At 38.9% G+C, this 288,358-nt stretch overlaps 3 protein-coding genes across 5 annotated transcripts in view; 2 read left to right on the top strand and 1 right to left on the bottom strand.

Moving 5' to 3' along the window:
* gfra1b (gdnf family receptor alpha 1b) overlaps positions 1-6,630 on the bottom strand; it is a 33,817-nt gene extending 27,187 nt beyond the window's left edge. Inside the window, exons 1-3 of the mRNA XM_039664950.2 lie at positions 6,132-6,630; positions 5,490-5,798; positions 5,189-5,272 (exon numbers count right to left, since the gene is read on the bottom strand). Coding sequence (XP_039520884.2) covers positions 5,189-5,272; positions 5,490-5,798; positions 6,132-6,192 — 454 coding nt within the window. The 5' untranslated portion in view covers positions 6,193-6,630. The remainder of the gene's footprint in view (positions 1-5,188; positions 5,273-5,489; positions 5,799-6,131) is intronic.
* Positions 6,631-66,645: 60,015 nt separating this feature from the next.
* nrg3b (neuregulin 3b) lies at positions 66,646-213,936 on the top strand. Of its 3 annotated transcripts, none has more exons than XM_039664949.2 (9): positions 66,647-68,923; positions 152,486-152,618; positions 193,553-193,626; positions 198,994-199,020; positions 204,272-204,374; positions 205,711-205,837; positions 208,619-208,731; positions 209,114-209,302; positions 212,741-213,936. In XM_039664949.2, exons 1-9 carry the CDS (start codon positions 68,071-68,073, stop codon positions 213,396-213,398), a joined length of 2,277 nt encoding a protein of 758 aa, XP_039520883.2. In that variant the 5' UTR covers positions 66,647-68,070; the 3' UTR covers positions 213,399-213,936. The 3 variants fall into 3 exon arrangements, with proteins under 3 accessions (XP_088978338.1, XP_039520883.2, XP_039520882.2); XM_039664948.2 differs by having other exon boundaries at positions 198,991-199,020; XM_089122212.1 differs by lacking the exon at positions 198,994-199,020 and having other exon boundaries at positions 66,646-68,923.
* Positions 213,937-234,114: 20,178 nt separating this feature from the next.
* On the top strand, positions 234,115-237,600 carry sh2d4bb (SH2 domain containing 4Bb). The gene is made up of 4 exons (XM_089122211.1): positions 234,115-234,576; positions 235,076-235,119; positions 237,064-237,202; positions 237,312-237,600. Exons 1-3 carry the CDS (start codon positions 234,466-234,468, stop codon positions 237,149-237,151), a joined length of 243 nt encoding a protein of 80 aa, XP_088978337.1. The 5' UTR covers positions 234,115-234,465; the 3' UTR covers positions 237,152-237,202; positions 237,312-237,600.
* The last annotated feature ends 50,758 nt before the right edge of the window (positions 237,601-288,358 follow it).

The raw sequence follows: 288,358 nt of genomic DNA, 5'->3' as shown, positions 1-288,358 counted from the left end.
GGTCGGTTTAAGGGTAGGTTAAGGTGTGAGGGGAGGGTCAACTGTGTAATTACAAATGTAATTACATAAAGTAATTATAGCTGTAATTACATGCTGGTATTTTTAAAATATAAGTACAATGTAAAAACACATTATGTACACAATAAGTCCATTGTATCAAATTATTAATTTCAATGTAAGTATATAGTACTTAAAGCCACTTAATATAAAGTGGGACCGAAAAAGGTTTTATATTTTTTATAATTTTACAATTTAATAATCCCTATACACTAAGGGTTTGGGATAGTTCACCAAACAATGAAAGTAATGTCATAATTTACTTGTTACAAAACTGTATGTCTTTTTTTCCTTCTGTATAACAGAAGAGAAGAGATTTAATTTTTAATTTTTTTTTTTATTTATTTTTTTTAGTGTTGTTTTGGAATCCATTGACTTTCATTGGAATGCCTAAAAACAGAAGCAAGTCATACAGATTTGGAACAATGTCAAAGTGAGTAAATGACAGATTACAGAGTGTTCATTTTTGGGTAAACATCATTTCCAACTGTGGAGAGACTAATAAGCTTTAGAACATCACTAATTGGCCTGCCTACTGGCAACCATTGTACAATTCAGTACAATTCTACCTGACCATTTCCGCTACTCTTTCACTAAACAGGGCATGCCCCCCTTCCTTTTTCTTTTAAGCCCACATCTCAAGAGGATCTGTTACAAAAGCTTCAGGGTGTGGCATCAAATATATAGGAGGAAAAGTGCCTGCACAGCACACTGCATTCATGCAGACGCATTCTGAACAAAGACTCAGTTCTGACAATACCTATTTAAACTGAATCACCTAAGAGGCATCCAGCCTCTCATAAACATGACGTAAAACCCGCATAATTATCTGGTCCGTTTGACTGCTATTACCTCAATGATGCATCTTTATGGATAATATAAGTTTGTCAAAGTTTAAAACGCTAAGATGGAGAGAGTGAACTGTCTTGCTCAGCAATTATTAGACGCTTAATGCGGCCATTCATATTGATCTCAGTTATGTTTCTGACAGGAAGTGTAGACTTAACACATTTACTGAAACAATGGCGTTTTTGCATTAGAGCCCTGTACAAATAGATGACCAGGCATTTCTGTTAGTCAGGACTATGAAAAGAGTTTGAGAAAGCTGATATTCTGTTGACAGTACACGTTTCGGTCTCTTTGCTTAGCATTATGTTTCTCATAAGTGTATTTTGTACTGACACGACTGGTTCAATGCTGTGCACCAGACACATTCACATGTCGCCACAGAGAAGTCTAAAGTCTTTCACAATCTAAGCCAAAATCCAAGTTTTTCATGTTGACACTGTAAAAAAATGGTTGCCTTCAATTATTAAGTATAATAAACTTGGATGTTTAAGTTATTTTAACATAAATTACATTATACTGACTGACTTTTTTTACAGTGCATCTCTAAGTTAGTAAAAGAAAGTAGTAGTAATCACAAAATTCTTGCTGTTCCTCATTTGAAAGTCAAATCATCTACTAAATGGCTAAATGTAAATATAATCCCTTTTAGTCAAGTCTTAAGTTCGTTTTTTTTATAAGTCTAAATCGAAACTGCAGTTTATGTGTAACTTAAAGGGATACTCCACCTCTGGAAAGATGAATGTGTATATAATGGGTCATTTATGTAGAAGAAATGTGAAATTATTTTTGAATTTGGAGCTTTCTAGACTGAGAAAAGCCAGAAAATATATTTTTGGCTTATGTGGATGAAAGACAACAACTCCCAGAATGCACTTGCTTCCCTGCCCTAGGAGGCCACGCCTACCGGTAACAGCGCAGTAGTTAAACAACAAATCTAGGCTACTAGTGAGTCTCCATGATGAGTCTGCCCGAAAATGTGTTTCAAAATCGCCCAAAGTGTCCGGGATTCTGCTTTTGCGTTCTACAGTCGCCATTCATTATGTTTACTGTGGCGAGCAGGACGAGACTGAGGGCTGCGGGACAACGGCGTGAGGCTGGTGGCGTGATTACCGATGAATGACACCAGTGAGACGCACCGGTCTCGTATCTGTCACGGATTAGCGGGAATTTTCTTAGCAATGTTAAAATGCACATCAACTGATCACTTGTTTAGCGTTCATGTAAACACTATTCAGATTCACCAATCAGAATGAATTCAGTTAGATTGAAACAAAAGGTGTGCATGTAAACAATGAATGGCGACTGCAGAAAGCAAAAGCTGAATCCCGGACATCTTTTTTTAATGCCGGACATATCCGGGAAAAAGAGGATGGTTACCCCTAATACTCAGCTATCTCCACAAAACAGGAGCCTGCTAGCTTAGTTAGCTTCCAAAAAAAGATGGCTGACACTGTGTACATTCTGTGAGTGAGATCCTGGAGACCTGCAGTCTTTAGGCTGTGGCCAAAAAATCCTCAGATGACGCAAAATGACGATTTTTGCGTGATCTGAGGATTTTTTCCAGACAAAAAAATTACGTTAATCTCTCGTCTCAGGGGGATGAGGGTGGAAAGCATGGTAATTCGAAAATACTACAGGTTTTTTACAAATACAAAGTGTAATGCTAAATCCTGAAGTATCCCTTTAAGCCTGGTTCACATTGCCCCAACAAACACTAAGATTTTAAACGGTGAACATGATTTCACCAAGTACAACATGTTCCTGGATCAACATCTTTATTGATCCTGGAACAACATTCCAATCAACCAACAAAAAAATGAACACTGAAGTTTTTTGCTGTATTTATGTAAGCATAACCATCATGCTCTCACTGACTGACAACACAAACAGGTTAATACAGTGATCGAACAAAACCCACACTGTAAAAAATATTTTTGGTTTAACTTAAAAAAGTAAGTAACCTGGTTGCCTTAAAAAATTTTAAGTTCATTGAACTGGAAAAAGTGAGTTAATACAATGAAGGAGAATGATTTAATCATCAGAAACTCTGAATTAAAATGATATGTTATCTGAACTAAATTAAATATTTAAGTTGATTTGACAAAAGAAAAAATGTTGTGATTACTACACTGTAAAAAAAATATTGTTGGTTTAACTTAAAAAAGTAAGTAACCTGGGTTGCCTTACAATGAAGGAGATTAATTTAATCATCAGAAACTCAAAATAATAAGTTATCTCAACTAAATAAATTATTATAAAGTTGATTTGACAAAAGAAAATATTTTGTGATAACAAATCTTGAAAATATTTTTTTACAGTGCAACAACCAACTGAAATTTGGTGCTCGTTGGCACTGTGTGAACGAGGCTCAGACACAAGTATTCATTTCTGCTTTGAAAAACCATAAAACGTCCACATAATGTGTTTGAAAGAGATGATGTCCCACTGAGAGTGGAGATTAGGTTCATTTATTATTAGGCCTCTGCATGTGGGCTGATTCATTGGTTCATGACCATAAATATAAAAATAATTTACATGCAAGACACATGTTGCACACTATCCAACCATAGTGTTTTTTTTTTTGTTTTTTTTAGAATGGCAGCATATTAGGCACTGTACAAGTAACTTACTATATTTCTCTCCACATTATTCTGTTACAGAATGGGTCTGGTACCATTCTTTGTAGATGCAGGGGAGGAGGCAGAGTTCTCTATTCATCAGGTCTGTATAACCCAGACATTGCACCACCTCAAGAACAGGAATGTCTCTCCATCTGGGCCATGTAGAAATCTGGCACAGCAGCTCTGAGTCTCTCAACCAAATCAGTTCTTATTGAAGCTGCACTGGCAGCAGCCATAAACATCCTGCTCACTCCTGTATAGACCAGCTGTGAATTATCACTAGATGTTGCTGGACGTGCCACGTTTTTCATATTCTTCTGGTGCACTTTTTTTTTTCTTCTTCATGGAATTACATTAGATATGAGAGGAGATATAGATATAATTAAATAGACTCATTATGAGATTAATATTCATTAGAATTTTGCATTCAAATATAAATAGTTCAAATGAATGTCTCTCTCTCTCTGGCGATGTACTGTGCAACGCCTAGTCTGCTGCCACAAATGCACAAGACGTCAACAAACATACATAGATCCACAGCAAACCAAAAGCAATGTGCCTGCGATGTGCATTTCGTAATAATACTATTTGAAATAGTACCAGACTGATTATTAAAGAATCAACAACTGTTGAAACCATCAAATTTAATCTTATTTTTATATTTAAGCATTGATTAGCACTTCAGGGAAGAACAAGGCTGCAATTTCAGAAGCTGTGTGTCTCATACGGCTTTATTGATTTGAAATGAAAGGAGAGAAATATTAAAGGTGAGAGCATCTCTCTACATCCCATTTCATGTGATGCCATGTAATTGAGTTGTATATATATATATATATATATATATATATATATATATATATATATATATATATACTCAAATTAACAATTTACTCAATACTGAACATCATGCATTTTCACAGGTTTCCTTATCCAGTAGTTTGTTTGTTTTAATTTATATTATATTTCACTCAGCATGGTGACATAATGTCAAACGCAATGTTATTGAAATAAATTGCTAGTCGAGTCTCAAAATGGGTGCGGAGTATTATTTGTGTCCCGCATGAAGGTGCTGTTTACGCAGTGTCACCGATGAGTTTCAATGATGGTTAGCATGCTGCCCATGCAGACAGTTGGCAATGGGCAGCTCACTAGGTTTTGGAACAGACCTACAGTGCTGTCTGTCACCATGGAGATTTACTGCAAAACTTCTGCAGTCAAACAGCTCAGACTGAGAGATGCCGTCAGTTATCTTCAACACCACAGATCTAACAGTAGTTGAACAGGGGAGGAACAGCTCCATCTACAGTGCATAACTATACCCTTTCCATCCAGCAACACTTGTTCTGTTAGTCCTCTAAATAGGAATGTATGCGGCACTGACTCTTTTCCAAGGACATCATTGAAACCTGTTCACTCAAATCTCTAAAATCCATTACAAAGCACATATTCACAAATGACAGACGCAGGCAGGTCATTCATAAGCCACACATTTAAATTCTTTCATTTGGCAGACACTTTTATCCATAGGCCTATTATTATGCATTATGCATTAATTAAGCAGCCCCTTATGTAGGCTATATTTTTAGAATCAACAGAACAAAAAGCTGGCAAATGATTTGTAGGCTATGCAGATAAGTGTGAGGTGATAACATCAGACTTACCTGATATGATGGGAGCCAGACGAAAAATATCAGACAGACGGCTGTTTACTGACTCATATGGCGAGTCCTCCAGCAAATCATTGGCTGGAAGATAAACCATCAAAGTCAGAAATAATAATTTAGCAAGTAAGAATTCAAACTGTATACATGCACCATTCTTAGAACCAGAAGATTTAACTTTATCCATGTTAAACGCATGGTTATAACAGCAGGGTAATGCATTTTTGACTAAAAAAGGGGGTGATCAGAGCATGATCATTTTTCATTCTGTTCAACTGCGGTTACGCATGTATCTGCTCACCCTGTAAACTCTGGTATATACTCCAGAAGATGCGCAGACAGTTCTTCTCTTTCTTCATTCCTCTCCTACATTTGCAGTCGTACAGAGGACTCTGTTTCATAGACTCTATGGCGTTCCGACACTCGTCCTGCGCTTCGGGTTCAGCCAGCATGCTGAAGTTATTGGCTCTCCCGGCCACACACTGTCTCATGGTTCGATACTTAGTGCTGCAGATGTATTTCGCCAAACACTGTTCATGAGCCCTAACGCAGTCCACTCGAACCGATCGAGACTGTGCGATCGCATCTGCCTTTGAGAAGAGCACTAGATCTGTGCAGGGAAAATACAAAGTTACAGATGTGAATGAGACAGAATGGTAAAACTGTCACAGTTGGCTTTTAATACTATTTACTAATGTTCATAATCATGGTGATAGCACTTATCTTAGTGGACTGTGGACCGCATTTAAACAAATATATCAACTTGTTTGCTATGTAAGACAAAACACTTTAAATCTGTTTCCTACCAGGTAGACATAGGCTATTATAATAATCAACATTTTTATACAAAAAAAAATGTGTATGCATTTGAATTACAATATTATCTATATTTGTTGCAGATTTAAGCGCAAATAAATATTGGAACACATGCATCGCAACTTACCAAGGACAGGGAGCATTATCCAAAAAGTTACGAAAATCATCGTCGCTTTATTCATATCCATTCAGAAAAAAGAGAAACTTGTTAAACACGAAATAGAAGAATTTCCACAGTAAATCCATTGCGCGCCAGATGCGCACTGGTGCAAGTGGTGAGGAAGTGATCAGACATCATACACATCCGGACAGACTCCGACAAGCGCTCAGTGCTGCTCTGCTGGACACACCCCGCGACAAGAGAATTAAAAAACAGTACTAAGAGATAATATATATACGATAAAATAATATCGTGGCATTGCGCTATAGGCTATTTATCCATTTGATGTCTCCTTTATCATATCAGGAATCGATCAGTTTCTTAAACGTTTTCTTATCAAAATTCACATAAAATGGACATTCCAATATCAGTAAAAGTTCATGTCAGTCCACATTTAATGTCAAATATGAGAGCTGTTGCGCGCTCACTGACCGTTGCGCGCTCTCTGACTCTGTGAGAAGACACTGCGCATGTGCTCAGATCTCTGGAGAAGGTCATCCTTTTGGCTCAGTTGGACAGTGAATTCGCTGATTAGGCACCATTAAGCACTTTACTTAATAAGAATTATACAAAGACTGTCCAAGCAGAAATGGAAATCCACTTTGCGATCCATATCTGACACCCTGTGAGAAATTTTCACTTGACGTTTTTTTTTTCCTTGCAACAATTTATGTCCGTTTTTTAACACGTTGACTCCTATGAATTAGACATTGTAACTACTAACAATTTTGTTCAAATATTTTTTTTAATATATATATATATATATATATATATATATATATATAATAAAAAATAATTGCCAAGTTTTATTTATTTATTTATTTATTTATTTTGCTGTTGCTGTGGTTACCTCAGGTGAAAGCGTCTAAGGCACACTAATCAGAATAGGCTACACTCTGTAAAAAGAACACACACTTTTAACACCGCCAACATTTTTATCCTCCACAGTTTAATATCGGCTACTGCATAAGAGCTATGACGCCATACAACACTAATAAGAGTTTGCTTGCTGTTCGCATCCACATTTAGTCTGACACCTGTAACTCTTTCCTTTTATTCATTTAAGTGTCTCATGTGATCATAAATCCCGTTATGATATTTTCTTGATGGTATGGAGAGCATGAGCGCCACCTGTTTACTAAAGACAAGCATGACAGTTGCCCTTTCAAATCAATGAAGCAGAAGAATATAAATGAATATATTTTCACTCGTTATCATTTGCATAGAATCCATTTTAATGTTTTATTATTTTTTTAATAATATCTATTTATAGTGGCCTCTTTGTTTAATTAATTTCTTGTTTTAATTTAAACACTGTTTAAATGACTACATAAAGAAATCATGTAACATAGTAATTTATGAATCAATAAACAATCAAAACCAAGCATACAAAATACATCTCCGCACATACTACATCTGCCATGTTGCCATGGTGTCTTCATGCAGTGTTTTGTCCATAAACATTGATTCATGGTGCCTTTATGCATATCATATACCGATTGCTCCTTGCTTGTTAACAAAGCTTCATTCCACTGAAATCAAACCAAAATCAATTTCCTCTGTTTAATGAAACTTTCAACAAAAATGAAGAATTAATTGCACCAAAATCATTAGCTACTGTAGCAATTGCTTGACATGTTATAAACCAGTCAGACTAATGGGATTGTATAGGCATAATGAACTTGTTTAGAAACTCGATACGTGATCAATACTCACCTTTAGGTTGGGTATAAGACTAACCATCTAGGAAATGAGCCCTGTTGGATTTATTGTCCGTTAATCAAAGACGTTGCTGGATACTACTAATAGATAATGTGAACTACAGCATTGCACAAATGATGCAACATCGATCAATCCATGATTCTGCCGACAATTAACTTTGTATGAAACCTAACAATAAATCCATCCGAGAGACAGAATACTAAAACATTTCCTGAGTGGTATTTGCTCTCTCTCATTGATTATTCTTTTACATTCCATTGCCATTAATGTGTGTAATAACACTAGCAAATAATTAAATGAGAATACAAATGAATGATTGTTTTGGTAATGATGCCATGCAAATTGAGAGTTTGTAAATAACTTTCTGAGGGCAAAAATGTCATCTACTGTATATAGGAGATTGATTGCTTTAACAGAAGAAAGGTTTTGTCATGGAAGCAGAGCATAAGGGCTCTATGGTGGATGGTTATGAAGATTGCAATGAATGTGTTTGTGTGAAGAGCATGGGTTAAACACTTGATGTCTAGATTGAATGGTGATTGTGGTACAGATGGCAAAGGACATGTTTGTCTGTGCACTGTGCTTTTGTCCATATGTGCATTCACATATAAAAATTAGTCTCATCAAACAGAGTGCTGCAGCTCATCTCCATTTAACTAGTGCTAAAAGGAAAATCAATGGGAGATTTGTGGCAGGAAGTATGTATATTCTCTATAGCCTTTTCAGTCATTTAGAGGGGGAGAGGTTTGTTTGGTTTTTACCCCACAAATCTTGACCCTCATTGGTTTGAGCCTGTAAGAACGGGGATAGCTGTAAAACTCAACCCCCAAGAATAATTCGTTTAAATGGCTCTCATTCATCACACTTGGAAACACAAACAGTATGGCGGTAAGCAATATTCAGGGTCAATCGATTGAGAGTAATTTGATCCGTGTCATCTGTACAGCTAATTGATTGGCCATTTCAAAAGCTATATGGTGTGTAAGCACATCCGGTCTGTGTAGAAGCCATTGCGAGGTTGATCCCCATTATATTATATTAATTAGTAGAGAAAAGAAACAGCATTCATTTTCCCCTTCGGATGGCAAATGTGTTCAGTGCAATCATTTGTCTTTGAACAGCTATAGGATGTAATTAAGTCACGTTTGAGGAACAGTAATTGCCGACTTTGATGGTTCCTTTTGATTACTTGATCAAAGAAAAGAAAATTGCCTCACTTTCAGCCTGTCAGCTAATAGACTTCCACTGAAGGCCTTTGGAAACTGCTGAGATCACTGTGGCGGGTTTTATTCAGAGCACAAGGTGGATCAAAACCGACTGAAAATGACCAAGCAAGGACTCCAATGCTGTTCAGAAAGAATTGCTTCTTTTGAGTTTTTTACCCCCGTCTTTATTTCGTTTCAAAACCCCATTGAAATAATTTCTTGTTTAATAGCATTCAACAAGTACTCCTCTCCCAATTGAACACTGACCAAAATTAAACAATTACGTTTCATTTCCAAACTCTGGGCACTAGTGACATTTCTCACAAGTGGCTTCCTTCAATTCTCTCTCTTTAAGTGGGAGAGTAAGTGAAGTGCTGATGAGGTTGTTAACGCTGGACAGATTCTCCCACGCATTTTGGCCTGGTGCTCTTTTTTTTTATTTTGGACAATTGCCACTCTTGTCTGCTTCCTCAATTTGATCTTAGTAGTTTCTTTTGTCAGCTTTTGTCTCCTAACAACTTCATCTCAAGTTCCAGCATCTGGGACTCATGACAGTAGAGCAGATCTGGTATTATTCATGAACAATTTAAATATGAAGTTTCAATTTGACTTGGCAACACAGCAGCTAAATAATCACTCTCACACTCAACTCACTCACCCACTCACTCACCCACCCACTCACTCACTCACTCACTCATGCATGCAAACTCAGTCACCCACCCAATCACTCACTCACCCGCTCACTCACCCACTCACTCACCCACCCACCCACCCACCCACTCACTCACTCACTCACTGCCAACTCACCCACCAACTCACTCACTCACGCACACACACACTCAGTCACCCACCCACTCACTCACTCACCCACCCACTCACTCACTCACTCACTCACTCACTCACTCACTCACCCTCACTCACCAACCCTCTCACCCACTCACTCACCCACTCACCCACTCACTCACTCACCCTCACTCACCCACCCTCTCACCCACTCACTCACTCACCCACCCACCCACTCACTCACTCACCCTCACTCACCCACCCTCTCACTCACCCACTCACTCACTCACTCACTCACTCACTTACTCACTCACTCACTCACTCACGCATGCACACCCAGTCACCCACTCACTCACGCATGCACACTCAGTCACCCACCCTATCACTCACTCACCCGCTCACTCACCCACTCACTCACTCACTCACCCACCCACTCACTCACTCACTGCCAACTCACCCACCAACTCACTCACTCACGCACACACACACTCAGTCACCCACCCACTCACTCACTCACCTACTCACCCACCCACCCACTCACTCACCCTCACTCACCCACCCTCTCACCCACTCACTCACCCACTCAAACACCCACCCACCCACTCACTCACTCACCCTAACTCACCCACCCTCTCACTCACTCACTCACTCAATCACTCACTCACGCATGCACACTCAGTCACCCACCCAATCACTCACTCACTCACTCACTCACCCGCTCACTCACCCACCCACCCACCTACTCACTCACTCACTCAGTCACTGCCAACTCACCCACCAACTCACCCACTAACTAACTCACTCACTCACGCACACACACACACACACTCAATCACCCACCCACTCACTCACCCACCCACTCACCCACCCACTCACTCACTCACTCACCTTCACTCACCCACCCTCTCACTCACTCACTCACTCACTCACTCAACCACCCACCCACCTACTCACTCACTCAGTCACTGCCAACTCACCCACCAACTCACCCACTAACTCACTCACTCACGCACACACACACACACACACACTCAGTCACCCACCCACTCACCCACCCACTCACTCACTCACCATCACTCACCCACCCTCTCACTCACTCACTCAACCACCCACCCACCCAGTCACCTGCCAACTCACTCACCCACCAAATCACTCACTCACGCACTCACTCACCCACCCACTCACTCACTCACTCACTCACTCGCTCTTCATGTGGATTCTCATAGTGGTTCTTATACTGTATAAAACCCCCTAACCTACCCATCACAGAAAACCCAACATATGTGTGTGTGTGTGTGTGTGTGTGTGTGTGTGTGTGTGTGTGTGTGTGTGTAGGCTATGTGTGTGTGTCTTTCTGAAGGCACTGTGTTAAACTTAATTCTATTGCTTTCTTCTCTTTTTCTCTAAATGAACCGTTTATAAAAATCAATGGAATATGGCATATAATAGTCAGAAACTAAAATGTGCTGGAATATATTGATATGTCTGCTTATTTATCAGAACTCCTTGGATTACCCTCAATCAAAGCGAGCAATACAGTTTCCACAGGAAGTAGGAGTCGTGTTCCCTCTAGTGGTCTTACATTAAAACAACACAAAAACAAGTTTGAATGATGATAAAAATATAGATAAAAAAGAAATTATTCAAAAAAGTAAAAAGAGATCTACTTGCTGAATGCAAACAAATCTATTCAACTAAACAAAAAAATGAATACAAATTAAAATTATACTGTATTTGTATTATTCTCATCTCATTGAATGGGATGTTCAATCAGCTTGCCAGCAGATGGCAATGTTGTACAGTTTGTCACATATCACACATGACATAGCAAACTCATCTGTTTTTTGTTTTTTTTGCTGTCTGTGCACCATTCTGAAGATCACCAGATTTATCACACATTTGGAGCATCATTTAAATAGTCAGCAGAGCAGTCAACAGGTCATACAGTCTGAGACATCTGAGAAAATGTGATTTCTCCGTCTAGTTTCATTGCTTGTGCTTTCGTTCTTGACAAAATCCAGGATTAAGTCACAGCTTGAGCGGCACAAACCCTGAGTTTTGAAACAAGCTTTAAGAGGCACTGCAAAGGTCAGTAAACATCCATCCTAACATGAGTATTTAGCTAATCTGACCACTGAAAAATATGCTGTTTGCAATCTAGCCTGGGTCCAGCTAAATTAGTGAGCTGTTCAGAGAAATCCCCAGGTTTCACGAGCTCTACATATCAATGAGTTCCACTGGACGGCGTTGCCCTTGTTTTCTTGGAAAGTAACACAAATGCATGTAATGCAAACTGCCACTGACAGTGAGAGTCTGTGAAGAGTTTTTGGCACCATTCTTCTAATTATTTATCACTGACATTTCTGCCCCACAACAGTTGATTGACATGCGTGTTTTAATTGCCTCCTTATCCTCTACAAGTTATTCTGCTCCAGGCTGCGTGAACAAGAAGGGTGAAATCTGAAATACCTTGGAGGAATGGCACCATTAATAACAACTTGTTTCAAGACTGACTGGTAGTCGTTTTCTATTAATAAGTTTGTGTTACTCTAACAATGTTGTAGCTTATGTTCCTGTAGTAATTAAATTGGAAGTTGGAAGTGACAGCACCCACTGAGGAACAATGTTTATTCAGGTTGGTTCTTTAACTGAAGTAGGTATAGTACTAAATTTGAGTCGTGCCCACCCCGGTATCCTTAATACTCTGATTTGTATTCTTCCCACATGTTTAATTACCTCTGACATGATTGCATATATTATGTGACATGCATGGGCAAGTGAAAGCAGATCTGCCTTTGTATTTACTGTCTTCCAGAGCATTGCGGTGGCTTTGTATTGCGCTTTGTTAGCTTACTAGACAACCGCGACTGTCGATTTGATGAGGCTGTAAATGTGACCAAATGGAGGAAAAGGGGGCTTTTGGAAGAGTGGCTGCTGATGCACTCGTTTCTGGTACAGGTCTTTTATACAGTAGATGCATCCTGAGAGAGAGAGAGCGCAAATGTAGGGATTTCACAGTAGGCCCTGGTCATTTCTGTTGACATGCTGTGGACTTAAATTTACAGAGTGTGAGGAAATTTTAAGCTTATATTACAATGTGTCCTTGACTGACTTCAAAAGGGAATATCTCAGCAGCTCAGAGCATCATAAAAAAAACTGCACAAAATATTCTTGACATCACTCAGCCTGTTTGCATTTGACTACAGCATTGGCCAATGGTGTTCCTTTCAGTCGCGTGATTTGACTACATCAGTGCCTACACAGGGATCCTGCTTCAGATTTGGACTCTTGGTCAAATAGACTCTTTGGAATAAATAATGCTTTTGATTTTTATGCTCATTAAGACTGCATTTATAATTAACATATTTCTATATTAATATATTTTGAAATGTAAGCTGAATTTTCAGCATCACAAGTCTTCAGTGTCACATGATCCTTCAGAAATTATTCTAATTTGTTTCTCAAATATTTACAGTACAGTATATGATTAATAATTGTTCTTATTATCAAGTTTGAAAACTTGCTGCTATATATTTTTGTGGAAAACATGGTACATTTTTTAATGGAATAGAAAGTTCAATGAATAGACTATTTTGTAACATTTTACATATCTTTACTGTCACTTTTGATCAATTTAATATATCTTTGATAACGGTAATGTGGGTAATATATCACGTTTTCCCACCAAAAAAATAATAATTTTGGAAATTATGGAAACAATTGTTCATATCACTCAAAACACATATGGAAATGGAGGCGCCCTTATATGGGCAGTAATGGAATCTGGTTGTCATCTAGTGAAAAAGTTTGGTACTGCGCCCAAACAAAATCTTTTTGAAAGCAAATTTTTTGAGATATCAACCTAAAATTTGAACTTATTCAGATTTTTGCCTTTGATTTTTTTTTTTTTTTTGCAGTTTTAGAATCGCCCAGGTTTTGAAAATATATATTTTATATAAAATATGAATAATTAATTTTTTATATTGTACATTCATAAACTCAAACTTCTATAACTTTTTTTCTGTTTCACATTCTTAATTGATTTCACTTCTACAAAAATCTGCCAAATGTCTTCTTTAAAATGAGACCAATCTTACGTCTATATTCCAAAGTATTCTTGAATTACAATTCAATTCAAATTCAATTGAATTACAATTATTCTAAACCTTTGAACAGTCATGTAAATCTATTGGCAACCTTACACTTCATTGTGAAGTATATTTAAGTGTGTAACATGAATCCCCAGAGTGATTTCTTATACAGACCCAATGAGTCAATGTGTATTTTTTTTATGTGCATTAAAGGACAAGTTCTGTATTTTACACTATAATACAGAACTAAAATACCAAACTTGTCCTTTAAGACAAACCATGGGCAAATTCATAAGTCAACACCATTGCTGAGCATTCAAATGAACATTCAAAAATCGCTTCTGATGTCACAAACTACTTTGTAACCAATCATGTCAATATGTGGGAGGGCTATCATTAACAATTCCTCAAAGCAGGGGAGTCTCAAGAAAAGCCAAGTTATTCTGGTATATTGATGTGAAAAGTTTGGTACATTTAGCAATATAGCGGGTGAATTATGTATATGATGTAGATTACTGTTTTGATGAACTATATGCCTTTCTCCACTACGACTATGAGTTGTTTAAAGCATTTCTAAGGATGATGATTTATTAGAAGGCAGCCCAACTCTAAGATGTTGAGTTGTCTGACTCTAGATTGGTGAACTGTCTGACTCTAAGATGTTGAGCTGTCTGACTCTAAGATGATGAGCTGTCTGACTCTAGATTGGTGAACTGTCTGACTCTAAGATGGTGAACTGTCTGACTCTAAGATGGTGAGCTGTCTGACTCTAGCTAGGTGAACTTTCTGACTCTAAGATGGTGAACTGAAACATGGTTTGTGTAAAATAGGAACAAATTATTAGCTGTTTGATAACGCAGTCAAGCAAAAGGCTAATCATATTAATTGCTGTTATGTGTCCGACTTGTGTATGTGTGTGTACATTTAACTTTTCCACTTCTTCTTCTGAATCAGTTTCTGGTTCAAACAAATATGGCTTGAATTAAACCAGTATTTCCATTTTCCATCGTACAGTGTTAACTACAGTAAAGTTGACCGAGTGGATCAGGTATTCTGAGCTGGTGCAAGTGAGTGGAGGCAGGGCTAATTTGCATATTTATGGATCTGAAACGGCTTTTAGAACGAAAACTAATATAGGGCGGGACTTATATTATGTCCATCTATCCCAATTGGATCTCTGGATTGTTGTGGTTTGCCATTGCTTAAACCTCACGTGAGTGACAGGTTGTCTCGCCCTCGCAACAGTAAACAATATCAGGGCAATATCAGAAAAGAGTTGATGTTGCAAGGGAGGGGACGTTATTTGGATTAAAGATTAAGAGGGCACATGATTTAAAAACGAATAATGATATGCACTCATAAATAATTTAACAGCTACTGCTGTATCTCATTAGAAAAATAAGAATTGTCCGATTTAATATTGACTTTAAAGACATTTGCATAGTTTTGCTTTTCCTCATGTGAAAAATTAAATAGTGAAACTTTATCATTATTAAATTGTATAAATATTTATTGAAATGAGTGCTTGAAGCATATTTTTCGCAATTGATCATTCCCACTGAAGCATTTCTCCAAAAATGCGGTTGAGTATAGATCCATCATCCAGCATCCATACACCTCCTTTAGCTTCCCAGCCTCCCCCTGCTGACTCCTGCCACCTGCCAATACACCAGTGCCTGATTGGCACTTGAAATGAAATAAATAATGAAAAGGGAAGACGGGTGTTGACTCTGTCTGCAAACACTCGTCTGTACCTGCCAAGCGCTGTAAGACAACAGTGGACCACAGGGGTTTAGCGTGCATGTCAATAGGTGTAGCTTGGAGCTTCTTCACTCGCAAATGTCAGAGTTGCAGACGTTTCTGTCTGTGGATGTCGCGGCCAAAGGCGGCTCTTTCATGCGGGGACCCTCTCCTGTGCAGCTCGATGCCATTCAACTCAGTCTCTCTGTCTGATAATGTTGCTTCTAAGGAGCCAATAGTTAGTGCTAAGTGGGAGTTTCCACGACCCATGTTTGATTTTACAGTAAACTCGGTATGTTTATTTTTCACATGGCATGCAAACTCCAATGGACTCCATCTCACTCCTACAGTCACGATTCAGGAACAGAGGTAGCTGGCGTCCAACAGAGAGCGATGAATCCTCCTAAACACGCCCCTTCTTTGTGTGCGATCAGAGGAGAGAGAAGCAAAAGTTCAGCGAGTGGGAGTTGAAGCATGGTGTCTGAGGTTAAATCAGTCTTGAGCTGAAACCGTTCGCTTTATGCCCTCTCTCTGCTCATCCATTCTATTTAGCTGGATACTGGCGGGCTCGTGTTCCTGCAAGCTGTAACTATGCAAAGCATGTCAATGACTTCTGTTTCGGCAGTCTTACTGTGACAGTGGGAGAGAGGTGAGAGCATCACCATGGAGACCCACTATGGGCTTGAGTGCAAGTCAAAAACATTTATTGTCAGAGTAGCTTTCAGTGTTTTCATTGGTCTTGCCATTCTCAGTCCAAGGAAGAAATGAACTCACAGCACACATATAGAGAGAGGAATAGGATACTCTGGGCAAGTTTAATTATATAACGTAATACATGCACAGCGGTAATTCAAATAGCTTTACACAGGCATAATAAAGAAATGAGACATTTAAAATCAATTAAGGCCGTAAGTTAATTTAACTACTGTGAAAAAATTGCAAAGTTGAAGAGCTGTTATGGATTCTAAAATGGTTTATAACTTCAAAATTGGCCTTGGTTTCAAGTTTAAAATAAATAAACAATGAGTTAACCTCTATAATTTCAATTCAGACATACAGCCTGGTCTTTGATGACCCGAATGTTCAATGGAATTGGACTGTGTTTTTTTTTTTATTTAATTTTTTTTAGGTCACATTTTTATGGCCCTATGTTTAAGAATTCCTTATTTCAGCTGAGAAATGTAGATAATGAAGTATATCAGTATTACATCTGTCCAATTTCTCCTTGCATTAAGATTAATTTGTGTGTAAATTGCCTCATTTGAACAGATTCTCTCCAATTTAAAATTGTCTAGGAAACATGCGTTTTCCAAATTTGGTTTCAAAGTAAATGCTTTTGAATAGGCTTGGTATAATCATTTGTATTGTTGATCACCCATGCACAGGACAATGGTGAGACATAATTCTGGAATGCAGAAAATAAAGTTATTAAAATTATGTTACTGCACAGTGCACACTGTCACATATTATTACACATCTAAAACTATAAAAAATATAATTCCTTTTAAACAACTTGTAATGGTGGCGGCCCCAAATTAAATTGGAAGAATTAATAAACGTAAGTTGAATGAAATTGTTCGGCGTCAAAACAGTTTCCCGGAAAATAGCTAATAAACCACCGATACACAAAATAAATGCCGTCCAATACCCACAAAAACACATAAAATATGGACTTAAATGACAAATTCACAAATTGAAAGTTTTTAGCTTAAAGTTATTTAAGTAAACACAAAATAAAAAATATAAAACAGTTACGCAATGTTCACTTTTCAAAAAAAAAAAAATAATAAAATAAAATGAAAAATTGAAAAAAATTGAAAAATGAAAACACAAACAGTTCCAAGGAGAAGTTTAGTTCATACTTTCATTTGATTTCACAAAAGAGAGTCCTTGACTCCTTGACACATCTCAACATAAATCAATCTTTTTTTCTCAAACTCATTTCCAGCAAGCGATGTTGTGTGTGAAGTGCAGTGTGTATGTGTGTGTTGACTGTGTGAAACACTGAACATTCAGGTCTGGAAAGGAGTAGGAGACTTGGCGTAGGGTTAAAAGTTGATGGACATCAATGCTAGTGTCTGTGTCAAGTGAAACAGCTGGAGTTATGTTGCACCAGTCAGCTGAAGCGCGTAGAGCTCAATTCCTCAGTCACTTTGTGAGCACACACAGAGATTCCAGCAATAGATAGCAGCGACTGGCCTTCAGGTAGCGTGTGTCTGTGTCCCATTAGATAGCCTGCACGTTTTATTAAATAGGGCAACAGACAAAATAGGTAACAATGCCAGCAGGTGGGGGAAATAAACCAATAACGAGATAACATGATGGCCGGGTTTAGACAATAGACATGGCACAAGGAAATAACATGACAGCCTTGTGCTCACAACAGACCAGACAAACACAAACACAAACACGTGACCACCCGGGAGTGTCACAGCTCTGTCACTAACCCAAGAGAAAACCCAGACAATGGTAACAAAACCGTGAAAATTTCTAATCAAGTTTTAAAAGCTTTTTGAGCATTTTACATTTATTTTTAAATAACGACATAAACAGTAAAATTCATGTTCAATGTGCATTTTATTTGTCAACTGATGTTCAGCTTTTCTTTTTTCACAGTCAACTTTTTTTCAAATCATTAGTCATCAAAACTCAGTAAACACTGCAGGTTCATGATTGTCACAGATGCACCTTTTCAATTCACTAACTCGTTTACAAAAAAAAAAAAAAAAACAACACGTCATGTTTTCAAATATGATTTTGACGTGATATAAAGCGGGAGTTTATTACTTCATATTGAATAAGTCTTCCCATTAGGCTATCCGTTCAGACCAATTTGCAGACATGCAAGAGGTAGGATTTATCGCATGAACAGCGCAATAACCAGTCACAGTGCGGTGGGCACATTGCCTCCTCTCACTTGACATCCCCCATTCATTCTCAATTACCTCCTACCAAACCCACAGCATGCTTTAGGCCAGGGGGTCTGTTAAAGTTCAATGGGCTAAGGGGAGGCAAGAGAGATGAAGTAACTTTAACCGCTGATGTAGCTGTTGGACAGTGTTATTTTTGAAAAAGAAGGTGAGTTATATTTCACATTTCGTAATATTGGCATTTTTATTTCTGTTGTGTGGTATATTGTCTTTTTTTGAGGATGAGGAGGCACTTGCTTCCAAGCCTCCACTGACTAAATGCCTTTAGATATACAATGTTACATTTGCAGCATAATGTAGTTAGTCCTGTCTTATGAGTTAGCCTGGTGCAATCAGTGTGTGAGACAGTTATTCACAAAGCATCTCCTCAGCAGTACTTCATTATACTGCATTAATGCAATTGATCTGTAAGCAAATGACCAATTAGCAAAGTGGACGAATAACATGCAGCTAAATAGACATGAATGGGAAAGAAGAATGATTCTGTTCTAAGAAGTGAAAAGTCATGGGGAATTGTTAGAACATGACCGTTGGCGATGCAGGAGGCAGGAGCGTGTGGGCTTCAGAGTTGAGATATCAGTTCTCGCTACAACGAAATAAGAACCTGAGGCAGGTATTTAAGTTTGAGAGATGTGCTCAGGATCTAAGGGGGCCAGGAGTAACCCCTTTTTTTGTCATCTACAATCAGAAAGAGCACCTCTGAGTCCCAGTCATCTCTCAGTAAGTGGGTTATGTAGGGTACTGGGTATTTTGAGCCTCCTTGGCGTATCCTCCAAAGAGATGAATAATGTAAAATGGGCTGACTGCACTGCATACTAAGTTGTCCAAAACAGCCTCTCGCAGTTCTTTGGTTGCTGTGATGTGACATGTTTGGTAAATGCTATAACCCCCCCTTGAATTCTTTAAAATCGGAAAATACATGCCGAGTCGTCTTTATTTTAGTGTGACTTTCAGCTTTCTTTGATCTTTACGTTTGACTGCAGTGTGACCTAGTGTGTTTTGCAGGGGCCAGCTTAGTATTCGTGGCAATACCTCTTGAATTTCTTGAATCGAGACCGAGCAACGTTTTTATTTGAAGCATTAACCATTGGCTGAGTTGGCCTTCATCACTTGCTGTAACACCATCCATGGCTGAAATAACAAGGCTAGGGGGTGCATTTGACAACAGATGCATGCTTTAATGTGTCTTGGAGAGAGCGAGAGGGCCAGACGGAAGGCTGAATAGCACAAGGTGACAGAACAAAGATGGCATGCTGCACATTCTGTGCCAAGAATTACCCTGAAGAAAGGATGAGGTCAAATTTGTTGCAAAAGTGCATGTTCCAGTGCCAAAAAATGACACAAAATTGCATCCTGTATTTTCGCTCTGGCCATCAGGTCTTGCATTTTGTGATGGATCAATAATGGCATCATGGGTGTAATGTCATGCACGTTTGTCATGCCCGCAGCTTCGCTATTGACTCCGAGCGAGACAACTTCCTGACCTCCCCACACATGTCACATTAGTGTCACCTTGCTCTCTCCGTTAGGATTCCACAAGCATTCCTCTGACTGTGATTGGATCACACAGGGTTTAATGAGCCAATTGGAAGGGTTATTGTCACCCTGACTTTTTAATCTGGAGACGGAATATTAGCATAATTTCAGAATGTGCCGTTTAACCTATTTCACCTTTAATAGCCGTAGCTTTCTCCTTTTATTTGGTGTTATTATAATGAGGGTTCATTGCTCACAGCTCATTAGCCTTTGCTGACATTATCTCACATAGGAGGGCCTTGAGCAAACAGGGTGCAATCAGGCGACATTCCCAAATACACAAAGCCCCTCTAAATCCAACTGGCAGCCTTGCACTGCGATATGAAAGAGCAGCTTCCAGAGCACACGTCAGACTAATGTGTAGTAATTCAATAGCCAAGATATAGAGGTGTTGTGATTTGCATATTATATGCATTAAAGTCAGGATTGGATTGCAAAAGTTGATGTGGCGTGGGAACAGGGGGGTAGATAATAAAGTATACAGACACACACACATACACACAGTCATATAGTGAGCAGTTCAAAAAAGAGCAAAGCACCAAATCTGTGCATTTTCCTAGTAATTTTTTTTTTTTGTCACACTAGCTGCACCATTATTATAGTAGTTGCTACTATAAATGAAATAAACAGTGTTTTTAGAGTTTTTCGGGTAGATCTACAGGAACAGAAATTTGAATAAAGTAATCAAATGTGAAAAAACACACTGCATATTCATTACTTTATGAATTACATATAGATGGATCTTTTTGTAAAGTTACAAAAGGTAGCCTATTTAGTCAAGAGCAGTGAGTAATTTATTTGTCTCTTGTTTGATTAACATTAAAACACAGCAGCAGCTTTCTTAGACTGCTGCCCATTTATATAGTATTCGTTATACATAAATCAGGTAACAGTTAATGTTTTTATAAGAATAAGAAAATATTCTTATATTATATTCTTATTCCCAATAAGAAAATATGGGCCAAATCTTAAAGCAGATAAATAATGGATTAGCCATTTCCTTTCAGATGTGCACTGTTCGCAATGATGGTATTGAATTGTTTGATATGATTAGAATTACTTCAAAAAGTGCAATATGTGCAGTGGAAGTATATAGGCTACATAAAATTACATTAATAATTTACTTGATAAGGGACATGGATTTAATGGTGAGACTTTTTTGTAATCAGCTTCTCAAAAATGAAATAAAACTCTTAATTTAGATTTTATTGGTTAATCTATCGGTTATCGGCTTTCAAATATGATGAATTATTGTATGGGGCTAAATTTTCCTATTTGTGCATCCCTGAAATATATATAAATAATAATTAGCTAGCACTAGCAATGACATCGAAATATTGGCTGAGGAGGAGATCAACATCCATTCTATGACAGAAGACTATTGGCACAAAGTCATTACAGGGTGTGCAGCCTTCCAAGCTTGTCTTTACACTACCTTCACATGTCAATCATCAAGTTTAGATCAACACACTCTACTCAGCACTCGGATGGTATGACATATGGTTCGATTTACACATTTCCCTCACTTATATTTGTAGCTAATATGCTGTTAGCGCTGTTAAGATTGATGGGTATGCTTATCTTCGAGTGGTGCCTGGTATTAAAATGGTTTGGGTGCGAGTCAAGAGAAGTGCGAATGGCATGATGGAGAAACCCCCCTCCCCCCCAACTGTTGGAACATTAATTAGAGCCATTGTAAGTGGTGTGTTGAGCACTAGTGGAAACACATATTATAAATCAGCTATCTTCCATAATTTGGTTAGAAATGCTAGCAATTACTGCACAGATGTGCACAACATGGAAATTTTACATCAATTAACTATTCCGTTGATGTGATTCACTCACCAAATTGAGTGAGGGAGTGTGTAATGTCAATGGCAATCTGGACGTCCTTTTAATAGTGTTAATAGCTTGGAGCAGCTTGTTTTCTCAGTACAAGCTGGAGAGGCAATAGTGCTCTCTTCACCACTCAATCCCGCTCAAGTCTGGAGCCAGGGACGCATGAATAAGAAACGAGAGCTGGCTGCTGCTGTCTTCCAGAGCTGTTGTGCATGGTAGGCGTACGTGTATAATGTGCCTAAAGTATTTGTAGAGGGAAATCTAGACCCCTGAATTCTCATTTGAGCTAAAATATTGAGACCACGCCAAAGATCTGTTCTGTGCTTGACATATTCTATTCGCTTTGGATTTGATCGGATGTTGGGAAGACATTCAAAATGTTCAGAGACAATCTGGCTTTTTCATGAGACTTCTAACATCTGTTTGAATGTGTTTTTACATAATGCATCCTCGTGTCCACAGGGATTCCCCCCGCACTTGCATATTCGGCTCTCATTCAAGCTGTCAGACTTCTCTGAACAATTCAATGCGAGTACATTTAAGGACATCCTAACTATGTGGGAGGAAACTGTTTGTGGATCAAAAAATTAACGTTCGTTTGACTGCCATGCCTTTCCGATTCTGTCTGTCTGGTTGAAGTTACTCTTAAATTAAGTTTCGTGAGTTCACACTTACAAATAAGTCAGGATAAATGCGGCTCCGGGTTAGGTATATTCGGCCCGAACCCAGAGTACTCCCCTTTGTATTCCTGGCTCTGAAAGAATAAGCCAAGAGTGAGGAGTCTGGGTGGTTGAGGGATGCTGAAACTGTCAAGGAATGTTAGGTGAGTTGGCTGAGTTGACAGAGTGAATATTTGTGTGTGTGTGTGTGTGTGTGTGTGTGTGTGTGTGTGCGTGTGTGTGTGTGTGTGTGTATGTGCTTCCTCTTGTCCTGATGGGGTAGACATGAAAATTGTTTGATGACAAGTTGATTGCAATGATTGTTTGAACGTGCTCCTCCCAAACTTAGTTTATAAAACATAATTTATGGTCTGCCTGTCCCTCTAGTCCAATGCTTCCCAGGGAGTTAAAAAATAAAATAAAAAGGGCTGCACAATTAATCGGGATACCACTGAAATTGTGATTTTGCCTTAGCCGCAAAAGGCAACTTAGTGTGATGCTCTGCCTCTTATAGTGAAATGGCGCACTGTGCTATTTTACATGCAAGCAGCTAGAATTCTGCAAGCAGCAGAATATTTGGAACGGAAATCATTTCTTTCTTTCTTTCTTTCTTTCTTTCTTTCTTTCTTTCTTTCTTTCTTTCTTTCTTTCTTTCTTTCTTTCTTTACAAATTTTACAAATTGCTAATCATTTAAATAATTATTATATTTTAAAATAAAACACTAAAAAAAGATGAACTATTTTCTGTTCATCTGCATGTCATGTGATCTTTAATCCGACATCAGAGAACCGTCAACATGCAAATGTTGTTAAATTAGTTCAATATAAACTTAGAATTTCAGGGGTACTTCTAGAACTTGTTTAATGTCAAAGGGGTTAGCTCTCCATGTGTGTAGCTGGTGTGGGAGAATAAATGAAGAGTTCAGATGCAAAAGCCTCTAAATGCCATTTGACATTTTCTTATTTAATGATGATTTTTATCAAACTTGTATATTTAAGTTCAGTAATTTCACTTACATAACAATTAATAGGTAATTATCATTGCCATTTAAGTGAAATTACTGAACTTAAATATACAAGTTTGATAAAAATCATCATTAAAGAAGAAATTTTCAAATGGCATTTAGAGGCTTTTGCATCTGAACTCTTCAAATGTGAAATGAAAACCGTCGCTGAGTGTCAATGTCGCTTTTGTAAATAGCATTTACTGTAATTAGAGATTACAATTAGAACACAAAGACTCCAGTTCCTGCTGTTGAGCTACCAACAATTAAAAAAACCCACAACCTTTGCATCCACCTTCTGCTGATGAGGCAGCTAATGACGGAAGGCTAAACGTGCGCATGAATCAGTAGCGGCAGGTGCACATTATAGCATTATCTCGCTCTATCTTTCTGACTCTAGGGTGTAATTATGTCAATCACTATGCGGCTAACGAACATGGGGCTCATCTTAGAATGTCTCATCCCTGTGCTGATGATGCTTGTTTTGAGTGAGGAACCGTTTGACTGTTTGCTGTACCGGTGGGAGTGAGGATACAGATTCATTAGCATGTTTGTGATGAGAATGGTTGCTTTGCCATTCTATGCTTTGCTTTGGGGGGGATGGGATCTAAGGTGCTGTAACAGATGGCATGGAAATGTAATGAGTGATGGGAAATGCGAGTGCTGGAATTTCTAAACCAATGCCTTAGCAACAGCTCTACCGACCGTTTTCATGTGTTTTTGTGTGGCTTTGTGAAAACGATGCTTTGTGTTGTGTGAAATGCATATGTGTGGGTGGGTGGCTGTGAGTGAGATATGGGGTCTGGCAGTGGGATCTGTACAAATGAGCTCCAGACTCTCACTATCGACACCACAATGTTTTTGGTTGTAACCTAGCAACAACATATTTGGGGTTAAATGGCAAATATAACTTCAACACACCTATCTTGCAACTCTTCCATTTCTAAATCAGTCACTTCCGCAGCTAAATTGGACTCCATTTGTCCCCCTCTCTCTTTCCATTAGTCCCGAAGTACATCCTTCCCGTCCACCCTATGACCGCACATCAACTCCTCGGCACCCAGCATGCTTCATCTTAGCACCATCGCTAGTCTTTTTCCTGTTCATATATCACCATAAATCTTACTCTTGGCACAGGGAGGAGATATGGGTCAGAAATCAGACTGAGAGAATCATGCCCAGAGGAGAGTTGAAATGGAAAAATCTTTCTATCCTTTCACGCTCCTCATGCACTTAGTGCTAGACTAGATCTCCCTCCGGGCTGTATCCCAGAGTAAGCATCCTCTGACTTAATTTATGCCTGAAGACACCCAAGAGAGCATATTCTTAAAACCCCTTTATATCAGAAAATTTCCTGATAGAAACATAAAGGCTTCACCCTCCATCATCAAAATCTATTTGAGCCCTTACAATTATTAGGTCGGCTTTGTGGAGGCTATCGCTGCAGCTTTAGGGATAAGCTGCTTGCTTGTTTATAAAAAACTGAGATCTAACAAATAATTATAGATTGGTGACAATACAGTACTGTCTTTTAGTGCACGGTTTTCGTGGAAATGTAGACGAATTGATTTAACTTTAGTCGAAAATGCATTTTTCATCTAGTCAGTATATAAAAACACGTTTTTCAGAGGTGTCACGGTTCACATTATGGTTATTAATCACTGACAACTTCAGGATCTTGCTTGTGCCAAATGTCAGGTTGCTGTTTTCAACATAAAACATTTCTGGTGCCAAATAGTCTTATGTTGCTCTGGCCCAGTGGAAATATTCACCCAAAATCATTTGATAATGGAATTAATTTATGAACCGAAATATATGCAAAGTGCATGCATAATCAGTGCCATGATTCATTTGTCACACAGTAATGCTGAAAGACTGCAGTTATACTATTTATATTGAAAATAAAAGTTGCTAGTTTATGGTCATGTCAAACTGTGCCGCATTGAAGCAGAGTTTTGCCAGGCTTAGGTTGTGAGTCACAAGCTGGGAGGAAATGGCCCAAACACAGCCTGATAGCTCTTCGCTCAAGTTACGCAGCCCCTGTGTGCTATCCCCGTGCACATTAGAGCTCGGGGTTCAGAGGAGGCCAGTCGTAACAGATCTTGAACTCGCTCCCTGGAGGAAAACAATGAGGGATACTCCCCTGAGGAGCGCCTCAAGCCCCAGCCAACAGAGAGACAGAGAGGAGAGAGAATAGACAGAGTGCCTAGAGGAAAATAATTTGGTTATAGGTCAGACATCAGGCATGTTTCAGGTATGTTTCAGTTACATATCATCTTGTATTTAAAAAAAAACTGCTTTCAATAAATAAAAAGTCAGTGGACATGTTGACTACATTTAAAGGAAAATTAGGCACGTTTTCAGCAAGAGTATTGGAATTTATATGAGTACAGAGCTAAAACGTGTATGTGGTTAGCAGGGTTCCCTTTCAGTCGAGCATATCTGACGTAGTCGACATTGACTGAATGGGCTAGGGAGCCTGTCTTCTTCGTACTACTATTTAATCAAGCCAATACAACATTAGAATGCTTGATTACATGCTCCGCCCCACAGTGTGGGTGTGAACACGGAAGTGGACACACGCACCAGTTGCCTTTCGTTTTGGAGCCGATCGGATGTCTTTGAGTGTAGGTGTTCTTATGGGAAGACCTCCCAGTGTTGGTGTTTACAGCACAAGTGCAGTGGTAATTACGAGCTTCTCAAGCTCTCAACTGCTGTTTTAATGTGGGAATATGACTGTCGTGGTGTTGAGGTCGAGACTTGCCTTTGTCCGCGAAACGCAAGCCCCTATTACCACGCCCCGCCTTCGGGTGCCACGTATGGAGGGTGATAGGAGGATAGTGTTGTATGTCTCGCCCCAGTAACCATTCCCTGTGGGCCCCTCACTCCTCCCAACCAATGTAGCCATTGGAGTCCCTTGTGGAGTGTACTGTTCTGGTGGGTCGGCCGTTTCACCCTGGGCTCCCCCAGAGGACAGAACGCCGATTGCAGCATCGGAGGGCGAGCTGGCCTCTGGAGATGATGACTCGCCTGCGTTATATCCCTCTGTGAGTGTAACATTTCCCAAGCCGGATGCAGAACTGTCAGCTATGCTAAATTGGGCCACCGAGGCTATCGGGCTCGAGTAGAACCTTCCACCTTGTCTCCTTCAGTCTCGGTTGGATGATTGTTATCTGTTACCGCCGCGCCAGTGCCCTTCATTCCCGAAGTGTATATAGAGCTTACTAGGTTGTGGAAGGCACCTTTTACTGCCGAAAACTGCCTGAGCGGTTCTTCCCCCCTCGCTACCTTGAGGGAGAAGCAGGGATGGATAATGAGTCTATCCCTCCAGTGGAACGGTCTGTCGAGACACAGGTGCACCTGTGTCCGACGGCCGCTGCATCTGGGCAATCCTTATCTGTGAGCTTACGCAAGGTTTGATGGTCAGAGCTTACAAAGCTTGCGGACAAGCCGCCTCCTCTTTGCATGCCATGGCGTTGTTGCAGGTTTATCAGGCCAAGACACTCATGGACATGCACATGGGTAGTTTAGACCGTGCACTCATGGGTCCCAAGAGTGTGAGGCTGGCAGTGTGAGATCCTGTAGGACAGCCTCGCACCCATCAGTCCTCTCTTATAAATCGCCAGCAATCAGCATGGTGCGTTCGAGGACCCGGTCATCCGCCTTTCTAGCCGGGTCCTTGTCCTCCACCTCTCTGTCCCACCTCGGGTACGTCTGTGGTCTTCTGGGCCTGGTTCGTAGAAGCGGAAAGAGCTTCCCAACCAGTCCGGACCAGACTGTGATCATCAGACTTGGCTATGCTATTCATTATCATGCGCTTCATGATTGAGTCCCAAGATGACCGTGGCAGAGCAGCACAGCCTGTGTGACAACAGATCACCCCTGCCTGCTGCCAAACCTTCACCGACTGAGGGGCCATGTACAAAGGGCTTGCTTTAACGAAGGCCAGGACGACCTCCGAATGCATGGGCATTAGATCCACATTCAGTCAATGTCGAATACGTCTGATGTTCTCGACTGAAAGGGAACGTCCTGGTTGCGTATGCAGGGAACGTCAGACGTAGTCACCTCACCACTTCTGCTGGACCACCGCTGACTCCAGTGGCCAATCCACTCCTCCGCGAAAAAAGCAACTGGTGCGTGTGTCCACTTCCGTGTTTATACCCGCGCTGCGGGGCGGAGCGTGTAGTCACGCACGCCAAAGTTGAATTGGCTTGATTAAATAGTACGGAGAAGACAGGGTCCCTAAGGGTGATCCCCATTCAGTCAACGTCGACTACGTCTGACGTTCTCGACTGAAAGGGAATCCTGCTAACCACACACATCTTAGCTCTGTACTCATATAAATTCCAATACTCTTGCTAAAAACTTGCCTAATTTGCCAATACACCTGCATTATACTTGCAGTTCACAGGGGTAGGGTACTTTGTACGGTGTGTGTTCGACCCAAGAAAAACTGCATATGAAAGAATTTAATGAGAAATGTTTTAGATCTAAGATTTTTATGTCTTCTGAAGCTCTGGACAATTCTCTGTCACTCTGTCTCTCTCTATTCATATCTATATCTAAATAGTGTATGTATTTAGTGTATGTATGTGTATATATATATATATATATATATAATTTAAATTATTACGATGTTCGGCTGGATCGCCCTGGATTGATTACCTTCTAGTTCCACACACATTAAAACCCCACTCACACTATCACCCATTTGCAAAGTCTTGTTTCACTGTTGTGTACATCTCCGAGCATTTCCGAGTTTTCCGAGTCAGTTATTCCGAGTCAGTTGTTTCACTGTTGGATACATCTCCAAGCGTTTCCTAGTTTTCCGAGTCTATTATCCTAGTCTGTTATCCAGGTCTAGTCTGTTCCTGTCTGTGTATTCGACCCTTGCTGAACCTGTTCCTTGATTGTCTGCTGCCTGCCTTTTTTATCCATTGCCTGTTTCCTGGATTTTAACTTGTCTTCCGCCTGCCTCTGTCATCTTGCCTGGTTTCTGATCCTGAGTATTGCCTTGTCTCCTATGCTGTGTTTGCTGTCTGTGACCCTTGCCTGTCTGACTACCCTGTAATAAATTCACGCTGTGTTTGGATCTACCTGTGTCTGGTTGTACCATGACATAAATAATGTAAATAAATAATTTATACAGCACACACACACACACACAGTGTATATTTGAAGACTCTGATTCAGAAAATATCAATAGATTGGATATTTGTGCATGTAAGTTTCTCATAATATTATATGTTCTAGTTTTTATAAATAGTTTGTATTGGATTTATTTTTTATTCTCAGTCTTCATTTTTTTTCCAGTTTATTTTAACATTTTATTTGAAGTTGCACTTTTTTAAAATGATTTTAGTTAACTGTACTATATCACTTTTAAATGTAGTCCTCAGCAAATCTCATACTTCAGCAGATGTAATATTTATTGGTTGACAATAATTAACAGTGGTATTTGGCCATTTCTGAACTATATCATTAAAACAAAACTGGAGCATTGCTATAAATCAGTTACCCGCCCTACCCCCAATCCTTTTTATTCACCCAAAAAAATGCTCCTCTGAGTTAAACAAATACGTACAAGAGAGAGGGTGCTTTGTATGTTTTTTTTATTTAATGTATTAATAATAAAATCAAAGAATTAGATTAATATATTTAAGTTATCTCTTAGCCCCCCCTGGAGGATCACCGAGGCCCCCCGGTTGAGAACCACTGCTATAAGTAATTAGTTTACACTGAGTCAGACTATACTATTTATAGTGCATATTCATCACCCTCTGTGCAAAGATGGCAGTCGAACACTGTCACAGTCAGGGAGATGGACATCACGGCCTCTCATTAAAGAAGGGATCTCTCCCACTCATCTCTGAGGCACGGTGCTTTCACACTGCTTTAGCTGGTTTGTCACATGTGTTATCTCCATGGGACCGAAGCTCAGCGATCACCAGGCCGCTTTTGGTAACGCAGGCATTTCAAGATACATTAAAGTAGAAAAATGAATGTGGTTCTGAAGAGTGGGTTGAATAAATTTTTAAGCTCAAATAGTTCATGATTCATATTATCTTGGTGTCAGTTAATACTTGTTTTTCCTCCTCGTGTAAATCCAGTGGGCATTGGACTGTGAATTCCAATAAAGCTCTCACTTTAATGGTGTGATGTGAATATCGGACAGCGCAAATTAATTCTACAGCTGCTTCTCTTGCTAAATGTTGAAAAGGCAAGTGGGAGATAAAGTTTAAAACAAACATGAGGCAGTGTCCACCGATCTAGTCATTTATCACCATGAGGAATCATTTCATTTCATAGCTGGAGGAGGAGAGCAAGAAACATGGCGTCATCCCAAAGGCTTCGCTTTTTCACACAGAAACCTTTGCTGTTGTCAGGCGATAAATGAAAAGCCGAGCTTTTATTATGTTTGCAGAACACTTCACAACCTGGGGGATGTTTTTTTCCCTGCCACCTCTTTTAAGGGTTTTATAATCAATTGATAGCTCAAAGATCAGTAAATACCTGGAAACATATCTCCTGAGCATCTGCGGGTGTGCGTATGCTTTTACTTGTGGCAGTATGACCAATCTGTCCTTATTTGACTAAGCAAACATTGCAATGTGCTGCAGTGATAAAACTAAATGAGGACTGTGAATCAGAATGCAGCCTGGCTGGTCATTTGTATCCTTGCTCCCCTGACCTGAATTAAATCCTGACAGAGAGAGGTCATTACAGAGTCTTTTCATTCAGCACTGTTCATATGGCTTAGCTTATCTCCTGTAGGCCTGCCTCTAAGCCGAAATAAAGAAATAAGGTGCAAACACATCAAACAACTTCCTCTCTTGTGTCCTCACCTGAAGGATACAGAGCCAGTGCAGAGTATGAACCCAATTTTGAATGCAAATAATGGATATTATTTAGATGTATTACAGGAAAGAAATTTTACCACTTTTATTGATACAAGAGAACAAGAGGGAACAGGAGAAAACAAGCTGGATTCAGACTTGATACAGATGAGCAGGGGGGCGTCTTGGAGTCCTCCCCTGGAGGGTTACCAGGGGCCGATGACTCCAGGACAGTACCGGTGGTTCGCCAGACCAGGGCAGAGATGACCCTTCGGGCGGCCAGGACGGAGACATCCCTTCAGGTGGTCATGGTGGAGACGGTCTGGCCACCCTGGCAGAAGACGCATAGGGCTCCGGGACAGGCTCTGAGGGTTCAGGTGGTGAGGCAGCTGTGGCTGAAGGTGAGGGTTCAGGGGAGCCAGACTTGGCATGAACAGTCTCTTGTTCGGCGGGCTCGGCAGGTGTAGGAGCTATTTTGAATTTAGTTTAATCTAAATTGTTGTGCTATTGGAGCACTGGAAATGTTTTGTTAGATTTAGGATCCTTTATTTTGTAGGGACTTTTATTTTGACAGTTGGTGAGAATGTTTGAATAAAAAGATGGCCGCCTCTCACTTTTTCAAACACAAGAAAAGAACAAGGAAGCTGTTGGAACGTACAAGCATACAGTTCTTTACTTCGCTATCGAAACGCTATTGAATCACAATTGAACACTACTTGGACATTAGTTTTGACATTTAAGTTGTGCCTTTTAACCACCTTTCATCAATCAACTACCAATCGTTTGTTGGATTACTGGAATCCATCCTTTGTTTGATACTACCAACCTACAAAACTTACCAGCTTACCAACCTACTTACCTACCTGCTGGAATTCCATCTCATCCACCACAAAAAAGGTAGAATTCAAGTATATTTGCATTGGATAGCTGTCAAAGAAGTTAACCAATACGTCCCAGCTATGAGTGGTCCGCCGTCACAGCAGGCATAGTTTATTCAGTCAAGAAGTGAGTTATTTTGTCTTTGTCTTTTCTTTCCAGGTTTTTTAGGCTGCTTTCCAGTTTTTTTTAGGCTGTTTTTTAGAGCTGCACTGGTCTAATATATTGATACACATCTTATTTTCTCCCAACTGATTATGCTCACTTAAAACGTGATTGACTGTATTTGCATGAATAGTCGCCAAAATGGAATTTTAGTGTGCATTTGACCGTTTAGGCCTACACCTGAAGCTCAAAATATACTTTGCTCACCCACGTTCGACTCCGTCTCCCAACACACACGCAGACAGCCACCAGGGGAAAAGTGTCTCTTTCGCGGCTTAATGGGCTTTTAATAACACTGTTTAATATCAAGCATGTCCTGCAGTTTGGCAACAGTAGACTGCATTTGTCAACACTCACGTGTTTGGCTTATATGAATGTTGAGTTTTTGGGCTTTTAGGGAGGAACAAAAGCACACCCATGAGAATGGTGCGCTGGATGGAATGCGGCAGCGGTGCAATAATCATTTTACCTCAATTATCTTGTTTCCATGATTGTTCGAAGCCAAAATTGAATCGCACGGCCCTACTTACGGATTTCTGATCCCTGGTTCATTATGATTCCTGGACTTCCTTGGCTCATTGTGTGGCACTTGTGTTCTCATGCTTAGCCCACAGCCCTGACATGTTTGGATGTTGGACTGTTCATTACTGACTCATTACTCTTTGTAATGCTAACTGGATATAAAACATGTAGCCTACAGCTGATGCTATTGAGATTGTAAAAAAAAAAAATCAAATGATTTGATGCAGTGCTCTCTTGCCTGCAGTGTGCACTACTCAATCTTCTCAATACAGCACAATTCAGTTAGTGTGTAAAAAACAATGCATTGTATTGATTCTGCAATGCAATTTTATATCCGCCAACCATTATAAATTTCTTTTGTAATGGCTGAATGTAAGTGCTTTTTGGAGAAGGATTCTAACATCTGCATTTCCTTGATACCTTCTTCCTGTAACGGAAGTCATATAGATTTCTGCCAAGTTTAAATGTTCAACAATCAATAATAAATCAATCCATTCTCCTTGAAAAATCAAAAAGCTGATAAATCCATTTACATTTATGTATGTATCTCAATGATTAATGGGGCTGTTATGAATATTCTCCACTGCATGATATGAAATCAGATTAATCATAATTTGTGTCCTTGGGAATAAGATGTAGGTCCCCCTCTTCAAATCGTACAGATTCATGTTAACACAAACAAGAATGGTTTGTTCTGACATGAATGTGTACTATTACATTATTCAATCTTGTATAAAGAGTTCAACAGAGCCGGTGCTTTGTTTTTTTTTTTTTTATTACATTTTTTTCAGAGTGAGGCCAAGTAAATATTGTCCTCAAGGCTTTTATTTCACATAAACGCTGCCCTTCAACTAGAAAGCCCTCATAACATGAATGTCTTTCATATCAGCCTGTTGTTGGGCGCCTGCATCAAATCGATGAGGCCATCAGAGTTGAAGCCTGCAGGAGGCCTCTGTTTAAAGGCCAGAATCGTGAGCACAAGCCTAGCATTTTTCAGACTCCCCTCTTCCCCACAATGCCACCTTTAAATAGTGATTCACCATCCTCATTAAAGTATGTGAGTAATTGAGGTTTTTGACAAATTATCTCCTCCTGTGGTTTCGTGACGTTTCTTTTTGCTAATGGTTATATTTTGTTCTGGTGCTTGTTAGCAGCCTTAATAGTCTCAACATCATGTAAATATTGTGCATTATGCATTACATTTCATTATTCTGAAAAGTGCAAACTGTTAACTGCTTAAACTTATGACAGACTTTTTATTTATTCATTTATTTATTTATTTATTTATTTTTTGCACATTTTTTTGTCCGATTTTTGTCCGAAGGTCGATTTAGTCCCCTCCGCTTTAAAAAAAATAAAATAAAAAATATGCAGCTGCAATTTTGGTTTGCTGGTTCCTAAACTGAAAACATTAGTGCTGGACTTTATCATACTTTAACAATTGTTGGCACATACATTTATCCACTGACCTACAAAATGTCAGAACTAAAAGTGACAGATATGGGGACGAAGTTATCAAATTAAATATGTAATGAGTTCATTTTAGTACTCTAGGTCAGCAGGAATGATTGCTCCCTCAACTCGAAAATTATTGACTAAATGATATTTGAACATTTCTAATCATTCTATTAATATTGACCTTTCAGTTTTGACTTAGAAATGTGCAATGCTTAGCGACGTCATCTTATCCCATCTATTTTTAAAACTGTTTTTGAGTGGAACACTATGGCATTCACCATATCCCCCATAGTTAGATTAGTCCATACATACATTTTCATCTTCTTGCGTGCTGTAACTCTGTCTGACGCACCCATCACTAGCCTAGCTTAGCACAAAGACTGGATGTAAATGGATACAGTTAGCATACTAATCCCAAATAAGTGACAAAAAACGCAAACATTTTCCTATTTACAGTATGTTGTGATTTGTATAGTCAGAGTGTTCAAATAATAAGGTCATATGAGACACAGCCCTCTTTTAACCGTATAAATATTGGGAACTATATTCTCAGAAGGCGAAGCACTGCTACTTGGGCGGAGTGATTACCCACATGTGATGTTTTTTTCTTTTTATGAAACATCATGGCATTACCTGGTCTCCCCTGTTTGTCGCAGCTCTTTACAATACAGCGAACACCCATGACTGTAAACTGTCCTTTTACTATCTAGTAATTGCTGACTCTATACTCCAACTCTGAACGAACTCTCTGCTCCTCACCACGGTGCGTCTCGCGTGCTGCGGTAATCACTCCGCCCAAGTTGCAGTGCTTCGCCTTCTGAGAATAAAGTTCCCAATATTTATACGGTTAAAAGAGGGCTGTGTCTCATATGACCTTGTTATTTATACACTCTGTGACTATACAAATCACAACATGTAAATAGGAAAATGTTTGCAAATTTTTTTTCTCTTATTTGGGATTAGAATGCTAGCTGTATCCATTTACGTTCAGTCTTTGTGCTAAGCTAGGCTAGCGGTGGGTGCGTCAGACAGAGCTGCAGCACGCATGGAGAAGGACAAAGGTATTTATGACTAATCTAACTCTGGGGGATATGGTGAATAGGATAAAGTCCCAAAAAGTCGGAGTGTTCCTTTAAAAATCAAGACAAAATGAAGCTCACGAGAGTTAGCTAGTCTTCATGCACTTTCATAATATAGGACTGCTTTCACAGACATGACTTAAATTAAGCCAGCTTAGATTTTAGAAACATGGCTAAGGAAAAAAAAAAAAAAAAAAAAAAAAAAACATTACTGGTGCATTTTGAGATACAGTAAAACAATGGCACTGACATATTTTAAGATATGTCCATCACTTCAAGGTGCTTTCAGTTAAAACAGTTTAAACCTTTAAGGCGGGAACTTGGCTTAAACTTTGTCTGTGAACCAGGGAATAGTGTGAAAAATATAACAATCACAAAATTCTCTGTTGAACTGTTCCAGTGATTGCTTTTTAGCAAGCAATTTTAACACTGAATTTATTTAACCAGAAACAAGCTAAAGTGTTGACATTTGCTCTGTGGAGTTTCCTTTCTGCCTTAGGGAAAGTAGAATGATACTATCATTTTATGAGAAATTGTCAACAATAAAAACACTTTGTATGCCAATCTTTTTTTATTATTTGTCAAGTTTCGATGCCTTTGCATTCAAAGTAGTGTTTATTTTATTGGAAGTTGTTTAAAACGTAATGTGAATGACAGAAATAACAATATATATATATATATATATATATATATATATATATATATATATATATATATAACATTGACATTTTAATAATGAGCATTATTGTAATAATAGTAGTAATAGTAGTTGTGTATGGCTTAGGCGTGCATTTATTTTAGACACTATGGGTTAAGAAAGTTGTTTTAACTGTTACAATTCTCTCAAACCAGTCTCCACTATTGCATACTGCATATAAATACAAAATGTGGTCCAATCAGCATTTCCTCAGTTGACTCTCTGCATGTAACAGCTGGCTTGTTATTTTTAACCAAAATTCAAACAGCCCCCTGATCTAAATAGCCTGCATGCAGTGTATTGGAATCAGATTTGTTCAGCTGATAAGTCTCGCGTACTGTAGATGAGCTGCCTCCTCTCCCCTCAGCCATGAAAATGTTAGTAAATGTTTCATTAGCTTAGAATGCAGTTTTAGGGCTTCTGTCTCAGCGGTTTTCAGGTGAAAGCCCAATGCATGGAATAAAACCATTTTTGATGAATATCTTTAAGTTCATGAAGTGTAATTGTAAGAAAAAGCTGCCCCTTTTTAATGAGCTACAATATTTCATTGTATTAAATATAGAGATTTGTGCTTATAGAATGACAGGAAAGCGATTTAGTTGCAGTTTATGCTTGTTTGACCCTACTTTGTGCACAATCCTGGATCTTGGAGCAGCTCCTTGTAGGAGCCCAGTGCGCAGTGCATATCATTGATTGTCAGGTTTTTAAGTGGGAATTCTTTTGATGAATCATAATTGCATAATTGAGGGAGTTGGACTCCTCCCTAGGTCGCATAATTCTGCTCCTCAGCACATTTGCATTCACAATTGATTTAGTCATGCATAAATCTTCCTCTCTTTCTCTTCTTGTGGCCCTCTCTCTCCATCCCTCCTGCTGACACGTTGCCAACAGCTCAATAGCTTTTCCATTTTAATGATTTGTGGAAGTAGAACAAACATTGACCTTATTTGATCCTTCGGAAACGTACGGCATCACTGGGGTTGGGTGTTTGCTCTATTTATGAGTCTGAAGTTGCATATGCCACATAGTAATCTATAATCCTATTAAAAGTATCACGCCAATCATTCCCCTCTCCATGTGTCTGACTGACTCACAGGGAGCCCCTGGCAGAATTTAAGCTGCCTGCGGATTGGAGCAGGGTGGTGTTTTGAAGAGCCCTGCTGTTGCTGTGCAACTGTGTGGTCTCGACCTGAAAAGAGGGCAAAGGCTTATCACTCCACCCTTAGGAGCCTAGTCCCTATCTGTCTCAGAGTGGTTGCATTACTTCTCTCTCCACTGTGAGCTGCCATCGATCACCACTCTACGGTAGCACTCTGAAATATTTCAGAATCTCAGCTGTGCTGAAACGTTCTCTTGCCAACCCCGTATCTCCTCGCTCCATCTTAAACACGTGTCATAAATTCCCTGACGGTGATAATGCGATTTAGAGTCAGAGATGGGTTTTTTTTTTCATCTCCACCCTGGATGGAAAAATAAAATAAAGTGTGTAATTGCATAGTCATGCCCCCTCTCTTATCTCTTGCTCCACGATCGCCTAGCAGAGGTGAAAGCTCCCCAGATTGATGGACACCGAATAGAGCTCATTCATAGGTAATCCGCTGATAAGGAAGAGCTGCGTTTCTGGCAAATGAAAACACAGTGTCGATTTAATGAAATTCCTTGTGTGTGTGCTTCCGCTATCTCCTCTTCATCGCAGTGCCCTCGAAGTTGAATTCCCCACATGGCCAAAGAGTGGTCAAATCAAAGCCTGCAAATTGCAGCAAGTTCAACAACAATTCTTTGCAGGAGGTATGTAGGCAAGTAATTCAGCTTCTCACTGGGTGATGATGAGGAAAAAAAAAACTATTGATCTTGGAGGAAAGTGCTAAACAGAAACTCACGTATGATATTCTTTATCCACTGTTGACAGAAACAGTTAAAATCACAAATACCCAGTTCAATGACAAATAAGAGCGACTTTTAAAAATAGGATGTAAAATGTATTTGTTTGTATTCGTTTTGGAATTATATTTTGAAAAATTTGACAAAAATGAAATTTTCAATTGTATAATCAATTTTAAATTGATAAATTCATTTTGGAAGTGTTATATTGTGCTAGGGGTGTAACGGTACACAAAAATCACGGTTCGGTACGTACCTCGGTTTTAAAGTCACGGTTCGGTACGTTTTCGATACAGCAAAAAGAAAGAAATGGCAGAGAAATTTCCTATTTGTTTAAAGAAAAAATATTTTTAAATAAGTGTGAGTTTTCCTAGATCTTGAAACTTTCAGGTTTATAAATAGGGGTCATCTTTGAAGGATGAACAAATAATGTTTTGGTCATCACATTAAAAATAACATTTAAATATATATTTATTTATATAATATTTGAATTTTGAAGTGCTGGAAAAAGATGTGTGAAGTACTTGAAATCACACCATTCCAGCCAAACTGGTTAGTTAGTCTTACTATATTAAATCCATGGTGAATGTTGCTGGTCTGTGGACGTAAAGTACTAGTTCATTCACGGCACAATGTTTCTCCTGGTTTCCATGACAGCGCTGTTTGATCTAATAGAGATCTACGGTTAATAACGGAGAAATGTGAATGTATCTCACTAGATCTCGCAGCGATGTTATTACCTCAGTGCCGAATTCAAATGTTTTCTTTACCGGATCTCTTAGCGCGGTGTGGTAACAGTGTTGCTTGATCGAGACCGGTTTGCGCTGCACAGATGTTGCTGGTCCGAACTGATAAACGATCCGTGAAGCACATAACGAGGAGCGCAGTTTCGTTCTGCTTTCATTACCCTTGCCATTTGGATGTTGCGCAACGTTGTGTTGGCCGCGTCAGCACGAATTTTGCCGGCAGGAAAAATGGTCCAAGCAATCGTTCGGTTTGTATGCGTACCGAACCGGAAGCCTCGAACCGAAACGGTTCAATACGAATACATGTACCGTTACACCCCTAGGTGCAATATATTCCATAAATAATTTCTTTAGTATTCCAAATTTCTTTTAATACATTTTAAGAAAACCTGTTAATTTTAAGAAGACCTGTTAACCTGAGTTGCCTGCGTGACCAGTTGGATTTAATAAAGATACAGTATAAAGAAAACTAATGTGTTAGTGTGTCACAAAATCAAGCGTAGACTACAACTTGTCGCAGTTCAAAAAAAAAAATGTTAATCTTTTAATTGTTAAGTGAAATATATTTTGTGTAGTCCAATTTATTTTATTAATTTTATATATGTAAAAAAATATTGTTGGTTTAACTTTAAAAAGTACGTAACCTGGTTGCCTTAAAATATTAAGTTGATTGAACTGGAAAAAGTGAGTTAATACAATGAAGGAGATTAATTGAATCATCAGAAACTCAAAATAATAAGTTATCTCAACTAAATAAATTATTTAAGTTGTTTTTGACAAAAGAAAAAAAATTATTTTTTTGCAGTGTGCTTAATTTCTGTTTTTCTCGATTCACTGAAGCGCTGCAGGTGCTTGATGTGTGAGAACTTTCAAGTTCTGTTTATGCTGTTATAGTATTTGCGCATAAAAAAATGGGTCACAGACACCCATCTATTCTAATTTAATTGAATTTTAATCTGACATTCTTTACGGTTAATTTTCGATTGAGCTTCGGTTGTCGTTCAGGAAAATAATCTTGTGTACATGAATTGAGACCCGACGTGAGATTTGATCGTAGCCACCGCTCACATCCATATTGATAAATGGCAAGATTTGTGTGGAAAGTGCAGTTTTCTGCCGTACGGTAGTTTCATAAATGAGGCCCAGTGTCCTTCCTTTGCTATATCACATGACCTACAATGAGATGGCCTTGTGTTGCTCTTAGTCTGTCCAATCAAGAGATTGTGTCATATCGTTCTGCAGCTGTATTGATTATGTAATGATAATACAGTCTGGGCCCCCGTGGAAGGGTCAATACCATCTTCGGCAGCAGTGAGGAGAAAATGAGAGTCTACTGTATATCCCAGGGTGAAGAGGTGTTAGGCTTCTCCTTCGTCTTGGCTTCTTGATTGAAGACAAGATCAGAAGCTCTGGAAAAATCATCTGAATTAGAGGCCTTGATGTTTTATGTTGTAGGTCTGCTGGGTTTTTTTATAAAAGAGGCTCTGCACATGTACTGTGACAAGTCCATCTGGGCTCTTTTGAGCAGCCCCAGTCATTGGCATTTCACTCCAAATAAACAGTTTAATTTAATATCACATTTGGAGTTGCAGGTAGTGCTTCCCATCAAAATTTCCTCACCCTCTTGAATATAAATAGGCTTTTTAACTCGAGCTCAATACAAATATAATGCTTTGGGTGTTATCTTCATGCTGGGGTAGATATCAATTAGGTGAACCAGGCATGTAATTGATTTTCACCCTGTTACCTCTGCATCGGTAACCTTTGACGCAATGATACCCGAGCCGTAGTCTGGTCCTTTTTGAGCCTAATTTATCTCAAACAGTGCACAGATTTTTCCTCCAACTTTTGGGGCCTGGGGTAATGGAGACAGTGCATTCTGAATCGTTCTTTAGTGTCGGGGGACAAACTAGCATGCGGTTTTCTTTTCCCTGCTAGCACAAAAGTAATTTTGGAAGGTGAGTTGCAAGATGGCCACAGGGTCAGGAGAGATGGCACAGAGGATGGAGAGTTCAGCTGGCATGATGAAAACAGCCCTGCAAAAATATCGGAACAAAGAAAACATCAACAATGCTGATGATACTCAACGCTGACATCTACACTTATGTTGCAGTGATGCCATTTTACTCAGTTGCTCAAGTGCTTTTCGAGCAATGGTCAGAGGTTGCAGAGGGGACTTCGGACAGCCGGATAAATTTCTGACCAGTTAATCACAGTTGTATTAGAAATAATAGGCTAAGTGCACCGTTAGAAGGGGTCAACTGTCAGGCAACTGCCAAAAGCTGGAGTTTTTATGACGCTAGGGATATCTTTTCATAAGCCCTACTGAGTGCAATGTTTCAGCTTGGATGAATTTAATGTGTTTTATCAAGCTTTCGGAAAGCTGTTTATCAACTCTTGTTTTTCCCCATACAAGTCTAAAATGCAGAAAATTAGATTTCACACGAGTTCACACAACAGCGATTCCAGACGTGCAAACGCGATAACGGGCAAAAGAAAGCACAGATAGTCTGCTTGATAAATGTGACATCCTTCGACTCCCATTCGATCACATCAGGCGTCAGCGAGGAGGATACATACACACATAAACCTTATCCAGGTGCGGATCAATAAAAAGCCAATAAGCTTTATTAGCCTGCATACATGTCTAAGATGAAGACTATAAAAGAGAGAATCAAACCCAAGTGAAGAGGCCTGGGGAGAAAAGAGACAGGAGAGATAAATATGCCTTTTCCCTCCAGTCTTTCTCTTCCTCTCCCTTAATTTGCTGTCATTATAACCTATTGGGGATTTGCTCTTGGCAATAAAGAGAGAGAAGACAGACAATTTTGCTGTCAGCCCCCCAGCACAGTAATTTGATTTGTAGCTCCAGCAGATCATGGAGTTAAGACTGAGTCAGTGGTGCTCTGTGTTTCAAGGTTACTGTGGGAGGTCTGCTTAATCTCCTACGGAGAGATGCATCTCATCTTCCACTCTTCAAATGCTTGCATTCTGTCTTTCTATAGTCTAAATCTCCACTTCTGCCATCTTGTTTACACACAATTCAACAGAGCTGTCCCGAGTGGCAGTTGCCTCCCTCTGAGATCTTCCAAATCACTACAATAAAGACAGACTGCTACAAACAAAGCCACAGAAAACTTGGATAATGAACCTCAGGAAGTCATTGGTCATTTCGGGCTTTCCAATTACTCTATTTATAAGACCAGCTTTGAATTTCCAGAATGGTCAACGCTATAGTTATTGCTGGTTTAAATTAGTGATGTTCTGGCCGGTGACAGCGTTAGGCAAAATTGTCATTTTCTATTTGTTGTTCTGTCTTTCTATCTGTTGTACTGTCTTTCTGTTTGTGTCTGTCTTTCTGTCCTTCTATCTATCTTCCTGCCTGTCTGTTGTCTTTCCATCCACCCATCTTTACTTTTCCAAATCTTGTAGACAAGGCTTTGTCAAGCCCACATTCAAAGTTTTTTTTTTCTAAAGGCAAAGCAGCAAGCTCACACTACACAATGTAATTGAAATAAAGGCATTTTAAAGGGTATATATATATATATATATATATATATATATATATATATATATATATATATATATATATATATATATATATATATCCTGTTGTTTTTACAGAAAAAAATCTGGCAGCTGTATGTGCAAGAATTATTCAGTAAAAAATACAGTTTAAACTGTAAGTTTTAGTGTGAAAAAAATCTAATTAAGAACTCAATAAAAACTTGCCTTTTGAAGTATTTATTAACCTCAAAGTGAGCAAAAACATTGTTCATTTCTCAACATAGAAATTTGTAATATGTTTGTTTCTAAACAATATTGAAACTGAAAGAGGAAAGGTGGAAGGAAAGAGATGGAAGGAAACAAAAGAGAGGGCAAGGAAGAGGAAAATACGTTTCTCTGTAAATGGTTAAAACAATTTAATGAATCAATGTACCAATATCTACAAACAAGCTCTTCAAACTGAGGTACAGGAATGCAACTCAGAATATTTTTAATAATGAACAACTGAACATAGGAGCTGAAACAAACCTTCAAGCTAGAAGTGCGGCACATCATTACATGTCATAAATCTTACTGACTTCAGTCAATATTCAGAGTTTAGACATCATGCCACTCATGATATTAAAGTTCCATCAGGGTAAGGAAGGACTGCTGGGTTCACGTGGAGGCGGGACGTGATCATTGTGTCTTTGGCCCCACCCACTGGCTCATTAGTGAAATGAGAAGAGAGATACAGGATCACTGGACTAAAAATAACATTACCATCCAAAGGATCCTAATGCTAGGAAAATGGTTATTTATTTTCATCTATGTGAATGGCAGAGCATTATTTGTTTGTTTCGGTACATTTATATGGACTCTTTGGTAAATCAGTCGCAATTTTGGCGCTGGTTTTGCAAACAGTTAATCCGCCAATCACACTGCAGAAGGTATAAATGGAAAAATCTTGCAATCAATCTTGCGTGAATTTATGTGAGAACTTTTTTTAGCAGTTGGTCAGGACTTCCTCTTGACTAGGTGTAGTTTGTGCACCTCATCAGCATTGTGTGACAAGACTATGACAAGACAATGACGGATGACGTGAAACCTTGTTGTGTGTTGTAAGCACCACATAAATTCAGATAGTCTTTCATTCCTGTACTGAGATCTTTAGCAAACTTTACATTTCTAATTAAAAATTACATTTATATAAATTTCGAAAGGAGCCACACCAATCACATACATGACCCCTGATATCCTCGCTACAGTAAATAACTAGTAAATAAGTCAATGGTCTATTACCTCCGAAGTTTGTGACTGGTAATCCAGCAGGTTTTTAGCTGTGTTACCAGGCCACACAGTCTGCACGGGGATATTGCAATATTGCAAGGTGAGCTGATATTTATCCTGACTGTGACTGAATCATATCTCAGCAAAGCCATCAGTATGTTCAAGGAAGAACCTCCATTGTTCAAAATGTCAAAGTGTGGGAGGATCATTTGCACATCTGCACATCTGCCACACAGACACAAATAAATTCTCGAAGCTCATAGAAATGTCGTTCATATGTTTGCTAGCATTTCCTGAGAGACTCGCTGAATGAGCGCACAGACCACAAGCAGAATTTTATGTTCAGGGCTTGCAGAAGGACGTTGTAACTTTATTCAAATTCCACTCCCGACTCAGGCTTTTGAGCAATTTACACAAAAGAGAGTGAATCATCTGTCATAATAAATTGCTTAAAGCTCAAGCCGGAAATAAATAAAGACATCGTGAAAAAAAGCTGTTTTTTTTTTCTTTCTTCTTTTCGTAATTGCCGAATGGTAATGTTCTGTGCGAGCCCCCTGTTTGTGTGAGTGTTGAATATTGGTTGGCCAGTTGAAGGTTGAGTCGGTCGAGGTGAATACAGCTCGGCTGGGGGGGCGGATGCAGTTCAAGCTGCTCTGTGTGACGGCATGGAGGGCTCTGATGAAGATGCCTAGATAAAGACTCTGCTGGTTGGCCACTAATGTGAGTCATTACTCAGTGGCACTCTGCTCCTGTTCTCCTGTCTTGTTGAGAAAATTACTTCTCGCGGCATGTGAAGAAACAGCTAGGAGGACAAAAGGGATACCTCATGCAAAACAGTGTTGTTTCTTTTGTAACAAGTCGAGACTGCACATTGAATAAAACTTGTGGTTATTTCACGGCTGGTTATTTAAGTTTGAACCAATTTGTATAGTTTAATTGTATTGTAAGGTCTATAGGAATCTAATGGAGGTCTGAGCAGTGCACTTGTCTGATCAGACAAGAGTGAAAATCAATTACTTTTTCATTCTCCTTCCAAACTTATCAATTTGAGAAGGGTGAATCGGTGCAGAACTCACATGGTTGTCCAAGGACATGTCCTTTAGTATGTCTCTCTCTCACTCTCTGTGTGTGTGTGGTATTTGTTAGTTAGCAAGCACAGTTCACACAAAATGTCTATTGCGTTTTATAACGTTTTATTTTATGTTGGTCTTTACACTGACAGGGTAAAGAAGCTGTAAAATTGTGATGAGAAAATAAAGCAGCAGCCTTGGATTAAAATGAAGCTAGACATGAAAGCCTTAAATGCCCAGTAATTCTTGTTCCCCCTCATTGAGAAAAGTTTTATAGTAGATGAATATAAAGTACTTTTGAGAAATATGTTTGAAATCATATCAGTCGTCTAATAAAAACTGCTTTATGTCACATTGAGCAGTTTGCCTGATATTAACATGACTCAATTGTTCTTGGTAATTGACCCCTGCCCTGTCAGAAATGCATAATGCGAGAAAAAAAAAAATCTGTCAAAACTAGCCGCATTCCTGCTTCTAGATGTCCAAGATGACTTGAACGTAAAGGTTAAAGACTATCACTAGCTTTAAGCACATGCTTAAAAGGATCATGTGATCTCTGTTGTTTGGTAATTTTATGCTGCATTCATGCCATGTTGTAATTACTGTAAATAAATGCTTTCGAATCACACTAGCAGAACTTTGATGCCATACACTGATCGGTCTGCACAGCGCAGCTTCAAGTCGCACACACCTAATCCACAAATCGTAATCTACATGGTACAAGTCATAGCACTCAGAAAATTATGAGTTTACTTGTAATAACAAGTTCTGCAAGTACGTGAAGGCTTTTTATAGTTCAGAATCTTTATGGTAATTATGACATGGTGTGAACTTCACACTCAGGGTCTACTACCAAATGGAGATGCAGAGTAAACAGTCAAGACTTGTTTACTTTGTAGTTTTGGAACTTGAATGGATTTAGTCTTGGTCTACCCCATTGACCATCACCCTGCTGTTTTTTTTTTTTTTTTTTACAATATCTCAATTCTGAATTTCAATTCTGATTCTGATTTTCTACAACTACTCCAATCAATGTTAGCATATGTAAGGAATGTGCTGAGAGACAGATATACTGTACTGTATGTTAGTTATCTGTTAGATAACAGTTATTTGCTAATAGCGACACACTGCACTTGTGAACAGTAAACATAATAACAAAGACAGCAGGTCTGCATAGAGTACGGGTAAAAACAGTCATTGTTTGTCCTCCCACAGGCTGTGTTGCGCATCTTTGTGTGCTCTGGAGCTCGAAATAGCATGTGGATGTCTATGGAAATGTGTGAGACGGGCATTTCCTCTGAGAAGACAAGGGTGGCAGTGCCTCCTTGAAAAATTGGATGGGAAAATAATCCATATTGCAAAACTAAAACAATGCAAATAGTACCAAAATGTGACATTAAAAAGTGTATAAATCACTTGTTTTTTGCCTCCCCCTGACTCTACTGACTTTTAACGGAGCCTCTCAAGTGTGCGGTGGAATGAATGGGGTAAAGTCGCGTATGGGAGGCCGTGCCTCCTTCGCGCTATGATTGGATATGTTTGTTTCTTATCAGAAGTAACCGATCATAAAGCAGCTCTTTGTGAATATTGGATGGGAGTTACTACAAATAATCTTTAATGTAGGGAAAAAACACAGAACTGGCATCCCTGGCTTGAACTACTGAGTTGTTTTTTGACTGTTAAAACATTGTCACTTTAACTTGCCCTAAATTCAACACAAGGGAGGTTTTCTTCAGACACATTATAAGTTGCAGTCTGACGCGTTTTTCCGCACCCTTTTGATTGACTGAACATAATCGGCACTGATAATCGACTGTTTTTAAACAATCAGCCAATAGTGAAATATTAACTTTAAACAGTCGATACAGAAAAATTAATTACCCTGTGACAAATGTGACAAAAGTGTGCAAAAGTAATTCATTGTGCAATGGCCAACTACTTATGTCATATATAAAAATATGGTAACACTTTACAATATGGGTGCACTAATATGCATTAATTCATACTTAACTAATGCACAGATAATCAAAGAACTATACCATTAATTTATGATTACTGCATCAGCAATTAATAAAGAGTCTATATGATTAATAGATTACATAATACATCAATTGGTATTAATTCAATGTGTAATTGTGTATCAATTCCTTAATAACATATTTTATTAACTAATAGTGTAAATTAATGTGTTAATTACCACAATTAGTCAAACTATGCACTTCAACTTCCAGTTGTCTGTTTTAAACAAATCATTAGCTAATGATTTGCAAAGGTATCATTATGTTATGACTTTACTTGTTGGGGCACATCATTATTAACTATTCATTTAGTTAGTAATTGTAGTAATTTGCACGTGAATTTGCACTAACAATGTAGTAATTAATCATGTATTAATGCATATTAGTGTACCTGTCATATTATCTGGAAGTTGAAATGCAAGACTTTGGCTCATTCTGGTAATTAACATATTAGCTAACACTATTTGTTACAAAAAATAAGTTATTATGGAATTAATCCACAATCACATATTTAATTAATTACAATTTATGTATGAACTAATACATTAACCTTACAGACTTTTAATTAGTTCCTAATGTGGTAATCATTAATGAATAGCTTAAATAACCATTAGTTACACATTAATTCAGTATTATCTGTGCATTAGTTAAGCATGAATTAATGCTCATTAGTGCATCCGTATTGTAAAGTGTTACCAAAAATATTTTAAAAATCAAAACCTCAAAAGGTGGTTTCACTGTGTAGGTGAAAATAATATGTTCCCAACAATGTTAAAACCAAACCTACGCCTTTGTATTTTACACAGGGCTTTGTTTCATGAGCCGAACAATTTAGTTTGGAGATCATTTGTATTCAGACTCTTTCATAAGCCGTTCAGTTTTTGTGGATTTTAAATTGAGAATCACAATGGCTGGATGGGTTTCATCAAGTGTGTTCAGTGCTTGAGACTCATAATTTAGTCATTTTCAATGCGGGAATTTTCTGTAACACCAAAACACAGATGAAAGATGAAACCTCAATTTTCATTCAGCAGATGAAACATGAATTCTCAAGGGATACATTGCTTCTGTCCTACATTAATTCTCCATGTATGGCCGCTCTCATAGAGTATAGGCAGTGTTTTATGATGCTACAGAAAAATCTCCTTCATGTTCCCCAGCTATAGCATGCTTTGGGTTTTCTTATTAAGTGCATTGACTACAACCGTACACACATTGAGACTAAACATAACAGATGAAATAACACTTTTTTTGTGTGTGCTTTGGTTAGAAAGCAGCCGTACGTGTAATGATTTAGACATATTGCTAATTTGTGCATGTATGAATGCTAAAAACAAAATGACATAAATCCCTTGCAGTTTGAAGATTATTTAATGAAAGACTGGTTTACTTTGTCATTGAGAACAAAACTTATTAGCATCAGCGTTATCACAGCTGGGTCCACTCACTCACACACAGAATGCAATTAGCATAATATGTGCTGTACCGACTGCAGTTGTGCACGACTCATTCTGCTACTAACACAGCACTCATGGTAATAGTAGAGATTTTCAGTGAGGGGAGAAAAGTTCAATTAAATGAGAGATGGTTAAAAAAGAGTCAGGTGACTGACTCATTTCAACAGATTTCTCAATTTTCTAATTAGATTTTTTTTTTTTTTGTCTTTCATCTTAGTCCAATTCTGCTTAAGGAGTGCAGATATGAGATATACATACATTCTCTATACTTGTGTCTCAGTCACGCTTGTCAGGAAAGTGACTGACAATGCATGCAAACACAGTTTTGTCAAACAAAACATATATCCATACATCATAGCCATAATATGATGGTGTTCATATTATCAGAAAACCAAACCTGAGTTTACTTGAACTGTACCACAGACCACTCTTTTTAGGCACACTTTGGTGCTTGTTGCAGGTGCGCACTCGATTTTGGAAAACAGCGTTTGTATCATCCAAAAGAACCGAACTCTGACTTCAATTGAACTCGGTTGCACACCCAAAGTGCTTGTGTGAAAGCACCTTTGGTGGATTCTGATTCATTTAGACATCTTATTTAGATTTTAAAATAAATATTTAGAAGTGCAAGAAGTACAATTAAAGCATGTGGTTAAGTGATTAAAACATTTAATCAAAATTGCTTGATGAATGCATAATGAATTCTCTAATTATTCAGATTTCATTTTTACTATTAATAGTCAACTTAAAGCAATTATGTCATGTAAAGTTCACATTTTATAACCTTCTAGTTGGATGAAACCTGTGTCTGAAATCACCCCTATACCCTTAATAGGGCACTATAGCTCGTTTTCACGTGACGTCGCGCCACTGCGTTGCCATGGCGTGAAATTCAGATGGAGGGCAGGAAGTGATTTTCTACATTAGGGAGCACTATAACACACTCAAAATGCCTATGTTTTGCGTCGTTTATGGTTGCTCAAATCGATCAAACCATGAGGAGTTTTTATCGAGTGCCTAAAGTTGTTGTTCATAATGGGGGAAAACACAAGAAATTGACAGAAAAACACCGGGAAAAATGCCTTGCGAACCTACGTCTGCGGTCGGGAGGAGCCGAATGGGAAAATGCCTGTGTGTGTGTGTGCAGTGATCACTTCGTCAAATGTGAGTTACATTATTTATGTGGCTTATAATTACATTATTCAGGTGTTTAAATACACTTATGTGGCTGTTTGTCTAACGTACCAGTTTCCGAACTTTGTAAAGTCAAAGTATGTCTGTAAGACGAGTTAGTTGCTGATATCTATGGCAGGCAAATCTCTCAATTCAGTTGAAAATCGGTCCTCTTCATAACGTAACGATCACGTCCAACATATGTTTCAATTTTCTGTTTATAAATTTCTCTTGTAATAGCGTCTAAAGTAGTACAGTATGGTGCCTAAAGAATTTTCGTGCCTCATCAGAAGATGACGCCCACAGCTGAATCATCCATCCATCCATTTTCCAATCCGCTGGTCTAATGTGCATACAGAGTAAATTCATAAATTCCTTTTTAATTGATTATTAAAGTGTTTGCTTTTACGTGCTTATTTCCATGATAGAGTTCAAGTTCTTTTCAGTCTTTTCATTACTACTGAGCTGCCAGTTTGCTAAACACAATCTTTGCAAAAGCAGTAGCCCATACTACGCACTCAGTGTCCGAATTCACTGGTTTCACCCCTTCACTATTAGTGGAGTAATGCAGGGAATAGTGAAATAGTCAATTTCGAACACAGGTCTTGGTTCCAAATGCATCCAAATGTGATGATGGTCTAGTAGTCAGAGTTTCTCCAAATCTGGGACACAGGATAAATACATTCGCTGGGAGTTGACTCCTGAGGGATCTCGGTAGGAGCTGGGCAGGTCATGGATGTGGCGTTCAGAGTTTTTCAGCTGCTTTCTCAGGGACTCTAGTATTTCTCGTCAGAATCTCTCGCTCTGTACTATAAGCCTCCATCACAGAGGTAAGCTGTGACTTTAAATCAGAGCTCTGCAGTGTCACACATTTGATGCCCCGTGAGTGTTTGGCTTCTAAGCTCCTGCGTCAGGATGTTGAAATTCTGGGACGTGGTTGAGCAATGGCTGAGTCAGAGGGGCTGGTGCGCATGGTTTTTGGAAAGGCTGACATGGACATTATGAGGCTGAGGACTTATATGTATGAGGCTGAGGAGACAAATAGTGCTGTTTGTTTCAGCCTGTTCTCTCAGTTACATGCAGATTTTATGTAAGGAATTAATACTTGTTCACCCAAAGTCAACTATACTCAGTAACACTTTAGAATACAGTTCCTTCGTTAATGAATAGCTACACAAGAACCAATGAGTAACACAATATTAACAATCTAGTAACTATTATTAACTAACAAGAAACTCTGATTAAAGAACTAGTAAGTAATAGCGCACAGACAAAAGTGGTACTTCACTATTAAGTAATCAATAACTACTATTTTTTTAATACTTCCCAGAGAACTACTGAAAAAGTTTATTAACAATCTAGTAACTACTATTAACTAAAATAAACTCTTATTAACGAATTAGTAAGTAATAGCTCACAGATGAAAGTGGTACTAGATACTTCTGTGGGAATTACTAATTATTTGGATTCGTATTATAAAGTGAAGATCATTGGAACTAACTAGTAATGACTCAAGTGTTACTAAAGACATTTTCTAAAAGTATACTAAAGTTCACCAAAAATCTCAACGTTTGCACAAATCATGACTAGATCATGTAGTAACACTTGAGTCATTACTAGTTAGTTCCAATGATCTTCACTTTATAATACGGATCCAAATAATTAGTAATTCCCACAGAAGTATCTAGTAACACTTTCATCTGTGAACTATTACTTACTAATTATTTGGATCAGTATTATAAAGTGAAGATCATTGGAACTAACTTGTAATGACTCAAGTGTTACTACATGATCTAGTCATGATTTATGCAACCGTTTTTTGATTTTTGGTGAACTTTAGTATTGAGTCATTACTAGTTAGTTCCAATGATCTTCACTGAATAATATGAATCCAAATGATTAGTAATTCCCACAGAAATATCTAGTAACACTTTCATCTGTGAGCTATTACTTACTAATTTGTTAATAAGAGTTTCTTTTAGTTAATAGTAGTTACTAGATTATTAATAAACTTTTTCAGTAGTTCTCTGGGAAGTATTAAAAAATAGTAGTTATTGATTACTTAATAGTGAACTACCACTTTCGTCTGTGCGCTATTACTTACTAGTTCATTAATCAGAGTTTCTTGTTAGTTAATAATAGTTACTGGATTGTTAATATTGTGTTACTCATTGGTTCTTGTTTAGTTATTCATTAACGAAGGAACTGTATTCTAAAGTGTTACCCTATACTCTTCAGACTGTATGGAGAAATAATCAGAATTGGACTGACCGTGTGATCATCATAGCCTCACTTATATTCAGTTTATTGTCTTGTGTTGAAGTTTCGTCCTTTTGTTTCTCTATATCGTTCCTGGTGTTTATTAAATGTAATTTCATCCTTCTTCTGTGTCAAGCATCTTGAGGATTATCAAGCCAAGCCAGCGTGTGACAGTAATATTGTTTACATCTTAGCAACAGTGCACTAAGTACCTGTTTAAACAAATGTTTCCAGCATTATGCAAGTAACTTTTTACAGCTTGAAATGAGACCACGTTGAGGATCAGAGAACCTAAACAAATGAAGACTAGGCATTATTAAAATACAGTTTCTTATTTTAAGGCCTTTTGCGCATTGGACTACATGCAGCTGCTGTTGCCTAAACTGTAATTCAGTGCCTCATTACAGGTGACAGATTTTACAGACACTACTCTGAGCACTCAGCGTTGCATTTTATTCATTTATACAGTTCTCCATCATGAACTGCTGTATTATTTAACACATTCATCTCACTGTGATGCAAATTGTACCTCTTTCATCCAGGAGTGGCAGCCTTTCAAGGTAACAGTTGGGGTTCATTTTGGCTAACACTTCTGTAGTCTTTTTCTGTCACCGCTGTAAACAACTACACCAAAAAATTGAATCCTTTTCGATGATGCTTGTGTGAAACTCAATCTAGTCCAGTCCATTTCACAGTGAGGCTGTATGGAACAATCTACATTGTTTAAAGCGCTATATAAATGAAGATGACTTGACTTGACAACTGTATGTCCAATATCTCTCAATATACCTCCGGTCACAGAGGCAGCAGGGAGAGTAGTCGGCTTGTTAACGTTAAGGATTTAAGATTTGTGACATATGATTGTGTGGTGCTGCTGCTGCTGATGTGTGTGCGAGTTTATGTTTGTGGTAGAAGTGTGACAAACACTAGGGATGCATACTCCTGCGGCTGTGTTGTGGGCCTGCTGGGATGTGCATGTGTGAAATGCCACTTTGAATCACATTCTAATCTAATAACGCCAGCACGTTCAGTCACTGGGACGTCTACAGAGACAGACACAGAGAGAGAGAGGGAGACAAAGGAGATATTCGAGCAGTGTTGTTGTGTTTGTGTGTGTACTGCACAACACTGGTGTGTCCTCACATGTCCTTTGGGTCTGTGTACTCGGTATCAGAGGTCATACTCATGGGTTTACCAAAATATCTATCTAAAGTTGTTTGTCAGGATTTTTTTCTAGACATTTGAATAGAGCACAAAGCATCCTCACCTGCAGTATATCATTTGGCACAGCGGTTCTCAACTGGTGGGTCACAAGTAGGCTACAGCAGCACGATCAATCGTTAAAATATCGTGATCTCGATTCAAACACCCACTGCACCCGTCCTTGTTAGCGCTCTGAGCAGGGTGAGTTGAACTGGAGAGGTTACGTTGGTGCCGTGACACAGATGGGAGTGAGGTTTAGGGTGGGTGCATGTAACCTCAGTCTCTGGCTCGGCAGTCATGACGTGAACAGTCTCTGGCTTGGCAGGACTGTTGTGAAGAAACTCGGGGTCGGCAAGCATAACGTGAAGAATCTCTAGAAGGGACGGGACTTTGGAAGGATGGTCTCGGCAGCTGCTGGTGATGGTGGTTGTTCTCTGGATTGGGACGCGACCCTCACCAAACACATAGTGGTGGCTTCCCTCCTGCTTAGTCCATCAGTGTTTGAGAGGTTGATGGCCTGGTGGAAATTGGCCCCAAATCAGAGAAGCAGGTTGAGGGGTTCATCATTGACGGGGCTAGTGACGGCTCGACAAACAAAGGAGAAAAAAATATGTGCTCTCCTGAGCTATGGTAACAAATATAGCCCTGTCGTCCATACGGGCTGGTCCAATCTTCTGTCACGGCGGATTGCAGGAAGGTAGACGGAAACGAAGATAATTCCAAAGCGAAGGTTTAGCGCTATTAGTAATTAAACAAAGGACGCAACACATACCAAATAAGACTGAGATCGGACAACATTTTTCTCTGTATAGTTTACAACTTAGTTGAGGGAGATTGTCTTTCCAAAAAATGTACATGTACCTGAATTATTTCCAAATGAATCTCCGAGCCTTTAGCCTTGAATCAATACTCAGCCTTAGTATATCCGCTGTTGGACATTTTTAGTAGATAAATCACACTTGTGTGTATTAACAGTTTCCTTAAAGCTAACAGGCTAAAAGTCTCTTCAGTTGAAGAAACACGTGGAAAATCAGCTTGAATATTTGCATTTGCAATTAATATAGCAATTGATTCACTATACTTGATATTATAAATCTGTTGCATCATCTCTTCTTTTTCAGTGCCATTATATCAACATGAGCATGCCTACTTGACTTATTTTGCGTAAGTCGCACACATATTTATTTCTCCTTCCATAGCTAGACTTTGAGCTTTGGGTTCTGCTCCATGGACATTAATTAAATGTAACATTTTTAGCAATTGCCTACTCCTAATAAGCATCACATAATTTCAAAATACATTATCAAATATTCATTGAGTATATGTATATGAGTATATGAGATATACAGGTTAGAACGCAATTGGTGTGTGAATCTCAGTCTGCTCTTAGAGATCAGTGTGTGGCAAAAAAAAAAAAATGAAATGATTGTTGACAGGGTAGAGGTCGAACCGGGAATGGCCAGGAGTGGACTCTCTGAACAGTTCTTGACAGCTCCTGCTTTTTGTTATTGCAGTACTTACAGTTCAGAATTTGTGATGTTTGCTTTTAAAGGTAAACAAATAAAATAAAAACTGAGGCACTCACACTTTTATGTAGTCTTAGGTTTTCTTTGACGTTTTTTTTACAATATGACTTTCAGTGTCTTTGCTTGCAGAAGATTCTGCCTTCCATAAGTCAGATGCATAAAGCTTGTCATCCTTCTCTCCAAATACAGACCTTTATTTCTCCCCAGAACCACTTTTTGTAATGTGTTCAGTTATTTCATAGAAATCAGCCTGCATGACAAAAAGCAGAATACTGTAACTATACCAACACTGGAAATTATTTTTGTGATTATAGTTTTTCACATTCCATTTTCTCAAAATCTGAGCGTAGCTAAGCATGTCACAGAACTGATCATAAGAGACCCGATTTTGGTCATAATTCAGTTTTGGCTTTATAAGTGAATTTTGCTTTTGAGTACACCAATATACCTTTTGATAGCTTAGTTATTTCTAAAATAACCTCTGCAAGAGGCTTTCGATTGCTGCTCTCTTCCTGTAGAGGTATTGCTACTGCCAATAGTAATTTCAAAGAACATGGCATCATCAGAATTTATGCAGAATATGGCAAAGTTAATGTCAAAGAGACACATATTAAATAGATTTTTGCTATCAAATTTGATCTCTTCCTGTGTATTCTAGCCTGAAAGGTTATATGCAGTGTTTGACATTATAAAGCAGTCTGTTAAACAACCTGATAGTCTGTTGAAACAAAAAGAAGACATTTAAAAGCTGCAGTCGGGCGTCTTTCCTCTTTGTCGCCATCTCTGTTCAAAATGTGCAATTGCAGTAATTCGTGGAATTATCAACTTTATGCGAGTTGTACTTTGACACGGCACAGTGTGGATGAACACAATGTTTGAGGAGAGTGTGAGGCTGTCAGTCACTGCGCCGATGTGAATACAGGCTTTCAGAATTTTGGAAGTATGACCAACATAAGAATTTTCACCAGAAAATGTCATCTGAACTATAAGCAACATCCACTTTTGTTCTGGTTCTGACATTGCAGTCAATCAGGCTGATTAAATCTAACAATTGTTTCTAAGTTATCATGCAAAGACTCCTTCTTTATGTGTACAGATGTGACGTAATGATGCAAAGACATGCTCGAATCTCCCACGGAAATCCACCAGTACCACTGGAATTAAAAACATTATTACAAGCTTACCGCTTTGAATCGAGCTAAGGCAAGCAGACAGTTTTGAACACTGGCTGATTTTGTATTTTCTCAAATATCTATTTTGGATAATTTTTAACCCCAAAAAAGCTACGGACTGCAGCTTTAAGATTAATTTTAATAGTTCAAGGTAAACCAAAAAAGTCGAGCCAATTTGGTTTAATCCCTGTTCTTTTAAAATGATTAAAGTATTGCTTCTGCTTCTCATGTGTCAGCCGTTAAGTTGTCCAGCAGAAAGTTTTTAGTTTGTTAACACATAATACGTAACTCATTTTTTGAAAGTGCATCTGTTCTTCACTTGATTTTCACTACTTTTGTAATTGGTCTAATTCCTACATTTTTAAATTTCAACAACAGTAACGTCTCATTACAAAGCCAATACTATATATACACAGCAACACAGATGCCTAGAATGAATCAAATGAATATAATGTAATAAATGGGAGAGAGGGTCATTTTAAAGAGGTTCAAAGTATAATCCATTTTATTCATTTAAAGGCCTGAACCCGGAGTCGAGTTTTAGTAGACTACTATGAAGTGCATATTGCAATATGCATAGGCCTCTTTAAGTTTGACCCTAAATATAATACTTTTCATTAATTTAAAAGCATGGACCAGAGGTCAAGACTTCCAATATGTTCCTTAATTTATTTATTCACCCTTAAGTTGTTCCAAACATGTATGCGAACATGATTCTTTCTTCTGCTGAACACAAAAGAAGATATTTTGACAAATATCGGTAACCAGTTAATGGGCCCCATTGACTTCCATAGTATGGAAAAAAGGTATTATAAAATTCAATGGGGCCCATCAACTGGTTGCTTACCGATAATCTACAAAATATCTTCTTTTGCGCTCAGCAGAAGAAAAAAATTAATAGAGGGAACAACGTAAGGTTGAGTAAATGATGACAGAATTCTCATTTTTGTGCAAACTAACTACCCTTATATTATAATTATGTGTAATTATATGGTTTACTTTTGTATGATGAACACATTTGGTCACCACTGTGTCTGAGAACCACCGATTTAACCATTTAGAATTTAATCTCAGGGAGACACACTTATGACTATCGGCACACTCTTTGAAATATTGACTAGTCTAGTCTAAGTCTAGTTCACTTTGACTGACACTAGAGCGACTGCATTTATTTTGTGCCATGGAGTGGGTGTTTCTGAAATAGTCAATGCTGCAATAATTAGAAACTCATTCAAATATCTGAACTGTACAGAAACAACAATAAATTACACGTAAGTGTGCGTGTAGACTTTGTAATTAGACATTTTCTGTCTAAAAGTGCACATAACTCCACAGACAATAAACAAAGCAGAACATTCAGTTCTGCCTGTGTATGTACAAGTTACTTGCAACTTAGTGTTTAAAACAAAACCTTCAGTGCTCTTCATTGATTTGATAACACTAACCTGGCAAACTTTGGAAAATTCAGCAACTTGGCAGTTGACAGTGAATTTGTTTCCAGGTGAAGAATGTGGATAATTTTTCATTGATGGCATGTACCACATATATTAATTTACTCCATGTACATACAGACATTTGTATACCGCATTGACAGCAGGTAAGCATAATGACAAAAGCATATTCTGAAGTCTTCCCAGAGGTATGGTGCACACCGAGAGTGTCAGTGTTGATTTCACGGGTCCATTAAGCTGTGTCTGTTCTGTTGGAGATGTCAGGGTAGGCTACTCGGTATGCAGACTCATCCTGCTCTCCTCTTACATAAAGCTTTGCTTTCTAGCTGTGCAGAATGGCTTCTTCAAAACTTTGAATTCATGAGAATAATCAGTTACTGCTCTTCAAGAATGTTACTTGTTTCCGCTGTATTCAGTGATTATCAGATGGCCTTGTCAGTGGGTTGCCTGAACGACTACCCAACTTATCAGTTTGTTAAAACCCTTATACAATTAAAAATGTGCTCATGAACCTTCCCTAGTTTGGTATGTGTGTATGTTTCCAACACTTTTTGTTTACATCCCTTTCCAGTGAAAGCGGGCATGCTACTATCTTGCTTGTTTGTTTGTGTTGGCCGCAGCCAATGACTATTCAAACATGGAGTGTTGTTGCTGATCACGAACCGACAGGCCTGCTTTCAAAAGAATGCAAATTTTGCTTGAAGTGTGGTGGGAACCACACATTTAGTAGACATGTATTTATCATAATGCCCTGTCTGCATGAGGCTTTAAAAGGATACTCCACTTTTTTTGGAAATAGGCTCATTTTACAACTCCCCCAGAGTTAAACAGTTGAGTTTTACTGTTTTCCAATCCATTCAGACGATTTTCTGATATTTAGAAGAATATCAGTAACCAGACCGTTTCTGGTCTCATTGACTCCCATATTTTTCCTATACTATGGAAGTCAATGAGACCAGAAACTGTCTGGTTACTGATATTCTTCTAAATATCAGAAAATCGGCTGAATACATTTGAAAACGGTAAAACCCAACTGTTTAATTCTGGGGGAGTGGTAAAATAAGCCTATTTCCAAAAAAAGTGGAGTATCCCTTTAAGTCACGAGAATATCGATGACAAGATCGAGTCATGTGATACAAGCATATAGAATCAACCTTGAGCCGTATCTGTGTAACCGGTTCTACTCGAGCTGCTCCGAGCGGATTCTAACCGGGGTCTCTGGCGTGGGAGGCTAACAAACACGTTAAAGACACTGCCTCTTGCGCCAGTAGCAAGAGCGCCTCTTGAGATCAGGGGGGTGAGGTTTACGCACAGCTCTTACTGGCCTACATCCTTTACATCTGCACTAAAACACATTCCATCTATGATAAATAGATCATTACATCTCTTTGAACATTGAATAAATAGCTTCTTTAATGCACACAGATTGGCACTGATATTAAATCACATTGCTCAGAGTATTACAGCAGCTTTAGTCGATGATCACAAAAGAACAATTTACCAGCTCCGCAGAGAAATAACGGAACCAATGCAAATCACACGGAAACATTTACAAAAGGGAATAATGGTCATTAGATTGCGAAACCGTCGTCCTGTTTATGAAATGATTCTCAGAGCATCTCATGAATAACATTCTTTCTTGTTGCAGCTTTCTGAAAGATCGAGTTATAGCCTTTCCGCTTCCAGATATAAGGTTCATTTATTCAAACATAACAGCACACATCTATTCTTTTTGCATAGTGTCATTTAATGTCTTTATGAATTTTACAAAATACATCACTAAGTATAATTAGATTCCGTTAAGTTGTGTGCTGTTTGCACATACACACACCATCCTTTTCAAGGCCTACATATTGTCATGCATGCATAGCGCAGAAGTGCCAGGACAGTGCAAGACATTTGCATTTCAAACATTTTGCATCTGAGTCACAATTAATTATGCATTTATTTGGCATTGCTGGGACCTCTCTGTTGAACTGTGTAACATAGCACAATTTCATCCTGTCTTTTTGATTGAAATCAGTAAAAAGAAGGCAGTAAGGTCATCTTTAGGGAATAAACCCAGAAACCAAAAGGAGTTGTACATGCAGCAGCCCATCAAAGCTTTAGAGGACAGAGCCTTTCAAATCCAATTGCTTTCTTTCTCATGGTGCAATTTCTCTTCCAAGCAAGATCTAATGAATTTTCAATAGATGAGTTGTTTGGCACAGTAGGATAATAAAAGTGATACTGTAAAAGGGCTCAAAGTCATACAGTGGAAGATTTAGAGGAGCATCGGATGTGTCAGAGAGAGTGTCAGAGCTAAATCAAAGAGAATTCAACAAGAGGGTATGACCAACTGAGTCAACAGCATCTAAATGAAAATCAGTGTTGAGAAAAGATGAGAGATGGAAAGAGAGGGAAAGGGAGGGGACAGAGGGAGGGAGGGATGGAAGAGACAAATATACTTTCCCCAACTTGGAAAGTGATAGAGCCGCCTTTCGGTGTAAGAGGGATCTCTAGGGAGGCTCCTCAGAACTATATGGGCCAGAAATACAGGTCAGCTGCACGCCGGTGTGTCACTTGGGACCAGAGCCTTGTGTGTGCAGGTCAAAGGAACGTCCGTCCGTCCGTCCGTCCGTCCGTCCATCCGTCTATCCATCTATCCATCTATCCATCTATCCATCTATCTATCTATCTATCTATCTATCTATCTATCTATCTATCTATCTATCTATCTATCTATCTATCTATCTATCTATCTATCTATCTATCTATCTGTCTATCTGTCTATCTGTCTGTCTGTCTGTCTGTCTGTCTGTCTGTCTGTCTGTCTGTCTGTCTGTCTGTCTGTCTCTCTGTCTCTCTATCTCTCTATCTATCTATCTATCTATCTATCTATCTATCTATCTATCTATCTATCTATCTATCTATCTATCTATCTATCTATATATCTATCTATCTATCTATCTATCTGTCTATCTGTCTATCTGTCTATCTGTCTGTCCGTCCGTCCGTCCGTCCGTCCATCTATCCATCTATATGTCATCTATCTATCCGTCCGTCCGTCCGTCCGTCCGTCCGTCCGTCCGTCTATCTATCTGTCTGTCCGTCCGTCCGGATCTATACATCTATAGATCTATACATCTATCTATCTATCTATCTATCCGTCCGTCCGTCCGTTCGTCCGTCCATACATCTATCCATCTATGTCATCTATCCGTCCGTCCGTCCGTCCGTCTATCTGTCTGTCTGTCTCTCTGTCTGTCTATCTATCTATCTATCTATCTATCTATCTATCTATCTATCTATCTATCTATCTATCTATCTATCTATCTATCTATCTATCTATCTATCTATCTATCTATCTATCTATCTATCTATCTATCTGTCTGTCTGTCTGTCTGTCTGTCTGTCTGTCTGTCTGTCTGTCTGTCTGTCTGTCTGTCTGTCTGTCTGTCTGTCTGTCTGTCTGTCTGTCTGTCTGTCTGTCTGTCTGTCTGTCTGTCTGTCTGTCTGTCTGTCTGTCTGTCTGTCTGTCTGTCTGTCTGTCTGTCTGTCTGTCTGTCTGTCTGTCTGTCTGTCTGTCTGTCTGTCTGTCTATCCGTCCGTCCGTCCGTCTATACATCTATCCATCTATATGTCATCTATCTATCTATCCATCCATCCGTCCGTCCGTCCATCCGTCCATCTTTCCTTTCCGTCTTTCCTTCTATCAATCTGTATTTTGTCATTCTGTCTTTATTTATTATTTTTTATCTATCCATTGTTCTTTCTATCTATTTTTTCATTCTTTTCATCTATAATTTATTTTTGGCCATCCATTCTTTTGTCACTCTTTCTGTAATTATTTCTGTCTATCCATTGTTTTGTCTATCTGTAGTTCTGCCATCCTTTCTCATTCTTTCTATCTGTCATTTTTTTCTGTCGTTCTTTTTGTCTAGCATTCTTTATAATGTATTTTATTTCTTCTATTCTGTCTCTGTCTTTCTGTGTATGGTTGTGTCATTTCTGTCTATGGTTCTGTCAATATATATATACGTAAGAATCAGTCTGTGTGATTAATGATGATTATATCTCAGATGAAGATGCCTGACCCCTGCTGGTTGTAAACGACCAGTGCTTGTTATAACCCTACGGCAGATTGTGTCCCCTCATCCATAATGTCTTCGCTGGACATCTTTGCTTCATGCCGCTCTCGCCAACACCAGCTGGGCCTCTAAGACTCTCCATAGACATCAACTTGAGAGAACCCATGTCAGTTTCTGGTCTGTACATCTGATTGTGTACACATTTTGGTGTGTGTTTATTCTGGACTGTGAGACACTCAGCGGGAATAGCCAGGCTTTTCAAGTCTAAGGTTCTGTTTCTAACCTGCATGGAGTGCTTTCTCTCTTCCTCTCTCTCTCTCTCTCTCTCTCCCTCTCTCCCTTGCTTTGATGCTGAAGGAGGGAAGCCCTTGTTCAAAGGGGCTACTTTTCCTATCTCTCTTTCTTAATTCAGGAGAGTGGTAATCCTTTGTGACAGGCATCTATTACAGCTGCTGTGACATTCTGTCACTCACAGCCGCCATGGTAACTGCACTCTCTGAAGATGCATTAGAGAGAGACTCCCCATCCGAGTGGGCTCATTGTGACATCATTAACTAAGAGGGCTCTTTGATTAAGAGGTTTCCAAGCAAAAAGGACAGCGTGAACTTGTGAAGAGATAGACTCATCATTTTATTTTGCAGTGATTTCAAGGAAATGATTTTATCTTGCAGCTGACACAAAATGTATGTCCTGTACCTGTATTTGAAATGACATAGCACCTGGCAGGCATTATTGTAACTCCCCATTGAAATGTTATTTATTACAAACTACATTTTAAAACTAATTTTGAATTCAACTACAGTAGGCTCAATGCTCTAGTTAGAGTGCTGGCGCAAGATTGAGAAATAGAGACCTCATTACACCTGATTTAGCTGATTGGTGTCTTGTTGGCACTGAATGACTCAATACCTTAATACATTGCTGATTGTTTATTTGGATATGTTCATAGTTTGCAGTTGTCAGGCTGGATCATGATTCATGATCTTATCACGATTCTTTTTTTGTTTTGTTTTGTTTTTAGGACTATTTTGCAGTATTCTGCAGTACAGCCAAACTAGTTTCCCTTAAAGGGGATTCTTAAAGGGGTTTTTCCTTTGTTTTGTTATGTCCCCTTTGGTGCTGTTTTGGGGTTGTTTCACCCTTCAGAGTTCAGTGTTAACACCCACTGTTATGATTGGCATGGGTCCCTGGGGCGGCCGCACCCAAGCACCCATGCTATCTCCGGTACAGTTGTAAGCAATTTATATCTTTGATTTCATAGTAACGCTTTACAATAAGGTTCATTTGTTGATTATTCATCATATGACCCATAAGCAACACATTTGTTACTGTAACGTTATTTGTTGATCTTAGGCTAATTTTTTATTCATGCAATGTCACAGTCAGTGGATTTAAATAATGATAACAAATACAACTTTTAATTTAATGTTTTGGTAAATGCTTTAATTAATATTAAATAAGGTTAATAAATGCTGTTGAAGTGCAGTTCATTATTACGTAGTTAATTTTAACGAATTTAACTAATGAAATCACCTTATTGTAAAGTGTTCCTATTCATGATAGTTAACACTTTTATACATAGGCTATAATACATACAATTTTACTACATCAACAAAACTAAAAATTAATTTTCCATAATTACCTTCTTGATTCTCACTGTTTTGTTAATAAGTAAATAATATTTAGTAATATTATCATCATTTCCCTATTTTCTTTTGATGTGTTATGCATTGTAATTATATCAACATTTTCTTTAAATGCCAAGGAAAGAAAAAAAAAAAAAAAAAGTGTCCTTTTTGGTCCCTGCACCCCTGCCCCTGAGGAGGTCTGTACACGCCACTTGCAGTACGTTACAATATTTTCACTTTAAAGGGGCACTTGGTAACTCTAGTCAATTTTTTTGCTGAATTTAACTTTCCATTTTCTTCAGTACAGGCTATTGAACTATTCAAATGATTTCTAAACGGTTTTATTAAGTTGAAATAGTTGCCAAGTGCCCCTTTAAAGGGTTAGTTCCCTCATCCTCATGACTCATCCTCATGTCATCCCAAACCCGTAAGACCTCCGTTCATCTTCAGAACACAGTTTAAGATATTTTAGATTGAGTCTGTGAGTTTTCTGTCCCTCCATTGAAAATGCATACACAGTATACTGTCCTTCCAGAAAGGAAATAAAGACATCATCAAAGTGGTCCATGTGACACCAGTGTTTTGAAGCATCGAAAATACATTTTTGTCCAAAAATAACAAAAACTAAGACTTTATTCGGCATCGTGTTCTCTTACAGTACGTCTGAAATCTTTGTTTTAATTTATTATCATTAAAAAAAAAGGTGATGTTTCCAACATGATGATGTAATGCATGGCGTGTCGCCAACCAGCACATGACGAACAATTGTGGTTAAAAAGTATATACATTTTTTTTTTTTTTTTTTTTTGCAGGGAGCGTGCAGAGCCCTTTGAAACTGCATTGAACATCTTGGATGGCATTGGGGTGAGTAAATAGTCAGGAAATTTTAATTTTCAGTGTATTAATTTGTTTTATAATGTCATACCCAAATAATAAATATTTAATGTTAAGAATTATTTTTTTTTCTATATTTAATCTTCTTTTATTACAATTATGTTATGTTTTGTTATTCCCTTTTTAATGTTTTTATATTTTGAAGCATTTTTGAGATGCATATTATTTAAGGTGCTATACAGATAATTTTATTATAGTAGTAGTATTATTTTATCATTTCCAAGCCTGGGCATTTTACACCTTGTGCATTATGTTGTATTTACAAAGCTTTTCTCACTAGGGTGTTACATAAAATGCATTCTGTTTTCTCGTATGTGTGTGTGTGTGTGTGCTCATGTATGGAATGTGTGGGTATGTGTGAATGTGGGTGGACCCCAGACAGTCCAGCCTCAAGTGTAATGGCAACAAAGACTCTTCCCTTTGAACAGACGGAATGTCTTCCAATCTCTTAAATGCAATTATGCTATTCTGGCAAGGCTCGTAATAAACGATGGATCCAGTTCAATTGAAGGTCAACTGCACCCAAAGATTACGAAATGACCAGTAAGAAAGTGATTACTCAATTAAACAGACTAATAAGACATTAACCCAACAAAGGATTGGCTTCCTTTAATGACTCTCTCTTTCATTTTATTTTGCCGATGGGTTTAATAATTCTCTTATAAGACCCATTTGCAATTCAAATCCATGCGGTAACAAATAAATGTTTAGATGTTTACTGACAGTCCTGTCATTTACAGTGTCTATTCCAGTGGTATGGGTTTCATTTGCTCTGCAAAGGAAAATAGATCCAATACATTGGGAATATTGTGCTCATGATGTTACACGGTCCATGTCCCTTTTACTGAGGCTCAAAATCGTTCAGTATTGTTTGAACAATATTTAGCATCTCTAAAGTGATGCTGAGTGAAGAATTGCAGTGCTCTTGAATTGACATGACCTCCAGTGTTGAAGATGATGGCATGTCTTATATAAGGTGTAAATATTTGCATCATCTGTACGAGGTATTGCACCACTGGTGGTATCTTGTTTACATCTGATGTTTTTCTCATTCTCCCCCTGTCAATCACTCGTTTGTTTCCCATTGGTTCTTCAGTTGACAAACAAAGACATCCATGTGCCCTGTTTTCTTAGTTTCACACTATGTTCCCCCTTTATCCTCTTCTATCTTATTAGAAGGAGGTCCTATGTGAGGTCACCGCACATTTAATTGTCCCTGCTTCTGCAGAGACACCCCCCTCCGTAAATCAAGTGCTGTCAGAGTGTTAAACTGTCCAAATCCACCCCTGGTCACACTTGCGGTGGGTGTGCGTTCACAGTCTAGTGCCACCCAGAGGAAAGGGCTTTTATAAAGGTTGTTATTGATTGTTTGCTGAGGGATCTGCTTGAATGAGGGCTTTAACCTTTTGTATTGTGTGTTTGTGTGTGTTCAGTATTTTGTGATTATGAAATACACTGTATTTAGCATGGCAAGATGTCTGGGTTTATCTAGATTTCATGAGGTGTGTCTAGTAAATCAGTCATGGTTTCTGTGCTTAGCTTCTCTAACTTAATGCCAATCATTGTCAATAGCAAACTGTCTCTGTTGTTTGTGGTTCTCAATTGGTGACACTGTAGAGAAGAGGAAGTATTGTAGATACTTCATTGTAGAATGCAATTGAGCAAATAATATATCTGGTTGCTGTGACAATAACCTTACAATTTTTTTTTCCTTTCTCTACAGTGTTCCTAAGCAGCTTTGACAACATGAAAAACAAAATGAAACCGTTTGAACTACAAGCTGAAAGAAGATCCATTTCATTGCACAACACTTGAAAATGCAAGTAAGATGTTTTACTTCCACTTTTAAAGTTCAATTTACATCACTGATATTAGATGTGGAGTAACACTTTTGGAGTGATAGTTTAATGCTGACAATTAATTTATGGAATGCTTCCAGTGAAAATGATTTGGTGATGTATGCTGGACTTATACAACCATTTATGGCCTGTTAAAAATGATAGATAGACTGAATTAAAATGTAGTTTTATTCTACATTTGGGGGTGGTGATGGCCAGTGGACAAGACACATGCCTTTAGTGTGAGAGACCCAGGTTCGAATCCACTGTGAGACACCAACGTGTCCCTGAGCAAGAGACTTGGATCTGACGTTAGCCAGGCTATCCTTAAAGTGTATGTATGCTCAAAATGTAGAAAAACATGCACATGAAGAGTTCAGATGCAAAAGCCTCTAAGTGCCATTTGAAATTTTCTTCTAAAATGACCATTTTTATCAAGCTTGTATATTTAAGTTCAGTAATTTCACTTAAATGACAATTAATATGTAATCTTCATTGCCATTTAAGTGAAATTACTGAACTTAAATATACAAGCTTGATAAAAATGATCATTTTAGAAGAAAATTTCAAATGGCACTTAGAGGCTTTTGCATCTGAACTCTTCACATGTACACCAGAACCTGGACAAAATTCCCTTTAGAAATCCTATCAGCGGTAGATTGTGTATACATGCATCCCCACCGCCTTTCCCCCAAAATAACCATATATGGAGCTTACATGGCATTGTTTTTCTATGCATATGCTCATCTGCATATCATTTCCATATATATTTCCATCCATTTGATGTGTTTAAAGGTATTCGATAGACTGCAAATGCTATTTGTGCAGTTATATTACATTGATAAAAATCATTGTGTATATTTTAAAATAAAATATAAAAAATATTTTTTCCAGTCACGGACAGTCAGATTGAAAGAGGTTTTGTAAACAAAACAATTATTTTTCATACTTGGTCTAAACAGCTTTATGGTTGTTTCTTACACCTGCACTTATCCAACAACACTGTATGCATATTCATCCCATTTTAAATTAGACTAAGAAATTCCACCTGAAAAAAGTTTTTCAGATTTTTTAACCAAACGACTCTGAAAAAGATTTGTTCATTTTGATGAACTAGTTCGAACAGGAGAGTCACAAACGTGCGTCATAGAACAGAGCAAGGCGACCATTTGAGCTTATAAAACTTAAATTTTGTTATTTATGTATTAAATGAGCGACTGTTTCGCTTGATAAGACCCTTATTCATCATCTGGAATTGTTTAAAGCCCTTTGAACAGTTTGCAGTTTGCACTGGAAGTGTCTTTTGGACCTTGAACCGTTTGGTTGCCAGTAAAGTGCATTATATGGAGAAAAATGCTGGAATGTTTTCATCAAAAACCTTAATTTCTTTTCGACTGAAGAAAGAATGACATGGACATCTTGGATAACATGGGGGTGAGTAAATTATCAGCAAAAGTTTTTTTTTTTTTAAAAGTGAACTACTCCTAAGCAAGGCGCTATTTGACTCCAGTCAAGTATCCATAGTAGTCTGGTGGAAGTGGACAACACATTATAGGTGTTGAATTTGTCCTATCTATTTTGCAAAAGGGAAGACAACAGCCTGTAAATATATTTTTTTACATTTTATTTGCATTTGATTCTGTTAAGATATCGAGGAAACTAGAGGGAGGGACCAGGAGCGGAGCTTGTCCTTTTGGTATGTTGTCCTATTTGGTAAACCTTGCTGTAGAGTGGAAATAGATTGAAAGTGACTGGATGTGGAATAATGTTATTCCTATCATTGTTTCAGGCTTGGTAGCCTCCTCCCACTAAAATATCAGTCTTTACTCCCTGAGTGTCCTGGTTTGAAACTTTAAAATCAAGTCTTCATACTCCCATGTCCCTACCTGTCTTCCAGAAGCCTCTTCTTATGCAGTCCCTCAGGCACTCAGGGGTGTGTCTGTAAGACGGGCGTCTGTGGGGGATTTGAACTTTACATGCTGCTCTTTGTCTTCAACTACTGCAGGATTTAATAGCATAGCAAGTCTTTCTTTCTTTCTTTCTTTCTTTCTTTCTTTCTTTCTTTCTTTCTTTCTTTCTTTCTTTCTTTCTTTCTTTCTTTCTTTCTTTCTTTCTTTCTTTCTTTCTTTCTTTCTTTCTTTCTTTCTTTCTTTCTCTTTTCCTTCCTTCCTTCCTTCCTAAATTTGACCTCCTTGCTCTTCCATGTTTGGTCACAAACAAGCTCAAGTATAGTCATTGAGCAGTTCATATTTGTCAATCTGGACACATGCAGTCAACAAAGAAAGAAGGGCCTGGAAGGGAAAAGTGTGGCTGCTCAAGAAATTTATAACTAGCATCATTTACCCCCCTCAGAGACACACACACACACACACCAGAAAACACACATACAGACACACACACTGCAGCCTCTAAGAAAAGCAGCCGCATCAGTTTTCAGAGCAGGGATCTCTCCTTTCCCCCCTCCCTTCTCTATCTCACTCTCTCACAGTCTCATGCTCACCCACTCACTCCCCCACCTTTTCTGCTTTCTCTCTGCTGCACATTCTATCGCTTTCTCTCTCTCTCTCTTGTTTCCGCTCTCTCTCTCTCTCTCTCCCTCTGCTTGCTTCTCTCACACTCTGCTTGCTGTGTATCTGCCAAGGTCTGAGTCTTTCACTGTGGGAATGTAGCAAGCTCAGAGACAGGACTGTCTTTGAATTCTGGTGCAATGACGGATGCAGGGCAGAGGCTCGGATGTGCACTGACAGAACAGGAGATCTAAGGGCAGGGATTGGGAAAAGGATCTGATGGATTTAACCCTAGCAGCCGTCACTGCCTGGTCACAGTACTTAATTCTCCCGCGCTGCGCTGTTCTCTCCTCTGGGGTGGATTACCGGCTGTCCACTGATGCACCGCTGTAGAGACTAGAGAGAAGACACAAGCTGCGTAGCCAGAGACGAAGTGCCGTGTCTGGGGAGAGAGAGCGACGCAGAGCTGTCCCTTGAGTGGAGCCGTGCTTCTGCCGCTACCTGAGCTTCTCTACACACACAGACACTCACACACACATACAGAGGCAGGGCTGCGCCAGGCGCGACGACCGATGCGTTAATGCAGCTGTGAGAAAAGATCTGCAGCAGGGAGCTGCCCTCACGGATTTACAAGGAAAATTTGACTACGGACAGAACACTGACGGATCCCCAAAACTTAATTTTGTTCTATTTTTTCGACGCTACATATGGAGCATCTTGGGAATTACCTTCGGTTCTACGGGAAGCTGAACTAAACAGAGGCTTGTTCCCAAAACCCACTCTTCTCCCAAACCCAGTCCCGTTCGGTTCCTTATTGAGTGTGTGTATGTGTGCGTGTGTACGTGACTATTGGTGTCTTTTGGTTTTAAGGTTTGTTCACTGTATTGTGTAGAATTCATATATTTTTCTGTTCGTGTATATGTATATAGGCTGATGTTTGCTGTTCCATCCATCTGAGTAGTCGGTATTGCATGTATCTGTAGCTGTGGAAGAGTGTTAAATGAATATTAATGAGATGCCCAGTTTCGGCTCCCTCCCTAGCCCCCTCCACTGCTTGCACTACTTCCTGGCTGGGCCCTGAACCCCAGAAGCATGAGTGAGAGAACAGCACTAGGGGCCACCATGGAGACCATGACCCTGGAAGAGCCTGGGGGTGAACAAGCCTCTCCCCGGGCCCCAGGGCCCCTCCGCTGTGGCCCCTGTGCCGTGTGGCCCCGCCAGCAGACCTGGCTTTGTGTTGTGCCCCTGCTGATGGGCTTTGTGGGCCTGGGCCTTAGCCTGATGCTTCTAAAATGGATTGTGGTTGGCTCAGTGCAGGATTATGTCCCGACTGACCTGGTGGACGCAAATCGTATCGGACAGGACCCCATTTTCCTATCTAAGCCCAGTGCCCTGCCGAAGGGCTCTGATGGCTCCACGTCTACCACTTCCACTACACCCTCAGTGGCTCCGGGTTCAGCGACCCGAGCAGCTGAGGGTACAGGTACAGTTCAAAGGACTCGAATTGGGCAGTCCTCGAACCACACGGCCAGTAGCAGTAGCAGCAGTGGAGGTGGGGCGTTAGGGGGAGGGTCAGGAAACAGAGCTCCACACCTGCATAACCGAGTAGGAACGCGAGTGACCAACACCACCACCGCCACCTGGGCCACCAATCCTGTCCAACCGGGAGCAAAGGATGTCACCCCGCGCAGCACCACGATCCGAAAACCCAACGTGGAGGGTGGGGGCAAAAACGCATCGCCGCCTTCACGGGCCGGGCCACCGAGTACGGCCACCTCGAGCACGACAACCACTACGATCACGACGAGCACAACCGCCACCCAAGCGGGCCAACCAACCTCCACCCTTGCGTCCCCCTCCAAGCCCGGTCAACGCTGGAACCATGGACGCTCCTCCAAGGGCCCTTCAACCAAGCCTACTCGCCCACACCATCGCTTTAGGACGCGTAAGTGCAATCTTCTAAACATTTCGACCGTGTGCATGCATGCATGCATGTGTAGTTATGCTAGTGTGCGTGAGCTTGCGCCACCGTCTGTGATGACGTGATTTTATGAACCACCTTTTTTTCAGGTCTCATTATTCTGCTTTCCTCTAATAAAATCCCTTCTCAACTTCATGTGCATCAATATATTCCAGCTCTCTTCTCGGCATTACAAAAGAGCCAGTCAAGCAGTCTAATAGTGTCTCTGCTTGCTGCTGAGTTCATTAGCTCTGCATGTTAATGAGAGAGCCCTGTTTTTCATCTGTCTTTATCTTCTCTATATCAGGTGGACTAAGGGCTGCCCACTTGCTCTGTTTGTTTCATATCAAGAATAATAACTCTGTTGGACAGTACATTTTGTTTTACCAATAGCAAAAGCATGTTCACCTATTTAAAGCAGGTCTGTTGTTAGAGAGAGATTTGCTTGATCTAAAGCAGATGCTAAAGGTCAGAGGAAGAGAGACAGATAGAAGTCAAAGAGGAAGTGTAGTGCTGGAGAGGGTGCTGGCTGCTCTCGTCCTGTCAGTGGAGATCAGGTCTTAGGGTGGAGATTCCATTTAGATAAGTAAAGATATGACTGCTGCAGTAGGTTTGGTAGGTAGACTGAAGGCACTGGATGCACACTAAGACACTCACGCATTGAGAGTGCACACACACACACACACACACACACACACACACACACACACACTAGAGAGAACTGTAGAAAGGAGATATGAGACTGCTGCACATGGGAAATAGCATTTACATTGTAATCTGTGTCTGTATGACTCCATGTATGTCCTTGCATCTGTATGATAATACTTTCAGTAATTGCTGTTTTGAAATTATAGCTGTTAGGCTACAAGCTAATGCTTATTCATTCAATCTCTAGCAGTTTGCAACATTGAGGCTACTTATCAGGCTACTTATTTCATATTTGAATCAGCCGTATTTGGCCGTATCATTTTTTTTAATTTTTTTTTTATGATGAATAATGTCAATTAGGCTTACTATTATACTAATAGTACAGTAAAACTATAATAGTGAGAAATATTATTGCAATTTAAAAAAAAATCGTTTTTTATATATATTTTAAATGTATGGCAAACCAGTCTTCAATGTCACATAGAAATCATTATAATCATTATAATCATTATTCTTTTGATCAATTTAATGCTTCATTGCTGAATAAATTTATTATATACAAATTCATATTTACAGCTTACATAATTTATAAAATTGAGGCAGAAACAATGTAATGAACAGCAGAATTTTATTAAATATTCTGCAATTAATGGAAATCTAAAATGCAGTGTAGGGATTCAAACTGTTGAGTTTTTCTTTTCTTCGGTCTGTTCATTCATATGAACACTGAACAAATTAGTTTACTAAAATGAACCTGACTGTTCAACGCTACATATGAGAGATGCATATTAGGCGGGAGCATGTTTGATTGTTTTGTTTAGTCACACTACACAGTATACTCATTTGTAAAAATAGCTAGTTATTGGAAAAGCTTGCTGGGTTGTTTCAACCCAAATTTGGGTAAAATGGACAAACCTAAATGTTGGGTTAAAAATGCAATTAGAAAATGTACAGTTGAAAGGGAAAGTTGAAGTTGAGTTAAAATTTGAAATTACATTTTTAACCCAACATTTGGGTTTGTCCATTGGTTCAAACCACCCAGCATTGTTTAGAGTGAACACTAATTTAAAAGAAGCCGATATGAGTTTAACTTACTCTCAAACACTGCTCAATTCATTCATGAATACTAAAAGAATGTGCTATCCACATAAAATACAGGCTTGTGTTAAATTACTGAAAAATATTCTGTTTTATTAGGGAATGGGGAATTTAGCATTAATCTGCATGCTAATTTGATGTACTTCCGTAATCAAATCTGTGATGTTGTTTATTTATAAAGCAAGGTGTTAAAAACATCCCATCAATTTTTTTTTATGTCAGCACCAATTAGCCAGCTTGGAGTTTGAATATCATCCAGTCTTGGGACCTTAAATAGCTCCTTACAATGAATAGACAATTACAGAGGTAACTTAAATGACATTTCACATTACTCCTCCCGCTTCTTCCTCCATAATCATATCTTGGAGATCGTGGAGCGTTTTATAGCATATTCAAATCTAAGCAGTGACCCTTGTTTATGTATTTTTTATAAGGAAAACAAATCAAGATCTGCATCTTTATGCCCCTGGCTGACATTTTCATATGCACTGTATATGTACAGGGCCTAATATATATATATATTTTTTGCCAGCCACATTGGAAAAATAATTTTACCAGTCATGACAAAAAAACAAACAAACAAAAAAACAGGCGGTTATGACAACAGCCTTTTAGATACCGGTTAAAATTCACATTCCTCTATTCATCTATTCAGATGTTAAACTTCCATATATATGTATATGTATATAAATATTTTTTCAATAGTTATTTATACAGGAACTAAATCCGACACACTTTTCAACAGTGAGAACATGTCAAACTGCTTGTATAAAGAGAAGCATATGTATAATTTAATACCAGACATTCTCTCTTTCACAGTGCAGTGAATTTTCTGTTGAGCTGAAAGTACCCTGGGGCGAATTCAGACAAGGAAGGGGTGAGGGGCAAAAGAGGGCCCTGACTAGTCTGGGGCCAGAGAAGGACAAGAAACCTTGCTTTCGGCCATGGTTCACAGACCACATGGCTGTCTTTTTTCTTATATTAATATATTTACATTGTCTGTGAGAAAGTTTTTATGGTTTTGGGTATACCTAAAGTTCCTCAAATGGTGGGTCCTGACCCAAAAATGCAAATATAAAAATTTCAACTACATGTATATTAGTTTGAGGATAGGAAAAATTATCTTATGCTCACCAAGGCTGCATTTATTTGTTAAAAAAAATAATAAAAAAAATATGAATAAACTTGACTGTAATTTATTCCTGTGATGACAGATGAATTATCAGCTTCCATTACTCAGGGATGCAATTTTTCCTTATTTATATGAATTTATATATTTTCCACCCTAAAGGATGACTCGTGTGAATTGCATCAATCCAAGAACAAAAACAATGTTTGTTATGTTATGAAGACTAAACATTACAAAGAATTAATAGACCTTATGCTCCAGAGAATGGGCGCCGTCATCTTTAGAATATTGACTTTGAACTTCCGGTTCTGTATATTTCTATGGCATCGCTGTCGAGGAGTAATTAGCTGGTGAAGTGGATTTACTTATTGTAGAGTTAACAAAAGTTATCATGAGCATTGTAATGTTTATCATAAGCATTGTAAAGCAGATGTCTTAACAAATATCGAACGGGAATTTTTTTTACGAGCAGTTCAATCATACCTATGCAAGATCGCTGTGGAAATACAGACCGGAAGTCAAAAGACAACGAGCGCAACGCTGAAAAGGGGCGGGGCTACATAAGGTCTATATGGTGAGGTGAAAAGCTTTTGATTGACTGGGCTAAATCATTAAAAACAATAGTGGGCAGAAAGCCTGGGTCTATATGACATATTGCATTGTGTATCTTGTTCTGAAAGCATGTGCAATTTCTTTATATTGTGAAATATGACATGGTTGGAGAACAGATTTGAGTCTTGGAATACATCTGCATCAAGTAAGGGAGGTGTTATTGTTGGGCCAAGCTGTTTTATGAATAGAATTGGCAACTAGAAAAAGAGTAGTGGACTGTAAGTTGGATTTTGAATGTGTAATGCATCACTGTATATATAATACAAGCCTGTTCCGCCCTTGCTTACGCTTGGACTTTCTCTCTGATGATCGTCTGAGAAGGAACATGATGAAATGCACTGGTAGCGGCCATGTGCGAACGCATTCATCTTTACAACTGCAAAATGATCTCATGTTTTGGTGGGACTTGTATGATAATGCACCGGGAGAGAGAGTATGTTGTATATTCCATAGGAGCTCAATTGAATAAGCGATACACTAACATCGTCTCAATGAGAGTGCATCTCTCATTCATATCTGTATCATTACCCCATTGTTCTGAAGGACGGCATGCAGCCGTCCATTAGCTACAGCACTGAAACCTGAGCCGCTCGTCTTCTTCCCTGCCTTCCGACTCCATTTCTTTCACACTGAGGCACGTAGTTCTCCGCCTTTACATTTCCAACTCTAATATTATCTTTTATACCCTCCCCCTCCTTTTCTTCCTTATTTCCTTTTCCCTCTCCCTCCTTGTTTTTTATGCCCGAGCTTCCCGTATGCGTTATGTTTGTCTCTGTGCCCTATCTATGTTTGGGGCTGATTTGGCTCAGGGGCCAAGCCTCATTACTTCCTGTGTAAGGAGGCAGTGGGCGGCTGGCACTCTAAATGCAGCTGGCTATCTGCCTTTGGGGGGCGGGGATGCTTCTTCACTGACACATCATTGTGATTCCACGCACACCTTCCACGGCACAGTCAGAAGCCGGCGTGGTTGAGCGGATTTTGTCAGGTATGAAAATGCAGCGGCGTCAGAGAGAGACGCTGAGAACATGTCAGGCTAAAGCCTGGGGAAAAACATAGCCAGTAGATCACATCCTTGCTGCTAAAATAGAGGTCTTGAGAAAAATCTCTGACGCGGTGATTCATATTTTTGACGTGCTAACACATGGCACGCCGTACACCGCAACCCCTGCGGCTCCTGTGGGGAAGGTGTACCATAAAATCCTACACTGGGATTAAAGACAGAAATCCATTTAGCACCGCCTCATGGGAGGTCAGCGAGGCTTTTGCCCTGGCTAAGAGGAGCGTAGTTCCAGCTGCTGCTACCACACTGCTCTCCCCAGACACCAGCAACAGGACAGCCACGTGATGTCCGACCACCAATCACAAACTTAGAGGCTCAGAGACTCAGCGTCTCACTCCACCTGATGTTTCCCAGGCCGTTCTAAAATGAAGTGCCATACTCAGTCGCTGTTATCTTGCAGATTAGCTGACTTTTATCTTCAAGAAGTGACGTGACATTTTCACCGGACTTCCAAGTTGTCCTCATGGTCTTTGTGTAACTGTGCACTTACAGACAGTCCTCTCCGGAGCGGCCTCGTTTGTTAGTGACATTTTAGTGCGCCGTGAGAGCCGGGCTCTCTCCTCTGTCTGGAGAGAGGACGAGATTAATGCGCCCCTATGTGTACTTGTGGTAAGTGGCAGCGAAGGCCATCTTAGGCTTCTATAATGTCACTGTGTGATTTATATGGACAAAATGTCCGCTAGGAAGCCAAGGGTTCGTCCTGGAGTAGGCTGAAATATTAATGCACAGAAAGAGAAACATGTAGAACGCATGTGGTTGGACGTGTAAATAATTAATGGCATCTTTTAAGTGCTGGGGATTGCCGGGTCATGTACTGGTTTTTTTCACCGCAACATAGTCTTTCAACACCAAACTGATATGATAGAGCGTTTTATGGACAAATACGCGGTACGACAACCTGCTTGTACTGCGATGTTGAGGCATGAATTATCCAATGCCTCCGTGAACTGTCCAAATGAATCAAATCGAATCTTTTGCAAGACTTTTTGAAAACCTGTTAGACCAATAGTGATTCACTTGCAAATCTGTCACCGCCACTTCTAAAATAATTCTCAAGGCTCTTGCCCCAGTAAAAAAAAAAAAAACATTCTATATAAGAATAGTGCTTTTAGTGCTTTATACCAAGTATTGAAGCCACAATATAGCTTTGTTTAAGAAAAACACCTCTTATTCGTTGGTCTCATATTGCCTTTCCCACCACCCACCGATTTGTTCATAGGCTGAAACTCACATCTTGTTGTATAACAAGGTATGACATGACATTATTGCATACTGCTGTGGCAGAGTAAAGGGGATTACAGTTCAGTTATTGCATATCCTCGGTATTGAATTACGCAAGTTATCAGCTCACCTCTGAATGGATAGAAAAGCATAGATGGAAGTGACATTTGGGCTTGTCTGCAGCTGGTACATTGGAATGCTTACAGTATAAGAGGCTAAAGTACTTGGAGAATAATGGCACTCTATGTATTTGTTGATGGAGACTCCATTTTGATAGTTCTCCCTAGCTAGAGTTGGCAACACCTGGGGAGAGCAGGTGCTGTTTTACAGGCCTATCTTCCTCATCCACCTGGAATGGAGGAATTGATTGAAAAAATTATGAAATTATTATTTCATATTATTAAAACGTTAAATAATACTATTGTTCTGTCTTTCTATCAATTGTTCTATGAATCATTTCAATACATACAGTATAGTAGAGTTTACGTTTTGATGATGACAAATAAAAATCATTTTAATATTCATTTATTGTTAAATCTACTTGAATTCTAAATGTATTTTTTTTACTTTATTATTTTATTTTTTTTTGGTCTTGCGTTCTTTAATTTAGTTATTGTATTTTCACTTTCACATTTGATCTGATTTAGCTTTGCTCTATTTCAGCTGAATAATATAAATTAAAGTTCTCAAATGGACATAGTAAATCAAACGATTTCAGGAAAGATTTATTTGTTCATTTTGACAGGTTCAGAATGTTGCGAAAATTAGTAAATTTTCTGCTGACACGGTAGTGAAATACATTTCCCTATTTGTCTGTTAAAGCAAAAAGTATCACATTTGTTGTCTTTTATAGCCATCTTTTATAAGCATCTGGAGAAGTGGGTAACTTTACTTGTCAGATACTGATTTGTTTGAAAAAGACACATTTCTTATAAAATAATAATTTTGTGTTGTGATGTGAAATGCATTGTATTAATTGTAATGGATCCTACATCAATAGTGTAAATGTGACAGCCTTGAATATTGCTTTCTAAATTATGAAGTCTGCCATACTGAGCGTTAATTTATGAATAGGCCTCATTTGAATTTGAGCTTGAAGAACAATTTTAAAAGCAACCTACAGACCATGAGTGCTAAAAACAGTTTATTTTCTAAGCAGATGAAAATGAAATGGATTCTGAATGCATCAGAAATTGAGACTGTAAACATAATAATTAGAAAATGGTTATTACTGCTACATGATAGACATTGTTTGGGAAAAAAAAGAGCTGTGAGTATGTTTATGTTTAAAAAAAATGGAATGAGGGAGGCATCTGTGTTCTGTGGATATACAGTATGTGTGTGTGGATATACTGGAGTGAGCAGAGCCATCCAGAGCAGTGTTGGTCTCATTGGTGTAATCCTGGCATGGTAAAAGCTTCGAAGGGATAATGTAAATGACTCCAATCTCAGTGTTGTGCTCACCCCAAACTCTGGCTCTCCTCTAATCTCCCATCCCATCTTCCATGTTTATCTCCCTTCCTCATTCCCTTATGTTTCCCAGTAACGATCCGTGACCCTGGCGTGCTGTGTTCCGCCCAAAACAAACTTTGCACATCTCCTGAATAATGAGAGGGAGAAATGCGATGGAATCTCAGGGACTCATTGAATCGAGCTGCACGAAGAGCTTCTCAACCTGTCAAGCAACAGTGAATCATAAAATGCTATGCTGTGGCTCTTCTCTCCACAACATCTCTCGGTTTCCATTTGAAGTGAAATATTAAATCATTGATAGTTGAGTTACACACCAACAATACCAAGCATCTCTTAAAGCACCTGTCACAGGCAGACATAAAGGAACTCCTGCGCAGGGAATGCGTTTGATCTGTTCAACATGCAACAAAGCACATAAAAATAGCCTGCTGGAAAAAAATGTGGGAAGATGATTTACTTTGACGCCAGTGATTTTTTGGAGTGATGCCTTACTTGCAGTCATTTGCTGAGCATGACATGTTGTTTGTTCCTTTTACCTGAATATTTGTTGTTCAGGTACAAATTCAGGTGTCGGGTACGATTTGTTCTTCCAGGTATGCCAAATATTCCCAGATTTATTCTCTACTGTATTGTTATTGTGCTTTTTTTAGTGCAGTCTTTTTTTGTTCTCAGCTTGTTCCCCATTTGGCCTGCATTTTCCCCAGACTCTTCGTCTTTGAAAAAAGTCTAGTGAAATGTTTATAGAAAAGGAGTGTTATGGTTGTGCTGTTCTTCTGGTAGCTGTCGTTAATTCGGCACACTTGCTAATCTTTGCCGGGCAGTATAGTGTACTGCATTCGCCTTCGCTTGTGGTGTTGGGCACAGATGTCATACTAAAGAATTTTAGACGGCAGATTTATTTTTTCTGCCTTCAGGTTATTGCAAGTGCCTTGCGTGTGTTTTAGTTAGTGCCCATGTGTAATTCATCCAAATCTCTATTATAGGGGGGCCCGTTGTATAAACTTACCTCTATGTTAAAACTCTGTCTTAAAGGACAACTCTGGCACAAAATGAACCTTTGGTCTAATTACACATTGTTACCTAGTCAACCGTTATCTGAGATTTGTTTTCATGATTGCCGAATGTAAATAGTTTTATCTCTAAAGACAGTTTAGCCTATAACGCTAGTATAATGCTAGTATATAGGGCATAGAGTAATGACAAATAAAAATTGCTTGTTATTACCACTAACAAGGCTCAAAATAGCCCCACTATAACACGACAGCATAATAAGGGTCCCTAAATTCAAACCGAAGCATTGAGAACTTTGTCAGTGTCCATACAGTTTAATAAGAAGATATTTTATACACACAGTCAACTTCGCGAATACAGGAAGAAGCCATCTTGGAAAAATTGTCTCTACCAGTCGATCTACGAACGCCGATCCAAGTGCGCTGAACTGTGCAGAGTCTCATATGGTCCGTTGTTTTCGGAAGAAACACAAACACGAACCGTTTTCTTCTCTTCAATATGTACACGTAGCCTACTGTTCGCGCTCACCTTATCACCTTATTCACATCTCACCAGCGCACATGGATCGGCGTTCGTAGATCGACTGGTAGAGACTATTTTTCAAAGATGGATTCTTCCTGTATTCGCGAAGTTGACTGTGTGTATAAAATATCTTCTTATTAAACTGTATGGACACTGACAAAGTTCTCAATGCTTCGGTTTGAATGAAGAGACCCTTATTATGCTGTTGTGTTATAGTGGGGCTATTTTGAGCCTTGTTAATGGTAATAACAAGCGATTTTTATTTGTCATTACTCTATGCCCCATATACTAGTTATAGGCTAAACTGTTTTTATAGATAAAACTATTTACATTCGGCAATCATGAAAACAAATCTCAGATAACGGTTGATTAGGGAACAATGTGTAATTAGACAAAAGGTTCATTTTGCGCCGGAGTTGTCCTTTAAGAACAAGTTTGACCAACTAGTAAATTAGATCTACTGTATGAAATTGACTTTAAAAAGTTAGGACCAATCTTAAAGATAAAATTTAGGTGACTCAATTTTAGGACTAGTCTAAGCAGGCCACTGGTGTATCTGAAGGGTAAACGACTAATAATTTTCCAGAAAAGGAGCCAGCTAGTGGAGTATTCACGGGTCAGTGTTTACCTTCTGATATTGACTCACCATACGCCTTGCAGTATCAGCGGTCTTAGCTGTTTTTTGGCAAGTCCAACACTGTGTTTACGAAAAGCGTGTAGCGAGGGAAGAGAATGTCCACACAGTTGAGATGATGCGAGTGAGAAACAAAACGTGCGTCACCTCTGATGCCAGATTCATGCTGCTTGCATTGTCGACTGCGCAAACAGTCATGTCATTTTCTATCTATCTATCTATCTATCTATCTATCTATCTATCTATCTATCTATCTATCTATCTATCTATCTATCTATCTATCTATCTATCTATCTATCTATCTATCTATCTATCTATCTATCTATCTATCTATCTATCTATCTATCTATCTATCTATCTATCTATCTATCGTGATGGGAATTTTACATTTACATTTGGATGTGTTTATTTTCTTTTATATGTGTTCTTTTAATTTTTAGATGTGTGCAACTTTTATTAACGTTGAAAATGTATGTACTCATAAGCATTTAAAGGAAGATGTTCATATAACCTAAAGGACATTATTAAGATATAACCAAGCTGTTAGAAATGCATAAGTTAGAGTAAGCTTCGTGGGAACAAAGTGTTCTGTTCGAAATGTATAGGTTGGAGTAAGCTTCGTAGGAACAAATTGTTCTTTAGTTAACAAAGGACCAAGCAGCAGGGAAACTTTGTGTACTCCAAATAGCCCAGTGTATTTCAAGTGTGAAATGTATGTGTGAATTTTTTTGATCAAACGAGAGATAAGCAAAAAGGGTGTGAGGTCGAACACAGCTACACAGATGGATGGATGGATGGATGGATGGATGGATGGATGGATGGATGGATGGATGGATGGATGGATGATGCATCATTCTGCCATTCTATCTATTGTTCTGTAGTTTTATTTATCATTCTATTCACTTTTCTATTCGTTTGAATACATACATATACATTATATACATATACTGTATGTACATTTGTATTCAAAATTATATTATGTACTGCATTTATAAATATCAGATCCAAAGCATGCACATCCACAGCTAAGCAATATGTTGCTAAAATTGGGTAAAAAAAAAAGTGAATGTGAATAATTTAATGGTAGTACATATCACATCAATAATATTAGCTCCATTGATGCATTTTAATTGAAAATTCAATTGGAAAGCCTGCTTCAATAGATGCAGTGTGTGGATTGAAGAAGATTGCTGCTATTGTTGTCAGCAACTATTGCACAAGCACAGCTGAACTCGCGATCCATAGAAACAGACCCAACAAGTCGACTCTGGCAGATCTAAATGAATCTGTGCAACCCCTAATGCTTACGCACATACCCGGAGTTCGTGTAGCACTTCGGTTGTAGAGTTCAAAGACTCCCCTTTTCACCTTGTCAAACATGCACATCTCTGCAAATATTTTGCGGCCCGCTTTCCAGCTCTCGCTGTCCGGGTCTTAGCTCTGTAGGCGTGCTGTGCATACAGGCCCTTCAACATTAAATATGTGTAGCACTTTGATCCCAGCGTGCCATACTGCTCTGCAGGAATATGATAAGATGTGCTTGAGCATGCTGTCTCAAGTAAAATTAAGGCTAGTGGCCTTTCCCACATCTTATCTGTCTGTGTGCGTGTGTGTGTGTGTGTCTCCTGGCTCTCCCCTCTGGAACTCATTCAGCCATCTGGACGGAAGGACTGTTAATGTATCCTTTGTGAGTGGCTCCCCTCCCTCCTTAGTGATGGCAAACATCACAGTGTGGATGCCGTTTGCCATCAATTCGTCCATCCAGCCAGGCCAGTGAGCTTCAGAGGAATAATAAAGATTAAGAAAAGATATAGCTTGAATATTTGAGAGTCACAGTAAATGGATTTCATTTTCTGACTAGAGCCTCTCTTAAAAAAAAAGAAAAAGAAAAAAGAAAGTCCTGTTCAAAAGCAGTGCACATCCCTTCAAGGTACACCGTGTCAACTGTAGATGTGTGTGTGTGTTTGATGATGATGATTTCAGCATGGCAGTAAGCTGCTGAAATGTGTCCTGTGTTATGCTAGTTGTGGCAATTAATGTGTTTTATGTATTTAACTACCATTTGGATTTTGTTATTATTTTTTTTCTGTTTTTGAAAGAATTATTTAGGCTCACCAAAGCTGTATACAGTAAAAAGTGTATTTTTGTGAAATATTGTTACAATTCAATGGTTTTCTTTTTTTTTTTTGCATATTTTAAAATATAATTGATTGCTGTGATAGCAAAACTAATTTTTTAGTAGACTTTACCCCAGTCCTCAGTTTCACTTTTAGTATCATTCTGATGTAAAGCTCAAATATGATACACAATACTTAATTCTCAATGACCCAAATTTGGGTCAAATATGGACAAACCCAACCATTGGGTTCAAAATGTCAATAAAAAATGTAACCCAACAGTTGGGTTTGTCCATATTTGACCCAAATTTGGATTGAAACAACCCAGCATTTTCTATATCCCTTAATCCTACCCAATACCTAAACGTAACTGCTACCTTACTAACTATTATGCAGTAATTAGGAGTTTATTGAGGCACAAATCTTAGTTAAAGGTGCTATATGTATTTTTTAGCGGCCTCTATCGGTGATGTTTCAGTTTGCAAACAATTTTTATAAGAGTGTTTGTGCTCTTGCGCGTGCTCGAACACAAGCTTTTATTAGCTTGATGTTGCTCCATATCTAGCATAAGGCATTTTACTAACTATTCGTGTATCTTTCACAATCAGCAATGTCAACATAGATGAATGTATAGTATGATAATGAAAACGAATATCTATCTATATATATATATATATATATATATATATATGTATATATATATATATATATATATATATATATATAAGCAAGATGGTTATTTGGCTATTTAATATTGCTATACAAAGCTAATGTCTTGCAGATTTTCTGTTCGAGAGCACTACACATCTTTTCAAGTTGTACAGGGACAGCTATAGATGTATGTGAGAGTTCATGTTTTCAGCATGGGGTCTGCTGAGAACAATCTGTGTGACAACGATGTGGTGAAGGATGCTTTTTTTTGTTTGTTTGTTCTGCTAGGGATCTTAGTTTGTTCTTAGAGCAGCGAAACAGCCTCAAGGCAGTGTGTTTATAATAGAGCAGTGGAGAGGTAAGGGCTCTGATGCCTGCCTCTCAGTGCTCAATGTCAAAGGCCAGTCAGAGACACTTGTTGTGGTAGATTGCTTGAAGATTGGTTAGATGGTCAATACATTGTTTTGTATGACTGTTCGGGAGTGATGGAGAGGGAGAGGTGGTGGTTGTAGTGGTGGTGGTGGGGGGGGGGGGGTAGTATGTTTGCGAGAGGAGTGCATTTAACATGTCGTCCCCTTGGAATTATAAGGTTCTATCTGACATTTTTGTCAAAATTGAGTTATTCACATATTCGTATTCTGTGACAATTTATTTACATTATGTGATGTGTTTTGTACATTTAGGGTCCCTGTTATTTTTATGTTTGAAAGAAACTTGTTCCCCATACACATTTTCCTATATGGAATGTAAAAACTTTGAAGCTCAATATCTCAAAACTGTTCAGAACGCAGATAGAACCTTATAATTCCAAGGGGACGATGTTTGGGTGCAGCGCAGGGAGCATGTGGTGCTAAATATATTCATGATGTGGGAAGGTAACTCTGTGGTTCAGGCAAGCTCAACCTTGCTTCAGGTCAAACCCAGGGCTAGCCCATCAAAAGCTCTTGGGTTTTGTAGTCCACAACAGCTTTGTGGTTGCTAGGACAGTTGCTGAGACAGATTGCACACTGTTCAATAAATATTGTGTGTGTGTTTGGGTGGGTTTTCTAGATTATGTGATTCGAATTATTGTGTGTGAGTGGGTGGGTGGGTGGGTGGGTGATGGCCGTTTGGCCAGATGTGGCCAGCTGTGGATCTGGTGTACTAGATAAGCTTGTGCTCGACTCCTCCAGGCTTACATCAATGAGCTGTACTTTGGACCGTGGCTTTGGGCTCTCATTGTCATCTCTCATTACAGATGCAGAGATAAACTTGACACACACATGCAGGGAAAAAAAAGCAGGCTCTCTGTTTATTAATTAAAGAATTATTACAGTCAATCTGCTTGTGGTCACAATAAGGCTTGTGGTCACAATTTGATTGGGTTAGCTTGCTAGCCCTTGCTGAAACTTACGAACTTACCTATTTTGTGTACCTATTTATTTATTTTGGTTACATATCAGCTGATATTGTTTATTTAATCGTTCATATTTCCTTTTTTTTAACATTTACATTACCATTGACATGCTCTTAAAATCAAAATGATTAAATAAATACAATTATTAGTGTTCTTTTTATTTCATTTTAAGAGCATGTTAAATTACAAATATGATATGAGAGTATTTAATTGTTCATGTAATTATTTTGACATTTACAGAACCTTTAACATGCTCTTAAATGAAATGAAATATAAACAAAGTGAAATAAAAAATCAAAACATTTTGTAATCTTAATTAAATTAATTAAATTTCAAAATTAACATATATTTTTAGTTTTATTTTGCCCATGTATCTTTTGTCAGCCATAACACCATATCAGCCATTCAGCATGTCTTTATCATATCTATAACCACCTTCTCACAGTAAAATGCCTACTGTTTGAGCTACAGTAAACAATATGCATTTGTATCACAGTGTCATTTTCTAGAGGCTCTAGAGTGACACAGCATTCTATTGCTTTAATGCTTAAAAATGTGCTACCCATGAGTAAAGATTTTAATTTCCAAAATCTCATAACCTTACAGGAGTCCTGACACAGCTGACAAACTGTCATTGAGATTTTCTTGAAATTCTACCTATATTGAAGCTTTCTCCAGAGGTATTATAAACCCGCTTGGTAGAGGCAGGTGAGATTCTCCATTTTTGTCCTCTGTCAGGATTGCACAGGACAAACATTGCTCTAAGGGCCTGAAGGAAAGGCAGATTAATGCAACGGGCTTGAATATTTCATATCAAATGTATTAAAGCCTCATACCGCCTCGCTCTTTTTCCATCAGTCCTGCGGGGTGACTTTGACTCGAGCGGAGGGAGGGATGCCCCATCCCAGGTCTCACACTCTTGTTTGTCACATTTTCATACCACGTTATTTGATCACTCCACCCTACACCTTGTGTTTGATTTATGCGTTTTCACAAATTCATGATAAGATGTGGCTCCCTGACTGTTTGTTCTTTGTCTGTCAGCGAATGTGTGAGGAAATATTCATCTGCTTTTGTTTCGAAGTTATTTTTGACTGTTTCCTCATTTCACAAAAACAGCGGAGGCTTAAATCTTGGCTACACAATCGGCATGTGTTGAATTCGTGCTATATGATATGTTTGCACCATTCCTGCAGTTTGTAAATCTAGTTTAAGAGGATTAGGACAGCGTCTGCCTCTGCTTAGCCGTGGATGACGGCCGAATGATGCATGTTGGGGATGTCGTGACATTGTGATGCTATGCTGCCCGCTATCGCCCCCCGCTGGCCGGGAGGAACCATTCGGGCTCTTCTGATTGACACCGGGTCCTCTCATAGACTGAGAGAATCAAAAGGCCCGGATCATAAAACACACTCTCCCACTCATGTGTAATGAGAGCACTTCAGCTCCTGTTGTGCTTGATGCTCCGATTTGACCAGCGATCAGCCTTAGACATAAAGGAATGCCAGAGTCCACATTTCTCTAGTGCCCAGATCAAAGTGATATATTCTTTCTAATACAGTGAATTTCATCTCGGAACACTGTGCACAGCGCACCTTGCCAACGGTAAGAGTGTATTTAAGTCTGGCCACACACGCTCATTCGATCACTGGCTGCGGTGTCAGCTGCTATGCCTTGGTTGTGTTTTTCTCCTTGCTCTGGCTTATTCATTATGCATACTGTTTAAAATGTCACTCTCCATTTACTGCTGGTCCTAAAACCCTGGGGCTTTGTGCTGAGTAAAGTGTATCCTCTAAGTTCCCATGTGTCTGCTGTTTCTCTTTGTTATTCTTCCTTACGCGTCACTTGATGATGGGGACGGAATGCTACCCATTCTGCTTTCGGTCACCTCATGTCTCTCTCGGTTGCTCTTCATCCCACTTTAATGCACATGGCTGTCGTCGGTGTCTCTTTCGTGCTCCGTGTAATGTTATGGTTTTCATTTTGTCTATTATTTCTCTTGCTTTTCACACCCTCAGCTGGCTGTCGTCTCTGGCTCAATGTTTTATTTAAAAATTATTGTATTTTGTCGAGGCTGCATGATAACAATTATCTGTTGGACTATATGCGGCAAGGTAAATCAGAGGTTCAAAATATCGATCACATTTCAGTGATTCTTGGGAATTTGGATAAAACAGGTTTTAATTTTGAAAATAAAAAGTTAGTTAAATTACAAAATCTAAAGGTATATCATTATAAAGCAAGGTCTTGGCTGTTCAGCAATGCACCGGTGCAACCTCCTCATTTTGTATTTTTTTCATAAAATAGGCGTTTCTCCAGTTATCACTTTGTTTTTGTCAACACCGTCAGACAAAATAAATAGCAAATTATTTTTTATTTGTTTGGTCTAATATGTATTTAGAATTTTTAAATCATTATCTGGCATTCTTGGTACACATATATGCTGTTAAATGTTGAATATTCACTTTTGTTCATTTTTTATACTGTTTTGCGTGTACTCCTTTAAAAGATATAACATCATACAACATTTACTTTAAGCCTAAATAGAAAAATTAATGTTGTTTTACTTAACAAACATATTTTTGTATTAAAAGAGACTATTACTTTAATAACTCAACAGCACTGAAGAATCATATTTCAAGTATATTCATTTAAAACCAATAAAACTCCCTCTGACGGTGGTGACTTTAGAACTGACGGTGGTGACATTAATCTGACGGTGGTGACTGTGACTCTTTACAACATACAATTCCACAATGTATACCACTCAAGTCAATCAATTCTTGCTTAACAACTTCATTTAACTCTTTGGTCCAAAAAATAACAATCTTGAGCACTGTGATAAACATTTTTTTCCTTTTATGAGGTATTCCTCATTTAACTCTGCCTCACTGTGTATTTTCTCTCTCAGCTTTTTTTGGTATTCCCTGTTTCTTCTCCTTCTCTCCTCTATATAGCTGCTGCCTAGCCATAACTTTCGAAAATACATAAAGTCAAAGTTGAGTGTAATGACTATGAAATTGGGGGTAATTACAGCGAATGTTAGATTTGTTTAAATGATGTCATGCCATTTTCATTTGGCTTTAGTCATTGGAGATGCATAGCCTGGAATGGATAGTGCATACTATGTGCTGTGTAGGTAGGCAGTAGCTGCACTATGTGCATCCTTAGTTCTGGTTAGTTCTGGCAGGTCACGTTAGTCAAGCTCGCATCAGCCGACTATTAGCTGATCCACCTCCCCCTATAGGAATATGACGCCTATCACTGTACACATATACAGTATAAGCTCCTTCAGTATTATCATCAGCTATCACGTTTCTCAGGAGCTCATTACCCTCCTCCTTCCCCAGCTCCACTCGTCAGTCAGGACTTGACATTCTGATTCCCCAAGAATCTGAATAAATTCTCGAATTATATTGTACTTTAAATTTTGAAATAATCTGCAAAACATTCATGTTGGTTCTGTTCTGTTTACCCCAAGGGGGTTATTGCTGCTCCTATCCATGCTAGGCTTTAACAAATTTTTAGTGTGGGCAAAAATCTAAATGAACGTCATGAAACACAATTTAATCGCATCAAACGTGTTCAGATTAGAACTGCTGTATTCCTGCAGCTGAACCACAGCCGTGAGGATATCAGGAAACATCCTCACTCTCACTCGCGCTCATAGTAGCATGCAGTGTAAGCCTGAATGGAAGAAATATAGGGGGAATTAAATAAATAAAAATATTAAAGAGGTGAATGGAACATTACAGGATAATATATTGGTATTTATTGTGATCAACAATTATATTCTAGCCTCTGTTATAGACCATTTGGGGGGTTTTGTCACCACCGTCACACGGTATGTCACCACCGTCAGATAGAAAACCTGACGGTGGTGACGTCTGACGGTGGTGACAAAACCTACTCTTTCACATGATATGCATGAGTTGTTCACATTATAGCCATCTTGTTTCCCCTCTGTTGCTAGCTACTTCAGACCTCTTCTTAAAAAGTATACAATTATGTCATAATCTAATCTAATATTTTCTATACAAAAGAGACGGTGTTGACATGTTATGGTTGTGACAGTAGCAGTGCCCAAATATATGAACAAATTTAAGAGAAAATAGCAAAATTACGGGAGCTTGAGTGATCTTGAAGCATGCTGTAAAGCTGAAGGTTTGAAAATGGGGTATGGAGGAATGTAGTTGACCTTGTAGTTGCCTGATTTTATTGCTTTTTATAAATATCTGACGGTGGTGACGAATATGTGGGACACATTTTGAACAACCACAAAATAATAGTAAATATTGTTCAAAACTCAATGTTTGTAGTTTTTAATACATATTACAATGTACTCTTTTGTGTGGTAAATATATTATTCAATTCAATTATTCCTTTTTGTTTTTTTAATCAAGTTGAAATGATTATCTCCTATCCGAGGACAGCTGATTTTGTAGGCAATGGGCCAGGATATAATCATTAAAATAATAAAAATGAAAAATAAACCTATAAAAGAACCTTACATATGTGCAAAGGACCCCCTGATTATAAACTTGATTCTTTTCATTCATGAAAATGTTATTAATTTCCAACAGAATTAGCACTTTTTTTAGTGGGACATGTTTTTGCCAAAGTTTCAAGAATCAGTGATTTATCAATATGGTTACAAGGATACTTCCGGTACAGCTACCACAGCTGCAACAGATATACAATAAACGGGTCCGGGGTAAGGCTAATCAAATTTTAAATTGCTCCGATCACCCACTTTTTGGGGAGTTTAATTTGCTCCCCTCAGGTCGCCGTTTTAGGCTACCTATGCTAAAACCAGACGTGCTACACTGTAAATGATTTCTGTTGTTTTCACAGGATTATACTGTTTTTCTCAACAGTTTCTTACTGTATAATCTATGTACAGTAAGTTACAGTAGATTTAGTTGTTTTCACAGTATTAAATTGTTTTTTCAACAGTTATGTACTGTGCACACAGTTGACAGTATGTTACTGTAGAATTTCAATGCATTCTGGGAAATTATCAGTTACTGTTAATCTAAATACAGCAGTGCAAATTGACCGCGAAAAACACCACACACAGTTCCACGGAAAAATTGCTAGCCTACTAATGTTATTCTTACATTTAAAATAAAAATGTAGCACTGGTTGACCATTAACAGTCATAATTTATGACATAATTTATGTCAGTGGGGTGTGCATGAAAGCATATTTGACTTTGGAAGAGTTTCTCTGTCGTGTCAGTGGTGCTGCTGTCTTTTCTGCCGACCTGGAACTTCTTCATCTGGTAAGTAATAATTCTTATAATGTGTATACGGATTCTAGCTAATAACTTTAAAGTTTTTTAGAATACCTGACCACGATTTCTACATTCAATTTAATCTATTCTAGACATTTTAATATAATATGTATATGATAGGCTACGCTTCAATGTAGCCATTTGGGGCATGTTACTGTAAATTCAAATACATTAGTACGAAATGACCGCGAAAAATAACCACAACCAGCTGCCATTTTATTAAGAACTCTTCAGTTCCCTTCTCTCTGTAAGAACGCGCAGGCCGTGCATCGCGTCGCTGTCGGCAACGTTTTCGCCATACATATCTGGTTAGTAATTCATATTTTTATGCAAACCATATGAGTTACTTACGTTAACAGATTAACGTTAGAAAGAACTGGCCGCGGAATGTTCTATAAGCCTAGCATAAGTCAGACGCGGATTTCTTTCATCTTGATAGCCTAACTTACTTGATTAAATATGTGATTTTATTAACATATATTTCATATGTAACCTCTTATAAGGTCAAAATGGTCTAATCATTTTGTTATTTACCACGTTAAGTCGGTGAAAGCGCCTGCACGTTCATTATTTTATAACTTATAGGGGTTAGGAATTGAAAATCGATATCCTGAAATCGGATATCCAAGGTTAGGATTCGGATTTATTGTTATAAAATTAAAGTGTCAATTCCTCTTATTGATTTTTTCACGCTTTTTTTTTCGTGTAAATCCTGACCTGGCGTTCTGCCATTTAACGTTAACGTTACCTCAGTGATAACTGATGGACCACGGAAAGCGCCCAGGTGTATTTTTGTCCAAAATATTAAGTCATGTATCACACAAGCAAGATTTAACCTACGTTTTCACGTGATCGTAAATGAATTGATGTTGAGTTATGTTTCAGCTTGCGTTGCATTCAAAAGAAAAGAGTGGACGATAGAGACGAGTTATCTTTAGCCGTTCTTGGCATATTTATTTCAGCTGTTGACACATCAGTCTCTAATGAAGATTCTCTCAGTAATATGATCCTCTTAACTACGGTAAATCAACTTGGACAAACATAATAATAATACAAACGCATCCTCCATAGCCTATACTTTAGTGCCCTCTTGTGGCATAAACATATGCACAACACTGAACAGTATAGCATTGCATTATATTACACAGCATACAACTGAGGACATAATGAACATACTTTAACAATTGATTTTAAACAACAGTCCAACAAACAAGATTTTAGTATTAAGTGAATTACACTTTAGACATAATTTTGTCTGTTTTTGCTGTTTAGCCAAAACAACAACAACAAAAACGTACTGTATTTTAACTGTCTTGTCTGTTCTCCTTTTCCACAGGTGTGAGCTGTGCATGTTAAGAAGACCCCTATCCATCTTGACGACCGATGAATTGTAAATCTAATCTAATTTAATTATTCTATTTATCTAACTACTACTACTATACCTTGGTCCAGCACTGACCCACTGAGAACATTTTAAACAGATTATTATCCATCTGTGAATTTTGTCTATCTGCAAGTTGTTAAGAATTGTTGTGTGAAAATAAACGTTGTTGTACAGTTTAAGGTTTAATTGCATAAAAGCTTGGATAGAAAACTTCCTATTGCAAAAGTTAGAACATAAGTCTACATATAAATGATTATTAATACCATAATGCAAGTTTTTCATGGCACATGTGCATGATGAGGTTGTTTTGTGTTTAGTTTTTTTTTTTTTAAAGGACACTGGATAACTTGTCATTTTATAATACTCATCTGGATTGGTGGTTTACTTGTCAAAGCTTTTATAGTTTATAAGTTTATATGTGTCTCGCAGCCCTGCAAATCTGGTCCCTTAGATAGAAAGCAGCCAAAAACCCTTTAAAATCAGCAACTGACCAGTTAGACAGTCTATCTCAAACCAATAGACAATCTTAGACTAGTTTAAGCTGTTTTACCCCAGCAGGGAGTGGGTGGATGAGTTGTTATGAACTATCTTTCTAATAGATTGATCAGATAGCACCCCTTTAATCTTTTCTATTTTACCTGATATTTTTTTTGCATGTATTTATGCATAATTGTTCATGATTGTCATGCATGATTTTTATTGTATTATATTACATTGTTATTATTAATGTATTTAATTGTATTAATGTATTTAAATGTATATTATAAATGCGCTAATGTGTTTGAAAATACACAATAAACCTTGTGCAGTTAAATCTTCAATTGTTCTTTTTTCTATTTCCCATTAACAGTTAAAATAATATTTCTACGGATTTTCTACAGGTTACACAGTAGCACTATAAAATAAATACAATAACATTACATACTATACAGTATTATTAAAAATGGACAGTGTAATTCTGTACTTTAATATGGTAAGAAATTACAGTAAAATAATGTTATTTAATTTACAGTATGCTTAACAGTACTGTTGTTAGTGTTACGGTAATTTTACTGTTAAATGAAATACAGCAAGTACTGGATAATTGTTGCCAGTAAGTTACTGTTAATTTGACAAGAAATTTTTTACAGTGTAGGGATTCTTTTATTCCTGTGGCTATAAGGAACCTGAACTCACTTGGGTGATATCTTATGAATTTTTTATAGTACATGCTTATTTATCAGTATTTATTTTTGTCATTATTTATTAGATATACTGATCTGTGTATTGCATTGTTTTTGTTTTGGTCATTTGATTCTGGGGAAGGAGTGTCTCCATTGATTGATTGATTGACTGATTTGATGTGTGGATGTCTTGTGTTGTGTTTTTAATGTTGTTGGCATCTAGTGGTGCTTTTATTTCTTGTTTTTTAGATCCTGCTGCAGAGTAAATTTCCTTTCTAAGGATAAATAAAGTGAAACTTGAACTTGTGTACAAGAATCATTGTACAAATTAATCACCAATATTTAAAAGTTTAAGGACTTATCTTATGCTTACCAGGGCTGCATTTATTTGATCAAATCTAGTTTTACTTAAAAACAAACAAACAAACAAACAAAAATATTGTTGGTTTAACTTAAAAAATTAAGTAACCTGGTTGCCTTTAAAATTTTAAGTTGATTGAACTGGAAAAAGTGAGTAAATACAATGAAGGAGATTGATTTAATCATCAGAAACTCAAAATAATAAGTTATCTGAACTAAATAAATTATTTAAGTTGATTTGACAAAAGAAAAAAATATGAAATATTATTTATTTTACAGTGAGGGATGGGTTTCAATTTGGGTTTCTGATTCATTCCTATTAACAAGCTCTTGATGCAGATTATTTTTGGGTATATTTCAGTTATATTGTTCATTTTGCTTATTTATGAAAGATATTCTCTCTATGCTGTAACTGTGAATATGCATTACAGAAATATCCAAACTATTTAGTTAGGGTTAGCTATTTATTTAACAGATAATTATAGTAAAACAGCCAAAACTGCTCTGTGGATACCAACTGAAGTGAACAAGTAAAATGCACACAATTTTTGGTGTTTTTGGTGGAGCGATCTAGATGTATTGAGTCTGCTCTCTTTTGTGGTGAAAATCGGATAACAAATGAAATGACAGTGTTTTTTACAGCAGCTGTCACTTTCCTGGGTAAAAGAATGTGTAACCTAGCAAGTAGGATTCTTTCCTCAGGTGACACAAATTCTTAAAGGTATTTCTTTCTTCTGCAGCACACAAAAGATGCTTTTCAAGAAGGTTGCTAACAGTTTTGGTTACCATTGACTTCCACTGTATGGACAAAAAAAACACAGACTTTTCTCAGAACAACATATTTTATGTTCCACAGAACCGTCATGGTTTACAACAACATGAGTGTGAGTAAACATTGGTGAACCACTTTGAACAAAATATTTATTTTAAGCTGGTGAGCTTGATCCAGATTACAAATCAGACTGGGTGATTCATGAGTAAATAATGACAACATTTTCATTTTTGGGCACACCGTTCCTTTAAGATTTCTTCCTGATCTGACCTTTAAACAATTCAACTATATTAAGTGATATTTTGAATAAAACCAATTTTTTATTTAGATGTTACTGCTTGCACATTTTAAAAGCACATTCTTATTGCGTTTTTAAGTTACCTAACTAAATATTCTCATAGTGGAGCTGGAATTTCTTAATATGCTTAGTGCTAATACTTCAGCATCAGCAAAAAAGTGTGCAGAATGTGACGGTGAAGCTCTGTGCCCTGAAGAGGCACAGAAGTCTGCAGTTTGAGTAAGCAATAGCATGTCTGTTCCAGACCACTAAATTCCCTTTCTTATTCTCTCTCTCTCTCTGACCTGTTCTCACTTACCACAGTATGTAAACACCGGACCTGTCAGCAATAGAAAAGAGGACAAAGAGGAAAAGATCTTTGCCAATAGATGTTAACATGAGGAGAGCTGTCTAATGGTGGTGGTGCTGAAACGATGCAATTCTGGAGTGCTTTGGCAGACAGGGAGCTGTCCGGTGCTGAAATCTGAGGCCTCTAATGCAGTGGCACCGCGGAAGCTGCCGTGTTTGTGTTTCTCTATGTGTGTTTGTGAGTGTAGAGAGTAGAAGAGGGGTCAATTGAAGTTGCATTGTTTCACATGACCGGGCTCTGCTTTAGCAGCCAATTATGCTGTAATTCTACAGCCTGAGCAGGTGATCTCTCCTCTCTCTACCGTCTGTGATAGCTGCAATGAAGAGTTGCTCCACTGTGAACGATTCCAATAAAAGCGTTCCACCATTCCATCAGAGCAAAAACAGCTCAGGGATTGCTGCCAGGAGGTATGTTTGTGTGCTGTATGTGTGTGTGTGTGTGTGTGTGTTCTCAAAATGAGACTTGGGGTGGTTCTGCCTGTCCAAGTGCCATTTGTCGCAGTTTCTGTGATGTACATCTTACAGTCTGTGTGTGGTTGAAAGTTCATGGCACTGAGTGTGCTAGCAGGGAGCAATCCTGCAGTTTGAACAATGTACAAACAATATCTTGGAGACAGGTGATACAGGTGAAGTGATACAGTATTTCAGTATTTTGTTTAGTGCTAATTTTTTTTTTTTTTTTTTTTTTAAAGGATTTGATCTATAAGTTAAGGCAATATGTGTTCACAATAATTTCAGCAATTTTCAACTTTATGTTAACAAGATTCAACTCATTTTTCAAGTCAGTTTAATGTAATTTGAGTTGAAATGATTTAAACTTTTGATTTAAAGGAGATTGTACTTAAAAATTTAAGTTAGACACTTTTTTACAATGTACTTTGTGTGCTAAATGCTACAATACCAACTTGCGGTTCACATTAATTGGTGAAAATCCCATCGCTCTAGATTTTAAATCAGATGTGCTAATTTGAGGGAGTCTCAGAAAGGTAAACAACAAAATCTCAGCATCATAGTCTTTGTTTGTTTAGCTTTTGACTGTTATGAATAAGATATGACTCTTCTGAATTTTTCATATGATTGCTTCCCATGGGAGAGACTTTGAATATATGTGTCCATATATTCTGTATACAAATGGCACGTTATATCAAAAGCCCTACCCTCTGCAGTAACAGTCCTTTGGTTGGCCTTTTCAGTTCTCTAATGACACACAGATCAAGGCTTTTATGTTGAATGTGGGGTCACTGAGCTTTGATCATGCTTGATTGACAGCTTAGGTGAAGGTTGACACCTCCCAACAGGGTTCTCTGTAGAATCAATTATCAATTGTGCATGTCTGGTCCTGATGCTTTCTCTAAATGCTCGATATCGAGGCCAGGGGTCATTGAATTCTGAGCTTTTCATGTTTTACTCTTCATCTTCGTGTTTTTTATTGGTTTTAGCGGTTTAAGTTCTTCAAAGGGCATGCGGGCTGAATATGATGAGCAACATTGTGGGTCCATTTCTTTTTTCTTTCCTAAGATGGCCTCACTAAGATGAACAGTGCTAGAACTGCCTGGAAAAGCTAATGGCTGTCCATGAATCTTTAAACAGACTGAAGGATCTGAGTTTCAATGAGTATGACTTCATCGCTATTTGTGATCTTTTTGCCTGGACTAATGACCCGTGAATGAAGCCATCATAAAATCTACTATTTTAATGGGAAATTTGAGGAGTGCGTTGGATTTGAGAGAATGTAATAAAGAAGATGCTGGTTCGTGTTTGGCTGTTTGGGGTGATTAGGAGGGGTTGGCTACTACACAATAAGAAAACATTATCAGAATTACTTTTAGTAGTTGCTTGTCACAGGCACAGTACCTTTAAATGTACACTTTTGTACCTTATCAACCCCTAGTTTGCCTATTGCTACCTTAAAGTACTAATATGCCCATTCTTGTCACTGGCGCAGTACCTTTAAATGTACACTTTTGTACCTTATCAACCCCTAGTTTGCCTATTACTATCTTAAAGTACTAATATGCCCATTCATGGTAATAAAATGCATTGTAGAGAATGAATATGCACCTTTAAGGCACTAATATGCACACTTAATACACTACTATGTAGTCTTAAATGTGCATATTAGTACATTTAATTTTCATTGTATTAATATGCCAGGTTCATTTACTAAGGCAAACTATTAAGGTTTTAACACTTGTAAGGTACTAAGCTAATATTCTGCTGTAATGTGCTAAGATGCTATACTTAAATCCACTTGAAAGTACTAATATGCACCTTTAATGTATTAATATGCCGCTTTAAGTTAATAAGGTGAACCATTAATGTACTAATTTGGCCTTTTAATGTACTAACATGCCACTTTAAATTATTAATACCATGTGCCTTTACTAAAATGACACTTAAGTTTGCACTCCTAAACTACTAATATGCATCTTTAAGATCGTCATATGCCTCATATCCACCTTTGAGCTGTGGTCACACCAGATGAAATTTGTACAGGCGCTGGTTGTAAAATAACGTATATAAATAAATTTAATATGTAACCATATGCAATCTACTCCGCTTTACTGCAACACTGCAATCCTGAATATGTTCAGTCGGCATTAATTGAATATATGAAGAGTTCAGAAGCAAAAGCCTCTAAATGCCATTTGAAATTTTCTTCTAAAATGATCATTTGATCAATGATCATCAGCTTGTATATTTAAGTTCAGTAATTTCACTTAAATGGCAATGAAGACTACCTATTAATTGTCATTTAAGTGAAATTACTGAACTTAAATATACAAGCTTGATAAAAATGGTCATTTTAGAAGAAAATTTCAAATGGCATTTAGAGGCTTTTGCATCTGAACTCTTCATATCTAAGAGGTCACTCTGTGATGTTTCAATCTTCTATTGGTCACACGATACAAATTCATAAAGCAGAGTTCTCCAAACTTGAACTTTTGAGCGCAGTGAAATTCATATCAGCTTGCGTTTCCTATCTCCCACATTCTTCTGCGTATGAATGGAAGTCATTGGAATGGAAAGTGTAACATGACGATGCTAATAGATCATTTAAATTATACTTTTTGTACCTTTTTACTGACAGCAAGCGGACAAGTTATGCAGTGCTATCACTCCTATATCTCTGAAGCCCTTGATGACGAATAAGCTACGAAACAACTGTATTAAATAGAAAGTAGGTGTTCAATTAAAAAGAGAACATGTCAAACCTTGTGTTGTTTTTTGGCTTATGAGTGACTTTTTGAGTGCTTCCAAGAATTAGGTTATGCTGAGGAGTCGTCATGAAATAGCAAAGAGCAGCAGGCGATGATTTTTATGAAAGCCTGCTTAGAGGAATATCTTATAAGCACAAACTTACAGTTACTGGAAAAGAATCAGGCTCCTCCAGGCCCACTAAGAGCCAATAATATTCCACTCACTTTGCAGCAAATGCAAAACAAATTATGTCAATTTAAGTGCTGAGATTGGGTGCCTTTACTCTGTCTAAATTCAATCTATCTGTCCGAGAGTCTCGGGTGGTTCTGCTCGGTAAACAAACACGGCCAACCATTTCATCTAATCTAGGATTAGCCCCACCTGCCGGTCTGATTGTTTGGGGGCACTAACTGCTAAAATTGCTTTAGAATGAGAGGTTGGATTGTTACGAAAGGGTCAGTTAAAGCACAAAGTGGAGATTCGAGCTACATCTGTGATTCGTGTACCATGAAATTTGCCGAAACTAAGGGGCATTACCCATGTTAACAGAGGCAAATGACACCTTTTACTTAAAAAAACAAACTAACAAAAAAAAAAAAAAAAACAGGCTCCATAAACAAAGCATGGGATTGCTTCTCACTCAATCAAATTGGCCTGACAATGTTTCGAGTTAGCGCTCAAGAATATAAAGTTGAACAAAAGGGAATAGTGAACCATCAGAAATGACGTTAGGGCAGCCTGCTAATGACACTCGTGCTGCTGTAATGGCTGTGTGAGTAATGATAATCAGTGTGCAATTATACCAGGTACTTGCAGAGGTTATGAGCCCATTCCAGCCGATGCAATGCTGATCGCTTAAAACTACAGGGCTGGAAGCGGTGACAGGTGGAGAGACAGGGCCGTTTGCTATGGTCCACTAATACAGAGCCATTTAATCAGGGAGTCCGGGCCCAGCTGTGCATTGCATTGTAACACTTAATCCACAAAGCTATACATATGTGCATTCGAAAGCCCCTCTGACACATGTACAAACACACTGGCGGAAATGACAAATGCCACAGCCTTTATGATTACAGCTTGTCACATTATCACATCTACCTTTATTGCTGGCAGAACAGCTAAAACCGTCACTACCAATTCGTCCGCACACAAGTCAAAGTCACTCGCTCGTATGACTGATAATACCTGCTATTGTGTGCCGGTAATGGCGGGACATAATAGGGGCTTTGCACCGGCTGATTGCAGTGTGTGCTGCAGTGGGTAGATGCGTGAAGGGTCCGGCAGACCGTCCAACAAATCACATCACTCACGGCTCATTTCCATCTTGAATTCCCCCAAGCCTGGCAAGCCGATGTGGCCGCGAGCTCTAATTCACCCTCTGCGTCATGGGAGAAGCGTATACATTATCTTAGCGATGGGCCGTACTTGATTTCACAGAGTCATTATGGCATGGTGGCAGTTAAAAGCTAGACACAATCACGGTCTGTGATCCATTGTTGAATTAGAGGCAGAGCTATGTAATTAGAATAATATCCAGAGATACGATTCATTGGCAGACAAGTGGAAATAAGCATCACAATTCAGCTGGTTGGCACTGCGTTTTTGATCCCTTGATTGACACGTTAATGTCTTCCTCCTTCGGCTTTGTAGTTTTCCCGAAATGCCTGTTTTCTTGTAACATGTTTCATTGCTCCCTGTGGAGGCTGTTTGCTCTGTTGTCCATAAAATAGATCTGAAAGGATTCTTATAAAGTTGCAGCAGTGAAGGCACACTTATGCACATACAAAGAGTTTATGAAATACATATATTATGTGCATGACCATAAATGTTTAGAATATATAGTGTAAATAGATTTATTTGATGCCACATAATATAATATTCATGATGTAGACATTTACAACCAAGGTTTAATCTAGTGCTGTGTAGTGACAGGGATGGTATGGAATAAATCCAGTTCCGATTATTCTTTATTTATATTTTTGGTCCCACTTTATATTAAGTGGCTTTCAGTACTATGTACATCGTTCATGTTCATGTTGTATTGTAAAACACTTTTGGTGCTATAAAGGTGTGATACAGGTAAGGTTAGGGACAGGTGTGGTGGGATGGGTAGGTCTAAGGGTTGGTTAATGCCTCCTTCACATTGGCAGTTGAAATCAGCTCTGTAATATGCAATACGCCCCCAATGGCCGTCGTACTACCCAGTGAAAAGAAAAGATTGATTAGAAAAGTTGATTCTGACAGTTCATATGATCTCTCTGATGAGGGTTATGGAGATATTAATAGGAAGGCTGCTGTGTGAGGAAAGTTTCTCAGGAGGTTGACCTGTCGGGTCGGCTAAGAAATGTGATATAATGGTATAAATAATACAATTTATTTGTATTAACTGCCCTAATGACATTACAAAATCATGAAAATAATAAAAAAAAATGGCACGACAACTTATCGTTATAAAATCATTATTTATTTTATTAAAAGTCAGATTTGTTTATCAAAGCAATGGTAACTTCCGCTGGAATTGTCGGATAGAAACCGTCCATAGCTTTTCGCAAGAGTTCAATTTTTTTAACGCATCCGGATGACCAACGGACACGATTTTCTTTGCACAGCACTCGGTCGGACCCGTTTCGGACCCATTCGCATGTGGCCTGCGAATCTCCATAGGAAATGAATGATTTCTGGTCGTTTCAGAGCCATATCGGAGCTGATTTCAACTGCCAGTGTGAAGGCAGGGTAAGGTGCAAGGGAAGGGTCAACAGTGTAATTACACATGTAATTACATAACTTGATTACAGCTGTAATTACATGCAGGTATTTTTTTTTTTTAAATATAAGTACAATGTAAACCCATGTATATACGCAATACATCCATTGTATCAAATTTTTAATTTCAATGTTGGTACATAGTTAAAGCCACTTAAAGTGAGACCATATTTTCTTCATGATTGCATTTAACAATTCTCTTTTCAGAAAGCACCAGTCGGATGTTACCGCATATGATCGAGTCAAATGTAAATTCCAGTAACTGCCCCGACCGATTCAGTGACTTAGTGTGTAGTTTAAGACTCATTTGTGACTGTGAGTCATTAAAAAGTGAGTCATTTAAAAGAACTAGTCATTTGTGTGCCAAATGAACCTCACTGGTTGCACTGTGTGTTCTTGGAAAGATTTGAACTGTTTTGTATATTAATCTATATCTTTGCTTGTACTGGATGCTGTTTTACTGTTTAAACACATTGATGTTTGTAATTAGTAGTAATGGTTTAGATGTCATCCATCAAAAAGCGATTTTGTTGGATTTCACTTCAAGGACTGACTAAACTGCCTATTGGGGTCTTAAGCCCCTACTTTGGCTGTCCACGTTAAGTGATTGGTCCCTGTCAGGGTGTCATCAGGATGGTCCGTGGACCTTCACTACGCATTTAAAGGTGCATGTGCGAGTGGCTTGAGCGCTTGAAAACAAAGTCCACTAGGTGTGTTTCCACGCCCATGACCAAATGAATGTACTTTGAAAGGTTTGCACATTCAGTTGTGTGTTGGATGGAGCGGAACACTAAATTAAGTATAAAAAAATAAGAATACCTTTGGTCTTTAGACTCAATTCTAGTTTTTCTGAATTGTTCATGACAACGTATATGCATTGATGGAGGAATGTACATTTAAGAATTGTTAACAGAACCAAACACCATAAAAATAATTAGGTTCCAGTATTTTTTTATTTATTTTAACATACCTGTTCTGAATATAAACTGGTTCTTGTTTCTCAACCTTGAGATTTAATTTACTCTCTGCAGAACATTTGATAGTGTTGCGATTTACTATAATCTGCCAACACCAAGACTAGAAAAGAGGTTGCAGACAAATTAAGTTATGAGAAATAACATGCTTGAGCTCTATTTTGTACAAAGTGGAAAGAAATGAAAGATCTTCCTCTCAAGGTTGGCATCTATGAACACATCTAAAGGTGATGATACACAGGGCAACTTTTTGAGCAATGTGGGCAATCTTGTTCCTTGTTCACTTTCCCATTGAAAATGGGCAATACATTTCTATCTGGATAATTTAGATCGGCCGTGGGCACTGTGTCTCATCTGGTTGCCCGTTGACACTGACATTGCCCAGCAACATTGCTCAAAAAGTTGCCCAGTGTATCATCACCTTAAGAGATGAAAAGAGAGAAAGAGGTAGAGCGTGAACAGCCAAGCAGCAGAGTTTGATTGGCCTCTTGCTCTGTCCTTACGTTTATAACCTGACCTTTAGCCGGGGATCTATAATGCCCATCACGGACTGGGAGGAGAGATGTCTCAATTCTCCATGCTGCCATTTCTGTGGCCAAGTTCTCAGCCATAATGACATTGCCCTGTTAGGGGTCATTGGCACTTTGGTTTTTCTGACTTTGAGTGGAAGACAGTTTCACCACATGAAAAAGGATCTCATAGAACAGCCATAATTTATCTCCACTCAGAATCTTTTAGTATTTTATACATGTGTGTAATAATTCATGTTGCATTTTGTATTTCTGCCAGAATCCCTCAAATTAAATAGCATGCATTACAAATTTATAGTCTGCTTGTTTTAAGCATGGTCTGTTTGAAAGCCAAAGAGCCTCTGTTGTTCTGTGTCCCAGAACTTCACAGTTAACACTGATGACACAATACGCCAGGAGCTTCATATATCTCGCCAGACCGAACCGCTCTTGCGTGCACATGCGCTTATTTGTGCGTCATAGGGACAGCTCTCGGGCGTTTGGCGATTTAGGGAGATTACTCTCTCGGACTTCTGCGTGCCTGGTGATGTCGCAAAGAATAAACTCAATAGGTAAGCTCTCACACACACAGACAGGGCGCTGCTGAGAGGGGAAAACAACCAGATCATGTGCCTGGGAACTGTGCGCTCACTGCAATACCTACAGTATAAATGAAGTAAAAAGGTGAATCAACCTTACAAAATGCATATTTCATCAAAAGATACCGTTAACACCTCCATTAACAAGAGACGAAGCGTTTCTCTGACAGAATTATTCATATTGCTGACAACTCCCTGCAGTCTGGCCAGGTCTCGCGTTTGACCCAGAGTGCTCTCTGGGTTATCAAGGGTAAACCCGATTTGAAGTGCTTTTCTATGTCTGCTTTCTCAGAATTTGGAGAGCTACAGTTTGCACTGGCATGACCTCTTTGACACTTAGAATGAATGAAGCGAGCGAAGAGGAAGAGAGGAGGAGCGGACCGTGGGGAATCGAGCAAAATGAGAGACACGGACACGGCTGAGTAGCAGGGAAACTTTAGGTTATGTCTGCTTTTTTTGTACGGATCTTATTCAGGGAAATCTATAATACATGGAGAGAGCTTTCCGTTAGCATTCATACGTTAGCATAGAGCGTTAGCGCTCATCTTTGCTCATAACTTATAGTAAATGTTTTCTATTTCAATATGTTTTAAAATGTTATTTATTCCTGTGATAGGAAAGCAGTATTTTCAGCAGCCATTACTTCAGTGTTCAGGGTAGGGTTGCACCAGCCTTTCCGAAATCAGCCCGATTATCTTTTGGTTTGTACCCAGCAATACATTTAAACTAAGTTTAATGGTGCAACGTAAAAATATTTTGTAACCTAAGTTGAAACTCAGTGCCATTTACGTTATGTAAGTTGTAACTTACATATCATTCTAATATTCTGAGAAAATGTTTCTTGAGCTTCAAATCATCATATTAGAATGACTTCAGATAAATCATGTGGCACTAAACACTGATAAAGTGATTGTGATAAAACTGGCAGAGATTGTAAAGCACAGGAGTTTCTATAAAAATATATTTTATTGATGTATATTCAATGTTGCTTGCTAAAAACGATTTTGTCAGAACGCACCGACAATTATCAATGGCTTTCAATAGAGATAGATGTGTTTGAGGCTGGATGGTTTAGTTATGGCATCTTCCAGCGAGGGTTTTGTATGTGTGTGCGCTCATCTGTCTATAGACCATTTCAAAAGATGTAAACAACACTGGTCCAGAAGCACTTCCTGTTTCAGTTTTTTAACACTACATAAAAGCTGGGATAAAATACAACCAACAGAACATTTAAAACTGAATCAAAAAGTTAAACAAACATCTTTAAGAGCTTTTCTTTACATGTGAAATAAAGAAAACAGTTACAAACTGAAACAGGAAGTGCTTCTGGACCAGTGTTGTTTACATCTTTTGAAATGGTCTATAGATCGCAAGGAATGAGCATGCATGAGTCATGGTGATCTTCTCTTTTTAATTCACTCTCCTACACACCCCTTGCCAGCAATCAAGTTGAAGCTCACAGAGGCAGGAAGGAACAGTCAGGGTGCATGAGTCTCACAATCTTACCTTCTTCAGATTCTGAGGGCTCTGGTGTCAACAGAGATCACAGGAAGCCGCTCTGGAAATGATTTAAAAAGAATTTGAAAGGTGACATTAATGTTACATCTGCAATTCATGACCTTCTGAGGCAAGAAATTACACTTGACATCCTGAAATAGTCACAAAGCCATTGTGTGTGAGTTAGGAGTTTCCATTTTCATACCCTAAGGTGAACAGTCTGACTATCATCATCTGCATAGCTAATTATGTTTGTGCAATTGTGTTTCTTGTGCAACGAAGGGCCATTTTTCTCCAGTAGATCTGTGCACCATCTACAAAGTGGATATTTCATGTCAGTGTAGCTGTTAAATTCGAGAACTCAAAAAGCCTGAGACCATTTTTCTGATTTAATAGAAACATTTGTATTACAAATTATATTATCGGCATGTAATGTAAATGATTTTCTGAATTTAATGACGGCAGCACTCGAGCTGCATAAACTCCATATGTTTGTGTATAAACCTGAAGATCATGTTCTCCAGCATGATTTTAGAATAACCCAAACAGCATCTTCTGCTTGAATCTATTTACAGTTGATAATTATATAAGAAATAGTGCAAAATATTAAAGGTATTTCCATTTTACGTCATAACGTTTGATAAAAAAAAGTGGCAAAGTATTTTTCATACTTTACAACATTACATTTATTAATCTAGGTTCATATGTACACATACTAAACCATTTTTGTGCTTTAGAACAAACATGAATGAACAATAGTATACACTACAACTATTTTAATAAATTGTTCATTTTTTTTTCCTGATAACCAATGCATTAAGTCAGACTAAAGCCTGTTTCAACATCCATAAAGATTGTTAAATGCAGTTGTCGGTAGAATACTGGAATCACTGCAGTACAGTTAACCCCTTTAGCCTGATTAAAAGCATTTCATTTCATGGCTGGGAACACATTTCATCTGAAAGAGAAGGCCAATTAAAAGCTTGTTTGTCTGCCAGATTAGTTGTGAATGAGAGTAAGTGTTGGTAGCTATATCTTCTTTTCAATCCAATCAATAATGTGCATGGTAACGCAGGGTGCGCTGCAGCTCGTCTCTGAGCGAGCTGTGTGGGGGCACGGCCATTTAATGTCACGTATGTGGGCCACTCTTTTGCCCTCTTCTCCTGCTCCTCTTGTTTTGGTCTGGAGCACTTAATGTGAACTCAACCTTGCATGCTTTAAGTAATCATGTGGCCCTTTAAAAGGTTACGTGACACTAAATTTTGGAGTTTAATGGAGTCCCTGTAGGGTGTAACCTCTAGAATTGCTCAGTAGACCTTCAGCACACTAAAGAAGTAATCCATATGACAGCGCAGTCAGCCATTTGAGAGAAAAAGAGTGAGTGTGTGTGTGTTTTTATGGGTGTACTTAAGAGGGCTGGATTGTTGGGTATGTCAGTGCTTGTCAGCAGACTGCTCATTTGAGTATCTATATGGTAAAGTACAGCTGAATAATACATTTTTGTCCACTCAGAGAGATATTTTTTGTCTGCAAGGAAAAATACTGCACATACGATTCACTTACACAAACACACTAATTGAATCGAGTGACAGCGGTGAACTGTGGACTTTCAGATGTTTAATACTCCTGCTCATCTTTAATGAATAGTATAGCCTGAGTACATGTGTACGGCTGCCCTGTACACTATAGAGTAGCAATTAATGTCAGTATAAAGAGGAAAGTGCTGCCCTTAAGCATGTCTATGCAGCTTTTTAATGTCATATTTCACTGGCACATAATCCATAATTTAATATCTCAGTGAGGAGGGACTGGAAGTATTAGAACATCTAAAGATAGTCTCATATAAAACATGGTATACCTGAATTTGACTGTTTGTATGAGCATACTCCGATTTTCCTCATAGCAAGCATTAACAGGAGTGTTCAACATTTACTAAGAGGGTAACAATACAATACATTCTGAAATGAACTAAAGCATATATTGTATTATAATTATATTATATTATATTATATTATATTATATTATATTATATTATATTATATTATATTATATTATATTATATTATATTATATTATATTATATTATATTATAGTTAAGTATTACACCAGAGCCTGGCAAGCAATTGGATTTTAAGCGGTATTTAAATAATTTCATGTATGAACATCTTTCTTGAAAATAAAACATAAAGTTATATTATTTCTGATAATGCATTAACACAATTCATTTAACCCAATGCATTTAACAAAAATAATAAAAAAACAAATACAAATACAAATAAAAAATCAATTTCATCTCAGGCTTTTGGACCCTGAAATATGCAACATATACTTTGTACACTTCAGACTAAAGCCTGGTTTAAAATAAATGGAGATTGGTAAATAAAACTGTTGGTAGATAATAAAAAAGTTCAAATTCTATTGAAAATAAAACATGAGGGTTTTGCATTTGAAAATATACATTTATTAATGTAAAATATCGCAAGGAATAGTAATAAAATGATTATAAACTCTGATTAAATCTCAGTTTCAAAGAGTCACAAAAATGTTTAGTGATTCTTTTTTTTTTTTTTTTTTTTACAAAATTGAAAGTCAGTTCAAAACATGTTTAAAAACAATTAAAAAATAAGTGCATGTTTCTTCAAAGTGATGACAAAATCAACAATTGGGTAATTTTTTTCAAATGAAACTATGATTAATTTTTAAAGAAACTTCAACAACTATGATTCAAAGTCTTACAGAGCTGACATAATTAATATTTGCATATGGAATTGTGATTGGTAATCCTGTGCAATTGTTTGTATACTGAAATATGATTGGCCTGTTCTTTCATCTGTAGCTCTATATGCACTACAAAGATGGTTTCTGTATCTAAAGCAGAATGCATTTGCTTTCCCACCCGTAGTCACTGACTTATCAGATAGCGTTTTAGTATGAAGGCATCTTTTAAGAAAACCGATTTCTGACTTAAAATGGTCATGAATTAATTAATTATTGTAGTTTCAGAAGGCACCATTTTATTATTTTCGCCAGCCACTGAACGATTGATAGTAACCCAATCTAAACTGAAACGTCAACCTTATTATTTTGCTTTCTTACCTGCACTGGTGTTGGAAGTGTATGTCAAGAAGTGCAAATTTAAATTTTTTATTTCTTTTTATATTGCAGTGATAAAACAAGCGGAAATACTATTTTGACATGTCTGTATGTCTGGATGGAGATTTTCATCAATTCATTATGTTGCTATTTTTTAGAGCCTTTCATGAAGTGAGACTCCCTGGAGTTCTCTCCTTTCTCATCTGGTTCTTATTCTGTCACGATGCCCAAATAGTCAATATGAAGTAATCAGAATGCGTCACGCTGTACTTTTGCCTGTAGATAAGCTTAAATGAATGGACAGCCCACTCACCCTAACAAAGAAGAGACTTCATCTTTCAATCAAGCGGAAAGGGCAGACAAAGAAAGAAGCTCCCAAAGGGCCATGGGGTAAATCTTTGAAACGATTCTGTGTTTTATTTTCTTTCTTTTTTGGGATGGGCACCCTGAGTGTGAGTGGGAGACATGTTGCCTGCCGTGTTAGTTGCCACTCACCATCATCTCTTCATTTTACACTGATGGAGTGTCTATTCTTCATCATAACTGGAGAGGGGGCAACACAGCTGAGCCTTCTGTTTCTCAAACGTCAGGGGAGGAAACACCAGGGAAATGAATGGCTGATGGATTTCTGCCAGATTACTTAACCCTCATGTAGTGGGCAATACCAAATTCAGCACTGAACTTTCAGTAGTGATGGGAAATACAAATAATATTTTGTGAATTGGCTCTTTTGAAAAAAAAAAAATGTTGAGCTCAGAAAAAACATGTAGTGTAGTATTTATTCCATTGTGACTTTACATTTTATAAAACCAGTAAAGTCATTTGTAGGGAAATATATTATGGTTGTTTAATTTTTGTTTTTATTAATATAGGTGTTTATTTGTGAAAAAAAAAGTCTAATGCTCACCAAGGCTGTATTTAATTGATCAGAAATACAGAAAAAAAAGTAATTTAAAATAACTGTTATCTATTTAAATGTATTTTATATAATGGAAATAATGTTACAATCACAGTGATTTAAGGTCCACAGAAGAAGATCAGATAAAGATGAATTAAAAAATAAAAGATTTAATCAAACAAAGATAATCCACAGGTAACAGCATGTGACACGACTAAGGATTTACTGGTGTGATGATCAGATGAATTGCCATAGTAACTGATGGCAAGAAACATGAACAAAGACAACATGTAACAATGAGAAGCAAACTAAAAGTCCATAATGAAACTAAACGAGCAAATGACTGAACATTCCAGTCGTCATGACATGACGAATTGTTTTACAGTAGGCTATATTTAAATGTGTTTTTAAATTTCACCAACAGATTGGAGTAGTAACAATTCAGTTAGAATTAGAGTTTCTAATAGAAACTGCCTTATGTGCAAATTAAATGTTTGTAGAACTCAGTTTAGCTATAGCTAATATTACGAATATATTATTTAGTTTAGATTTTCCGCCAAGTGTATCCTAAAGGTGCTGTTTGACAATTTTATCAATGTGGAATGCGCATACAGAACAATTAAGTAAGAAACTCTTTTCCAGTGTGTTTTGTTTTTGACTATTGCTAGCAATTCTGCTAGTTACTTTTAGCCCCATCTGTCAAATAACAATTAGCTTGGTTCATTGAGAATCGTTTCAAAGGTTTCAAAGAGATAGTTCTTAGTCTGAGTGAGCCATTGCATTAAATTTCTTTGATTTGAAGATTTCCTGAAAGATAGAGACTGTCCATTGAGTCAGTGAGTTGTTAAACCAAGAATGTTCTGCTTGATTACATTTCTGGAGAAAAATCCGGTCTTAGTTCACTGAGTTTGTGATATGTTAATATGCCTCTTTAGGAGATCAGCTTTTCCAAAAGAAATGGTTGTGAGTGAGTAGTTGCTTGATACAAGTCTGAAATGTTTGAAAGAGACTGTTCTCAGTTCGGTGAGTCAGTAAATTGTTGATTTTGAGAATAACTATTTGCGAGCGATTCATTGAAAAGATCCAACTGATAAAAACCAAAATCCAACGAGTTAGAAATGTGCAAGTCCAACTGGTTTCCTCGATTATGCGTTATGTACGTATCAGTGGCCTTAACTGTCTGTCCATTGACTATTCGCGTGTGACTAATGATGACATTTCCTGCAGAGAAGTACTGATGGAAGCAGATCTTATCTGACTCCCCACCCACACAAACACACACATATACACACATGCACGGAGGCGAGCAGCCTAAATTCGTCATATGTATCACCCACGTGCAATTAAAGTGGCTAGCTGACGGTGGGCAGCTTTGAAATGCGTAACTGCCTGACAGCGTCTTAGGTGTGCTTGGATAAGCAGATGTGCGTGAATTGTTGCGACTGATCATGGGTGGAGTGTGGTGAAGCTGTCACGAGCTCTGTCTTGTTTAAGACATGACAAATGTGGTTATACAGATGTGTATGTGTGTCTCAAAACACTGCACTGACTCTGAAGTGTGTCAGGCAGAGCATGCTGGATGCCATCAGATTAGTGTTCTCCTCCTTCCCCGTGTTCACGGTGAGATAAGAGAATCGTCAGACTTGAACATGACTCATTTGAACATGAATAGATGCACACGCACATACTATTGACCTACCTGTTACAGCACGCAGCAAAATAAAAAGGGTTTGTTATTAGGGCATTTACGTACAATTGTCAGTTAGCATTTCAATGTGAACATTTCAGATGAGAGCTGTAATTCATTAATGTTCAAGGTTTCATCGCTTTATTTCTGAGAAGCTGTATTTATTTGGCCCTTATGTAATGCTAATTAGTAATAGCCTGCTCCCTCGAGCGTGGAGCATTCCATCTGCAGGGGGTGGATTTCTGCACTGCTCTGCAAACACCATCTCATTAATAAATACTGAGCACATCCAGCATTGACTGGCTTCATTTGCCTGCATGTCTCTTGCAGTTAGTTGGTTTTATTCCCATTAAAACCTTAGTCTTCTTCCCAAACAGACTGTAAAGTGTTAATAAGAGCATTACTTAAAGGAATAGTTCAGAAAATTCTGTGATTATTTACTCGCCCTCGTGCCTTTTTTTAAAATCTTTTGTGGAAAACAAAAGGGAATAATTATAGCAGAATATCCAAGCTCCTTTCCACCTCCACAGCTGTCAAGCAAGATTTTTGGTGAATAATGGCTTTATTTTCAGAACGTTTAAATATTAGAATGTGCATTACTGTTAAACATTTTTTCCAGAAACCATACTGTTCCATGATCCTTCATAAATAATTTTAATATGCTGATTTGGTGCTCAAGAAACATTTTTTTTTTGTATTATTATCAATGTTGATCGCAGTTTCTGATTAATATTTTTGTGGAAATTAATAAATTATTCAATGAATGGAAAGTAACAAATCTTTACTGTCAGTTATGTACATTTATTATGCATTTATAGAGCCCATGTGACTATGTACTTAGTCACTAAATAAAATCATTTAAAGGGAAAGTTTCTCAAGTTGTTTCAAACCCATGGGTGTCGAAAGCAAAAATAAATAAATAAATAAATAAAAATAAAAAATGGGTGGGTCCTGCCCCAGAAAAATGTAAATGCCATTGTATGTATTCTAGTGCATTTTAATTCAACAAGTAGTAGACGGTGGGCCGAGCAATTCCATCAAATGTATGAAATGAGAATGGTATATTTATTAAAGATTACAACGAAATGACAGAACATCGTATGACAAAAAAGGGTGAGAATACATAACGTTACCTCTACAGTACATTCACATTTTGTGTCAAACTGTATATGTAGCATACGTGGGCGAAGTTAGTTAAGTTCAATCTTTCCTGGGCTAAAATCACTTCTCGAAAAGACGTGCACAGACAGCAGATTCAAATCAACGCGCCAGTGTATTGACAAATGAGTGACACCGACACTTTCCATTGCACGCTATTGGATGAAGTCAACAAATACGCCATTTATGTCGGACCCCACATGTAGCCGCCTGCTCTATTCGCCGGGAAAATAACCTGGAGAAAGATACTGATATTATAGTAATGTGCAAAGTATGTGAGTGGCAACAATTTTTATTTGCTTTGTTGAAAAGTGTAGTGGTTACATATAAAAAAAAACTGGGTTATCCATCCCCACAGATCGTCTGAAAACACTAAATCTCCCCTCAGCCCACTGTCAATAGTAAACTAAACTCCGTTTCACGTTGTGCATTAAATGCACAGCTACTGTATCAGTGGATTATCCCACTGATAGCTGCCAGCACTGACAACTTAAAGCTGTTATTGATGTTTGCAACACAATATTTGACTGGAAGGGTACAATGGGCGGTTATTTTCGTCAGTTGCGGCTCGTTGAAAAATATGATGTAGCGATTCAGCTGAAATGGAGTTTAATTAATTTATTACGGCATGCCTCAAGTGGGCTGACGCCACTATGAAAAGTGAACAGACGTGCCCTGGTCCATGGTCTTGTCCCACCCATATACAATGGTTCCGACGCCCATGTTCAAACCTGTATGAATTAATGTCTTCTGCTGAGCACAAAATATATTTCGAAGAATGTCAGTAACCATACAGATTACTTCAATACTTCAATAGTATTTGTTTTTCCATAATACGCAAGTAAATTGGAAATGTCTTCAAAATGTCTTCTTTTGTGTTAGGCAGACGAAAGAAATTCATACAGATTTGAAAATACTTGATGAGTATTGATGAGAGAATTGGAATTTTTGGTTGAACTATCCCTTTATTGTAGATTTACCAAAATGCACGTTATTTGAGAACACTTTCAATGCATTTAGAAGCCGGCTCTCAGCTGATGTGAAATTCTAGAGAAGAGTCAGAGAATCTCATTCATCCTGACATGGGAGGACCAAATGCTGTAATGGCCGCCGAGGGGCTGGGGGAGGGTGTGAACAGTCTGAGTTGATGAAGAAAAAGATTCAGAGTGTGGGAGTGGCGATAGATGATAATGACAGTGGGATCAAAGAGTGTTATTTCCCCTTAGGCCCTGCAAAGATGGAGAATGATGGTTGATGCCCATTTCTGATAATGAACTCCACCGGTTGGAGTCCTGTAGGAGCGGGAGTCTCCAAGTTCGTACATGACAACAAGAGATCCGCTTGGCGGCAATGACCCATGGGTCAAGCCTATTAAATTATACAGCTGTGCTGTGAATTAGTGTCTCCGAGCTGTCTAACACAATCCCAATTAGCTTAGCCTGATAACAACTGTATTTAAATGCAATAAACATTTGCGTAGATGTTCTGGAAGATGGGTGCCATTTATTAAGCTCGAACATTACACATTTATTTTTCTGGTTCACATTTCACATTTCTTTTTATTGACATGGCTACATGATTATGCTTTATTTTATTTATCCGCCACATTCAACCCCTGGAGTAAGGCTCTTCAACACTGTGGATTAGTCTGTGCCGACTTCCCACACATTTTAATATTTCCATGAACCGTCCGAGCTGCACAAAATGAAACGGGCATATAGTGCTTCGGTATTCTTTTTGTACCGTCGTGGGCAACCAGTTCTGCTGACAAATGGGGCTGCTTTAGATTTCCATGGATTTGGAGGGATAGCCGTCGCCTTTTTGAAGACCCACACAGAAAATGAGAATAAAGTGTCTGTGAATGCATATATTTATATTTAAAATATATATATATATATTTATGATTGAACCGCATGAATATTTTACCCTCTTTCAGAACACGCACAGTTGGTGACTGAAGTGTTTTTCTTGAATTAAAAGTCTCTTTGAAAGCGGGAGAGCAGGGGGGTTTGATAGCATGTAGCATTTAGGGCTTGCAACACACAGAGAGGCTTCAAAGACAGCCGAAACAAGGCGATATAGTTCTAGACGTTATTACCATGCACAAGCCATCGAAGTGGCACTGACAAAGTGAATAGCTGGACTGAGGGAGAACATTAACAGTAATTTTCTCTCCAAGTGAGATCCCTCACTCTTTTAAGTCATTTTCCGTGCTGCAATTTCAAATTAGTAGTACCTCAAACAAAACATGAAATATTGGATGACAAATATTGGCTTGCAATAAATAATGGCGTTGTTGTTATTAATGAACAATTATCATCATATGGTCTTGAGGTTCATTTGAGTGATGGAATGTTGCACTTGCACACATCACTACACGAGTCTTTGTACTGTAATTATGTGGGCGTCCACAATCAGAACGAATGAGTTTTATCCATATTTGTCCTTGATGTTATGAGCGAAACATTCTTTAGGATCAGATGCAGTTTTGTCCCACAGCACAAATACAAACCATATAGTTTCCGTATTAAATATTGCATTACAGATATGTGCAGAATGCATGTTTGTAATTTCATTCATTTTCCATATACAATCCCATTTGCTCTTTAAATGTCCAGTGTGCTATTACATGTAACAGGAAGTGCTAAGGGGAAGCAGTTCAGTGTCGCAAGGAGGTCTGACCTGGAATGAAATATGAGATTTTGATCAAATCTGGAGAGAATGCATTATGCTTTTGATCAGTGGCATGCACAGGGTGGGAGAGCCGGGGGGGTTGAGGCCTTCTCGGTCGAATCTTCTACCGAGGGGGGCCATAATTTTTATGTCAAAAGTATATTTTATGTGGTACACAGTGTAGTCACTGTGTGCTTGGGAGTCCAATAAAAAGAAAATTATTGACTTTCTCTCTAATTTCACTGCATATGTCTTGTCGAGTACACTTAACACAGAGTGCGTTCTCTGTAGACGAACTGCTGCTCTCTAGCTGTAGTGAGAAGGATGTGTCTGCAGCCCTTGTGTGAGACTAAACTCAAACTGGTAAAAGTGTTTCCAATTCAGATTCAAAAGAACACCCCACGCAACCGTAGACAATCACAAGATAATGAGGAAGACAGACAGTAATGGCGTGTAGTGCCATGTTCTTATTTCCAACCCCCAATATATCATTCTTTCCTTCTTTTCCTCCCACTGCTCTTCTTTTTTAGCTTATTCTTTCCATCTGCGTGAGCGTGAGTCTGTTGTCAGCTGGATTGATCGGTGACGGTTTATGAAAAGCAAACTGTTAAAAACGTCAGCTCGGCTACATAGCTGTGGGGTCTTGCGAACGGGTATTAGAGAACACATGTATTGACCAAAGGGTTCAATGCTTGGCTGGTTAGCGTGGACCTGTTAACCTCACTTGGTAGATGCTGTGACTACACTCTAGACCCGAAAAAAAAAAATGTTCTCTGGCTATTCAGAATTAGCCGCATTGCTAAAATATTTTTTTCAAGCTTTTTTTAAGACAGCTCATGATAGTTGGTAGTGTTTTTTCAACTAATTAGCATGTCCTGAAATAATTTTCTTTTAGCTCCAAAAGTGATTAGTCACATGGCATGTTCTGCTTAGGTGATTGGCTCAAAAATCTCCCATGGGCAAAGATGGCTTTTTTTTTTTAATTGCACACTTTCAGGGGGTTTTGTGCCGGCTGAGCAACTTTCAGATGAATTGGAATTCTACTCGATAGTTCCTCCAGATATTATTGTCCACCTTGGTCTTTGTTATCTTATGCTTGTCTTTGTCTGTCATTTCCTCTTTTATCTTTTTCTGTGAACTGCAGTAGACTGGAGCATGTCATCTGAATGGGCATCGCTACTGGCCAGATGACCGCAGAGACTAGAGCAGCACTGAAAGAAAGAAAGTGAAAAAGTGAGGGGGTGGTGGGTTATGAAAGACAGAGAGGGAGACTGAAAAAAAAAATGAATAATAGAATCAGTTCCAGGGATCAAAGATTAAGCCTTTGGCCTTGGAGTTGAGGCCAGGGTAAGCTATGCCAGCTGCCACGAATACAGGCATACAGGGAGGAATCCATTTTCATGACAGGGAGGTCTGGATCCACCATTTCACCCTTCCTGTTCTGGAAACTATCCATCCTGTGGTGAAAATGATTCCCTCAAGGTCTCCACAGGAAGTAGTCCAGCTGTTGCCCCAGTTAGAGAAGGCAATTGTTGAACGTAAATGTAAACTTTATTATGTATTTATAAAATATATCATAAATATATTAGTAAAATTGCCATTTTACCATTTTATAGATAGATTTTAGATCCCTTAACCATACACCCCAAACCAAACATAACAATTTTATAAAGGATATAAAAAGAACATATAAAATGTGTTGGAAAATTACAATTTTAATAACAATATAGCATTAAAAAGATAAGTTGAGCCACTAATCCCTCTCCTACCTCTAAATGTACCCATATCCTTTTCTTTAAAAATATGTACAGTTATAAAGAAAAATTTAACAGACAGACAAGTGTAATCATAATAATTTATTTATTGCAAAATGTCAAAAGCAGTACCAAACGTAGTCCAAATGACTGTGTGTTGCAGTCGCAATCCTCTATGATCATATGAATTAGTTATGTTTTAGGTACAGAGCTGAATTTATGACTTTGCAGGCGAAGATACCAAACAAAATGAATTCCAGGTGGACTTCTGAGGCAGTATAATGTTTTAATGATGTACTGCAACATAGAGATAGCTTTGGTGATAACTAAGAAAACTATTAATTACTATAATAGTGATTTCTCACTAGAAATGACATCAGAAGTGAGAACTGACCCTCCACAACTTTCAGACAACATCTTCATTTTTTAACTTAACTATCACAGAATGGAACGCATAGGATTGTGGGAAATCAAAGGCAGTGAAGAGTACATCTAGGTTGCCTTTAAAAATCAATCAGATGAAGGTATCTCAGTAGACAGGAGGTGAAGCTAACATTGGATTCAGACATGCCCTGATGCCTTCCTAACTTGGAATGCATCCTCCGAAGGCAGCATTTTCAAGCTTTCGGACTCAGCTGACGTTTATGGTTGCTGCTGAGAAAGGAGATGAAGATCTCTGGATAATGGCTCAAATTGCATTTTTCGATGTATTTTATGTTTGTATGTTATGTTTTATGTATTTTTTTCTGTTGTCAATCACTGGATAGGATTATACTGAGAAAACATCTTTTGTGTTCCACTGCAAACAAAACAAATATTGCATAATAAATAACTGTTAAATTCTGTTTACGCTAAATTCTGACTTTACCATCTGAATGTCTCAACAGAAATCGAGACTCATCAGACCAGGCAACATTTTTCCAGTCTTCAACTGTCCAATTTTGGAGAGCTCTTGCAAATTGTAGCCTCTTTTTCTTATTTGTAGAGGAGATGAGTGGTACCCGGTGGGGTCTTCTGCTGTTTTAGCCCATCCACCTCAAGGTTGTGTGTGTTGTGGCTTCACAAATGCTTTGCTGCATACCTCGGTTGTAACGAGTGGTTACAACGAGTCAGTCAAAGTTGCTCTTCTATCAGCTTGTATCAGTCGGCCGATTCTCCTCTGACCTCTAGCATCAACAAGGCATTCGCCCACAGGACTGCCGCATACTGGATGTTTTTAAAAAAAAATTAAATGGTTGTGTGTGGAAATCCTAGTAACTGAGCAGTATTTTTGGTGAAATATGGCCCGTGTGGCACCAACATCCCTTCTACGCTCAAAATTACTTAAATCACCGTTATTTCCCATTCTGACATTCAGTTTGGAGTTTAGGAGATTGTCTTGAACAGGACCACACCCCTAAATGCATTGAAGCAACTGCCATGTGATTGGTTGATTAGATAATTACTGTAAAGTACATCTTTTAAAATGTAAATAATTTAGTGTTGGTGCTGTCAATATGTTAGTATTGTCTATGGAAATGTAAGTAAACGAACAGTGGCAGAATACATAGGCATTCATGAGATCACGTTGTGAATTCTCATTTTCATCTCTCTGCATGGATCTTTTTGTATTTCTGGGTTTGGTATACATGGAACTGAACAACAGCAGGGTAAATGGTATATTAAAATAGCCGAGTGTAGAGAACATAACACATGTCAATAAAGCATTGCCTTTTGCACAAAAAGCAAAATGAATAGTATTTTGTTGTACAAAAGAGGAAAAATTAAGAGAGATGGATTGCCGTAGTCAAAAGAAGAAGGTGCCAAATTTACCATCACTCCCTCGGCAGCTGCATATGAATCTGTTTGTAAAGGCAGTAGAGTTGAAAGCAATATAAGCATTTATACATTGCAGTTAATTCTTGTCAACACTATTAAACAATTTATGTCACAATTACTGTAGCATTTCTCACACAACATTAAATAAGATTACAGACTCATTCATCCAGTAAACTAGCTGGCTTTCTAACAAATAGGAGCCTAATCACAATCACTCTTGTAATGGAAGTGATATCCCTATGGCCTATTTGGGAAAGATTTGCTTAGTAATGCTGTAAAACGTGATGGCAATTTTCCGGAATTTTATTCATTTTATTTAAATTTAAATAGTCAATGGCAACGCAATACATTCAAAAAGCAGACCTCTTGTTTGAGCACTTACATAAACCACAACCTTGAACCAAGGCAACATCTTCTGTTCTCCTTACTTTCTCCACTTTTCTGCCTTATAGCTTCTAGTGTACTCTTGCATTATTCACTGCAAATAGTGTTGGCTCTTCTGATAAATTGCTTGCAATGTCCCCTCATTTGTCTTTAGATTAAAATGCAATGTAACATGACATAAAAAAAATACAGTAATATAGTAAGTGTGGATTGATCAATCTTACATTAATAGAGAAAAGAAAATTTTGCTAGATTTGTCCTGCTGAATTAATGGAGAAATACGTCACTGAGCTTAGTAGGGCCATTGTGAAATCTCAAAGAGAATTACAGTGTTGCAGCTAAAGTACTTAGCCATTCCTAAAGTGGGGGGCAGATGAGCGCTGATCCGCAGGATTAACATGGTTTGTGGTGATGAGAAATATTTCACTCACATTTCAAGTGCTTTATGCCAAGCTGAGCGGCCTCCTGCCTAGTTGCTGACGACATGTTGGACACCACACTCTCACCTTCTTTCCTGATCTAAATTAAGAGTCCTACTCACACGTTCATTAATAGCGCCCCCCTCACACTGCTTCCCTTGACAAATTTGCCATGTTATGGCGGTTATTATGTCTTTTTTCTCACTATCTCTACACTTTCTGTTCACTGGCAGCCATTTTAATATCCAAACAGTTTCAAATCATTTTCACAGCAAAAATAAGTAGAAATGTATTTAACTTATTTATTTATCCACTAGTTTATAGCATTATTTATCCACTAGATTATTGTTTGATGACTAGTCATCCAGCATGAATCATCCCTAGTTGTTATCCATTATTCCTATATCTCTCCGTCCGCATCTTCATCAATCTCTCTCCTCGCTCTGAACCGTTGCCTAATTTGGCTGTGTGGTTATGATAGGTGAAAGTCATGGATTTTAAGCTCCATGGGGGTAGTGTAGGTCTTTAATGAGTGTGTGGACTAGGGAGGGGGCGGCAGTTGTAAGTCCACAAGGGTATTTGTGAAGCTCATCTGCAGTCTGAGCTGGGTTCACAGGAACAGGGCAATGACGTCTTCATCAACCCTGTCAGATTTAAATCCAGCACGCTATGTTTTCTGCATCTTATTCCCATAACTGGATATAGATAGACAACGGGTCTTGTGTGCACGAATGTGTTTGTGTGAAACTTTGCATACATAAATGATTTATCAGTCATTTTATTTTTTAAAGAAAATTATGTTTTTAATCATAAGAATCAAAGAAATCCATATAATCGAATGAATCCGCCCATATGCAAAAAATAAAATAAAAAATAAAAAATAGTAGATTTTTTTTACCTGTGTTAGTAGAAATTGAATAGGCCTAATTAAGAGATCCCACAGTAAGTCTAATTTTAGTGTGATCTATAATGCATATCAACAAAAATGATATGCATTATAGATCAATCTGTGATACAGGTTTATAAAAAAGGTTTATGTAATAATGTGCCCACTGACATCAGTTTGTTTTTAGAGGGAGTAGGTAATTTCCATGCTTGAGATGATATATAAAATATAAAATATGAAGCATGAAGAAAACTAAAATCAAGTGTAGCGTCAGTTCCGACAGGTCACGTTAGTCAAGTCTAGTGATCCACGTCTATAGGAACACAACGCCACAGTATACATATGCTCCTTTATATATTTATAAAAAAAAAAAAAAACATGGACTGCTAAACAAATTGTATCATTTGAGGTGTGTTGCAAATGGCACTGTGGTGGAAATTTTCATCACACTATGGTGCATGTCCGCTGTTGGACAATGTTGGTTGTCAAATTGCTTGTAAAAGTACAAGGCCAAAAGTGCCCGCAGTTTAAAAAACAAGAATTCTTGCTCATTAGTGAATAACACACAGTGTACCTTCAAGTATCATAATATAGGCACAATTCAATGAGCCTATATAAAATGCAGACACAGTTTTCCACATGTTGCTGGAATTTGTGTTCATCGCTCAATTATAGACTTGAACCGACTTGCAGCAATTTAAAACTAATGTATTGGATTGTGAAATGATGCACCTTGGAGACCAACGACAAAATGCTCTATTATGAAGCCTGGCTGGTTTGGTTTTCCCATGGTTCAGTGGTTTGGCAGACAGGTTCATCCAGCATTACTTGTCTAATTATTCTCTTGTTAAGTCAGAATGTGGCAGAAGGCCGCATCCCTTGCATAGGTTCTGCAACAATATTCCTTGGCCTTTTTCCGAGTGACTCTGTAATGAATTCAGGAAGTAGCGGTAAATTGTTTAGTGATGTGTTTATTTAGAGGGGGAAAGAACAGAAATGTAGACAGAAAGTGTGTTTGATGAGATTATTGGTGCAGCTGAAGGCAAAGCACACCCTATATGCTAGCATTTTTGTTTGTCTGTGTACGAGTGTGACTGTTTGCATGCAAGTTGAAAAAAGCTCTTTCGTTTCCTTTTTCGTGAGACCCTGCTGCGGTTTATGCATGCTGTTCTTAGTTTACAGAGCAATGCAAAATCTCTTTAGTCTGTCAGTGTGTCTAAATCTCCATTTTCCTTCCCGCTTTCCAGGAATAATAGTGTGAGGTGAGAATTTGCAGAAAACATCCACTGAAGGTGGAGGGTAAATTGTTGTGTTTCCGCGCTTTCGTTGATGCGTCTCTCTAGCAGGTTGAAGGTCATCTCAATTGTTCAGACTCTGTCAGTCGCGGTGTCACTGGCCTCTGAATGGCTCATTGAAATGCAGAGGAGGATCACATTCTTGAATCCGTGATAAATTCTTCTCGGTGACACTTTTCCGCAATCGGCCATCGATCTCCACGTCAGTTCTTGGTATTCGTCAGCCTCGGGGCAGATCGGACTAGCATTTTCCTCTTATCGCTCATGCATAAAGGAGAACCACTTTTGGGAACAACGACCGGGAAAGTGTACATCTACATCATAAATTTATAGCCTTTATATTCAGTTATATTCTCCATTTTAATAGGTTGCAGAAGAAAGAATGAGGGTGAGAGCAGGAAGTGAGAGACAAATTTGCTTTCTTCATAATGGAAGAACAATGTCCTGTTTGTCCATACATAAATACATTCTCATACAGCACACATTTATCTGATAAGTATAGATGTCAATACATGTAGATCCAGATCTGGTTGTCTAAAAATACAACCAGGCTATTTGTGTTATTTTTTTATGCATAAAACATTTAAAGCATGCGAACAGACTTGGTTTACTTTCAAAGTATGGGCCTATATATATATATATACTGTATATACTGTATATACTCTATATGAAGAGTTCAGATGCAAAAGCCTCTAAATGCCATTTGAAATTTTCTTCTTTAATGATGATTTTTATCAAACTTGTATATTTAAGTTCAGTGATTTCACTTAAATAACAATTAATAGGTAATTATCATTGCCATTTAAGTGAAATCACTGAACTTAAATATACAAGCTTGATAAAAACGATCATTCTAGAAGAAAATTTCAAATGGCACTTAGAGGCTTTTGCATCTGAACTCTTCATATATACTATATATACTATATATCTATATTTTTTTAAGAAGACGAATGTATACTACCTGTAAAGTGTAAGTTCAGTGATTTTCAACCTGCTTTGTGTCAGTAGAATTGTTAGAAGAAGTGTCAGTAGAATGTGTAAATGGATAATTGTTACTCTTTCTCTGTGTTTACTGGACCGAGGAATTCCCATTCATACATCATCCAGGCGGACTTTTGACAGTGAAAACTACCGATTGTACTTCTGCATTTTTTGTATCCTCGCCTACGGACAGTTGGATCGACAGAGGGTTATTAACAAAAGTTGTTGTTAGAGTTGGTTTATCACTGAAATTCTATAGTACATTGTCTACTCTTTAAGCCCTGTTCACACTACAAGCGACTTTGTCGCTACACATCGCCAGTGGCTGCGCATGGAGGGCGTTCCCACTACTGGTTGCCTAGTAATGTTTGTGAGTGACATTCAAGGATGTTATTCTATGTTAGACAACAAATACGTTTTCTTGCCGCTACAAACAAATATTTTGGAAGGAAAAGTCTAAATATAAATGGAATAAGTACATAAAATGCATAATATTAAAGATGAAAGAGAAACAGTGAGTGCTCTTTGCCATCGCGGCTATTTAACTGCAGCAAACATTCAGTCACGGTGTCAGTACAGTGAATACCACTGTATGTATACGGAGATATATCATGAATTATAAGACAGTTTATGACTGCTAAAATGAGCTTCTCGTACAACTTGCCTCAGTCAGACTCAGCACTGCAGAGTGAGGCGCTTTTATGCAAATAAAAAAAGCAGTAAACCACCCCTTTAAGAAATGCTCATGGGCTTGTCTTCACAAACATATTCATCTGCTGTGTATAGATGTCAATATTGCATGTAGATGTTGTCTACTAATGTTTACACTGTTTACTGAATGTAAAGTAGCACTTTGCCTCAAAATAATGCTACTATATTTCCTAGACAGTTAATATTCTCCCAGGAGTTCTTTCATGGCTTGTCTACTCAATCAGTGAACTCTGAAATACATAAAATAAATTGATTTGTATGCAGGGGGTTCAACCAAAACATAATGGGAAATATAATGGTGGCGTGTTTTATGTTTTTCTCTCATTGCTGGAGGTTAAAGATTACCTGACATTTCTGTCTGAGAGTTTTCTTTATTTGTCAAGTGTCTCGCCTGTGCTGGCGGACACATATCCAAGCGTGCAATGTATCAGCACTAGTTGTAGGCCTCAGTGGTTTGTCTGGGCCAAACAACAAAGGTGCCTAAATAAGTAGTTGCAAAAAACAACAAGCAATCTCAAAATGACATTTGAAAATGACTCGTCAAGAGTCTCTCAGGTGAGAGAAGGCAAGTGAAGTTTAAACAGCCCACTTCACTTAGAGTGCTGATTTTACTGGCAGTGAATATGCATGAAAATGTGTGTGATACCATTGATATAAAAGAGTGTTTCACGCCCCTTGACACAGGGAAGTTTTTCATGCTCTGTGTTTGGCACTGAAGAGCTATGGGTGAATAAATGGATGGATTGGTACCAGTAAACCAACATTGCATAATGGTTGAGGTTAGGTTTAGACATCATAAGATTAAAAAAAAATAAAAAAACATTTTAAAAACACTTTTTTTATTTTTTTAGAAAATAAAAAACAACATTACCAAAATAGTACATTATGGAAACATTGGACATTACCAAATTAATTTTAGTTGCGTATTGTATTTTATGAGACCAAACAGCAATGGTTGCAAAACACATAAAATAGCATGATGGTGGTTATTTGCAATAATTTTATAAATAAAAACATGCAAAGCTAGACTTGATTTACTCGTGCCAATATATTAATTTTGAGGAATTTGATATTTCTCTCTTTTACCTACTGTAATCATCTCTATTTCATTTTCTTTTGAAAAATAAATTCAGTTAAATGTTTTGACAATGGCATACTGTAGTATCAAGTTAACGTCACAAGGGGTGTGTGCTAATGTCATAACAACTGCAAAAAGATCACAACCCTTTATGATTTAAATAGTTTGTGAGCCATTTCTGTATGCTCATGTTAGATGTGTGTTTGCAGTTGAGGTTGGCAGTTGAAAATGTATGCTTGTGTCGAGTGACGTGTGTGCTCAGAGGATTGCGTAAGCCTATACTCTCTGATTCTTGGCATACTGTATGGCTTGTCTGATTACAGGAAGAGGTGCTGACAGTGGTCAAACTGCCTTACACACATCCCTCTACGCCACCGGCACTCTCTATGAAAAATCACACTGCGTCTTCCTCATTATAAACTAACACTGTTAATATTTTACTAATTGTGTTTTTTCCCTCCACCCTCCCCTCTGCAACATGACATGTTTGGACTAATCTGAGCCATCTTTATTAGGCCCTAAGTTATTCCCAGTTGAAGCAAACAGCATTGTTGGTAATAAGCATGTGTTGTGTATTGGATGAAATACTGACGCTTTACAAGTTTTCCAGGGGTTTTCAAACTGGGGTCCATACATACAGTACATACATACTACATGTTTTTGTTGCTCACACAATTCCAGTTCTGTCCTATTTTTACTGAAAGGGATTGTACGCAAAGCAAAAAGCCATCTTTATTATTCACAGCATGTCACGGTTGCTGCGTTTTCAACAGTGAATTTCCCCTCCATCATTATATAAATTGTGTCATGAAACATCCTATATTGGGTAGATAAGATGTTTTATGTCCTTCACTGACTTTGCATCAAAATATTTATTTCTGGCTACATCTGCATTCAAAATCACAAAGTTGCTCTCCATGGCAACAGCTCCTTTCCACCTAGTGCTTGAGAATCCTATCCATCTTCATAATTTTACCACGACAGAATGGTTTAGGTAGCATTATCTTGTTAGTGGGGAAGTGCTGGCTTGCGTAAACGTACTGGGTGATCATATGCCATAATACAACACTGTAATCACAAAAATTACATAGTGCTGTTTTATAAGCTAAGCTAACACTGAGGTGAGCTGAGCTTTTGTTGCCGGCATCCATCAGATAGCCTCTAGATGTCGTTTTCGCAAGGAGATCCCCTCAAGATGATAGGGCTGACTGAGCCACTCATGATCCCTGTTAGCGAGGCTTTATCTGAAGCAAATTGAAGTGACTGTACCCGCCATTCCATTCTTGCAAGTTTACACCAGAGAAGATAAAGAAAGACAGAGTGGAAAGCCCAGCAGAGGCCTGGGGTCTGAATAGACATTGTGTCTGCTCACACACGGATATGACCGGACAATGGGCGACTCCATCCAGAACACTAGATTGGGCACAGTGCAGTACATTATGCCATTCAGCATCAAATAGAGACGCCGTGCCTGCATTCAGCTCGACAAACCTCTTGCCATTCTCGTCCCCGCCACTGTCAGAGATGCGGAAAACCATCACACGCCAATCTTCATAAACCGTTCTGCTCAATTGCGGTTTATTTCGAATGACTAAGAAACCAATGAATGTTTATGGTTTATTATAAGTAACGGGATATTGTTTTATGGTGCATCGACAGCGCTTTTTATTAGATACTTGTTAAAAACTCACAAAGTCAGCATTGTGTTTTCCTTTGCGTTTGCTTGATTGGCACATTGATAACTTGCATCATTAATTTCACCATTGGAAGCCAAATGAGTTTAAAGTTGTGTCACGGCTCCTGGAGGACCACGCGCCCAGCATTCGCATTTCGCCACTGGCTGTCAACATAAAATAAACACGTAGGCACTTCTGCAACTGCGCGCGGCCCTGACTAGATAGATGTGTAAGGGAGAAGACAAACACGGCATGCTGGGATATTGGTGGCAGGGAAACCAGTGCCCAAATGCTAATTGGAAACTCACCCTGAGCCGGCAGAGTGGTGATTAATGATGATTGTTTCAGTATTCAGCGTACTTTCCTGATTGAGCCTGAGTTTCACATGAGTAATTCTGCACATTGGAGAAAAGGAGCCAGGCTGCCAGATCTGCCTATAAGTCATCAGCCACCCGCTGCTTTGCATCTGCAGTGTGAGCGTATATTTATATATATCTATCTCCTGCTGGAGGCCTGGGCCTGTTCCTGGCCCAAAGGGATACAGAGGACCCGGAGCCTGGAAGGCCTGGCAGATTAGCCTTCTCTTGCGCACAATATGTCACCTTCCATTTTGAAACCCAGTGCAGAGAGCGCAAGGGCAGGCAGAGGTGGCGCCGGGAATGGATTAAGAGGCTCTCACCTTCCAACTCGGGTTCTGGCAGGCTAATGGGATTCATTTTCACTTTCATTTCTAGCCTTCAACCCCTCCCATCTCTTCCTTCTCGGTCGCTCCCATCCTGCCCGCAGGCCTTTAACCCACCACCGACTTCCTGCCCAAACATTGTATCTCGACCTCAGAACACGGATCACTTAACTCAAATGGGTACGAGTGGCCTTGTAAAATGGGGACGAGAGACCGTCTTGCATGTGAATAATAGAGCGAGTTCCTGCCAGGCCTCTTTGGTCAGAGAGTTAAAAATGATGCGTCTGTGCAGATTGGGCTTCCTACGTCTATTGAGTACAGTAGGTGCTCATTAAAGAGTCATAGGGGTTCCGTTGAACTCACCATGATAATTGAGCTCAAAAGAGATGTACAAAAATGAGGTTTCTATAAAAAATAGACAAAGAGATGGCAAATACATGCATGCATGAGCACTGAAGATGAACACAATGTGGCCAGACGTTTTCTATAGCTTTTTATGTTCAACCGAGTGCACCAATAAAACAAGCATGTGCTGGGAATAGCATAGTGATAACGGCATGCTTTGTTCTCCATTCTTCAGTCTCAGAGGGATTTTGTGCTACCTCTGAGCAGATTTAGGGAGGCCCTGAATGTACTTTACATAGTTTGCCTCTTTCCACCGTTGCCAGAAAAAGTTCTCGAAACCTGTTCTAGCACACTTCAGAAGGTCTAGGCAAGGGTCACCCCAAGAGCGAATCCAAAAATAAGCTTTGGGTGCCGTTCCATCAAATGTGCCCTTCGTTCTGAATGCAGAGATGATTCTAAACCTTTTTCTTTTTGTCTTTGGTACAACCAATCGTGAGGCTCAAATTAGTCCTTCAAGTGAGATTTCGGAAAATTATCATTACAATAATGACTCACTTTTAAACTTAAAAACAATCAATAATGTGGGTGAAAAAGTTGCCAAGTAGCTTTCTCACAAACTCTAGCAGAGAAATGTTGTATTTCGTAACAAGATTAGTTGGATTTGAGTCATCTGATGAGGCAAAAATAGCAAAGAGTGTTGTTGTGTTATGGAGAAGTGTGAGCGAAATGAATAAAGAGCACTGCTGATTTCAGTCTTTATAAATACATATTCTGCTAAAAACCCAGCACTTACACATGTTTTGGTTTAAAAAAAATAACTGAATGTGTTAAATTATTAACTGCAAGAAAATCTCACAAGTATTTTTCTAATATATATGTTTGTATTGTACTTTTAGATATATTGATTATATTTTATATTTAGTTTTGTTCTTTGTAATATATAAACTATTATGCTATTTTTATTTTATATGCATTGCATCTATAAACTGCTTCATGCATCCATCCATCCCTATATAATGATACAAATATCAATATTTATAGCCACTATTTCATTTTTTATTAATATAACTCTAGATGTACTGCTACGGTTTCTCTTGTATGCTTTGGTACGAGTGTTCTGTCTTCATATGCTGTGTCTATTTGAAAGTAAAGTGCAAGGGTTGCTGGGGAGGCTGTTTGTTTTTTTATTAAAGAGATTGTAGATGGTTGATTATGGGTTTTTACGCGAATCTGTCCAGGTGGTTCTGGAGTAGCTGACTCTGATAAAAGCTTGTTTCTCATTAACACACTGACAGATTATCTAACTGTGCAATCACATTCTCCTCAGTTTATTAAAGTGGTAGGAAGTCACTTGTGCCCTGCAGTGACTGGCTGTAATTTTTCACCCAAAGGTCTGGAGACAGATTCAACGAATGTTGGCCTTTCTCTCAGTCTCTCTCCTTATCGCTCCCTCTCACTCAGTCTTCGATTCCTCCCTTATCTCTCTATTTCTGTCTTTCGTCTTCCTCATTCTCTCTCTTTCCTCTCCTCTGACTCATTCATCTTTAGTCTTCTCCACACACACTGAAATGTAATCTTGTTTTTCCCTTCCTTTTTGGATTATTTTTCATTGGAAACCCAAAATAGCAACCCTTGCAGTAAGTCCAGTTTCCCCCTCTGATATATCTCCATACCAAACAGCAGCTCCAAACTGATTGGCTGAGATAACTCATGTTAGCAGTCTGGAAGCACTTGGCTTGATTGGCATTTAGCCAGAGGCTATAATCATAGTTTACAGTGATGTTACAAAAGACCCAAACACCATCATATCAAGCCCCTGACTAGCAGTTGTCACCCAAAATACATACCAACAACACAGTAGAAGAAAAAAGATTGAATGCTTGCCTTGATCATCGACAAACTTTTTCTGTGAAATCAGGAAGGCACATTGGAAACATTGACAGCTCTGTATGATTATTTATCACCAGAACGGCTAATGTCAAATGTCAAATACACAGTATGTCAACGGATAAAGTGAGTCACTCTAAGGCATATGGGAAGGAAGGTTGAGACATGACTAGTAACTTTTCTTTGCTAGGTAGAAATTATTTCCACCTCCTTCTGAGTCCAAGACAGCACTCAAAGAAATGCACCTCTGAGCTTGAATAGAAATGTCATTAGGCACATATATGCAAACAGCTTCTCCTCCCCTTCACCCTGAAATACGCACATGAACACACATAATATCTGAGTTCTATAAAATACTTATTTTCCTTACCCAAGAGGGGAGGAAATACGCACTTCCTGCCAATGTTACAATTGGGTTGGGATTATTTCAAGTGGATGAAACTAGGGAACAGATGGGTAGGGAAGACCATTTAAAATCCATATCTGAATGTATGCACACAGTTCAAGATCCTATTCCGAAGAATCTCATTGGGTAACTGTGGTTAAAAATGATCAATGTGGGTGTTAATGTTGAATAACGAAGTTTTCATTCGGATTACCGAGGCGTAGTGTTTTCCTGATGGAAATGGAGCACATATGATCTGCAGCGCAGTTGTGAAGAGAGTCAAGTAAATTATCACTGTACTGTCTGAAGGAAAGGGATGCAGTGACTCATCAAAAATTGAAATGAGAAAATCACTTTCAGTAGGCCTACAAAAATAAAATAGCGTGTAAACTGCTTCGCTTTCAAAGCAACAATACAAAGGAGGCCTCTTTTTTGCATCACTGTGTGTTCTTGCTGAGACCCTGAAGCAAAAATTTGAGAGAAAAAAAAGAAATGGAGGTGAAAACTCGGTAGAAAACTCCATGTAGTTATGATTGGCTGATAACCCTGCCAATTAGATAATGCCCGCCTTGTTGTTCTATGAATAGACTTGAATGGGTCAAGCTGGTGGAGGACTGAATAATTAGAAAGTAAACAACTCAGCCACTTTTTGTGACTGGTTACATTTACACATCTTGTCTGGCTGCTACTAGTGGTGACAATTAAAAAATAATAGCCAAACAGCAGTTGGAGGAGATAAATGGAGCCCACATGCACTCACTGACCACTTTATCATGTAGGCCTTTGCTAGTACTTGGGGTTGGAGTCCCTTTTACCTTCAGAACTTTCTCAACTCTTTGTGGCATACAAGATGCTGGAAATATTGCTCAGAGATTTTGGTACATATTGACATAATAGCTTCACTCAGTTGCTGCAGATTTTAGGGCTTCACATCCATGATGCTAAACTCCCATTCCACTACATCCTAAAGGTACTCTATTGGATTGAGATCTGATGGGAGTGGAGGCCATTGGAGTTCAAGAAACCAGTTTATTGAAAAGTTATTTGAGCTTTGTGACTTAATGCATTATCCTGCTTGATGTAGCCAGCAAAAGATGGGTACACTCACTGTTGTTATAAAGGGGTGGACATTGTCATCAACAATTTAAACAATGCTCAATTGGTACTAAGTGTGCCATGTAAATATCCCCTACACCATCACCATCAGCCTGAATCTTTAGGTAGTATAGGTCCATGCTTTTATGTTGTTTGAACAAATTTCTGACCCTATTCCATCTGAATATCGCAGCATACAAATAGAGACTCCTCAGACTAGGTGTTTTTTCCAGTCTTCTATTTTCCAGTTTTGTTGACGCCGTGCAAACTATAGCCTCAGTTTCTTGTTCATATCTGACAGGAGTGGCACCCGGTGTGATCTTCTGCTTCAAGGTTCGACGTGTTTTGCATTCAGAGATGCTCTTCTGCAAACCTTGGCTGTAACGAATGGTTAATTGAGTTAATGTTGCCTTTCTATCAGTTCAGCCTGTCTGGACCTTTCCTCTGACCTCTGGCATGTACAAGGCATTTTGCCCAAAAAACTGCTGCACACTGGATACTCTTTTGGACACTCTCTTTTTTTTCCTGACCATTCTCTGTAAACCCTATGTGTGTGAAAATCCCAGTAAGTTGGCAACAACCATGCCATGTTCAAAGTCTTTTAAATCACCTTTCTTTCCCATTGTGATGCTCGGTTTGAACTTCATCTGATCGTATTGACAGTCACCATGTTGTTTATATTTCAACAACGAAGTAGAAACCTTATTATATCATTAGAAAGTTGATATAAAAATCAGTCTTGAAATATTTTCATATGCCACAGTTATGTTCTGTTTCTGTTGATTATTTTCCCAGTTCACCTGCCTGTTCGAGTTCCCATTAATCTCATTGGTTACTGATTGATTAGCTATTCTGTTCAGCTGTGTACCTGATTACTCTCCTTTGTTTGCCTCATGCATTTATACTAGGAGTTTCTGTCTGTTCCTTTGTCCGTTCATTTTTACAAGTAGCTGTACCCTAATTATTCTTACCTCTAATTATAGAGTTTTTCTGCGTGTTATATTAAAGCTTGTTGTAATTGTATTTCTGTCATTGTGCAATTCATCACAGCAACGCGGGACAGTATACTATACTAAGAAATGAAACAATTGAATGCAATTGTTAATTTTAAAATTTCCTTAATTGCATCTAAATTAAAACCAAAACTCTAAATTACATCTCAACCTAGCCTTATTTAAGAGATCAATACTATCATATTTTATAGTGTATAAAGTATATTTTTTCTCATTCCCATTGCGCTGGAATAACATTGAGACTTCAGGGCTGCTTTCTGTTAACAGAACTTTTTGTTCAACATTTCAAGGTGAACTAGATTCAAAGTGTGCAAAAGATGTTATCTTTAAAAATTACTGTACATATACTGTTCACAGCCACAGACAGAACAAATTACAGAATGAACAATGGGTCAAAAGGATGTCATTGAAAAATAACTGAAATATATACATATGTATCTGCCGACGAAAAGTGTCTTGTCTTAGAGATTAGAATCTAAAGCAAATAGATTAAATATTCCAATTTTAACAAGTGAATTTTTGAAATCTCATAAAATTTGATTTGATTAATTTACAGTACCAGTATGAGAGAATAATGTTAGATGGATTTAAAGTATGACTCAGCTATGGCACAGTAAGTTATTTCCTCTGCTGTGCACAGCAAGAGGAATTGGTGAACAGATGAGTACATTGTATTGTCCTGAAAATCCAGTGAGGATTTGGTGTGTTCTCATACAAAGCCTCAAATCTGCACCTTCGGGATGCAAAGTAACCCAGTGTAGTAAGCAGTTTTAGTCTGTGGCTCAAGCAGTGTTTTCCTGCTCATTTGGGACCTGTCCATAGGGGTGCTCCAGTTGGCACAGACAGTGTGTGTCACTGCTGAGTAAACTGGGTGTCTTTGATATTTGACAGTCTTCGATTCAGCAATGGTCAGCCTGCACACATCACGCATGGTCCCACATGTGCACTGGTCGTGATCCTGTCTGCTCTGGCCCCTAAAGGTGTGTTTGACTGGGAACATGTTACAGCTGCCTAATCCGTTATGGTTTAGACTAGGACCGCTGTGACTCGAGGCATGTCTGTGTCATAGTGGTTGTCACTTCTTTCCTGTTCTCACATCATTGATGCCAGTCTTTTAGTGAGAGGACAGTCTAAAAGCAATATCTGTCTGTCTGTCCGTCCGGACGGAAAATACCACCAAACACAGAGTGTTTGGAGGGAGACATTGTTAGTCTGTCATAGCACATTTACTTAAGCAATATTTGGAAAACGCTGCTTGAAAGTTCGGACCGACACAACTAGACACGACAGCAAATGTGTAGCAAATTAGCATTAGGGGGCGTATGACTGTGGAGGAGAGAATGAGCGAGAGGGAGATTGGAAGAAACACTGTAGAAAGAGAGATGGCTGAGAGACATTGCAAAAGAGAAAAGCTCATAATAATATCACTGGAAAATGAAGGGTTATGATCAGGAAAGAGCTTTAGGACTCACGTTAAAATTAGAAATGCTGTCAAGTGCTGGAGAGAGCTAAGTGGGAAGGCCTGAAAACAGATGCGGACAAACTCTTGTGTGTATTTGAAGAGGTTAGATGCAAAAGCCTCTAAGTGCCATTTGAAATTTTCTTCTAAAATGATCATTTTTATCAAGCTTGTATATTTAAGTTCAGTAATTTCACTTAAATGGCAATGAAGATTACCTATTAATTGTCATTTAAGTGAAATTACTGAACTTAAATATAAAAGCTTGATAAAAATGGTCATTTTAGAAGAAAATTTCAAATGGCATTTAGAGGCTTTTGCATCTGAACTCTTCATTTACTCTTGTGTATGATCAATTTTGCGCTTCCTTGTTGTTCGTTCATTTTGATTCGCTTCTGCTACGATAAATAGACATCCACTCTTGCATGGCGTGTGTAACGGAGTCTAGCTTGTGAGAGTTGTGCATGCTGATGACTGTAGAGAATGCAGTGTTTTCTGTGTAGCATCCTTGTTAGTGCACCCACCTCACATATCAGTGATCGGGATTTGAGAATGACTCGGAGCAGGACGGATTCGAGGGTGAGCTTTGGAGGTGATGAAAGGGGTGTGTTTGTTTGGGTTGATTTTTAAATATCAACAATGTTCAGCAACGAGTTTGAGAAATAACATACTGCACCTTTAAATATGCATAACTGTGTCTCTTGTCTATTGCCATTTGTAAATATTTAGATAATAAGAAAACAGTTTAAATGCTCAGTTTAAGAAGCTTTTAGGAGCAACATTACAGACATCATTGAGTGCACATTTTTCCATTGATATGTGACATTTGTGCTTTGGCACTTTTAAAAAGCACCAGCCATCAATGTTAGTCAGTGCTGAGCTTTCTGACTGAAGTGCAAGCCTTATGGCTGTTTTTGTCCTTTTTTTGTTTTCTTTTTTGTTTTTTTGAGCCAGGTCACAAAACTGTCATGATGTGATTTACCAAAGTAGAACATCTGCAACATTTTTTTTTTTTTTTTATCATGAAAGGCATTTTAATAACTTTCCCCTATAATCAGAGAAATAGGCTTATAATGTACATAACCTTAGCCATAACCCCAACCTGAACCCTACAATCTGAATAGAACATACTGTATTGACTTTCTAAAGTCGTGTTTTGAATTCAGTTCACTTGTCTACCTCAAAATGCCTATTTTTTATTTATTTATTTTTTTATTTATGGAATTAAAAATGTATGTGCGTTTAATCACCTTAAGGCCAGAGGATGCTGAGTGATAGTAGAGTTGTTGCTCACACACAAATGCACGTCATATGGCATGAACAACCAGCCTATCATCGTGTCTGCCATTTGTCATCGACCTGCCAGACTGATGGCCTCCTGGAAATGACAGATAGGCTCCAGACAGAGATGCGTTCCTCAAATATTCAAACAAAGAGAATATGCTCGAGTAGTTTTTGTTTGTATGTGTGCTTGTCTGTCTGTTTGTGTGAACAGGAGAAAAGTGGAGGAGAAAAGGGGACGGTGCAAAGAGAAAAATTAAAGATTAAGAGGCCTCAATTTCTTGTGTCTGGTGGTGGAAGTAAAAATTGGTACAGAAAGCAACGATAGTTACAGCGGTTAAACAAACTCCCTGTGGATGCAATTAAAACAAGTACCACACTTCTCCCCCCATATTCCCCTAAAGGTTAGAGCAATCATATTTGCGATGATGATGATGCTGATGATGATGATGATATTGAAGATATAAATTGCCTCCAGCTTTGCATTGTTTGTGTTCAGAGCTTTCTCGCTGTCAGCCTCATAATCATGGCTGCATTGTGTAATAGCCTATCAGTGGCAATAAATGAGTGGAATGTGTGGCAGAAAGTGATTGTGCATAAGTGCATAGACATGCATTTTCCCTCCTTTAGAGATCAGTTTTGATTGCATCTATGCCTGCACATTTCTGCGCATTCTCTCCACTCGTGTTTACAGACACAGTTAAGTTGCATCTCCCTCGTGAGCGCTATTACAGATAAGACCCTCACGTACATTAGCCATCCCTGCTGAGGTTTCAACAGGGATGGCTTCTCATAAGTATCCACCGTCAGAGCAAACATGGTTGCCAAACAAACACATTTGTGCTTTGTCCCTACAGAGGCTCATTCCTGTTTTTCCCCTGTCTGCCTGTCGGGCGTCTCATTCAGTCGCCCTCCTGGGCCCTAGAGCCTTGTGACTGAAGTTAGGCTGAGAAAGAGCTTCATTTACTGCCAACGAATGAGAGGAGAGGCTCCTTCACGCCTCATTGGATCTGTTTTCACTCGCTAATTTCCTGCCTCTGTTGGCTGTCCCGTACACGTCTGGGCCGCGTCGTGTCCCCTGACGCCTGTCACTCTTTCGCTCTCCATTTTTAAGTAATGTCGTCCTCTCGCTCACATAGGTGCCTGTGTACGCTTCACAGCACACTTTTCCCATTTGAAACCCATCCCATATTGCAATTTGAGTTTGCCGACATGCGCTGTGATCTTGCACTGGTCCAGTGAAGGGAGGCTGCAACTCATCGATCAAATTAAGAATAACTGATAGTGAAAATAGTCAACAACTTGCATTGATGACTCAAATGAAGAAGTGTTGGTTTAGTACAATATATTATTATTAATATTTTGTTTTATGCTTTTGTCATTTTTATCAGCTTTCTTTTTCTTTTCTTTTTTTTTTGTACAAATTGTAGTACTTTAACTTAATTTAGTTCATTTAGTTTCCAAGCCGTTTAAGTTTTTCAACTAAAATATATATTTTATAATTATTTCAGCATTATTTTATGGTAGCTGAGAGAGCTCAATGAGCTGCAACTGAAGAAAACAAACAAACAAAATAAAAAAGCATGCAAATAGAAAAAAACAAACAAAACAAATAAAAAAACACATGCAAATAGAAAAAAAACACCCGCAAATTAGGAAAACATCTTCATCAGTTTCACAATACACGTGTGCTCCAAATACTCACAACACAGAAGTCTCTTTTATAGTTAAAAAAAAAAAAAATGACAGTATAATGTTGCTATGCCACATGCATGTTGGTTTAAAAGTAACTGTTAATAATGTTACAAAAGATTTTTTTTTTTTTTTAAATTAGGGCTGTGCATTAATTCTGATTAATTGCATCCAAAATAAAAGTTTGTGTTTACATTTTGCATATAAATACAGATGTATGCATGTATATATTTAAAGATTAATTGCACTTAAATACAGTGTATATATATATATATATATATATATATATAATCTATATTAAATATAAATATTTTATTTATGAATAACATGTTTTCTTAAATATACGCATGCATGTTTGTGTATATATAAAATAATTATACACAGCACATACAAATATATTATGTAAACAAAACAAAAATATTTTGTATGCGATTAATCACAATTAATCTTTGCACAGCCCTATTTAAAATAAATGAAGGATTTTGTGACAATGAAGACTACAAAAATAATTCTGTAAATTCAGCTTTGCATTCAGAAATTATTTATTTATTTATTATATTTCACAATATAACATTTTACTGAAGTTTGATCAATTGAATGCAGCCTTGCTGAGCATTAGAGACTTCTTTCAAAAACATTTAAAAATCTTGACACCAAACTTTTCAAATGGTAAGTGTTTACTTTTGAACGCTGTTTAAAACTCAACGTGTGGAATAACATTTTTTTTTTCCTCCATAGAAAATAATAGCTGTTTTAATCCAATTAGGAAGATTTCTCAGATATTTTCCCCATTTGTTTTCACTGATTTTGATAAAATTATAGTATTATTTATTTGTGTGTGTGTGTGTGTGTGTGTGTGTGTGTGGGTGTGTGTGTGTGTAAGAGCCATAGAGTTGCAAAATGGCATTTTACTGGTGTATCTGAGAATTGTAACATCCAAAACATTACCCACTTCATTTTTAACCTCAATTAGAATGAGCAAAGGACACAGTTAGGAAGGAAGTATGTAGTTAAAGAGTTTTTGACCAATTGTAGTGAATCAATTTTTATCTTTTTTTGTCCTATTGAACTAGCAGAATGTATTGATCAGTTACAAAGGAAATTAGTAAAATGAACACCGAAGATGGTGTCCAGAGTTGCAAAGAAGATAAAGAGTGACCAATACTAATAGATTATTGATTTATTGAGTAATAAATTAATTGCCACATGTCCCTGCAGAGCGAAGAGAAAAGCTGGTCAGGGATGGTCTTTGAAATTAAAGTGTCTTTCTCTGGTTGGATGAAGCTGTGAGAATATTTAGGTTCAATATGAGATTGGACAGCAGAGTCTAACCCAGGCTGATCCTGCTGACAGGTTAATTATATGAACTGGCTGCGGTGGAGTGTAGCCTATCAGATAGAGGCAGAAATGAAAGCAGGATCGTGCAGCAGTGAGTTCAGCTGTGAACTGATGGCTGCAGTAAAGGCTGCTGGCATCTGGCTTCACACTGATTTTCTAGTAGAGAGAGAGAGAGAGAGAGAGAGAGAGAGAGAGAGAGAGAGAGAGAGAGAGAGAGAGAGAGAGAGAGAGAGAGAGAGAGAAGAAAGAGAGAAAGAGAGAGAGAGAGAGAGAGAGAGAGAGAGAGAGAGAAAGAGAGAGAGAGAGAGGGAGAGAGATTGAAAAGTTAATTCCTAATTAACATTCTAAAAACATCAACATAATTTTTCATCAATTTTACCAACACTTTGCATTATTAAGAAGATAAAACAATCTCTCCATCATCATCATCAGCAACAACGCAAAGAACATTTGCAACAGACCATTTTTCAATAAAACACTGTAAATTATTTTTCAACTTATGATAAGCATATTCAATTCTAAGAATTCAGAATATTTTGGTCCAAAAATAAACAAAGAAAAAGAAGAAAAAAAACATTCTCCCCCAAATCAAGCATCACTGTTCTAATAAACTGAACAACACTCCTAACCAACAACATCCACAAAACAAATGAACCAAGTTCATTTGAGAAGTTTCATTTTGGATACAACATGGACATACCACCCCTTGACTGGGGTCTAAATGGCCAACATGCTTATTAGTGGCTATAGCCCCTTGTATTATTCTCCATTGGACATCTCCCATTCATTTATCAATTGGTAGTTTAAGATATCTTCAACAGCCTTTCACAGACTGATCGGGACCAAAAAAATCAAGCCACCTTGATGGTTTCATTTCCACCAAACATGTCATATGAAGCAATTCTACACAGAGAGTAAAAGTTTGTTTCATCCCCAACTCTTCAAAAGACATGAAAAACATGAAAAGTATAGCAATTACAAGTGGCGACCGATTGAATATACAAAAAGATATACAATTGAGGAACAGCTCATTTCCCCCCAAAATAATTTGTTTGCTCACAAAACTTGGTTTCGGTGCAGCTATTTCATCTCAGCTGTGAGTGAACATATACAGACCTCTGAGCTCAGGTGGAATAGGAAAGCTCCACGCAGAGCAAGATTAAGAGAATCGTGAGGACTGTTTGTGTTGTTCCCTATGCAAACTCATAGCCGGCACCATGCAGAACATAAGCAAACACCCACTTCAGGTGCAAGGTTCGAAAAAGCCGAAGCTAATTAAAACGATTTGTCTCATTAGAGCTGGAGGGGTGATGCAGACACGAAATCTCCCTGGCGTATCTGGCCTGTGTCACTCACACGCTCCACCCCTGAATTGCTGTTTTCGTTAGAGTGTGGAGCTGGCTTTGCGAAAATCACAACATGCCTCAGAGCAGAACATTTTTTGATAAATATGTCTAGTAGGAGTGCTGTGTTCTGGTGGAACCCATTTTGAAAAACTGCTCCATCAGTCTAAAGCTGAATTTTGTGTGTCAGGGCAAAGTCTTTTAAAGAGCCCCTATCACAGCATTTGACATGTTCCTATTTTTGTTTTAGGAGTTCCCAAAAATCAGTTTATCATGCATGCAAGGATAAAAAAACACTTTATTTGTCTTATAATATGCATTTATTTTTAACTGATTTGCTTACCGACTCCCAAATGATTCGTACAACGACTCTTTTTTTTCCAAACCACTCCTTTGCGTTACGCTAATCGGCAGTGATTGGTCAGATGACCCAGTCAGTTATTGTTTGTTAGCATAATGCATAAACATATTGATAAAGCACTGCAGTACTACAAGACGCTCTATTCTTTATGATAACTCCAATAACAGCGACAAATGTTTCACCTATTTAAAAAAAATTGACATTTGAGACCTAGAAGCTGCGCTGAGTGTAACTTACACACACACACACACACAGGCACACACGTACTTATTGTGCCTTCCCTCATCGCGCCCCGACGCTACAAAACTGTTCAAAACCCATAAAAGCAACACTTATTAATAATACTTACAGGTTGTGATTCATAGGAGGAAGCTAATCCATATACGCTGGGTAAGTAAGTTACGGAGCTCTCCTTCACGAACAACCACTTGCGAATCCACATTTGAATTCATTTATGTTTTTGAACGATTCGAAATTAAAATGATGAACACAATCGGGCTATACTGTTGTGGTATCGTTGCAAATATGAACTCTAACCACCGATTCTTCACATGCTCGTCCCTGGTAAATGAAAACAAAGTGGCTGAACTATCTTTGCATTGTAGAACACAGCGTCTTCTCGACATGATGCTATGATGATGAAGTATTTGAATGTGGCTTCACGCAGTATCTGGGCGCGGCCAGTATGTATCTACGTCACTACGAACCAGCTAATGAGTCGTTTTCATTCCCTTGGAGCTGTAGTCCACACCATATGAACAGTCATTTTCAAAAATCCATGATAGGGGCTCTTTATATGTCCTTTCGGGAAGTGGACTGTTTTTCTTTAGCACTCTTTTTTGTGTCTGTTTCTTTGCTCTTTATAAGTTACTCTTTCTCTCTCACTCTCATAATAGTAGTGAATAGTTGACCAAATGCTTATATCTAGAACTTGTGAATATGTATATTTAAATGTATATACACACAAACGCACACAGAATACTTTATTCATGTTAAAAAAAAGGCCAAGCTATGTGATATTATTTATACTGAGTTTATATGATGATTGTTGTAAGTTTATTTAGATTTAAAGTCGTAAGATTGATAATGCTCTGGAATAAATGATAAACAAAATCAGCCGTCTGATCATTTAAATATTAAATTAAATGTTAAAAAAAATATGATGTTAAATGGTAAATTGTTAATGTTAAAATGTTAAATTACTATTATTTTTATCCTCAGAAATAATATTAGTAGTATTAATATTGGTGGTACTGGCCTTTGTATGTAAAACAATACCATTAAACAAAATTAGTTTAAAATTATTTATAATATAGTGATGATATACATCTTGTTTGATATTAATGAGTAGTAAAATAAGATGTAATTTGAGGCAGTGATTTAAATCTGTTCACTCTTGAATCATCTAGACTTTGGATATCCAGGTGACATAGTGAACACTAGGCTAATCTTTAATTATCCAAATGTCGGCCAACTAATCAGCTTGACTTAATGCTTGCTGCCAGGTTTACGTTTTTCTAAAGTGACTCTGTTTTTGCAGAAGTACAGTTCAAATGTGAACTAACAGGATTCATGTTGGCTGGAAACATATAAGATGGGCTTCCCAATTCTGAGAGCGTAATTTGGTCTCTCACTGAAATGATTGCAGCATAAAGGTGAAGTGTGTAATTTGTGTGGCACTAGTAACACCAACCAAAATTGTAATTGGCTGAACATAACAGCAGCGGCTCAACTAATAGTGTGATTTTTCGGTTGGGCCTACCCAACTAAAATGTCGGAGACCATTGTTTTTTAAGTTCTGATTGTTTCTGCTAGAATGACACACTTCACCTTTTAATTTAGTGTGAAGTGACCCATTCAGAGACTGATTGTTTCATCAAATTTGTGTACTCCCGATTAAATCTTTTCTTTGGTTCTTGGAAATAAGAGAGAGAGAGAGAGAAGGGAACACAATTGCATCTGCCCACTGTGAAATAACAAAGCATATTATATTAATGCATGTTTGTGTTTCAGGGTATGTTTTTAGCGGCACATTTGTGTGCGTTTGAGCAGAGGAATCTTGTGTCTGTGTGTGTGTGTGTGTGTTTGCAGAAGTGCATATGCACACAGGCTATACACCCCCACCTTCAACAGGGCTCCTGCTCGTAAATCACAGGGCTGTTGGTTAATGAAAATCTCAGGCAGGAGGGAAGAGGAGCAATGCTAAGAGAGAAAGAGAGCGCAGCAACAAGGGCTATTCATTTTTCTCCTCTCATAGGCTCGTCTGTTCTGCTCTCGACCAATCTAGTCTCTTCTCTTTTTGTTTGTCTCCTCCCCTCTCATCTGTTCTCATTTTGTCTCTCACATTTCCTAATCTCTGGTCCTCATCTGCTCCTTTTCCGCCCCTTTTCCTCTTCTGTTGTCTCCTTTTTGTATAATCACCTCCCCTCAATTCTCCTCTCTTCTCCACTTTTCCCTCCTCCACCACATCCTCTGCCCTCCTTATGTCTCATTTCCTTCTCTCTCCTCTTGACTTGTCTCATCCCCTCTCCTTTTCTCTCCTCTCATCTCTGTCCTCATGTCCCTCCATTCTTTATTTTCCTCCCCTCTTCTTTTGACTTTACTCATCCCCTCTCATCTTATCTCTTCTCCTCTCCTCTCACCTCCTCCTATTCTCCCCCATCTCATTTCTTCTCACATCCTCTTCCCTCTCCTATTGACTCCCTCTCATTTTATCTCCTTTCATTATTTTCTCCTCTGTCTCTTCGTCCACGTCCTCTAATCTAGCCTCATCTCTTCTTCTCCACTTGTCTTTCCTATACTCATGTCTCATCTCTCCTCTCATCCCTCATCCGCTGTTCTCCTCTCCTCTTTACTCGTTTCATCCTGGGGATTTATCCTCAAACTGAGACACAGGATGTGCAGAGCCAGCATAAATGGGAGGGGCTGAAAAAAAAAATCTGACATTATATAGGTATATAGGTATTAGATTTGGACACTTGTACTAAATAAGTTAAATTGTAACACTGTTTTCACACTCAATTCATTCAACTAGTAATAAGAAATCCCCAATTTCTCCTCTCACTCCTCATCTCCTCTCATCTCCACCTATAGTCTCTCCTCTCACCTTCTCCTAGTCTCTATCTAGTCTCTTCTCTTCTTCTCCATCCCTGTACTCTGTCCTCTTGTCTTTTCCTCTTGACCAATCTCCTCCCATCTTGTTTCCTCTTTTCTCCTATTATTTTAACATCAACATCTCCTCTCCTCTTACAGTATCTCACCTCCTTCCCTCTCCTCTTTTCTTTACTCTCCTCTCCTCTGCATTGCCTGGCAGCAGTCCATCCCTCGTTCTCTGTGGTTGGATGAATGTCACCGGTCTGCATACTAAACAGGCCTGGCACTTGGCAGGGCAGAGAGGTTAACCAGAATCACACACATTCAGAGTCTGTGTCACTCAAATGCATCAGCACCCGGGGGGCGCCATGATAGACGCTCCAAGGAGGCGAAGAGCATGACCCCTCACTTGTTTAGAGTGTTACAGGATGATTGGACCAGGCCGGCTCGTGCAGGAAACGGGCAGAGGGTATGCTGAGTTTCAGCCTTGTGTAATCCTCTTTTCTGGAATCCACAGAGCTGGCACCCCTTATGTTTGTTTGGATGGATTCAAGTGAACCACAGTATACTAACATGGAGATTATATTGCGGATAAATCTTAATAATATTGCAAAAAAAAAAAAATACTCAGCAGAAGGCATGATATGTAATGTTATGTTTTTCAAAAATCGATATATACATTTGATTAAATAACATTAATACTACCCATATAAATGGCATGCACACTGATGCTAATGCTCACACGCAAACAAACAGCAAGTACTGGACACAGTCATCTGGAGCAGAAAAAGGATCTGTGTGGCCAGTCTTGCATCAGGCCTGTTGGTTTATGTGTCAGTGGGTCCTAATGTGTGCCCTGTGGATGCCCATCTTTGAGCCATATGCTGGGAGCAGTGCCAAGGGAAAGGGAGCAAGGAGACAGGAAGAGAGAGACTTTGAGACTGGCATGCACTTACACCGCTCTCTATCCTGCTTTCTTGCATACTAAAACCAGGCCACCTGCTAGCAGTACATCACACCCTGCTTGCTTCTTCTCTCTCTCTCTCACACACACACACACACACACACACTGCTAAGACTATACACTACCTCACTGCCCACTGCTGAATCACATTTCACTCCAGAGGTTAGTGGAGGAATCGCTCTTCTGATTTGTCCGGCGCTCTAAGGGAAAATGAAAAGAGACAGATACAGGGAGAAAGAAAATAACCATTGCTCACCTTTACTTGTAACTTGCTGCTATCTTTCCACTCCAGTGTGTCTCATCCATTTTTATTTATTCTTTTTTTAGGAATAGGAGTACCGCCTTTATCCTAGCTTCCCGCTGAAGAACTGTCTCTCAATGGCAGCAAACAGGAGAGGGTTTGAGCTTTCCTAATTCAGACAGTCGTTTCCGTTTCATTTTCCTGGTTTCAGATATAATGCTCATCGGAGACTTGAGATCTAGGTCATGTTTTTTGCTGACATGCTGTGAGTGTTACTCTTCTTAAACCTGATTTTCTGAATTTTCAAAAGCAATATGTGTTTCATTGAGCTTAAAGTGATTTAGCCAAGTAGGACATGTTCCTGACTTAGCCCTGGTTGGTTGGTTGGTTGGTTGGTTACCACAACATTGCTAGTTGATGGGGGTTATATTTAGGGATTGGTTTAAGGTTAGGATTAGGGTTGTGATTGTTTTAAAAGAGTATTTTTTCCTGGACCAAAAAAAGATTTTAATCCAGTAAATCATGTTGTGTGCTTTATTCAGGACACTTGCTTCAGTCGAACGATTAATTTGAATTCACAATTGAAAAAAGTTGATTTAACTCCAGGGATTGATCATTTTTATTTTTAAGTAATTGTAAAATCATAAGAATAGCCCTTATAGCCATGGTTAACTCACTGTAACACACAGTCTCTTGTGGCTTATTGCTTTAATTATGATAAGATTAATTTAGTGTGTTCACTAAAGTCTTTCAAAAGTGTACTTTGTTATCAAGGAGACAACAGTGTCAGTGAAGAGCTTGAGGTGACAGAAGACGCATGGCATTTTAGGGAAAACAAAATTCACAGATCACATTATGCTAAAGGTGTGTGTATTCAGGAAATAACTATGAAATTTGTCTAATCAAGACTACTCACTTAATAATGTTGAGTTAAAAGTAACCCAACTATGGGGTGGTACACTGCTGGGTTGTTTCAACCCAAATTTGGATCAAATATGGACAAACCCAAATGTTGGGTTAAAAATGTAATTAAAAAATGTACAATTGAAATTGAAAGTTGAAGTTGGGTTCAAATTTTAAATTACATTTTTAACCCAACATTTGGGTTTGTCCATATTTGACCCAAATTTGGGTTAAAACAACCCAGCATCGTTTAGAGTGTATAGCACCTTCCCAGCTGTGGGTTATTTTAACCCGTGCATTGGGTGAAAAGCCAGTTGGGTTAAAAGTAACCCAACATTTAGAGTTAACTATTTATTTTTGCTTATTACATTAACAAATACACTTTGTTTTCAATATAGATTATTTATGATCCACGATTTTAAAAGTGATCCAACATTTTTTTGGAAAATAACCCAACATAGTGAACATAGTGTGTTGGGTCACTAACAACCCAACATTTTTTACTGTGTAAGGAGTGGGCCATTTAATTTCTTTCTTTTTTCATCACAGAACGTTCTTAAACATTATATAGCTTGATATGTTGCTTTGCATTGTTGCTGGTTAAATGAATTGTGTGTGATACAAACAGTGTTACAATTTAACTTCTGAAAAGGAGAAAGTACAAGTGTGCAAATCTAATACCGTTGTCAGTTCTGATTTTAGGCATTGACAATTGACATTGACATTTTTTTGTTGTTGTTGTTCTGGCCCCTCATCCCCACTTCCTCACCCCGTCTCTTTTTCACTCTCTTGTCTCTCAGTCCCCTCCCATTTGTGCTGGCTCTGCACATCCTGTGTCTCAGCTTGAGGATAAATATTTCATTGGGCGTTAAATATAGCTGTTCTCACAGTGAAGCTGATGGAGCTACACTTCCTCGTCAGGACATGGGTTAAGGGGAAAGGGGAGGCCATATAAGACAGGAGATTTGAGAGGACACCCAGCTTAAAGGAGACTCCCCTCCATCCTGGATCAGCCTTGCAGCTGTTCTCTTATCACCAAGGTTATTTGGTCAGACATCCAGATAATTCTGTGGAAACATGTGTTTCCGTTACTGCAGCGTGCTAGCTTTACCCAAGATGCACGTGAAAAGCAGTAGATCGCCTTTGATAAGACTTCAGTAGCTACAGTAGCTGGTTAAGCTTATCAGTTACGTTCACAGCGAAAGTCTGTTATCTGCTACAGTATGTCTTCCGACACATGGCTCATTATAATTCCTCCTCTTATGGGGAAACATGAGACCAAGCAGAAACATAAAGCAGCTGTGTGTGAGCGAGGGAGAAGAACGAGAGACAGAGGGAGATAAGGAGGAGGAAGAAGACGAATAAGAATAGTGAGATATAGGGACCAGGAGAGAAAGAGAGTGTACGAGCTTAGGCATGCATCCTCTGCGCTGGATAATGAATACATGAATCAGTTTGACGTTTTGAGAGTGTGGGAGGCAGAGCGATTTGAGCAGATCAAATGATGAATAACTGGCCAAATCTGCAGCACATCAGGGGACTTGGGGAGGCTAAAGGGTCCTGGGTTTGTTGCCTTGTGCAAAGAGACCTCATAAAAGACAATAGTGTGTAATCTGGATCTCCGGCATTGAGGATTTTACTGCTCCTATTCCTGCCACAGGATATCCGCACATTGGATAGCGTGCTATAACATATCAATTAATGGCCTTTCTTTAACAAGTATAGAGAATCTTGTGCCACTCAGTTTATTATCCATCCATCCATCCATCCATCCATTCACCCATTCACCCATCTATCGAACTTCCTGCCACAGGATATCCGCACATTGGATTGCATGCTCTATAACATATCAATGAATGGCCTTTCTTTGACAAATATAGAGAATTTTGTACCACTCAGGTTATCATCCATCCATCCATCCATCCATTCATTCATTCATTCACCCATCCATTCATCCATCAATCGAACTTCAAGGCTTTTAAAACTTTTGCATACATTGCCTACCTTCTACAATAGCCTTCGTGTTTAGAGCATCTGGTTCGTTTAATTATGTTCATTGGGTTCAGGGACAGAGCACTAGGACTACTGTACATTTCCTTACATTTCTCTACTTTCATGTTCTGTATATTTAATAATATTTTGGCCTATTAATACCGCCTTACATTAACTTTACATTGAGAAAAACAAGGGAGATTGAAGGCTTTAGATCAATGGCTGCTTTCTGTGTGTGCATTTTTCACTATGGGCCTATAATTGTTTTTGTAATGAAGTTAATGACATTTCAGATTTAAATAAAGCATACAATCTGCTCTATGCCCCAACATATCTAGTTTTACGTCATTTGTTTTCTTTCAGTCAGGGAAGATGAGGACCCTTTTATATATGAAGATGTTTGTGAGATGTTTCCTGCTTATGAATGGATGGCTTAATAATTCATACCATTTTTTTTTTCAAGTTATGCGGTTCAAAATCATTTATGGACTATCATAGTGAAGGTTGTGAAAGCACATCATTTGCCTTTTATATTCTACTAATGCATGTGGAACATTTTGCTTAATTAAAGATGTTAGCTTTTAGCACGCTACAACCACTTAGATTTGTTCCCTGTCCTATTCATCATGATTTCATATTTTGATTGTTTTTGCATTGGCAGAAAATGGTTAGACTCTCATGTAACTCGTCAACGCTGCTAGTTTTCTCTTAATTGTCACTTGCATTTAGTCAGGCAGATTTTGTTCAGTCATGGTTGTCATTGTTTCTAGAAGTGGGTGCTGAGATGAGTCCATTTACCTTTCTAGATTCTACCCAGTTATTCTGTCAGAATTTTTTTTTTTCCCTATCAGAGCGGTAATGGGTCTCGTTTCTGGTATTAATCCGTCTTAAGTTATCCATGTCTTCGCCTCGCAGTGGGATTTAATGAGTCAGTCTCCTTTCCTCTCAGGCGAAGTCATCTGTCTAGACAATTTCAACTCTTCTTAACAGAGCCACAAATTGTCTTCCCTCGGTTTTCTCCTGTTCAATTATGGTAGCTGTAATAAACTTTGCTGCATCGGTTTCTTTTAAGTAAAGTTTGTTTGATGTAAATCACCTATTTGAAAGGCATGATGTGATGTATTATCTGCAATACCATTGTATGTTCGGTGAAAGCAAAAATGTATGTACTTCCCTTAGAGCTAGGGTGCCCAATTCTGTTTATGAAGATCTCTTGTTCAAATCCAACCCTGATTCAGCACACCTATCTATAATTATCCAGTACTCCTGAAGACCTTAATTTGGGTGGTTATCTTGTATTGGATTAGGATTGGAGCTGAACTGCAGGAAAGCATATCTCCAAGTGCAGGGTTTTATGGCATTTAATCCTGATTTTCCTACTTCTTCCCTGATGTTTAACATCAATCGCCCCTATTTCAGTAAAAATGCTGCTTCAAACCTCTTACATTGAGACTGACCAGGATATCCATTGTGATTATGTTGATGCAAGCGCAGCTCGAAAAATCACTGTTTACTCTGAAACTTCTTCTGTTTGAAATGCAAAGGTGCTGTGCAGACACTGCGATCCATTATACGAGTTTGTTGCAGTTTTGCTTACCTCATACATGCTGTCATCTGAGCTTTCTAAACTGGAGGAATATCTAAATGAAAAATGGACAGGGTACTCCACTTTAAAAAAAAAAGGAAGGAAAGAAAGAAAGAAAATGTTCATTTCATGGTTGGCTCCATGAAGAGATTAAGGCGTCCTATATTCATATCCAAAAATGACTTTCTGTAGTATCATATCTTACACAAGTAGGCCCTGTAGCACTATATCTCTGTCATTTTTATTAGTAAATCATCTTTTCATCTTCACTGTAATTCAGAGGTGAATGCATAATTATTACTTAGCATAATAAAAATGCTCAAAGGACAGAGTAAAAAATGCTCTTGCAAGACTAAAGACATTAGCAGATCTGCATACTTAATCCGTAGCCTTGGTGTGTTTAGGCAATAATCGGTAGTCTTCATTTATATCCATTTGTAGCCTTTTGCGAGTTTGGCTTTCTGCAGGTTATCTGAAACATGCAGAACCTGTAGGTTAAGAGTGAATGTGATTTCACCAAGTACATTTTCCTGAATCAACATCATTTTTGGAACAACATTCCAATCAGCCAGTCAGATTTGAGGAAGTTTTCAGTTGAAGTCAACCTTAGGCTTACAACCAAGGTTAGATGCTTCTATATCAGTGTTATTCATCTATCATTTAATTTCCCTCTAATTTTAGGGATACATTATGGGTAGGATTAGGTTTAGGGATAGGGGTGAAGACTAAATTTTCAAACAGGACTGTTGAACCAGGATCAACAAAATATGTCATACTTTTTACAACCATTTTTTGTTCTGTACCTCCATAGAACTTTACCCTGCTTAGTTTATATTCAAGTTTCAAATCCAGATGTGAAAAAGTGTCCATACTCGAACAAATAGAGTAATCATTACATATAGTGTCACAGTGGCTTAATTATACTTTATATATAGTATAAAACTACACACTTGACTATTGCATTAACAATTCTGTTAGTACATAAAGTAATACTCTCATCAGATCCGATTCTGACTGAAAGCCACTTGCCTAAAACATGGTTTCTTCTGCTATAAATCAGTATAGCGCTGCTATATGCAGGAAAAACTGTCAAAATATGTTAGTGTTCCTTCCACAGTGGAGAAAGAAGGGAGACATTCAGGAGCCATGAACAAAACGAATGTCATGAGGACCATTAAGTAGTATTTTATTTATTTATTTTTCAAAAATGGAACTAGTTCTCACTCCCCAACTGTAGTAACTTTTGAGTTAAGAAAAGGCTTATTGCAGAAAGTTTCCCCAAGGGCCTGTCGTCTCGACGGGTAAAGGACAGGGCACGCTGTTACCGCATGACAGATGCTTGTGTGTACAGCCATCATGAGCTGTCAGTAAGCAGAAGTGTTCATAGCTCTGAAAGCAAAGGCATACGCTTTTACGCACAAGTCCCGCCACTAACCTCCATTTGTCCATGGCAGGTGGCACCACTGGGTAGGTGTGAGAGGAAAAGGCAAGGTGGAAGCTGTCAAAAGGTGACTGTGTGCGTAGGTGACTTGTGTCATGGCCTGTACGTACTGAAATGCGTACAAGAAATAAATCAACTCACGCAGGAGTTCAAGTTCATTTATTTTATCTCAGAGTAACCACATGGAAACATGACTCCTGTTAATTATATTGAACAATATAAAACTGTTACATTTGATGAATAACTCAAATTTGCTTCAACGCAAAGCTGATATAATAGCCCAACAGCACTTTTTTAGGGATTCCTTCTGTAGCTTAAACTGTTTCGCCAGTACATAGTGGAGTTTCACGGACACGAGCGAGTCGCTGAATTATTTGCTCTAAAATGATTAGTTCAAAAACAGATTCATTCAGGAATCAAACAAGTGACTGGATGTCACTAAGTCATTTACTGAACCAACTCTTTTGAAACACTAATTCATTCAGGAATGAAGCAAATGACTGGCTCCAAGTTAGTAGTTGAGTCATATACTCAACTAATTTGTTCAAACACAGATTAATTCATGAATAAAACAAAAGACGCTCTTTGAGTGCGTCATTGAGCTATTTACTCAACCAATTTGTGATTGGTTCACACTGACATTGAATCATTCTGCTTTTCTTTATGTGGGAGTCACTGAATTTTGCATTTTAATCATTTGAACTTTCTTATTATTAGCAGAAAAACCCAGTCACATACTGTGTCTTACCATGTATGTTACTCAAAATTAACTTTATTTTATTGGACTGTTAGATAATAGCAATCACACTCATATTGAGTATGAACAATTGGACAAATGGAGTGATATAAAACAGTGAAACGTCCTGTTGAACTGTAAATCATCTCTCTCTTGGGATGCCGCTGACCCATCAAATTAGAAGACCAGGGCACACTATTTTATAATCCAGGATCCCATAAATATGCTCTTAAAAACATTTTTTATTAGCAAAGACCGGATACAGTTTACTACTTAATTCATTCTGATGTATTGACATGCATTATTCAAAATATGCAAAACACCACAGAATCGCCGGGGCTTATATGTGATGCATGGGTCCCAGAAGCTCTGTATGCTCAGCGGTCAGACACAGGCTCCCTTGCCTCACTACACCACCCAGGAGAGAGCAGCAGGGCAGTGGGCAGCAGTGCATGATGGGAAAGCTAACTCCAGGTACCCAGAAGACCTTCCAGCTCTGTGTGTGTGCAGTGTTTGATGTGCAGTAAACAGCATAGAAGAACCCTGCTCATTCTGATGTCTCCCCAGAGATATGCCAGTGCATGAGCACACTAATGAGCAGGGTGATTACGGGAAGGCTTTCAGGAAAATGTTACAAATGTAAATGTGCATGGCTGTCTCTGCCTTGACAGAAAGCATGTGTGTTTTTACACATAGATGTGCACGGTTGGCTCGTGATTATAGTGATGTGTTTTTAATATTTTAGATTATTTTTCCTTTCATCTGTTCATTTTGTGTTGTGGGACTAGAAAGCGAAAGATAACTCTATAGGGAATTGTAAATTAGAGTTAGGAAAGCCACGATTTCTAAATTGGTTGATTATTTTTGCAGCTGAGTTGTTGAACTGCTACATTACATAATACTCAATATTGTGTGCAGAGATGACTAGAACATCCGCCTGTAATTTGCTCTCATATTCAAAACTACTTGAATAGATTTGGACCTTAACTACTGTACGTAATTGCATTTCAAAAATATTTGTACATTTCCGTCATTACTTATTACAAATGTACCTGCTGTCTTTTAGTGTGTCTGTCTGTATTTGTATATGAAGTTAGAGTGTAACAATAGTCTGTCACAGTCCACTTTACCTCAAATGAGCATAGTGTTCAGTCATTTAGTTTTTCTGTCATAACTAGTATTGTTGCGTTGTAGCTACCAGCTACAACTTTTTAAATAAAAGTTTTGTTTGAATTCAAATGCATTGAAACTTTGACAGCAGGAGGAAAATATTGGATATCAGAATTCTATGTAAAGTGACAAAAAAGAAAATATCTGCCAGTGAGAGAGAACACTATGCTGAAATGTCTCATCATGTAGCTTCTTTCATTTGGAATACATTTTGCTACAATTTCACAGGTCTTCTCAACTACATTGGAGAGATACTTTTGTTCTTCTGAATCAGATTACATACACACTCTCACATAGGCACATTGTTCATTGCCCTTAATGGGATACTCCACTTTTTTTTTGGAAATAGGCTCATTTTACAACTCTCCAAAAAAAGACAAAAAGTTGAGTTTTACCGTTTTCAAATCCACTCAGTCGATGTTCTGATATTTAGAAGAATATCAGTAACCAGACAGTTTCTGGTCTCATTGACTTCCATAATATATTTTTTTCCTACTATGGAAGTCAATGGGACCAGAAACTGTCTGGTTACTGATATTCTTCTAAATATCAGAAAATCGGCTGAATGCATTTGAAAATGGTGAAACTGAACTGTTTAACTCTGGGGGAGTTGTAAAATGAGCCTATTTCCAAAAAAAAAGTGGAGTATCCCTTTAACATACGTCTGCCCATAACATAACCCTACCGCCACTCGATTCACAATGTTGACATCACCAAACCGCTCACCCACACGCCGCCATACACACTGTCCGCCATCTGCCCGGTACAGTGAAAACTGGGATTCATCCGTGAAGAGAACACCACTCCAAAGTGCCAGACACCATATATAATGTGAGGATTTGCCCACTCAAGTTGGATACAACGATGAATTGCAGTCAGGTCGAGACCACAATAAGGACGACAAGCTTGCAGATGAGCTTCCCTGAGACGGTTTCAGACAGTTTGTGCAGAAATTCTTTGGTGATGCAAACCGATTGTTGCAGCAGCTCTCCGGGTGGCTGGTATCAGACGATATCGGAGGTGAAGATGCTGGATGTGAAGGTCTTGGGCTGGTGTGGTTACATGTGATCTGCGATTGTGAGGCCTGTTGGATGGACTTCCAAATTCTGTGAAACGCCTTTGGAGACAGCTTATGTTAGAGAAATAAACATTCAATTCACAGGCAACAGCTCAGGTGGACATCGCTGCAGTCAGCATGCCAATTGCAGGCACCCTCAAAACTTGCAATATCTGTGGTATTGTGCTGTGCGATAAAACTGCAGATTTTAGAGTGGCCTTTTATTGTGGTCATGCAGCCTAAGGCACACCTGTGCAATAATCATGCTGTCTAATCAGCATCTTGATATGCCACACCTGTAAGGTGAATGGTTTCCCAGATAGCAAACTGACATTGAATAAACGTGGAAATATGACATCGAAACAACGTTGATCTGACATTGTTTTGCTCATCGAATTAACGTTGAACCAACGTCAGACGCGTCATTCTTTCAAAACTAACGGAAAATCAACTTGAAATCAACGCGTTGTTTCAACGTTATGAAAGCAAACCAATTTTTCGATTTTCATTTAGCTTTGAAGAATGCCGCGTCTGGCGTTGGTTCAACGTTAATTCGATGAGCAAAATCAACGTTGTTTCAATGTCATGAGAGACGTCGTTTCCACGTTGATTCAATGTCAGTTTGCTGTCTGGGTTATCTCTGCATCTTAAGGAGAAGTGCTCACTAACACAGATTTAGACAGATTTGTGAGCTATAAATGAGAGAAATATGCCTTTTGTGAACATATTAGTCTTAGATCTTTGAGTTCAGCTCATGAAAAATGCGGCAAAAACAAATGTGTTGTAATTTAGTTCAGTACCCAGACAGCAAACTGACATTGAATCAACGTGGAAACGACGTCTCTCATGACATTGAAACAACGTTGATTTGCTCATCGAATTAACGTTGAACCAACGTCAGACGCCGCATTCTTCAAAGCTAAATGAAATCGAAAATTGGTTTGCTTTCATAACGTTGAAACAACGCGTTGATTTCAAGTTGATTTTCCGTTAGTTTTGAAAGAATGACGCATCTGACGTTGGTTCAACGTTAATTCGATGAGCAAAACAATGTCAGATCAACGTTGTTTCGATGTCATATTTCCACGTTGATTCAATGTCAGTTTGCTATCTGGGTATGGATAGATGTGCCTGAAGCATTGATGTTGTTTTTTGTCCAATCGCTCATCACATATTCAGAATAACCCACTGGGATTTCTGATTCAATTTTGAACAGGGGTAAGACTGTTTTCATGGAACTTATCAAGGGACTTACTTGTGTAGATTGCCTTCCGGGGGAAAAAAAAGTGGTAATTTTAAAGCAACCAGGATGAATCAAATGTTATGACAAACCATTTTGGGAATAACAAGAGGGGAGGATTTATGACTAAATAACCAGAAGCTGAGCAATTATCATGTCATGCATGAGCTGGCCGTCCATGAAAGCACAGTGCCTGATGTGCAGAGAGTGTTCTCGAGTCGCAGGTGCACGGTGTGAATGCAGTCAGTTTTGTTCTCTGATGGCCTCAACTGGTGACGGCCAACCTGAGATTTGATGAGATCTGCATAGTCATCTTTATAAAGTTCTTTATATTATACCTGTTTCTGTTAGATTTTGCTGTGTTTGTAAAAGTTTGTCTTTACATCAGTGGTTTGAGGAAATCATTACCTCTCTGCAGACCTAATTAGGCTGGGTGGTGAGGGTCGTCGCCCACAGTTTCCGCTCTTTTTCAATAACCAATAATCAACAGAAAGCAACAGAATAAAGCATGCATTGTGGGTGCTATGCCTCAGTTCTGTCCCTGCACGCTTCCGGCACCTTTGATTTAATAAACTCACCAATAATCACTCCTGAAATGAAGCTAATTGCAAATAGCTCTTTTGAATCCCAGAGCATTGATTGCGATGCTCATTAATTCGCTGATCACTTCCACCAAACCCCTTGAAAGATTTATTTATTTATTATACTGGATTTCTTCCCCCTCTTTTAATATAGTCCTGTGCTATGATTATTGCATGTTCTGGCAGTCCTTGCCTGCGGATGGGCTCAATACGGCTGCTTTTATGAGCATCTATATTAGAGCTGTAGTGGCGAGAGATCAGTCCATAAGTAGCCCTGGGTCACACAGTAAACACTGCTGATTGCTGATCGACTGGCCAGTCAGCAGCAGTATACCAGTTGGGTTTGAAACGCCACTCTGGAGAAAAATGAGACTAATAATCTACCCAACAGAATCCTCCGTTTTAACAACAAAATGTGCAGATCAATGGTCGTTTGATCAATGCTTCTGAGATGATTTATACCGAGGCATAAAACCCACCGTTTCTATATGGACACTTGAACTAGGGGATATGAAAAATCCAGTCGGATGCTGTCTGAGGGCTAGGTTAAGGCATTTGGCGCTGTTATTGTAGCGTTTATGGGTGCAAAGCAGTCGCTTTTGGCTATGGTGCGCAATGGAGTCAGCCATCGCAGCTTTCTCAAATGAACGAAGCCTCTTTGATCTCTTTTTCTAGTTTCAAAAATTTTCTAATCCTTCATCATGTTCTGCACCAGTGACCCGAGATTTATCCATCAAGACGCGAGAACAACAGATTGATTTGACCTTTCCAGTGTGACTGCAGGTGTCTGGTGCTGTTTGGATTGCCTTGTTTTTAAACAGGACGCATGCTCGCAGATGTAGCTTTCGAGTGGGCAGCGGCAATGTCTCTGCTTTATTTCATTCCGTGGCAGATGTCTGGGAGATTATGTGTGTTCATGTGTGCATGCTTTCATAGCATTGTTTTCTGCTTATGGACATGGTTGGTGGCGGTACGTCTGTGTTAATATGTACCAGGTGCCTCAGGCCTTAGTTTTGTATTCAGAGTAACTGCTAACAACACAGCAGATGTTGATGTACATGTTGAAGTCAGGCAAGCAAATAAGGGTCAGAGGAACCAGATTCTTTGGGCAAGGTCCAGATTAAAAGGTGCAGGCGATCTTTTATAAGCAGCGGTCCTTCATGAGATTAACTGTTTGTGTGAATCATCTCTGCATTTTGTTGAGAACAACAGGAAGGTGCTAATGCAGGCTATTTAGCTTCGACCAGCATGATGATTCATTCTACATCATCCTTAATTAAGGAGGTTATTTTTTGTTCATAAATTGCACTAATTAAATATATTAAAGAGCCGATGCATTGTGGCTCCACAGTGCTACAAACATTCTGTGATAAAACAGGAAAACATATATGTTTGGACCACAAAACCAGTCACATTTATACATAATCTGAAAGCTGAATAAATAAGCTTTCCATTGATGTATGGTTTGTTATTGATAGGTCAATATTTGGCCGAGATCTAGAGAACCAGTTGAAAATCGGTGAAAATCTGAGGATGCAAAAAAAAAATTAAACATTGAGAAAATCGCCTTTCAAGTTGTCAATGTATTTTAACGATTGTGCTGCATTCATTCACAAAAATAAATGTTTTATAGCCTGGGAAAACCCTGACGAACTTCCCAAGCCCATTTCCAATCTTTCCAAATTGAGGCACCAATCACACAAGTCGAGACGGGATTTACACGATGATGATTGCTCTGATTGGTTTTAGGTCTATCCAATTGCGGCCAGAGGCATTTGAGCGATGTCTGTTGGCGACGCCCCTTTTGGAAATGGGCTGTGAATGAACCTTCCCCAGACCCTGTCTCAGTTGTGACTGAGAAGGGTCTGATGTCAACCAGGCTGAATGTTTTATATATTTACAGTAGGAAATTTACAAAATACCTTAATGGAGCATAATCTTTACTCAATATCCTATACATTTTTTTTTTTTTGCATAAAACAAAAATTGATAACTTTGGCCTGTACGATGTATTGTTGGCAATTTCCACAAATATACCTGTGCTACTTGTGTCCACGGTCACATACTGTATGTATGTTTTGTCCATCCCTCCATTTATTATCTCTGTTCGCCTGTCATGAAACCCTTATACCCCATATAAGCTCTATAATAGTTTCTAGAACATTTTCTAGTCTTTACATGGGCTCATTTGTAATCAGTGAAGTGATTATGAAACCATCGTACTCGAACGTGTGATTCAATTAACGCCATTCATGTCATAATATTGAGAACTCATTCAGATGTAATTTTATCACATTATGGAAATGGGTGGATTATTAGTGTTTGATTCATTTGATTAAACTTATTTAATCTTGATTAATCTCTTTCTGTCCCCCCTCATCTTTCTTGCACCCTCCCTTTGTCTCTTTCGCTCGCAGTTGCCCCTACAACATCCACCGTACGTTCCGAGTTCTTCAAGCCATGCCAAGACAGTCAAGAGATGGCCTTCTGTTTGAATGAGGGAGAGTGCTTCATCATCGAAACAGTGGCAGGTGTACACAGACACTGCAGGTGAGTCTCTCTCTCTCTCTGTGTGTGTGAGTGTGTGTGTGTGTACAGTACGTGTGTCAGTCGTTTTCCATCTTTACCATTTCTTCACTGACAACAACGATTTTTTAATGGGTTTTTTTGTTGTTGGTCAGAGAAACACCATTTTTAATGTACATGTACATAATAATGTGCATAATGACTAATTCATGTGTATATGCTAAGAAGGAAAAGACTGAGGTCACTGTGTCACACTAAATCACTAAAATACAGAGCGCACATTACTCCAGTGAAAGGAGGAGTCATGCTGAACGATATGGTCTATTTTGGACATCTTGGCACATGCGATAGCAGTTTGAAAAGCCAACATTTCAAGAGTATAATTAGAACGCCTTGTTGGAATGACTTAATGACTTAACCTGAAGAGTTTGATTCGTCCAGCTTGTTCAAAGATGAGTGGCTTTGCTTGGAACGAATGGAACGCATGCTGTTTGTGGTGCTGCAAATAAAAGAGTCTGTCATTAATTTTGATATGGTCTGAACTGTTCAATGGTGTAAAGCTGCTTAGTGCAGAATTCCTCAAGGCAAGGACTGTAAGCAAGGTTTATAACCAGCTCTAATTTTTAAAATAGTGCCAGAACCGCACCGCACTAAAAATAGACTTGACTAAGCATCCATTCACAATGTTACGAAGTGTAGCACATGTTTAAAATCAAAGGAAAAGCAGTGAGGAGTGCAATCCAAAAACATGCACATGACCCCTAAGTGTTCCTGCAATAATTGTGCAATGGCACCGGCACCGATACTGAATCTACAGTAAAACGAAGAACGTCTCTGATAAGCTATTTATTTATCAATCAAAAACATGCAGCTTAGCCTGTGTAGTCCAATTTCTGAATGGATAAATATTTTAAGATGATTAATTTTGAGTGAATAAAAGACATTTACAACCAATGTTGTTAGATTCCTGAATAAATTATTATATTATTATTATATAAATGAAACAAACACGAATAAGTTTGTATTTAAGGGTCCAATTTTCACTATTAACTAGCTGCTTATTAACGTGCATATTAATAACACTGTGATATTGTATGTTTATTAATATAAAGCACAAATTGATGCCTTATTCTGCATGACCTTATTCCTTAACCCTATCCAATACCTAAACTTAACAACTACCATACTTAATTAGCAACTAATTCATAGTGAGAATTGGACCCTAAACTAAAGTGTTACCCAATATTGTGTTACTCCCTAAAAAAAAGTTGAGGGAATAAAATGAGGGAAATGCAAATTCACTCCTGTACAGTAGAGGGTGCTGCTTAAATAAACCTTTCAGCTGTGCTGCCATGCTGGATTGCAGAAAAGTTCAACACTTCAGCAATGAAAACATAAAAATGAAACACAACTGGGGTGTCTATCTAAAGTCATTTTTGCTTAAAAGTATTAAAGTGGATCATCAAAGGTCAGCAGCAAAGATATTGGTTAATAGAATGATATTAAATACATAAAGCATTGGTTAATAAAGTGAGATTAAATACATAAAGTATATCTAACATATTAATTATTGCTGGTCTGCGTAATATTCTGAGTTTGCATTTCATACAAAACTGAATCTGGTTTTGAGCAAGTGAGATGAGTAAAAGTATGCTTACATTTTGTCTAGATCTACAATAACCTAATGTTTACACAGCACACATAATGGCTCTGCACTTTACTCTCTCAGCATGGGGACAGGAGAGTGGTCAGTCAATACATGGGAGTAACTTGCATTACTTATTTGAAAAGGTAACTCAGATATTTTCTTTAAAAGTAATGCTTACTTTACAAGTTACCTGAAAAAGTAATCTGATTACATAACTCGTGTTATTGTAATGTGTTACCTCATCACTGTTTATTAGTGAACCAAATGCATACAGGTAAAGACTGTCTGTGAGGTTTAAATGTGAGTTAATGACTAGTTTTTATATGGCAATGTGTAGCTGACACGCATAGTGAGATTTTTTGATAGTATTTTATAAAAATAAAAGAATGATGTGTTACCGCATTGTTTGTTTGTTTAGTGTTGGTCTAAGTAATTTTTTATGGTCAGTTATTTGTATTGCAACCATGGTTGCCCTAAAAATCATTAATAAATCAAGTCATTCATATACAGATTGTTTCAAAGCAGCTTCACTTTAATAAGACTAGAAAATAATTGTTAATGTTGGCATTTATGTAACAAATTCAATTTAAGATGTAAAGCAGCTCTACGCAAGATAATAGTGTAATTTTTCAGATCAATTTAGTTCAGTGTTGTCCCAGTTCAGTACAGTAACTTTCAAGGTTGCAAAGTTCATCAATTAGGAAACACAGTACATTTCAGCTATAAGCGGCTCAGCAGAAGGCATTACTTAAATTATTTAAAAAAAATTGTTTTTATCCTATAGAGCAATGAAATAATTGTCTTTATCTTTGTCTTTATTTAATTGTCTAAATAAGTCTGTATAAACAAAAATTTTGTTTAATTTTTTTTTTTAAATGTGCTTTTTATTGATATCACCTTACCGTTCAACACATTCTCATCCTTTGGCGTCATATAGGTGACGCCATATGACATTTCGTCGAAATACTACGCACATGGCACCCTTTAGCGTCAATATAACATGCTGTTAGGTTTAGGTCTGGGGTAGGGTTTGTGTCTCATATTGACACTAAAGGATGCCATGCGCGTAGTATTTTGACGAAATGTCATATGGCGTCACCTATATGACACCAAAGGATGAGAACGGGCTGTTTGGCTGTGGAACTGCATCTCTTTCTTTCTTTTCAAATATTTATTTCTTAAATATGCTTAAAGTATCAGTACTGTCTAGAACCATTAGGGAACAAAATAAGAAGCAGAAACGTGAAAATTTCCGTCTTTAGCTGTAAATCTGAGGGTGCTTTGCCATGAGCCGTGCTGCATGCAGATGTATACGTTTAGTGTTACGCCCTATCAGCGGATCTGTTTACTGCTCCCCAAGCCCCCTTTCATCGGACAGACCTGCCTGCTTCTCCTCCTCATTCAAATGTAATAATGTTTTAAGTGTTTTTTTATATATTATTTTATTTTATATTTGTATTATATTATATTTTAAAAATAACCTTGACTACCTTTAGGCTAAAGGCTTAACACGGGCTAATGTTCAGTATAGCAGCGTCCGGAAAATGTAATCATGTGTTTTACCCATATTATTGCAGTTATTTCTCTCCCTCGTTTTCTCTTTTATCCTTTTTTCTGTTTTGTTTTTTTTTCCATTTGGCCTTTTATCAATCCCACTAATGGGATTGTTGTTCCCAGTCATTGCCATGGTAACAGATATTTGGTGTTTATTATATGCACACAGATAATATAGAGCTGTGTCCAAGTGCTGCCATAATAAAAACTATTTATAATTTAATGTTCAAAGCACAGAGAGGGTGCCTCCAATATCAGTTGTTTTTCCATTTGGAAATTATTTTCCATCACCTTCATTACATCTATAAAGTGCACAGAGGTAATATGAAAGCTTGGTTTCTCATAATAGCTGCGGACGTTCATAATAAGTAAATGTGATATATTTTTGTATCAATTAATTAAAAGTTAGATTTTAAAGGATGTCGTGTTTCTTTATCACAGTTATTTGCCTGTAACTGTGGAATGATGGCAGAAAGAGAGCTGGAACAGTGAATTGTGGTGTTAGGATTAATAAACAGAATGTGTCTTTCACATTCAGGAAAATCTGACAGGAGGGATTGTTCGATGCACTTCACTGGAGACAAATGATAAAGACGTACATGTATAATGCAGAAGTAGAATCTTAGACACCCTGGTAGGGGTATTAAGGAATATGACTTGACTAAATGAATCATATTAATGATGACGATATCCTCTTTTTCAAGTTTCTTATCAAGCACTCTCTTTTCCGAGGAAGCAGTCGCAATTAAGCTGTCAGATCTCGACACAGTGTTAATCCAGGAAGCTGTCTCCCCTCCTTTTCGCTGGCCTCAGGGAGGACTCTATGCACTCGTACCCTCTTTAACATCCAAATAACATCTGAAAGAACAGGAACCAATTAAGACTAAATAATTATGGAGTGCATAAATACACCAATCTTCATTCATGAATACAAACATCCTACGCAATCTACCTTAGCATTGTCTTGGCTACAGCAGAGACTGTAAAGAAGATTAAACAGACACAAGGAATGGGGAAGGCATGTGTGTATTGTAGGCATGTGACGGTACCAAATTATGGTTTTGAATTGCATACCAGGTTGAATAGATAAACACATTTCAATGTTGTCATCTAATAGAAAAAATCAGAAGTGCAAAAGAACATAAATATAAAGAACAAAAATAAGAGCATTTTCAAACCAGTTTTTTTGGTTCAATCTTTTCTAGGATGCCAGGTTTTAATGCATTAAAATGTCAAATGTGTAACAAAATTTATATGAAGGGGGAAATGGCATCTTTAAGTATTAAACATGGGCACTCTTGGTAGAAAGGTTTCTATATAGAACCTGAAAGGGTTCTGTCAGGCATATAGAATATCATATAGAACCTTTTAGGGGTTCCCATCATGGGATCATTTTATGGATTTAGTTTTGATTATTTTTTTATTACATTTTATCAATTAAACAGTTCTAAAACAAACAAAAATGAAATGGCCTGTTGTGCATGAAAGTGTTTTACAATAATTTAAAGCATTTATCCTTATATAGAATTTATGAAATGTTATAGAGCCCCACTGAACCTTTTTGTCTAAGAGTATACTGAATAAATGTGAAAAGCTTGATATCATGTAAATGCTGTTTCACATGCTTTCTTCTCCAAGACAAGTCGGTGTCAGAAACAGAAAGTTGCAAAGATGCTGCTTTGTTTATATTATACTTCTAAGCACCTACTGTCAGAGAGTTCATTTTGCATTTTCATTCAGTCTGTCTGTGCCACTGATTGGTTGTGTTAAAAGCACAAAGATGAAGGAGAATGAATAAAACAGTCTTTAATGACAAGCTCAGGAAAACAGATAGGAAAAATCAACGTATTTAACACAACGTAACGTCAATGGAGACTAATGGAGATCTTAGGGCTTATAAGCACGGACTTATAATCAAAAGGAACTGATGAGTTAATAAATTGGATAACCGATGAATTAAACAAGGCTAACAAAGGAACAAACCAGAAAGCAGATCAGAGGACAAGACAGATAGGCAAAAGAAAGCATACTCGTTACATCATGGTCCCTCCTGAAAAGGCACATCCTCGCGCCTTAAATAGTCCAAACTGAACCTGAGGACAGAGGCGGGGCCAGGGGGATGGCTGAGCTCGATGGAACTGAAGGCTCAGGCAGGTCGACCTCTGGCCAACGCGAAGGCCTTGGAGGGACGAGAGAGCCCGGGGGAGCCATATTGCTGATGGTTTCCGGTGGAACCAAGGGAGGGAGGAGCCTAGGCGTAGCTGATGTGTCGACAGGCCGCGGTGGAGTGATGGGTTTAGAGGCTAGAGGCTGAGCCAGGGGATCCTCTTTAATGGGCTTAGCTAGTGACTTGAGTCTCTGAGGCGGATCCTCACGTGGTGTTGGATATGCAGAGGGGCTGAATGGAACCAGCAGAGGCAGAGCTTCAGAACTGGCTGTTAGAGGAGGTGGGAGAGGGAGGCTGGGACCTTCCACCTCCAGTCACCAGCACCCTCCCCACCAATGCAATGAAATCTTCCCTGGGACCATCCACTGGAAGGCGTGCCTTGTACCTTGTTCAGGTTGGTGCATAAGGCACGCCAGTTAGATTAAATTCTGTGTGATGTTCCAGTGAACAGTCTCCCTGCTCCAGGCACAGAAGCTGGATGGTGGATTGGTCCAAAGGGAAAAAAAAAACCACAACAAAAATTAAACTGTATCGGTCAGTTCTTCTGTCACGGGTTGGTTGTGTTAAAAGCATTAAGCCGAAGGAGAATAAATAAAACAGTCTTTAATGACAAGTTCAGGAGAACAACTTAACGCCAATGAGAACGGACCACGACTAAGGGAAAACTGCAGGCTTATAAGCATGGACCAATCAAAGGGAACTAATGAGTGGGATAACCATATAGTAATTGGATTACAGGTGAATTGAATAAGGCTAACAAAGGAACAAACTAGAAACCAGGTCAGAGGACAAGACTGACAGGTGAAAAAAATACATTTTTTTTTTAATTACAGTCTGCTGTTTTCAAACAAATCGAAAAATTGGACAGTTTTTTAACCAGTTGATCGAAATGAAGCTAATGTGCATTCAAACCATTTAAATAGTCCAGACAATAATAGGAAGGTGTCTACAATTATTCACTGCGTTTAAGAGCCCACAAAACAACATTGCATTTGGTTACCGGATTATACCGCATTACTGTAAACCAGCACATTTTTAGTTTATCGGTAAGCAGTTAAACTTGTCAAGATAATCAACATGGCATCATGACTTTTGCGTAAACATACACACCACTTACAAGTCAAGTGGCTTGTTAGCTATACGTCTTTTGAGCTATCCGCGTGTATATCCACGCCGAAACGAACCGTGTTCTTTTGCGTGTATGTCCGAGTGATTCCGCGTGTATGTACACGCCGTTAAATGTCCGAGCGAAACGAAGCAAAATGTAGATCTACATCTGGGGAGCGATATTTTTTTTTTTCCTAGGATGGTAGGGGAAGACTCATGAATGGTATTAACCCCAGTGAGGGGTAGGTTTAGGGACGGGGTTGGGGTAGGTCATATACAGGTATTTATAAATATACAGTAATGTAACGTTTAGTCAACGGCGTTCATAAACACGCTGAAAAGTGATTATGCGTGTTGATAGCACGCCAAAAATGGAAATACGAATTGGCGTGTCATACATACGCAATTTCATGAGATAAGTCTGAGATAATGGAACCTATCACAATCAAATACCGTTGGCTCATGAACATCATGTCAGGTGGTAGCAACTCTGGTGGCTAAATCTGAATTCAGACAGCACACCTGCTGGTACTGTCCTTCCCTTTTGGCTGCTCAGCTGGTATAAAGGATGAACATCTGCGGATACTTCAGTCTGGCTGTTTAAGTGGATTTCTTACATAGTGGACAGACAGATCAGAGCTTGTTAACTGAAACATGCATGTTTAAACACAGACATCTATTTGAATATAGGATATAGGAGATGAGAGTTTGTTCTGGTGATTTGATACCCCTCTAAATGTCAAACTCAGCAGCTTTGGAACAGAACGAGGAAGCTGAGACAAAGATGGAAGGATGGGAAAAGAGATGGACGTATGTGAGACAGGAATGTTATGAAGTGCCGCTCACATAAAATCCTATTATGTTTTACTGAGTACTCTGGGTTTAACTGTACTTTAACTATTCCTTCAATTTATTGGCATTCTTATTTATTTGTTGTCTGTTTTACCGTTGCTGTAGTTGTTATTGCATAGTGGGCATGATGGCAGATGGAGTGCTCTCTGAATTGAATTTGATTTGAATGGAGAGGACTGAGGGAGCGAGTGATAGAAAGAGACAAGGCGAAGAAAGCATGGAGAGCCTGTTTTTCTCCCCTGAGTGAGACGAGAAGTCGCAGAGAGAGCTTGGCGTAATTAATCATTCTAAGTGCACTAACAATAAGAGAAAAGGGAAATAAACATTCAATAATCACATCAGATGGGCGCCGTGAACAGGCCTTTAAGAACCCCGGGTTGAAGGAGGTCAGCTTTTATGCTGCAGAGTACTAAGACACCAAACGCAGCAACATCTCCAGACCAAGCAAGGACACGTCCCTCAACTCCACATTCATTTTACAACACACTATAAAGCAGAATTCAATGCAGTGCTTTATCCATGGGTGGGGACACCTCTGCTTTGTGAGGTTCAATCTGATTATCTGTACAGAAATGATTGAACTGAGATTTTTAGCTCTAGGTATAACATTACAGGACACAGCAGATTTTTAAACATTTTATTATAGTGTTTTATTGTTTTAATTAGAAATTGAACGGTTTGAATGTAATATCTCGATTATAGTGAACAAAATGATTCAATGGTTCAATTTGGTATTGTTCTAATATAGTTTTTGAAATTCAACTATTTTGTATATTTTGTTATAAATATCTTTACACTGTCATGTTTGATCAATTTAATGCACCCTTGCTCAAGAAAAGTATTAATTTATCTCAAAAACAAAGCTTACAGACCCCAAATGACTGGTAGTGTATACATTTGTTTTTGAGATTAACTGCTGTTTTAATTTTTTTATAAAAAAAAAAAAAAATGAATTAAAAAAATGTGGGGGTTGAGACGCCCACCATTCAACCCGAAAGAAGTCGTATAACCATTTCAATAATCTGAAGCTGTTCAGTTAAGCTAATAAAAAACTGCACAGAATCCCTTTAATCATTATAGATATTTTTAAGTGGTTAAACTGTTGGTGCTCACCCTGTGTTACAACCACATGAGCTCATGCAATCATTGGTGTTGTTAAAGCTATGCTTTAGGATTTGAGCTATACAAAAAACACTTTCAATCTGCCATACATGATCCCTATCATTCCATATACAATAATTTGATTATTTGAAACATGGGAAGTGGGCTGATGTGTCACAGTGATTTACTAGAAAAAATACAGAGCTGTATAGAGGGCTGTTTCTACTGAGTTTGCACTCACTTAAAGTTCTGTAAATGACTCCAAGTTCATTAATTGTTTGGGCACTTGTTTTATGGCTCAGTGCATGTTTGCTTGTGACTCAAGGGCTTGACTGATGCATGTTGACATCATCGTTCACTCTAATTAATGCAATTCTTGTGAGTCAATGGCATTGTCTCATCATCTCAGCGACTTTCATAATTGGTGAAAAATCTACAATCGGCAAATACACCAGAAGCAATGTGAACTTTAAGGTGTTCGTATACACACTCAGCCAATTGCAAGAATTTCCTCTTGTATACAAAGTCACAGTAAAAAAATATGCAAACTCTGGTATAATTCCAGAGGTTCAGAGAGGTTTAACTTATATAATTGTTCTTCTAATCACACATTCTTAATAGAGGCTACAACTGCGAAGTAGAAAAGAGAGCGAGAGAGATAGTGAGAGAGGGGGAGAGAGGTGGAGAGGAGAGGGAGATGCAAAATACTTTTTGACAAGGCGTCCCTTTCAAGTCTGAAGGTTTGATGTGCTAATTGCATGCAAATATATGCAAACGAAACTGCTTGGTGCCCAAACCCTGGCAGAATGTGTGAGACAGAATTGCAGTCTGAGGAGCAGAGTGTGTTGGCTATAAATAAAGTAAAGTCGAAATTGTGATTTCACATTAGCCTATTTGAACAAATACCGCATTTTAGGTACAAGGGCAGACAAGGGGACAGATAAAGAGCCCATCATCTGTGATTCCTTCCCCCCCACCTATCCCAATTTGCACATCAAAAAATAAATTCTGATTAGAATCTTGTGCATGCACATTAACCCGATCGCTTTATCGTTTATCAGTCTGAATTCCATTTGAAACACAAGGTGTGGTGTGCCAACCGTGTTTTAGTTCTGTTTTCCCTGTTTGCGTATTCATCTCATCTCAAGGCGTCATCTAACTGACGCCTTGGGAAGCATTTTGACCATGCTTCAATATCCGATGAGGCACCCTTTAGCGTCAGTTAGATGACGCCCTAGGATCGCGTCTAACCCTAACCCTACCCCACACTTAAACCTACCCACGTCATCTAACTGACGCTAAAGCGTGTCTAAAGTGTCAGATGTTGAAGCATGGTCAAAATTGTCAGTTAGATGACACCTTGGGATGCAGCCCGTTCTCATCCTTGAGCGTCACATAGAACGCTATATGACAAAACGGCGCTATACTACGCACATGGCATCCTTTATCGTTAATATTCACGCGAACCCAAGGCGTCATAAATCCTTTTGCGTAATATGAGCCTACCCTACCCCACACCTAAACCTAACCATCATAGCACGTGTTATATTAACGATAACGGGTGCCATGTGCGTATTATAGCGCCGTTTTGTCATATAGCGTTCTATATGACGCTAAAGGATGAGAATGCGTTGTGGGATGAGAACGCGTTGGTGTATTTGACCTATAGTTTCCCAGTGCGTTTGATATGATCCTGTTCACCATTTCCTCATTAATGATCTCACAAGCTATTTTGTTTGCATTTAAGCCCTCAGTTTGAGTTAGTTCCCTTTCCGGTATGGGCTATATGCACGCATGAGTTCCGCATTTGACGCAAGGATGCTCGTCAGTTTCCGGTTGTGGAGATTTAAGCGGAGGAGAACCAAGGAAAACGGGATTATGGCAGAGTCTTCGAAATTTACTGTCCTCCCGTCTTTGAAACGAAACGTACGTACGTTTAGATGTAATTTTATATATAGTTATGTTTATTTAATATAATTTTAAAAAGAAGCATAAACATAATGAGGGGTGTCTGTTTTATCTGTTTTTGTGACTAAAGTTTCTTTATTAGAACCATGAAGTATAAAATTAAATATCAATTCTCGGTATTGCATTGGACTCTACAATCGGCGGAAGTTATCGAGCATCCTTAATCCTTCACCGGAAATAACGCCGTGCATAGAGCCCATTGTTTTTGTTAACATGATTTGCTACTTAAGCTCCTAAGTGTTTAATAAATAGTATTTTTATTATTCCTGGTCCATTTCCTGAGCAACCCGTGACAACAGGTATGTTAAAACAATTTGTAAAACAAAAATGCCTCTTTAAAAAAAAATTCAAAAAAAATAAAAAAACACTTTCATTTATATTTTCTATGGCAAGTATGCCTTGTATAATTCATAAAAAATAAAAAATAAAAACGTTTAAAAATAAATCTTTATGTGAAATAAAATCATTAATAATAATTATTATTATTATATATTTAATATTATGTTATGCTTGTTGAATAATTAGTCTACTAAATGTTTTACTCTTTTAGATATATTACATTTAGTTTCCATATGGTAAATATGCCTTGTGTAATTTTATGCATTTTTATAAAATATGATAAAATATAAAATATTTTTATAAAATATTTCATAAAATATGCATTTTTTTATAACCTTTATTTAAAATAAATCTTAAAAATCCTAATAATATAATAATAATATAATAATAATAATGATTATAATTTTAAAAAGTAACTTTTTATATATTTAATGTAGTTTTATATTGAATACTATGTCTAGTGAATTATGTGGCTCTATTATTTGGTAAAAGTCGTTATTTTTGAAGTCATTTTTTGTGCTTTTCTGACGATATTCGGCTTCACACACATCCCATATATCAAAATTATAATACATTGTTGTCTGATCTTTCTGAAATGTGTTTCATGCCAGATTGTACATCATCTGTTTTTATGAACAAAACGTTGCGTATTTACAGTGTGATATGGTATCATGTCACATGATTGGCTGATTTGTCACTGCCAGTGCGGTATGTTTTGTTTTTAGAAATGTTGAAGAGAGAGAGAGAGAGAGACGCTTGTGAATAAGACTGAGGAGTGACGTGTCGAGCCTTGCAATGTCTATGAGACAAGATTGGACTTGTTTCTCATTTCCTTTTGCAAATCAAAATATGCAAGAGAGACATGTTGAGAGGCAATCTTATTTTGCCTGAATTATCACTTGTGATTGTTACATCGTTGTAGCTCTTGCAGAACGCACCGGTACACTCTCCCTACTAAGTCCAGAATGCCTCTAAAGTATCAGGTTTGAGGACAATGTATTCCTGAAACAAATGAGTCTCATCAAAATTCTGTGGCAAACCATGTTTTCTGTCTCCCATTCTCTTCTGTTTTTTTTTCTCCACTCCTGCCAGAGAAAAGAATGTTATCATCTTTTTTTTTTTTTTTGTCTTGAAAGCTGAAAGTGGCAGAGGCAACATCAATTTCCATTTGGTAATGAACTGTTCAGCCTAATGTGTGCTTTGGAGCAAGAAGGGCTCAAATTTCTGAGTAGCTCAATGAGTTTCTCAGTGTGGTGAGAGAGAAGATACATTAGGGTTGTGATACTCCGGTAGTCATAGTCGAAGAGAGAGTGAGAGGCCATATTCATGCAATGAACCTACAACCATTTCATTGAGAGCAAATGGACTTACTCATCCATAGCAGTTGTGTATTTTTTTTTTTTAAATCACTGTTTATTCTCAAAATCCATGAATGCATGTTTTGCTTATTCCTCTCATTGGCCTAGTTACAGCAGCGCTGCGAAGGCAGACAAATGCCTCAACAAAACTTTGCTAAATGAGCAATTCATTGATCAAAAGCTAGAGGGTTATGAAAAAGTTTCCATAATCATTCGCAATTCGAACAGAGAGAAACAGCTATTGGCACGTCGAGGCCATAACTGAACATGTTCTATTACAACGCATTCTCACCCCAAGGCGTCACCTTTGACCATGCTTCAATATTTGACGTTTTAGGCGCCCTTTAGCGTCACTTACATGACGCGATCCTACGGCGTCATCTAACTGACGCTAAAGGAAAGCGTCAGTTAGAGGACGCGGTTAGGTTTAGGTGTGGGGTGGGGGTAGGGTACACGCGATCCTAGGGCGTCATCTAACTGACGCTAAAGGGCGCCTAAAGCGTCAGATATTGAAGCATGTCCAAATGCTTCCCAAGGCGTCAGTTAAGTGACGCCTTGGGGGTGAGAATGGGCTGTCTATTAATCTAGAACAAGAGAAAGTTATATGTAGCTCAAGAAAATGCTAATTATATTTTGTTTCCCATAGCCATCTATTCAAAAATCCTCATAAACAAATGGCGGCGGTAATATTCCCTCACTGTTATTCCGAGATGTGTAATATTTAATGCTTTAGCCCAAGCAAAATTTTGCTCATTTTAAATCCCAGCTTTGGTGGTGTTTTCGGAAAAGGAGGCACTTTTCACTCGCTTGGGAAAATGTGTACCCCTTTAATGGCTTGTCAAGGCTAATATGGACTTGTAAAAGGACTGCATATTTATGGTGGCCTTAAAGTTAGTAGCTTTTGTTTTCACAGGTCTTGATCCACAGGCGGCCATTAATGCTGAATTATATGGAGACGCTGAATCGACGCGGCAAGGCTAAATGTGGAGATTTTAGTAGTGTCACGAGTTACTTTATTACAGCCTATTAGCAACAGTGTCTCCCATTATGGAGAGGTAAGGCCGGGATCGATTCAGGATAGGCAGTGTGTCTTGAACACAGAAGCCTGTTATTCTCACAATAAATCTGCGTAGGCCTGTGTACTCCGTAAACATTTATAGGCAAGCATTCTTCTTTTGACAGAAGTCGCAGAGGTAATATTTCCAGTTCAGTACAGTAGAGCTCCTCTGAAATCCTACATCCACATATCTAAATGTCATCCCAGTCGGTAAAACCCAGGTGTTTGTGGAAATGCCTGCGCCACTCTATTGATCTCTGCTGAGACTTTGCTGCCACGCTAGTCTTGATTTCCTCTGTTTGCTGAAACCTGTAATTTCTGTCATCGTTCAAAGAAAGGGGCAACAAATAAAGAGTAAAGGATGATCAATTTAAGAACTTGCTGATTCTAGGGAGGAGAGTAACATTCGCTGTGTGGGGCCGAGATCTCGTTTCATCAAAAAGAGACAGGGAAGCCCTGGTAGAAAGGCTCTTACTAAATTGTCAATTGAATTTTAATGGAGGGTTAAGGTCAGAACAATATTTCACAGCCAGAGAGAGGCAAAGTAAGAGGGACTGGTTCTCGGATTTCAGCCTGAATATGAGATGCTAAGGGTTTTTTTTTTAAGTTGCAATTCCGTTTGGTGACGCTAGCTGTGTTGCTATCGCACATATTAATTTTAAGTTTTAAGATTTAAGCGACTGATTAGAGGTAGATTCAGAGCGAAACAAGCTGCTGTTTTCACCAAACATACAGTATTTTTAAGTGGGCTGACAGCAAAGTTAATAGCAGATGGTTGGGGGACTGAAACCTTCCAAAATAGGGTCTAGACATTTGTGTGGGAGGATATAAAACAGAACATGACTGGTAACCCCGTTGTTAATGCAAGTTTTAGTCTACAGTAACTCCATCCACTTTACCACTGAGGAGATTCTTTGCATCTTTTCGAAACCAGGCTGATCTCATGAAGTAGCGTGTGTATGACACGCCAATTCGTATTTCCATTTTTGGCGTGCTATCAAGACGCATAATCGCTTTTCAGCGTGTTTATGAACGCCGTTGACTTAACGTTATTACTGTATACATATATGACTTACCTCAACCCCATCCCTAAACTTAACCGTCACTGGGGTTAATGGCATTTATTACTGTTCCCTTACCATCCTAGGGGAAAAAAAAGATCGCTCCCCAGATGTAGATCTACATTTTGCCACGCGGAATCACTCGGACGGCAATGGCGTAGACATACACATGGATAGCTCAAAATGCGTAGAGATAACAGGCCACTTGACTCGAAAGTGGTGTGTATGTTTACGCAAAAGTCATGATGTCATGTTGTCGAAACGGTGTCCTTGACGTACCAGCGGGGATGACAGACGAGGAGACAGACCACGTGTCTCTGAGGTCTGTCACAATTGCAGGACATGCTCAGTTTCTCATGCTTAAACAGAGGGTAAATCCTCCTTCATCCTGGATCCATCAGATTATATAAAGTCTCATCTTTTCCTGTCACCCATGGTTATGCAATAAAGTGCTTTGGATGGCTTTGGCTCTCCACGTGTCCCTGTCTCATTCTGTCGCTCTCTGACTCTTCTCCCCTGTCTCAGTATCTCCCCCTGTGTGTCTGGCATCTGGATGGCTGGAGTAATGTGGCTGTGATGAATTGGTGATGTCATGTCTAATGCATGACTGTTGCCAGAGCTCCTGTGTGGCGTTATTAAATTAAACACACACCAATGCCAGGAGCGCAATGTTCAAAAGTAAATACGCTCCATTGCTCACGGTACCTTATTCCTGATTGGCATTTCATTACTATAGCCACAAGTCACAGCCTAACTGGACAGCTGCCATAGAGCTGAGCATGAGCTGGGTTAATTATTTGGCCTTTTAGTAAGAAATTAATCAAGGCAGTTTTTCTCCAATTTACTGTACAAAAATGAAATGCAGATTATTACTGTGTAAACTCAAACTGTCTTTGAAACCAGTAACATCAGCAGATAAATTTGTTAGAGGGATGCTTAACCTCTTTTGAGCTAGTGTTCTCATCAAGGCATTGAGTCAACAGCAAATTACAGGGGGAAAGGCGAGTAGTTGATTTGGGATGAATCGGTTGTTCATTCAGTTGATTTGTTTATTTGTTGATTTATTGATTTGTTCTTCCATTAGTTAGAGTTATGTGAATTTCTTCGAATTTCAATTCATTCTAATCCTCCTTAAATTCTCAGTTCATGCCTCAGGTTAAATTCAGAAAATTTAAAAGGCACACTCAGTTCAGCTCTGAATGACGCACATCCTGGACTAATAACAGTAAACAACTCACATTTACTTGGACAACACCATTTTCAGTCATGTCTAAATTGAAATGAACTCAAAATGAACCACAAATATAAAGGTTAGCTTAGGTTAGGGCCAGATTAGATCGTTTAGGATGGTATTGTATTAATGCTGGGAAACTGAAACATTAGAAAATAGCAATACAATACAGTACCATATATAATAGAAAAACAAAGCAAGAAGAACGCCACCATATGGATAAAACCTGAGCAAAAACTTGATTTTATTTCATTAAAACCTATTCCACTGGATCTGCATTTGCACAATCACTATTTTGTGCAATCTAAGGGAAAATAATAAAGTGCTTGCAGGATTAAAATATATACTTTAAACTGTAGAAACTGTAAAATGGTACTACCGCTGTCATTTTATTTCACGGACTGCTTAAAACCAAGCAGGACCGTAGTCTATTATTTGAGGATGCCTAAACTATACATTTAGTGTATCATAACAGGAGACTTGTTGACTAATGGTTCTACAAGCCATTCAATTGAAAATCATGGAAATGGGCCTGTGTGAATTTACATTGGACTATAAAGAGAAGGGCCATTACCTCCTCTTTTTTTCAAGTCCACCACACACCACAGAGCTGGAAAGGTTTGATGGGGATGGATCGGTTTGCATGGTGAAGAGCAATGAATGGAACTTTGCAGTGCGTCCTTAAATCAATAAAGTACTTAGGATTGCATTGCTTTCCCCTGCAGAGGATTTGCACTATCACACACAAGTCATTTTAGGCTATCTCATTAAGCAAATCTTCCTTTTGCTGAAAAATAATAGGTTTGAATCACGGGGAACGTGTCAGTTTTGATAGTTTGCTTATGCGTGTACTGTATGTCTACAGGAGATGCACAAAAAATAACAGAGACAGCATAACGAAAAAAGAAAAAGAATATTGGCAGATGGAGCTGAACAGAGGATCAGGATTCGTATTTTCAAAAGATGGCATGCTGAACAATTGCGCTCTCTCTCTCTCTCTTTGAGTGATGTTCAAGATGTTTAACCGCTCTCCAAAGGAACAATGGAGTCTTAGAAGACCATCAAGATGTGTCCTGTAAAATTCATTCGGCGCTCTGTGCTGTTGTCTTATCCGGCGGTGACAACAGCTCTCGGCTCCGTTCGGTGGCAGGTTTTTAAACATTGATGTGTTTTCCAACAATATCTCAATCTGATCTGGAAATGCTGCAGCTGTATGTAACTTTGTTTGCCCATCTTGCATTCAAGTATGAGGGTCAGGAGCGGAGACAGAGAGACAGCCAGGATTGGCATTCCTGAGTCAGCTCCACTCATGCAGGCTCCTTCCATCTGTGCCCAAGGCCCAAATCACTGAAAGCCAGTCGTTTTTAATGAGACTGAGCCTGCAAGGCAACATGCCCATTAATCAATAACTCAAGCTGAATAGGTACAGCTCCAGAAGCCGTGTTAGTGTATAAACAGGAAATTACTATCAGAGGGAAGTTGTGGGTGTCTGGTCTTTTAGCAAATGTGACAAAGCTATTACAAACCAGGCCTGCTTTGCGAAAGATTACTCGATGGTGTTGTTTGCCGTATAATTAGCTGTTATAAGCACAGGAAACTGTTACCGGATCTTGTCGTGAAAAAGCGTGCCTGGAAGGCCTTGTTTTTGTTTGGGGAGCGATATGTCTTGCCGCTTTGGCTTGTTTTTGTAATTTTGCATAAGTTTTATTATAACAACCGAATGCGCATAATTTCTTCAGATACTGAGGAGAATTTTCATCTTGATTTGTTTTGTTTGTTTTGCTCCAACAGCACTGTTTATCCATGGTAGTGCTGGCCTATTTAACTTCACTCTCACTGTATATGCTTGTGGGCAGAATGATATTTAAGGCTGACAGAATTAGCTGTAGCATTAGCTTGATTTGCCTGCGTTCCATTAAGCTGAATTTACTCATAAATAATAGCCCCAGTCCCTAAATAAGGCTTAATCCACTTTCATGGGCCCAATCTGCTGCTCTGCAACTGTGCTGAAAGTCCATAGATTGTGGCTAATAATCTGATCATTAGCAAAACCAACACAGCTAATCTCTGCTACAAGATAATCGAGGGGGATTATTCCGATAGTTTGCTGCCTTGACCGTCCCTCACACGTGAGGAGTTATCAATAATCGTCCTTCCACATTAAGCCTCCTTATTTTCACTCCATAGTGCCAAATAAAGCTGTTGGTAATCACAAAAGTTAATTGTTGTAATTACAAGAGTGGATGAGCACTGTACAAGCTTTGATATCACGCACACCCGGCACCCATACATCCGCTCGGCTCTGCTGCACAGCCCTGCCAATCTCATCAGGTAACGACCTTAAACTTGAAACAGTATGTCTAATTAGTGCCTTGTTGCCTATCTTGCCTGTGTCTTTCAGGATAGCATGAGGGTGAACAGGATGCTAGAAGGCCATTTTAGTGTGGAGATGCAGTAACTGGAGACATTTTGTCAATACATCATATCCTGTATCGCAGTTCAGCAGCATATCATCTTGGTAACCAGGTAGAAGCAGGGTGTATCTCCGAAGTTGAAGGGAGGTCTAGTGACGGATGTTAAAAAAATCAAAGAAGAAATTGCAATGAATTTGTGGCTCAAGAGACTTTAAAGAATGAGATAGTCTGGAGAAAATATCGGACGGATGTGCTGGAGATGTGTGACTTGGGAGCTGTGAAGGTAATTTTCTTTCAAGGACCTGCCCAAGGCAGTTTGGAGTCAGTGATATTGAATTGAACTACTAATGTAAAACCCAGAAACAGCCCTGCTGTATCTGTCAATAAGTTACTACGAGGTTTGCTTTTCAAGTGTTAAAATAGTTGTATTATAGATTTTTGATCTTTTGAAAGTAAAATATTTTTGGTTAAACACACAAAAGCCTAGTCCCAGACTAAATGCATGTTTGAGCTGTCTTAATTAAACACAACTTGCACTGACATATCTTAAAATTTGTCAGTGTTACTGCTATTGTTTTGTCTCAGGATGCACAGTAGTTTTTTTAAGGTAAGTTTTAAAAAGCTAATTAAATGGAAGTTTTAAAAAGCTAAGGCCTACAGTAATCCTGCTAAGCCCTGTCTGTGAAACTTAGCATTTAAGTTTCAACATCCTTTTCAAATGACCATCTATTGAAACAAAGCTGAAAAACATACACCTGCTGTACTAAACGTCCTGGCATCAGACAAATTAATGTTGTAAAGTCAGATACCAATTTTTAAAACGGAGTAAGTTTTTTATTGATTTTACTATCACAAAGCAATCCACTGTTTTTCTAAACATGGAAGTTCTCTGTGATTAACAACGGAATACTGCTTGTGTTTGCTTTACGTTTTGTCAGCCAATAGAAGAGTAAGTGGGCTGTTTGTATAAATTTGCTAAGTATTTTATTGAACACTTTTAAAGTCATTTTATTGCTCTTCTGATGTAAGTTTGCAGAAATACAGTATGCACAAGAGAGTACTGAGAGAGAAAAAAACATAACATTGTGTTGTGTTAACACAGGCAATTTTACATAAAAGATACTAAAATTAAATGGGTAACACTTTATTTGAAGGGGTGTGCATAAGACTGGAATAACACCTGTCATGAACATGAAGGAGTCTTTATGAATGTTTATGACTGTTGTCATTAAGTGTCATTCGGTAAATTATGACACTTTTAAATGCAAAGTTGACATTGTTTAAAATGTCTTTGTTATGACAACTTGACAATAACCAAGAAATCATAACCTGTCAACCTGACATCTTTATAACTAGTCCAATGTGTTCCACTTTACTTGAGGTAAGGGGAAATATTAATGACACTGAAGTAAAATCATTGGTCCCACTTTATATTAAGTGGCTTTAAGTACCATGTACTTACATTGAAATTAATAATTTGATACAATGTACTTATTGTGTACATACATGTTTTTACATTGTACTTATATTTAAAAAATACCAGCATGTAGTTACAGCGCTAATTAATTTATGTAATTACAACTGTAATTACACAGCTGACCCATCCCTTACACTTAAACCTACCCTTAAACCTACCCATACCACCACACCTGTCCCTAACCTTACCCATATCACACCTCAATAGCACCAAAAGTGATTTACAATACAACATGAGCACAATAAGTACATTGTACTTATTTTTTAATGTAAGTACATAGTACTTAAAGCCACTTAATATAAAGTGGGACCAAATCATTTTTATGTGTAATAACCCTTAATAACATCTTTATAACTAGTACATTTATAACTAATATAACTAGTATGTGTTCCACTTTACTTGAGGACAAGTAAAATATTCATGACCGTTATAATGGTGTCATGACGGCCAAAGTCAAAACCAACCACATATGACAGGGTAATGTAATGTTAACACAAAGCTAAATAACTTCTTTAAGTTTGATAATTAGACCCGGTATGACATATTTGTGACAGGTTATGATTTCTTGGATAATGTCAAGTTGTCATAATAAAGACATTTTAAACAATGTCAACTTTGCATTACAAGTGTCATAATTTACCGAATGACACTTAATGACAAAAGTCATAAACATTCATAAAGACTCCTTCATGTTCATGACAGGTGTTATGTCATGTTTATGACCGTGTCATGTCAGTCTTATGCACACCCCTTCAAATAAAGTGTTACCATTAAGGGTGAAATTCAAAAGATCATAATGTTGGATTTCATGTTGTCACAAAAAAATCCCTGTAACATTCTGGAGTTTAGTTTTTTATTACAAAAAAATATTATTTATTATTCTAAAAATGGAAACGTTGTGTATGTCCTGGACTGTTGCAATGATATGCAGGTCTGGTGTCTCATGTTTGATGGGAAATATACAGAAATTACGCTTTTTGTACATTTAAACTATTGTCTTACAAACATACGGAATACTAAACAAAGAATATATATATAACGAATATTGATCTATAGCTGGAGGTCATATAATAAATCTTTTTGTTGCTGTTGTTGTTAAGAAATTGGATGATTCACATGAATGCGTTTCTTTTATTTTCCTTTATTTAAGTTCCATTTGTCACATGACTAAAATAAATATTGTCACAACCTGGAAACCCTGAAAAATGGGGTATCCTTTCTGTCAGGAACAATGATTTATGTGTTGTTTATATAGGTGCAGAATATGAAGGCCAGGGGCATGAATTGGTATTCTGCTGCTGTCCATCAAAAGATCCTCATTCGTTGCATGCACGGATCAACAATGATACACTGGTGCTAAACAATGGTCTATGACCAAAAGAGTCTTTATTCTTTTATTGTGTCTGTGTGTGTGTGCGCGTGCGTGCGTCTGAGTGAGAGTGTGTGTTGGTGAGAGACCTTGCATGTTTCAAAGCATTGATACATTTATTATTCCATTAAACATAGCTGAGGTCAGAGCACCTCATTAGACCAGGACTTTGAGCAGAGGCTCGCAGAAGAATTAATCTGCAGAGAGTCATGCTGAATTATTCCTTTTTCCATGCTTTGTATTTCACATGCCTCTTTCCCTTGCTTCTCAGTAGAAAGACCAATAGCACAAGCATCTCAGATTGATCTGCTGTAGCTTGCCATGTATCCGTCTTTTTTTAATCAATCATTCAGATATCTTCTGTGGCGATGCCAGAACGTGACCTTTCCCCTGTTTTAAATTAATGCCTGAAAGGATCTGGAAATGTCTTGGAGGATTTGGGTGAGGGCATGTCCGTAAGACCACGTCTGAGTCACAGTCGCCGTTAATGAGCAGCCTCTGTGTCACTTCTTTCAGTGTTTGTGTGTACCTATGTGTGCAATACAAGCAAACAGAACCAAACCAACACTCATTCCAAAGAGAGTCTTTTACAAACTCTAGTCTGTGCACCAGCTAATGGCTTTCTTGTGTTTGTTTACCACTGTTTACCAAGAATCTGCGCCGGGGACTTTGGGGAGGGAAAAGCCTTGCGATGTCAGCGACTTGGCACTAACAAAAAAGTCTAGGCAAGAAAGGTTATTAAAACAGAGAAGAGGAAGGGAATTAACACAAAACAGAAATAAAGAAAGAGAATCAGGGAAGCAGTGTTTATGCATCCAAGGGAACTCGGAGAAAGGCCTTAAAGGAATATTCTGGGTTAAATATAAATTAAGCTCAATTGACAGTATTTGTGCCTCAAGGTGAGGCACTTAATGGAAGGATGGCTCATGTGCCTATTGGCTGTTCTGCAGCAACTGCAGCAGCCTATCGAGAGAGGCCCTTGGTGACGTCAGATCCAATGGGATCCACTACTTCACCTCCCACCCAAGTGGGCGTGGCCTGGGCCTATAATTATAGTTCGATGGGCTGAAATTTCATCGTCGAAGTGAACCACAATGTTAAAACAAGGGGATGCTGCTGGAAAAAAAAAAAAAAACAGCATTGCAAGTTTGAGCGCCCCCGTCAAATATCGCGAGAATCACAACATGTTGACACATCAACCACAACATGAAGCAAGAAGACACTTTCGCACATTTCAGACGTGATGCTCAACGATGGAAAAAGTTAAATGTGGTCGGAAGAGACTAGGAAAAGGAAAATAGAGCCCATAAATGCATCAATCCGCAAGTTTTATTAGAATTCTTTAATGGTCTAGTGGTAGATCTTTTGCCAAGTGTCTCAGAGGTTGCGTTTTTTCTCTCTCATCAAAACTGAATCATCAGTGGTTACAGTCTATATCAAACAGGGACACATTTTTGTGCATTTATTTTTTGATATCACCGAAATGAATAGAGAGTCTCCGCAATGGCGATAGATAGACGCGTGCGCCGCCACAAGAGACACTATGTATCCATGACACTGATAGCAGCGGACACGAGTGCTTAGCTTGAGTTCAAAAACACATTTTAGCGCTAGATCTCTTATTTAATGCAAAAAAAAATGCACACTATAGATTTATACCTTAATATAACAGCTTCAAAAAGAGACCAGTCTATGGTTAGACGCTCTGCATTAGTGGTATTTTCGTCAGTAACATTACATACAAGTTCTCCACAGCGACTCTAGGGGTTGCTGTTTGACAAAAACATGATAATATGGTAATAAGCACCATACAGGAAAAAAAAAACCCTCTGGAATAGAAAGAGGGCAATTGAGATTTCCTATATCTTTACACCTTGTTGTGATCAGATTATCTTTGCCACTTCATGTGGAAATTGGTTACTGCTAGAAGGTCACCTATCAATCGCTTTATATTCCAGAGGCGCAGCGATTTAATGCTCAAATCACACGTGCAAACATGCCCGCTGAAGCAGGTCACGTATTCCAGCTAATCTTGATTATGTTCCGTACTCATGATATGTATTTGTTTGCTGAGTGCAATCAGATTTGATTTTCACAGACTGCTTCTCATTCTCAGAAGGGCGTCAATGATTAGGATTCTTGCGTGTGCACTTATCTGGTTTATAAGCAAGCTCTGAAAGGATAGTCCTGATTGGTAATGCATACTTGAGCAGTATGGAATAAAACAAAGTTATTAGGTGGAACAGCATTGCCCCCAGCCTGTAAAGCCTGCAATTTGGGGATGGTGGGACTCACACATTCTGACAGTACTTCACACATATGTGTCACTGTCACTTGTTAGCTCTGTCACCTGGCCTTATTTGAGGTATATGGCATTATGAGCCACTAATATAGTGGTTTTATTAGCTGAAGCTCGCATTTATATTGTGAAAAGCTTGAAGAATTAAATTGATTGAATAAAATTAGGGCATTTTGTTTTGTTTGGCATGGGGTAGCCATTGCATTTAGTGTGGAAACTACAAGTTAAAACAAGAGTGAAAGTTATTGAGAGCTACTTCAGAGAAGCTCATTTAAGGAGCACTGACCCAATACGTTGTTGAAATTCGATTTGGTTTAATAGAGGAATGGCACACTTTGAATTAAAAGCACTGGCCATTGAACTTGTGGTGAATTAACTTAATGTTTTCACTAGAACTTAAAAGGATGGTTTAATTATGTTTTAATGAAAGGCAAAGTTGCCTGTCTGTCTGATTGCCAGTGGCCAGATGCTCTAATCAGTCTCTTTTTTTTCCTCTCAATCAGAGAGCAGACAAAAATTCTTCTTTTGGAAAAGACCTGCAGAGAGTCCGTATATGGGTGTTAAACCCCTCACAGCAGATATTAAACTCTCCACTTGCAAAGGCTTTAAATTAAATATGTGTACCTGACACTAAGCCCTTGTGTGCATGATTAATTCTATTACCCATGTTCAAGACCCAGAATTCCGGAGGACCTCATTAATGAGGTTTTTAATAAGGATTAGGATGTCAGGGGTTCAGTGCCTTTCAGACAATACTTACCTACCATATAAACAAATCTTATTATTGCTTTGTTTGTTATTTTCTGTGGTGTAATAGCAGTGTGGAGGGGACAAAGTGATCCCTGTGGAGCTGGAATGAGTTTTCTCTGTGAAGGGGCGTTTACTTTCCTGTCACAACAAGCACATGGAAAGCAAAGGTAATGAACAGTGACAATGACATGCCATGTCACCAAGCCCACAAACCAGATGCTAACAAGAAAAGTGACCATAGTCAGAAAATTAATAGATGGCCAGAGACTTGCATGATGTAAGTGAAAACATTCACATCCTGTTGTTAAGTCAAGTCACATTTATTTATATAGCACTTTTTTTACAATACAAATTATTTCAAAGCAGCTTTAGAGAAACAGGAAAATAATGTAAAAAAAAGTTTGTTTTCAGAAGAAAATAGCGTCACTGTTAAGCTTAAGTTTAGTCATGTTTCATTTTTGTTTTTTAAAAAAGTGATACATTTAGTAAATATATATATATATACATACCTTGGGAGAACTCAGGCTCAGTCATGGGGCCAGTTCCGCTATGGCCATTGAACGAACAATGTTATTATGTTTGTGTGATTATGATTGAGGCAGCATTATTAGTTCAGAAGTCAGATTGGTTTCAATAATCAGAATATTATCCAGTTTCATCTGGTTGAAGATTGGAGTCTTGCCAGCATGGGACGAGATTTTTCAGGACTAGTGCTGATTCTGTTGATGAGGCCTTCACAGGGGAGGGTCTAGTTGACACAATATCTACTGACACTTCAAGGATGCGTTGTGGTCGTATCTAGGCACAGGTCCTCCATCTGGTCTGGATACGGCCCGGATCCGGCTGATTACATCATGCCTTGTGGTTTTGTCTAGGAGCAGGTCCAACATCTGATCTGGATACAGCCTGGATCCAGCTGATTTCAGTGAACCTCAGAATAAGCAGAAAGACTAACTGTAACATCGGGTGTTATAGGAAGTGTTCCCGGTCCCCTAATTTATGCAGCCTAATAGTAATTTAACTGATTTGAATAATAGGAATGTATAATTTTTTTATGTGTATGCCAGGATAAAGAGATGACAGAGTGTGTCTGCTTCCAGGACAATGTTAGGAAGACTGTTCCAGAGTTTTGATGCTAAATAGGAAAATGATCTACCGCCAGCAGTCGATTTTGATATTCTAGGTATTATCAACTGGCCAGAGTTTTGAGATTGCAATATAGACACGAAGGACTATAATGCGTTAAGAGCTCAGTCAAGTACTGGGGAACTAAACCATGTAGTACTTTGTAAGTAATATTTTATCAGCAATATTTTAAAATGTAAATGAAGTTTAATAGGGAGCCATTGCAGTGTTTGGTCATACCTCCTGGGGTGTAATGTAATTGCCTGGTCAGACACAATATGTCTAGGTTGTAATCTGTAATCATATCATTAATAAGAATTGCTTTTGAAGTAAGATTCAGCAACCCTAGTTTTATTATTTTTTCATCTGTCTTATATTTATTTTTTATTTGTTAAACATTGATAAATTTTTTACTATTGATTTTTTACATTGGTGTGAATCAGTGTATGAATGGGTGAATGTAAGGCAAAACGTAAAGCGCTTTGGTGGCCATTGGGTCTGTGAAAGCACTAAATGCGGGGTAAAAAAAACTAATTCCCAAAAATTAAAACGGAAAAAACAGAATTTGGGAAAAAATAAAACGGATTTCATAGGGCCCTTATATATATATAGACAGAATGCTTATTATTAGAGCAAAATTATGAGGTGTAAGCCAACATCATAAATACAGTATAGCCACAAGCGAAACATTTCCCAAAATGTGAAGATGACAATGTGATGAGAAGCAAAAAGCAAACACAAATAAACAGCTCTTTTGCTGCAAGACTAAAGACAATTGTGAGAATACACATGTACAAATGAAAAATAGATCAGCACACCAAAATTTTCTTATTTATTCACCGGTGAGATCCTAGAATAAAAAGTTATTTGCTGGTTGAATTCTGATTTAATTCTCTCCAAAATGAGCCGAGCTAGATTTGTAATTTCCATGCTCTCATATGCTTTGTGCACAAATAGATATGACCCATGGCATGCCTCTTACCTCTTGAGAATTTGCAGTTATTTATGGCTGGGCCACAGACAGGTTATGGATTTTAGCCACTCCTGAGCTTCTTTAGCCTGCTCTTCCTCTTCCCAAAAGCCTGTTCTTGACACATGGAGCTTGGTAGAGATTGAAGACAAGCCTTTCACTTTAGTCTTATCTGTAGCTGTGGCTCAGATGGCTTTAAGATGGCTGTCCTTTACTTCCATTTCTGAGAGGTGGTGGAGAAACTGGCACATCCCAGTAATACCTTAATCCATCATCATCAGTTTCAGCTAGCGTCCTAAATCTGGTGAACATCTGCTGGAATTAATGTTATCATTTATTCCAATGTGACTCCCTGGGTGAGGAGTCCTCGCAATACATTTTAAAGCTATTTAGTGAGTGAGTTTGAGTTGTACCTGAAAGACTCGGGAGGCAAAATGATGTAACAAAGCATTAATTTATTAAAAGGCCCAGCAAGCAAGTATTGTGTTATAAAGTTATTTGGCGTAGGCCCCGTGCGTAGCTCGCAATCCGAGGGAAACGGAATCTGCATATTTTGCCTGAAGACGGAGGCAGGGGTGCAGCCGACCTCCTGGGAGGTATGGGCAGGGACTGTCCTGGTGGTGGTGGGGAGGATGAAGGTGAATGTTGTTGTCAGCATCTGTAAACTCAGACATGTGTAAGAACTGATCTTTTATACAAGTATAAGATCACGATTTGTTAGATGTTAAGGTACTGTAATAAGTGACATAACAATCGAATCTTCCTGGCAGAACTTGCGCTAAAGCTTTCATCTAACATATAAACAGAAAAATTTACGTCGTTGTTGTTGTTGTTTCAATATAACCCGATTTTACACACATTTTGGTTATGTGTTTCATATTACATAAAAATTATAATAAAAATCAATTAGTTAGCGCCAAGAAGAATATGTATTTTAATGTTTTGTTCTTATGCTCCTTCTGTAACGATTATATATATTTCGATTGTTGTAATTGTATGATGCAAGTTTAGCACTGCTGCAGTTCATTTCAGTTTCATACAGTTTCCCCTGCATTGTGTTGATATTAGGGACAATAAAAATCTATTACTTGTCCAATTTGAATGAAGTTTAAGTAATTTATGACAGTATGAGTGAGTTTAATTTGTTGACCGATCAATCGTTAATCTAGTAAATTATTTAATCCACTGAACAAATGCTCGCCTTGCTCTGTTCTGTGATGCGTGTTTGTGATCCTGTTCGAACTCGTTCATCAAAATGAATGAATCTTTTTTCGAGTCATTTGGTTAATTTATTTTTTAATTTTTTAAATGACTGATCATTTCACTAGATAAGACCTATTTATCATCTGGTGTTCTTTAAAACACTTTGAAGCTGCACAGAAACGGTCATTTGGACCTTGAAATGGATGGGGTCCTTTGAAGTCCATTATATGTGACCCGCTCTGGCGAAATGAGTCGGAAGTCGCAACGTTCCATTATAAGATATGGGTCGATTATGTGGAAAAACAATGAAATAACAAAAAAAATTTTTTTTTTTGCTAATTTCAAAAAACAGACATTCAAAAATAATCTCCCAAAGTTTCGTAGTCCAGATAATTGAGTAAAGGTATTTAAATGACGATTAAAGTTGTCAAAGCTTTACTAAATTCGCTGAAATAAACATTGCTCTTCTCAACTCCCCTCGTCAACTCTGAGCATTATATTTAGCTAACTAAATATAGTTAGCTAAGTAACTCAAAGTGTTGAAATCACTGGAGGCCTCTAACCTAAGCTGTGTGAGTATATTTATCTGCAAGAAGAATACATTTAAGGCTGTAACGATCGACCTTGTTAATTTAATAGTACACTCTTAGAAGAAATGGTTCCATTTAGAACCAGAAATGGTTCCATCCCCCGCTTCATATATGGAACTCCAAAATGGTTCTATATAGAACCAATTTTTTTGGTAAAAGATTCTATTGGCCAAGTATGGAACCCCAGGGTTCTATATAGAACCCAGAGGAACCCTTTTTTTAAGAGTGTATAGAACCTTTTAGGGGTTTCGCTGATAGAACAGAATAGTTTAAGGTTCTATATAGAACCTTTTCTTCAAAGAGTGTAGGCATACTTCTTACATGCGGTGTACAGAGAAGTGACGACAAGTTTTATTAAGTTATAAAGCTGAGAGGGAACACACACACACATTTATAACATATTTAAAAACTTGTAGGTGAAATAAGGAATAAGGAAATTACATCTTTCATTGCTCCCTTTGCCAGGTGTGTTCCAAATGGCTTTAATGACACAAGAGCAATTCTCCCTTCAAGGGCTCTGCCCTTTGGAGTGAGCAGGGCATAGGGATGCTAATTTCTGATTAGAATGTGTCATATGACTTAAAGTTCGTATGCCTGGTTTAATTTGTGTGAGTGTGTGTGTGGTTGCTCATGCTAGTGAGATCCTGTCCCTCTGAGCACACTCTCATCTTCAATTATTTTAGCTCAGTCATCCTGAATGCTGCTGACAGGATTAACATTGCTCAAGAAAATGTCAGGATCTCAAATGTCGCTCACAAAGGCAACATTTTCTTAATTTATGCAAAACTATTTTAAAATGCCAGAGAGCATCCGTTTTTTGGCAGCGAGGTCACATGAAAAAAACATGTAGTTGTTGGCCAGATGAATAGAAGTGTAAAGCGCAAGGGCCAGCTTTGGAAAATGTGGGGATTGTTTGATCAGGCAAAGATACGAGAGCTGATGTCTGCCAAAATCCAGTGCTCGAAGCGCTTGTGTTCCTTCACGCAAGAGAAAGCACATTGCCTCTGAACACCAGGTTTGTAAACCGTGCCTGAGAAATGCTTTGCAATGTGATCGACAGGCTTGCCTCGCTGCTACTTAAAAATCTGATGGTTTTTTTTTTTTATCACATGCCTTGATGAATTGACAAATAATCAGCTTTATCCTCTTTTTTTGGTCCTTCATAAGACCTTCATAAGAGCCGCTAATTAATGCACCAGATGCTTAAAAGTGCCGCTTTGGCCTGTCTAATTGGCTAACGTATTTTCCCAGCCAAGCAAAGAGGGAATACCTATAGTAAATTTCCAGGAGAAGTACAAAAAAACAGCTCGAAACTCAGCTCAGATAGACGGGTTTCCCCTGAGTGATCTTACATCTGCTCGTTGTACTATTCAAGCATTATCAGCTATGCTGCAGCCGCACAAAAGAATACAAGCATTTCAATTCTGTTAATGTTCTTGACTGAACCGAGATCCGTCTCACCCATCCCCAGGACATTTCCCGGCCTTCTGAACATTCCGCAACACAGCAAGCTGTGTAATGGTAGGGATGTTTAAGTTCAAACATCTCCCCTGAAACTTTAGCTCTTTGCCACCCCGAGTTAGAACCTGTCACTTTTGTTCACATGCCATAGCAGCAGTTTGCCCCTGTGAACATCACTCTCAGGCATGTGAAGACGCACAATTGTGCCTTGTGAAGTGGGGAGCTGTCACTAAACGAAGGCAAACTTTCTGAGGACATTCACATTTGCACATGCGGTGCACTTGAAGATTAGACGATGGTTGTGACATGTTTGAGCCCCTCAGCTTAAGCTAAAAAATGATTAAATAACAACTCGGTTTGTGTCATCAACGCTAGAAACAACCTGACACTATGAATTTGCAGCCACCTGTGAATTTCTGGCCTTGTTAGCACTCTGTGATGCCTACAAGTGGTTAGCATAATGTAAGCATTTTAAACCTGTAATTTCATTGAAAGCTTCCTTTGGGATGCATGGCATGCTTGAGGATATTGTTTCGTACTTGTGTACTGAGAGAAAACACAGTGAAAAACAGTATTGGCATTGAGCAAATGTAATTTTCAAGTAAAACTCAAAGAGACGTCCGTCACACTGATAAGGCGGCTGCTGAGAAAGCATTTGTGTTTGTCTTAAAGAGAAAAAAAGATAAGAAATGCATTTAATTAGGACCTCAATGGTCAATTCAGTCTCCGGCTCTAAAATGTCTATAAAATCTTGATTAGAGCCCTCCGATAACAACACCATTAATAACAAGATTGAAGTAATAGAAATTTCTCTCTGTTACCACGGACAACAATGAATGTGTATGAATGTGTATTCAGGAGCAAGCTGAGTTGTCAATCAAATGCATTGATTTTGTACGAGATGCACCTAAAATCTTTGATTTCATGGAACAATTTTCCCAATTCAAAGACTCTGAGGCTTGGAAACATTCACAAATCTTGTTGCCAACAATGCTCATCTCACTTATTTTCATATGTGTTTCTGTGGTTACATCAAATTTAGTGGGCACTAAGCCCACAAACAAGCTGAGTTACCATGGTGAATGTTACCACAGAGATGCAGAACCCATGCACGTCTCATTGCCACGTTGATTCCATCAGTGTCCACCTCTTTCCTCCCCTGCAGGGGAATAGCAAATTAAATAAAATGGCATGATGAATACATCAAAGCGGCTTGATTAAAAAGGAAAGGATTAACCAGAGTCTATATATAAAGACTGAAGAATGATGGGAAAGACAATATCACAATTTAACGGAATTACACTTATTGCCCTGACTGAAGAAGGGCCGTGTAAATGATATTAAGGAGGATAAGCTTTTAAACACCTCTGAGACAGACTGCCGCTCTCACAGCTTCATAGGATTATCGTGCCATATCTGATGAAAAATTAGATATTCATGTTTTCATTGTGAAAGACATGCATTGTCGGTTCGGTTTCAGTGTCAATGCGAGTGTGTCACCTTGCGTTCGCGTTGTGATTAGCTGTGAAACCTCGTCACATGTGAAGATGGCCATCAACGTCTCTAATTCACTTCTCTCCCTCCCTCCTTGTGCCCTTCAGACAGTCGCTGATCCTCACGCTGGTGGATAGACTCCACAGAAACTGTTTTGTGACAGCGCCGTGCTTCCTCTTATCTAAAACCAGTGCTTTGCCATGACAATGCCGTCGTCAGGAGAACTCCCGGTTGAGTGTTTGCGCTTCCGCTAGTAAAAGCTTAGGGGGACTTATCTACTCATGCGTGATTACCATTTTAATAGGTTTATTTTCAAGTCAGGCTTTTGTGATGTTAAAAAGCATGTGAAAAGTAGGAAACTCTTCGTTTGACAAAGCTCAGGATAAATGTATGGCTCCTAAATGAAGATGCATTTATTTTTGCTGTCATGATTCTGTATGTACAGTATTTCATATGAGGGTATTTTTATAGGAACTTTTGGCCAATTAAAATGTTAGAATATAAAGTCTTCGAAAACACACTTTTTACACTCCTATTGGTAATTTTTCCTTTTTGTTTCTTCTTATCAAAACAAAACTTCTTATGCACAATTAAATAGAATATATAATATGTTTAATATGATATTTTTTAAAGTTTTATTATGCATAATGTCTATACTATTATAAAAGAAACTTTTATCACATTTAAAGTACTCTAACTATTATTCCATTAAGCATAGAATTGTTCAGGTGGTGGAAATGATGCCACGACTGTGGAAGAGTTGTGATATTTTTTTAGTTATTATTCTTTAATATGAAATAATTCATGTTTTTAGTGTCATCATTTAATATTGAAAGTCTTTGCCTGGGACAAAGGTAAAAGAGTTCATATAAAAAAAGGGTTGAAATCTGGTCATTTGATTAGAAGTCAACCCCTGGGAGATTTATATGCCCAGCTAGAAATGAAAAAAGAAAACACTTGTTGAATTGGTGGGGAACCAGTCCTTGTTTGTGTGCTGAAACATCTTGAATGGTGAAGTGGAAATCAGTCAATGTCATTCAACAAATAAAATCATTTATTTCAATCTGTTGCAATGCTCACTTTCCTCTCCCCAGCCGCAAACCCAGACAGATACTTATGAATATGTATTGGCCGTATGATAATAGCAAAGCCAGGTTTCTTAAACAGCACTTTTTTGACAGGGATGATGGGTAAGGAACAATTGAACAGAGATTGCTTCCAACCTTATCTGCACCCTCCAAATACATCAATAATAGTAAAGGATGTCAGGATCAGATATAGGGCCTTATTTATGGAGGAAAGTTGTCACATGATCTTGAGATGGCATGACAGTGTCTTTGTGTAAATGTGTGTCTTATACAGTATGTGGGTGTGTGAATGTGGGTAGTATATGTTGCACCCACATGCAAGACACAAGCTCAGTCTGTTATGTGGGAGCTGTTTGACAGGGAGGAAAAGAATGCTACCACGCACAACCCACTCGCAGACACGCTTTCCTGCACAAACAAGCTCTCCAGTTTATTCCAACTTACGTCCACATACCTTGAAAGCTGAAGTGTATTTTCTGCTCATCCACAATCACCAAATGCTATTGCAGAAATAATGAATGATCGTTTTCAAACAAGCAAACAATTGTTTCCCTTTGTACACTCTGCGCATCTCCCAATGGTCAGGCAAGCAGTGTGCCCCACCCAAGAACTCATGCCTTTGACATGTCGGAATTCTCAAACAAACAGAGCCACGTTTTGATACGGTCACAAAGACACAGTGGCCGTTTCTCAATACCAAGTACATAAACTTCAGACTTGCGTCCTTGAAAGTTCGGACTTGCCAAGTTCGACTCAGTAGAATGAACTACAGAGGACGAAGGGACGAAAGTCCTGTTATTCTGCAAATGGAAAAGCAGCGTTCTTGATCGTGTCACTTAGCTCGCTCTGGCTACTCCGGTTATCACTTTATGTTTATTTTAGGCAACAATAAAACGAAATATGCTAAAACTCCGCCTTTTTTAAAACATATTAGCCTAATGGCCATGTGGTTCAGGCAATGGGTACATTGATTATCTTCACTGAATATATTTATTACAAAATACTTTTTCAAAAACTTTTTGTTTTTATTTAAAAAAAATATGAAACATTATTGATTTTTATTGACATGTAACAAACAGAGACAGGGTTGTGTCATTTTATTTTATTTTACGTAGTGAAGAGAATGTTAAATATATATATTTAACAGAGTGCCCCAACTCAACCATGTCTCTTTTCTTAAATGTCAGTTTTATGTATCAATAATATCTACCCAGGGAAGGTACAGGTGGCGCCATGACAGAGTGCTCATGACACTCGCCAACACCTTAGAGCAAGAGAGGAAAAAGAAACGGCTACCACTTCGGAAGACAACATCAATCCAGTTTGTAAGGGAGGGGGAAAAGCCACCAACCACAGTAACAACAAGAACCAATCTGCTACAAAAGGCTCAATCATGGGAAATGAAGGTTGACCTGGGAGGAAGGCTGCAGTTCCCTCAGTTTGTCCAGACAACCCTGAGGCCGGATGTGATACTGTGGTCTGATGAGGGAAAGAAGATCATCCTCATAGAACTTACAGTCCCATGGGAAGAGGGGTGTGAACAGGCCTTTGAAAGGAAGAGTGCCAAATACCAAAACATTCTGCACGACTGCAGGGAGAAAGGCTGGCAGGCTTGGCTGTTCCCGGTCGAGGTCGGCTGTAGAGGATTCCCTGCCCAGTCAGTGTGGAGAATGCTCACAGCCCTTGGAATGACAGGGAAAGAGAGGAAGGCAGCAGCTCGTAGGATGGGGGAGGCAGCGGAAAGAGCCTCTTGCTGGTTATGGAGTAGGAGGGAGGAGTTGAGCTGGAAGCCTGGAGGGGAAGATGGGCAGTGATCTGGCCACCACTGCCGACCCACAATCTGGAGGGTGTTGCGGATAAGGGTCGAAACACCCAATGAAGGTTTGGTACCGCCTGATGACATCAACCCCTCCAGGCCAAGGCTACATTCACTTAAGGTGGATGAAGGTGAGAAGCATTTCCGGATGTATTTGTAATTTAGAAACTCTGGGCAACCAGTGACTTCCAGGAAAGTCTGGGTGGCAACCGAGGAAGTTCGGTGACGCTGGAAAGACAGCTGACCTCCAGGAAAGACTGGCGTGGGTGTATGAGGTTAGCAACCTCATCCACAGCACTCGCAAGAGGGCACCAACTCAAGCTACAGAAAGCAATACAGAGCAATACCCCCAGAGTCTCCCGAGAGGGGGGGAGGATGAGAGACTCGATAGGACAGACACAACGGTAACGACCAGGAACGAAATATGGACCCAGAGACGGCTCACCCAAACAACATTAACTGGGGGGGCATTAGAAGTAAAGTGTCATTGCGGAAAGATCTGCAAGAACAAAAGAGGGCTTAAGATACACCAAAGCCGAACCAACTGCGGAAAAGAGGGGTCACAGGAGCAGCGCACAGCGGTAGCACCTGGTGAGACGCAGGAGAGCTCCGGGCAGGAAGCACCCCACAGTACTGGAGATCTCTCAGCACCTGTGTCACCTCAAGACTGCAGGATGGACTCACCTGATGCCATCCCAGGGAGCCAACCCCACCCTGCGAGGGAACGAATCAAATGGCCTAAGATGAGCGATAACAAAGAGTGGTACCAACTAGACCAAGATCTCGACAAAGTGCTAGAAGCCACACTAGCAGGGACGGCTGAGCAGAAAGTCAATACTCTCACAACAATAACTTATAATCTGGCAAAGGAGCGTTTTGGAATTAAGGAGAAGGAAATCATCATCAAGGCGGCATACCAGCCAAGTAGAAGAGAGAGGGAAATTCATCGTCTGAGGGGAGAAATAAAGTCTCTAACCAAGCAGTTCAAACAAGCTCTTGCTGATGAAAGGGTAGGCATCAAGGTTCTGACGAGTCAACTCCGGGAGCGCCTCTGCAGACTTCGAAAAGCTGAAAGTACTCGGAAGAAGAGGAAGGATAGGGAGAATAAAAGATCCCAGTTCACCAAAGATCCCTTCCGATTCACCAGGACCCTGCTAGGAGAAGCTAAATCTGGAAGGCTGACTAGCCCCAGAGAAGATGTGGAGGAGTTTTTGAGGGAGACCCACAATGACATCTTGAGAAACCAGGCCTTGAATGCCAACTCAAGTATCAACAGTATGAAGACCCCAGAAAAAGAGCTCAATATCAGCGAACCATCCTGGAAGGAAGTCCAAGAGGTGGTGAAGAAGGCCAGAACAGGATCTGCCCCTGGCCCAAGCGGTATACCCTACAAGGTATACAAGAAATGCCCAAAGCTCCTCCGGAGGCTGTGGAAGCTGTTCCGGAGGATCTGGAGTAAGGGTACCATTCCATCAGGCTGGAAGAAGGCAGAGGGATGTTTTGTGCCGAAGGAAGAGAATTCCTCAACCATTGACCAATTCAGAACAATCTCACTGTTAAGTGTAGAATGCAAGATCTTCTTTTCAGTACTGGCCAAGAGGATGACCTCTTACATGACAGAGAATGGATACATCAATACTGCTATCCAGAAAGGTGGAATCCCAGGCTTCTCTGGATGCCTGGAACACACCGGAGTTCTCAGTCAGATGATCCGTGAGGCCAAAGCCAGCAAGGGCAACCTGACTGTTGTCTGGCTGGACTTGGCCAATGCTTATGGATCAATCCCTCATGCCCTCATTCATGCAGCATTAGACCACTACCACATCCCGCAGCACATCAAGAGAATAATCACCAGTTACTTTTCCGGAATCCAGCTACGATTCAATGCAGCCCATTTTACAACTCAGTGGCAAAGCCTAGAAAAGGGTATCGTAACTGGCTGTACAATCTCCCCCATCCTCTTCGTCATGGGAATGAACCTCTTAATATCAGCTGCAGAGAAGGAAGCCCGGGGTCCAAAAATGGAAGCAGGCATCCGACAACCCCCAATAAGAGGTTACATGGACGACCTTACCGTGACGACCACAACCCATGTGGAGGCAAGGTGGGTGCTAAATGTTCTGGACCACATGGCAACATGGGCCAGAATGAAGTTTAAGCCAAAGAAATCTAGGAGTTTGGTGATCAGGAACGGGAAGTTGACCAACAGGTTCAAGCTGCATGTGCAAGGGGAAGTAATTCCATCTATAGAGGAGAACCCAATTAAGTGCCTCGGAAAGTGGTTTGATGACTCACTTACTGATAGGAACAACAAAGCCAGTACGGAAAAGCAGATGGAGGAGTGGCTGAGCAGGATTGAAAAATCAGGACTCCCTGGGAAGTTTAAAGCTTGGCTCTATCAGCACGGACTGTTGCCAAGACTCATGTGGTTGTTGACTGTGTACGAGGTCCCGATGACATGCGTCGAAGGTATGGAGAGGAAGATCAATAAACACCTCCGAAAATGGTTGGGAATCCCTCCAAGCTTTACTGCAGTAGGCCTCTATATAAGATCAGGGCAGCTCCAACTTCCTCTCTCATCTGTGGTTGAGGAATTCAAAGTTTCAAAGTGCAGAATTGTAATGACATACAGAGACTCACAAGATGAACAAGTCAGACATGCAGGCGTCATTACAAGATCAGGTCGCAAGTGGGCAGCTGATTCATCTGTTGCACAAGCTGAATGTATATTGAAGCTACGGGATATAATTGGAGCACCATGCACAGGAAGGCAGGGTCTTGGAACCTCCCATTTCCAACTGTGGAGGAAGGCAGGAACTAGTGAAAGAAGAGCCATGATTCAAGAGGAGGTACGGAACCTGGAAGAGGAGGGACGAAGGGCAAGGGCAGTGGACCTAGCTTCCCAAGGAGCCTGGACCAAATGGGAGCTTCCCAAGAGGAAGATTACCTGGGCGGACCTATGGAGACTGGAGCCGTTCCGCATCTCTTTTCTGCTGAGATCAGTGTATGACACACTGCCAACCCCAACAAACTTGCACAAGTGGGGTATGAGAGAGGACCCATTGTGCAAGCTTTGTGGGGAGAGAGGCACAATGGCACACATCCTGTCCGGGTGTAAAAAAGCACTCACCCAGGGAAGGTACAGGTGGCGCCATGACAGAGTGCTCATGACACTCGCCAACACCTTAGAGCAAGAGAGGAAAAAGAAACGGCTACCACTTCGGAAGACAACATCAATCCAGTTTGTAAGGGAGGGGGAAAAGCCACCAACCACAGTAACAACAAGAACCAATCTGCTACAAAAGGCTCAATCATGGGAAATGAAGGTTGACCTGGGAGGAAGGCTGCAGTTCCCTCAGTTTGTCCAGACAACCCTGAGGCCGGATGTGATACTGTGGTCTGATGAGGGAAAGAAGATCATCCTCATAGAACTTACAGTCCCATGGGAAGAGGGGTGTGAACAGGCCTTTGAAAGGAAGAGTGCCAAATACCAAAACATTCTGCACGACTGCAGGGAGAAAGGCTGGCAGGCTTGGCTGTTCCCGGTCGAGGTCGGCTGTAGAGGATTCCCTGCCCAGTCAGTGTGGAGAATGCTCACAGCCCTTGGAATGACAGGGAAAGAGAGGAAGGCAGCAGCTCGTAGGATGGGGGAGGCAGCGGAAAGAGCCTCTTGCTGGTTATGGAGTAGGAGGGAGGAGTTGAGCTGGAAGCCTGGAGGGGAAGATGGGCAGTGATCTGGCCACCACTGCCGACCCACAATCTGGAGGGTGTTGCGGATAAGGGTCGAAACACCCAATGAAGGTTTGGTACCGCCTGATGACATCAACCCCTCCAGGCCAAGGCTACATTCACTTAAGGTGGATGAAGGTGAGAAGCATTTCCGGATGTATTTGTAATTTAGCCAAAAAGGTATAGATGCTACAATGTGAAATAAGGCAAACATAAGTAAGCTCTCTAATAGGCTACAAAGTTAAAGTTAAATAGCCTAAATATATAAAGTTATGAAACTTCACTTTGCCCTCAGCCCAAACTTTTTTTTTTTTTTGCCATGGAAAAAACTATTGTTTAATGAGACCAAACATAGAATTACACACAAGACGAATTATACGTCAAGTTTATCCACTAGCCCAGAGACAACAGAGCCGGCGGCAAACGTCAGAAACACTAGCCGAGGAAAATCTGTTCCAGTCGGGGTTAATGAGCTTTGAACACCCGATGAACGCCTGGATTTCACAACTCCGAAAACGTCAGATACATTTTTCAAATAGGCGCTATCTTTATAAATAATCCACAGATTTGAGCTTTAAACAACTAGAGCTGAAACATTCGTAAAATTACATGACACAATAACAGTAGTATTTTGATATTACATGGGTTTTCTCCTCTGTTATTGACTCTTTGCTGGTTGGTGCGAGATGCATTCTGGGATACCTGGCTGTCTCAAGTCCGCACAAGTCACCTCTCGATGCATACTAGGTAAACGTAGCGGATTAAGAACACATCCGGGGATATAAACTGGACTTGGTTAGATGTGAACTTTAAAGTGGAAGAGTAATTGGCATTGACTGATGACGTTTCACAAGCCCACATACAGTACAGCCAAGAACGCATATTGAGAAATGGCCAGTGTTCCACTAATACTGTAATTTACTTTTAGTCGTCTCTGCATTTCAAGCTGCTACAGGAGTATTTTAACATCCGAGTATTTTAACACTTTTAACAGGAGTATTTTAACACTTCAGCTTTAATTAACAAACTGCTGTAACTGTGGTAGTCAAATGCGAGTCCTGCTTTTTGCCTCCTGCTCCTTTGAGGGAAATATATCCTTTCTCTCCTTTTCTATCTGTAATTTAACCAACATGGGTACAATCATTGATGCCAAGCAACATGTCCTTGAATGATAATGAAAAGCCATGAAGCAGTTGGCACCTTGAATGTCATAAGCAGATGCGCGTACATTGATTTTCCTTTTCTCCAATACCAAGTAAACGATGCATGAAATGATTTGTTGGTTTGTTTTCTCGGTGTACTGCTAAAAGCTCTACTGTATTGTCTACCAGAAAAGGGGAGAAAGGGGGAAAACAAACAGGCTGCCAACAGTCACGGCCATCATTCTGCCGTCAACACGTGAGTCAGTGTTAACCAGGCGGTGAGCTAACAGAGCGCGAGGCAGACAGAGATGAAACCACACAACATGCTCCTCACCTGCTTCTGTGACTGTAATTACAGTCTAACCATGTTTTCCCCTCTTTGCAGTCAGTTTTCAGTCTCATTCTGTTTCATGCAGCAAACCTATGTCATGCTTCCTCAAGCCAGACACATTGAAAAGATTGAGTCTTGGCAGCTATTGCACCGGATCCGGCGCACGGTGCAAACAAAGCCAGACGAAACAACATCAAGATCATTCTCTTAAGGGTTGTTTTTGCTTCTCGGACTGTATTCTTGTTTCCATTTGTGAACTGTCATTATCATTGTATACCTCGTCAAAATTATGTTAGTGTTGCACAGGAAAGAGAATTGTTCACAGAGGCAAATCTCAGAATATGGCAATTTTCAAGTAAACGTGTGAATAAAAGGTGCAATGTTGCTGGAAAATTGAGTCTGTTTGCAGCATTGAGGGTGTGTTGTATCTGTATTTTCACATGGGAGAACAATAGTTGTTGGGTTAGGCGTAAAACAAATGCAAAGAAAGGACAAGAGAGATGGAGAGAAAGATTAGAAGATGTCTGAAATTCTTTTGCTGTAGGGCAGTTGGTGTTCTCTGTGGTTCTTCTACACACAGATTCAGAGCACATTGCTACTTTTGGAAGAAGTCCCCTGTTTCACATAGATCTCACAGTAAGAGTCTAGTCAAATGCCTTCTTTTCCATACGGTCTCATAGCTCAGTGGGGATGTGACATAAATGTCAAGACTGTGTTATCTGTGCGAGTGCAGGCACCATTGAGCTCTGGACAGACCCGCCCTGTTATCCCTATTTTTCTTCTCCATATCACCCCTCCCTCCTTTACTTCCTCATCTTTTTTCTGCATTAGGCTAATTTATAACATTTCTGGGTATTCTGATTTCTAATGTTGAGTCAATCTCTCTGTGAAAATGGCATAATGACGGTTGGACACTTGGATGCAGATCTGTACTCCAAATGGGTTGGCATGACATGTCAAGCAGTGACAGAGAAAAAAAAAAATAATCGTACTGTATAACTAGATAAATGCACTTTTTATGATTTAATATTAGCGTACACCGTAAAAAAATATCCGTTATTTTAACAGTAAAAGACTGTAAAAATGCTACAGTGTAAAACTGTTAATTGGTTAACAGAAAGTTTCCGTACTTTATACGGTAAATAACTGTGATATAATTTTACAGTAAAATACCGTTAAATTTACAGTTTTTGAAAGCGAAAAAGAACAAATCGTTGTATAATTTACAGTGAAAAACCGTAAATTGACATTCCCACAATTCCCTGTGTGACACTTCACAATTGATGTATTTTTGTTGAAATAACTATAGTTCCTCATAGTTTTATTGTTTTTTTTTTTCTAATCAGTTATGTACATTAGGGTTTTATGTTACATTTAATGTTGTTAAATTAATGTTTATTGCATTTTTTAATTTCATGTGTGTTACCATGATGGTGTTTAATGTTTGTGTGAATGACATTGTGCAGCTTCTTTATATAAGTAATACTTAAATAAGTAATCACTTATGATGAGCTGTGGTTGCTCAAGTAGCCTAACTCTCATCACTGCTGTGATGATTGATGGTTGTCAGTGTATTACAATGGTCTAAAACAGATATCAATAAGTTGGTAAATCAACATTTTATCAGAAAATAAAATACGGTTTATTACTATAAATTTTAAGTTAAGTCTGTAAAACCATTAATGTTCCTACCCCATTTTTAACTGTAAAGTTCTGGCAACCACAGCTGCCGTTTTTTTACCGTAAAATTTACGATTTATTTTTTACAGTGTAGATTTTAGTACAATATTTGTACTCCTAAAATATATTTGTCATATATTTGAATGAAAAATATGTCATCATTTACTCACTGACACTGCATAAAAGAAGATGCTTTGAAATATTTTCTCTCCATGCAATTAAAGTAAATTGTTTTGTGTGTGTAAATGATAATGTTTTGGGTAAACTATATGCCTTAAATGAGCTGCAGGAGGTGGTGATTTAAAATGAAAGGGTGACTAAAATACAGCAAATCAACATACTGTACAAACTATCCCCGAAATATACTCTACCTTCCAAAATGTTGGGGTCAGAAAGAGTTTTGAATGTTTAAAAAATGTGTGTGTGTGAAAACACTCTTTCATTGTGATGTTCCAACTTTTTGGCTTTTACAAATACATCCCCAACCCTTAAAATTTATGTTAATATTCAAAGTGTAGACAGACTGGTAATTTATATTTCTGGATTGAAATGTTAAACATTCTTCTTTTTTTTGCAGGTGTAAAGAGGGTTACCGTGGACTTCGTTGTGACCAGTTTGTGCCGAAGACGGACTCCATCTTATCTGACCCAAGTATGTACTTTGTCACATTGTGTTTTCTTTGAGGGATAATATGTCTTTTTATTTTGTTTGCTTCATACAGCTATACAGGAAAACAGAATGTGGTTTGGACAAAAACAAGGTTATTGAGTTATATTTCCATTCCTACATGAACAACACAAAGCCCTTTGGCGACAATATACTTCATGATTCAGCAAACCTAAGATGATAGAACATAATTTACTTGTTGTTTACGCGCTTTACAGTCTTAGTTTTAGAAGTTCCAGGCTCTCTTGCATCAGGCGAGTCTCTTAATCTCCAGTGCTGAGAGTTCTCCGCCGATTTCTCAGAACCGTGTTTTTTTTAAGTACTTAATTATACCTCTCTCTCTAAGTGCTGAAATTGCCATCACCCTACAATGCCACCCTCATGAAAATCAGAAAGCATTTGCATATGCTATTTTCTCTATAGGAAAGCTGATCTCTAACTCTAAATCATTTTTTTAGCATGACAAATATGGTGTGTAACCTGTTTACATTTGTTGTCTGATTTTAACAAGGCTCATAGTGATCAAATGACAATTTTTTTTTCATCAAGAGTACATTTCCCTTGTCATTAGGAAAGTCCCTGAATGAAAGTAATTGCTTTGCTAATTTTAGGACAGTGCTAAAGTCATTAGCCATTTCTGTGCTCAATGAGCTATATAGGAGAGTGTCTCACAGGTTAACAAAGGACAGTAGCCAAGGGGAAGTTCATAGTAACTGAAAAAGCCGTCAAAGAGAGATGTTTGCTTTCTTACAGGTTAGAAATGGAAAGATTTGTGAAACCTCACAAAGCCTTGACTCATAAACCCTTCTTTCTGTGACTCAACTTTTCGAGAGCTATTATACCGATATGAAAGGAAGTTTACAAGCCTTGGAGGGTGAAAGCACAAAAAAGAGATGTCCAGCACAAGATGAATCAGCAACACGGCTGTTTCTTAGTGCCTAGCGTTGTATGAATTGTCTAGCTTTTGGGGGGGTGAACTTTTACAGCGAGTGATATGGCAACCTAAACTTCCATTTAGAGCACTTTGAGTTGCTGACCCTACCGATAGGCTAGTAATGAGATCGTTCTGTAGCCTTTGTGTCCCTGATACTTCTCTTTCCTATCTGATTTTCTCAATGAGAGCATTCATATTCCTGCTATCCATCAATCCCCAAGATGGAGCCCTCATCTCTAGCAGTGCCATCATCTCCTTCACGGATACACCTACACAATCCTGCTGGTGTTGCCTCCTCCTCCCTTCTGCTGACACCGTTTAGCATTGAAGCAATTTTAGGCCACTGCTGTTGCAAATCTGCTAAATGGCTGACTCTTTCGGCATCCATAGTTATTTTTATCTTTTTTATTTTGTTGTATCCACCTATTCAACATTGATAGAAATGAGCCAGTTAATCCAAATTATGTGCTTGAATTACAATCCATTCCTGCCATGGAAACAAACACAACAGGCATTGGAGAGGCCCACATGATGAGCAATCACAGTGCTCAATATCTTATGTCAAATTACTGCCTTTACTGTTTTTTTTTTTCATAGCCCATTATGTTTTTGATGTATCTTTATCCTACCCCTGTAGAGGCCAGTGGTTGTTTTTCCCCATTCCTGGTTTGAGCCTGATGTGTTTGGTCTAGTGCATCTTTATTCACTTAACCCACCAAATGAGCCACATATTACCCCCTGAAGGGGGCTTGGCTTTATCTGCCACCTAGTCTTTTGTCCCCTGAGCTTTTCACAATCTATCTCTGCTCAACACACTAGCACAAATCATCCGTCGAATGTCTTTTTTGTCTCCATATCGACTACCACACAAGTACTGTAAGATGCGAAAAGAGCATCGCTTCTGCTTGGACCCTATCTCCCCCCAGCTCCCTAGCAAAGGATAACACTGTGGGCCAACGACTGAAGAAACCCCGCTGCTTAATATGAGGAATGTTGTTGAATTTCTTTCAACTTTTTAGCCTGCATTGTATGAATGATGGTGTTAGAGGAGTAGTTCAGCCAAAAATTTAACGATTTTCTCACCCTCGTGTTTTTTTTGAAAGCTGTACAACTTTCGTTCTTTCACAGAACACAAAAGGAGAAAATTTTAGGGACTGATGTTTTTAAGCTATAAAAAGTATCAAATGATCCACATAAATCGTGTTCTAGACATCAGTCACAGCCCATTCTCACCCCCAAGGCGTCAGTTAAGTGACATTTGGACATGCTTCAATATCTGACGCTTTAGGCGCCCTTTAGCGTCAGTTAGATGACGCCCTAGGATCGCGTGTACCCTACCCCCACCCCACACCAACGCATTCTCACCCCAAGGCGTCACCTTTGACCATGCTTCAATATTTGACGTTTTAGGCGCCCTTTAGCGTCATTTACATGACGCGATCCTACGGCGTCATCTAACTGACGCTAAAGGAAAGCGTCAGTTAGAGGACGCGGGTAGGTTTAGGTGTGGGGTGGGGGTAGGGTACACGCGATCCTAGGGCGTCATCTAACTGACGCTAAAGGGCGCCTAAAGCGTCAGATATTGAAGCATGTCCAAATGCTTCCCAAGGCGTCAGTTAAGTGACGCCTTGGGGGTGAGAATGGGCTGACCTAACCGTGTCCTCTAACTGACGCTTTCCTTTAGCGTCAGTTAGATGACGCCGTAGGATCGCGTCAGGTAAGTGACGCTAAAGGAAGGCGCCTAAAACGTCAAATATTGAGGCATGGTCAAAGGTGACGCCTTGGGGTGAGAATGCGTTGTCAGTCAGGGAAGATGCCATTTTGAATTTCACATGTAGCAAAACAAGCCTGTGAGGAATAGACTTTCACTCATCTATAAAGGCATAGATCACGTGTAATTTTCAAACTCACACCTTTCTATGAAAAGGTTGAATTTTTTTTTTTTTTTAGACAGGAGTTTGAAAGGCAATCTGATCAATCATGACGCCCAAATCCCCCATTTTGATCTGTCAAATTAAAGAGACACAAAACTGGGGGTCTTTGCAAAGGGTCAATTGGCATTGGCATGTAAAATCCATTGAAATTACTGTATCCCTTACAGCCTCGTTTTCATTCCCGTCAAAATGAAATATGGCACTGATCAAGGGTCTATATTCCAAGTCTTTTTAAAGCCAGCCAAACATAGCTTTTCGCAAAACAACAGACCTAAATCTAAGTTCATGTGAAAGGCAATGTTGTCCGATTCATGAACTAATTACTCTTTTAAATGTAATCTTTTTAATTAGTTTAATTGAGTTTTTTTATTTAGTTTCATTTAGCTCACTCATTTGATTATCAAGTTCTGGTGATAATGGTTAAAAGCTCACTGGGGGGGACAATTTTCAAAAGCTGTGTTTTTTTTGCGAAAAGCTATTGAACATCTTCAGAAGACTTATAGAATAGTGCATACAGTATGTCGTATGGACCACTTTTATGAAGATGTTTTGAAGCACCAGGTCCTTTCATACAACTGTACAAACACGAGTGACCCGAGTAAATGACACATTTTTGGACTATCCCCCCTATAAACAAGAAGTTTGGTTAGTGGAGCCATTCTCAGAGCTGTGGAAAAAACCTGGGGTTCAGCCGGTGACTCGAGAGAGACGGATTTCACGACTGACTTGCTCAGGGGACAGCGGCCCCTCTCATTAGGTATTTATCTCTCGAGCATTAGGCTATGTAAGTAAGCCGCACAAAAGAGCTTTCACCTATTGCTCCAACTAACGGGAGGATTAAGGATTTGATTCATTTTTGTACTTCTTCCACTCAGTCTCCGAGCGACTGACGTTGATTCAGTGCACTGGATGCAATTCCTCTTCGACGGCGTAAATGTCTCCCAGGGGTGACGGGACAACGGATGGGAGCCTGTGGTTTATGGGAGCAGTACATCAGGAGCTTGCTGCCAGGATTCGAGGAATGCATGCATATCCATGCTTAATGACTTTGTGTGTGTGGCTCATGACAGCACAGCGATTATGACAGGATGAATGTGGCAGTTATTGTGGGCAATCAGAGGCAGCCGCAGCATGAATGGGCCAAGCAATGCTGGCAGTAGGGATACGACAGAACCGCTGGATCATTGCCTGGGCCTTTTGTCTCACGGAGCTGTGTTGTGTTAAAAAAAAAAAAAAAAAAATCTTACCCGATCCCACAACACACAGCGGATTCAATAGGCCCAGAGGAGAGACACTGTGCAAAAATCTCGGGTAGCAGTATTACTAGCAATTCTGCTTACATTAGCATTTAAAACAACCTTTAAGCGATTCCACATACTTCATTGTTCCTGCACTGTGCTGCGGCTGCCAATAAACAAGGGCTCTGTCCTTATTCGCCATGAATTTAAATCATAAGTAGGAATTGTAGGCTAAAACTACCACTCCTTGCATTCTCATTAAGAACTGCTGCACGACCTCTTTGAGAGGGAAAAAAAAGACATTTCAGCTCATTATTTTCCCACAGATCATGTTTAAATTGCAGCATGAATATATGCAAAAACATGAGGCGTTGAAAAATTGAGGCTGCTATGTGGCAATTTATCATTTGACAGAGGGTTTTCTGTCACAGGGTTTGATTTCTGTTTTTTCCCCTCTAAGTATGTCCAGTAAAATAATCTTTCCCGGGCAAGCCACAGTCTATTTAAAAACCTAAGACCACCTCTGTCAGAAAAGCAATTAAGTGTGAGAGTTTCATTTTAATTTAAATGAGATTATATTACAGTGGCTTGAAAAAGGGGGCTATTCAAATGAAAAGAGCATGAGTGTCTTCTCTTTATCAGGAACAGCAGTTCTGAGGCTTCAGTGAGATACAGAGAGAGAGAGAGAGAGACTGCCGGTATTTAGAGAGGCGAATTGCTTGTCCATTGCTCTGCTGGAGAAGAATCCCTTTAAGAGGAGGCATGTTGGTTTGAAGCCTTCAGATGAATTAATAACCTTTTTTTTCCAACTAGAAAAGACAATTATAAGCATCTCCTGGGCATTACAGTTGACAGAGGCATTTCTAAAGCCCATCCCTGACTAAATCTAGCTTCTCTTGGGAAGCGTAGCTATTCTACAGGCAACTAACAGGCCTTTATGTGCTTTATATTTTAAACTGCTTCACTCTCTTCACTATTGTGACTGCTCGTATCTTGGGTAATCAAGAGAAAGCTATTTTTGTTGTCGAAACGATGCCGCTACAGAATCCTTTCTCTTTCTGAACAATGAGCAGTTTTAGTTGACAAAACTTGCTTGCTTTTTATTCACGGTTATTATCTGGGTGATTTAATACGTCTTTTTTTTTTTTTTTGGAAATCTGTATGATAACATCTTTCTCCCTGTTTCTATCTTTCTCTCCGTCTGTTTAACCACTTGTTTCTTGTTTGTTTTCTCTCCCTGAAGCAGCAGATGAGCTGGGAATTGAGTTTATGGGTAAGAAAATTATATTATGATTTATATTTTTCTGTATTTTTTATTTTTTTTGAAAGATGGTTTAATTTTATATTTATATTATTATTATTATTATTGATATTTTATGACCCCATTTTATTTGAGAGACTACATGGACTATTTGTACTTTTAAAAATTAGTCACTGTAAAAAAAATATTGTTGGTTTAACTTAAAAAAGTAAGTAACCTGGTTGCCTTAGTTCATTGAACTGGAAAAAGTGAGTTAATACAATGAGAATGATTTAATCATCAGAAACTCAAAATTATATCAACTATATCATCTCAACTAAATAAATTATTTAAGTTGATTTGACAAAAGAAAAAATGTTGTGATTAATACACTGTAAAAAAAAATATTGTTGGTTTAACTTAAAAAAGTAAGTAACCTGGGTTGCCTTTAATTTTTAAGTTGATTGACCTGGAAAAAGTGAGTTAATACAATGAAGGAGAATGATTTAATCATCAGAAACTCAAAATTATATGTTATCTCAACTAAAAAAATTATTATAAATGTGATTTGACAAAAGAATATATGTTGTGATGACAAATCTTGAAAATATTTTTTACAGTGTGTAATTGTAAATGACTTATTATAAATGAGAAAAATCGAAGGCTCTATAGATTCATATAAATTGTAACCTCTGTGTAAATCTCTGTGATTTTAGACAGAAAAGCACACACAAGCTTCTGCCATTCTTGACCAACATTAATGTATACAAACACACATGATGCTCTCTGTTCCTCATAGAAGTGTAATGTTCTTGAGTTTCCATGGAAACAGAGCAAAAGAAATCTATTGTAAAGGCACAGGGCAGCATCTGTATGGGTGATGCAGTGTGTGTGTGGCTTATGCGTATACATGTCTGCTTGTGCTCGCCTGTGTATGTGGCTGTTAATTACTGCAAAGCCTTGAGGTGTGCACCTTGCTGAGGTGGCATGTTGCATAGCAAGTCTCTGGGGATAAGAAATATCACACAGCTAAGGGCTAAATACATGCCTTTACCTTAACAAACCACAATATCCACAGACTTAAAGAAGTGTCAACAATCAGGAGCCCAAAAAACTGCTGTGAAAATGGATTTTCCGCAAGCTTTTCCCGCTTCTGCATCCACACACCCTGCCCTAGCGTCCTCTCTCATGCGCCTGACAACTGAGCGTTTCTTTAAGTGAACGAGTGAATCCTGTGAAGTTTTCCATTAGTCGTGCTTCACACTCTCACCTCAAAATTTCCTCAAAACTGTCAGAGAAGGAGAGATAGCTTAAGTGGAACTGATATGCATTTCTGCTTCTCGGAAATGACTGCCTCAGTGATTTTAATCTGGATGGTGAGCGAGTCCAGTTGTTGGCCATTACGGAGCATGTTTTCTGTGAGAGAGAGAGAGGAGGTGGTGGTTGGGTGGGGGGTGCACGTGCACGTGCACATGAATGGTCAGCTCTGTGCATTTGTGGCATGAGAGAGAGCATGTGTATGTTTGTGAGGGGGTCTAGCCCAGAGAGTCTCCACCAAACTGCGGCTCAATATCCTGTGAGGACCAGTCTTTCAGTCCCTGCTATCCCCTTTTTTACCCAAGATTGATTCATAAAGATTATTCATGCAGATTATTCAAAGAGTCTGATGCAGTAGAACTACCTTAAGCTCAGACCTGAACCCCTTTTAATGGCTTTACGATGCATTGGATAACAAGATATAAGTCACACAACAAATCGTGATCACCATCAGTGGAACTTCCCCAAGAAGACTTGTTTGGGAGGATTAGCTCCTTATTAATCAGGGTTATCATCGTTTCAATTTAAAGGGTTAGTTCACCCAAAAATGAAAATTATGTCATTAATGACTCACCCCCACGTCATTCCAAGCCCATAAGACCTCTATTCATCTTTGGAACACAGTTTAAGATTTTTAGATTTAGTCCAAGAGTTTTCTGTCACTCTATTAAAAATGTATGTACGATATACTGTCCTTGTCCAGAAAGGAAATAGAGACATCATCAAAGTAGTCCATGCGACATCAGTGGGTTAGTTAGAATGTTTTGAAGCATCAAAAATACATTTTGGTCCAAAAATGACAAAAACTATGACATTATTAAACATTGTATTGTCTTCCAGGTGAACTAAAGAGAAGATTTTTGGGTGAACTAACCCTATTGAGAATGCTTATTAAAATAAACCACATGATGTTGGTTGTTCAAGATAAACTTTGAATGACGGATAAAGCCTTTTTTTTTTTTTAGCTGATGATGACTCGAATATACAGTATGGGATGTTATCGAAATATTCACTCCCCATTTTCATCTCAGAACTATGACCGCTTGATAGGTGCTGTTTTCAGACGCTCCCGTACATATTTGTCAGAGCGCTCTATGAAGAGAGTCAAAGGTTTCTTTCTACAACATGTTTTAGCATTGCAACCAGTGACAAACTCATGTATGTTGAGTGTGTGAAGAAAATGGTCACACAGAGGTGTTTTAGGTAGCAGTGGTGCATCCACTCAAGATTCTAGAGTTGTCATTCACCACGCTCACTTACTGTGTTCTACACATTAATCCCTTTCACACAGCAATCCCAGTAAATTACCGTAAAATTGCAGAGCGACTTGTGCTGTTCACACAAGAATTATAGCTTTTTACCAGTAACCAGCCCTTCATGCATCAGTTCCAAAATACCGTAAACTCTGTAATGATGTCATTAACTTGAAGTGACCTTTAAAGTTGTTGACTAGTCTCTTTATTCGCCCGGACAAGGAGAAGATGTTTAGCTTCGGTATCATGCCAATTTGAAGATGTTTGTAAACAGTCCTGAGTAAACGCGTCATCTGCATCATAATTTGATTAATGGTCCAGAGGAAATGGACTCTTAATGGATATTAATAGACTCTTTCAATGGCTTCTGATTGGTCCAAATCACTTCTTAGGTCAGTGCGTTCTGACCTCGTACGTGAAAAATACCAGTAATCTTCATTCCGTGTTCACAGTAATGTTACAACTTCCCTTACTAGTAAATTGCCGGAACCAATTTAACACTAGAAGTGCCAGAATTCCAAAACTACTAGAACGGCCACGAACGGTCATTTTGACCGTTAGATTCAAAACAGTGTTTATTTCATTGGCGAATAATTTTCATAATTTTATTTTCGTCAACCACATTTTTTCAAAGACGAAAACGAGACGATAACTAAATAAAAACTAGGTTTGAATGACAAAAATTATGTCGAAAATGTTAGTGGTCAATAGGCTAATAATAATAATAGGACTAGCAGAACTAGTGAACCGCCCATGCAGCAACAGCGCAGGACAGGGCAGCAGCGCTCACCAGGATCATCCGACATGAATGGATCATCTGGATCCGCCGTGTCTGATGATAGCAGCCGTCTCTTTTTCCTTGATGTGGACTCTGACTCTGAATCACTCTCTGATGATATATAGCCTATAGATAACGTAAGTATTATAGATAACTGTAGTCTGGTTTTATTTGCTTATTTCTGATCAACAACTAATGTAGAAATTATTATATAGCAAACACCGCTACAGAGGTGACCGGACGGACCTTTCTGTTGACAGTTGAGAGAGAACACGATCAACCGCGGAATATTTAACAAAAAAATATCGCGAAATTCGGTGCGGTCAATATGACCGTCTGTGGCCGAAATAGGTAAATATGTTCATTTTTTTTGTTTTGCCTTACGTTTTAGTAACTTAATTTATATGAAAAGCATTTTAAATGAAAATACAGACAATTTTAGGAAAAGTCAGGTACCAACAGGATTTTATTATTTTTTTCAACAAAGTTATTGTAGATATAAAATTCAAAACGGTCAAAATGACCGTTGTGGCCGTTCTAGTGTTAACGGTATCCTTGAAAAGGTCCTGCTGTTCACATATGATCTGTAATTTACCAGTAAAGACTGTATGTGTGAAAGGGGCTATTGTCTTATAACCGACAAAGTGTAAACTCGATTTAAATAAGAAATTAATATTTGGCGATTCAGAAAAGCATTAATTTTAATTTTATGGACCAAGAAGAAAGAAGACATTTCCCAGCATGCTATTAACTTATTTTCATTATTATCAAATCAGTAAATTCCACTTTGTGTAATGTAATGTCAGGTATTTCCAGTTCAATAGTGCTGGTTTCATATAAACCGTTCATTAGACAGATTCTTCCGGCAAGCGCATTTTAAGCCTGTCTGACCACTGACACATGAATGTTTAGCTGACAGCTCCCTGCATGTTTCTCTGCTGTCTATCCCCCATCATAAAATCAAATGTGATTGTGTGCACATTTTTGTGTCCTAGTTAAATATGCCAAAATGGTAGAACTAGCCAATTAGTTTTGAAACAGATCCTTTCCAATCATCTCTAAAAATTCTGATTCTCACACACTCGTTGATTTTCATTACACGAGAGTAGATGATAAAACTTCTATCGCCAAGATAAGCACAAACTAAGACATAGCTTTAAAGTAACCTATGCTTCTCCATCCATTTATGCTTCTTCCCATATGGTGGTGTGACTCTCCTTCTGTCCGGCAATAATGGCTGCACTGTACTTGGCGCGTCAGCACACACAATGCCTGCAACTACACTACAAAACTGCCCGGATAAGGTCGAGTAGGAGACATCTCTAGGATCTTCAAGTGGGCACCTTCCGTCCTCAGGGTTTCGTCAACGAGCCAAGAGGGCTCGACAGTGTCCCAGAGTCACCCCTCTCCGTCCCCCACTCAACTAAGCCCAGCTTACTGACCTCTACATCCCTCCTGCTGCTGAGACCTAACCACAATCTCGCAATCTCTCTGCAACCCAACCATACGCGCCAACCCGTTTGACTAAGGCTGTCGAGCCCCTCTGTTGTTATTAAAGTAGGTTTAATGGCAACGGTTCCGTATGGCATACTATCTGCCCAAACACCAACCCCCATTCACGCAATATACACAGGAACGTAATAACTATAAAACAAATAAACTAACAGACTCTTCAAGTTTTTCTAGACTTTTATGAAACCCTAGCGTGGTGGCCTGTACACAGCCTGCCAGAATATTTCCGTCTCAACCACAGCCAGTTGCTGCTCCTCTCTGCTGCTTCAGATAAATCCATTATTGAATCATTGAATTTTCCTTACAACCTACAAGAGCCAATTAGCTACATTGGGTTATTTTGTTCAATCTAGACTGGCATAGTGATGATGACTGTGAATAAAGCCTGAAGATGAGTGTGTGCTGTCTTTGTCTGTCTTTTCAGAGAGTGCAGAAACCTATCAGAGACAGATTCTGTCCATCTTCAGCATAGCCGTGGGGATTAGCCTGCTGGGAGTGGCTTGCATGGCTCTTTACTGCAAAAACAAGTGAGTCCAAAGTCCAAACCATCCTTGGGAGCTAGAATAACATTGTTTCAAGACAATAACAAGTTTTAGTGTTTTTGAAGAGACGTTGTGGATCAGTGACATGATGGTAATGTTTTCATCTTGGCTGGTGATTTAGTCAAACAAATATTAAAAATACAATTCATAATGACTTCTTTCAATTTTAACATAATTGGGTCACAATCTTTCAATTTTAACAAAACAGGTCATAATTGACCTCTTCCAATTTGAAAATGAAATTCTTGAGAAGAAAACATTATCATAATCATCATTTCTTAAAAAAAAATTAAGTTAAATTGATCAAAAGTTACAGTAAAGACATTTATAATGTTAGAAATGATTATATTTTAAATAAATGCTGTTCTTTTGAAATTTCTATTCATCATAGAATTGTTTTTTTTGGGGGGGGAATGGTACTCGACTGTTTTCAACATTGAAAATAATAACTTATGTTTTTTTGAGCATAAAATCAGCATATTAGAATGATTTCTGAAGGATCATGTGACACTGAAAACTGATGTGTAATCAGCAACATTAATGATGTTGAAAATTCAGCTTTCAAATTACATTTTAAAATTCAAGAATATTTCACAATATTTTTGTCTTTTTTGAACTTTTGACCGGTAGTGTGTGTGTAAATATATATATATATATATATATATATATATATGAAGAGTTCAGATGCAAAAGCCTCTAAGTGCCATTTGAAATTTTCTTCTAAAATGATCATTTTTATCAAGCTTGTATATTTAAGTTCAGTGATTTCACTTAAATGGCAATGAAGATTACCTATTAATTGTCATTTAAGTGAAATTACTGAACTTAAATATACAAGCTTGACAAAAATGGTCATTTTAGAAGAAAATTTCAAATGGCATTTAGAGGCTTTTGCATCTGAACTCTTCATATATATATATATATATATATATATATATATATATATATATATATATATATATATATATATATATATATATATAACATTTTTTACATGCATATAATTTGTCATTTTTTCTGTAAAATCACAAAAATAATAATTATAATTTGGCTTTTTCATGACAAGGTTAGTTGAGGTTGTAAAATGTCATATAATGCAACCCCCAAGAATGTAATAACATTTTCAAATTATTAATTCATTATATTTGTTGTAATAACGATTATATTTGAAATCAATAAGAATACAAAGGGTACATTTCTAAGGATTTGTATGTTTAAAACTATATTAAAAAAGATTATTGCTTTTCTCTTTTCTGTCATTGACATTTCTCATTGCACAAAATGAAATTGTGTGGTTTAAAAATGTATCAACACTTTACAGGAGACAAAGAGAGAAGCATCGAGCCCATCTGACCGAAATTCGCAACTTGAGAGACTGTAATGTCAACGCCTCTGGTCTTATGTCTAAATCCAGCCCCAGACTCGAGAGCACCCTCCAGCTTCAAAAGGTGAGCAGCCTCGCAGCTGCCGTTTGTTTATGTTTCAGAGCAAATTTGCATGACGTCCACATTTGTGCTGACAGTCCGCATAAAAAGCATACATGCCTATACCAAATATGTATATATATATATATTTATATATATATATATATATATAGTGTACGGTCAGAAAACAAGCCACCCACGTGTGCTGTTACGGAGATTCAAATAAAGTCCTCTGTGCATACCAGTAATGAATACAATTGGTCAGCAGGGTGCTGAAGGAATGATGCCCTCCTCGGCTTTACTGCTTTCCCACCTGCTCTGTAGATCCCTCAAGCTGACAGAAATAACACTGCTTGCAGCTCGGGGAGTAAACACTGCATCTATCTGATGCAACAGTCAAAGGCAGCCAGCCACCTAGCTGATGAAGAACTGGATGAATAGAGTTGCATTATCCAAACTTGAAGATTAGTCTCTCTCTGGAGCCACTTTGTGTTCATTCTCATCCCGTACATAAATGTTGACGGCTCACGTTCCCGTGTGCGCTGTCAGGTCCAGTGAGGGTGAAGAATCAAGCCTAAATTTTTCCCAATGGTTTATGTTAACATTTCCTTGCAAAGTCATTTGTACAAAAGTGCATATACTGCGTAAATGACACAGGGTGTAGCGTATCAGATCAGTGTCACTCTTGCTAATCCAAGCATGCAGAGAAAACCTTTAATTGGACCGCTTATATAATCGTCACGAAAATCTGCTGAGCCAGCAGCAGACGACTATAAAATTAATTTAGAAAGAGGCTGAGCTCCAGTCTTTTCTTCAGACTTCACTTGAAATCTGCATGTTTCATACCCCCCACCCCACAGTTTTTTTCCTTCTTTTTTTTTTTTTTTTTTTTTACATTTACAGCAGCCAGTACTGCTGTTCTGCTTCTCCTCCTCTGAGTTTTCTTGCCCTGCTGAGGCGCTGAAGGGGTGGTCAGAAATCATCCAATTTTCTTGTTGGAGAGAAGAACAATGCTAACAGGTCCCCAAGGAACCAGCAGTGTTAGAAGGACATGCTTTTTCAGCTGTAAGGCCCCAAACTAGTTTAAAGTCAAACTCAATCGTTTTAATGATGTTCCACAGGACAGGCAGAAGGAGGGAGATTTCAATAACTGGAAAAACAGCATTATCGACTGTCTTTTTCAGCTATGGGTTACTTATTGCGGGCTGCTCTCGGAGTGCTGTGCTGTAGTAAGATAATGGCTTTAATTTTAAGAAGGGGGAACAGAGAAAAAAACTTCAGGAATTCATTAATGTAATCTTGTCTGGGATTAATTCCCGACTGGGGTAGTCGAAAAGGGTGAATAATCAGTGTGTCTCGCTTAATCTGCAGTTTATATGTAAAGTCTAATTAAAGTGGCTTTCTCTGACTGAGGGGCCTGTATATCACAGAGTGAGCATCTATATACAGCCTCTTTTCCGAGTTCATGATCCCTTTATTTTGGCCTGTGCGTGTGTGTTCCTACTTTATCTGTCTGTAGTACAAGTGAGGGGAAGTGAGATGAGACGCTGTACCACACAAGAGTAAGCATACGCGTCATTTGCGGCGGGTCGTGTCCACACCACTTCATGAAATCGCTTGAGGCAGGGATGTGTATAATACAGAGTAAGCTTCTGAACAGGCGTTTTCATTTTGTTAGCGCGTGTTATAACGAGTGGCAATCCGGCACTGGAATTAGATTTGAATGTTTTTGCTGAGTGGTTGTTGCAATTGTCATCGTTGGTGGAAAGCCAGACTGTTCTAGGCACGAAACAAAATGCAAACAAATGTGTTCCCATTCCTCATATCACTACCATTCAAAAGTGAAATAAATAAATGATTTTATTCAGCTAGGATCCATTCAATTGATCGAAAATGACAGCAAAGACTTTTATACTGTCACAGATTTCTATTTCAAATAAATGTGTTTATACACAGCAATATTAAGCGGCACAACTCTATCAACATTGATAATAATATATCAAAATGATTTTCTAAAGAATAATGTGACACTGTAAACTAGACTAATCACTGCTGGAAATTCATCTAAATTAATTTCACATTACACTTTTTACTTTTTGTTTAAATAAATTCAACCTTGGTGAGCATAACATACTTAAAAATGTACTGACCGCAAACATGTAATGAATGTACACTACAGACTTAATAAAATAATAGGATGATATTAGGATGGACCCCAAACCAAATGTAAAAAAAAAAAACACTGCGGGACCAACACATTATAATTAAGCCCCAGTCGCTGATCCATGCATTCATCCACTGACCTACAAAATCCTGGCCAGACAGTGGCAGTTATTTATAACAAAATTATTCAGGCATGTGAAATTTGTTTGAAAGAGTGATTGCTCTCTCAATCCAGTGTGTAATGATAATTCAGCAAGCTAATTTGCTACTGAAATTGTTTTAAATAATTCTATGGACTTTTCTAATTGCAATGTTACGTATTTCAAATTTGACTAGGGTATGAACAAATGCTCTACTACAGACCTGATCTGCCTAATCAAAACCATAAAAGATAATTCCAAACGATTTTTGCATAACCTCATGAAGTGAGCCTTTAACATTTCACGACATCACAGCCAGCACTTCTGTGCATGCACTCATCCAACTTTCTCACTTTCTAACTCTCACACCCATGAGACATTCACACATGGATAGAAAGAACCATGAGTCATACATGCATAGGAATGATAATCACTGAGGTCATCTATTATATAGTTCTGTTCGCTTGCAATAATATATGTTATTTCCTATTTGTCTCTACAGAGCAGAAGAGCCCATGGTTTCTCCTCTCCACTGGCGGCCAACATAGTTCTCAACAGCTCCAAAGTTTCCCTACCAAATCATAATCGCAGTCTCTCCATGGGGAAGCGCTGCAGGTACTTTCCCAGAGCTATTGTAAAACTTCTAACACTCTGTCCTTTTCCACAGAAGTGAAAGCAATGGAGGAAGAAATTTAATCAGCTCTCAATATGGCACCATATGTTAACAATGAACCACTTGAAATAATTATAATAATTGTACTAGGTAACAACCATGATGATTAGCATTTCTGAATTATCGTGCAATAAATTTTTTCCACAGAAGTAATTTTCAAGCATTTATTTATTTTGAATTCTAGCATTTGAGCCAGGTGGTTGTAGCTATAATATATATATATATATATATATATATATATATATATATAGCTTTTTTTTAAATCTTTGAAATAATCTGTGATCTTTGTCTTCTCACTTTGGAAGCTTATATATGTTTCTACAGGAGCTGCTCCTTCTCCTCAAGTCCCGCCCTAAAACACAAGGTAACCAATCACCGAGCTGTCTCAAAGTGGACTCCACCCATCTCTAGAGCTGGCCATCATCTCATTGGAGGATCTCGAGATTCTCTTCATTCCTATAAACATCTCCAGGAGGTGGAGGTCAATGACGTGATGCCACAATATTTGAGAAGGTGAGCAATAAAATGCAAAAAAAAAAAAAAAATACAAACACACTTTGCATTAATAATAAATAAAAGGCTAGTTATAATGCATTAATAATAAATAAAAGGCTAGTTATAAAATATATATATATATATATATATATATATTAGGGCTGTGAAACGATTAATCGCAATTAATCGCATCCAAAATAAAAGTTTGTGTTAATGTATGTGTATGTAGTGTGTATAATTATTTTGTATATATAAATACACACACATGCATGTATACTTTTAATATAGACATATTTGCATGTATATATTTTATATATATTTATACAAAATTTATATTATACGTAAATATAAATATTTTATATATTAATAACACATTTTTCTTAAATATACTTGCACATATGTGATAGTGATTATAGTATAGTGATTCTAGTGATTCTAACTATTCTTTATTCTTTATTTTAGTTCATATTTCTTAATCAGATTTGCTAAATACAGCAGAGCCATATGCAATGATTTATGAACAAAAAATACAATTTTAAAATGTACTCTGTGGTCTATTGGTAGCCATTTTAAAGTGCTCGAAACCGGAGTGATATGGCCTCTCTTACGAGTACCTGTCAAGAGTCTCGCAGCTGCATTTTGGACCGATTGTAAGCGATTAATTAATGATCTATTTATGTCGACGTATGGTGTGTTACAGTAGTCTAGTCTTGTAAATATAAAAGCATGAATGAGTTTTTCGAGATCACGCATGGTCAGAAATGGTTTCACCGTTGCTAATAATCTCAAGTGATAAAAAACAAGACTTAACCACAGAATAAATCTGTCTCTCAAACTTGAGATCACTATCAAACAAAACCCCTAAATTTCGAACTAATGTCTTACAGAAAGGGGCTAGATCACCCAGATCAACAGAATTATTTGAAACTCCAAAAAATTTAAGGATAGCCATGATTTAATGTCATGTAAGCAGTCCCACAACAAATTTGGTTTTTGCTATTATTTTTCAGAGGGAGATAAATTTGCATATCATCTGCATAAAAGTGAAAAGGGATTCCATGTTTCCTAAGAATTGACCCAAGTGGTAACAAATACAATGAGAACAAAATTGGGCAAGAAAGGACCCCGAATGTTAGAACAACGTATTTATCTTTAGTTCTCGTCCTTGGTGTTAACAGGCCTTTGCTCTTGAATTTCCGAGCAATGTTCTTATTACCGCGCCAACTTGATCCAGCTTCACAGCGACTTGTAAACTCTGCTCACTGCCAAACTCTCTCTATTTGACCCATTTCCATTCTTAATACATTCTTAAACAGTGCCGCTTTGAGCTTGGAGACTCATTTAAAGGATGTGATCAAGCACATATGCACCAACGCTTACAGATTGGGGTTGTCTTTTTCCCAGTGTGTCAGCGGCAGGGATCTCGTTTTATTCCTGTTTTATTTTGTTAATTCTGCTGGATTACCTCGACTTTTGCTTAATTAATTTGTGTCTGAAAGCACAACCAGTGGGTTACCCCTCTATTCAGCTATTGTTATTATTGTTCTTGATTAATTAAATATTGATAAGCCTTTCTGAACCTTTCTTAGTCCAGTCTTGGCCGGCCCAGAGAGAGACGGGCTGGTGCTGAACTGACCTATTTCTAGACTTAACTGCTTTAAAAGACCAACACCATCCCTGAACCTTTATCTTGTTGCCATGGAGACACCCTCTAGTCTAATGGTGGGGGGGAAAAAGATGCGAGGAGAGGAGGGAAAATGGGCACGCACAGCTCACTTATTCCCTTTCCTATGACAGCAAGACCCCCACAGAATGTTGTCAGTGTTATATATATATATATATATTTAAAAAATAAAAAGGATTCTGCAAAAAGACATATTTACCTGTCAGAGATGAAATATGGATTGAAACTGTGTGTGCCATCGGTGCAGTTATATTTAGATATTGTTTTGATTTGCTAAGATCTGCCGGATTAACCTGCAGCTAGAATACACTTCTAATACCCGTGCATTGTGTTATAGGGCTCAATTATTTAAGCCCTGTTATTTAACAGTCTTTGATGTCAGACAATAACTCAGTGGTTAGATGAGCTGGGGTTTCTGGGAAGTGACAAAGCATTTTTGATGTGTCTGATTTGGTGTTATGTAAAACTGTATTTAAATGTCATCTTTTCAAGGTTTAGATGAGAGTGTGATAACTGCTAGTTTGAATCCTTAACATCAAGTAAGCCACAATATTTCCTATGATTTTCTGACAAAACCCTAGGTAAACTCGGGTCGGGTCACGTCGCAAGATCTGAGTGTTGCTCCACAGCAGTTTCTCAGCCAAAAAACAAAATATGTTTTGCCTTTTTACCACAAGGTGTGCTGGATTCGATAAGAAGTCTCCTCTTGCAGATCAAAACCACAGCTAAATCAACTTGTGTGGTCTTCATAAAATCATAGGTCTGGGTGAGGAATACACAGGCTTTGATAAGAATGGCTTAAATCTTTGATAAAGCCATCGGAAGAGAGAAAGTGTTCAGTGTTAAAGTCTGCATTAAATTAAAAGTCTAACCATTTGTTATAGATCTTTTTGTTAACAATTCAACTGTGCATACATCTCTCTCCTTTTTTTTCTTTATTCGGATATTTCGTTGAAAACGAAAGAGTTATCTCTGGTGACGTATGCAGGACTTGTCTAGTCATTTAATCCTCCAATCTGCACTATTGCGTGCCATGTTGAAATTTCAAAAAACAAGTTCCTGTCCTACATTTTTTTTCTTTTTTAATAATTACTTACACTTAGATGTATGACAGATTCTTTACTACTTTCATTTCATTGTAACTTATGCAGCAAGGTCCTTAAAAAGTCTTCAGTTCAGTTGTATCAAATTTCATAATTCATAATAAGTCTTAAATATTTTAAATGAGACAAGAAAGGTCTTGATTATCAACCAAATTGAATAAGATTAGCTATATATATATATATATATATATATATATATATATGTATATGTCATTTTTAATATTTAATTTAACCTATATTTAATATTTTAAAATACAATAATTTATTGGCTAATCCCTTTTCTTAAAAAAATGGTTTAATGAGATTTATCATTTTATAAATATTTGTGTTTTTGTCAGAACCTATTATTTTAACTATAAAGTTGTATAAATCATGGTACTTTCATTTTATGGTTTGCATGCCCACCCAAATGAAATTATTTGTGCAGACCTGTAAAGAAAATGTCTTAAAAAAGCCTTAAATAAAAGCTGCCGATTATACATGATTACACTGAGATTCAAAATTCCCACCACCTTGAAATAATTTGATCTCTGCAGTGATTGTTTTTTTGTTTTGTTTTTCGTCTATAAAATGATTGTGGCCGAGCACTTTCCTTCATGTGTAACGGACAAAATCAGTGTAATGTTAAAGAGATGTAAGTACTAATTCCCTCGGTTTCTCGCTCTCTAGGTGCCAGTCCCACTCGGGAAGCAATCAACAAAGCCGTTGCAATTTGAATATGCAAATAATGCTCTCCGCCCATTCTAAAGGAAAGATGGGCTACACCGATGTTCCGTGCACTCGTCTTGACCAGGGAAGCACCTTTCCTCCCCCTTCTTTCCGAGCCCACTCCGTACCCATTATCCCCTCAGTTCAGGGACCTGATTTTGGGGATGGAGGCGGGAACAAGCTGCACAACAGGGGTAGGGGAGCTTCCAGCTACAACCTAATCAATCCCGAGGCTGTGGCAAATCCCAGCCGATCACTTGCCAGCTCCTCTATGGTGCAGGATCCACAGACACTCACCTGCTCCGAGTCTGCACTGATGTCAAGGGGCCAAATCAAACACAAAAGCCTTGTTACCTACACAACGGCCTTGGGATCAGACACAAGCTCTAGGAGAGCAAAGACTGTAATTTCTATGACCGTACTGGGATCAGGGGTGAAAACCACGCAGTCTGCTGCCAAACTGCTGTGCAAGGCTACCGGAGGAGAGGAGGATCGGCCTACTTTCGGGGAAGCGCCGCAGGGGGACGTTTTACAAACCCCATTTGTGGGGGACGAAAAAGACAGCTCCTTTTCCAACTGGGATAGAGGTGTGTCCTGCCATACATATCCCAAGAGCTGATTGGATAAATGAAAAGATTGCTTTGGAAACTCCATGGTGGTGTGGATGGGACTGTGACGTCCCCGCTTGTGCGAGACACTTACTTTTGGAATTATTTTACTGCATTGTGAAGTACCACAACTACTGACAACTGAACTTTAAACACTGCATTACTGACAACACAATGTGAATAGATGCGAGTGAATGAAGACTTGGTGGGATGCTGATCTTAAGAGATATCGAAAAGGATTTATATGCCACTATTTAACAAAAAGCTTCAATTTAGAAACCAAATAGTGTGTCATCTCAATGTTGTTTCTCTACTGTAAAGAAAAAAAATATATAATAGATGTCAAAACTATATGTATGTCATATATTCCATGTATATGACATACCGAGTGACAAAAATAAAGATGCAAAACATGGTAATGCCGAAGCTTTTTTCCAATAACTGCTGTTCTATAGTCTCAGCCCAGCTCTGTCTTTTTTTGTCTGTTTTGCTTGAGGTCTTGAGAAGAAAAAGGCAGTTTCTGAATAAAATCTGAATGTCACCCTGTCATTTGATCAGAGAGTATCTGCCCGTAACCGTACGATCGATGTTGTGTGTCTCACACCTTCTGTTTTCAGCAGAGAGCTCGCTGAGCGCCGCAACCAGGTATCTGCAACTATCGCCTGAAACGATCCAAACGAACGTGCTGAACGGAGAGAAACCGGCAGAGTCACCGTCTGTCTCCATGGCAACAGAGATCGGAATGCAGCAGACTCTCTATCCAACAAGACCATCAACGGATTTAATCATTTACTTGTTTATCTCCTGTGAAGTAGCTCTTGCTAATTAAGCCCAGACTCATTATTTTGCATCAGCTATTTTGAAACCGCAAAAGGAGGGCTAAAAAAGTTTCCTTAACTAGCTCTTTTTTTTTTTTCAGGTGAGGCTGGAATTAATCAGCAGAAACATTAAAGCACGGTGTAATTGATGTCTCTCGTCGTGTTTACCTCAAACGAGTGTGACACGAGCAATCGCACCCCGAACGCTTTATGAATTATCGGGCTAATTTTCTGAGCGTGAGCCACAGCGTGAGTTGACATTATAATCCATACAAGAAGAAAAAAAACGCAACCTCTGGCTGTCTGCGCCAACAATTTCTTCCACTAGAGCCCAACAAAGCAACATTTGGCTGGTGTTCTTTTAATTAATTCGCAGACAAACATATTTGTTTTGGTTTAATGCACCGGGTCTCTCCGCAGATCTTGTGTGAGCTATTGGCTTTGAAACTCATAATGAGTGATCCATTCATTTTGTGAGAACATTACACATGTTCATCCAACAGCTTAATATTCAATCTCAAGCCAATCTTTGCTCCGGTGGGAGCGAGCCACGAAAACAATGATGTAATGTTAAAAGTGTCGGAGTCCTGTGTGCATGATTTGTTGTTTTTTTTTTTTTTTTTTTGGTAGAACACCACAGACCTGTGCTATTGCATCTGTTTGAGTTTCTGAAGAGCGGACCTATTTCTCCTCTATGCTGATATATTAATAATGGCAGGATGTTTCTTCATTCTTCAGGCAGGCTTCTAACATTAGAGAGAGTGCAACAGTGGTAGACCAACAGATGCTGGTGAGAAAGGAGTGCAGAGCTGTATACAAAGCGCAGAGAATAGACGCAATGAGGGCAGTGGCAAGAAGTGAAACGTATCTGTCACCTGGAATGAGCTGCAGAAACTTATAAATGACTCTTTTCGCAGTAATGTTATTTTTGGCTTGTCTAGTTACATTGTCTTGATTTGTCTGAAGAATTCACTCTCTCTAGACTGTTCGCACTGGCCCATAAAATGTATAATTTTCTAATAACCAAAACACTTTTGCAATTCTATTCACAGCCCGAAACAAAAGACGCTTTCTGATGGATGACTAGTTTTTTTCATTATTCAATAGATAAAAGATAATGAATAATGAGTGCATTCAGTGATATGTTAAATAACAGATTGCTTATTTTAAATAGCTTTGTTGGATGTGAAGGATGTGAAGAACTTCTCATGTTCAGAAACAAACACATTTTATATTACAAATGGGATACTTAAGCAATATCACTTGCAAATCAGTGCAGTGAAATAGAAGTCATTTGCACTGTATTTATCATGTGATAAATGTGTCTTAAAATGTTATTATTGCTAACCATGTTACCAAGGCATCATTTATAAAGGCATTTAAAGGCTCGGTCAGTAGTTATTTAGCTACTACTGGTCTTTGTGTACTTTAACTATCTATAGTGTTAGAAGCTGCGCTGTCATCAATTGATGTGGTTCAGAATGATTGTGGAAAGGTAGTGTGACAAACGATCATTACAATTAGGGTTAGGGTGTAGGGGTTGGGTTAGGGTGGTTCAACCAGAAAGACTCGGGAGAATAAATACTGTAACAATAAATACATCTATTGATAGCCCAGCAAGCAATAAAAAGTTCTTTGGCGCAGGTCCCGTCCATAGCTCGCAATCCGAGGGTCCGGACTCTGCATTTCCTGCCTGAAGACGAAGGCAGGGGCGTAGCCGACCCCCTGGGAGGTATAGTAAGGGACCATCCTCGTGGTGGTGGTGGGGAGCTTGAAAGGGAAGGAACCATCTTGGAGGTCTGTGGGGAGGATGGAGGTCAATGGAAGCGTCAGCATCTGCGAACTCAAACACGTGTAAGTACCTGTCTTTTATACCGTAAGTATTAGATACGATTGGATAGATGAGAAAGTAATTAGTGACCCAACAATTAAGTCTTCCTGGCAGAACTTAACGCTAAAGCTTCCATGGGTCTCCAGTCCTGCAGAGTTCATCTCCAAACCCATTTAATCACACCTGAACCAGCTAATCAAGGTCTTGATAGGTATTTTAGAAACTTCCAGACAGGTGTGTTGAAGTAAGTTGGAGCTAAACGCTGTTAGACAGTGGCCCTCCAGGACTGAGTCTGGACACCCATTGCAACCTGCAGCTGTCCCTGTGTCATTAATTACCTTACCTGTCCAACCAAACAAAACAAAACAAAAAAAGCTACTTTTTTTTGGAAAATACTGCATCTCATCAAAAAGCGACAGGTGTGTACTTGTTAACTTTAATGAGGAAAATAACAATGACAATTGAATTCAACATAAATATAAAACTTACAATATATAAATATAAAAATTCATTGCAAAATATGTATGTATTTACCTGAGTTATTATAGTTAACTAAAACTAAAACCACAAAAACCTTCACCACTTGCAATAAAATTAACTTGAATAAAATAGTTTTAAAATAAACTGAAAATATATTACTTAAAATACATTTTCATGATTTATCACAACATTTTTTTCTTTTGTCAAATCAACTTAGATTGTGTATGTGATTGTATAACATAATATTTTGAGTTTATGTTGATTAAATCAATCTCTATGTATTAACTCACATTTTTACTTCAATGAACTCACAATTAAAGGACAAGTTCGGTATTTTAAAATTAAAACCCTGTTTTAAGATAATTTCTGATGAGATAGAATGGTTAAGATTGTTTTTTAGACAAATGCTGCTGTCCCGAGAATTTTCAGTTTCTGTGGTTGCACCCACAACCTTCACAATGGTTGCATGGGTGCACAGGAACAATCCTTTATAAAACACATACAACTTTAGTTTACAAAGACGTGAAACTCACCGAGTGGTCTTTGGGTGTTCACTGACATGCTCACACAAAAATGCAGAAGATGCTTTCCAACAGGTTTTATCGTAGTTTTTGTACTATATATTTATGCTATACATTTTATTTAAACAACACAGAAAAAGCGACAATTGTGCATATAAATTACTGTACATGGGCTTACAGTACAACCTGTTAGAAGTTTTTCAAGATCCTTTTGTGATCTTCATTTTACACTTGTTGATGCAGAGCAGGTCATCTTAAAAGTGCCGTTGGAGCTATACCTATCTCTGTAAAACGGTCGTTGCTGGTAGGGAATCGCAAGATGGCCGCTCAAACACTTCCGGTGGCTTCACTGCCTGGTGGCAGTTTAGAACGTCATGAGCTCCAGTCATTATGTAGATCAGTGGGATTAGGTCATGGCTTCAAACATTGATGCTGTAAGGCCCAACTTGATCGATCCAATGGCGGCATTCGATCAGTGGGTGAAGGTCTCTGCGCGTTACTGTCTTTCCGTGATTAATTGAAATACATTTTCTCATTTTCCCGTTATTTCATCTGACTGCATAAATGAAAAGGTTTTAATAATATCTGTGCATCATTAAATGTAAGCGAATGTTTGACTATTCTTTTTAACTCTTTATTGAAATATCAAAGCCGGTTAGAATAAAATCAGTTGTTTACCATTTATTATGTCAGTTAAATGCATCATGTCAATTTCATAATCAATTCAAAGATAATCAATTCAATGACATCAAATGAGTAAAAGATGTAGGTTAAACCCGACATTTAGATCTTGAGTTACAAAACGCGCCGAATCCTTTGCTGCATTTCATTATATAGACAGAAATTTTGGAAATTTGCATTCAGAGGTTACAACTTTTGAGAAGAGAAGGCCATTTCCTGAGAAGCCACACCCTTGTGTGTGCAAGATATTTCTAAACTATTAAGAACTTTATTGGTTTACTTCTTTGGAAATGAGACATTTATACCAGTCGCACTGAGACATTTCAAATGATACCAAACATGTATAAAATTGTATGATACTTGTTCATATTAAAACCACATGGATTGTGGGTGTTTCAGGTTTTCTCAGCATGAGAGGAGTGGGGGAGAGAGACAGAGATGTATTCTGAGGTGAGATGTATTCTGAGATGACTGTCTCAAATGGTGATGCCAACTTCACAAGAGTGAGTTCAAAAGTTAATTTCCTTTGTTCTCGAGTAGCTCTTTCTTCCAGTTCTTCCAATGCCATTGATTCCATTGATTAACAACCTTGTAGCTCACAGAAGAGCACCAAAGTACTGAATTCCATTTAATCAGGTAGTGATGTGAAACTAACTATACATGGTTAACATTGAGCATGTCCAAGGGGGACATAATATATCAAAGAGCTCTTCATACAGCAGATGAAAGGTGTATATATGCACAACAGACGGACTCTGAATTCCTCCCAGGTGAGACAGAGCTATTTTGATGTGAAGTTGACAGTGAGGTTGATTACATACAGAGGAAACTTATGATTCTCAATGATTATGGAAATGTGACTAATCATAACTCTACTGTTCACAAGGAAATTTTATATTTGTTGTAAGTGTTAAAGGAACATGTAGTAGTAAATTATTTAAGATTTGTTTTAAATTTGACTAACACTCACAAACTGACAAACACACATTTTATTCCATGTCTAACCATAACAACGCACAAATTGTCTCAATAAAATCAGAGAGTTGATTAAAAATTGCTCCGGTGAGTATTTTGACCTAGGTAGGACTTAAACTCGGTATGTGAAATAAAACTCTGAAATTTTAGCTGATTTTGCAACTCATTCCATGAAGTTGGAGCACTGTAACTAAAAGCAGTTTTGCCAAACTCTGTTGTAGTTTGTGGAACATCATACAGTATGTATCTACTTTATCTTAGATTGTATTTCGATTTACTAGGTGCTAAGAGTTAAATATGAAGGAGTGTGTCCAGTTATTGATTTGTACACAAAGGTCAACCAATGTTTGAGCCTTCTTGTGTTAAGTGAGGGCCAACCAATCATTTCATATTATACACAATGATGGACAGAGTACTTTGCATGCAATATAAATCTCAGTGCTGAATGATACACAGAATCCAATGATTTCAACGGAGTCTTTTCTTGGCTTTCTTTGTAAAGCAAGAGCTGTTTCTAAAGAAAAAAAAACAGCTTTAATTTCAATAGTGAGTAACTGTTTAATATGCAAATCAAAAGACATGTTTTCCTCCAATACAAATCCCAAAGTTTTACTCTATCATTTCAAGCCAGAGTCTGATGCTGAAACATTAGAAGAAGTGAAGCACAACCTGAGAAGGAAGTTTCTAAGTGGTACTTTTTAATTTAGTTTGTTTTGCAATGAAAACCATAGGCAAGCATTATGCCAATTTAGGGTTCTCAAGTGTAACGCATTGGCCGTGAGACACACAATTCAACCTTTTCACGTATTTCTCATGCTGAAAATGTAATTCCAACCAATTTGTCCTGCAAGCTTTATATATAACGTTGTATACGAGGTGCAGGCACACAAAGTGAAGATTCCTGCCGCCAGCACGTGTCTTCGCCATATTGCATTCGTTAGGCAACATAGATGCGTGAACACAGTACACTAAAACATTCTCGGCCACTGTATGTTCGTTACTAGGTAACCAACAACCAAACCAACCAATGCGAACACACGTCGTGAGGGAGAACAGAGAGAAAGCTCGTCTAACATTTTTAGGCTAGAACATTTAATATATAGCCCATCGTATACATTATTATTGATGCAGTCAAAAACTACTTTAAAACCAGGCCAGAAGCTTTAGCTCAGTTTGGCTAGCTTACGTTATCTGAGACTAAGAGAAAATTTTATAAGAGGAACACACACACACACACACACATCTTAATGTTCTCAATTTGTTCGATAAATCATTATACCATATTGATTAGACACATTCAAAATGCAAAAATTTGTTATATTTTTGTCATTTTTTATTTGTAATTTTGAAATATAACATTAAAGAATATTGATGTGATGAATTGCTCCTTTGTCAGATTTACCAATTGTTATTTCAGTTTCAGTAATTATGAACAATGGGTAAAATTGGGGGGCGGGGCTCCATTAGGGCTCCTCCCCTAACCGCTTGTGATCTCACTCCAAGCTTTTGATGAAACTTGAGAACCCTGCCAATATGTTGCAGGTTTGAGCTACTTGAAGTAAGGCTTAAATTACTTGTATCAAGCAGCTCAGAATCGGTTCTTTCTTTTTTTGGGAGACAGCAACTCGATTTGTTGTGCACTTTGGTCTTTGAAACTTTGCAGGTCTTTCACATTCACAAACAGCTATTACCTAAAAGGTATTATCAGAAAAAGCATAATAGTGGCACTTTAAATCTGAGCCTGAGGAGGTGAAATCCACCTGCTGAGCAGGTGAGTTCCTCCCAAGGTTTCTTCCTCATACCCTTAAGTATCTTACAGATATTTTGCAGTCTTACTCAATAGGGGGCTTTGAGACACTATTTTCCGTAAAGTGAAAAGCGGCATGAAAAAAAAAAACAGACTCAAGTAGCATCTGCTCTGTTAGTAACCACACACATTTTCCATTTCTCATGCACATATCCACATAATCTGATGAAAGATAAGCATTATGGGTTTTGGCTATGTGATGCCTCTCCCCACTGATGTTGGTGTGCTTTTTGAACTCATGTATAGCAGAATTGATAAGAGCAATGAGATTATGCTCATGAGCTTAATTAGAAAGATGCTATCTAATTTCTCATGCAAATACCATTACAGGGAATCATGTGCTAAAGAAAGAGCTCTATGCATGAGTGCCGAGAGGCTAAATAACATATGTACAGAGTTTCAGTTGGTGTCTCCAAGAAATTAGTGGAAGAAATACACAATTATTTCTAAATTAATAGATGTGATTATTTGCAAAGACCTGGGATTTGAGAATACTGGTCACCATCCATTTCAAATACTTTGCCATCTCTACATATTATGTATGTATGTATGTATGTATGTATGTATGTATGTATGTGTGTATGTATGTGTATATATATATATATATATATACATACATACATGAAAAATACATTTACAACATTAGTCATTAGTAGCTACATTATGCAAAATTCAGGTCCCAAAATTACCACAGTTTTCTTGTTCACTGGTCTAGCCAATCCATCCACTTCAGTGAATGAGAAAGCAGATCTTTGCAAGGAGGACTAGAAAAGAGGATGCAGCTTGTTAAAGGATCTCATCTCTAGCAAATAAACACACTGCAAGCTATTTTTGGTGTGTGTGTGTGTGTGTGTGTGTGTGTGAATAAAAAAAGAGCGAACAGAAGGAAGAGACTGAAAACAAGAATATCAGGCAAAGGAGAAATAAAGAGACAAAATATAACTCAAGAAAATTATGCCTTCATTGCAATAACACAGGAACTTCACTATTATCTACGGCTTTGCCTCAATAAAGTCCTAATTAGTGCTTTAGTTAGTAAGGTAGTAGTTAAGTTTAGGTATTGAGAGATTTAGGGATGTGGAATATGGCCATGATGCAGAATAAGGCATTAAAATGTGCTTTATAAGTAGCCTAAACAGTCAATATCCTATGAATATGCATGCTAATAAACAGCTAGTTCATAGTGAGAATTGGACCCCAAACTAAAGTGTTACCTCCATCAATTGTAATCGCAAAGAGGTTCTCTTAAATTAAATTAAAATGCCACTATAGTTTCAAATTCACATATAGTGCTGATTAATCAAACTGTGCTTTTTTTGGTGTTGTTTTTTTTTTCTACATTTCGTCATTTTTCTTCTTTAGAATGAGCGTTCAGTAAATTTTATTAACAAGGAGAGATATTCAAATTAGCCTAATTAAGTTTCCGATATCTCCTGTGCATATGTTCTTTTCTGTTGTGTGTTTGTGTAGTGTTCTTTTATTCTAATGCTGCTAAACAAGCAAGCAAGCAGAAGACAGAGAAAGAAAACAACAATGACACATGGAAGAGGCTGGGGAGAGGAGAGACAAAGGTTGAGGAAAAAGAGAATGAAAAAGAAAGAGACTGTTAGAAACAATGAATGGAATGAGATAGAAGAGCGCTTTGGTGTGTGTCAGCTTTTGGAAGATTTCCCATTGTGGGGTCAGGGGGTCAACATAAGCTTGAACTAGATCTGTTGACCTTTGGTTCTCTTGACCGTGGAAATGTCTGTTTAGGTACCCTGGCCTGGAGGTCATTGTTTTATTTGGCCGTGTTCCATCTTCGACCCTTGAAAAATTGTTTCTTTGGCGGGAGATAATCCATCATTCCCTATTCACTCTGAGGAATAAAGTTATAGATTTACAGATTACAGCAGTGTTTTCAGAGGCATTCCTGTTACACAGTACATTTTCATGTATTGGGCTCTATTGTGTAGGCCTATTATAAGACATTAATGGACATAGGGTGAATTTTAACCTGTTTGAAATTTAAAGTGTCACCCTCCTTTTTTAAAAAATCATGAGGCCACATTGTGAGATACAATCGGATATTTGGAATTATGAGGGGGGGAAATCTGAAACTGCTATTAGATTTAAACTCAATCGAAAATTTTAAACTGCAACATTAAAAAAAACTCAACTAGGAGAAACAAATTTGCAGTTATAAGATGTAAAGTCGCATTGTTAGATATTATGAGGAACAAATCTGAAACATTAAGATAGATCACAATTAAAAAACAAATTGCCAATTGTGTGATGAAATCACACTAGCCAACTTTCCGTCCAGTTTTTGTGTTGTTTTGCTATAGACAACGTATATAGTATGTTTCCAGCCTGTTTCCTTTTTAATTTTCCATTCTATAAAAAGCTGCTCTTAAGCCATTTCCATAAATAATTGTGCATATATAGCAAATTATATAGGCCTATATCTTGCATCTCAAATATTTGTAAATTGTAATGAGACAATTTAAATTTGCTAGTTTACAGCTTTGTATTTTTACAAACAATATCATTAAATTATAGGAAATATTGGAAATATTAGAAGATGAAGGCAAAGCAGAGTAGCTTGTCTGACAGGATTGCATGTAACTGCTTGTGACAGCCAGTGTTGGGAGTAATGCATTACAAAAGTAATACATTACAGTAACATATTACTTTTTGCTGTAACGCAGTAGTGTAAGGCATTACTAATCAATTTTCAGTAATATTTTACTCGTTACATGTTCAGTGAGGCTTGTATTACAGTTGTATTACAGTGTATTGTCTGCTTTTACTTCTTAAAGGCAACAGACTATGTGAAAGTTTTAAAGCACTCTTTTAGTGCCAGTTCAGAGCGCTCGCGTCTGTAACATTGTTTTTTCCTCATAAAGGCGAACACGAAAACTAAAATAAAATGAAGAATTACAAAAAATCGATTTTGCCTCCTATTTTTTTGTCACGCATGAATGTGTGTCTTTTCCCTAATATTAAAAATAAAACATAGACTGATATTTGTCTAATGTCTGGAGTCCTTTAAGGAAGTAGCCTATATACGTTTCAATACATGTATTTTCTGAGAATTTTTATTTCAACTTTTGACTGCAAATGTCATGTCCATAATGCTGGACTTTCCCAATTTTAAATAATTTATCCTCAACTAGTTTTGTGGTGTAGGTCTACGTATTTTATATAATGTTAACTTTAAATAATACTAATAGCCTAATTTAAAGATAAGGCAGCATTGGATATGGACGGTAAGGATAATAACACTGGAGTTGGAAGAGGTGTGTCGCGATTCTGTAGGTTCGTGGATCTGAGTCGTGTGGCGAATCGCGATTTCGGTTTCATATTGCATATCGTTACAGCCCAAAAGTTAAGTTCTACTTAGTTATTTTGGTGAAAGTAACTCAAAAGTAAAACATGAGTAATGTAACGCATTACAATTCTGAGACAGTAATATTGTAAGGTAATGAATTACTTTTAAATAACAGTAACAAGTAAGCCTACCTAATGTATTACAGTTTGGAAGTAACTTGCACAACACTGGTGACAGCCTATTAGTTTGAACACAGACACTTTTAAAAAATCTAAAATTTTAGGATCCATAACAAAGAGTGGTACAGTGAAATAGCAATAAACCTTATAAGCCTTGAACATGCAGTCACGCAAGCAGTCGTGGTTTAATGTGGTCTTGAACACATATAGCCTAATTCAGATCAGCGATGTCGCAAAAAAATCGTAAACATTGGTCACATAGTGCGATATAAACTCACAATTAACTGACTTTTCAACCAAACGGTGGAGCACGTTTTGAGTCATATTTTATTGAGAGGAGTACCTAACTTAACTCAAACTGATTGAGCCATGATCTCTATCATCTGGTTAAGGTATATTTTGCCAAAAAAATCCACTAGATTTCACAGTGTCAATCTAACTTGGATGTCAGAAACGAATAAATCACCCCAGCCATGTGAACTGTTTTTGGTGAAATTTTGCAAGCTAAGAATTTATTTATTTATTTTACATATTACACTGTAAAAGCCCTAACTTAGTGCTAACCTAAAACTGAAGTATATTTTAAATTATTTTTCAAAAACATGCTCAACCAAACGGTTGATTTGGCACATAACGGTTAATTGTCACCCCCACCAGCAGATTATTGCTGAAGTAAAAGCACTTAAAAAAATTATATAAAAAAAAGTTATGGAAGTATTAAATTTACATTAAATCAAATATACTGTACTCATTTTTATATATATATATAATATATATTTTACAAAAAATGTTTTTCCTATAAAATTACTATAAAATCAAAGCCATACATCTAACCAAGTTGTGTTCCAAATTTGAAGTTGATATCACAAAAATTGAAGTTCTCATGAGATTTTGTTTAGGCGTAACACCAAAAATGACAAACTCCATTGAATTTAATTGTATGCATTCTGCTGAAACAAATTAATACATTTCTGTCCAAATATCACTTCTGTTACAAAATATGGAACCTTGAGACTCAGACCTTTCTGACAATGATGTTTTGATCATAAATTATGATGGACAATAAAAAAGTATGGCAAAGTGTGAATTCCAGTACCATTACCATTAAGTGACATCTCAACCATTTGGTAGAGGCCGATATTTTAACAATTATGGGATGTGTTGAAAAAAAAATACATTGAGTGTGGTTATTAGTGGCATAAGAAGATAAGAGATGCAAACAATTTTTTTTTTCTTGGTGTGGACTTCAAAGGGTTATGAGATAAACATTAAAAATTGCACCATTATAAAATCACAATTGTACAAAAAATAAATAAATAATTGCAAGTATCTTACCATTTTTTAGGCTTCCATAGGTATAGAATCACAAGAGGTGAGTAAATTAATTTCATTTCAGGGTGAACTAAATAATTTAAAATACAACATAGTCTTATTAATTTTGTCTCATTGACAAGTCTCAAAAGGTTATGTATACTGCATATCAGGAATGACCCTTTAATCACACCCACTCATTCACCCCATCCATACTGGCATGATGAATAAATGTGTAATGTATTAAAGAGTCATATAAAACAGTGTTGTGTAGGGTGGAATACTGTTATCAGTGCTCGAGTGTGTGTAATACACAGCTGCTTATTATAGGACGGAGAGCTAGTACTACATCATCATTAGTAACCTCTGATACCGAAAAGAGGATTCCACCCCCACTAATGCTTTATAGCCTGGCAATGCTGGCAAGCTTGATAAATATCCACATGACTGTTATTCCAACCAGCTCCATTCTCACAATGAAAAACTGTGCACTAAGCAAGCTCTGATAAATCTTTACAAATGCAAAAATTCAATATCTCCAAGTGTAAAAAAAAAAAACAAAAAAAAAAAACGTAAGACTGAACATTTTGTTTCAACAGAAAAAAATCACAGGTGGAAGTTGTTTGTTTATGGTTGTTTTCCCTCCCAAACCTTTTCAAAATAAGCCAAGAATCCAAAGTGTGGAGAGCGAGCTCTGTGCCTCTGCAGTCCGAGGTTTAATACAACAGTAATTTGTCATGAATGGCAGTTTGTGTGTTCCCAGCAGGCTTTGGATCTTCTCTTGCAGTCTAGACAGCACTCTAAGATGGCTCCCCTGCCCCACGACGGTCGTACAAATGACTCCAGTGTAGTCTGCGACTCTGACCCATCCGTGGCCCAAAGTCTCGTTCATGTGCTCTGGCGATGAGCCACATTTCAGGTACTGCCGTTTCCACTTCAATCAGAAGCCAGCTTCGCTCTCTCTCATTCACATGCTCATCAAGACACTTGCTTAATTTATTCTAATTAGCATCAATGCAAAAACAACAACAAAGCATCCTTGTCCAAACTCTAACCGTGCTGAGACAACAGAGAGAGGTTTAAGCAAATCAGACTTTAGAGCTGCTTCAATTAGCAGTCTACCAGAGCACAAGGGAGGGAAAAGTCTTACCATCAGTCTTACATAGAGATTTTTTTTTTGTATAAGATTTTTAGTATCATGCAAAACACAAGCACAATAGAAAAGGCTTGTTGATCAAGAAAAAATGACATGACATAGGCTACTGAATAAATCACAATCCTAACACAAAATCGAGAACTATAAAGAATAAGGTGACACTTTTATGGCATTATAACACTTTGAAAAACAAAGTGTTACTCATATCTCGAGAGCTTTAAAGGCATTGTTTGCCTAAAAATTTGAATTCTGTTATTTACTTGACTGTCTGTCTTCTGCAAAACATAACAGAAGATAACAATGAATTACCATCCAGGGGTGCGTTTCCCGAAAGCATCGTTAGCCAACTATGGTCGCAAGTTGGTCGCAATTTCCATTGAACTCTATTGGAACTTGCGACCATAGTTAACTAACGATGCTTTCGGGAAACGCACCCCAGGTTGGTTAATTTAATTCAATCGCAGTATATTTTGAACACTTAAACAAGTAATAAAACACCCAAAGGTTTCAGCATATGAGAAAGTATATGCGGCTTTCTGATCATTTTTCAAATGTTCAAATCAGTTTGGTGAAAAACAACTCAACATCTACCTTTATTAATTTAGCAGTCAATACATTTTTATGCAGAAAATACATTTTTATGCAACGCTATAGTAAAACTGTAGCAAAGGCCATTATTGTTCTGTGCTTCACACTCCAGTCAATGCGCTATTCTTATTCTTCTGGCTTTTTAATGGCAGTCAGATTTTAATGTCTTTGAAAGACATCTCATGCTCACCAAGACTGTATTTATTTGATCGAAAATACAGTAAAATGGTAATATTGTGAAAAATATTGTAACTGTTTTCTGGAACTATCCCTTCCATTCCCCTCTATAGCACTGAGTCCAGCATTTTTAAACAGCTAGTGTATACAGATCAGTGGGCATAATTGATCACTTTTGTTATAATTAGCTGTACTTGATTAACAAGTAAAATTGACGGTCCAAACTAACAGCAGAACAAACGTGCGGCTCAGAATCAGACAAACAGACAATAATATTCATCTAGTCAGAGTCATACATGTTTTATCAGTTATTTATGGGCCTTAGGGTAACAATGAAAATCAGCCCCGTTTCAGAATAGATGCGTGCAGATGTGAAAGAATGTGAAAAGCAGCCTAAACATCATCAGCATTGCATTCAATCCACAGAACAAATACAACACAAGATCAAAGCTTTATAGCTCTCTCTCTCTTAAGGGAGCTCCACATGATTATAAATCAAAGGTTTGGAAATTGAGAGCTGGATTGTGAGGGAGAGGGGAAAGTTTGAGTGACAGCAGTAAAAGGCTGCTGTGCGATGCTCTCTTGGCCTGTCCACACTGATGAGACCTGTTTGCTTTCTCAGCAGTGTGGGGTGAAGCGTGCATCCGCTGAGAGACATCTCAGGAGAGGTCATTGCCAGGGTCATGTTGGCATGCCACACAATAACAGAAATACACACAGTCACACACAGACACATTCCGTGTCAGAGTCAGTACAGTCGAGATGATGCTGGCAGAGGACACAGGGCCAACCGTATAGAGTTATAGATGGCAGAAGCCCATCAAATGGAGCACCGTAAATCAAAAAGCGGTTTGAGAAAACACTTCGTTTGAATGACAGAAGAAGAGCAAGAGTTTGTCACATCTTAGTGACTTTGTTCAAGAAGAGTTTCATCTTGACTGATTCTTCTCAGTTTTTGCTGTTTCTATCTGGGAGCTTCTGTATTCGTCCAGTGAACACCCGTCAATGCTGGTCTGTGACAAACGAGTAAAAGGAATGGGGTAGACTTGATTGAGTATAGGGCTGGCAAATTGCTTTGTTCCATTTAATGAAAAAAACCCCACCAACAATCGAATTCGTTTCATAACTTCTGTTTCACTATTTTATACTTGAATCTGATACTGTTTTGCTACTGACTAGTATTTTAGTATGTTATATACTCTACAAAACATACCTATATATATATATATATATATATATGAAGAGTTCAGATGCAAAAGCCTCTAAATGCCATTTGAAATTTTCTTCTTTAATGATGATTTTTATCAAACTTGTATATTTAAGTTTAGTAATTTCACTTAAATAACAATTAATAGGCAATTGTCATTGCCATTTAAGAGAAATTACTGAACTTAAATATACAAGTTTGATAAAAATCATCATTAAAGAAGAAAATTTCAAATGGCATTTAGAGGCTTTTGCATCTGAACTCTTCATATATATATATATATATATATATATATATATATATATATCTTATATCTCTATCTCTATCTATATCTCCATATATATCTATATCACTTTATATCTCTTTATATCTCTATATCTCTATCTCTATATATCTATCTTTATCTCATATCTCTATATATCTCTCTATATCTCTCTGTATCTCTCTCTCTCTCTCTCTCTCTCTCTCTCTCTCTCTCTCTCTCTCTCTCTCTCTCTCTCTCTCTCTCTCTCTCTCTCTCTCTCTCTCTCTCTCTCTCTCTCTATATATATATATATATATATATATTAGGGCCGTGCAAAAATTAATTGCGATTAATCACATCCACAATAAAAGTCTGTGTTTACATAATATATTTGTGTGTGCTGTATATAATTATTTTGTATATATAAATACACACACATGCATGTATATATTTAAGAAAATGTGTTATTCATATATAAAATATTTATATTTATATAATATAGATTATGTATTTATAAATATATACAGAATTTAAGCGCAAATAATTCTTAAATATATACATGCATGCATAGGTATTTATATATACAAAATAATTATATACAGCACACACAAATATATTATGTAAACACAGACTTTTATTTTGGATGCGATTAATCGCAATTAACTTTTGCACAGCCCTAATATATATATATATATATATATAGACCTACTATTATACATCAAAAAAAAAAAAAAAAACATTTTACTCTTGTTAACAACATAGGAACAAAATCATAATCAATGCCACACAAGCAAAATCCATAGAGAAATAAGTGAGCATGTGCATGACCTCGACTACTGAGAAAAAGTGATGTTAAAAATCACCTTTCTTCCTCCATCTCATGGGTCACAATCAAAATCGGCCAAATCAATAAATGATAAAATACAACTCGCATCATAAACATGAAGGGCACTCACAACCTTCCCTGCAGTCACATAAAAACATTTATCAGTATCACAGTTGCTGTCTTTGTCTATCTCTTTGGTTGTTTTTCAGCTTCTTTTTCCTGTTGCTTTAGTCAGGATGACAGCATCTCCTGTTAAATTTGTGTTGACAGCGCAAGGGATGTTTTTCTGGCGGTGTTAATCGATTGAAAATGTTAATTGAATTAATGAGATCATATGGAGATTAGTTAATCTAATAAATTTCATATCCCAATAATTGCAGAGAAATTCACCCAAATGAAGGCAACTGGGGAAGACATTGGCTTATGAGTACATTAGGCTTTAGAAAGTCAATATATTACTTAATATCACTAATTCTGTCCAATGTATACTTTTACACAGATCATTTTTAAACAATAACTAACAAAATCTTTTGATAAATAGCTACTTTTTTTCATCTTTCCCCAAAGATAGCTTGACAAGCCGCAAATAAAAACGCCAATCTATATGCTGGTTCCACTAAGGCACAGCTGGCGCCGATGACAGACTCTGACAGAGGCTTCCTCTGGAGAATGACCTACAGGAGGCGAAAGGGGACGCGTCCTTTGAGGTAGCGAGGAGAAAAGCAGCAGGGTTCTTCTGCAATGCCAAAAAACTGATTCACACACTGTGAAAAGACGGTTTAGTTTCAGACACTCACTGCCTCCATCATATTATGTAGAAAAGGACGTATGTGTGACCTTTGCAGTGTAAATGAGATCTGAATGTGGAATTAGAGGCATCAAGCCAAGCACAGTGTGACTGCTGCGTATGTGTAGGTGATTACCTCCCTGTCTTCCCTCTGTCTGTTTCATCCCCAGGTGAAATTGACATGCCATGTCAACCAGTCCGTGTGACTATTGTCTCTCATTTTCCTCCACTTTCATTTCCTGCGCCGTCTGAGCTGTTCTCGTTAGCACTCACAGGAAGAGTCTACCGGATGGGGCTTGGGCCGGTTGGACCAATTCTGGCTGCAGTAATTATGTTTTGAGAGGAAGGCAAGGGCACAGACTTACTACTAAGGATGTGTTACTACACCTCACAGTGGTCGTACTGAAAAACAGTGGCCTCTAGTGGACACAGCCACCCACAATCCCTTAGTTTCTAGCGGTGGTAGACAGCTGTCAGTGCAGATCTCCTCCGCTCCATCTTTCATTTTATAACAAGTGACTATTTTTTACGCTCAAGCCTCCATTCAAACACTGTATGACAGCAAAGATCAAACAAGTGCAGCGTATGTGACTGCACCTCATTCATAAACACATACCAAGTATCAAACTGGATGCGAGATGCGCAGTGATCAGATGGAGTAAATAATCGTTATTTATTGGCCTCGCTCCTCCCAGTCCTCTACGGTCTATGAGGGGCAATTTGGCTTGACAGATCATCAGATGAAGATGAAAAGTGCTTCTGTTTTATTTAGCAGCTCGCACATGAACATCCAGTGCATCCTACATCTTTGATAATATGTACTGCAGTAGAATTTTTTAAAAGCCACTGCTTTCCGCATAATGGAAGCGAGGCCTTCTCAGGTCGCAAGTCTACGGGGATGAGTGGAGAGCCGCGGTGGGTTTGAAAGGAAAGTAAATATACGCAAAGTGCTGGTTGCATATTGCGAAAGGCTAAATGACATAATTAGTGTCGATCTTTTGCCCAAATTCGCCCACCACGAATTAGCTGCGTTAGTGTAAACACTGAGCTTTGGACAGGCATGACAGGGTTTTGTTTTTGATTAATAGCATTTGATAACGAGTCTCACTGTTTGACATGATTATTACATCAATGGTACGATTAGCATTTGTGTTAGAGTTCTGCTATGAACGCAGGAGCCTCTTTGACAGGTTTCAGTCGATGTGAAAATATTATCGCTTCAATACCTTTGAATGTTAAACCTTTCATTTTAATAAATGCCAAATGCATTCATTTAATTCTACTCTCACATTTATGTTCATTCTCTTTCTTTCTCTATTCCTCTCATTCTTTATTCTGTTTCTCTTGGTCTCGTTCCCTGTTCCCTTTGGCAAATAGTGACCAGGATGAATAAGTGACACTAGAATAATAGTCAGGAGAGAGAAGAGTAATTATGAGGTCATGGGGGTTTTATGCAGAACATGAAAAGCCCCTTGTAGAAATCAGGTCCAAAGGGTGGCAGAGGAAGAGAGGTGAGGCATGGAGATGAAAATACTGACCTCAGAAAGACAATTACACAGAACCAGTGTTGGGAGAGGTGCTCTTATCTGTTCAAGCAAATAAACTTCAGGTGAAACTACAATTTTTGTACAATTAACACATGAATTCATAGGCTACAAAATTGCACCTCGTAGCATTATTACCTTTTCCTTAGTGAGATTAGGTTTGTGGTCTACTAATGTTATAGAAATAAAATGAACCTGCAAAATAACAACATTCTATTTTCTATGTATATAATGAGGGTTTTTACAAATATATTTACATTTATTTTGCGACTGCGCTTTGCTCTTGAGAGTCATTTTAAAGTCAGGTTTGTATTATTTACTGCTAAGGTAGCCTAAACACTAGGTCTTCAATCCTGCCCCTAAGGACCCTGGCAGCATTCGAAATCGCATACTTCCTTACTACATAGTAGGTGATCAACTATTGCAATATGAGTCGCAGATGATTACACCATGAAAAGGTAGGGAGACAGGGACAGGTCAGTTATAACGTGCCACACAAGCACATAAATACTACAGTTTATTAATTAATCTCAAATTAATTAATCCAACCAATTAATCTCAAATTTTCATGTTGCAATCATAACTGCTGACAAATGTTTCTCTCGTAATATAATTTAACCTCGCTTGAAAATAGCTAATAGTAATAGTAATCGCTTGCAAACAGCTAGCAAATAGCTTGCAAATAGCTGATATCAATCTGACATTTGAAGCAATTAATGTGACAGAGGTGTAAGAGAAGACAATTTTTGAACGAGGCAATTAATCGAAAATCACATCCGCAGACGCAGATATATCTTAACCTGAAAATGAAAAAAAAAAAAAAAAACTAGAGCTGTCACACAGGTAGTAGTGTCAGACACACCTGGCCAGCAGGGTCATACAGGAGACCCCATAAGGTTTTAGATGCAAGAACGAAATACCATTGCAGGATGCGAGTAGTGGAGAGACAGAGACCATATTTGGGAAGATTAAAGGAAGGGATGCATTTGTGATCAACAGTTGTCGAATAGAGAGGTATATAAAAAGGAGGGTGAAAGGAAAGAAAGTCTTACAGTAAAAATGCCGCACTCTAAATGAGATTTAAATCAGCTGATTTAAATTTAAGACAAACCCTGGGCCTTCCTCAGCCATTGAAGACTGATCCTGAGAGACAGACAGACACTTGGACTTACAGTCTGCAGTGACTAGACAAAGGTCAAACAATTGTCAGAAGGACATATACTTGGCAATCCGTCAGGATGATGCAGCAGATTCTTTAGGATATGTATATAGAGCCTGACCAACGCATTCTCATCCTTTAACGGCATATAGAACGCTATATGACAAAACGGCGCTATACTACGCACATGGCACCCGTTATCGTTAATATAACACGTGCTGTTAGGGCTAAGTTTAGGTGTGGGGTAGGGTGTGCGTGTCATATTCACGCTAAAGGATTTATAACGTCTTGGGTTCGCGTGTTATATTAACGATAAAATATTTTATCGTTTACTTCAATTGCTTTCACATATCTCATAATATTTATGCTCACCAAGCATATCAATATACATGTATTGATATATATGCTCATCAATATATATGTATTTTTATACAGTATGTATTGCATATAGTGTCTCTTGTGGCCAGTTTAATGCATACTTGCTAAATAAAACTAATTAATTTCAGAAAACAATATCGATCATCATAAATTATCGTAATTGTTATTTCTTTACCCTGTAAAGTTTAGTTAAGAACTGTTTTACAAAGAAATAGAAAACTATTTCTTTGTAGATTGTTCAAATGTGTTTTTGCTCCATTACCATCACCAAATTGCAAAAATAATGATAGTTTTAAAACAAAGGTTTTAGCACTTATCCATCTTCAGACAGCAAGACAGCACTGTGTTGAAAGCACAACAGAGTCATATAGTGTAAAATCAGTCTATAAATGGCTTACTTGGATTTTTACACATTAAAGGGGAATGGAGAAAGTACTGTAGGAATATATCTTTAAAAAGTCAACTTTAAGGAAGTGGTGCAAATGAGCTGGATTAGGTTTACATCACGTAACAAGTGCATTGCATCAAAGGGCATCAAAGATTGTGTCTGTGACTTTTTTCAAAGGTTCCTCCATTATCTTGTTCAGTTGTCAAGTTCCCGCAGCATATAAAGGATCCCAGTAGGATAATGTCTTCCAGCTTTGTCACGCCATCCATGTCATTTTTCTTTATCTTATCTGAATTCGGTCTGATGGGTCTGGAAAGTGTGTTTCCTCAAGCTATCATTTCACTGTTTGCTGTGTGGTGTCTTTTCCCAGGCGACCACAGGGGCATTCAGTGGCTTCTGGGATCAGATGGAGAGGTATGGGTGTGGGTTATGGGGGAGGCCCCGGGGGACAAGCCCTTTGAAGACATTGTGGAACAGCTGATGGAGGAGAGAGCCAGGAAGCAGGCCCAACGAGAGGCACAGGAACTCCGCTGAGAAAACCATGGGACAGGGTCAAGGGATGGGTGCAGTGGGACACTGAGGGTGGATTGAGAAGGGGGGTGATAATGATAGAAGTACAGGGGGATAAGAAAGTGCATCACTCAAGCTCTGCTGAATTTCCTGAGGCGTGTGAAGGAGGCAGAGATTGAAAAGAAGTTTCGAGATGCCATGGCGAAGGAGAAGGCTCGCTTCGTGGCAGAAAAATGGAAGGAGGAGACAGATGACAGAAAGGCAGCCAAGCAGGAAGAAGAGGAAGATCGCATTAGAGAGGAACTGAAGGTGGGTTTGGCTAGAATTTGTTCCTTCGGATAGATATGACTAAACCTCAGAGTATTTTATGCAACTTTAGAAAGGGGGACACAGTTCTAAACAAACCATTGAATAAAGCTTTATGCCTCGTGTCCTCCTAGATTTTAAAGACATAAATATAACTCCAATGTAACTCCAATATATAACTCTAATCTCTAGTTATCCATTATCTAATATATATATAATATGCAAATGAGGTGGATTAGGTTTGCATCATTTAGCAATTGCATTGCATCAAAGGACATCAAAGATTGTGTCTGTGACTATTTTCAAAGTTTGCTCCATTATCTTGTTCAGTTGTCATGTTACCGCAGCATATAAAGGATCCAAGTAGGCTAATCTCTTCCAGCTTTGTCGTGCCATCCGTGTTATTTTTTCTTTTTCTTATCTGAATTCGGTCTGATGGGTCTGGAAAGTGTGTTTCATCAAGCTATCGTTTCACTGTGTGCTATGTGGTGTCTTTTCCCAGGCGACCGCAGAGGCATTCAGTGGCTTCTGGGATCAGATGGAGAGGTATGGGAATGGGTTATTATGGGGGAGCTAATTTTAAAATTAAAATGCTCACGGCTGCACAAGCATTCATAACGGTGCCCGTCCATGGCAAGGAACGAGCAGAACAGAGGGAACATTTTTTAGTTCATTCCTACTTCCACAGAAATTAAAAACGCTCGCTCTACTGCGCACCATTATTGATGTCTTGTGTAGACGACGTCCTGTTTTACTTTCACTTTCGAGTTAGCGATTTAAAAGCCCCAGTGGTGTCACACGTTGATTAACCGGTGGAAAAATATTGCCATAGTCACATTTCCTAACATATTTATATATAAATACAACCGGCCTACCTGATTTGGAACACAAGAAGGCAGTAGGCCTATAGCACTATGCAACCATTCTGCAAGTGTGTTTGATTTATGGACCAAGTTTTTGGACCAAGTTAATTTAATTAAACTATTGTCAATGCACTACAAAAAAAAAACTGGTTCCATGCCTTTACTTTATAAATAAAAACATTTGTGTTCCTTTTTAATGCAGAAACAGTGAAACAATAAAACTAGCCCCCCTCTTCACAAACACACAAATACACAGACACGCACTCACACCGACACAGAGACAGAGAGAGGGGGAGAGAAAATGCTTTAAAAATCCACATTCAAACCAAAATATCTGACTTCCTGTTGACCGGAGCTAATGACTGTAAATTGGAAAGTTGTTTGGCTTGAGGAGTTCAATACGTACCAAGTTTTGTTATTGTAGATGCGGCCAGGTTCTGCTATTTCATAACACTGTGTCTAGACTGGCCAAAGAAACTAGAACCGATTATAATCAGTGATACAACACTGGGTGCGACACTATGCTACACGACACAACAAAACCCAGACAGTAAACTGATGCCTCACTCTATTTCTGACGTACTCCGAGCTGTTGCACTACTTCTGTTATGAAGGACAAATGGACTTGCAATGGTCTCTCATGTCCAGTGTAGACAGCTGTAATGGTCTCGTCCAGTTTAAACACTGTGTAACAGCGACAGTATTTCAAATTCTGGTGTGCTGAAATTTGTGTGCGGCCCATCTTACCCATCTTTCAAACACTCACTGCATGTGCAACTGCCCCACAGGCCTTTAGTGGGGATGACAAAACCCATAACCATAATGACATATTACTTAAAGGGTTCGTTCACCCAAAAATGAATGAAAAATTATGTCATTAATGACTCGCCCTCATGTCGTTCTAAGCCCGTAAGACCTCCGTTCATCTTCGGAACACAGTTTAAGATATTTTAGATTTAGTCCGAGAGTTTTCTGTCCCTCCTTTGAAAATGTATGTACAATATACACTGTCCTTGTTCAGAAAGGAAATAAAGACATCATCAAAGTAGTCCATGCGACATCAGTGGGTTAGTTAGAATTATTTGAAGCATCGAAAATATATGTTGGTCCAAAAACAACAAAAACTATGACTTTATTCAGCATTGTATTCTTTTCAGGTTCTGTTGTCCATCCGCTACAGTGACGCTGATGACGTAAGATGCTGTGCATGGTTATTTTGAAAAACGGAGACTGGGACCCCCCCCCCCCCCCCAAAAAAAAAATAGCATAACAATCCTGATCTCAACTGCTCAGTTGTGACAAAAGATCCAATAGTTAAGGGTCCTTGCATTTATTCTTCAACCAGGCCTTTAATTATGATCTTACAATAGAGACTGAGGTTAATTAGGCTTAATTGCTGTGTGTTCCATGTTCTGAGAATGAATTATTTAAAAGTTGGCAACCTCTCAGAATGCAGATAGTGATCTCTGAGACACATGGCCAACATTTGTTCGCCTGATCTATAATAGAGTTGAAAGCACTGATGTTTGGGTTAATGACATTGTCCACCGAATTAATCATTCATATCCCCAGCATAATGGCACCGAAAACGAAAAGCATGGGCTGATTCTTTCTCCTTTTCTCATAGAAATATGAGGAGGAAGAGAGACAGCGTGGCGAGGAAGAAATCCGCCAAACTGAGGAGAGGAGAGCAAAGGAGCTGTACATCTCTCTGAAGCAGGAGGAAAAGAGGAGTGAGAGAGATGACAAAGAATGGCAAGAACAATGTGAGAGAACAAATGGAATGGGAAAGAAAATTGGAACGAAAAAGGGAACTTTGGCTGCTCTAATATAAAGTAGCTTATTTCTATTCAAATTTCTCTCCACTTCCCACAGTGCAATGCTCTTAGGCAGCGTATGAGGAGATGAAGTGCAAGGCACGACGGGCTAGAGATGATTACAAGCGCCAGTCTCTGTGGGCTACAGAGAAGGGCCTGGTGGCTGGACTCACCATCCTGTTCCATAAGATGCACCCGAACGGATCAGGTCACCACTGACAGCACGGCTCGGTCATCGGACATACGACCCCTCCAGCTGAGGCCAGCCATTTACCCGCAACAAGTGCTGGCCAACTCGCTTCAGGCCATTACAGGCGCAGACAACACCGTCATTACAGCAATCCAGTCACACAGTCACTCACTGAATGGTAAAATCAATAATCAAATCAATGATAATTGATCCCAACCATACCTTATGCATGTGTGTTGAGGGTGATATTGCTTTTATTGTTTATAGACAAAACACACCACTCTCATACTCTTTTTGTTTCACTTAAAGCTGCAGTCTGTAGCTTTTTTGGGGTTATTAATTATCCAATATATATATATATATATATATATATATATATATATATATATATGAGAAAATACATAACCAGCCAGTGTCCCACACAAACTGCTTGCCGTAGCTTGATTCAAAACGGTAAGCTTGTTATGTTTTTAATTCCAGTGGCACTGAAGGATTTCTGAGGAGTCTAAAGGAGGAGTCTCGGCTAGTATATTGAGTGTGAGGATGTTGGAGGTGGGGATTTATAGCCTTTTCTCACAGCACTTGATGGCAGATCCAGAAAGATTCAAACGACAATCACCAGTGACAACAGATTCACCCGTTCGTTCGTTCGTTCGAAGTGGTTTCAGAAAAAAAGAGACGGCAACCGGACCCATGCAAAAACAAAGGCCTCATTTACACTGCAGGTCTTGATGCCCAATTCTGATTTGTTGCCTATATCATATTTTTTTAACTGTCTGTTTACACGTTATTTTAATTGTGATCTATATCCGATTCATGTGTTTACACTTGCCATAGAGGCTACTATCTGAAACGTATCGCGCATGCAGGGTTAAATTATCTTGCACAGATGGACGAACACGAAATATGCTTCATGCTTTGCCATATGCAAAGTTGCAAAACACCACTTTTGAATAAGAAACAATGTCTAGAAAACTTGTTAAAACTCCACGTATCACACGCGTATCACTCGTTAAAACAGCATACACACCGGAACTTGACTGCACTTCACGTTTGACATTATTGATAGGCCTACTGCTTTCATTCGTACTGCAACGGACCGATCTACGGGACATTAATCCTTAAAATAAAGGGGTTATTGGGCTGTTCACTGTTATACAATAAAGAGCCTGCACACAGCAAATAGAAATGAATACAAAAAAAAATGCCTAGAGCCTGTACTACACTACACTCACAGTGGAGTTGCGCTCACTCTCTGCGCGTCTGTTTTAAAAATATAATTGAGCATGTTAATAGTGCTAGCACGTTTTCAATAGCCCAAGGCAAGGCAAGTTTATTTATATAGCACAACAGTGGCAATTCAAAGTGCTTTACATGGAAGAAATTAAAATAATCAAAAGAAATCAGAATAATTAAAACAGTTTAGAATAAAAAAAATCATCATAATAAAAATAAAATACAGTATCAAAAATAAAATGAAGTATACGAACAGTTAAGAGTAAAAATAAAATAAAATAAAATAAAGTAATACCCCTATCTGAGATGGAAGAGATTGAGCTGGTTTACGGTGCTACTGGGCCTCCAGCCCAGGGACTTCTTATACTCTCAGCAGTAACTTACTTCTTCACTCGCCTCATCGGAGTAAAGACTCTCCCGCTCTCCATCAAAATCTCTTCCAGTATACCCCTATCTGAGATGGAAGAGACTTAAAGACTTAAAGACTTAAAGCCCACTTAAAGTGTTTATTACAAATACATTTCTAAATACTTAAAATAAATGTAAATGAACAATTTTCGACACATTTACAATCCTGTGAGAACACCTCCCGTGCCCCTGTCCACAGTCCTCTCCTATGACAGAACGTTTCGTCGGCCATCCGTCCCTTTGCAGAAGCGCGTCGGGGGTTTCTCTCGTCATGAAACCGCAGAGACGTTGCCTAATGCCTCAGAAAATCCGATCTGCCTGTTTACATGACAGTCGCATTGGCACATATCCGATTTATTTCCACATATGAATGAGGCCTCAAACCTATCTGGAAATATCCAAATGCATGCGTTTTTTTACTTTTTTTACACTGTCATAGAACAAATACGATCTGTGTCACATATGAGCAAAAAATCAGAATTGGGTCACATTTCACTGACAGTGTAAACGAGGCCAAAGATACATATTGGAAGGACATTACATGTAGTCACGCAAATCTTATGTTGTTAACATTATCAATTTGAGAACAAAGCATAATTTGTACAGTTTTGCGTGATAAGTGATATTTAGATTTAAGCAGTGAAATTTACTGCAATGTCAGAACCACCAGAACAAAGGTGGATGTTGCTTTCTACTTCAGATGACATTCACATCGGCGCGGTGACTGACAGCCTGACTGTCTCCTCAAACATTTTGTCCATTGTGTGCCGTGTTGAGAGTGTTGAAGTACAACAGTATTTTTTTGGGGGTCGAAATTTTAAGTTTCTCCAACTTTCTTGAAACTCTAGACCCTTCCAGAGCTGAGATATTGAGATCCCACGTAGCATTTATGCATTATAAATATCTCAATATCTCAGCTCTGGAAGGGTCTAGAGCCTCCATTTTTGCACTCAGTATCCCCAATCTTCTTGAAACGCTGGATTCTGATAGAGGGCCATAAGACTTAGACCTGAGTGCAAAAATGGAGGCTCTAGACCCTTCCAGAGCTGAGATATCGAAACTCAAAATTTTGACCAGAAAAAAAAAACGACAGTGTTACCCCTTACGTTTTTTTTTTTTTTTTTGGGGCGAAAAATTAAGTTTCCCCAAACTTCTCAAAACTCTGGATTCTGATAGAGGGCCATGAGACTTAGACCTGAGTGCAAAAATGGAGGCTCTAGACCCTTCCAGAGCTGAGATATCGAAAATCAAAATTTTGACCAGAAAAAAAAACGACAGTGTTACCCCTTACGTTTTTTTTGGGGGGGGGGGCGAAAAATTAAGTTTCCCCAATCTTCTCAAAACTCTGGATTCTGATAGAAGGCCATGAGACTTGGACCTGAGTGCAAAAATGAAGGTTTTAGACCCTTCCAGAGCTGAGATATCGAAAATCAAAATTTCGACCAGAAAAAAAAAACGACAGTGTTACCCCTTACGTTTTTTTTTTTTTTTGGGGTGTGGGGGGGGGGGGGGGGGGGCAAAAATTAAGTATCCCCAATCTTTTCAAAACTCTGGATTCTGATAGAGGGCCATGAGACTTAGACCTGAGTGTAAAAATGGAGGCTCTAGACCCTTCCAGAGCTGAGATATCGAAAATCAAAGTTTCGACCAGGAAAAAAAAAACGACAGTGTTACCCCTTACGTTTTTTTTTTGGGGGGGGGGCGAAAAATTAAGTTTCCCCAATCTTCTCAAAACTCTGGATTCTGATAGAGGGCCATGAGACTTGGACCTGAGTGCAAAAATGGAGGCTTTAGACCCTTCCAGAGCTGAGATATCGAAACTCAAAATTTCGACCAGAAAAAAAAACGACAGTGTTACCCCTTACGTTTTTTTTGGGGGGGCGAAAAATTAAGTTTCCCCAATCTTCTCAAAACTCTGGATTCTGATAGAGGACCATGAGACTTAGACCTGAGTGCAAAAATGGAGGCTCTAGACCCTTCCAGAGCTGAGATATCGAAAATCAAAGTTTAGACCAGAAAAAAAAAACGACAGTGTTACCCCTTACGTTTTTTTTGGGGGGGCGAAAAATTAAGTATCCCCAATCTTCTTTAAACTCTGGATTCTGATAGAGGGCCATGAGACTTAAACCTGAGTGCAAAAATGGAGGTTCTAGACCCTTCCAGAGCTGAGATATCGAAACTCAAACTTTTGTACAGAAAAACAAAACGACAGTGTTACCCCTTACTTTTTTTTGGGGGGGGGGGGCAAAAATTAAGTATCCCCAATCTTCTTGAAACTCTGGATTCTGATAGAGAGCCATGAGACTTAGACCTGAGTGCAAAAATGGAGGCTCTAGACCCTTCCAGAGCTGAGATATCGAAAATCAAAATTTTGACCAGAAAAAAAACCCGACAGTGTTACCCCTTACGTTTTTTTTTTTTGGGCGAAAAATTAAGTTTCCCCAATCTTCTCAAAACTCTGGATTCTGATAGAGGACCATGAGACTTAGACCTGAGTGCAAAAATGGAGGCTCTAGACCCTTCCAGAGCTGAGATATCGAAAATCAAAATTTTGGCCAGAAAAAAAAAACGACAGTGTTACCCCTTACGGGTTTTTTTTTGGGCGAAAAATTAAGTTTCCCCAATCTTCTCAAAACTCTGGATTCTGATAGAGGACCATGAGACTTAGACCTGAGTGCAAAAATGGAGGCTCTAGACCCTTCCAGAGCTGAGATATCGAAAATAAAAATTTCGACCAGAAAAAAAAAACGACAGTGTTACTCCTTACGGTTTTTTGGGGGGGCGAAAAATTAAGTATCCCCAATCTTCTTGAAACTCTGGATTCTGATAGAGGACTATGAGACTTAGACCTGAGTGCAAAAATGGAGGCTCTAGACCCTTCCAGAGCTGAGATATCAAACTCAAAATTTTGACAAGAAAAAAAAACGACAGTGTTACCCCTTACGTTTTTTTTGGGGGGGGGCGAAAAATTAAGTTTCCCCAATCTTTTCAAAACTCTGGATTCTGATAGAGGACCATGAGACTTAGACCTGAGTGCAAAAATGGAGGCTCTAGACCCTTCCAGAGCTGAGATATCGAAAATCAAAATTTTGACCAGAAAAAAAAAACGACAGTGTTACCCCTTACGTTTTTTTTTTTTTGGGCGAAAAATTAAGTTTCCCCAATCTTCTCAAAACTCTGGATTCTGATAGAGGACCATGAGACTTAGACCTGAGTGCAAAAATGGAGGCTCTAGACCCTTCCAGAGCTGAGATATCGAAAATCAAAATTTCGACCAGAAAAAAAACGACAGTGTTACCCCTTACGTTTTTTTTGGGGGGGGCGAAAAATTAAGTATCCCCAATCTTCTTGAAACTCTGGATTCTGATAGAGAGCCATGAGACTTAGACCTGAGTGCAAAAATGGAGGCTCTAGACCCTTCCAGAGCTGAGATATCAGAACTCAAAATTTCGACCAGAAAAAAAACGACAGTGTTACCCCTTACGTTTTTTTTGGGGGGGCGAAAAATTAAGTATCCCCAATCTCCTTGAAACTCTGGATTCTGATAGAGAGCCATGAGACTTAGACCTGAGTGCAAAAATGGAGGCTCTAGACCCTTCCAGAGCTGAGATATCTAAACTCAAAATTTTGACCAGAAGAAAAAACGACAGTGTTACCCCTTACGTTTTTTTTTTTGGGCGAAAAATTAAGTTTCCCCAATCTTCTCAAAACTCTGGATTCTGATAGAGGACCATGAGACTTAGACCTGAGTGCAAAAATGGAGGCTCTAGACCCTTCCAGAGCTGAGATATCGAAAATCAAAATTTCGACCAGAAAAAAAAACGACAGTGTTACCCCTTACGTTTTTGTTTTTTTTGGGCGAAAAATTAAGTTTCCCCAATCTTCTCAAAACTCTGGATTCTGATAGAGGACCATGAGACTTAGACCTGAGTGCAAAAATGGAGGCTCTAGACCCTTCCAGAGCTGAGATATCGAAAATCAAAATTTCGACCAGAAAAAAAAACGACAGTGTTACCCCTTACGTTTTTTTGGGGGGGGCGAAAAATTAAGTATCCCCAATCTTCTTGAAACTCTGGATTCTGATAGAGGGCCATGAGACTTAGACCTGAGTGCAAAAATGGAGGCTCTAGACCCTTCCAGAGCTGAGATATCGAAAATCAAAGTTTCGACCAGAAAAAAAAACGACAGTGTTACCCCTTACGTTTTTTTTGGGGGGGCGAAAAATTAAGTATCCCCAATCTTCTTGAAACTCTGGATTCTGATAGAGGGCCATGAGACTTAAACCTGAGTGAAAAAATGGAGGCTCTAGACCCTTCCAGAGCTGAGATATCAGAACTCAAAATTTCGACCAGAAAAAAAAACGACAGTGTTACCCCTTACGTTTTTTTTTGGGCGAAAAATTAAGTATCCCCAATCTCCTTGAAACTCTGGATTCTGATAGAGAGCCATGAGACTTAGACCTGAGTGCAAAAATGGAGGCTCGACCCTTCCAGAGCTGAGATATCTAAACTCAAAATTTTGACCAGAAAAAAAAACGACAGTGTTACCCCTTACGTTTTTTTTTTTTGGGCGAAAAATTAAGTTTCCCCAATCTTCTCAAAACTCTGGATTCTGATAGAGGACCATGAGACTTAGACCTGAGTGCAAAAATGGAGGCTCTAGACCCTTCCAGAGCTGAGATATCGAAAATCAAAATTTCGACCAGAAAAAAAAAAAGACAGTGTTACCCCTTACGTTTTTTTGGGGGGGGGCGAAAAATTAAGTATCCCCAATCTTCTTGAAACTCTGGATTCTGATAGAGAGCCATGAGACGTAGACCTGAGTGCAAAAATGGAGGCTCTAGACCCTTCCAGAGCTGAGATATCGAAAATCAAAGTTTCGACCAGAAAAAAAAACGACAGTGTTACCCCTTACGTTTTTTTTGGGGGGGCGAAAAATTAAGTATCCCCAATCTTCTTGAAACTCTGGATTCTGATAGAGGGCCATGAGACTTAGACCTGAGTGCAAAAATGGAGGCTCTAGACCCTTCCAGAGCTGAGATATCGAAAATCAAAGTTTCGACCAGAAAAAAAAACGACAGTGTTACCCCTTACGTTTTTTTTGGGGGGGCGAAAAATTAAGTATCCCCAATCTTCTTGAAACTCTGGATTCTGATAGAGGGCCATGATACTTAGACCTGAGTGCAAAAATGGAGGCTCTAGACCCTTCCAGAGCTGAGATATCGAAACTCAAAGTTTCGACCAGAAAAAAAAACGACAGTGTTACCCCTTACGTTTTTTTTTTTTTGGGGGGGCGAAAAATTAAGTTTCCCCAATCTTCTCAAAACTCTGGATTCTGATAGAGGACCATGAGACTTAGACCTGAGTTCAAAAATGGAGGCTCTAGACCCTTCCAGAGCTGAGATATCGAAAATCAAAATTTCGACCAGAAAAAAAAACGACAGTGTTACCCCTTACGTTTTTTTTTTTGGGCGAAAAATTAAGTTTCCCCAATCTTTTCAAAACTCTGGATTCTGATAGAGGGCCATGAGACTTAGACCTGAGTGCAAAAATGGAGGCTTTAGACCCTTCCAAATCTGAGATATCGAAAATCAAAGTTTCGACCAGAAAAAAAAAAGACAGTGTTACCCCTTACGTTTTTTTTGGGGGGGGCGAAAAATTAAGTATCCCCAATCTTCTTGAAACTCTGGATTCTGATAGAGGGCCATGAGACTTAGACCTGAGTGCAAAAATGGAGGCTCTAGACCCTTCCAGAGCTGAGATATCGAAAATCAAAGTTTCGACCAGAAAAAAAACGACAGTGTTACCCCTTACGTTTTTTTTGGGGGGGGCGAAAAATTAAGTATCCCCAATCTCCTTGAATGTCTGGATTCTGATAGAGGGCCATGAGACTTAAACCTGAGTGCAAAAATTGAGGTTCTAGACCCTTCCAGAGCTGAGATATCGAAACTCAAAATTTCGACCAGAAAAAAAAACGACAGTGTTACCCCTTACGTTTTTTTTTTTTTGGGCGAAAAATTAAGTTTCCCCAATCTTCTCAAAACTCTGGATTCTGATAGAGGACCATGAGACTTAGACCTGAGTGCAAAAATGGAGGCTCTAGACCCTTCCAGAGCTGAGATATCGAAAATCAAAGTTTAGACCAGAAAAAAAAACGACAGTGTTACCCCTTACGTTTTTTTTGGGGAGGCGAAAAATTATGTATCCCCAATCTTCTTGAAACTCTGGATTCTGATAGAGGGCCATGAGACTTAGACCTGAGTGCAAAAATGGAGGATCTAGACCCTTCCAGAGCTGAGATATCGAAAATCAAAGTTTCGACCAGAAAAAAAAACGACAGTGTTACCCCTTACGTTTTTTTTGGGGGGGGCGAAAAATTAAGTATCCCCAATCTTCTTGAAACTCTGGATTCTGATAGAGGGCCATGAGACTTAGACCTGAGTGCAAAAATGGAGGCTCTAGACCCTTCCAGAGCTGAGATATCGAAAATCAAAGTTTCGACCAGAAAAAAAAAACGACAGTGTTACCCCTTACGTTTTTTTTGGGGGGGGGGGGGGGGCGAAAAATTAAGTATCCCCAATCTTCTTGAAACTCTGGATTCTGATAGAGAGCCATGAGACTTAGACCTGAGTGCAAAAATGGAGGCTCTAGATCCTTCCAGAGCTGAGATATCGAAACTCAAAATTTTGACCAGAAAAAAAACGACAGTGTTACCCCTTACGTTTTTTTTTTTTGGGCGAAAAATTAAGTTTCCCCAATCTTCTCAAAACTCTGGATTCTGATAGAGGACCATGAGACTTAGACCTGAGTGCAAAAATTGAGGTTCTAGACCCTTCCAGAGCTGAGATATCGAAACTCAAAATTTCGGCCAGAAAAAAAAACGACAGTGTTACCCCTTACGTTTTTTTTTTTTGGGCGAAAAATTAAGTTTCCCCAATCTTTTCAAAACTCTGGATTCTGATAGAGGGCCATGAGACTTAGACCTGAGTGCAAAAATGGAGGCTTTAGACCCTTCCAGAGCTGAGATATCGAAAATCAAAGTTTCGACCAGAAAAAAAAAACGACAGTGTTACCCCTTAGGTTTTTTTTGGGGGGCGAAAAATTAAGTATCCCCAACCTTCTTGAAACTCTGGATTCTGATAGAGAGCCATGAGACTTAGACCTGAGTGCAAAAATGGAGGCTCTAGACCCTTCCAGAGCTGAGATATCGAAAATCAAAGTTTAGACCAGAAAAAAAAAACGACAGTGTTACCCCTTACGTTTTTTTTGGGGAGGCGAAAAATTAAGTATCCCCAATCTTCTTGAAACTCTGGATTCTGATAGAGGGCCATGAGACTTAGACCTGAGTGCAAAAATGGAGGCTCTAGACCCTTCCAGAGCTGAGATATCGAAAATCAAAGTTTCGACCAGAAAAAAAAACGACAGTGTTACCCCTTACGTTTTTTTTGGGGGGGCGAAAAATTAAGTATCCCCAATCTTCTTGAAACTCTGGATTCTGATAGAGGGCCATGAGACTTAGACCTGAGTGCAAAAATGGAGGCTCTAGACCCTTCCAGAGCTGAGATATCGAAAATCAAAGTTTAGACCAGAAAAAAAAAACGACAGTGTTACCCCTTACGTTTTTTTGGGGGAGGCGAAAAATTAAGTATCCCCAATCTTCTTGAAACTCTGGATTCTGATAGAGGGCCATGAGACTTAGACCTGAGTGCAAAAATGGAGGCTCTAGACCCTTCCAGAGCTGAGATATCGAAAATCAAAGTTTCGACCAGAAAAAAAACGACAGTGTTACCCCTTATGTTTTTTTTGGGGGGGGCGAAAAATTAAGTATCCCCAATCTTCTTGAAACTCTGGATTCTGATAGATAGCCATGAGACTTAGACCTGAGTGCAAAAATGGAGGCTCTAGACCCTTCCAGAGCTGAGATATCGAAACTCAAAATTTTGACCAGAAAAAAAAAACGACAGTGTTACCCCTTACGTTTTTTTTTTTTTTGGGCGAAAAATTAAGTATCCCCAATCTTCTCAAAACTCTGGATTCTGATAGAGGACCATGAGACTTAGACCTGAGTGCAAAAATGGAGGCTCTAGACCCTTCCAGAGCTGAGATATCGAAAATCAAAGTTTAGACCAGAAAAAAAAAACGACAGTGTTACCCCTTACGTTTTTTTGGGGGAGGCGAAAAATTAAGTATCCCCAATCTTCTTGAAACTCTGGATTCTGATAGAGGGCCATGAGACTTAGACCTGAGTGCAAAAATGGAGGCTCTAGACCCTTCCAGAGCTGAGATATCGAAAATCAAAGTTTCGACCAGAAAAAAAACGACAGTGTTACCCCTTACGTTTTTTTTTGGGGGGGGCGAAAAATTAAGTATCCCCAATCTTCTTGAAACTCTGGATTCTGATAGATAGCCATGAGACTTAGACCTGAGTGCAAAAATGGAGGCTCTAGACCCTTCCAGAGCTGAGATATCGAAACTCAAAATTTTGACCAGAAAAAAAAAACGACAGTGTTACCCCTTACGTTTTTTTTTTTTTTTTGGGCGAAAAATTAAGTATCCCCAATCTTCTCAAAACTCTGGATTCTGATAGAGGACCATGAGACTTAGACCTGAGTGCAAAAATGGAGGCTCTAGACCCTTCCAGAGCTGAGATATCGAAAATCAAAGTTTAGACCAGAAAAAAAAACGACAGTGTTACCCCTTACGTTTTTTTTGGGGAGGCGAAAAATTAAGTATCCCCAATCTTCTTGAAACTCTGGATTCTGATAGAGGGCCATGAGACTTAGACCTGAGTGCAAAAATGGAGGCTCTAGACCCTTCCAGAGCTGAGATATCGAAAATCAAAGTTTCGACCAGAAAAAAAAACGACAGTGTTACCCCTTACGTTTTTTTTGGGGGGGGCGAAAAATTAAGTATCCCCAATCTTCTTGAAACTCTGGATTCTGATAGAGGGCCATGAGACTTAGACCTGAGGGCAAAAATGGAGGCTCTAGACCCTTCCAGAGCTGAGATATCGAAAATCAAAGTTTAGACCAGAAAAAAAACGACAGTGTTACCCCTTACGTTTTTTTTGGGGAGGCGAAAAATTAAGTATCCCCAATCTTCTTGAAACTCTGGATTCTGATAGAGGGCCATGAGACTTAGACCTGAGTGCAAAAATGGAGGCTCTAGACCCTTCCAGAGCTGAGATATCGAAAATCAAAGTTTCGACCAGAAAAAAAAAACGACAGTGTTACCCCTTACGTTTTTTTTGGGGGGGCGAAAAATTAAGTATCCCCAATCTTCTTGAAACTCTGGATTCTGATAGAGGGCCATGAGACTTAGACCTGAGTGCAAAAATGGAGGCTTTAGACCCTTCCAGAGCTGAGATATCGAAAATCAAAGTTTCGACCAGAAAAAAAAACGACAGTGTTACCCCTTTTGTTTTTTTTGGGGGGGCGAAAAATTAAGTATCCCCAATCTTCTTGAAACTCTGGATTCTGATAGAGGGCCATGATACTTAGACCTGAGTGCAAAAATGGAGGCTCTAGACCCTTCCAGAGCTGAGATATCGAAACTCAAAGTTTCGACCAGAAAAAAAAACGACAGTGTTACCCCTTACGTTTTTTTTTTTTTTTTGGGCGAAAAATTAAGTTTCCCCAATCTTTTCAAAACTCTGGATTCTGATAGAGGGCCATGAGACTTAGACCTGAGTGCAAAAATGGAGGCTTTAGACCCTTCCAGAGCTGAGATATCGAAACTCAAAGTTTCGACCAGAAAAAAAAACGACAGTGTTACCCCTTACGTTTTTTTTTGGGGGGGGGCGAAAAATTAAGTATCCCCAATCTTCTTGAAACTCTGGATTCTGATAGAGGGCCATGAGACTTAGACCTGAGTGCAAAAATGGAGGCTCTAGACCCTTCCAGAGCTGAGATATCGAAAATCAAAGTTTCGACCAGAAAAAAAAACGACAGTGTTACCCCTTACGTTTTTTTGGGGGGGGGGGGCGAAAAATTAAGTATCCCCAATCTCCTTGAATGTCTGGATTCTGATAGAGGGCCATGAGACTTAAACCTGAGTGCAAAAATTGAGGTTCTAGACCCTTCCAGAGCTGAGATATCGAAACTCAAAATTTCGACCAGAAAAAAAAACGACAGTGTTACCCCTTACGTTTTTTTTTTTTTTTTGGGCGAAAAATTAAGTTTCCCCAATCTTTTCAAAACTCTGGATTCTGATAGAGGGCCATGAGACTTAGACCTGAGTGCAAAAATGGAGGCTTTAGACACTTCCAGAGCTGAGATATCGAAAATCAAAATTTCGACCAGAAAAAAAAAACGACAGTGTTATCCCTTAGGTTTTTTTGGGGGGGCGAAAAATTAAGTATCCCCAACCTTCTTGAAACTCTGGATTCTGATAGAGAGCCATGAGACTTAGACCTGAGTGCAAAAATGGAGGCTCTAGACCCTTCCAGAGCTGATATATCGAAACTCAAAATTTCGACCAGAAAAAAAAACGACAGTGTTACCCCTTACGTTTTTTTTGGGGAGGCGAAAAATTAAGTATCCCCAATCTTCTTGAAACTCTGGATTCTGATAGAGGGCCATGAGACTTAGACCTGAGTGCAAAAATGTAGGCTCTAGACCCTTCCAGAGCTGAGATATCGAAAATCAAAATTTCAACCAGAAAAAAAAACGACAGTGTTACCCCTTACGTTTTTTTTGGGGAGGCGAAAAATTAAGTATCCCCAATCTTCTTGAAACTCTGGATTCTGATAGAGGGCCATGAGACTTAGACCTGAGTGCAAAAATGGAGGCTCTAGACCCTTCCAGAGCTGAGATATCGAAAATCAAAGTTTCGACCAGAAAAAAAACCGACAGTGTTACCCCTTACGTTTTTTTGGGGGGGGGCGAAAAATTAAGTATCCCCAATCTTCTTGAAACTCTGGATTCTGATAGAGAGCCATGAGACTTAGACCTGAGTGCAAAAATGGAGGCTCTAGACCCTTCCAGAGCTGAGATATCGAAACTCAAAATTTTGACCAGAAAAAAAAACGACAGTGTTACCCCTTTTGTTTTTTTTGGGGGGGCGAAAAATTAAGTATCCCCAATCTTCTTGAAACTCTGGATTCTGATAGAGGGCCATGATACTTAGACCTGAGTGCAAAAATGGAGGCTCTAGACCCTTCCAGAGCTGAGATATCGAAACTCAAAGTTTCGACCAGAAAAAAAAACGACAGTGTTACCCCTTACGTTTTTTTTTTTTTTTGGGCGAAAAATTAAGTTTCCCCAATCTTTTCAAAACTCTGGATTCTGATAGAGGGCCATGAGACTTAGACCTGAGTGCAAAAATGGAGGCTTTAGACCCTTCCAAAGCTGAGATATCGAAAATCAAAGTTTCGACCAGAAAAAAAAGATGACAGTGTTACCCCTTACGTTTTTTTTGGGGGGGGGCGAAAAATTAAGTATCCCCAATCTTCTTGAAACTCTGGATTCTGATAGAGAGCCATGAGACTTAGACCTGAGTGCAAAAATGGAGGCTCTAGACCCTTCCAGAGCTGAGATATCGAAACTCAAAGTTTCGACCAGAAAAAAAAACGACAGTGTTACCCCTTACGTTTTTTTTTGGGAGGGGGGGCGAAAAAATTAAGTATCCCCAATCTTCTTGAAACTCTGGATTCTGATAGAGGGCCATGAGACTTAGACCTGAGTGCAAAAATGGAGGCTCTAGACCCTTCCAGAGCTGAGATATCGAAAATCAAAGTTTCGACCAGAAAAAAAAACGACAGTGTTACCCCTTACGTTTTTTTTGGGGGGGGGCGAAAAATTAAGTATCCCCAATCTCCTTGAATGTCTGGATTCTGATAGAGGGCCATGAGACTTAAACCTGAGTGCAAAAATTGAGGTTCTAGACCCTTCCAGAGCTGAGATATCGAAACTCAAAATTTCGACCAGAAAAAAAAACGACAGTGTTACCCCTTACGTTTTTTTTTTTTTTTTGGGCGAAAAATTAAGTTTCCCCAATCTTTTCAAAACTCTGGATTCTGATAGAGGGCCATGAGACTTAGACCTGAGTGCAAAAATGGAGGCTTTAGACACTTCCAGAGCTGAGATATCGAAAATCAAAATTTCGACCAGAAAAAAAAAACGACAGTGTTATCCCTTAGGTTTTTTTGGGGGGGCGAAAAATTAAGTATCCCCAACCTTCTTGAAACTCTGGATTCTGATAGAGAGCCATGAGACTTAGACCTGAGTGCAAAAATGGAGGCTCTAGACCCTTCCAGAGCTGATATATCGAAACTCAAAATTTCGACCAGAAAAAAAAACGACAGTGTTACCCCTTACGTTTTTTTTGGGGAGGCGAAAAATTAAGTATCCCCAATCTTCTTGAAACTCTGGATTCTGATAGAGGGCCATGAGACTTAGACCTGAGTGCAAAAATGTAGGCTCTAGACCCTTCCAGAGCTGAGATATCGAAAATCAAAATTTCAACCAGAAAAAAAAACGACAGTGTTACCCCTTACGTTTTTTTTGGGGAGGCGAAAATTTAAGTATCCCCAATCTTCTTGAAACTCTGGATTCTGATAGAGGGCCATGAGACTTAGACCTGAGTGCAAAAATGGAGGCTCTAGACCCTTCCAGAGCTGAGATATCGAAAATCAAAGTTTCGACCAGAAAAAAAACCGACAGTGTTACCCCTTACGTTTTTTTGGGGGGGGGGCGAAAAATTAAGTATCCCCAATCTTCTTGAAACTCTGGATTCTGATAGAGAGCCATGAGACTTAGACCTGAGTGCAAAAATGGAGGCTCTAGACCCTTCCAGAGCTGAGATATCGAAACTCAAAATTTTGACCAGAAAAAAAAACGACAGTGTTACCCCTTACGTTTTTGTTTTTGGGCGACAAATTAAGTTTCCCCAATCTTCTCAAAACTCTGGATTCTGATAGAGGACCATGAGACTTAGACCTGAGTGCAAAAATTGAGGTTCTAGACCCTTCCAGAGCTGAGATATCGAAACTCAAAATTTCGGCCAGAAAAAAAAACGACAGTGTTACCCCTTACGTTTTTTTTTTTTGGGCGAAAAATTAAGTTTCCCCAATCTTTTCAAAACTCTGGATTCTGATAGAGGGCCATGAGACTTAGGCCTGAGTGCAAAAATGGAGGCTTTACACCCTTCCAGAGCTGAGATATCGAAAATCAAAGTTTCGACCAGAAAAAAAAACGACAGTGTTACCCCTCAGGTTTTTTTTGGGGGGCGAAAAATTAAGTATCCCCAACCTTCTTGAAACTCTGGATTCTGATAGAGAGCCATGAGACTTAGACTTGAGTGCAAAAATGGAGGCTCTAGACCCTTCCAGAGCTGAGATATCGAAAATCAAAGTTTAGACCAGAAAAAAAACGACAGTGTTACCCCTTACGTTTTTTTTGGGGAGGCGAAAAATTAAGTATCCCCAATCTTCTTGAAACTCTGGATTCTGATAGAGGGCCATGAGACTTAGACCTGAGTGCAAAAATGGAGGCTCTAGACCCTTCCAGAGCTGAGATATCGAAAATCAAAGTTTCGACCAGAAAAAAAACGACAGTGTTACCCCTTACGTTTTTTTTGGGAGGGCGAAAAATTAAGTATCCCAAATCTTCTTGAAACTCTGGATTCTGATAGAGGGCCATGAGACTTAGACCTGAGTGCAAAAATGGAGGCTCTAGACCCTTCCAGAGCTGAGATATCGAAAATCAAAGTTTAGACCAGAAAAAAAAACGACAGTGTTACCCCTTATGTTTTTTTTTGGGGAGGCGAAAAATTAAGTATCCCCAATCTTCTTGAAACTCTGGATTCTGATAGAGGGCCATGAGACTTAGACCTGAGTGCAAAAATGGAGGCTCTAGACCCTTCCAGAGCTGAGATATCGAAAATCAAAGTTTCGACCAGAAAAAAAACGACAGTGTTACCCCTTACGTTTTTTTGGGGGGGGCGAAAAATTAAGTATCCCCAATCTTCTTGAAACTCTGGATTCTGATAGAGAGCCATGAGACTTAGACCTGAGTGCAAAAATGGAGGCTCTAGACCCTTCCAGAGCTGAGATATCGAAACTCAAAATTTTGACCAGAAAAAAAAAACGACAGTGTTACCCCTTACGTTTTTTTTTTTGGGCGAAAAATTAAGTTTCCCCAATCTTCTCAAAACTCTGGATTCTGATAGAGGACCATGAGACTTAGACCTGAGTGCAAAAATGGAGGCTCTAGACCCTTCCAGAGCTGAGATATCGAAAATCAAAGTTTAGACCAGAAAAAAAAACGACAGTGTTACCCCTTACGTTTTTTTTGGGGAGGCGAAAAATTAAGTATCCCCAATCTTCTTGAAACTCTGGATTCTGATAGAGGGCCATGAGACTTAGACCTGAGTGCAAAAATGGAGGCTCTAGACCCTTCCAGAGCTGAGATATCGAAAATCAAAGTTTCGACCAGAAAAAAAAACGACAGTGTTACCCCTTACGTTTTTTTTGGGGGGGGGGCGAAAAATTAAGTATCCCCAATCTTCTTGAAACTCTGGATTCTGATAGATGGCCATGAGACTTAGACCTGAGTGCAAAAATGGAGGCTCTAGACCCTTCCAGAGCTGAGATATCGAAAATCAAAGTTTAGACCAGAAAAAAAAACAACAGTGTTACCCCTTACGTTTTTTTTGGGGAGGCGAAAAATTAAGTATCCCCAATCTTCTTGAAACTCTGGATTCTGATAGAGGGCCATGAGACTTAGACCTGAGTGCAAAAATGGAGGCTCTAGACCCTTCCAGAGCTGAGATATCGAAAATCAAAGTTTCGACCAGAAAAAAAACCGACAGTGTTACCCCTTATGTTTTTTTTGGGGGGGGCGAAAAATTAAGTATCCCCAATCTTCTTGAAACTCTGGATTCTGATAGAGGGCCATGAGACTTAGACCTGAGTGCAAAAATGGAGGCTCTAGACCCTTCCAGAGCTGAGATATCGAAAATCAAAGTTTCGACCAGAAAAAAAAACGACAGTGTTACCCCTTACGTTTTTTTGGGGGGGGGCGAAAAATTAAGTATCCCCAATCTTCTTGAAACTCTGGATTCTGATAGAGGGCCATGAGACTTAGACCTGAGTGCAAAAATGGAGGCTCTAGACCCTTCCAGATCTGAGATATCGAAAATCAAAGTTTAGACCAGAAAAAAAAAACGACAGTGTTACCCCTTACGTTTTTTTTGGGGGGGCGAAAAATTAAGTATCCCCAATCTTCTTGAAACTCTGGATTCTGATAGAGGGCCATGAGACTTAGACCTGAGTGCAAAAATGGAGGCTCTAGACCCTTCCAGAGCTGAGATATCGAAAATCAAAGTTTAGACCAGAAAAAAAAAACGACAGTGTTACCCCTTACGTTTTTTTTGGGGAGGCGAAAAATTAAGTATCCCCAATCTTCTTGAAACTCTGGATTCTGATAGAGGGCCATGAGACTTAGACCTGAGTGCAAAAATGGAGGCTCTAGACCCTTCCAGAGCTGAGATATCGAAACTCAAAATTTTGACCAGAAAAAAAAAACGACAGTGTTACCCCTTACGTTTTTTTTTTTTTTGGGCGAAAAATTAAGTTTCCCCAATCTTCTCAAAACTCTGGATTCTGATAGAGGACCATGAGACTTAGACCTGAGTGCAAAAATGGAGGCTCTAGACCCTTCCAGAGCTGAGATATCGAAAATCAAAGTTTAGACCAGAAAAAAAAACGACAGTGTTACCCCTTACGTTTTTTTTGGGGAGGCGAAAAATTAAGTATCCCCAATCTTCTTGAAACTCTGGATTCTGATAGAGGGCCATGAGACTTAGACCTGAGTGCAAAAATGGAGGCTCTAGACCCTTCCAGAGCTGAGATATCGAAAATCAAAGTTTCGACCAGAAAAAAAAACGACAGTGTTACCCCTTACGTTTTTTTTGGGGGGGGGGGCGAAAAATTAAGTATCCCCAATCTTCTTGAAACTCTGGATTCTGATAGAGGGCCATGAGACTTAGACCTGAGTGCAAAAATGGAGGCTCTAGACCCTTCCAGAGCTGAGATATCGAAAATCAAAGTTTAGACCAGAAAAAAAAAACGACAGTGTTACCCCTTACGTTTTTTTTGGGGAGGCGAAAAATTAAGTATCCCCAATCTTCTTGAAACTCTGGATTCTGATAGAGGGCCATGAGACTTAGACCTGAGTGCAAAAATGGAGGCTCTAGACCCTTCCAGAGCTGAGATATCGAAAATCAAAGTTTCGACCAGAAAAAAAAACGACAGTGTTACCCCTTACGTTTTTTTTGGGGGGGGGGGGAAATTAAGTATCCCCAATCTTCTTGAAACTCTGGATTCTGATAGAGGGTCATGAGACTTAGACCTGAGTGCAAAAATGGAGGCTCTAGACCCTTCCAGAGCTGAGATATCGAAAATCAAAGTTTAGACCAGAAAAAAAAAACGACAGTGTTACCCCTTACGTTTTTTTTGGGGAGGCGAAAAATTAAGTATCCCCAATCTTCTTGAAACTCTGGATTCTGATAGAGGGCCATGAGACTTAGACCTGAGTGCAAAAATGGAGGCTCTAGACCCTTCCAGAGCTGAGATATCGAAAATCAAAGTTTCGACCAGAAAAAAAAACGACAGTGTTACCCCTTACGTTTTTTTTGGGGGGGCCAAAAATTAAGTATCCCCAATCTTCTTGAAACTCTGGATTCTGATAGAGGGCCATGAGACTTAGACCTGAGTGCAAAAATGGAGGCTCTAGACCCTTCCAGAGCTGAGATATCGAAAATCAAAGTTTAGACCAGAAAAAAAAAACGACAGTGTTACCCCTTACGTTTTTTTTGGGGAGGCGAAAAATTAAGTATCCCCAATCTTCTTGAAACTCTGGATTCTGATAGAGGGCCATGAGACTTAGACCTGAGTGCAAAAATGGAGGCTCTAGACCCTTCCAGAGCTGAGATATCGAAAATCAAAGTTTAGACCAGAAAAAAAAACGACAGTGTTACCCCTTACGTTTTTTTTGGGGAGGCGAAAAATTAAGTATCCCCAATCTTCTTGAAACTCTGGATTCTGATAGAGGGCCATGAGACTTAGACCTGAGTGCAAAAATGGAGGCTCCAGACCCTTCCAGAGCTGAGATATCGAAAATCAAAGTTTCGACCAGAAAAAAAAACGACAGTGTTACCCCTTACGTTTTTTTTGGGGGGGCGAAAAATTAAGTATCCCCAATCTTCTTGAAACTCTGGATTCTGATAGAGGGCCATGAGACTTAGACCTGAGTGCAAAAATGGAGGCTCTAGACCCTTCCAGAGCTGAGATATCGAAAATCAAAGTTTAGACCAGAAAAAAAAACGACAGTGTTACCCCTTACGTTTTTTTTGGGGAGGCGAAAAATTAAGTATCCCCAATCTTCTTGAAACTCTGGATTCTGATAGAGGGCCATGAGACTTAGACCTGAGTGCAAAAATGGAGGCTCTAGACCCTTCCAGAGCTGAGATATCGAAAATCAAAGTTTAGACCAGAAAAAAAAACGACAGTGTTACCCCTTACGTTTTTTTTGGGGAGGCGAAAAATTAAGTATCCCCAATCTTCTTGAAACTCTGGATTCTGATAGAGGGCCATGAGACTTAGACCTGAGTGCAAAAATGGAGGCTCTAGACCCTTCCAGAGCTGAGATATCGAAAATCAAAGTTTCGACCAGAAAAAAAACGACAGTGTTACCCCTTACGTTTTTTTGGGGGGGGCGAAAAATTAAGTATCCCCAATCTTCTTGAAACTCTGGATTCTGATAGAGAGCCATGAGACTTAGACCTGAGTGCAAAAATGGAGGCTCTAGACCCTTCCAGAGCTGAGATATCGAAACTCAAAATTTTGACCAGAAAAAAAAACGACAGTGTTACCCCTTACGTTTTTTTTTTTTTGGGCGAAAAATTAAGTTTCCCCAATCTTCTCAAAACTCTGGATTCTGATAGAGGACCATGAGACTTAGACCTGAGTGCAAAAATGGAGGCTCTAGACCCTTCCAGAGCTGAGATATCGAAAATCAAAGTTTAGACCAGAAAAAAAAACGACAGTGTTACCCCTTACGTTTTTTTTGGGGAGGCGAAAAATTAAGTATCCCCAATCTTCTTGAAACTCTGGATTCTGATAGAGGGCCATGAGACTTAGACCTGAGTGCAAAAATGGAGGCTCTAGACCCTTCCAGAGCTGAGATATCGAAAATCAAAGTTTCGACCAGAAAAAAAAACGACAGTGTTACCCCTTACGTTTTTTTTGGGGAGGGCGAAAAATTAAGTATCCCCAATCTTCTTGAAACTCTGGATTCTGATAGAGGGCCATGAGACTTAGACCTGAGTGCAAAAATGGAGGCTCTAGACCCTTCCAGAGCTGAGATATCGAAAATCAAAGTTTCGACCAGAAAAAAAACGACAGTGTTACCCCTTACGTTTTTTTGGGGGGGGGCGAAAAATTAAGTATCCCCAATCTTCTTGAAACTCTGGATTCTGATAGAGAGCCATGAGACTTAGACCTGAGTGCAAAAATGGAGGCTCTAGACCCTTCCAGAGCTGAGATATCGAAAATCAAAGTTTAGACCAGAAAAAAAAAACGACAGTGTTACCCCTTACGTTTTTTTTGGGGAGGCGAAAAATTAAGTATCCCCAATCTTCTTGAAACTCTGGATTCTGATAGAGGGCCATGAGACTTAGACCTGAGTGCAAAAATGGAGGCTCTAGACCCTTCCAGAGCTGAGATATCGAAAATCAAAGTTTCGACCAGAAAAAAAAACGACAGTGTTACCCCTTACGTTTTTTTTGGGGAGGGCGAAAAATTAAGTATCCCCAATCTTCTTGAAACTCTGGATTCTGATAGAGGGCCATGAGACTTAGACCTGAGTGCAAAAATGGAGGCTCTAGACCCTTCCAGAGCTGAGATATCGAAAATCAAAGTTTCGACCAGAAAAAAAACGACAGTGTTACCCCTTACGTTTTTTTGGGGGGGGGGCGAAAAATTAAGTATCCCCAATCTTCTTGAAACTCTGGATTCTGATAGAGAGCCATGAGACTTAGACCTGAGTGCAAAAATGGAGGCTCTAGACCCTTCCAGAGCTGAGATATCGAAAATCAAAGTTTAGACCAGAAAAAAAAAAACGACAGTGTTACCCCTTACGTTTTTTTTGGGGAGGCGAAAAATTAAGTATCCCCAATCTTCTTGAAACTCTGGATTCTGATAGAGGGCCATGAGACTTAGACCTGAGTGCAAAAATGGAGGCTCTAGACCCTTCCAGAGCTGAGATATCGAAAATCAAAGTTTCGACCAGAAAAAAAAAACGACAGTGTTACCCCTTACGTTTTTTTTGGGGGGGCGAAAAATTAAGTATCCCCAATCTTCTTGAAACTCTGGATTCTGATAGAGGGCCATGAGACTTAGACCTGAGTGCAAAAATGGAGGCTCTAGACCCTTCCAGAGCTGAGATATCGAAAATCAAAGTTTAGACCAGAAAAAAAAACCAGAATTTCAAGAAGGTTGGGGATACTTAATTTTTCGCCCCCCAAAAAAAACCTAAGGGGTAACACTGTCGTTTTTTTTTTTCTGGTCGAAACTTTGATTTTCGATATCTCAGCTCTGGAAGGGTCTAAAGCCTCCATTTTTGCACTCAGGTCTAAGTCTCATGGCCCTCTATCAGAATCCAGAGTTTTGAAAAGATTGGGGAAACTTAATTTTTCGCCCAAAAAAAAAAAAACGTAAGGGGTAACACTGTCGTTTTTTTTTCTGGCCGAAATTTTGAGTTTCGATATCTCAGCTCTGGAAGGGTCTAGAACCTCAATTTTTGCACTCAGGTCTAAGTCTCATGGTCCTCTATCAGAATCCAGAGTTTTGAGAAGATTGGGGAAACTTAATTTTTCGCCCAAAAAAAAAAAACGTAAGGGGTAACACTGTCGTTTTTTTTTCTGGTCAAAATTTTGAGTTTCGATATCTCAGCTCTGGAAGGGTCTAGAGCCTCCATTTTTGCACTCAGGTCTAAGTCTCATGGCTCTCTATCAGAATCCAGAGTTTCAAGAAGATTGGGGATACTTAATTTTTCGCCCCCCCCAAAAAAAACGTAAGGGGTAACACTGTCGTTTTTTTTTCTGGTCGAAACTTTGATTTTCGATATCTCAGCTCTGGAAGGGTCTAGAGCCTCCATTTTTGCACTCAGGTCTAAGTCTCATGGCCCTCTACCAGAATCCAGAGTTTCAAGAAGATTGGGGATACTTAATTTTTCGCCCCCCCAAAAAAAACGTAAGGGGTAACACTGTCGTTTTTTTTTTCTGGTCGAAACTTTGATTTTCGATATCTCAGCTCTGGAAGGGTCTAGAGCCTCCATTTTTGCACTCAGGTCTAAGTCTCATGGCCCTCTATCAGAATCCAGAGTTTCAAGAAGATTGGGGATACTTAATTTTTCGCCTCCCCAAAAAAAACGTAAGGGGTAACACTGTCGTTTTTTTTTCTGGTCGAAATTTTGATTTTCGATATCTCAGCTCTGGAAGGGTCTAGAGCCTCCATTTTTGCACTCAGGTCTAAGTCTCATGGCCCTCTATCAGAATCCAGAGTTTCAAGAAGATTGGGGATACTTAATTTTTCGCCTCCCCAAAAAAAACGTAAGGGGTAACACTGTCGTTTTTTTTTCTGGTCGAAATTTTGAGTTTCGATATCTCAGCTCTGGAAGGGTCTAGAGCCTCCATTTTTGCACTCAGGTCTAAGTCTCATGGCTCTCTATCAGAATCCAGAGTTTCAAGAAGATTGGGGATACTTAATTTTTCGCCCCCCCAAAAAAAACGTAAGGGGTAACACTGTCGTTTTTTTTTCTGGTCGAAACTTTGATTTTCGATATCTCAGCTCTGGAAGGGTCTAGAGCCTCCATTTTTGCACTCAGGTCTAAGTCTCATGGCCCTCTATCAGAATCCAGAGTTTCAAGAAGATTGGGGATACTTAATTTTTCGCCCCCCCAAAAAAACGTAAGGGGTAACACTGTCGTTTTTTTTTCTGGTCGAAACTTTGATTTTCGATATCTCAGCTCTGGAAGGGTCTAGAGCCTCCATTTTTGCACTCAGGCCTAAGTCTCATGGCCCTCTATCAGAATCCAGAGTTTCAAGAAGATTGGGGATACTTAATTTTTCGCCTCCCCAAAAAATACGTAAGGGGTAACACTGTCGTTTTTTTTTTCTGGTCGAAATTTTGATTTTCGATATCTCAGCTCTGGAAGGGTCTAGAGCCTCCATTTTTGCACGCAGGTCTAAGTCTCATGGTCCTCTATCAGAATCCAGAGTTTTGAGAAGATTGGGTAAACTTAATTTTTCGCCCAAAAAAAAAAAAACCGTAAGGGGTAACACTGTCGTTTTTTTTTCTGGTCAAAATTTTGAGTTTCGATATCTCAGCTCTGGAAGGGTCTAGAGCCTCCATTTTTGCACTCAGGTCTACGTCTCATGGCTCTCTATCAGAATCCAGAGTTTCAAGAAGATTGGGGATACTTAATTTTTCGCCCCCCGAAAAAAAACGTAAGGGGTAACACTGTCGTTTTTTTTTTCTGGTCGAAACTTTGATTTTCGATATCTCAGCTCTGGAAGGGTCTAGAGCCTCCATTTTTGCACTCAGGTCTAAGTCTCATGGCCCTCTACCAGAATCCAGAGTTTCAAGAAGATTGGGGATACTTAATTTTTCGCCCCCCCCCCCCCAAAAAAACGTAAGGGGTAACACTGTCGTTTTTTTTTCTGGTCGAAACTTTGATTTTCGATATCTCAGCTCTGGAAGGGTCTAGAGCCTCCATTTTTGCACTCAGGTCTACGTCCCATGGCTCTCTATCAGAATCCAGAGTTTCAAGAAGATTGGGGATACTTAATTTTTCGCCCCCCCAAAAAAAACGTAAGGGGTAACACTGTCGTTTTTTTTTTCTGGTCGAAACTTTGATTTTCGATATCTCAGCTCTGGAAGGGTCTAGAGCCTCAATTTTTGCACTCAGGTCTAAGTCTCATGGCCCTCTATCAGAATCCAGAGTTTCAAGAAGATTGGGGATACTTAATTTTTCACCCCCCCCCCCAAAAAAAACGTAAGGGGTAACACTGTCGTTTTTTTTTCTGGTCGAAACTTTGATTTTCGATATCTCAGCTCTGGAAGGGTCTAGAGCCTCCATTTTTGCACTCAGGTCTAAGTCTCATGGCCCTCTATCAGAATCCAGAGTTTCAAGAAGATTGGGGATACTTAATTTTTCGCCTCCCCAAAAAAAACGTAAGGGGTAACACTGTCGTTTTTTTTTCTGGTCTAAACTTTGATTTTCGATATCTCAGCTCTGGAAGGGTCTAGAGCCTCCATTTTTGCACTCAGGTCTAAGTCTCATGGTCCTCTATCAGAATCCAGAGTTTTGAGAAGATTGGGGAAACTTAATTTTTCGGCCAAAAAAAAAAAACGTAAGGGGTAACACTGTCGTTTTTTTTTCTGGTCAAAATTTTGAGTTTCGATATCTCAGCTCTGGAAGGGTCTAGAGCCTCCATTTTTGCACTCAGGTCTAAGTCTCATGGCTCTCTATCAGAATCCAGAGTTTCAAGAAGATTGGGGATACTTAATTTTTCGCCCCCCCAAAAAAAACGTAAGGGGTAACACTGTCGTTTTTTTTCTGGTCGAAACTTTGATTTTCGATATCTCAGCTCTGGAAGGGTCTAGAGCCTCCATTTTTGCACTCAGGTCTAAGTCTCATGGCCCTCTATCAGAATCCAGAGTTTCAAGAAGATTGGGGATACTTAATTTTTCGCCTCCCCAAAAAAAACGTAAGGGGTAACACTGTCGTTTTTTTTTCTGGTCTAAACTTTGATTTTCGATATCTCAGCTCTGGAAGGGTCTAGAGCCTCCATTTTTGCACTCAGGTCTAAGTCTCATGGCCCTCTATCAGAATCCAGGGTTTCAAGAAGATTGGGTATACTTAATTTTTCGCCCCCCCAAAAAAAACGTAAGGGGTAACACTGTCGTTTTTTTTTCTGGTCGAAACTTTGATTTTCGATATCTCAGCTCTGGAAGGGTCTAGAGCCTCCATTTTTGCACTCAGGTCTAAGTCTCATGGCCCTCTATCAGAATCCAGAGTTTCAAGAAGATTGGGGATACTTAATTTTTCGCCTCCCCAAAAAAAACGTAAGGGGTAACACTGTCGTTTTTTTTTTCTGGTCTAAACTTTGATTTTCGATATCTCAGCTCTGGAAGGGTCTAGAGCCTCCATCTTTGCACTCAGGTCTAAGTCTCATGGTCCTCTATCAGAATCCAGAGTTTTGAGAAGATTGGGGAAACTTAATTTTTCGCACCAAAAAAAAAAACGTAAGGGGTAACACTGTCATTTTTTTTTCTGGTCAAAATTTTGAGTTTCGATATCTCAGCTCTGGAAGGGTCTAGAGCCTCCATTTTTGCACTCAGGTCTAAGTCTCATGGCTCTCTATCAGAATCCAGAGTTTCAAGAAGATTGGGGATACTTAATTTTTCGCCCCCCCAAAAAAAACGTAAGGGGTAACACTGTCGTTTTTTTTTTCTGGTCGAAACTTTGATTTTCGATATCTCAGCTCTGGAAGGGTCTAGAGCCTCCATTTTTGCACTCAGGTCTAAGTCTCATGGCCCTCTATCAGAATCCAGAGTTTCAAGAAGATTGGGGATACTTAATTTTTCGCCCCCCCAAAAAAAACGTAAGGGGTAACACTGTCGTTTTTTTTTCTGGTCGAAACTTTGATTTTCGATATCTCAGCTCTGGAAGGGTCTAGAGCCTCCATTTTTGCACTCAGGTCTAAGTCTCATGGTCCTCTATCAGAATCCAGAGTTTTGAGAAGATTGGGGAAACTTAATTTTTCGCCCAAAAAAAAAAAACGTAAGGGGTAACACTGTCGTTTTTTTTTTCTGGTCAAAATTTTGAGTTTCGATATCTCAGCTCTGGAAGGGTCTAGAGCCTCCATTTTTGCACTCAGGTCTACGTCTCATGGCTCTCTATCAGAATCCAGAGTTTCAAGAAGATTGGGGATACTTAATTTTTCGCCCCCCCCAAAAAAACGTAAGGTGTAACACTGTCGTTTTTTTTTCTGGTCGAAACTTTGATTTTCGATATCTCAGCTCTGGAAGGGTCTAGAGCCTCCATTTTTGCACTCAGGTCTAAGTCTCATGGCCCTCTATCAGAATCCAGAGTTTCAAGAAGATTGGGGATACTTAATTTTTCGCCTCCCCAAAAAAAACGTAAGGGGTAACACTGTCGTTTTTTTTTCTGGTCTAAACTTTGATTTTCGATATCTCAGCTCTGGAAGGGTCTAGAGCCTCCATTTTTGCACTCAGGTCTAAGTCTCATGGCCCTCTATCAGAATCCAGGGTTTCAAGAAGATTGGGTATACTTAATTTTTCGCCCCCCCAAAAAAAACGTAAGGGGTAACACTGTCGTTTTTTTTTCTGGTCGAAACTTTGATTTTCGATATCTCAGCTCTGGAAGGGTCTAGAGCCTCCATTTTTGCACTCAGGTCTAAGTCTCATGGCCCTCTATCAGAATCCAGAGTTTCAAGAAGATTGGGGATACTTAATTTTTCGCCTCCCCAAAAAAAACGTAAGGGGTAACACTGTCGTTTTTTTTTTCTGGTCTAAACTTTGATTTTCGATATCTCAGCTCTGGAAGGGTCTAGAGCCTCCATCTTTGCACTCAGGTCTAAGTCTCATGGTCCTCTATCAGAATCCAGAGTTTTGAGAAGATTGGGGAAACTTAATTTTTCGCACCAAAAAAAAAAACGTAAGGGGTAACACTGCCATTTTTTTTTCTGGTCAAAATTTTGAGTTTCGATATCTCAGCTCTGGAAGGGTCTAGAGCCTCCATTTTTGCACTCAGGTCTAAGTCTCATGGCTCTCTATCAGAATCCAGAGTTTCAAGAAGATTGGGGATACTTAATTTTTCGCCCCCCCAAAAAAAACGTAAGGGGTAACACTGTCGTTTTTTTTTTCTGGTCGAAACTTTGATTTTCGATATCTCAGCTCTGGAAGGGTCTAGAGCCTCCATTTTTGCACTCAGGTCTAAGTCTCATGGCCCTCTATCAGAATCCAGAGTTTCAAGAAGATTGGGGATACTTAATTTTTCGCCCCCCCAAAAAAAACGTAAGGGGTAACACTGTCGTTTTTTTTTCTGGTCGAAACTTTGATTTTCGATATCTCAGCTCTGGAAGGGTCTAGAGCCTCCATTTTTGCACTCAGGTCTAAGTCTCATGGTCCTCTATCAGAATCCAGAGTTTTGAGAAGATTGGGGAAACTTAATTTTTCGCCCAAAAAAAAAAAACGTAAGGGGTAACACTGTCGTTTTTTTTTTCTGGTCAAAATTTTGAGTTTCGATATCTCAGCTCTGGAAGGGTCTAGAGCCTCCATTTTTGCACTCAGGTCTACGTCTCATGGCTCTCTATCAGAATCCAGAGTTTCAAGAAGATTGGGGATACTTAATTTTTCGCCCCCCCCAAAAAAACGTAAGGTGTAACACTGTCGTTTTTTTTTCTGGTCGAAACTTTGATTTTCGATATCTCAGCTCTGGAAGGGTCTAGAGCCTCCATTTTTGCACTCAGGTCTAAGTCTCATGGCCCTCTATCAGAATCCAGAGTTTCAAGAAGATTGGGGATACTTAATTTTTCGCCCCCCCCCCAAAAAAAAAACGTAAGGGGTAACACTGTCGTTTTTTTTCTGGTCGAAACTTTGATTTTCGATATCTCAGCTCTGGAAGGGTCTAGAGCCTCCATTTTTGCACTCAGGTCTACGTCTCATGGCTCTCTATCAGAATCCAGAGTTTCAAGAAGATTGGGGATACTTAATTTTTCGCCCCCCAAAAAAAACGTAAGGGGTAACACTGTCGTTTTTTTTTTCTGGTCGAAACTTTGATTTTCGATATCTCAGCTCTGGAAGGGTCTAGAGCCTCCATTTTTGCACTCAGGTCTAAGTCTCATGGCCCTCTATCAGAATCCAGAGTTTCAAGAAGATTGGGGATACTTAATTTTTCGCCCCCCCCCCCCAAAAAAACGTAAGGGGTAACACTGTCGTTTTTTTTTTTTGGTCGAAACTTTGATTTTCGATATCTCAGCTCTGGAAGGGTCTAGAGCCTCCATTTTTGCACTCAGGTCTAAGTCGCATGGCCCTCTATCAGAATCCAGAGTTTCAAGAAGATTGGGGATACTTAATTTTTCGCCTCCCAAAAAAAACGTAAGGGGTAACACTGTCGTTTTTTTTTCTGGTCTAAACTTTGATTTTCGATATCTCAGCTCTGGAAGGGTCTAGAGCCTCCATTTTTGCACTCAGGTCTAAGTCTCATGGTCCTCTATCAGAATCCAGAGTTTTGAGAAGATTGGGGAAACTTAATTTTTCGCCCCAAAAAAAAAAACGTAAGGGGTAACACTGTCGTTTTTTTTTCTGGTCAAAATTTTGAGTTTCGATATCTCAGCTCTGGAAGGGTCTAGAGCCTCCCTTTTTGCACTCAGGTCTAAGTCTCATGGCCCTCTATCAGAATCCAGAGTTTCAAGAAGATTGGGGATACTTAATTTTTCGCCTCCCCAAAAAAAACGTAAGGGGTAACACTGTCGTTTTTTTTCTGGTCGAAACTTTGATTTTCGATATCTCAGCTCTGGAAGGGTCTAGAGCCTCCATTTTTGCACTCAGGTCTAAGTCTCATGGCCCTCTATCAGAATCCAGAGTTTCAAGAAGATTGGGGATACTTAATTTTTCGCCTCCCCAAAAAAAAACGTAAGGGGTAACACTGTCGTTTTTTTTTCTGGTCTAAACTTTGAGTTTCGATATCTCAGCTCTGGAAGGGTCTAGAGCCTCCATTTTTGCACTCAGGTCTAAGTCTCATGGTCCTCTATCAGAATCCAGAGTTTTGAGAAGATTGGGGAAACTTAATTTTTCGCCCAAAAAAAAAAAAACGTAAGGGGTAACACTGTCGTTTTTTTTTCTGGTCAAAATTTTGAGTTTCGATATCTCAGCTCTGGAAGGGTCTAGAGCCTCCATTTTTGCACTCAGGTCTAAGTCTCATGGCTCTCTATCAGAATCCAGAGTTTCAAGAAGATTGGGGATACTTAATTTTTCGCCCCCCCAAAAAAAACGTAAGGGGTAACACTGTCGTTTTTTTTCTGGTCGAAACTTTGATTTTCGATATCTCAGCTCTGGAAGGGTCTAGAGCCTCCATTTTTGCACTCAGGTCTAAGTCTCATGGCCCTCTATCAGAATCCAGAGTTTCAAGAAGATTGGGGATACTTAATTTTTCGCCTCCCCAAAAAAAACGTAAGGGGTAACACTGTCGTTTTTTTTCTGGTCTAAACTTTGATTTTCGATATCTCAGCTCTGGAAGGGTCTAGAGCCTCCATTTTTGCACTCAGGTCTAAGTCTCATGGCCCTCTATCAGAATCCAGAGTTTCAAGAAGATTGGGGATACTTAATTTTTCGCCCCCCCAAAAAAAACGTAAGGGGTAACACTGTCGTTTTTTTTCTGGTCGAAACTTTGATTTTCGATATCTCAGCTCTGGAAGGGTTTAGAGCCTCCATTTTTGCACTCAGGTCTAAGTCTCATGGCCCTCTATCAGAATCCAGAGTTTCAAGAAGATTGGGGATACTTAATTTTTCGCCTCCCCAAAAAAAACGTAAGGGGTATCACTGTCGTTTTTTTTTCTGGTCTAAACTTTGATTTTCGATATCTCAGCTCTGGAAGGGTCTAGAGCCTCCATTTTTGCACTCAGGTCTAAGTCTCATGGCCCTCTATCAGAATCCAGAGTTTCAAGAAGATTCGGGGATACTTAATTTTTCGCCCCCCCAAAAAAAACGTAAGGGGTAACACTGTCGTTTTTTTTTCTGGTCAAAATTTTGAGTTTCGATATCTCAGCTCTGGAAGGGTCGAGAGCCTCCATTTTTGCACTCAGGTCTAAGTCTCATGGCTCTCTATCAGAATCCAGAGTTTCAAGAAGATTGGGAATACTTAATTTTTCGCCCCCCCCAAAAAAAACGTAAGGGGTAACACTGTCGTTTTTTTTTCTGGTCGAAACTTTGATTTTCGATATCTCAGCTCTGGAAGGGTCTAGAGCCTCCATTTTTGCACTCAGGTCTAAGTCTCATGGCCCTCTATCAGAATCCAGAGTTTCAAGAAGATTGGGGATACTTAATTTTTCGCCCCCCCCAAAAAAACGTAAGGGGTAACACTGTCGTTTTTTTTTCTGGTCGAAACTTTGATTTTCGATATCTCAGCTCTGGAAGGGTCTAGAGCCTCCATTTTTGCACTCAGGTCTAAGTCTCATGGTCCTCTATCAGAATCCAGAGTTTTGAGAAGATTGGGGAAACTTAATTTTTCGCCCAAAAAAAAAAAAAACGTAAGTGGTTACACTGTCGTTTTTTTTTTTCTGGTCAAAATTTTGAGTTTCGATATCTCAGCTCTGGAAGGGTCTAGAGCCTCCATTTTTGCACTCAGGTCTACGTCTCATGGCTCTCTATCAGAATCCAGAGTTTCAAGAAGATTGGGGATACTTAATTTTTCGCCCCCCCAAAAAAAACGTAAGGGGTAACACTGTCATTTTTTTTTTCTGGTCTAAACTTTGATTTTCGATATCTCAGCTCTGGAAGGGTCTAGAGCCTCCATTTTTGCACTCAGGTCTAAGTCTCATGGCCCTCTATCAGAATCCAGAGTTTCAAGAAGATTGGGGATACTTAATTTTTCGCCCCCCCCCCCCCAAAAAAACGTAAGGGGTAACACTGTCGTTTTTTTTTTTTCTGTTCGAAACTTTGATTTTCGATATCTCAGCTCTGGAAGGGTCTAGAGCCTCCATTTTTGCACTCAGGTCTAAGTCTCATGGCCCTCTATCAGAATCCAGAGTTTCAAGAAGATTGGGGATACTTAATTTTTCGCCTCCCCAAAAAAAAACGTAAGGGGTAACACTGTCGTTTTTTTTCTGGTCTAAACTTTGATTTTCGATATCTCAGCTCTGGAAGGGTCTAGAGCCTCCATTTTTGCACTCAGGTCTAAGTCGCATGGCCCTCTATCAGAATCCAGAGTTTCAAGAAGATTGGGGATACTTAATTTTTCGCCTCCCAAAAAAAACGTAAGGGGTAACACTGTCGTTTTTTTTTCTGGTCTAAACTTTGATTTTCGATATCTCAGCTCTGGAAGGGTCTAGAGCCTCCATTTTTGCACTCAGGTCTAAGTCTCATGGTCCTCTATCAGAATCCAGAGTTTTGAGAAGATTGGGGAAACTTAATTTTTCGCCCCAAAAAAAAAAACGTAAGGGGTAACACTGTCGTTTTTTTTTCTGGTCAAAATTTTGAGTTTCGATATCTCAGCTCTGGAAGGGTCTAGAGCCTCCCTTTTTGCACTCAGGTCTAAGTCTCATGGCTCTCTATCAGAATCCAGAGTTTCAAGAAGATTGGGGATACTTAATTTTTCGCCCCCCCCCCAAAAAAAACGTAAGGGGTAACACTGTCGGTTTTTTTTCTGGTCGAAACTTTGATTTTCGATATCTCAGCTCTGGAAGGGTCTAGAGCCTCCATTTTTGCACTCAGGTCTAAGTCTCATGGCCCTCTATCAGAATCCAGAGTTTCAAGAAGATTGGGGATACTTAATTTTTCGCCTCCCCAAAAAAAACGTAAGGGGTAACACTGTCATTTTTTTTTCTGGTCTAAACTTTGATTTTCGATATCTCAGCTCTGGAAGGGTCTAGAGCCTCCATTTTTGCACTCAGGTCTAAGTCTCATGGCCCTCTATCAGAATCCAGAGTTTCAAGAAGATTGGGGATACTTAATTTTTCGCCCCCCCAAAAAAAACGTAAGGGGTAACACTGTCGTTTTTTTTCTGGTCGAAACTTTGATTTTCGATATCTCAGCTCTGGAAGGGTCTAGAGCCTCCATTTTTGCACTCAGGTCTAAGTCTCATGGCCCTCTATCAGAATCCAGAGTTTCAAGAAGATTGGGGATACTTAATTTTTCGCCTCCCCAAAAAAAAACGTAAGGGGTAACACTGTCGTTTTTTTTTCTGGTCTAAACTTTGAGTTTCGATATCTCAGCTCTGGAAGGGTCTAGAGCCTCCATTTTTGCACTCAGGTCTAAGTCTCATGGTCCTCTATCAGAATCCAGAGTTTTGAGAAGATTGGGGAAACTTAATTTTTCGCCCAAAAAAAAAAAACGTAAGGGGTAACACTGTCGTTTTTTTTTCTGGTCAAAATTTTGAGTTTCGATATCTCAGCTCTGGAAGGGTCTAGAGCCTCCATTTTTGCACTCAGGTCTAAGTCTCATGGCTCTCTATCAGAATCCAGAGTTTCAAGAAGATTGGGGATACTTAATTTTTCGCCCCCCCAAAAAAAACGTAAGGGGTAACACTGTCGTTTTTTTTCTGGTCGAAACTTTGATTTTCGATATCTCAGCTCTGGAAGGGTCTAGAGCCTCCATTTTTGCACTCAGGTCTAAGTCTCATGGCCCTCTATCAGAATCCAGAGTTTCAAGAAGATTGGGGATACTTAATTTTTCGCCTCCCCAAAAAAAACGTAAGGGGTAACACTGTCGTTTTTTTTTCTGGTCTAAACTTTGATTTTCGATATCTCAGCTCTGGAAGGGTCTAGAGCCTCCATTTTTGCACTCAGGTCTAAGTCTCATGGCCCTCTATCAGAATCCAGAGTTTCAAGAAGATTGGGGATACTTAATTTTTCGCCCCCCCAAAAAAAACGTAAGGGGTAACACTGTCGTTTTTTTTCTGGTCGAAACTTTGATTTTCGATATCTCAGCTCTGGAAGGGTTTAGAGCCTCCATTTTTGCACTCAGGTCTAAGTCTCCTGGCCCTCTATCAGAATCCAGAGTTTCAAGAAGATTGGGGATACTTAATTTTTCGCCTCCCCAAAAAAAACGTAAGGGGTATCACTGTCGTTTTTTTTTCTGGTCTAAACTTTGATTTTCGATATCTCAGCTCTGGAAGGGTCTAGAGCCTCCATTTTTGCACTCAGGTCTAAGTCTCATGGCCCTCTATCAGAATCCAGAGTTTCAAGAAGATTCGGGGATACTTAATTTTTCGCCCCCCCAAAAAAAACGTAAGGGGTAACACTGTCGTTTTTTTTTCTGGTCAAAATTTTGAGTTTCGATATCTCAGCTCTGGAAGGGTCTAGAGCCTCCATTTTTGCACTCAGGTCTAAGTCTCATGGCTCTCTATCAGAATCCAGAGTTTCAAGAAGATTGGGAATACTTAATTTTTCGCCCCCCCCAAAAAAAACGTAAGGGGTAACACTGTCGTTTTTTTTTCTGGTCGAAACTTTGATTTTCGATATCTCAGCTCTGGAAGGGTCTAGAGCCTCCATTTTTGCACTCAGGTCTAAGTCTCATGGCCCTCTATCAGAATCCAGAGTTTCAAGAAGATTGGGGATACTTAATTTTTCGCCCCCCCCAAAAAAACGTAAGGGGTAACACTGTCGTTTTTTTTTTCTGGTCGAAACTTTGATTTTCGATATCTCAGCTCTGGAAGGGTCTAGAGCCTCCATTTTTGCACTCAGGTCTAAGTCTCATGGTCCTCTATCAGAATCCAGAGTTTTGAGAAGATTGGGGAAACTTAATTTTTCGCCCAAAAAAAAAAAAACGTAAGTGGTTACACTGTCGTTTTTTTTTTCTGGTCAAAATTTTGAGTTTCGATATCTCAGCTCTGGAAGGGTCTAGAGCCTCCATTTTTGCACTCAGGTCTACGTCTCATGGCTCTCTATCAGAATCCAGAGTTTCAAGAAGATTGGGGATACTTAATTTTTCGCCCCCCCAAAAAAAACGTAAGGGGTAACACTGTCATTTTTTTTTTCTGGTCTAAACTTTGATTTTCGATATCTCAGCTCTGGAAGGGTCTAGAGCCTCCATTTTTGCACTCAGGTCTAAGTCTCATGGCCCTCTATCAGAATCCAGAGTTTCAAGAAGATTGGGGATACTTAATTTTTCGCCCCCCCCCCCCCCAAAAAAAACGTAAGGGGTAACACTGTCGTTTTTTTTTTTCTGGTCGAAACTTTGATTTTCGATATCTCAGCTCTGGAAGGGTCTAGAGCCTCCATTTTTGCACTCAGGTCTAAGTCTCATGGTCCTCTATCAGAATCCAGAGTTTTGAGAAGATTGGGGAAACTTAATTTTTCGCCCAAAAAAAAAAAAAAACGTAAGTGGTTACACTGTCGTTTTTTTTTCTGGTCAAAATTTTGAGTTTCGATATCTCAGCTCTGGAAGGGTCTAGAGCCTCCATTTTTGCACTCAGGTCTACGTCTCATGGCTCTCTATCAGAATCCAGAGTTTCAAGAAGATTGGGGATACTTAATTTTTCGCCCCCCCAAAAAAAACGTAAGGGGTAACACTGTCGTTTTTTTTTTCTGGTCGAAACTTTGATTTTCGATATCTCAGCTCTGGAAGGGTCTAGAGCCTCCATTTTTGCACTCAGGTCTACGTCTCATGGCTCTCTATCAGAATCCAGAGTTTCAAGAAGATTGGGGATACTTAATTTTTCGCCCCCCCCAAAAAAAACGTAAGGGGTAACACTGTCGTTTTTTTTTCTGGTCGAAACTTTGATTTTCGATATCTCAGCTCTGGAAGGGTCTAGAGCCTCCATTTTTGCACTCAGGTCTAAGTCTCATGGCCCTCTATCAGAATCCAGAGTTTCAAGAAGATTGGGGATACTTAATTTTTCGCCCCCCCCCCAAAAAAACGTAAGGGGTAACACTGTCGTTTTTTTTCTGTTCGAAACTTTGATTTTCGATATCTCAGCTCTGGAAGGGTCTAGAGCCTCCATTTTTGCACTCAGGTCTAAGTCTCATGGCCCTCTATCAGAATCCAGAGTTTCAAGAAGATTGGGGATACTTAATTTTTCGCCTCCCCAAAAAAAACGTAAGGGGTAACACTGTCGTTTTTTTTCTGGTCTAAACTTTGATTTTCGATATCTCAGCTCTGGAAGGGTCTAGAGCCTCCATTTTTGCACTCAGGTCTAAGTCTCATGGTCCTCTATCAGAATCCAGAGTTTTGAGAAGATTGGGGAAACTTAATTTTTCGCCCAAAAAAAAAAAACGTAAGGGGTAACACTGTCGTTTTTTTTTCTGGTCAAAATTTTGAGTTTCGATATCTCAGCTCTGGAAGGGTCTAGAGCCTCCATTTTTGCACTCAGGTCTAAGTCTCATGGCTCTCTATCAGAATCCAGAGTTTCAAGAAGATTGGGGATACTTAATTTTTCACCCCCCCCAAAAAAACGTAAGGGGTAACACTGTCGTTTTTTTTCTGGTCGAAACTTTGATTTTCGATATCTCAGCTCTGGAAGGGTCTAGAGCCTCCATTTTTGCACTCAGGTCTAAGTCTCATGGCCCTCTATCAGAATCCAGAGTTTCAAGAAGATTGGGGATACTTAATTTTTCGCCTCCCCAAAAAAAACGTAAGGGGTAACACTGTCGATTCTGATAGAGAGCCATGAGACTTAGACCTGAGTGCAAAAATGGAGGCTCTAGACCCTTCCAGAGCTGAGATATCGAAAATCAAAGTTTAGACCAGAAAAAAAACGACAGTGTTACCCCTTACGTTTTTTTTTGGGGAGGCGAAAAATTAAGTATCCCCAATCTTCTTGAAACTCTGGATTCTGATAGAGGGCCATGAGACTTAGACCTGAGTGCAAAAATGGAGGCTCTAGACCCTTCCAGAGCTGAGATATCGAAAATCAAAGTTTCGACCAGAAAAAAAAACGACAGTGTTACCCCTTACGTTTTTTTTGGGGGGGCGAAAAATTAAGTATCCCCAATCTTCTTGAAACTCTGGATTCTGATAGAGGGCCATGAGACTTAGACCTGAGTGCAAAAATGGAGGCTCTAGACCCTTCCAGAGCTGAGATATCGAAAATCAAAGTTTCGACCAGAAAAAAAACGACAGTGTTACCCCTTACGTTTTTTTTGGGGGGGCGAAAAATTAAGTATCCCCAATCTTCTTGAAACTCTGGATTGTGATAGAGAGCCATGAGACTTAGACCTGAGTGCAAAAATGGAGGCTCTAGACCCTTCCAGAGCTGAGATATCGAAACTCAAAATTTTGACCAGAAAAAAAAACGACAGTGTTACCCCTTACGTTTTTTTTTTTTTGGGCGAAAAATTAAGTTTCCCCAATCTTTTCAAAACTCTGGATTCTGATAGAGGACCATGAGACTTAGACCTGAGTGCAAAAATGGAGGCTCTAGACCCTTCCAGAGCTGAGATATCGAAAATCAAAGTTTAGACCAGAAAAAAAACGACAGTGTTACCCCTTACGTTTTTTTTGGGGAGGCGAAAAATTAAGTATCCCCAATCTTCTTGAAACTCTGGATTCTGATAGAGGGCCATGAGACTTAGACCTGAGTGCAAAAATGGAGGCTCTAGACCCTTCCAGAGCTGAGATATCGAAAATCAAAGTTTCGACCAGAAAAAAAACCGACAGTGTTACCCCTTACGTTTTTTTTGGGGGGGCGAAAAATTAAGTATCCCCAATCTTCTTGAAACTCTGGATTCTGATAGAGGGCCATGAGACTTAGACCTGAGTGCAAAAATGGAGGCTCTAGACCCTTCCAGAGCTGAGATATCGAAAATCAAAGTTTCGACCAGAAAAAAAACGACAGTGTTACCCCTTACGTTTTTTTTGGGGGGGCGAAAAATTAAGTATCCCCAATCTTCTTGAAACTCTGGATTGTGATAGAGAGCCATGAGACTTAGACCTGAGTGCAAAAATGGAGGCTCTAGACCCTTCCAGAGCTGAGATATCGAAACTCAAAATTTTGACCAGAAAAAAAAACGACAGTGTTACCCCTTACGTTTTTTTTTTTTGGGCGAAAAATTAAGTTTCCCCAATCTTCTCAAAACTCTGGATTCTGATAGAGGACCATGAGACTTAGACCTGAGTGCAAAAATGGAGGCTCTAGACCCTTCCAGAGCTGAGATATCGAAAATCAAAGTTTAGACCAGAAAAAAAACGACAGTGTTACCCCTTACGTTTTTTTTGGGGAGGCGAAAAATTAAGTATCCCCAATCTTCTTGAAACTCTGGATTCTGATAGAGGGCCATGAGACTTAGACCTGAGTGCAAAAATGGAGGCTCTAGACCCTTCCAGAGCTGAGATATCGAAAATCAAAGTTTCGACCAGAAAAAAAAAACGACAGTGTTACCCCTTACGTTTTTTTTGGGGGGGCGAAAAATTAAGTATCCCCAATCTTCTTGAAACTCTGGATTCTGATAGAGAGCCATGGGACGTAGACCTGAGTGCAAAAATGGAGGCTCTAGACCCTTCCAGAGCTGAGATATCGAAAATCAAAGTTTCGACCAGAAAAAAAAACGACAGTGTTACCCCTTACGTTTTTTTTGGGGGGGGGGCGAAAAATTAAGTTTCCCCAATCTTCTCAAAACTCTGGATTCTGATAGAGGACCATGAGACTTAGACCTGAGTGCAAAAATGGAGGCTCTAGACCCTTCCAGAGCTGAGATATCGAAAATCAAAGTTTAGACCAGAAAAAAAACGACAGTGTTACCCCTTACGTTTTTTTTGGGGAGGCGAAAAATTAAGTATCCCCAATCTTCTTGAAACTCTGGATTCTGATAGAGGGCCATGAGACTTAGACCTGAGTGCAAAAATGGAGGCTCTAGACCCTTCCAGAGCTGAGATATCGAAAATCAAAGTTTCGACCAGAAAAAAAAAACGACAGTGTTACCCCTTACGTTTTTTTTGGGGGGGCGAAAAATTAAGTATCCCCAATCTTCTTGAAACTCTGGATTCTGATAGAGAGCCATGGGACGTAGACCTGAGTGCAAAAATGGAGGCTCTAGACCCTTCCAGAGCTGAGATATCGAAAATCAAAGTTTCGACCAGAAAAAAAAACGACAGTGTTACCCCTTACGTTTTTTTTGGGGGGGGGGCGAAAAATTAAGTTTCCCCAATCTTCTCAAAACTCTGGATTCTGATAGAGGACCATGAGACTTAGACCTGAGTGCAAAAATGGAGGCTCTAGACCCTTCCAGAGCTGAGATATCGAAAATCAAAGTTTAGACCAGAAAAAAAACGACAGTGTTACCCCTTACGTTTTTTTTGGGGAGGCGAAAAATTAAGTATCCCCAATCTTCTTGAAACTCTGGATTCTGATAGAGGGCCATGAGACTTAGACCTGAGTGCAAAAATGGAGGCTCTAGACCCTTCCAGAGCTGAGATATCGAAAATCAAAGTTTCGACCAGAAAAAAAAAACGACAGTGTTACCCCTTACGTTTTTTTTGGGGGGGCGAAAAATTAAGTATCCCCAATCTTCTTGAAACTCTGGATTCTGATAGAGAGCCATGGGACGTAGACCTGAGTGCAAAAATGGAGGCTCTAGACCCTTCCAGAGCTGAGATATCGAAAATCAAAGTTTCGACCAGAAAAAAAAACGACAGTGTTACCCCTTACGTTTTTTTTGGGGGGGGGCGAAAAATTAAGTATCCCCAATCTTCTTGAAACTCTGGATTCTGATAGAGGGCCATGAGACTTAGACCTGAGTGCAAAAATGGAGGCTCTAGACCCTTCCAGAGCTGAGATATCGAAAATCAAAGTTTCGACCAGAAAAAAAAAACGACAGTGTTACCCCTTACGTTTTTTTTCGGGGGGCGAAAAATTAAGTATCCCCAATCTTCTTGAAACTCTGGATTCTGATAGAGAGCCATGAGACGTAGACCTGAGTGCAAAAATGGAGGCTCTAGACCCTTCCAGAGCTGAGATATCGAAACTCAAAATTTTGACCAGAAAAAAAAAAACGACAGTGTTACCCCTTACGTTTTTTTTTTTTTGGGCGAAAAATTAAGTTTCCCCAATCTTCTCAAAACTCTGGATTCTGATAGAGGACCATGAGACTTAGACCTGAGTGCAAAAATGGAGGCTCTAGACCCTTCCAGAGCTGAGATATCGAAAATCAAAATTTCGACCAGAAAAAAAAAACGACAGTGTTACCCCTTACGTATTTTTTGGGGAGGCGAAAAATTAAGTATCCCCAATCTTCTTGAAACTCTGGATTCTGATAGAGGGCCATGAGACTTAGGCCTGAGTGCAAAAATGGAGGCTCTAGACCCTTCCAGAGCTGAGATATCGAAAATCAAAGTTTCGACCAGAAAAAAAAACGACAGTGTTACCCCTTACGTTTTTTTGGGGGGGCGAAAAATTAAGTATCCCCAATCTTCTTGAAACTCTGGATTCTGATAGAGGGCCATGAGACTTAGACCTGAGTGCAAAAATGGAGGCTCTAGACCATTCCAGAGCTGAGATATCGAAAATCAAAGTTTCGACCAGAAAAAAAAACGACAGTGTTACCCCTTACGTTTTTTTTGGGGGGGCGAAAAATTAAGTATCCCCAATCTTCTTGAAACTCTGGATTCTGATAGAGAGCCATGAGACTTAGACCTGAGTGCAAAAATGGAGGCTCTAGACCCTTCCAGAGCTGAGATATCGAAACTCAAAATTTCGACCAGAAAAAAAAACGACAGTGTTACCCCTTACGTTTTTTTTGGGGAGGCGAAAAATTAAGTATCCCCAATCTTCTTGAAACTCTGGATTCTGATAGAGGGCCATGAGACTTAGACCTGAGTGCAAAAATGGAGGCTCTAGACCCTTCCAGAGCTGAGATATCGAAAATCAAAATTTCGACCAGAAAAAAAAACGACAGTGTTACCCCTTACGTTTTTTTTGGGGAGGCGAAAAATTAAGTATCCCCAATCTTCTTGAAACTCTGGATTCTGATAGAGGGCCATGAGACTTAGACCTGAGTGCAAAAATGGAGGCTCTAGACCCTTCCAGAGCTGAGATATCGAAAATCAAAGTTTCGACCAGAAAAAAAAACGACAGTGCTACCCCTTACGTTTTTTTGGGGGGGGCGAAAAATTAAGTATCCCCAATCTTCTTGAAACTCTGGATTCTGATAGAGGGCCATGAGACTTAGACCTGAGTGCAAAAATGGAGGCTCTAGACCCTTCCAGAGCTGAGATATCGAAAATCAAAGTTTCGACCAGAAAAAAAAACGACAGTGTTACCCCTTACATTTTTTTGGGGGGGGCGAAAAATTAAGTATCCCCAATCTTCTTGAAACTCTGGATTCTGATAGAGAGCCATGAGACTTAGACCTGAGTGCAAAAATGGAGGCTCTAGACCCTTCCAGAGCTGAGATATCGAAACTCAAAATTTTGACCAGAAAAAAAAACGACAGTGTTACCCCTTACGTTTTTTTTTTTTGGGCGAAAAATTAAGTTTCCCCAATCTTCTCAAAACTCTGGATTTTGATAGAGGACCATGAGACTTAGACCTGAGTGCAAAAATTGAGGTTCTAGACCCTTCCAGAGCTGAGATATCGAAACTCAAATTTTCGGCCAGAAAAAAAAACGACAGTGTTACCCCTTACGTTTTTTTTTTTTGGGCGAAAAATTAAGTTTCCCCAATCTTTTCAAAACTCTGGATTCTGATAGAGGGCCATGAGACTTAGACCTGAGTGCAAAAATGGAGGCTTTAGACCCTTCCAGAGCTGAGATATCGAAAATCAAAGTTTCGACCAGAAAAAAAAAAACGACAGTGTTACCCCTTAGGTTTTTTTTGGGGGGCGAAAAATTAAGTATCCCCAACCTTCTTGAAATTCTGGATTCTGATAGAGAGCCATGAGACTTAGACCTGAGTGCAAAAATGGAGGCTCTAGACCCTTCCAGAGCTGAGATATCGAAACTCAAAATTTCGACCAGAAAAAAAAACGACAGTGTTACCCCTTACGTTTTTTTTGGGGAGGCGAAAAATTAAGTATCCCCAATCTTCTTGAAACTCTGGATTCTGATAGAGGGCCATGAGACTTAGACCTGAGTGCAAAAATGGAGGCTCTAGACCCTTCCAGAGCTGAGATATCAAAAATCAAAATTTCGACCAGAAAAAAAAAACGACAGTGTTATACCCCTTACGGTTTTTTTTTTTGGGCGAAAAATTAAGTTTCCCCAATCTTTTCAAAACTCTGGATTCTGATAGAGGGCCATGAGACTTAGACCTGAGTGCAAAAATGGAGGCTCTAGACCCTTCCAGAGCTGAGATATCGAAAATCAAAGTTTCGACCAGAAAAAAAAACGACAGTGCTACCCCTTACGTTTTTTTGGGGGGGGCGAAAAATTAAGTATCCCCAATCTTCTTGAAACTCTGGATTCTGATAGAGGGCCATGAGACTTAGACCTGAGTGCAAAAATGGAGGCTCTAGACCCTTCCAGAGCTGAGATATCGAAAATCAAAGTTTCGACCAGAAAAAAAAACGACAGTGTTACCCCTTACATTTTTTTTGGGGGGGGCGAAAAATTAAGTATCCCCAATCTTCTTGAAACTCTGGATTCTGATAGAGAGCCATGAGACTTAGACCTGAGTGCAAAAATGGAGGCTCTAGACCCTTCCAGAGCTGAGATATCGAAACTCAAAATTTTGACCAGAAAAAAAAAACGACAGTGTTACCCCTTACGTTTTTTTTTTTTGGGCGAAAAATTAAGTTTCCCCAATCTTCTCAAAACTCTGGATTTTGATAGAGGACCATGAGACTTAGACCTGAGTGCAAAAATTGAGGTTCTAGACCCTTCCAGAGCTGAGATATCGAAACTCAAATTTTCGGCCAGAAAAAAAAACGACAGTGTTACCCCTTACGTTTTTTTTTTTTGGGCGAAAAATTAAGTTTCCCCAATCTTTTCAAAACTCTGGATTCTGATAGAGGGCCATGAGACTTAGACCTGAGTGCAAAAATGGAGGCTTTAGACCCTTCCAGAGCTGAGATATCGAAAATCAAAGTTTCGACCAGAAAAAAAAAAACGACAGTGTTACCCCTTAGGTTTTTTTTGGGGGGCGAAAAATTAAGTATCCCCAACCTTCTTGAAATTCTGGATTCTGATAGAGAGCCATGAGACTTAGACCTGAGTGCAAAAATGGAGGCTCTAGACCCTTCCAGAGCTGAGATATCGAAACTCAAAATTTCGACCAGAAAAAAAAACGACAGTGTTACCCCTTACGTTTTTTTTGGGGAGGCGAAAAATTAAGTATCCCCAATCTTCTTGAAACTCTGGATTCTGATAGAGGGCCATGAGACTTAGACCTGAGTGCAAAAATGGAGGCTCTAGACCCTTCCAGAGCTGAGATATCGAAAATCAAAATTTCGACCAGAAAAAAAAAACGACAGTGTTACCCCTTACGGTTTTTTTTTTTGGGCGAAAAATTAAGTTTCCCCAATCTTTTCAAAACTCTGGATTCTGATAGAGGGCCATGAGACTTAGACCTGAGTGCAAAAATGGAGGCTTTAGACCCTTCCAGACCTGAGATATCGAAAATCAAAGTTTCGACCAGAAAAAAAAACGACAGTGTTACCCCTTACGTTTTTTTTGGGGGGGCGAAAAATTAAGTATCCCCAATCTTCTTGAAACTCTAGATTCTGATAGAGGGCCATAAGACTTAGACCTGAGTGCAAAAATGGAGGCTCTAGACCCTTCCAGAGCTGAGATATCGAAAATCAAAGTTTCGACCAGAAAAAAAAAACGACAGTGTTACCCCTTACGTTTTTTTTGGGGGGGCGAAAAATGAAGTATCCCCAATCTTCTTGAAACTCTGGATTCTGATAGAGAGCCATGAGACTTAGACCTGAGTGCAAAAATTGAGGTTCTAGACCCTTCCAGAGCTGAGATATCGAAACTCAAAATTTCGGCCAGAAAAAAAAACGACAGTGTTACCCCTTACGTTTTTTTTTTGGGGCGAAAAATTAAGTTTCCCCAATCTTTTCAAAACTCTGGATTCTGATAGAGGGCCATGAGACTTAGACCTGAGTGCAAAAATGGAGGCTTTAGACCCTTCCAGAGCTGAGATATCGAAAATCAAAGTTTCGACCAGAAAAAAAAAACGACAGTGTTACCCCTTAGGTTTTTTTTGGGGGGCGAAAAATTAAGTATCCCCAACCTTCTTGAAACTCTGGATTCTGATAGAGAGCCATGAGACTTAGACCTGAGTGCAAAAATGGAGGCTCTAGACCCTTCCAGAGCTGAGATATCGAAACTCAAAATTTCGACCAGAAAAAAAAACGACAGTGTTACCCCTTACGTTTTTTTTGGGGAGGCGAAAAATTAAGTATCCCCAATCTTCTTGAAACTCTGGATTCTGATAGAGGGCCATGAGACTTAGACCTGAGTGCAAAAATGGAGGCTCTAGACCCTTCCAGAGCTGAGATATCGAAAATCAAAATTTCGACCAGAAAAAAAAACGACAGTGTTACCCCTTAGGTTTTTTTTTTTTTGGGCGAAAAATTAAGTTTCCCCAATCTTTTCAAAACTCTGGATTCTGATAGAGGGCCATGAGACTTAGACCTGAGTGCAAAAATGGAGGCTTTAGACCCTTCCAGAGCTGAGATATCGAAAATCAAAGTTTCGACCAGAAAAAAAAACGACAGTGTTACCCCTTACGTTTTTTTTGGGGGGGCGAAAAATTAAGTATCCCCAATCTTCTTGAAACTCTGGATTCTGATAGAGGGCCATGAGACTTAGACCTTAGTGCAAAAATGGAGGCTCTAGACCCTTCCAGAGCTGAGATATCGAAAATCAAAGTTTCGACCAGAAAAAAAAACGACAGTGTTACCCCTTACGTTTTTTTTTGGGGGGGGGCGAAAAATTAAGTTTCCCCAATCTTTTCAAAACTCTGGATTCTGATAGAGGGCCATGAGACTTAGACCTGAGTGCAAAAATGGAGGCTTTAGACCCTTCCAGAGCTGAGATATCGAAAATCAAAGTTTCGACCAGAAAAAAAAACGACAGTGTTACCCCTTACGTTTTTTTTGGGGGGGCGAAAAATTAAGTATCCCCAATCTTCTTGAAACTCTGGATTCTGATAGAGGGCCATGAGACTTAGACCTGAGTGCAAAAATGGAGGCTCTAGACCCTTCCAGAGCTGAGATATCGAAAATCAAAGTTTCGACCAGAAAAAAAAACGACAGTGTTACCCCTTACGTTTTTTTTGGGGGGGGCGAAAAATTAAGTATCCCCAATCTTCTTGAAACTCTGGATTATGATAGAGGGCCATGAGACTTAGACCTGAGTGCAAAAATGGAGGCTCTAGACCCTTCCAGAGCTGAGATATCGAAAATCAAAGTTTCGACCAGAAAAAAAAACGACAGTGTTACCCCTTACGTTTTTTTTGGGGGGGCGAAAAATTAAGTATCCCCAATCTTCTTGAAACTCTGGATTCTGATAGAGAGCCATGAGACTTAGACCTGAGTGCAAAAATGGAGGCTCTAGACCCTTCCAGAGCTGAGATATCGAAACTCAAAATTTCGACCAGAAAAAAAAACGACAGTGTTACCCCTTACGTTTTTTTTGGGGAGGCGAAAAATTAAGTATCCCCAATCTTCTTGAAACTCTGGATTCTGGTAGAGGGCCATGAGACTTAGACCTTAGTCAGCAGCCATATCACCCTGTAGCCCAAGACTGGTTGCCCACTGAAGCTAAGCAGGGCTGAGCCTGGTTAGTACCTGGATGGGAGACCTTCTGAGAAAGCCAGGTTGCTGCTGGAAGAGGTGTTAGTGAGGCCAGCAGGGGGTGCTCACCCTGTGGTCTGTGTGGGTCCTAATGCCCCAGTATAGTAATGGGGATACTATACTGTCAAAGAGCACCGTCCTTCGGATGAGACGTTAAACCGAGGTCCTGACTCTCTGTGGTCATTAAAAATCCCAGGATGTCTTTCGAAAGAGTAGGGGTGTAACCCCGGCATCCTGGCCAAATTTGCCCAGTGGCCTCTGTCCATCATGGCCTCCTAATCATCCCCATATTACCAATTGGCTTCATCACTGTCTCCTCTCCACCAGTAAGCTGGTGTGTGGTGAGCGTTCTGGCGCAATATGGCAGCCGTCGCATCATCCAGGTGGATGCTGCACATTGGTGGTGGTTGAGGAGATTCCCCTCTCTATGTGAAGCGCTTTGAGTGTCCAGAAAGGCGCTATATAAATGTGATGAATTATTATTATTATTATTATTACCTGAGTGCAAAAATGGAGGCTCTAGACCCTTCCAGAGCTGAGATATCGAAAATCAAAATTTCGACCAGAAAAAAAAACGACAGTGTTACCCCTTACGTTTTTTTTGGGGAGGCGAAAAATTAAGTATCCCCAATCTTCTTGAAACTCTGGATTCTGATAGAGGGCCATGAGACTTAGACCTGAGTGCAAAAATGGAGGCTCTAGACCCTTCCAGAGCTGAGATATCGAAAATCAAAGTTTCGACCAGAAAAAAAAACGACAGTGCTACCCCTTACGTTTTTTTTGGGGGGGCGAAAAATTAAGTATCCCCAATCTTCTTGAAACTCTGGATTCTGATAGAGAGCCATGAGACTCAGACCTGAGTGCAAAAATGGAGGCTCTAGACCCTTCCAGAGCTGAGATATCGAAACTCAAAATTTTGACCAGAAAAAAAAAACGACAGTGTTACCCCTTACGTTTTTTTTTTTTGGGCGAAAAATTAAGTTTCCCCAATCTTCTCAAAACTCTGGATTTTGATAGAGGACCATGAGACTTAGACCTGAGTGCAAAAATTGAGGTTCTAGACCCTTCCAGAGCTGAGATATCGAAACTCAAAATTTCGGCCAGAAAAAAAAACGACAGTGTTACCCCTTACGTTTTTTTTTTTGGGCGAAAAATTAAGTTTCCCCAATCTTTTCAAAACTCTGGATTCTGATAGAGGGCCATGAGACTTAGACCTGAGTGCAAAAATGGAGGCTTTAGACCCTTCCAGAGCTGAGATATCGAAAATCAAAGTTTCGACCAGAAAAAAAAAACGACAGTGTTACCCCTTAGGTTTTTTTTGGGGGGGCGAAAAATTAAGTATCCCCAACCTTCTTGAAATTCTGGATTCTGATAGAGAGCCATGAGACTTAGACCTGAGTGCAAAAATGTAGGCTCTAGACCCTTCCAGAGCTGAGATATCGAAACTCAAAATTTCGACCAGAAAAAAAAACGACAGTGTTACCCCTTACGTTTTTTTTGGGGAGGCGAAAAATTAAGTATCCCCAATCTTCTTGAAACTCTGGATTCTGATAGAGGGCCATGAGACTTAGACCTGAGTGCAAAAATGGAGGCTCTAGACCCTTCCAGAGCTGAGATATCGAAAATCAAAATTTCGACCAGAAAAAAAAACCGACAGTGTTACCCCTTACGGTTTTTTTTTTTGGGCGAAAAATTAAGTTTCCCCAATCTTTTCAAAACTCTGGATTCTGATAGAGGGCCATGAGACTTAGACCTGAGTGCAAAAATGGAGGCTTTAGACCCTTCCAGAGCTGAGATATCGAAAATCAAAGTTTCGACCAGAAAAAAAAACGACAGTGTTACCCCTTACGTTTTTTTTGGGGGGGTGAAAAATTAAGTATCCCCAATCTTCTTGAAACTCTGGATTCTGATAGAGGGCCATGAGACTTAGACCTGAGTGCAAAAATGGAGGCTCTAGACCCTTCCAGAGCTGAGATATCGAAAATCAAAGTTTCGACCAGAAAAAAAAAACGACAGTGTTACCCCTTACGTTTTTTTTGGGGGGGCGAAAAATGAAGTATCCCCAATCTTCTTGAAACTCTGGATTCTGATAGAGAGCCATGAGACTTATACCTGAGTGCAAAAATGGAGGCTCTAGACCCTTCCAGAGCTGAGATATCGAAACTCAAAATTTTGACCTGAAAAAAAAACGACCGTGTTACCCCTTACGATTTTTTTTTTTGTGCGAAAAATTAAGTTTCCCCAATCTTCTCAAAACTCTGGATTCTGATAGAGGACCATGAGACTTAGACCTGAGTGCAAAGATGGAGGCTCTAGACCCTTCCAGAGCTGAGATATCGAAAATCAAAGTTTAGACCAGAAAAAAAAACGACAGTGTTACCCCTTACGTTTTTTTTGGGGAGGCGAAAAATTAAGTATCCCCAATCTTCTTGAAACTCTGGATTCTGATAGAGGGCCATGAGACTTAGACCTGAGTGCAAAAATGGAGGCTCTAGACCCTTCCAGAGCTGAGATATCGAAAATCAAAGTTTCGACCAGAAAAAAAAACGACAGTGTTACCCCTTACGTTTTTTTTGGTGGGGCGAAAAATTAAGTATCCCCAATCTTCTTGAAACTCTGGATTCTGATAGAGGGCCATGAGACTTAGACCTGAGTGCAAAAATGGAGGCTCTAGACCCTTCCAGAGCTGAGATATCGAAAATCAAAGTTTAGACCAGAAAAAAAAACGACAGTGTTACCCCTTACGTTTTTTTTGGGGAGGCGAAAAATTAAGTATCCCCAATCTTCTTGAAACTCTGGATTCTGATAGAGGGCCATGAGACTTAGACCTGAGTGCAAAAATGGAGGCTCTAGACCCTTCCAGAGCTGAGATATCGAAAATCAAAGTTTCGACCAGAAAAAAAACGACAGTGTTACCCCTTACGTTTTTTTGGGGGGGGCGAAAAATTAAGTATCCCCAATCTTCTTGAAACTCTGGATTCTGACAGAGGACCATGAGACTTAGACCTGAGTGCAAAAATGGAGGCTCTAGACCCTTCCAGAGCTGAGATATCGAAAATCAAAGTTTAGACCAGAAAAAAAAACGACAGTGTTACCCCTTACGTTTTTTTTGGGGAGGCGAAAAATTAAGTTTCCCCAATCTTCTCAAAACTCTGGATTCTGATAGAGGACCATGAGACTTAGACCTGAGTGCAAAAATGGAGGCTCTAGACCCTTCCAGAGCTGAGATATCGAAAATCAAAGTTTAGACCAGAAAAAAAAACGACAGTGTTACCCCTTACGTTTTTTTTTTTGTGCGAAAAATTAAGTTTCCCCAATCTTCTCAAAACTCTGGATTCTGATAGAGGACCATGAGACTTAGACCTGAGTGCAAAGATGGAGGCTCTAGACCCTTCCAGAGCTGATATATCGAAAATCAAAGTTTAGACCAGAAAAAAAAAACGACAGTGTTACCCCTTACGTTTTTTTTGGGGAGGCGAAAAATTAAGTATCCCCAATCTTCTTGAAACTCTGGATTCTGATAGAGGGTCATGAGACTTAGACCTGAGTGCAAAAATGGAGGCTCTAGACCCTTCCAGAGCTGAGATATCGAAAATCAAAGTTTCGACCAGAAAAAAAAACGACAGTGTTACCCCTTACGTTTTTTTTGGTGGGGCGAAAAATTAAGTATCCCCAATCTTCTTGAAACTCTGGATTCTGATAGAGGGCCATGAGACTTAGACCTGAGTGCAAAAATGGAGGCTCTAGACCCTTCCAGAGCTGAGATATTGAAAATCAAAGTTTAGACCAGAAAAAAAAACGACAGTGTTACCCCTTACGTTTTTTTTGGGGAGGCGAAAAATTAAGTATCCCCAATCTTCTTGAAACTCTGGATTCTGATAGAGGGCCATGAGACTTAGACCTGAGTGCAAAAATGGAGGCTCTAGACCCTTCCAGAGCTGAGATATCGAAAATCAAAGTTTCGACCAGAAAAAAAACGACAGTGTTACCCCTTACGTTTTTTTTGGGGGGGCGAAAAATTAAGTATCCCCAATCTTCTTGAAACTCTGGATTCTGATAGAGAGCCATGAGACTTAGACCTGAGTGCAAAAATGGAGGCTCTAGACCCTTCCAGAGCTGAGATATCGAAACTCAAAATTTTGACCAGAAAAAAAAACGACAGTGTTACCCCTTACGTTTTTTTTTTTTTTTTTTGGGCGAAAAATTAAGTTTCCCCAATCTTCTCAAAACTCTGGATTCTGACAGAGGACCATGAGACTTAGACCTGAGTGCAAAAATGGAGGCTCTAGACCCTTCCAGAGCTGAGATATCGAAAATCAAAGTTTAGACCAGAAAAAAAAACGACAGTGTTACCCCTTACGTTTTTTTTGGGGAGGCGAAAAATTAAGTTTCCCCAATCTTCTCAAAACTCTGGATTCTGATAGAGGACCATGAGACTTAGACCTGAGTGCAAAAATGGAGGCTCTAGACCCTTCCAGAGCTGAGATATCGAAAATCAAAGTTTAGACCAGAAAAAAAAACGACAGTGTTACCCCTTACGTTTTTTTTGGGGAGGCGAAAAATTAAGTATCCCCAATCTTCTTGAAACTCTGGATTCTGATAGAGGGCCATGAGACTTAGACCTGAGTGCAAAAATAGAGGCTCTAGACCCTTCCAGAGCTGAGATATCGAAAAATCAAAGTTTCGACCAGAAAAAAAAACGACAGTGTTACCCCTTACGTTTTTTTTGGGGGGGCGAAAAATTAAGTATCCTCAATCTTCTTGAAACTCTGGATTCTGATAGAGGGCCATGAGACTTAGACCTGAGTGCAAAAATGGAGGCTCTAGACCCTTCCAGAGCTGAGATATCGAAACTCAAAATTTCGACCAGAAAAAAAAAACGACAGTGTTACCCCTTACGTTTTTTTTTTTTGGGCGAAAAATTAAGTTTCCCCAATCTTTTCAAAACTCTGGATTCTGATAGAGGGCCATGAGACTTAGACCTGAGTGCAAAAATGGAGGCTTTAGACCCTTCCAGAGCTGAGATATCGAAAATCAAAGTTTCGACCAGAAAAAAAAACGACAGTGTTACCCCTTACGTTTTTTTTGGGGGGGCGAAAAATGAAGTATCCCCAATCTTCTTGAAACTCTGGATTCTGATAGAGGGCCATGAGACTTAGACCTGAGTGCAAAAATGGAGGCTCTAGACCCTTCCAGAGCTGAGATATCGAAAATCAAAGTTTCGACCAGAAAAAAAAAACGACAGTGTTACCCCTTACGTTTTTTTTGGGGGGGCGAAAAATGAAGTATCCCCAATCTTCTTGAAACTCTGGATTCTGATAGAGAGCCATGAGACTTAGACCTGAGTGCAAAAATGGAGGCTCTAGACCCATCCAGAACTGAGATATCGAAACTCAAAATTTTGACCAGAAAAAAAAACGACAGTGTTACCCCTTACGTTTTTTTTTTTGTGCGAAAAATTAAGTTTCCCCAATCTTCTCAAAACTCTGGATTCTGATAGAGGACCATGAGACTTAGACCTGAGTGCAAAGATGGAGGCTCTAGACCCTTCCAGAGCTGATATATCGAAAATCAAAGTTTAGACCAGAAAAAAAAAACGACAGTGTTACCCCTTACGTTTTTTTTGGGGAGGCGAAAAATTAAGTATCCCCAATCTTCTTGAAACTCTGGATTCTGATAGAGGGTCATGAGACTTAGACCTGAGTGCAAAAATGGAGGCTCTAGACCCTTCCAGAGCTGAGATATCGAAAATCAAAGTTTCGACCAGAAAAAAAAACGACAGTGTTACCCCTTACGTTTTTTTTGGTGGGGCGAAAAATTAAGTATCCCCAATCTTCTTGAAACTCTGGATTCTGATAGAGGGCCATGAGACTTAGACCTGAGTGCAAAAATGGAGGCTCTAGACCCTTCCAGAGCTGAGATATTGAAAATCAAAGTTTAGACCAGAAAAAAAAACGACAGTGTTACCCCTTACGTTTTTTTTGGGGAGGCGAAAAATTAAGTATCCCCAATCTTCTTGAAACTCTGGATTCTGATAGAGGGCCATGAGACTTAGACCTGAGTGCAAAAATGGAGGCTCTAGACCCTTCCAGAGCTGAGATATCGAAAATCAAAGTTTCGACCAGAAAAAAAACGACAGTGTTACCCCTTACGTTTTTTTTGGGGGGGCGAAAAATTAAGTATCCCCAATCTTCTTGAAACTCTGGATTCTGATAGAGAGCCATGAGACTTAGACCTGAGTGCAAAAATGGAGGCTCTAGACCCTTCCAGAGCTGAGATATCGAAACTCAAAATTTTGACCAGAAAAAAAAACGACAGTGTTACCCCTTACGTTTTTTTTTTTTTTTTTTGGGCGAAAAATTAAGTTTCCCCAATCTTCTCAAAACTCTGGATTCTGACAGAGGACCATGAGACTTAGACCTGAGTGCAAAAATGGAGGCTCTAGACCCTTCCAGAGCTGAGATATCGAAAATCAAAGTTTAGACCAGAAAAAAAAACGACAGTGTTACCCCTTACGTTTTTTTTGGGGAGGCGAAAAATTAAGTTTCCCCAATCTTCTCAAAACTCTGGATTCTGATAGAGGACCATGAGACTTAGACCTGAGTGCAAAAATGGAGGCTCTAGACCCTTCCAGAGCTGAGATATCGAAAATCAAAGTTTAGACCAGAAAAAAAAACGACAGTGTTACCCCTTACGTTTTTTTTGGGGAGGCGAAAAATTAAGTATCCCCAATCTTCTTGAAACTCTGGATTCTGATAGAGGGCCATGAGACTTAGACCTGAGTGC

The sequence above is a fragment of the Pimephales promelas genome, chromosome 17 (genome assembly GCF_988280905.1).
Source record: "Pimephales promelas chromosome 17, fPimPro1.hap1.1, whole genome shotgun sequence".
Classification (NCBI taxonomy): Eukaryota; Metazoa; Chordata; class Actinopteri; order Cypriniformes; family Leuciscidae; genus Pimephales; species Pimephales promelas.
The sequence above is the reverse complement of the archived record's forward strand: the minus strand, read 5'-3'. Positions and strand labels throughout refer to the sequence as shown.

Bases quoted from the DNA above. Each gene is read 5' to 3' on its own strand.
- nrg3b (XM_039664948.2), top strand. From the start codon at position 68,071: ATGAGTGAGAGAACAGCACTAGGGGCCACCATGGAGACCATGACCCTG. The intron at 152,619-193,552 runs GTGAGTCTCTCT...TTTTTTTTGCAG, and splicing joins GGTGTACACAGACACTGCAG to GTGTAAAGAGGGTTACCGTG. The intron at 204,375-205,710 runs GTGAGTCCAAAG...AACACTTTACAG, and splicing joins GCTCTTTACTGCAAAAACAA to GAGACAAAGAGAGAAGCATC.
- sh2d4bb (XM_089122211.1), top strand. From the start codon at position 234,466: ATGGCGAAGGAGAAGGCTCGCTTCGTGGCAGAAAAATGGAAGGAGGAG. The intron at 234,577-235,075 runs GTGGGTTTGGCT...GTCTTTTCCCAG, and splicing joins GCATTAGAGAGGAACTGAAG to GCGACCGCAGAGGCATTCAG. The intron at 235,120-237,063 runs GTATGGGAATGG...CTTTTCTCATAG, and splicing joins TTCTGGGATCAGATGGAGAG to AAATATGAGGAGGAAGAGAG.